Below are 288,358 nucleotides of genomic sequence, written 5' to 3'. Positions count from 1 at the left end.
CTATTTAGTTGAAGGCAAGTGCTTATAAAAATTGGGCATTCTAAAACTCAGAAAGATAAAAACTAACCAAAATGTTTTTCAAGTTCATGTGATCTGGGAAAATATTTGGTACTAAAGGTAATTTAAGGTTGTTGGTTTAATTAAAATAGACATGTCTTTAGAATTATCAGCATTAAATATGAGACTTTTATTATGCGTGTGTTTTACTAAAAGTCAAATAAATTCAAGCTAGCTCTCTTGCAAAATTTGTCAAAAACAAAAGGTATGATGAATGAGATATATTTTTTATTAGGAAAAAGAAAGTGGTTTTTGTCCTAACACGACGATAATTGTTTGGGGGGGAAAAAACCAAAAACTTAGGACAACTTCTGAATATAAGAAAGAAAGTTGTAAAAGGTTTATGGAAAAGGAATGATGTGGTCAGTACTAGCTAAAATTAAGATAAATTTAAGTAAGAAATGAATTTTAATATTAAAAATAGCCTGGTGCAAAATTTGTTTTCCCTTTGTTAAAAGAACAAAGTTTTCTTGAACTGATGGCTGGTTGTTAATTAAAAATTACAAACAAATGTTTTTTCTTTGCCTTTAAAGTTATCTGCCAAAAAAAAAAAAAAAAGGATTCTGTATCTTGTGAAAATAACTTCGTATGTCTATCAGGTCTTTGATCACTTAAGAAAACTGAGTCTTACTATTAAAAGAGCTAAATTTTGCTCATAACTATATAACCTTTGGCATAAATGCCTTTGACATCTTTTACTACTACTTTGGTTAAATGGGTAACTATTGTTACATAATGATCTGTGATACCACTTAATCAAATGGTCAAAGTTTTACAAACTTCCTAAAATAAAATTCTGAAGTCAAATCTTTTGACTGCAATCTAACTGAAATCTTCCAGAGAGCTCCTGGAACATTTCAAGGATTTTGTGAGAAATTAAACTAATTAGACTTTCTTGGTATGTTAAAAATGACATAAATTAAAGCATTGTCAAGTAAGTGATGCTAAATGCTGTTAAATCATATTTGGGTAGAGATGTTATGAAAATAAATGTTCCAAAATTGTATAAAGCCCATAGAGATCTGATGTCCTGGTATGTTAGTGTCATGAAGTGTTGTGTGTCACAGAAATAACCAGATATTTAATCATGGCCCTTTTTAAGCCTTTTATCATTTACAGATGTTTGTACTTTTACTCAGATACTTTCATAAAAGCTTTTTGCCAATGTGCTTCATCTTCTGTGAAGCTCATGAAAAACCTAAGAACAAAACCAGAAACAAACCTCTGAGTGCAGGTTTTTGATAACCTTAAGATCCTAAAACCAAGCTATGTAAACATATCCAGAACCAGTGGAAAAACTGGATTCAAGCAGAACAAGACTTAATAACATGGGACTGAAAGAACCAAGGAGGATTGGTATCATTTTTATGACTCTATGATCACTTAAAAAAATGTTTTGTTTTTCCAGATTTAGGGAAACTTTTTCTTTTAAGCTAACTGACTTATAGCAATTTGATGCATTATACTGCTGCAAGCAGGATTGAAACATTTACCTTTTCTCCCCACCTGAACTCTCCAAAATTCAGAAACTCAGTGAGTATTCTTATATTTTTATGGCAATATATTTATTTATGTAAGTTCAATAAGAATCTGTTTTCCTTGCAACAGGACACATTGGGAACATTGGTTATATTACCAAGGCTTTGACTGGACTGTCATATCTGAGAAAGACATGCACACTCAGATATGCTCACACAGTTTTAAGCAACTAAGTTTGCCTCTATGGGGTCTATAGGAGCCCTTGAAGATATCAGCCCAGTACCTTGCTTACAGAGTTCCCAACAGCCTTACCAGGTGAGTAAAGAAGGTCACTTTTTGACAGATACGGGAACCTCAGGATATTTGGGGAAACTTGAGAAGAGAGGAATTCCCCAAATCTATAGGTATTGCAGGATAACTCTGATGACAAGTAGTTAACTTGGTTCCTGGCCTTGAGGAGCTATTAAAAGTTCAATTTAGAAATTCCTTATGAAAAATTCCATCAAAGCAGGTTTTAAAGTACCTATATGATCAATCACTAGTCTTGCTGCACTTATGTAAATAATCAGGCCAAGTATTTTTTAAAAGTAGACTTATTTTGCAAATAAATGTTAGCTTGAAAATCTTTGGTAAAAATGAGGGTGATTATAGAGAGAAAACATGTTTCAGTAACACGCCTTTGTAGACGGTAGATTCTAGTACAGTTCATCCTAAACTGAGCTAGACTCCGATTTCTACAGGGTCCTCCCGTGCCTGGCAACAATTCTCCAAACTAACATTTTAAAATTTTTTTCAGCTTTCAGACTTGGAATTATTTGAGAACAAAAACTGCCCTTTTTCCCGAGGCCCTGCAAACTGAATATAAATGACTTGACATACACTTCAGAGAAATCGCTACAACAGCTCACGTATGGACCATCTTCATGCTTTTTGCTCTTCAGGCCACTGAAAAGGATCACCAGAGACATTTGAACTGCACACCAGGAAAATCTATCACACTGTCACTGACTGCTCCCACTCTCTCTGAGGATAATGCTTCCAGACTGACATCCAGAAATCTCGACTGGCTACCCTCAGCCCTCAAAACTAGTTCATAACTTGATCCAATCATTATTTTCCTTTTGTTTCCATAGAAATGCCTCTTATTTAATACCTGCTTATTGGAACCACAGGTCTAACTTTGAGAGCACACCTGCTTCATTACCTCCTGAAATGAGTTGAATGGAATGAATCAAATCTATTGTCAAGACTAAGAGATTGGCCCAACAAATGGAATAATCGTCCAACTTTTACCATGTGGAACTTCAGGGAAGTTTCAGAGGATGGAACTGTAGGGGCCAACAGCAGGCTACCCCAAGATGGGCCTCTCTGACCTAAAGACTATTTTGAGTTAAAACACAATCAAAACCCAGCCAATTCAGGAAAACCTCTTTACCTCTCCCTCAATGCCCTAAAAAGAATTTAGACAGAGGACATGCTCCAGAAAAAAGCTATCAACACAGAAATACATTATGACGTGAACTTGGTGTGATAGACAGGAGGAACCTAGCAAGGCCACTTTGATCAAAGTCCTATCTCCGTCCCATTGTTTCTGAGTGGCCCAGCCAGTATTTGCTTACCAAACATTTACTCTTTTTCATCTTCCTGTAAATTGCATTCCTTTCCTCTGTAGTCCAGACCCCCATACCCTTGTCCTTAGTACAGGACGACATATGTGCCTCATTTTGCCTGTCTTTGGATTTCCATGTCTGTGTGGATTCCTCATACATCCGCTCTTAAATTTGATTTTTTCCCCCAGTAATCAGTCTTAACCACAATTGGATTCTTAACCTGGCTAGAAGGACCTTGGAGGGGACAGGAATTCTTGCCCCCAGCAGGAATAACTTTCTCACTGTGGGATTCAGCATCACTGAAAAATCTTGAGTATCAGAGTGGTACCTGCTTCATTTGCATCAGTCAGGGTCCACGTGGGGGCATCAATGAAAAGGCAGAGTCATGGGCAAAATTCACAGGAACACCCAAGAGATGGAGCAGCCTGCATAAAACGTGGAGGGAGGAAAGATGGAGTCCTTGATGTCCTGGCCCTGGGGAACCTGGGGCGAGGTTGGGGAAGTAGTCATTCTTCCCAAGAAGGGAGCTGTGTTGACACGGGAAAGAGGTGGAGGGAAGATGCTGGGCAAAGAAAAGCAAAGGACTGCGAGAGTCTGTCCTGTCTTTGATGCAGGTGCTGGGATTGGCACATGTTCCGAAGGACGTGGCCACCTGGGCTCCCGAAACGTTGAAGCCATAATGGGAATCATTACAACCCAAATCTGAATTGCTTAAGGACCACGGAGCTCCCTGCCCCATCCTGGGAAAGACCATGGGGAGCATCCTGGGGGGCTTTTGGGGTCTTGAGAGCATGAACTCAGGTGAGGCTGGAAGTGTCTGGCAAAGTCCCATCCTGGGCAGCCGGCTCCGCCTCCTGCAGGAGGGAAGAAACCAGAACACGGCTCCCCTCCTGCTGCCACAGAGAGACTCAGATGGCGCAAGATCCTGGGAGCCACAAAGACAAGCCTCATGGGATCTTTTTCTTAGTGTTGCCGTGAAGTGCACTCGGGAACAGGCTCCTCATCCCCTCTGGGCGGTGCTGCCCGGCGTACAAAGTCACCCTTGGGCTGCCCTGTGATGCCTGACCCAAAACTTTTATAGAGGGCTAAAGGAGTTTTGTTGGTTCTGATTGGTTCAGAAATTTGGATTCCCCACCTTGGAAAAGGAATCAGAACCGTGGGTGGGAATTCTGGTGGACAGTTTGCAGAAAGGGCAGAAAGGGGTATAATTACAACTGTAGGATTCCTCAAAATGATGAAATGGATCGTCCCCACCATGTCCCGAGTCCTCGCGGGTCTTATTGAGCCCTGAAGGGAAGGGAAAATTCTTCTCTACCCTCCAGGTCTTCCCGCTGGACTAAGAACTAAATTGGCATGAGACAGATGAACAGGAGAGAAAACCGAAGTTCTCTTACGTGCGCAGCGAGGCCCAGTAATGAGATGGAGCGCACGGAAGTGACCGAGGCTGCCGTTTTTCAGACGTTTTAGGCAGAGAGACAACGGATCTGTGGGGAATTGACAGGACCGGGAAAACCTAACTCCGGGAGCTTCACTCAGGAAGGAATTCTGCACAGCATGTGGGCTGGGACGGACGTGAGGACCAGGGAACGGGGTTGTTTACCCAACGTGCTGGGCTCCGAAGCTCCCGTCTCTGGTGCTGAGCCCGTCTCTGTCTCTGGGTACAGGGAGGGCACCCTCCACAGGGAGAGTTCTCCCCTGCTCTCGGCGGGGGGTGTGGGGGAGTGTCTGAGTGTCTCTCGAGCAACTTTTGTTTATCACAATCAATGTGCCCAAGAGGCACCTCACCCCGCCGGGTGAGCCGCCCTTGGCCCCTCGGCCCTCCTGCTGCGACCCTGGAGAAGCCGGTCCCCAGGGAAGGGCCGGCCTGGCTGATCCCCCGTAACCGGCCGATGATGGCAGCCAGGCTGTAACCCAGAGGGACATCCGCAGATCCGAGTGTGGAAGTGGAAGGCCTTCCTGAAGAGTAAAAGGACAGTTCCAGTCTTGGAAGATGGAAACGCTCTGGGGATGGAGGGAGGTGATGGTGCCCAGCGCTGTGCAGGGAAATGCGGCTCAAATGAACAATCCTGGGCTATGTCTCTCTTATCACAATTTCTTAAAAACGAAGTAAAAAAAAAATCCATAAACCTGAAACGGAAAAATAACCAGGTAACAGAAAAGCTTGCAGAGGAATGCACAGGAGTACCTGCTGTCTGTAGAGGATTCAGAAAAGCAGGGCTCCCCGAAAGGGCTGAGAGAGAGAAAAATGATAGATTGCTGTTTGGAAGAATTTGATATTTGTTATTTCAAAGAAAAATCTCAAGAGGGATTATCATAGGGAAAAGAGGTAAGAATTTTCTTTGGCTCTTTTCTCTTTTGTATGCTGTTCAATTTCCCCCCCCCAGTTTGAATCCATATAGGCAATGGCGCTGTAGTCTTGTCAGAACTTTGGATTCTTGAGGACACTATCAGGCCAAACTGTGTATCAGGAGTGGGGTTATCTGACTCATTATCTCCAGACGTTTGCTGAGCACCTATTGTGGACGCCAGCCCCTGGGCTCACAACGGGGACACAGTTACAGGTGACCATGTGCCTGCTCACCCAGGCCGGTCACGGGGCTCAAGCCAACTGCCGCCTGAGAAATTGGCTCCTGGGGGCTATTTCCAGAGAGTGTAGCTGTGCTTTGGGTGACACCTGAGCGTGAGGTCAGACTTTATCTTTGCAACCAAAGGTCACATGCTGCTGAGAGGCTGGAGCCTCAAATCCCTCAGGCCCGGGACTCAGAAGCTTCCAGAGCTGGGCCAGGACACATCCAGGAGCGCAGGTCCCGGCAGAACACCCAGGAGGATGGAGAGCCAGGGAGGAGCCCCTGAAAGGGGATTTTAAGGAGTAGTCAGCCCCCTCCCATGGCATCCCTGGAAATGTGCCTGTGGCGGAGCCAGACATTCCCCAGGAGACAGCCGCTAATCTTCCAGAACCCCCAGCCTCAGAGGCTGGCTGGTGGTGACTATAGTTCACAGGGCCAAGTCTCTGCTCCGAAAGGATGAGGAAGAGTGTGGGCGTGGGGAGGAGGGGTAGGAAAGAAGTTCCACAAGAATCTACAGCAGAGGTCCCCCGGGAAGGGGCTGTGATGTGCCCTCACCGTTGGGGCTGATGTTTGGCGAGGGGGGGCCTGGCCTGGGGCCCAAGGCTGTGACTCCAGCCTGTGGGGCTCCTGCTGGGGGCACAGAGCAGGATCTGAGGTCAGCTCTTGGTGGATAATGTGCGTTGTCCCCTGAAATCACAGAATTTTACAACTAAAAGAGTCTTACAAATGGTTTGCTTCAACTTCAGTCTTTGAGATCTGGAAACAAAGGATTTAAGAGATTTAGACAAAACTATACCATCAATTATTAACAATTCACACTAAGTGTCACAGCATCTGCCCATACTTGGGGGCCCGTTATTCTCCTGTGCTAAGTATTTATATAGTAATGTAGTGTGTGTGTATCAAGTTGTACATATTTATGTGTATATTGTGTAACTGTGTATGCATATGTGTGCATATGTCTATAAATGTTTGTGTGTGTGTATTGTGTGTGTTGTGTATAGGCACATGTATATTTGTGTCTGTGTCTCATGAGGTAAAGGATTCTCTGGCCCTAAAGACCTGTTCTCCTGGCCCAAAGCCTTGACCCTGACCGATTCATCCACGGGTGCCGGTTTCCCACAGTCAGGGAGACAAACAGAGGGGGGTGAGGACTGTCTTCTCCCTCACAGCCAGGGACTCTGTCTTTGTGCTGGAAGTGGGCAAACTGAAGTCCTTCCAAGCCAGTCCTCACTGGGCCTCAGACAACACCCTTGGCTTTCGGGGCAACTTGATACAATGGAAGTTTTATCCTTTTGTCTTTTTTTCTAGACATATTTTAATGTAACTGAAATCATGCAAAATGTACAATTGTATACACTGTTTTTTTTTTTTTAAACCTAATGCTAAGACAGCTGATATTCAGTGTTATTAGAAGCTCTTCGGAAACATCAGTGTACGTTCTGCATATTCTGTGGTGTGGCCACGTCCCGATTCACGTACCTCTTCCTGACCCTGAGACACTGGAGGCATATCTCCCCATCACGAGTAAAGTTGGCAAAAACATTTTTATGCACATTTTCTGTTTTTGTGTTTTTGATTGAACAACAAACTCCTTTTTCTTTGGTTTCTGTCATAAGATAATTAAAATGCAAGGAGACAAGCCTTTATTGCTGAGCACAGCATTACATGTGTGTTGCTCAAGATCTGGTTTTCATTTTCCTGGAAAAAACATTATTTCATTAGCCATTGGACCCACCTTGTAATACTTTCTTACTACAGTTTTTGCTACATATCACAGCTTTCAGAATATCACTATTTGAGCAATAATGGAAAGAAAATTCAATCTTTCCATCATCATGAGAGATGAAAATCATTAGTTAATATATGGTTCTTGATAGTTTTGAAAACTTTCAGCTTCAGAGCTCATTAGTGGTAATGCCATGTAAATATTTAAGATTATTTTCAAATCTGGGGAATCTCTATCCAGTTTTTTTTAATGTATAATTTTAACATACAATGTTATATTAGTGTTGGGTGTGTAACATAGTAACTTGACAATTCTATACATTATCCCGTGTTCACCACCATAAGTGTACTTCATCTGTCACCACATAGTGTTATTACAATATTATTGACGATATTTCCTATGCTATACTTTCCATCCCTGTGATTTATTTATTGTATAACTGGAATTTTGTCCCCCTCAATCCCCTCATCTATTTCGCTCATCCTCCGACCCCCCTGTTCAGTGGCAACAACTGGTTTGTTTTCTTTTTTATGAGTCTGTTACTGTTTTTTGTTGGTTTGTTCTTTTGTTTTGTTTTTTAGATTCCACATAGGCATGAAATCATGTGATATTTGCCTTTCTCTGTCTGGCTTATTTCATTTAGCAGAATGTCCTGTAGGTCCATTGATGTTGTCACAAATGACAAGATCTCATTCCTTTTTACAGCTAAGTAATTAATATTCCATTGTATATATATGCCAAATCACTCATCGATCAGCGGACACTTGGGCTGTTTCCTTGTCTTGGCTATTGTAAATAATGCTGCAGTAAACATAGGGGTGCAATATGTCTTTTCAATTTGGTGTTTTCATTCTCGTTGCGTAAATACCTAGTAGTGGAATTACTGGATTGTATGGTATTTCTATTTTTAATTTTGTGAGGAACATCCATACTGTTTTCCAGAGTGGTTGCACAAATTTCAATTCTACCCACAATGCATGAGGGTTCCGTTTTCTCCACATCCTTGCCAACACTTATTTTTTCTTGTCTTTTTGATGCCAGCCATTCTGACAGGTATGAGGCGATATCTCATTGTGTTTTTGATTTGCATTTCCCTGACGATCAGTGATGTTGTCCATATTTTCATGTGTCTTTTGGCCATCTGTATGTTTTCTTTGCAAAAATGTCTGTTCAGGTCCTGTGTCCTTTTCTGATTCTGATTAATTGTGTTGGTTTTTTTTTTTATGTTGAGTTCTATTAGTTCATTATATATTTTGAGTATTAACTCCTTACCATATATGTAATTTGCAAAGGCCTTCTCCCAGTCAGTAGGTTGCCTTTTCATTTTGTTTATGGTTTCCTTCCCTGTGCAAAAAGCTTTTTATTTTGGTGTGGTCCCAACAGTTTATTTTTGCTTTTGTTTTCCTTGCCTAAGGAAACGTATCCAGAAAAGTGTTGTTAAGGCCGATGTCCAAGAGATTACGGCCTATGTTTTCTTTTAGGAGTTTTATGGTTTCACATCTCAAGTTTAGGTCTTTAATTCATTTAGAGTGTATTTTTGTATATGGTGTAAGAAAATGGTCCAGTTTCATTCTTCGGCATGTAGTTGTCTAGTTTTCTTGACACAATTTATTTGAAAATACTGACTTTGGGGGCGGCGGGGCTGGAGCGAGCAGGGACTCGGTGGCCTCACCTGTCCCCACTCTCTGGCGGCGACCGGCGGTGGCGGGCAGCGCGGCGGGCGGGGAGGGCCGCCGCCAGGTGTGCAACAGAGGATCATGGCTCAAGAGACTAATCACAGCCAAGTGCCTATGCTTTGTTCCACTGGCTGCGGATTTTATGGAAACCCTCCTACAAATGGCATGTGTTCAGTGTGCTAGAAAGAACATCTTCAAAGACAGAATAGTAGTAATGGTAGAATAAGCCCACCTGCAGCTTCTGTCGGTAGTCTGTCTGAATCTTTACCCGTCCAGTGCACAGATGACAGTGTCCCGGATGCCCAGTCACTGCTAGACTCCACGTCTGCATCTTGTGCAGCCAAGCCCTGTATCAAATCAGTCACTTTTATCAGAATCTGTAGCATCTTCCCAAGTGGACAGTACATCTGTGGACAAAGCAGTACCTGAAACAGAAGACCTGCAAGCTTCAGTATCAGATACGGCACAACAGCCATCTGAAGAGCAAAGCAAGTCTCTTGAAAAACGAAAAAAAAAAAAAGAATCGATGTTTCATGTGCAGGAAGAAAGTGGGACTTACTGGGTTTGAATGCCGGTGTGGAAATGTTTACTGTGGTGTACACCGTTACTCAGATGTACACAATTGCTCTTACAATTACAAAGCTGATGCTGCTGAGAAAATCAGAAAAGAAAATCCAGTAGTTGTTGGTGAAAAGATCCAGAAGATTTGAACTCCTGCTGGAATACAAAATCCTTTGACCATCTGCAAACTAAAAATTGACTTGAGGTTTTCTTCCCTAGTCACTGGGAATGTAGAACAATGTATCTTGCATAGACCTTCTAATCATGCATGTCATCAGAAGAATAGATTTTTGTTTTTGTTTTGAAAATGACTCTGAACATTTATTTCCATTGCAGTTTCTGTGGCTGAAAAGACTTAAGTAAACTTTACAAGTATTATCCTTTTAAGATCATTTTAATTTTAGTTGAGTGCAGAGGGCTTTTATAACAAACGTGGAGAAATTTTGGAGGGCCGTGATTTTTCCGGTATTAAACATGCATGCATTGATCTTGCAGTTTATTTTCTCATTGTGTGTATACATAGCTTTTCTCTGCAGCACGATCTCTGTCGATGGCGCCCCTCAGGGCACAACCAGTTACCAGTCACTGAATGTATCTTCATCCTTATGGCTGCTTCTGGGTTTTCATTAATAAAGGTTCTACATATGTTAGCATATAGTTTCTTTGCACCCACTATTTATGTCTGAATCATTTGTCACAAGAGAGTGTGTGCTGATGAGATTCTAAGTTTGTGTGTTTTTAATTTTTTTTGAGCGAGGGAAGGAAAAGCTGTAAGCATTTCATTGCTGACTGCAGGTTTCTTTCAGATTACGTTCATTGGTCTGTGTGTATACAATATGAAGAATGATCTGAAGTAATTGTGCTGTATTTATGTTTACCCACCAGTCTTTGATTAAATAAAAAGGAAAACCATAAAAAAAATACTGACTTTTCCCCATGTATATTCTTACCTTCCTTGTCCAAGATTAATTGACTATATAAGTATGGATTTCTTTTTGGGCTTTCTATCTGGTTTCACTGATTTATGTGACTATTTTTGTGTCAGTACCATATTAATGTCGTTACTATACATTTGTAGCATATCTTGAAATCTGGAATTGTGATACCTCTAGCTTTGTTCTTTCTTACGATTGCTTTTGCTATTTAGGGTCTTTTGTGGTTCTATATAAATTTTAGGATTATTTGTTCTAGTTCTGTGAAAAATACTAGATATTTTGATAGGGATTGCATTAAATCTACAGATTGCTTTGGGTATTATGAACATTTTAACAATATTAATTCTTCAGTGCATGAGTATGGCATATCGTTCCACTCGTTTGTATTGTCTTCAGTTTCTTTCATCAGTGTTTTATAGTTTTCAGAGTACAGGTCTTTCACCTCCTTGGTTAATTTTTTTCCTAGGTGTTTCATTTTCTTTTTTGGTACAATTGTAAATGGGATTGTTTTCTTAATTTCTTTTACGCTACTTCATTATTAGTGCACAGAAATGTCACAGATTCGTGTATATTAATTTTGTATCCTATGACTTTACAGAATTTATTAGTTCTAATAGTTTTTTGGTGGAGTCTTTAGAGTTTTCTAAATATAGTATCATGTCATTTGCAAATAGTGACAGTTTTACTTCTTCCTTACCAATCTGAATGCCTTCTATTTCTTTTTCTTATCTGACTGCTATGCCTAGGACTTCTGGTACAATGTTGAATAAAGTGGCAAGATTGGACATCCTTGTCTTGTTCCTCATCTTAGAGGAAAATCTTTCAGTTCTTAACTGAGTGTGATGTTAGCTGTGGGTATGTCATATCCGGCCTTTATTATGATGAGGTATGTTCCCTCATAACCTACTTTATTGCAGTTTTTTTTTTACGAGTACAAGCTGTAGAATTTTGTGACATGTCAAGTTTTCTCATCTACTGACTTATCTTAAATGCTCATTGAGGGGCACCTGGGTGGCTCAGTCAGTTAAGCATCTGCCTTCGGCTCAGATCATGATCCCGGGGTCCTGAGATCGAGCCCCACATGGGGCTCCCTGCTCAGTGGGGAGCCTGCCTCTCCCTCTCCCTCTGTCCCTCTCCCTGCTTGTGCTCTCTTGCTCTCTCTCTCTCAAATAAATAAATAAAATCTTTTCTAAAAATTTTCATTGAATTAACAATGCTCATTAATCAGTTTCTCATGGTCGATGTCCTTCTTTGCCTGGTTTGAGGGTCTGAGTTTCTGTGAAGACACCCCTCACTGAAGATGCAGCCTCACTAGGACTCTGCGCTCTTCTCTGTGTGAGGCTCCCCTGCCTTCCGGCTCAGGTTCCCACTTCTCCAGCGTCCTCACATCCCCGGACCTGGGAGCCAGCCATCCAGCCAGGGCCCTGTCCACCTTGGCACTGGGAAACTACTGGGGGACCTTATCAGTCAACACAGGCTGTAAATAGTGAGGACCCCACTAAAAACTCTTTCATGTACAGAACACTCATGAAAAACAGGTTATCTTGTGGAATGTTCTGATTTGTGGCTTTATCTAATTGCTTTCTCCTGGTGGCATTTAATTTATCCCTCCATAAAGCAGAGAAAAGTGGAATAAAAGCTTGATTAGATTTCCATTCATCATTTTGGCAAGAACATTATCCTGAAGATAAGAAATAAAAATAAATGTTACTATCTCTGCCCCCAAAGGCTGCAGCATAAAGCTGGTATCCAATGAAAAGTAGCTTTTCATTTTACTGATGCCTGAACCCTGAGAGCCCTACTGTGTGCCAGTGGTTCCCACACTTTGGGATGTTCATGGAATAGCAAAATTTCTTGAAGAACATGGGGGACTGACACTTTGCTTTGCAAAGTAAGGCCACTTAGAGCAAAAACTGCCCAACATTATCACGAGTCACTCCAAAAAAAATTTAAATATATCATAATGCCAACAACAACAACAACAACAACAAAAAAACAAAAACAAAAAGAAAGGAGAGTAAAAGAGAAAGAAAAAGGATAGAAAGAAAGTTAAAAAAAAGAAAATTAAGAAAGAGTCTTAGAGTAATGGACATTATTTCAATTGAATAATTTAATCTTAAAAAAATATCCATTGATCCTTATTTCTCCATTTCACTAGAGTAATAACTAGTTCATTGTGGGCAGTGTGGCTTTGGCTTTAAAGTTATTGCTATTTCGTTTGTCCAGAAGCCTTTGTTCTGTTTTGTTTATAGGAGTGAGGGGCAAGCCCCATAGGCCTCTTCCATTGAAATATTTCATGGCCATGTGAATTCCATCCCCTGACACTACAAAACTCACCCCGTGTTCCACAGGCAGGGCGTCGCTTTGGGAAGCACCGTGACTCTAGCTGCTCTGGAAACACGGTCACAGATCTCAGTGGTCGGAGGAAAGCTGGAGTCAGACCATGAAACAATGTCAGTGGGTCTCTGCTCCTACACACCCAGGGACAGAGAATGGGAAGAAGAAGTTTTAATTCATGAGTGTGCTGACACTTGGACCTGAACTTCCCATCCCCGTCCTGCCTCCGGGTTACGTAGAAACCTGGATTCCTCATCCACAGTCACCATGTAAACTTGTGTTAACACAAATATGATGCCGCTGTGGATTCCCTCATCTCCTGAGGACAACACAGGGAAGACAAGGGATCGGGAGTCAGCATGTCCTAGGTGCCCACCCAGCTTCCCAGGAGTTTCTGGCATTTGGAAAGACCGTGTGTCTCTCTACAAAGTCTGGATTTTTATTGAAAGCCAGGAGCTCAAGAATCTGATTTTGCGCATTAAATCCTGAATATTTGACTCTTGTATTTTCATTTTTCCTTTATTACTCCTGACACTTCCCAAGGTAATGGATGCTTCTGGATGAATCAAGGCGGGTTGCATATAAGAAGGTCAATAAAAAATGAACATAAACCTTCCAAAAATATCATCCGTATCACAATTGAATTTGAGGGGCTGGGAGGAGAGGAGAGTGGGAACTTAGTGTTTCATGGGGACAGAGTTCAGTTTGAGATGAGGAATGTTCTGGAGATGAATGGTGGTGAGGGTTTCACAACAATGTGAATGCACTAAATGAAAATGGTTAAAAGGGTCAATTTTGTTATGTGTATTTTACTACAGTGAAATGAAATTCAGCTTGCTTCCCAGTGAGCAGGTGAGTGTGGGAAGCTGTCTCACCCCCTGCTGAAAAAAGCACAAGAAACCAGTTGGGCACAATGGCAAAGGGTCATCTCAGGAGGGCAGTGCTGACCACCTGGGAGACTGGAGGGAGATCAAGGCGTGTCCAGCTCCCTGGTACTGTCGTGTGTGCGTGACCACCGGCCGGGAGCTTCTGCGGCCCCACCTGTCTGGATCATGAGCTCTGTGCAAGCCGGGGTGGAGCAGGCTGTGTGTCTTATCTGCAGCGGCGTATTTCCTTTTGACCCCTGCAAACACTTGTGCACTGTGTAGACTGTCCCAAGGTGCCTGGAGGAGGGCACTGTGGGGTCACACTTCACCAGCATTCAACCAAACCCTGTGCTCCTGGGGGCCGGGCTCTCCTCCTGTTCAGGTGATCATTGACAGCAAGCCCTGACTGTTCAGTAACAGTATTTGGCACAGCCTGGGTTGGATTTGTGCCCAACTGCTTGGATTCCTCTGAGATCACTGAGTGCTCCACTATGCAAATTATGGGGCATCAGCTGAGAACAGTTCCCCTTTGCAACAGGAATGCACACAACTCAGGTGGAGGAGAGTGGGGCGTGGGGAAGGAGTTCCCCAGCCAGGATGCAGGAACCCGAAACTGAGCACACATGGCTGACACGGAAAATATGTCTTAACCCATTTGAGAGACTATAATATTTTCTTTTTTTGTTTCTCAACCTTCATCTGTTTTAGTGGCTGAGTAGGATTGGAAGTTAAGTTGAGTCCACTGGAACTGAAGGATGAGCCTAAGGAGAAACTGTAAACCTCAGTTCCCCAGTTTTCAGCAACCCTCTGCATTTCTTTCCAGTTCTGGGATGTAATTAGCCCCTTTCAGATTCAACCATGATTATAACCCTGCCCTTGGGAATAATTATTGTCCACAGTGCCCAGAACTATCATATCCCTTTACCCTTCTTAAAATAACTGACTGGGAGCCACCCTGCTAAATCTAGTCTCTTGCATTCTTCAGGGAGCCTTTCTTGCTCCCCATGGTTGTGCAAGGGTCCTGAGGTCTTAGGAATAGTCTGTGTTTGTGGCCCTCGGTCATCCCAGAATCTGTGACCTGCTCCCCTCTTTGCTAAAGCTGTGCCTGAGAATTTTCCAGAGTCCACCCTCTCTAGACCAGCCTCGTATAGCATGAGTGCAAGCAGGCTACTGCCCTCAGCTTTTGAGAAACCCTGCCCCTCTCCCAGGGTTGGGGACACTCTTCTCCCCTCTTCTTCCCACTCCATAGGCAATGGACGCTTCATTCCTTGAATACAGCGACCTTATGGGAGGTTTTCAGATTGGACCCTGAGATTAGGAAACCTTATCTTCTCTCTTCAAAGCTTGGCCCTCAGGACCCTTGTGGACTCAGGAATTACATTTGCGATGTCAAAGGCGAATGGTGACTCTTTCCTCTTTGCATTTCTGCTGTTCAAATTCCGATCTTTAAGACAAGGAAATCTCTAACTGTAGAGGGAACAAGTTCCTAGAAAAGGAACACAAACAAGAAAAGAACACTAACATTTTCATTAATTATCACTCCCCTTGTGTCACACATGACACAGATCTGCAGGTGGCTACAGGACCCCCTTTGGCATCTGATACAGTCTCCCCTCCCGGAGCAACCCCCCCACCCTAGGACCTGCTCTCGAAGAAATAACTCAAACATGGGGGTCTTCTGCTGGAAGAGGGTGGTGGTTCCTGAAGAGGGAAGAGAGAATCTCCCCAGAAGTCAGTGCACAGTCACAGATAAGGAAACGCTTTCCAGAAATGTTTAAATGGACACAGTGGCAGAGGGGAGGGACTGTGCCTGGGGTAATGACTTTGGGGACAGGTTTGGAGAGGCATGTAGTCCTTTGGACTGCAGTATAAAACATTAACTATTGTCCTTTGCAATTCTTTCCCATTATCTTTGTTGACAGCCAGCCTTCAGTCCGGGGTCTGGCACTGTTCTGCAACACTACGTGCTGCCTTGTCTGGAGTTAACAGCTCCTGAGACCAATTCCTGGCTCCCTGCATACTGGCTAAAGAAGTTCCCAAACCTCTCTAAGCTTCAGTTCGTTCACCTGTAAGATGAGATAAGGGTTATTACGGTGCTCAAAGGCCATCAGTCAAAGCATAGTGTTCCCGAGTGAGCCATAAATCCCAGTTGTCTACTGGTTTTAAGAGATTATGGATACTGTCTTTTTTTTTCTCTTTAATTTCGCTTACCAGAACTTTCTAAAATTTTCATAATGATTACCTGTTTTTTTTTTTTTTATTAAAAAAACTAAGGAGTAACAGAAGAAATTGCCAAAAGGACAATGGCCAAGATCCCTCTAAGAATCCTTAAAAACAGCCACTACCAAGTTGTTCATGAAAGCTCTAACGGGAGGAGACAAGTCAGGGCAATGATGCATTACTGTCCCAACCCCAGGGGCACCATATAAACAACATGTGACATGATTGCTCACGAGCCAGGTAACTGTTCACTCATGTATGCTGGCAAGCCCAGTTTGCCAGGACCAATTGGAGAGTGAATCCACTAAAGTGGAGAAAGTCATTTTTGACTTGCCTATTATGTTTCTGAGAACATGCAAGAGAAGAGGGGGAAGAACACCAGCTTCCCAGATGGATCACCCATGAGCAAGGCTCACTAAGGTGAGTCCAGGAGGCAGCGTTGCATTTTGCTTGAAAATCTCCCCTCAGTTGAACCATTTCAGTGCATCGTGCACATCTGGGGGCTCAACAAGCAGGGAACACAGGGCAGAAAGCCATGATGATGGAAGCTGGTTTGGTTGAGAGACTCCAAGGTCACCTTAGTCCTTTACTCTCAACGACATTGAGCACAGAGCACCCGTGAGAGCGTGTTGGAATGGCTCCAGCTGAGAGTTGTGGCCTCGTGACTCTAATCCTCTGTCCATCTCTGCTGGGTCCTGTGACCTCAGGTGCTCGGCCCTCCCTAGACCTCAAGGCCTTGTCACATGTTCTGTTATTTTCCTGTGTTGTCTGACAATTCTGACAAATCTTCAGTGATATATCTTAAGATATGACCCCAACAAGGGTGTTTTGATGATAAGGGCCCTCTTAAATTCCAGAACATCATTAAGAATAATAGTATAGCTACATGCTAGAGATTATATGCTGACCACCATGTAATTTATCTTCTATAATCTTTTCAATACTTTCAGAAGTAATCATATTAAATCCAAATGTCACTTCAACTGAGTACCCAAACTGGTTCTTAACACAGAACCTAATTGCAGTTTCAACCTATCCCACAAAGGTAATATTAACCTGTCAGCCAGGAAGTTTTCATTCTGGTCCAGTGAGTCTGCCACTTAGGTCCTCTCCATCCCTCAAAGAGGTGAGGTGGAAACCTTGCTTTGTCCCCTGGAAAGAGGCATTGCCTAGAAAGAGGCAAAGAAAGAGTCCTTTTCTTTGGCTAATAACTCTCTGGCCACCGCCTTCTTCTATAAAAACCTTCCATGTTGTACATCTCCTGGGAACGCCTCTACCAGCTCCACGGGGCCCTGCCTGATCCATGAAGTATTTCATAAAGCCACTTAGATCTCCAAATTTACTTGGTTGAATTGTGTTATTTACCAGGAGAAGAATTTCCTCTGCCCCTTAAGGTCCTTCAAGTTGGACTAAGAATCTAATTGATCCAAGGCAGATTTACAGGAGAACATCAAATTTAGTTTTGTACCTACAGGGAACCCATATAGGCATGAAATCCTAAAGACAGGCAGGCAACACAGGGCTCACAGGACATCCAGAGATAAGGAGAGGGGTCAGGGCTGGGGATGCAAAGACGAGGGAGACTGTTAGCCGGCCGGCGAGAGGAGATGTTGGAAAGCAAAGTTTGTCCTGTTGTACAGGTTACTTTCTCGGGTAAGGAGGAATCTGTTAATGCCCTCTTCCTGCTAAGGCAGGCAGGTGAGGGAGAGGTAAAGAGTTTTTCCTAAATCAGCTGGGTTTTGGTTGCTTTTAACTCAAAAACAATCTTTCTGCCAAAGTGGCCCATCTTAAGGCAGCCTGCTCTTGGCCCTTACACAATTAAAAAAATTTACTCCAAAACTTGGTATTTAATCTACTTGTATTTGCAGTTATGTGCAGATTACTTATAAAAATCTTATTAAGCATTAGACAAAATCAATTTTATCCTAAGCTATTATGTTTTTTTAATTAGTGAAAGATCTTATTCTTATAAGAATCTTATTCTTAATCTTATAACAACTTATTTGGCTAGTAAACCCAGGTAAAATAAAAGTCTTTTTACTGTTGATAACTCTAAAGATGTATTCGTGTTAGTTAAACCATCAACCTTAAAGTAGCATTTATATCAAATAATTTTCTAGATCATGTGAACTTGAAAAGCACTTGGGTTAGTTTTTACCTTTTGGAGTTTTAGAATGCCCCATGGTTACTGTCACTTGCCTTCAAACCAACTAAATAGAGGTCTTTACAAGTTAATTTTGGCAATGCCATCCGAAGGTAGAAGCATTTACAACACATCTGTAGATGCCCATGAACATACAGAGAGTTGCAGATGTTATATCTTCTATTGTAAAATTACTGTCATGAAATTGGTACAAAGCACACTAGTTTTGGGGCATCTGGCTGGCTCAGTCGGTAGAGCATGTGGCTCTTGATCTCGGGTTTGTGAGTTCCAGCTCCATGTTAGTAATAGAGAGTACTTAAAATATAAAATCTTAAGAAACAACAACAACTAACTTTTATGTTTGGATCTGTTTTTATTTTTCTGGTAGATGGAATAAGTTAAGGTTATTTGTCTAGAGGGCTAAAGCTTTTTTTGTTTTTGTCTTCTTTGTGGAGAAGACACTTAAGATTTGTATTTGTTGTTGGCAAAACGAGTTTTAAATGGCCTTGTCTTCCATGTTTGGTTGGTAAGAATAATCTCCCTGGAATCTGCATTGTGAAGAGATGAGCCACATAAGGAGTTCCTGGAAAAAATGAGTAGAACACTGAATGTTTATATTTTGAAGGCACGGGGAAAAAATACAAGCACTTTCTAGAAGGACTTTTGATCTCTTTGGGCTAGAAATTTTACAATACTTATAAGCCTTTTGAGATAAATAAGGGAGGTTTAGGGATTGGCAAAAAGGACTGGCGTTCTTTGAATTGTTTTTGCAACCACTCTGTCCTGTAAAGACTAGATTTGTAAAACAAGGACATCTGTTTTTAGTTTCTCAAAGAATGGACTTCTTGCTTTAATAATATAAAAGGACTGATGCGCCCATCCACCTGTGAGAAAGCCTTCCTCTGAGTAAATTTTGCTTAACAGAAAAGGCCTAAAAATTTAAAAGAGAAAAACGAGAACTAAAAAAATTCTATCAGGCTCTAAATATCAGCTTTTAGTTTGGCCAAATTTTTTATTATAGTTATTAAAATTTTAAAAAATACATTGTCAGATCTTAGCCAGGAAAAACAGTAACACTTTCAGGCAATATTAAACAACATCATGGGCCCAAAAGACATCCTTCAAGAAGGTGTAAACAGTACTATTTTTACAAGATGTAGAACCACTCCCAAAGATAGCCCAAGAGAGAGCTGAGGCCGCTGGAAAGCCAAGTCACATTTTTAGGATGTAAAACCAGAGGGATGCGAGGAAACAGTAATTCCAAGAGAAAAAGATCCATAACCAATGGGTCTGGACTTGGAAAGGAAGGGATAATGTGAATTTTTGTTTCTCTCTCTCACCTGGGCTCAGGAGGAATTGATTTAAAAATGAAACAAACAAAGAAACAAACTCTGGGGACCCTGCCCAGGTTGGAGAAATGCTTTACTCTGGCCCTCAGTTCAGTCCTTGACCAAGGATGACAGGCATCTTGGGAGGATCACCTGTCACCTCAGGCAGTTTCCTGTGAGGAGGTGAGTGTCTCTTCAGGTGTAAAGGCACCTGAGACAGGAAAGTAGCAGAAGGAACACTCGGGGAAGGGAGGATGGAGGAGCTGTTGGAGACAAGTCAGTCTTATGGACTTTGGTCTTTTTTTGTTTTTTAAGATTTTATTTATTTATTCATGAGAGACAGAGAGAGAGGAAGAGGGAGAAGCAGGCTCCCCACGGAGCAGGGAGCCCGACACGGGACTCATCCCAGAACCCTGGGCTCATGACCTGAGCTAAAGGCAGACGCTTAACCATCTGAACCACCCAGGCGCCGGTACAGACTTTGGTCTTAAGCACCTCTCGTGTTTCTAATTTTTCAATACCTTTTTGTAATGAATTTTTCAATGTGACTATTTTGGAATGTTGAAGGCTTTTGGAGACTTCTTCATATTAATTAAAGTAGGCATCCCATTCTGTGTATTTAGATTGGGAACCCTGACTTTCATACACTTCTTAAATGAACAATCCTGTCTAACTGGAATATTCCCCATAATGGACACTGTAATTCTAGGTTATTTTTAATAAAATTTTTTTAATCTTGCTAGATATCTGTACCTTCTGGGACTATAGTTCTTAGGCAGAAAATAGGCAGGTGTGCCAGAAGGTAGCATGCCTGACTAAAATTTAAGGATCCCAGTAGCTAAGGCTTTGGGTTTCATGGAGCCGAGCTAATACCTAAGAAGGAGGTGTCATGGGGTGAGGACTGTGTCATGTTTCACAGGGCACCAAGTTGCAAGGATATTTTCTTGAGGCTGACAGGTGACCTAGAGTCCATCGAACCTGCTCTGTGACCATCTTATCCTAACTCGGGAGTCTGTTTGAGATGTCCAGAGTTCTAGTAGCCTTTAAAATGCTCAACCCATGCCCATCAATTTGTGAGTCTTTTTGGCTTCCAAGATCCTGCTAGCAATAACCGTTATGAACACAAAATAAGACAAACAAACATGTACCTTCATATATCAGCAGAACTGCATCCTGGCACTTGGAAGGCCCTGTGAGCACCACTACCCATTCCCTTGGGGAGCTTGCTGAGGTTTTCCACATGGGGAATGTGGCCTGAAAGGCCTGGGTTGGCTCAGGGCAGACCTTTCTGTCAGCTCAGTGGGGCTCCGGGCAAACATGCCAACACCATTGGGCTCCTGGCATAACCTTCTGCAGCTCAAGCTGACACGCCCTGTAAAGGAAAGCCAATTAGATCCAGAGTTTCGAGGCAAAAATAGAGACAAAACAGAACTCTGACCCAGAGGAGCTTACCCCCAGTGCTGGGCAAGGGGGAGAAGACCCAGAACTCAAGGGTTCGTGGGCACCACCCCTGTGTTTTCCTTGTCCCGAATGCTGCCGGGAGTTTACTCCACATCTGGTCCTGCCACCAAATCAAAATTCAGCCAAGGAAATTTGAAGATCTCATTGGCTTTATGAGAGGATTCATGAACAAGGCAGCATGCCATCTAGCAAGTAGAAGGGAACTCAGCTGAGCTAAACAAAAGAAAGGCTTTAAAAGGCAGAGAAAAAACATAAAAAGAAGAAAGGACTCTATTTGCAAGGAATGCATTGTTTGGAGCAGGTGGCCCTGCTCAGGGGAGCAGAAGGGTCTCTCAGTCAATTCCCCAGATGGACCAGGAAATTCCATGTTGGCTCTTTCAAGGTTACATTGCTGGGAGTTGAACCTGAAGTTCGGTTAGGTATTAAGTCTTGGTTTCCTGAATTGGGGCCTTAACCTACGTGACACCAATTTGGGCCTGTGGATTTCTTTCTCACAGCCCTCACAAGAAAGCAGTATGGAATGAGCCCTCCTCTGTGCTAATGCCTGACATATTTTAGTGCATTCAGTCCACAAGACTCCTCTGAGGAAAACTGAATCACTGTCCCACGTTCTCGGTTCTCTATGGGCTGAGGGCCCTGGGGAGCCTGCCCGGGGCCCCCAGCCCAGAGCTGCAGAATGTCCGTGTTGGCCCCGCTCCAACTCCCAGCCTCTGTATGGAAACCCTTTGACCCCTGCCCTCCCTGAGCAGAGAAGTGCTGGAGACCTGATAAGAGGTCTCTACTCTCTGCTGTGAACTCCCACCAGCATAGAACATTCCCTGGGGGCCTCACTGGACAGCTCAGCTGTTACCAACCTCGTCATATAGCTTCCCGTGCGCCGCCTTCCACCGGGACCAGTGCGCATCTAAGCTCTGGTCGGGTTGTGGAGCAGCTGTGGTTATTCCCAAGCAAAGGGCAGCCAGGAAGAGAGAAGGATGCATGTTCCAAAACCTAGGAAGGGAAAACACATGAGTTTCTGATTAGACCAAACCACCCGAAAAGCCATGCTCCTTTCTTCTGTGATGTTAGAGCCACTAAGGTGGAGTACAGACATGGACTTTATCCTCCCCAGGGTTTCCACCGGGCGGTGGAGGAAGGCTGAGGGTGTGGCATGTGCAGGGGGCCCCCTGCCCTGCTCCCCACCCTGCAACCCGCCTGCAGCTTCCGGGGCATGTGAACAGGAACACGTAGCACTACCATCCTGTAGCCCGGCCGGTGGGGTGTACGATGGGGCCGAGCCTGAGGACAGTACCTCCAGGGAGTCCTGAACCTCTGACCCAAAATGTGGTGGCCAAGCTGGTTTGGGGACTGGCCCCGTCCCTCAGGACCGGCCTTGGCTTCACCTGTGGCAGTTACAGCTATGCTGACCCAGTCACAAGTGAAAGTCTAGGGGTCTCCCAGGTTGGGTGAGGGTCCCAGGCTTTGCATGGAAGGCCCTGGTTTTCCCAGGGCCAGCCCTACCCCCTACGTGTCTAAACTGTGATTAACTACACCTGCCTGTGTGCAGAACTTCTGACTCTGGGCCTACTGGCAGGTGGCAAGGCACCTGGACAAGTGGCACGTGATCAGTTGACCTGGAGGAGGGGAAGCTGGGGGACCAGGGACAGTGCTGAGGGGAGATCCATACCTTCTCTGGGGACCCAGATCAACTTATTACCCCAAATTCATGCTCTGGCAAGTGGCTCATGAATAGAAGTCACAGGGAAGCCCAAGTAGGTTTTCAGCCTCAGCCTGCATGTCCTTCAGTCCTAGAATTGTGGGTTAAAATCTCCCTGAGGATTGGGAACACCGTAATCTAGTCTAGTGGTCCCTGATTATTCCAGACAAAGGTGGAGGCAAGTGGAGGAAACAGAGCCCACAGACAGATTTATTAGCACTGTTTCAGGATGGGATGCCTCTGGGTTTTGGAAGAATCTGGAGTGGCCTGGCAATCCCCAAACACTTGCCCAAGTCCATGGAAAGAAAGGGGACACACGGAGTGGTGTCCAGGGAAGCCATGGTATTCTGTAATTCTCCTCTCCAGTCTCCATTAGGCAGAGATTCTTCTTCCTTCCCAAAGTCAACAGAAAAGCTTTATTTCCAGAAAAATGTGGTTTAATAAAATGAGGAAAGGTGGAATGTAGAAACTGCTTTTTCCTCCCCACTCTCTGCATAATGGATTATTATTTTCCTCAGTATCCAAGGTCCTTTTCTTGAGATTTAATTTAAATAAGTTTAAGAAAGATGTTATTTTAAACAAAAAAGTATTCATCAGGAGACCATGATTTTGCCCTCTGAAGATCAGTTTTGCTCTCCACACTTCTAGACAGTGGGTCACAGCCTCCTTCTCCGGGCCCACGCCCGTGAGACTCCCCCTTCCCCTCTGTGATCCTGCTCACGGGATCTATGCTGGTGGGAGTTCACAGCAGAGAGTAGCTGCTCCAGGCCGCTCTAACCAAGGCAGTAAGCAAGGCACCGGGACTGCACGACGGTGGGGGCCTATGTCCTGCTGCGTGGTTGCTGGAGAGCAGCTCCCGGAGCGTCAGCCCAGCCCTGGTCAAGGTTTCCCCTCCTCTCTGTCAGCACATCCATTTGGTGCAGGTGAGTTGGTTTTAAATAGAAATAAAGATGATAGTTTGTTTTTCTGCAGAATGAAAAAGGATGGAGGAGAGCAGTGTGGGCGAAGAATATGAAAATGATTGAACGGCACAATCAGGAATTCAGTCAAGGGAAACACAGCTTCACGATGGCGATGAACGCCTTTGGTGACCTGGTGAGTGTGGCAGGATTGCTGAGTGTTTCATGCGTCCTTCCTCAGTACTTTACCAAAAAATCTCATGCTTGTCAACATTCTATTTCCTTTTCCTTGAAGACCAGTGAAGAATTCAGGCAGGTGATGAATGGTCTTCAAATACAGAAGCATGAGGAAGGGAATGAGTTCCAAGCACCTCCCTTTGCTGAGACCCCCTCCTCTGTGGACTGGAGAAAGGCTACGTAACCCCTGTGAAGGATCAGGTGAGACGGTATTCAGCAGGTCACCCTCAGGAGTGAAGGTGAAAGGAATCAGTGTCCTTGCTGTGGTCGGCTGAGAAACGTGTACAGTTGTCTGTGTTTTAAGAGAGTTTTCACATGTGTGGGCTGTTGTCAAATCTTGCTATTGGTTTTGTAGCCTGAGAGCTTTTTAATTTGGTTTCAGGGTTTTTGTGGCTTGTGTTAGGCTTTTCATGCAACAGGTGCCCTCCAAGGACAAATGTTCCGGAAAACTGGCAAACGTTGTTGCATTGAGTGAGCAGAACCTGGTGGACTGCTGTCTGTCTAAAGGCCAGGAGGGCTGTAGCAGTGGCCTGATGGTAACACCTTCTCCCAGTATGTGAAGGACAGCAGGAGCCTGGACTCAGAGGAAACCTATCCATACCGTGCACAGGTAAATGGAGCTCCTTATCTTATTATCAAAGTTGAACATTTTCAGGGAAAAGAGATATCATATTTACTATTCACATTCTAGATTGTAGCCTTTGTATCTGCAAACTCTGAGAACTGTCATTGAAATGTATTAGTCTTGCACAGTTCTCTGCTTCCATCCTTACCACATTGCTGTTCCTGCGGCTATGATATGCGCTGATATGCATACTGTCCCATATATAGTACAGATGTCTCCAGAATGAAAAATTTCTCAGGGACAGGTAGACCAAGAATTTCTTATTTAAATAGAAGCCTGCAAGAGGAGGGGAGTTAAGGTGGCGGAGGAGTAGGGGGACTGTAAGTTGGTCTCATCCCTTGAATACAACTAGATAGTTATCATTCTGAAGACTCAAGAAATCAATTGGAGATCTGAGAAAACAGATGCTGCAAGTCTATAAGTAGACAAGCGACCACTGTTTGCGAGGTAGGAGGCATGGAGACAGGAATCCAGGGTGGTATTCAGAGGATAGGGCGGAGGGGAGGGAGCTGGCTTAAGGAGGCTACTGGAGCAGAGCGCAAAATCGGGACTTCTTAGAAGTGCGGGACGTCCCTGGCTTAAAAAGCTCAGGTGGGGAAGCGGGACAGAATCGCAGGTGGGACAGCGTGGTCTCAGGATCCCCGGGGTCACAAGAAGAATGGGGCTGACAGTGCGGCAGAATTCTGAGCCATCAGGGCGGGGAAGCCGGCTGCAAACAGGGAGTCCAGGCTCCAGCATTCAGCTGTCTGTTGCCATAAACTGGGAACCGTGGCTGGTGGGGGCGACCGCTCTCCGAGCAGGGGCCCAGCAAGGGGCCCAACTGGGGTGAGACTCCCCTCCCTCCCCCGGAGGAGAGGCGCAGGTGTGCACTGTAGGAGTCCTGTGCCTGAGATAGAAATAGTCACAGGCTGAGTGAGCACAGAGTTCTGATGGAAACCAAGGACACAAGAGTGATTGTTTGCTTTTCTGTGAGGGCTCACTGAAGAGTGAGGGGTGTGAACTTTGAGCTCCCTGGCTAGAGATCAGGGTGCCCCCGTTGCCCGACCCCCGCCCCCCCATCAGTGGTGAAAGCCTGCAGGGAGCAAAACAGCGCCGCCTAGTGGAGTCTGGAGCCGCTTACACTGAACCCTGCCTCCCCAGTGCCCGGGAGAAGCATTGCCACTAGGGCAAGTGCACCTGAGAATCAGAGCAACAGGCCCTTCCCCAAGAAGACCAGCAGGAACAAATGGCTAGCACCAAGTTTATGCATCATAGAGAACTGCAAAGCTTCAGCTCCTCAGGGAAGTAGTATATAGCATTCTTTGAATTTTTGTTCTTTAGTCTTTTAGTATTAATGTTTCAGTTATTTTCTTATTTTTTCAATTATTTTTTATTTTTTTAAATTTTCATATATACTTTATAATGTAATTTTTTGTTTCATTTTATTTTATTTTATTTATATATATATTTTCTTTCTTATTTTGGGATCTAGTTTCTTTTAACAAGCAGACCAAAATATACCCAGTATACAGTGTTTTGGTTTTTTTCTGTTGTTGTTGTTACTGTTTTTTTTCTCTTCCTTCTTTTCTTTTCTGGACAAATGACAAGATGGAGAAATTCACCCCAAAAGAAAGAATAGGAAGTAGTACTCACTGCCAGGGACTTAATACGGACATAAGTAAGATGTTTGAACTGGAATTTAAAACAGTGATTATAAAGATACTAGCTGGACTTGAAAAAAGCATAGAAGACTCTAGAGAATCCCTTACTGTAGAGATAAAAGAACTAAAATCTAGTGAGACCGGAATTAAAAATGCCATTACTGATATGCAGTCCCAAGTGCAAGGTTGAACAAAGCAGAAGAGCCATTCAGTGATATAGAAGATAAAATGGTGGAAAGTAATGAAGCTGAAAAGAAGAGGGAAAGGAAACTATTAAATCACAAAGGTAGACTTAGAGAACTCAGCAATTCCATAAAGTGAAATAATATCCATATTATAGGAGTCCCAGAAGATGAAAAGTGGGAAAAAAGGGCAGAAAGTTTATTTGAACAAATTATAGCTGAGAACTTCCCTAATCTGGGGAAGGAAACAGACATTCAAGTCCAAGAGGCACAGAGAATGCCCCTCAAAAATCAACAGAAATAGGGGAACACCTTGACATAGTATAGTGAAAATTGAAAACTACAAAGATAAAGAGAAAATCCTGGAAGAAGCTCAGGACAAGAGGTCCTTAACCTACAAGGGTAGTCACATAAGGCTGGTAGGAGATCTGTCCACAGAGACCAAGCACGCCAGAAAGACAGCATGATATATTCAACATGCTAAATGGGAAAAATATGCAGCCAAGAATATATTATCCAGCAAGGCTGTCATTCAGAATAAAAGGAGAGAGAAAGAATTTCCCAGACAAAGGAAAACGAAAGGAATTTGTGAACGCTGAAACAGGCCTGCAGGAAATACTAAAGGGGATCCCGTGAGTGGAGAGAGAGCCCCAAAGTAAACAAAGACCAGAAAGGAACAGAGAAACTCTACAGGAGCAGCGACTTTACAGGTAATACAATGGCACTAAATTCACATTTTTCAATAATTACCCTGAATGTAAATGGACTAAATGCTCCAATCAAAAGACATAAGATGTCAGAATGGATAAGAAAAAAAGACCCATCGATATGCTGCTTACAAGAGACTCATTTTAGACCCAAAGACACCTGCAGATTGAGAGTGAAGGAGGAGAGAACTATTTATCTTGCCAATGGACATCAAAAGAAAGTTGGAGTAGCAATCCTTATATCAGACAAACTAGACTTTAAACCAAAGACTGTAATAAGAGGTGAAGAAGGATACTATATCATAATAAAGGGCTCTATCCAACAAAAAGATCTAATAATTGTAAATATTTATGCCCCTACTTGGGAGCAGTCAAATATATGTCAATTAATAAAAAAAATAAAGAAACTAATTGATAACAATACAATAAAAGTAGGGGACTTTAACACCCCACTCACAGCAATGGACAGATCATCTAAGCAGAAGATCAGCAAGGGAACAAGGGCTTTGAATGACACACTGGGGAGCACCTGGGTGGCTCAGTCGGTTGGGCATCTGCCTTTGGCTCAGGTCATGATCCCAGGGTCCTGGGATCGAGCCCCACATTGGGCTCCCTGCTCAGCCAGGAGTTGGCTCTCTCTCTCTCTTTTTTTTTTATAAAGATTTTATTTATTTATTTGACAGAGACAGAGAAAGCGAGAGCAGGAACACAAGCAGGGGGAGTGGGAGAGGGAGAAGCAGGCTTCCTGCTGAGCAGGGAGACCGATGTGGGGCTCGATCCCAGGACTCTGGGATCATGACCTGAGCCGAAGGCAGCCGCTTAATGACTGAGCCACCCAGGCGCCTGTGAATAAATAAAATCTTTAAAAAAAAATGACACATTGGACCAGATAGACTTCAGAAATATATTGAGAGCATTTCATCCTAAAGCAGCAGAATACACATTCTTCTCAAGTGCACAGGAACATTTTCCAGAATAGATCACATACTAGGTCACAAATGAGGTCTCACCTGGTACCAAAAGATTCAGATCATATTATGCTTATTTTCAGACCACAATGCTATGAAATTTGAAGTCAACCACAAAAAGAAATTTGAAAGGACCACAAATATTTGGAGGTTAAAGAACATCCTACTAAAGAATGAATGGGTCAATCAGAAATTTAAAGAAGAATTAAAAAAATACATGGCAGCAAATGAAAATGAAAACACAACAGTTTAAAACCTTTGGGATGTAGCAAAGGTAGTCCTTAGCAGGAAGTATACAGCAACACAGGACTTCCTCAAGAAGCAAGAAAAGTCTCAAACCTTTTTTTACACCTAAAGGGGCTGGAAAAAGAACAGTAAATAAAGCCTAAATCCAGCAGGAGAAGAGAAATAATAAAGATCAGGGCAGAAGTCAATGATATAGAAATAAAAAAAAATAGTAGAACAGATCAACGAGGCTAGGAGCTGGTTCTTTGAAAGAATTCATAAGACCGAGGGGTGCCTGGGTGGCTCAGTCGGTTATGCCCAGGTCATGATCCCAGGGTCCTGGAATTGAGCCTTGTGTCAGGCTCCCTGCTCAGCAGGAAGTCTGCTTTTTCCTCTCCTTCTGCCCCTCCCCCACTCATGTGCCGTGCTCTCTCTCTCAAATAAATAAATAAAATCTTAAAAAATAAAAGAATTAATAAGATTGATAAGCCCTTAGCCTGATTTATCAAAAAGAAAAGAGAAAGGACCCAAATAAATAAAACCATGAATGAAAGAGGAGAGATCACAGCCAACACCAAAGAAATACAAACAATTCTAAGAGAATATTATGAGCAGTTATATGCCAACAAATTAGGCAATCTGGAAGAAATGGACAAATTCCTAGAAACATGTAAACTACCAAAAACTGAACAGACCCATAACCAGCAAAGAAATTGAGTCAGTAATCAAAAATCTCCCAACAAACAAAAGTCCAGGGGTGGATGGTTTCCCAGGGAAATTCTACCAAACATTAAAAGAAGAATGAATATCTATTCTTCTGAAGCTGTTTCAAAAAATAAAAATGAAAGGAAAACTTCCAAACTCATTCTATGAGGCCAGCATTACCTTGATCCCAAAACCAGACAGGGGAATTACAGGACCAATATCCCTGATGAATATGGATGCAAAAATTCTCACCAAGATACTAGCTAATAGGATCCAACAGTACATTAAAAGGATTATTCACCATGACCAAGTGGAATTTGTTCCTGGGCTTCAGGTGTGGTTCAGCATCCACAAATCAATCAATGTGACATACCACATTAGTAAAAGAAAGGATAAGAACCATATGATCCTCTCAAAAGATGCAGAAAAAGCACTTGAAAAAAGACCAGAATCATTTTCTGATAAAAACCCTCCATCATGTAGGGATAGAAGGAATATACCTCAATACCATAAAAGCTATATACAAAAGACCCACAGCGAATATCATCTTCAATGGGGAAAAACTGAGAGCTTTCGCCCTAAGGTCAGGAACACGACAGGGATGTCCACTCTCACCACTGTTGTTCAACATAGTACTAGAAGTCCTAGCCTCAGCAATCAGACAACAAAAAGAAATAATCCAAATCAGCAAAGTCAACTTTCCCTCTTCTCAGATGACATGATACTCTATGTGAAAAACCTAAAATACTCTACCCCAAAGTTGCATACAGGAATTCAGCAAAGTCACAGGATATAAAATCAATGCACAGAAGTCTGTTGCATTTCTATACAGTAGCAATGAAACAGCAGAAAGAGAAATCAATTGCACCAAAACCATAACATACCTAGGAATAAACCTAACCAAAGAGGTAAAAGATCTGTACTCTGAAAACTATAGAACACTTATGAAAGAAACTGAGGAAGGTCACAAAGAAATGGAAAAACACTCCATGCTCGAGAATTGGAAGAATAAATATTGTAAAATGTCTATGCTACCTAAAGCAATCTATACAATCGATGCAATCCCTATCAAAATACCACCAGCATTTTTTACAGAGCTGGATCAAACAATCCTAAAATTTGTATGGAACCAGAAAAGACCCCGAAGAGCCCAAGAAATGTTGAAAAAGAAAACCAAACCTGGAGGCATCACAATGCCGGACTTCCAGCTCTATTACAAAGCTGTCGTCATCAAGACAGTGTGGTACTGGCACAAAAACAGACACATAGATCAGTGGAAAAAATGAAGAGTGATATTCTTCTGGTCATGGATATTCAAGAAGAGAAAGAGATACTCTTCTGTCCAAGATTCTTCCAATTGGACTAAGAATTAAATTTACACGAGACATTAGTAGGAGGAAAAAAACCCAGTTTTATTATGTGCACACAGAGGCAAAATAATGAAATTGAGACCTAAAGAAATGACCGAGGCCGGCGCATTTTGTACGTTTTAGATGAAGAGACAAAAATTTGTGAGGAATTAAGAGGATAAAGAAAACAGAGGTTTGGAAGCTTTAATTAATAAGGAATACAAGTGGAGTTTGGGGCTGAAGTTGTAGATGAGTAAAACAGTAACAAGGTTTGTTTGGAGTTCCATCTCTGGTGATAAGAATGTCTTCTTACTTCTTGGTATAGGGAGGTTACTGTTCATCTGGGTGATTTATTTTCTCCTTTTAGAGGAAGGTCCTTGTACTGGTTTTTCCCAAGAAGCTTCAATTAAAAATGCTCACTATGCCATTGGGTCATATTTTGGGTGCCCTGCCTTTGGTCCCTGCAATATTATATCTTGCTGTCCATCCATCTCTCATACTCAGTCCACCAGGTGATCACATGGCAGGAACCAAGACCAGTTCAGGTTCTTTTGCATTACCTAGGTGTTGACAAGGCCAACAGTCCAACGGATTAGTTAATGTGCCAGGGTTTGGTTAACTGGCACAAGGGAATGTTCAGCCTATGCATGACCTGTTGAAAAGAGAAGGTTAGCAAAACAAGAAAGGAGCCCATAGTGGGAACTTGAGAAGAGAAGCAGCATAGGTTGAGATAAGCACTCTCTAATCAGCCTTGTATTAAATGAGTTTTAAATGTGGGAAAAATATTAAAAATAAAGTGATTTTTCTTTTTTTTTTAACATCAGAAATCTTGATAAGAAAAAGGTGGAGTAGGTAAAAGAGAAATTTCTTGACCTGTGATCTTGGGAAAAGCTGTTCTCATCATTATTGCAGGCCAGAAAAGAGGTGGAGAGATGCTCAGGAGAGACCCGTGTCAAGACATGAGACAGACCCATGTCAGCAGGACAGACCTCTGGTTTCATACACAGAAAATGTGGTCCTTCTGGTGGCCTAATGCAGCTGTTTCAGAAGTTTCGATGGTGAAGACTAAAGACTTTACTAAAAAACCTTCCACTTTTCTGAAGATCCTTAAGAGCTCATGCTTTAGAACTGTGTTTCCCAAACTAGCATGCCTCAGAATCACCTGGAAGCTTTCCGGAGGCCCAGAGTTGCTGACTCCATAGGTCTGGTTGGGGGAGCAGTGGGGGAGACAAGAATTTGTACTTCTAACAAGATCCCAGAGGATGCTGATGTTGCTGGTCCACTTTGAGAATCTGCTACAGGGCCTGGTTCTCAGAATCCATATGTGGCAGGAATTAGAAATAAGGCCAATTTATTGAACACGTCTAAGTCAAATAAAAATGTAATTAGTTGTAAAAAAAAAAGCTATTAGAAACAATGCAAGACTGTGAAAATAAGGACAAATTATTAGAGGGAACATGACACTTTTAAAGAAGGGTAAGGTTTCGTTTTACGGTGAAATCATTAGGATATTACTCGCCAAGGGCAGATGGCCCCATATTCCGTGACAGTGTTGAGAAGGACATTGTTCTGATTCCTATTTACATAATCACCAGTGTGTCTTCATAATTTTAAAGGTATTTCGTTCACCTCCATTACTTTGCAATTCTCTGGAATTTTCTGCTCAGCAGGGAATCTCTATGCGATATTTCTGGACTGGACTTTTAGCCAAAATCCACTGGCATCTAGAGAGAACAAAGCATCTAATTAAACAGCAGAAGTAGCTGTGCTAGAAAACAGAGAGTGGGGAATCGAATGGCTCAGAAGCAGTGAGGCCAATAGTTCGCATTTAACCCTTGCACACCGAGCACCACACTCCTTGGGTATAACAGCTATGGGAAAGTGAGTTTGGAGCCTCAGCCTGTCACATTCATCATAGCTATTTGCCATGGTCTGTGGAGCTGCATCCATCTGGTTCTTCTGATTTGAAAAGAGTTGATTGAAGTCTGCCCACTCGCCTCTCCTTCCAAGCTCCTGTCACATCTGCCGTCCATAGTGATGTTAGGGTCCAGAGCCAGCCCCAGTGCTTGTCCAGAATTCTCCCCCATCCCTGAAGGCTTTGCTGTGAAGTCAGAACCCCAGATGAGGGTGGGGAAAGAACGGAGTGTGCCTCCTGTCCTCCCCCCTCCCCAACTCAGCTCCTCACAGCCGAGCCCAGAAGTTTGTTACTTGTTTTTCCAAATTAATCAGATTTGATTAAGTTGCCTTTTAGAGCACAAGTAATTTCTGTCACAAGGCAAAATTTCACACATGAGAGGGGCAGCCTGTTCATGAGCCCTCTGTCCTGGTCTATGGGACTCTGGGTAAGGGGCTCGGGGGCTCGGGGGTGAAATGCAGAGCCCATGCCCCTTTGTCCGGGGCAGCCACCCTCCTCCCCACTAACCAGCCTCAGGCAGCAATGTGACCCCAGTATGGCCAGAGCTTCCAATTTCAAACAGGAAGCCAAATATCCAACTATTTGGGGGAAAACTGTTGAGTTTTGAATGTTGGCAGCCAATCCAATTTTCTCCCTCCCCCCACGTTATGTCTCTGAGCCCCAGGTCACTTCTCTCTGAAGTGAGTTTATGGCACAACCTCATAACATTGTGAGAATCCAGTGAGATGACACGTGGACAGGACCTGAACCCAGGTCAGCAGCCTCCCCAGGGGACCCGCTGTGTCTCTGTGCTGACCGAAGCTGGGGCAGCTCCTTTGGTCCAGAGCCGACATCCTCCTGACAGAATCTTCCGTCATTGACCAAGTCTCCCTAAGTAGGGGCTGGAGGACGCTGCTACACATCATCTCAGTTATGGATAATCCCCATCCCCAAGGCATGTTTTATTAAGAATCTGCTTCCAGAATCTTCGAGTTGGAGAAAACTGACCAGAAGGAAGATGAATGGAGAAGTAACTTCTGAGGGGTGAGGGTTGAGCAGCAAATAACATTTCTCTCTCCCGGGAGCCATGTGTCACTTGATGTGTGGCTGGTTATGTGTAGCTCCTGAGTTCCTGGGGCATAATCTTCTTCATATTTATGAGGACTTACAAAAATTCCACATCACAGATCTAAATAGATTTCCTTGTCTGTCTCTCATTGTCAACTTCTGTCCGTCTGTCTGTCTGTCTGTCTCTCTCTCTCTCTCTCACACACACACACACATACATGGTCTCATTCCCTGCCCCCAGCCCCAGTGGTTTAGACAGGAGGGACCTTAAAATACAGCAGGGGAGAGCTGGCTCCCTTTAGCGGGGTGACCAGGAACTGCAGGGGAAGTTCACTGAACTAGAAACACTGGCCTGGTCCATACACGGAGGCCGACCCTAATCATTCAGTTTGGAAAACTACTGCCTTCAGAGAAGGTGCAACCCATCTTACAGCTCTAAACTGAGCCAAAATTACGGAAGACAATGGAAGAAATGCCTTTACTCAGAGTTCTAAGTGTCATCACTGAGCACTGGCTGCAGAACCAGATGTGTCATGAATTGCCAACTGTGAGACACTGGGCAGCCCATGTGGCCCCTCAAGGCTTCAGCAAAATGTGGAGAAAATACCCTGTAGGCTGTCATGTGGATTCAATGAGGTGTCACGCGTACCATATTTTGTCCCGTGACTGTCACACTCTCAGGGCTCAGTAAGGGTTAGCAATATGTGTGAGCAACCCTATTGTCATAGATCCACTTCGGTTATTATTTCTTCCCCAAGGACCAATTCTTCTCTTGTGTTCAGAAAAGATAAGTGGAAAGGGGCATGTTAATCTCAGCCAACTGTCCCCCATTCTCGACAAATGTTTCCCAGATACCCTTCCTCATGGAGAGAAGGATCACATAGAAACACAAACTATAATACCACCATTTTCAATGTGGGGGACAGATAAGACACTATTGTATTAGGAAGAGAAGTGAGTCTTACCCACAAAAGTGAAACCGCTAAGGAAAATCTTTGAGAGGCTATATCTTTATTTCCCCAAAATGGATTTCCCTCACTCAGGGGGATTCTGGAGAAACAACATCCCAGATGGCAGAATTTCCTCATGCTCACTGTACGTAGCTCTCTCTGGGAAAGGAGAGGCACCCTCAGTTTTGAGTGTGAATCTACCGAAATCTGTCTGTAGAAGGTGGGGGAAAACAGCAAAGTCTCCCTCCCAAAGAGGCTCCGTGTGAGTGGACCATCCCATCCTGAAGCCTCATTAAGGAGCCTTCCAAAACCACCAACCAACACTGAGATGCACAGGGATGGTGTTTCCACGGGAACCCAATTTTGCTAATCTCTGCTCTCGAGGTACTGGGTGAGCCCAGCTTCTTTCTTCTAAGAAGAAAGCCTAAGTGGAAGGGCCCATCGTGGGACCAATATTGGGTCTGTGCAATCTGGAACCTGTGCTCGTCCAAGCTCGTTGTGTCTCCAAGGGCTGAGTGCCCCAGTAGAACACGACACCATTGTGTTGGATTGGCACATTTGCCATTTGGAGCTTTGCCACTGTGACCGTGATTTCGGTGAGGCCCTGGCCTTGCTATTGCTGGGCGATCTGCGAGTGCAGACCAAGAAGGGGGTGGACACAGGGCCCACAGCTGGGCTAGACACCTAAAGCCAACAGGGCAGTGAGATCAGGTCAACACAGCCAAAACCCAACACAAAGCCATCACTCACCCTAGACCTTGACACAGGCCAGCACAAAAGCCAGCACCTCGCGGAGAGACAGGGCCCGGGGCGGGGGCGCCTACCTGCGGGCTTGGATGCCAGGGGAGAGGGCGGGAACCTGGTGCAGTTGGTGGAGGAGAGTCTGGGCCGGCGTCTCCTGAAGAAACTTCTCAGCAGCCCACACTTGAGAGACTCCACCAGGGTGGTTTTCCCAGAGCCCGAGTGGCCAAACAGCTTCAGTTTGATTCTGGATTGGAGGTTCTGCGTGGGGCGCAGTTGATGGAGGAAGAGTCCCCGGTGAGCATCCTAAAGGCAGGTGAAAAGGGGAGAATTCGTCACAGAACAAGAGAAGGCTCTGAGCAAACTGTCAGCGCGGGTTCTCTCACTTTGGAACTCTCGCCGTGTCCTTCCTGATCTGAGATTTCCTTGTGAGGAGAAGTTTTAAGAGCTGACAAGGCACTTTCAAACGTGCAGTGAACGCAGTGCTCTTAACTGCGGTCTCGTCCTGTGCATCTCAGCGCTTATTTTGTAACTGAAGTCTGTACCCTGGCCTACGATTCTTACCCATGGTGCAGATAGGTTTTGGTCTGTCCCATTGTATCTACAAAGGAAAAAAAATTCATGTAAAGTACAAATAACACGCAATTCCCTGTTTTAGCCATTTTAAAGTGGACCGAAGCTCCGAGGCGTGACTACATGTACAGTGTGTGCCACCAGCCCGGCTCTCTGGTTCCGGAGCATTTCCATCACCTAAGGAAGCCCCGCAGCCACCCGCGGTCACTGCTCCTTCCCTGCCAGTCCTGGCAATCACCAGTCTGCTCTCTGTCACCAGGGATGTGCCCAGGTCCGTGGCATTTTGTGCACAAGGAAGGATGGGGCAACTCCTGTGAAGCTGTTGCTTTAAAAGGGGACCCGGGGCGGCCTGTGAGACGGGCCCGGGGCACCTGCTCCCCTGCGTGGAGGGGTCCTGCTCCCCCCGGCACTGTGATGACACCGGATGCTGAGAAGGAGGGCATCATGAGGTACAAACACAAATGCTGCGGCGGGGCCGGGGGCCTGATAACCTTCCCGCTGCCCTCTCTCAGCCCTACAGGGAGAAGCAGGAGAGTCACAGATTCACTCACTCATCAACCAGCATTTATGGAGGGCCCCCATGGACTAAAAGCACAATGCATGGAATGGGAAGGTATAGACGGCCCAGATCCGCGTCCTGAGGACACACAGACATGTGAGCGCTGACACCAAACATAACAAGAGTGCTTTGGATGGTGTGGGCAGGTGCTCTGTGCACGCAGAGATGCCACCTCGAGGCTGCACAGTGGTGCATCACTCCCACTCTCCTGGCTCAATGCAGCCTCATTTCCCACCCCCAGCTTTCTCCTGGCTCCAAAACAGGGGCCCACTGGAGCTGTGGGGTGCAGTCTCAGGGGGATTCCTTCTGTGACCCAGGATGGTCCCACTGCTCCAACCTGTTGACTTCCATGCATCCAGGGGACCCCTCCTGCTGGGATCCCTCCGGGAACATTCCTCCCCCGGAGGCTCTGGCCCAGGTGGGGTTCTCCATTGTGACCCCACCAGACTGTAGGGTGATGTGGGACGCTCTCCCCCTCCCGACTGGGAGCCAACTGCAGGGAGAGACGGTGTCCCCAGCACCCCAGGGAGATGCTCAATAAAGAGGTGCGCTGGAAATGACAAGACTCAGGGGGACCCTGCAGGAGCCTCTCAGAGGGAACTGTCTGCTCTGAGTCTCCTGTGACCTCAGGCCTGGCAGACACTGCGTCCACGTGCAAACTCGGGGAGGGGGGTTCCCTGCTGCTCTCTTCCCGCTGAGCCACTGTGGCTTTCTCCACCGACCAACCGGCAAGCTCACCTGTCAGACACAGCTCTGCTGAAGGCTCCCTGTCCTCCCCCGGTTGCTGTGTGCGACTGTGACCGCCCTTCTCCACGCCGCAACACTGCCCCCTGGTGGGCATGCTGGCAATGGGCGGCTACTTTTTCAGTTCCTGGGGTTAGGGGTGCTCCTGGATGTGGGTGCTGCCTGTTCAAACAGGTTCACCGAGTGTCCTGCATAGTGACAATTGCCTGGGTCCACCTGACCTCTGAGTGTCTGCTGAGCATTTATATAAGAGAAAAACCTAATGTTTATGATCATCTGACCTTGGGATTTAACTGCATGTTCCATGTGACACACAGGTTTTGCGGGTCGGGGAGCACTGAGGGTTAATACTGCCGACCAGGCTGAAAGAAAGGGGTCACTCGCTCGATTTCTCCCGGATGCCGGCTACTGCTGCCGATAAGCCTTTGACCCCCTGAAGCAAATCTGCCTCCCTTCATTCTAGGTTAACTCTCAAGGCTAACCCTTCCTCTCCCTTCCCTTTAAATCAGGCACGGCTCCCACCTCCCCTGCACAGGAAGCATCAGAACTAAAGTCACCCCATCCTGTGAGCATCACCTTCCACGAGTGTCTCACCGAGTAGATCACAACATTCGCCACCTATTTTGTGATGCACAGCTTACTAACACACTAATGCTTCTTTTGAGGGAAGCCTCTGTCTCCTTCTCCTGGGACAGGGGAGAGGCAGAAAACCTGCTTCCGGCTGTGATCCAACTGCTGGGTCCTGGGTGCACTGTGCAATTTTAATTGGCTTGTGGCTCTTTTCTGCTTCGTGCCCCGTTGATCTTGGCACTTGACCTTGGACACCACGTCTGTCCTGTGTGCTGGACTGAGGGTGTGTTTGTCCCCTCTGCCTGAGCCCCTCAGGCCCTTGCACTCTGAGGACACTTGAGGCATGGTAACCATGGGACACTGCTGCTGTCCCAGCGTGCTTCCGGAAGCTTCTCTGGCCCACGGCTGGCTTGTTCCTGGCAACTGAGGGGCCTCATGCCTATGCCTTGCTCAGCATTGCCCTCGACTGAGTACAGTTCACTCCTATGAATTCCACGCAGGGTAGCGGGGGCCAGAAGCCGCTGACAAGGTGTTTGCCTGTTTTCCTGGATCAGCCCCAGAACAGAGGCAGCCTGGGACAAAGACACACATCATTTTCACCCAAAGTCCATAGTTCACATTGGAGTTCACACTTGATGTTGCACATTCTATAAATTTGAGAAATGTATAATGATGATGACACATATACACCATTATATTATCATACAGAAGAGTTCCACTGCCTTAAAAATCATTTATGCTCTGCTTATAAACCCTACTTTCCTTCCAACCCTTGTCTAAATTCATTATTTTAGTGTTTCCATAGTTTTGCTTATTCTAGAAAGTCACATAACTGGAATCCTATGTAATGTAGTGTCATTGGATTGGCCTCTTTTACTTAGTAAAGTGTATTTAAGTTTCTCTATGTCTTTTCATTGCTCGATGGACCATTTCTCTTTAGCCCCGGATGCTATTCCATTGTCAGATTATAGCAGTTTGTTTCTCCATTCACCTACTGAAGGCCATGCTGGTTGTCTCCATGTTTTCTCATTCATGAATAAAGCGGCTAGAAGCATCCACCTGCAAGCTTTGTGGATGGAAGTGTTCAGGTCATTTGAGTAAATACCAAGGAGCGTGACAGCTGGACCATATGGTAAGGACGTGTTTAGTTTTGTAAGAAACCGCCTGTCTACCAGGTGCTATGGCATTTTACGTTCCCAGCAGCAACAAATGGGAGCTCCTGTTGCTCCACATCCTTGTCAGCATTTCATGTTGTCAGTGTTTTAGATTTTGGCCATTTGAATGTGTGTAGTGGTATCTCATTGATGTTTTCATTAGCAACTTCCTAATGACATATGACGTGGAGCATCTTTTCATATACTTCTTTGCCATCTATGTGTCTTCTTTGCTGAGGGATCTGTGAAGGTCTTTGTCCATTATTTAACAGAGTGTTTGTTTCCCTATGGTTCAATTGAGGGGTTTTAGTATACCTGGATGCCAATCCCTTATCAGATATGTCTTCTGAAAACATTTTCTCCCAGTCTGTGGCTCTTCTTCTCCGTCTCGTAACACTGTCTTTCACAGAGTAGAAGTTTTTAATTTCAATGAAGCCGTGGTTATGAATTCTTTCTTTCATGCTTGTGCTTTTGGTGTTGTATCTAAAATGTCATCACCATACTTAGTGTCATCTAGATTTTCTCTTATCTTATATTCATGACATTTTATAGTTTCACATTTTCCTTTGGGCATATGATACATTTTGAGTTAATTTTTGTCTAGGATGGAAGGCTTGTGTCCAGATTCAATTTTTGCACGTAGTTACCTAGTGGTTCCAGCATGGATTGTTGCAGTGACTGTCTCTTTCCCTTGTATTATCTTTGCTTCTTTGTCAATGATCAGTTGACTATATTAACGGGGCTATTTATGAGCTCTTATATTCCATTGATGATTGGTCTTTCACCAACGCCATTCTGTCTTGATTACTGTAGCTTGTCGTAAGTCATCAAGTCGAGTAGCATCACTCCTCCTACTTTGTTTTTTCATCAAAATTGCATTGGCTACTCTGTCTTTAGTCTCTTGATACAAACTTTAAAATCAGTTTATCAATACCCATAGAAGAACTTATATAGAATCTATACATTATATTGGGAAGAATTGACATATTGACTTTACTGAGTGTTCTTATTGATGACCATGGGATATTTCTCCATTTACTTAGTTCTTCTCTGATTACTGTCAGCAGCATTTTCTGGTTTTCACCATAGAGATCCTGCACATATTTTGTTAGATTTATACCTACATATTTTACTTTTGTGAGTGTTAATGTAAATGACATTGTGCTTTTAATTTGAAAAATCCATGTGTTTATTACTAGGAGGAAAGTAATTGGCTACAAAGTTGCTGTAATCACTTATTATTTCAGGGTTTTTTTGTTGATTCTTTTACATTCTTACATAGGCAATGATGTCATGTGTGAGCAAAGACCGTCTATTTCTTCCTTCGCCTTCTGTGCAGATTTATTTCTGTTCCTGGTGTTGCTGTATTAGTGAGGACGTCTCGTACACCGCTGAAAAAGCATGGTGAGAGTGGATATCTCTGCCTTGTTGCTGATCTAAGCATGAGTGTTTCTGCTTTCCAGCCAGTAAGTATGAGGTCAGCTGTCCTGTGTACAGATGTCCTTCATTAAGTAGAGGAGATGCCCCTCCATTCCATGCCACTTGCCTTTTGTTGGGAGTTAGCATTATTTTGAAACTTTCTTCGACTTCCCCTCTCTGTTTCTTGCATGTTTTCACCTTTTCCATGAGAGCACATACCTGATTACTCACAGTGGCTTTGAAGTAATTTTGGAATGCAGGTGAGGCTCGGTGGGGTGAGGCCCGGAGCTGACGAGCGAGAAAGAATTCTTGAGACATCTTTGGTGCAAATGGTGGTCTTAGTAAAGCATGGGGACAGGACCCGTGGGCAGAAGGAGCTGCTGCACCAGGGTTGTGAGGAGTGGCTGATTATATACTTGGGAGTTGGGGGAGGTAAGGAAAAGGGAGGTTTTCAAAAGAACTTTCATATGCTAAAGAGGACCTACAAGATACTGGAGGCCTTGTCTTGGTCAAGTTAAGGTTGTTTTTCCCTCTAGCAAGGCATTAAGAAAGTTGGGAGCTTCCTGAAGGAATGTCATGCATATCCCACCCAGGAGTGTGTGTGTATGTGGGGGGCGGTGGGTTGCTGGGTGTCAGCTTGTGCTTTGTCCTCAGCTAGGCTCCTGGTCCCTCATCAGCTTCATATATCGGATCAGGTATGTCTAACATGCCTGCCACAGCTGAGTCTGGTTCCCAGACTTGCTTACTCATACCCTTCAGACTGTGCTCATTCCAACCAATATTGGCTTGTAAATTGCTTTTGAAGTCGAACATGATGTCCTGGGTAAAGGGACCTGCTGTGAGTAGGTTTTGAGTAGTGAGGTGGAAAGATGTGGGGGGAGGGGAAGCATTCCAGAGTCCTATGATTCAGGCTCAGGCTTCTATTGAGGCTGTGCCCCTCAAGAGAAGGGGCTGTGAAATGCACAATGGCTCTGTCACCCCCCCTCCCCACCTTCACCCCCCTTAGGTGAGACAAGATGGCTGGGGGAGGTTGGAGTTGGGTATTTTTCATCCCCCAGTTTGGTTGGGCCCTGCTACAAACTTGATAGCTTAGGCTCTGGGAAAATAGTTTCTCCCGAGGGCCGGCTTTGTTAAAAAGTGCACGGTGTTCTGGCAGACTTCAGAATTACCATTTATCCCTTCTCCCCTCCAAAGCAGGGGGATGTTTTTCAGATATTCACTGTGAGAATCTAATAGAATTCCTGGAGGGAAACATCACAAAACCGGGCAGTGGGGGTGGGGACTGCTCTCCTATGACTGGACCCTGTAAAGTTTTCATTCGGACTGCTCCAAATTTCCCGCAGTTTGTCAGCGACAGTTAGTGTCCCTGAGCTAGTCCTGCTTCCCGGGGAGCTGTTGCTCCTGGGTGCCCGCCCCCGCAAGGCTTGACTCTCTGGCCTCTCTGCACTTCCAACTTTGAGGGGACAGGTTTGCCCTGGACCTTACTTTCCAGATGAATGCAGGAAGAATTGTGAGATTTACAGTTTGTTTAGATTTTTCACTTGTCAGGCCAAATGATAACATCCAAGCTCCTTACATGTTGCACTAGAAACCAGAAGGCTCTGCTTATAATTATTAAGAACAGAATTAAGAGTCCAAAGGCAAGCATTTGGTTTTTGCTCCTTCCTGTACTAGAGTTTCCCTTTAATGCTGTGTGATTAGCAATCTATTGCTCTTTCTGGATGTGGAGGAAGAAGAAAGGGTGTAGAAATCAGGAGAGGACAATTCTTCTGACATCTCAACATCCCGCCCCACTGTTGGATCCAGGGTGTGTGCAGGGGGTGTGCCGGGGGAGCAGTAATAGAACAAAGGTTCTGGAATTCTGACCGGAGCTACTAGGCAGTCTCACTGAAGGCAGTCTTGTGGGCACATCATCCCTTGCTATGATCCCTCCATGTCCATCTGTCCCGTAGCTGTGGTCCGGGTCCTCCCCCTATTTCTCTAGGTTGGGGGCCGATGACTTCGAGTCAAAAGCCATGACTCTGAGACAAACCCTGTGTGGCGGAGACTCGCGAGGACAGCACCGGAAGCTGCCCAGGGGGAACATGAGCCCAGAGGGAGGGAAGAGCACCACGCGCCCCGTTCTCCTGTCCCCAAACCCGGCACAAAAATGCTGCACTTAAGGGGCCCGGCACGCTTTCGACCCCACTTGAAAGAATAAATGACAATAACTTTGGAAATGTGAACTACGAAATATTTTTAATGTAGTCCTGGAGACAAGAGGCCATGGAGCAGCTCTTTGTAATGCTTTTATTCCCTCACTCATTACCAGAAAGAGAAGGTGGTGAACATTTGTGAGGTTCAGGGAAAAGTGAGGGAGTGTGAAGGATATATGAATATAGATATTTGGCGTATTTCACACATGTGAATAGACTTGTCAAGACTCATCTGTGTGTAAGATATGGACATTCTACTTCAATTGAAAGTGTACCACCATGAAAAGAAGATGGAACCTAGATTCTTCCACATGGAAAATCTTTGGGAACATTTCTCATAATTCAGTTTTTTGCTCTGGAAACAAAATTAATATATCCTCTCCCTCTCTCATGCATACTTGGGGAAAATAGATCAGATGATGTATATTGATTCCCTTTTAGAGATGAACAATGAATATGGTGTCATTAGCTTCTCAGAGAGGAGCTTTTCAAAGCAAATAGCTGCAGAAAAGTACTCTTCGGTGAATCTTCTGCTTTTCATCCATCCTGGAAAAGAAGTCAGCACATGCAGAACACAATTTGAAATGATGTTTGAATTTGTGCTTGTATGATACAGAAGCTATAACTTTGTGGTGTTCTATGATAGAGGGCTAACAAGTTGGGGGCCACAAAAGCAAAACAGAGTTCTTGACCATGAAAGCCTGGAATGGCAGGAAGGTGTGGGGTCAGGGCCCAAATCCCTGTGGCCACTCCCACCCTGCTCCACCTTTTGCCACAGAAGCCTTCCACTGTCTTTGGCCTTATGGGCCAGAATGAGACTGGGGCCAAAACCAAGCAGAGTAGGGCAAGTTCCTGGGACTCGGGGGAATTGAGGAACACAGGTTTTCTTTCTTTTTTTTTAATTTTATTTATTTGAGAGAGAGAGGGAGAGAGCGAGAGAGCACAAGCGGGGGAGGGGCAGAGGCAGAGGGAGAGGGATGAGCAGACCCCCCACTGAGCGGGGAGCCAGATGCCGGGCTCCATCGCAGGACCCTGAGATCACCACCCAGGTGCCCCAGCAGGTTTTCTATAATTGGAGAAATCCTGTCACAGTCTTCTGACTGGACAGAAAGGACAGAAAGCTAATCCTGTGGAACTTTCTGGTCTCTAATCTTTTGTTTCTCATTCCCACCGCCCTCGATGCCTCATTAATTGCTTCCCTCCCCTGGAAGATTGTCCCTGCTATGTTGAGTACTCACTTCCTGCCCATTGATACCAACATTGGCTGTTGGTTCTAGAGTTGAAGGGTGCAGGACTTGGAGGTGCTCCTTTGAACAGCTCAGATTTTCCATGGGGGGCTTTGACCTTGCCCGGTCCATTTGGATTTCCCTAATGGGGAGTGTGAGAGAAATACTAAGATAGTCCCTCCTTTCTCAGCACAGAGAGGCAGAGAGATGAGCAACAGAGAGAGGTGGCATGCCTGTAGCCCCTACCTGGTTGAAGAGGCAAGGAAGCTGGACTCTGGCCCTCCCGCTGCCTGGAACACAGTCCCAGCCACGATGGTGCCGCATGACCCTGTTACTCATGGAGGAATCAGAAAAGGAGCCTTGGGGATGTTGGCTCCAGAGCTGGAAGAACTGGGTGCTCCACCCTGTCTGAATCGGCCACCAGGCTGGGCCTCGGTGAGAGTGGCTGTCACAGCCTCTGGCACCAAGTGAGGCATTAGGCTCTGCATACAAACACCTGCTGTGAACTGTGAGCTGTCCTGCCCCCTGCCAAAGTCAGCCCTTTGATGCTTGTCAGCATCTTGCTGGGTAATACACTAACACCAGAAGAGCTCAATGACCCAGTGGGCATAATGGGACCTAGGCTGAACCTGGAGGCAAGAATCAAGGACATTATCAAAACCCAGAGCTTGAAGAAATGGAGCCTTGTCTGAAAGACCAGACAAATTCCTCCATGTGCTGGGACTCTAGCCCATGGGGGGTTCTTCTTGCTTCTCCAACCTCCTCCCACAAAGGCCCTGGTGTTGACAGGCTTTGTTAAAAAGTGGATTCACTCTCGATTTGGTCTGGCAAACTGGACTTGCCAACAAATATGAGTGAATAGTTGCCTTAAAATTTCAGTGGGTTGAATGCAGGTGAAATGTGACCCCATGGCGCCATCCTCTAGGCACCCTGGGACAGTCTACACAGTGCACAAGTGTTTGCAGGGGACAGACAGGAAATACACTGCTGTGGATAAGATACACAGCCTGCTCCACCCCGGCTTGCTCAGAGCTCATGATCCAGACAGGTGGGGCCGCAGAAGCTCCCGGCTGGTGGTCACACTCACACGACAGTACCAGGGAGCTGGACATGCCTTGATCTCCCTCAAGTCTCCCAGGTGGTCAGCACTGCCCTCCTGAGATGACCCTCCGCCATTGTGCATAACTTCTTTCTTCCTTCCTTCCTTCCTTCCTTCCCTTCTTCCTTTCTTTTTTCAACTTGTTTCTTGTTCTTTTTCCAGGAGGGGGCAAGACAACTTCCCACACTCACCTGCTCACTGGGAAGCAAGCTGAATTCCTTTTCATCGTGGTAAAAGACACATAACAAAATTGACCCCTTTAACCATTTTCATTTAGTGCATTCATGTTGTTGTGCAATCATCACCACCATCCACTTCCAGAACGTTCCTTATCTCAGACCAAACTCTGTGAAACACTAACTCCTTAAAATTGTGGTAAGAGAGACATAGCCCAGGATTGTTCATTTGAGCCGCATTTCCCTGCACAGCGCTGGGCACCATCACCTCCCTCCATCCCCAGAGCGTTTCCATCTTCCAAGACTGGAACTGTCGTTTTACTCTTCAGGAAGGCCTTCCACTTCCAGACTCGGATCTGCGGATGTCCCTCTGGGTTACAGCCTGGCTGCCATCATTGGCCGGTTACGGGGGATCAGCCAGGCCGGCCCTTCCCTCGGGACCGGCTTCTCCAGGGTCGCAGCAGGAGGGCCGAGGGGCCAAGGGCGGCTCACCCGGCGGGGTGAGGTGCCTCTTGGGCACATTGATTGTGATAAACAAAAGTTGCTCGAGAGACTCAGACACTCCCCCACACCCCCCGCCGAGAGCAGGGGAGAACTCTCCCTGTGGAGGGTGCCCTCCCTGTACCCAGAGACAGAGACGGGCTCAGCACCAGAGACGGGAGCTTCGGAGCCCAGCACGTTGGGTAAACAACCCCGTTCCCTGGTCCTCACGTCCGTCCCAGCCCACATTCTGTGCAGAATTCCTTCCTGAGTGAAGCTCCCGGAGTTAGGTTTTCCCGGTCCTGTCACTTCCCCACAGATCCGTTGTCTCTCTGCCTAAAACGTCTGAAAAACGGCAGCCTCGGTCACTTCCGTGCGCTCCATCTCATTACTGGGCCTCGCTGCGCACGTAAGAGAATTTCGGTTTTCTCTCCTGTTCATCTGTCTCATGCCAATTTAGTTCTTAGTCCAGCGGGAAGACCTGGAGGGTAGAGAAGAATTTTCCCTTCCCTTCAGGGCTCAATAAGACCCGCGAGGACTCGGGACATGGTGGGGACGATCCATTTCATCACTTTGAGGAATCCTACAGTTGTAATTATACCCCTTTCTGCCCTTTCTGCAAACTGTCCACCAGAATTCCCACCCACGGTTCTGATTCCTTTTCCAAGGTGGGGAATCCAAATTTCTGAACCAATCAGAACCAACAAAACTCCTTTAGCCCTCTATAAAAGTTTTGGGTCAGGCATCACAGGGCAGCCCAAGGGTGACTTTGTACGCCGGGCAGCACCGCCCAGAGGGGATGAGGAGCCTGTTCCCGAGTGCACTTCACGGCAACACTAAGAAAAAGATCCCATGAGGCTTGTCTTTGTGGCTCCCAGGATCTTGCGCCATCTGAGTCTCTCTGTGGCAGCAGGAGGGGAGCCGTGTTCTGGTTTCTTCCCTCCTGCAGGAGGCGGAGCCGGCTGCCCAGGATGGGACTTTGCCAGACACTTCCAGCCTCACCTGAGTTCATGCTCTCAAGACCCCAAAAGCCCCCCAGGATGCTCCCCATGGTCTTTCCCAGGATGGGGCAGGGAGCTCCGTGGTCCTTAAGCAATTCAGATTTGGGTTGTAATGATTCCCATTATGGCTTCAACGTTTCGGGAGCCCAGGTGGCCACGTCCTTCGGAACATGTGCCAATCCCGGCACCCGCATCAAAGACAGGACAGACTCTCGCAGTCCTTTGCTTTTCTTTGCCCAGCATCCTCCCTCTGCGCCTTTCCCCTATTAAGACAACTCCCTTCTTAGGGAGAATGGCTCCTTTCCCTACCAGAACCCAGGGTCCCTGGGGCCAGACCGTCGCGGACTCCACCACCCCGCCCTCCATGTTCTGAGCAGAGCTGCTCCGGGACCCATGCGGGACCAGATCCTTCTCTGGGATTTACATACAGACCCTGCCAGAGACCAACGCTCTGGGCCCCAGCGTCCTGGTGCCGCTTCCCTCCCCTGTGACGCTCCCTTTGAAGCAGGAGAGAGTGAAGTGACACAAGACAACGGTGTCCCCTCTTGTGAGGCAACCACAGCTTCAGTCTCAGTGCTGCCCTTTCCAGGCATGTCTCCGTGTGGCTTTTAGTTTTGTTTCATTTATGTTTCTTTTTCTCATTATAACATAGACTGTGTTTATTATGGGCAGTTTGGGCAAAACAGAAGTGGACTGTATTCCCAGCCCCACGGAGAAAATCGTTACCATTTTAGTCTTTTCCTTCAAATTCTTTTTCTTTCGTTTAAAACCTTGAGATTTTACTAAATGCAGGTGTTTTTTTTTTTTTTTAAGATTTTATTTATTTGTTAGAGAGAGAGAGCACAAGCAGGGGGAGCAGCCGGCAGAAGGAGAAGCAGGCTTCCTGCTGAGCAAGGAGCCCGACATGGGACTCAATCCCAGGACCCTGGGATCATGACCTGAGCCGAAGGCAGACGCTTAACCATCTGAGCCACCCAGGCGCCCCCTAAATGCAGGTTTTGTCACTGAGCGCTACCACGCAGGTCAAAGCTGATTTCCAGCGGGGCCGGGGCTCTGAGAGGAAGGAAGGGCGGGAGCTGGGCATTTTGTGTGGGAGGTTTGCTCTCGCTCCTGCGGGCCGTTCCCCGCACGTCTGTACAGACGGAGAAGGCTCCCTGGGTGCCCGCGCGGGGCCCTCCAGGATTCCGTGTGTGTTTGGGTCACGCAAGGACAACGGAAGGGGCTCCCTTCTTTTGAGTGAGAACAAATGTGAAAACCCTCTGGGCTCTTCCCACTTCCCTGCACTATTCCCAATTTTAGTGATAACACCCCCCAGATAAGCTGGTGTTTCCATACGGGGGTTCAGGTTCACGGACTTTCTGGACTTCAGTGTGGTTTGCCTGCTCTGTGGGGTACTGCTGGGTGAAAACCAAGCAGAGAAAAAGGATTCCTTTTGAATGAAAGACTAACAATCGAATGCAACAAGCAATAGTTTATTTATATTAAAAAAAGGGAAAAGAAAAAAAGAGAACAGAAAAGAAAACCCAACATCTTTTTACTACATTGTATAGATTAAGTAAAAATACCTGTATTCATATATATGTATATACATACTCCATATATATATACACATATACACACATATACACACATGTAATGTAACATTAAAATTACATGCTTCCCAAGACAGAAGAATTAGGACACGTTCCCTCATATCAACTTAATACTCTATCACAATTTAAAATCACTGCAAGGAGACTGGCTCCCTTCATCTTGTTAGACTTCAAGTACATGAAGTTATGGAACCAGGATCTAAATGTGAAAATCATCTACTGTGCACCTGTGACAACGGGCTGTCACACGTCACGGGTCAGGGGTGTTCTGAGTTCTCCCACAGGCCTTCCTCACCTACAGCTGTGTCATCTTCTACCTGAGATGCGCGGGAATGAGGCAAGCGGACAGTGTGCAGGTGCCGCGTGGACGCGCACATTGACGTTTAAACAAGAACAACAAAGACATGTCTTTCCGTGAAAACAACACTGGCTGTAAAATGACTCTAGAGGAGGATTCCTCCCTCCCCTTTCCTTGCCAAGTGAAACACAAAAATTACTGGGGGGAAAAAAAAACTCAGGGTGAAGCACCTCTGGCGATGATCAGCAGACAGCAAGGGACAGAGAGGGAGCGTCTCCTTCGCGACAGCTCCTGGCTGACCTGGATGGTCTCAAACACACCCTCTTCTGCAAAGGCACTCACATGTTGTCTGTTTATCAGTCATACAGCGGGATTCCACACATAGGAGTCTTTCCTACAAATATCAAAGAGAGAAGCTGAGGACATGGTCTAACAAGGCAAAGAGGGTAACAAATACACATTTGGATAAATGTGTGCTTTTTTTTTTCTTTAAAGGACAATCCGTACAGTAGTTTAAAAAATTTCATTGAAAGTTAGGAATTCCAGTAAAATTATCAGCAAGAAGCAAGGTGCTGGAGATAAGAGTGGATCCAGAACGCAGAGCGGAGGGACACTAGTTTCTCAAATGGCCAAAGGACAGGGTTATGTATGGTCTGCTCTGAAACTAGAAAGACCATTCACATACAGTGGAAGGTGTGAGTGGGAGGGAGGTAGTGACAGAGAAATTGGTAAAGCAGGAGGGAGGGTGGCGTCCTTCACTATGTGGGCACAGGGAGGATGCACCCTGAATTTCCGATGGGAAAGAGGGGCCACGTCCCCCTGGTCTGCAGTCCAAAGAGACCCTGCCCAAGCCAAAGGCTGCCCTCACCGGGACACGACGGAGCTAATGGAATTATAGGATGTGCCGCTGTTGCAGCTTGAGTCATAGGCCTCCTGGCCATTGCCGTCGAGGTTGATCTTGAACACGGAGGACGCCTTCAGTAGAAAGTCCGCCGCGTCCCGACGCCCCAGCTCCCGCAGTTTGGACATGAGGATGCCCACCGTGCTTTCGGGGTAGGAGGCCCATTCCCGGAGCAGGGCGTGGACCGGGCTTGGGAGGAACTCCTTGGGAGCCCCGTTATTGGTGTTGTACTTCGCCACAAGGTCGGGGAGACCCAAGTTCATGGCGAGAAGGCACCAGTCCTTTCCCATGGGATCAGGGGGGTCCAGGAGACGACATAGTTTCCTCCGGGTCAGGAGGTTCAGATCTGAGGCATGGATGTCCATCCCTAGGCTGGCCTGCGAGTACACATCGTGACACCCAAAGCACATGATGCTGCTGAAGCTCTCCTTGTACCCACCCATGGTGTTCGTCAGTGAGGTCTCCTTCAGGGTCTGCGCCCGGAAGAAGTCCCGCGGCTGGTAGATCATGACGGGCTCATGGTGCTCCCGCAGCTGCTGGGGGCTCAGGTAATGCTTCACCGTCAGCAGCCCCGGGAGCGTGGTGGCCATGACATTCTCCATGGTGCTGCACACGGAGTCCAGCAGGAGGCAGCACTTGATCTTGTCCGTCTCCAGCCCTCGCACCTGTACCTCAATGCCCTGGCCGTGGTTGACGAGAAGCACCAGCAGCTCGGCCCCACGGTTGGCAATCTTGCAGCCGTTCACCCACAGGCGGATGTCTGCGTCGCCCTCGGAGCTCTGCTGGTGGATCCACCGGCAGAGGTTCACCTGGACCTTGTGAAAGATGCCGCACGGGAAGGGGGTGAGGTACTCCACGGGGACAATGCGCACGCCGCCGTAGACCCTCCCCTCGTCCTCCTCGTCCGTCCAGGAGCGGTGGAGGTTGTCTGTCTTGATCAGGGCAGGGATGTCCACCATGGTCCCGCTGCTCATGTCCCGGGCGCAGATGTCCATGGCATCGAGGATCTGCAGCAGCTCCTCCACGTCACTGTCGGGCACCAGGCGCTGGACGTCCTCCACGGTGTAGCGGCCCCGGTAGTGGTGCAGGGCCCGTGGGGTCTCCACGGAGAGCAGCTTCCCCAGGACATTGGTGCAGAGCCAGCGGGGGTCCAGGAGTAACACGTCCTGGACCGTTTCACTCTGCATGATGTTGATCTGCCAGAAGGGACAACAGGAGGTCACACATGGGGACCGAGATGGCCAGATGCACCAGCTGTTCAGAGCGCTAGAGGACCCGAGCAATGATAAAATCTGTGCACATGTTGCAAAAACTGACCCAGAGCATTGATGTGGACGGATCTCGGAAATCCAACACAGACCCAAAACAGCAGCTTGAGAAGGTTGTGAGAGAAACTGAAAAGCCTCCCTTTGACAATTTAAAAAAAAAAGGTCAATGTAATGAATGAAAGACAAAAAAGAGAGAGAGGCGGTGGCCAAATGCAATGAGTAAATTTTGACTGGATTCTACATCCCCAAATAAACACATGAATGAATAAAAACAGCTACGAAAGAAATGACTGGGGTAAGTGGCAAACACTCAAATGAGGACCATATATTCAACAATACTATTACATCAATGCTATGTTTCTGCAACATAATTAATTATATTGTGGTAACGTGGGTGACTCCATCCTTAGCCCTCTGTCTTGTTCACGTCCACTCTCAGACGCCTTCAGCTACGTGGTGTCCAGAGACTCCTGGAGATTAATATACGAACCTGAGAAACAGCCACCAAGGCCAAGGGAAGCTTGCTTTGGCCCTTTGTAAATTTGTCAAAGATAACAAAGTCTCTTCCCTTCCTCACACACACACGTGGTGCTGCGAGACCTAATTCAATGTTAGATGTCAGTGAGGGGCACGTGGACCCTTTGCTCTCACTGCACTGCCCTTCTGTGCATCCCCCTGTGCTATAAAATCCGTAGACAACAGTCCAGACTTTGTGGAGAACCGCAGTGCGGTTGGGTCGTTGCCTGCCCCATCTCCCCTGCTCGTAAGCTACCCCGAATAAAAATGTGTAAACTATAAGGAGTCGCCTGCTTCATTTCTTTGATCTCAATTCGGGGACTACTTTACTGTCCCTCCTCCACCCTGTACTAGTGGGAGAGGACCCCACGGCTTAGGAGCTACAGGCTAAATTATTTGGGGGTGAAATGTCCTACTTGCAAAATAAATAAATAAATAAATAGAAGAGAGAGAGAGAAAGCCAATGGAGCAAAGCGTCAGTCAGGGAAGACAGACTGAGACACTGGCCCCACCGGAGACTTCGTGCGGTGAGGGGTCCCAGAGCAGAAACAGGCACCGGGACAACCGGTGACATGTGCCTACGAGCTTCGTTACCAGCGGTTAGTAACAGGACTGGGGGAGGGGCTGGTGGCCGAGCAGAGCGGGGGCACCTGACAGATGTCCCTTCCTTACTCCTACCATCAGATCGTCACTTACTCACTTACTAAAGTCTCAAGGGCAAGGAGAATGAAGAATAAAGTGGATTATACCCTTGATCTAGAAATTGCTGGTCAAATACCAGAAGGCAAGAGAATACTGGGCCAATGGAGTGAGTTTATTATTCTGGTTAATCTTAGCTTGGATCCCAGTCCTTGGATTTAGTCACTTTAAAGTACGGCCAGAGGGGCCTGTAGATTACCGGTAGTCTCAGCGGAGTTCAGAGGCTCCTGCTCTCACTGCTTGATGCTCTAGTTTTCAGGGTCACTGGATTCAGTTGTAATGTCAAGCCTATCTGATCCACACAAACGGGCCTCGCGTCAGGGGGGCACTGAGACTGCACAGGAAGCTTCTGTTGTCTAAAATTCTCAGAACCGCCTCTGGGTTTTCATGTTCGGAACTGCTCTTCGTGGCCCAGCCTAGCCTCAACTGTCCCCTGATGTCACAGGACGGAGGAACAGGAAGGCAAGGCCCCCTCTCTGGGGACAGGCAGAGGGGGGAATTAGAACAGCATTCCCAAGCCGCACCCCAGCGCTGAATGCCATACAAGCGGGAGCAAAGATCCCCATTTCTTGGTCATTTCTGGGGACACTGCTTGCTGGGTTGTGGTGTCTCCGGACATCCTCTCGTCACTGCCCTTTCTTGATCATCTGTGAACCTGAAAGTCTGTTTGGAGCACATAACAGCCCATGCCAAGCTGCATCCAGAGGCTGCAGGAATCACAGCTAAGCACCAGGTGCCCCAGGAGGAGAGAAGAGAGGCCCGGTGGCCCCGTGCGGTGGGAACTGTGCTCCCTAACTCATACAAGCTGGAAAACGAACAAATCCGAACACAACCAGGGGACAGCTCTAGGGGGTAATGGGGGAGCCGAGAACTGCAGGTCAGAAAATCACCTGGGCCTCTGTGGGATGGCCCCGTGTCTGGATAGATTATGGGTAGTTGGGCACTTTCCACTCCGCCTCTCCAGGCTCAAAGCACCTTCCGAGCGGGGACAGAAACACATCCGTGGGGCCCCTCCCACACCCCCGCCTGGGCTGCAGCCCCCTACCTCGCCAGCACTGTGCAGCTGCTGGGCTATGCGCCTGAGGTCTCCCTCTCTGGCCAGTGGGTTCAGCTGGTCTTGCACATCGTACACGAACTGCTGCAGCGACATGAGCTGGTTGGGCCCGTTGAGCTTCCTCCAGGAAGGCAGCGTGGACATGATTTTCTCACACAGGTGGGTCATCGGAGGGCACACCTAAAACATGCAGGATAGGACAGGTCAACCTGCGGCCGAGGGTCTCCCTCGGAGAAGCCCAGGTAGAGAGGATGGCGCTCTTTTCTGCATCGTTGCAAGAAATACTCGGGCGAGTTAGTGCTTTTTTGTTGAGCATACTGGGCCAGTTCCTTTTTTTAAAGTGCTGCGTCTCCGGAAACCCATTTACAAGTGTGAAATGGTATGGATGCTTCCATTTCTATTGCTAACAGTTAAACAGTTGGTGAGGCTTTGCAACAATGCTTTTGGAATAGCGACTCAACCATAGTGCTCCTTTAACCCCTAATGCTGTGTTCCCTCCCTCCCTCCCCTGGAGCGACTCTTTCAGCCAGAAGATGGTCACTTTATGAGCAAAGGGAGAGGAAAAGAGATGAACTGTCGTTAGCAATACTGCAGTGGGTTTTTATCAGTAAATTCGGTATTCGTGGGACTGTTGTGGACATACAGTTTAAATTAGACTAATTCTTGGTCATGGGCTTGAAGTGGATTTCTTTAAAAAATTTAAAAAATATCTCTAAAAAATTTTATTGGAGTATAGTTGACCCGCAATGTTACGTGAGTTTCAGGGGTGCGACGTGGGGACTGGACCACACAAGTGTAGCGACTTCGGTCACCACACACTAGTACGATACTATTGATTATACTCCCTATGCTGTGTCTTTTATTCCTGTGACTTATGCCTTCCACAGCTGGAAGGCTGTATCTCCCACCCCCTTTCACCATTTTGCCTATCCCCCCAGTCCCCTTGAAATAGGTTTTTCATCTTTTAATTTGATTAAATAAATCATTTCGGGACAGACTCCGATAATCCGCACATCATCCTAATTTAAAAACAACACCAGCCATACATTGCTGGTGTAGGTCTGGGAAGGACCCCAGCCCGTCCCCACCAGGGGGCGTCAGGGCCTCTGAAGCTTATTCAACTTAAGATATTTTATTAATAACATTTAGAGACTCAAAGTCAGCTTTTGTGAACATTCTTAAGGAATAATAGAAATGACTCAGCAGAGCCTAATTTAGCTCTTGATGGAGCTTTATAAAGGCGAGCAAAGATAGTATTTGCTTAGAGTGGTTCATGGTCATGTAAGAAGCAGGAAGCAGGGGAAGCCTGTATTTATTCCATACTGCTCTGTACCAGAGGCATCACACATGTCTCTTTTAATCCTCGGAACAACTCCTAGAGGGAAATGTTGTCCTTTTTATAGATAATGAAATTGAAGTTTCTGAACAATTGAGTAGCTCACTTCGGGTCACCCTGCTGATAGGTGGCAGAATTAGAATTTGAGCACAAGGCCTGTCTGGTTGCAAAGTCAAATGCTCTTTTCACCAGTCTGCCTTGTTCGAATAGCTTTCCTATGTGAATGAGATTTATGTCACTTGCCCAGAAGTGATTTCATGGGATTTGGCCATAAAAAAGGAAAGAAAATATAATGAGCATAGGGAAGGCCCCCAAGTTTATTTCCTCTCTTTCTTTGTGTGGAAGATCAGGAAGTGAACTGGTGAATCCCTCACAAATACCTATTTCATACTTAATTATAGGTTTTGTGGGAGCATGTAAAAAATTTATAGGACCTTTGACTTGGAGGTAAACTAGGCCACCTCCCTTATGTCACAGAGGAGGAAACCAAGCTCGATCGCTGCCCGCTGGTCTCTGTGATCGGGTTCCTCTGAGCCCCCTCGGACTACTCCCCACTCACTGACTGTGCCTTACTGGGGCCCCCATCAGAAGGCAAAGACTGGGCTTTAGGAAAGTCCGGAGTTTTCCTGAAGATTCCTACAGCACATCTGGAACCGGAGCCTGGTGTTGTGAATGGGGGCATGTCCCAGCTGGGAAGCAGCAAGCTCTAACTGGAGGGGCCACCCGCCACCAGGGGAGGGAAAGACACACGCTCCTCATTCCCACCCAGGCTGGGGCAGCAGGAACTTTCCAGGAAGCATTCTGCCCTTGGGATGTTTACCCTTTTGTGTCAGCTGGAGAGAACTTTTCGAATATTATAGAGTAGCAGCCTTTTAGGGGTTAGAGGCACTGAGAATATTTTTTCCAGTCTATTTTACCTTTTAACTTTGTTCGTGGAATTTATTTGCCAGAAAATAAATTTTAAAAACACATTCAAGATATTGCGGTTTTTTTCTTCTTCTTTTTCACATTTAATAGTTTTAATCCACCTAGAATTTCTTTTTGGGATTCGCAGTGAGTAGAACTCAATCTCATTTCATTCGAGACTAATAGCTAGTTGTGTCAGGTCATGGATGAAATAACATTTTCCCCCAAATTGAAATAACATCTTTTTTTTCCTACTGAATATTTGTAGATGTTGTGATTTACTTCTACACTAACTTATTCCACTTATTGATTTTTTTGATTTTGGATTTATTAATTACACAGCCCTTATAATACGTTTTATTTAGTCTTCCACTGAAATTTTAAAATGAAAAACCCAACCCAATTGTCTCATTCCCATAAGATATGTGCTGGAACTGTACTAACTCTAAGAGGCGCCCCTCTTCTTTTTAAATTTATTTATTTATGGAAGCACCTGGGTGACTCAGTTGGTTAAGCGGCTAACTTCGGCTCAGGTCATGGGTCCTGGGACCAAGCCCTGCATCAGGCTCCCTGCTCAGCAGGGAGCTTGTTCTGTCCCTCCCCCCCGTTCATGCAAGTGTGCGTGCACTCACGCTCTCTCTCTCTCTCTGTCGGTCTTAAATAAATACATAAATAAAATCTTAAAAAAATAAATTTATTTATTTTAGAGAGAGAGAAAGAGAGCACATGCACAAGGGTGGGGGGAGGGCAGAGGGAGAGAATCCTCAAGCGGACCCCGGGCTGAGCATGGAGCCTGATGCGGGGCTAGATCTCATGACCCATGAGATCAAGACCTGAACCGAAACCAAGTTCGGACACTTAACTGACTGAGCCACGCAGATGCTCCTCCGCATTTTCTAAATATTGCACAATAAGTCACTTCTGGGTAGCTTCTGTGATTTGTAAAAGGCCATGTTACTGAAACTGTCAGAATCCCATATGCCCTAAGGTGCCCCTGCGCCCACAGCCCCCCTCATCTCCAGGCCACCTCCTTGTTCTCACCCTTCCTTCTTCCTCCCAGAGCAATGGGACACAAACACGGCCATGCAGCTGCCTCGTCCTGGGGCCCCTGAGGACTGAACCTGACCTGAGGACAGCACGAAGCAGCCGGCTCCAGGGTGACCGGATGGTCTGGGCAAACGTGGGCCTGCAGCCTCCCAGCTCACTCACCGACACAATCTGGCTCCGGATGTCTTGCAGGTGACTTCGAAGGACCTTCATGTCCTTAGAGCCCGAAGCGCCGGCATCCAGAACGAACAGCTTGTTTGAAATGTGAAGATCGTTCCCAAACCTAAGGGAAGAGCAGCGGCCTCCTCAGGGTGCTGTGGTCCTACCAGGTGTCCCCCCAGATGGCAGCCTCCTGCTGGCCTGAAGCCAGAAAGTTCTCATGACCTTGCAAAGGCCGCCCCTCCCCACCGGCTGCTGGCTTCTGTCATGTGACACGGGTGCGAGGGGTAGGGACCCGCACGCTCCGAGTCCCGCGGATGGCAGCGGCGGACAGGTGAGGGGCGGCTCCAGTCCCACAAAATGGCAGGGACACAGTATGGGAAGATTTTAGGTCCCCTGACGCAGGACAGATGAGGCCTGTGCCCTTCCCTTGCACGCTAGGATGGACACCATTGCAGGGTGACAGCGTAAGAGCAGACAATGGGTCTGACAGCCACAGCTTCGATGGAAAATATTAGTGCGAGCCCTCTTTTTCCTATCAGGAGGACCACAGGAAGTGTCAGCAGCCGATCAATCGAGAATTCGCATTACTGGCAGATTACATAGAGCTGCAGCTTCAAAGTTTTTTTGACAGATGCTACGTAAAAATACATATTTCTACACTGTGACCTGTGTGCACGTCCACACTGATCCATGAACCATAAGTTTCACAGAAATACGTGCCAGGAAAGTCATGCTGGTATTTCTCCCTCCAGGCCTTCCCACTTTCCAGACCAGGTTAGGACCCCCAAGTCATGAGCCCCTAAGGAGCAGCAACTTCGACGGTGAGCAATTCTGCTCAGTGGTAAGAAGACAGTCATTAGACCCGAGGTTAAAGCAACAGAAAGAACTGAGGTCTACATCAACCGTGGTGACAACCGTTGATGACACTGTGTTATATGACAGACATTCGCTAAGGGTTGAACTTAAACATTTTGGGGTGAGAAACATTCTCACCAAAAACTAATAAAAGAAATAAAGAGAAAAGGGAGAGGGATGGAAGGTGATGGATGTGATAACTAGCTAAATGGGCGCCACGGACGTCAAATCACCACGATGTGGACGTTAAGTATCTGATAATGTTACCTGTCAACTAGAGCTGCCTCCAGAAAGTGGAAGTCAATGCATGAAACCCCTACCAGAAGCTCCCCTGGGCAGTGGTACCAGGAGGTGAGGAAAGAAGTGCATAGTTTGTTGTCTTTTATCCCGTGCTCTTTACTTCTGTTGCATCTGTTATGTTTTCAATGTTTTGATAAAAATAAAAACGATACCACAACAGCCAACCAAGCAAAGGAGGCCTCCAGTCCCTTCCTCTGGTGTCCGTGAGCTCTGCGGGATGGCCCCTGCCACCAGTGACGCCCTCACCTGTTCCTGATCTCCTTGAGCAAGGACGTGTCCTTGTCATATCCGAACTCGCCTCCAGCCGGCCGAGGCACGTTCATGATGTCGGCGTGGGTGGCCACCAGGACGACGTGCAGTGGGTTCTTCAGCTTGCCGCCGAAGGCTGGGGGCAGAAAGCAGGCGTGTCACAGGTGGGTCCTCCTTCCTGGCTGCCTCGAGTCCCCGGGGGAGGGGGGCCGTGCTGGCCGGCCTCTGGATGTGCAGCCTGCCCACCGTGCGGGCTCACCCCGAGAAGGCCCAGTCCTGGCCAACATCAGGGTGAGCCTGTCTCCTGGGTTCAGGCCACAGAACACGAGGGAGCTTCTCAGCTCTTCCTCCAAGGGGGCCCTGCTTGCATGGTGAGGGGAAATCGAACTCTGGGCAGGTGCACCCTTTACAAGACAAAGAAAGCCCTCTGAATGCAGCGACACCCAGAAATGGCCGAGCGGATGTCCTGCGGTGCACACAGACAGAGAGCCTCTCCTCAGGGGAGTGTTTAGGAAGAAAACATCAAAAAGAATGAGAAAGAAAGAGGCAGAGGAGAGGTACCCTGAGAGGATTAAGTCCAATTATTTGATTATTCTATAATTTTTGAAGAAAAAAATGGATAGCCCAGTGTCCACCATGGAAGGCTGCTCCTTTTTGTTTTGTACACAAAGGAACAAAAGTGTATTCCACGCTGTCTTCTGCTCTAGGAATAAAGTTAAGATAATACGTTCACTCAGTATGGTCCTGTCCGCTGTTGACAGAACGACAGAATGGAGGAGGGCTCATTCTGCTTATTCATCACATACCATTAGGTAGAGGCACAGAGGCCATCAAAGGACGAATTCCACTCCCACCCAACCAAAGTGACCCCAGCTCTAACGTGTAGGGAGAGAGTGAGAAACGGTTCCCAAGGAATTGCTCAGACTTGGTCTCTGAGGCAGGAAAATGTGATCCTGTAATAACTCCTTGCGAACAAAGGCAACAGCTGGGCCTCAGGAATCGTCCAGAGTGTGACTCTCATCACAGGAAGGACAGACCAGGGGGGCCTCACCGTTAGCCCAGAGGTGTAGATCCGCCCAGCGGGAAGGGCACTCATGCACCGGGGCATGCTAGCTTACCGATGGGTTCTTCAACTGGCACAAGAGACTTCAGGAAATTCAGCCAGAAGATCACTTGGTTCAACTGGATCTCGTAGGGTTCTTCCAGACTGAAAACAATGACGTGGATGGATGTGGGGTCGTTTGCGGCAAAGTAGTCATAACAGCAGAAGTATACAGGATTTCCAGAGAATTCCCACACGCTGAAATCACCGACTCCTACAGAGAGAAGAAAGATTACTATCTGAAACACCACCAGCAAATGCCAATCACAATTTTTCTTAGCACTTTAGGGACTGCCAAGAGAAAGAGTGTTATCCATAGCATCCACCTGTTTATCTGTGCATCTTCAAGACACACACACTCCCCCCCTTTCCCCACACGAATGACCCCACACAAGGAAAAAGTCAGAGCCAACTGGTGACTTTGGGTTCCCCATCAATAAACTCACACAGTCAGAGAACGTATGTTAATAAGATTCCCTAATCTTCAAATAGGTATAAATTCTTTTTGGAACATGACAGGGGATACAATGTTGAATGTAAAAGTCCCTAAGATATGTAATTTAATTTTGGTTCAATAATGACTACATTCACCTGCCGCAGGTGAGTAAGTGACCTGCTCAGGTAAGTCAGAAGTGAGCAGGCTGTCTGCACAGGTGAAAGATGCAAAAGTTGATTAGCAGTTCTGCATCTGAAGGAGGGGGATGGAACTGTGAGGAGGTGGGGTCCATAAGCTCACCCAGTGTGGGGGGCAGTAGAAGGGTCTAGCAGGGTAGAAGGCTGTGTGCCCTAGTGTTGGGGGGCAGTTGCGTCCTCATAACTGAGCAGTGGGTATGGAGGGTTTTCTTGGAGGTGTCTGTGAGTGAGGCTCTGATTATAGTTCCTAAGGCACCTAGAGCCTCCCAGTGACCAACCAGACATGTGGGCACCCCCAGCCCTACACGGCCACATTCCAGCAGGACGGTGACCACCCATGCACTGGCCTCTGGGGCAACCACGCAGGACCGCTTATGTTGTAGGATTTCAAGCTCCTTTTCACTAATTCTTCCCCTCGGTGCTTATTTGGGTCAGAAATTCTGCAGTCAACAGTTAATTCTGGAAGATCCAAGGACTCTTCTGGAGCTTCCTCTTGGAGCACAGGCACCGCCGGGGACAGGACTTTCTTTAAGAGTCTGGCAGCTGAGGCGTTAGCGGGAAGGGTTCTGGAGCAAAGGCATGGGTCCCCTGGCACGGGGAGAACTGGGAGCACTGGGAGCCAGACTTGGGGCGGGGGAGGGCCTGGGGAGGAGCCGGGTCAGTGAGGGGTGCTGAGGACAGGCTGCACGCCACCTCCACTCCGGGATCTCAGAGAACACTCAGCGTTTAAAAGGGAAAATGCCCATGGACTTAAATTCCACTTCACTGGATCCAGTGGTTCTCCTAGTGGGGCTCCCAGACCAACAGCAGCAGCAACACCTGGGAACCCCCCTGACCTGCCGCATCAGCAGCTCTGGGGGCAGGGCGGCAGTCTGTGTCTTCACAGGCCCCGCAGGGGACCCACCTGCACACTGAAGATGAAGAGCCACAGCTCGGGGTGACACACACTGACATCTATTGTTCACGGGGTTCACGGTGATAACGGATTCCTATGTGAAGATGCCCCCGATTGGCATTTTCTGAGTGCCTCCCCTGTGCCAGACACCCTGCCAGGCGCTCGAATCAGCCCATAAGGTCCTCACAGATGGGTCTCAAAGAAATCGCTTTATCCCTGCTCTAAACTTCGCCTCCACAAGGCAGGGGCTGGTGTTCAAGTGCCGTGGGACAACTGGGGACCCCGGGAGCTCCAGGGGCTGGGGGGAGCGACACACGGGACACAGCGGTTGCTGGAGAAAGTAACCTTCCCTGGTAACATCTGAAGCTTCACCCCCTTGGAAATGTTTGAGGGCAAAGAACACACGTGAAATTTTGCCTGTGGAGAAAATCGCCCGTGCCTGCAGCATAGCATCAGCCACGAGTGTCGATGTATTCAAGAATAACTCTTCTCACGCTTGCATGAGTGGGATCTGCTAGTGGGATTGTATTTTATGAGGTTTCCAATCCAAGTGTATGATTTGCTCTGCCTAGAGAATGATTTACTCAACAGTCATGTATTAAGCGCCTACTGAGTGCCTGGGGCTTTGCTAGGTGCCCGGGAGGGCAGGGGGTTTAGTTTCACTAGTTAGGGGTATTAACCAGCCTGGCCTCACTGGGTCACTCCCAAGGTCACTTTGTGCGGCTCTTCCTCCATCCTTGTGGGGCTGTGACAGGTGCAGGGGGACAGGCTCCCGCAGGGGGATGACTCACAGTCCTGGTGAAGGGAAACAGGAGGTGCTCCCCTGTGGGGTGGGCGGGCTACTGTACCGTTCAGATAAGCGTTCTGGATGTCGATGGCCTTAGTGGACTGGTCGTCAGCTGCACAGTGCGGGTGCTGGGGTGGGGCCACCAGCACCTCCAGGGTCCCTCGGGTGAGGCCCGGCTCGAACATCATGCTGCGGCTCCTCACACTCACGTGCTCACAGCCCGGGTACAGGTTGCTGATGCTCACAGACACTGCAGGTGGACAGGAGGTGGTGAGACCAGGGCAGCCTGTGTGCCTGCTCCCCTCCCGCCTGGCCCACGCCCTGTCCCTTCCCGGGACACTCTCGTCCCAGCCCCTGCTGCTTCGGGCACGGGTGCTGTGTGGCAGTGGGTCAGGGATGCTGCCCTGATTCTTCCTGTCTGCTGCACCTTCCGTAGCCCTTTCCTGCGCTGCTCGGTGCCCCAGAGGCCGACCCTGCTCATCTCCGGGGCACCCCTGTCACTTGGCATCTGGTTGGGGTCAGCCAGCGGGAGGCACTGGACAGGCTGGGCGGGGCGAGGAGAAGGCCCAGGTACTTCCTCCCTCCTCACTGCTTCTCTGACATCAGTCGTGTGTCCATGACTCTAGACTCCCCCCGCGCCCCTGCGGGCGGCTTCACCCCTGGGCTCCAGTTTTCTCAAGAACAGGATCTTCCTTTTGTCCTTCCGCCCCAGGGAGGAAATGGCTTCCTTCTGTCCCAGGCCTTGGATGCTTCACCGCGTCTGGGATGTTCCCCTGACTTTTGCCCATGACACTGTCCTTCCATTACTGTCCCCACCTGGACCCTGACTGATGCAGATGAAGTGATCCCACTCTGGTCCATGAGATTGTGTCAGGTTGACTGCAAAAGGATTCTACCCAGTAGCAGGTCAGCTTGTCCAGGGAGAGCTGACGGGATCTGATAAATGGCAGGCATTCCCGAACCTCACGGAGTTCTCATTAGGACAGAGTGTGCGTTCAGTCTCATAAAAATAATAATTTCACAGGGAGACCCTGAAATCATAGCGGCAAATCGTGGATTTTGCTGACTGCTGACCCCTAGTGGTGACAAGCGGCAGGCCCGGTGGAGGGGCCACCCCTGCCCCTGAGCTCCTCTCTGGGGACAGCAGGCCGCCTCCCCTGCAGCGCTCCCCCGGACACCCGCTCCCCCTCTGCTCCAGGCATGTCCTTCCTGCTGCAGGCCCACAGTGCGCCAGCCACGACCCTCCACTGGCCACAGAGCGCGGATGTGTGTGGCCGCAGCACAAGCGGCGGGGGGAACCCCTGCCCCGGGCGTGGAGTGGCTGCACACGGAGGCAGCCAGCGTCCACACGGGTCCCCCACTCCTGTGTCCTGCCCGGTGGCTCGGCCTTTCCCGTCCTGCATTTTCAGGAGAGGACAGCGCCATGGGCCTGGTGTCTAAGGCACAACCATGGCCTGCTGTCAGAGTGATAGAAACGTGCCGCCGGGGGCATCTGTCCCGGGAAAGGAGCCGGTCCGGGCCATTCTCGCAGGGCTCAGCAGGACCAGAGCTGTGACGTGGGCGGGAGCAGAGGACGGCCCCACAGGCCCTGGCAGAGCCACAGGGCAGTGACCGTGTGGCTGTGTTTGGAACCAGCCCTCCTTCCCTGGAGGCCACGGCTACCCCATCCATCCTACCCCTCCCAACCCCATCTCCCCGGGGAGGCTCTCATGGCATCTCCTATGCGCCATGGTCTGCTTTCCTGAGGACCGCCTTAATACTGCTCCGGGAGCATCAGGAGGTGACCGGTGAGCCAGCTGCTCTGGACTGGCAGGATCCACATGGTGCTGCCTCCAGCCGGGCGCCCCCTCAGCCCAGGGCATGTGTGCCCCTCGGTGGGCCAGACAAGGACCTGCTACACGGCCTGCAGGCACAGCTCCCAGCTCTTCCCCGACCTCAGGCAGGACTACATTTAACTGGGGGTGAGTCTTGTCGCTTCAGGGACTGTTTGGAAGGAGACTCTCCCCGTCCCTTGGAGCAGACTGGCCACCTGGGCATGAAGCCACACGGGCCCCTGTGGGGTTTCCCATCCCTCCCCTGCTTGCCTAGGCCCTCCAAGACCACCGGGCACTTGGCCTCAGATCTGGGACTGAATTCCACCTCTGGGATAGACTGGGGGTACCTTAGCCCAGGGTCACACACTCCAGTGCATCCCTGAGATGTCGTTTCTGTCACAGGAAAAAATTTCACACATGCGGTGGGCAGCCTGCTTCTGAGCCCCATGGCCTGGTCTATGGGACTCTGGGTGAGGGGCTGGGGGGCAGAGGGGGTGAAATGCAGAGCCCGTGCCCCTCTGTCCGGGGCAGCCACCCTCCTCCCCACTAACCAGCCTCAGACAGCAATGTGACCCCAGTGTGGCTGAAGTTTCCCATTTTCCACAAGAAACCCAATACCAGCTTTTCAGTGGCATCTTCTGAGGTGTGAATGTTGGCTGCTGATCCTCTTTCCCCACCCCCACCCCTACCCCCCTGCACACAACACACAGCCTGGGCCCTGGGTTTCAGCCTCGGCCTGAGGCAGACACACGTTATGTCTCTGAGCCCCGGGTCACTTCTCTCTGAAGTGGGTTATGACACACCTCATAACATCGTGAGAATCCAGTGAGATGACATGTGTGTGGGACCTGAACCCAGGTCAGCACAGACCGTGTCAACCACACGCGTTGCCTTCCCCGCTTCCTGGCTTCCAGGCTTTACTGCAGTTTCCCCAGAGAGCAGCCACTTTGCCAGCTGCACATCCTTTTGGTGTACCCTTGGCCTTCTCTTGGGTCTTTCTGGCACTTGTCACTTTCTTTGGTCTTGCGAATCCCCGAGGGGACTTCCTTTTACACAAGTGACCATGGAGAGCAGAGCTGTGCCTCCCGAAAGAACAAGGCCATCTGCTCCCAGGAGAAGGGAATACAGTTTGAGGGGTTGCTCCTTCTGGCAGCAAAGCCAGCATCCTCGGGTATGCTGGGAGACCAGGAAGATTCTGGAACGGACTCACGTGGGACACAAGAGAGAGCAGTGTTTACTTCCTAACAGTCCTGTCGGGGAAGCCCGGCCCCACTAACCTGTTATCTTGACAGAAATTTGAGGGTTCGGCCTGGAGATGCAGCTCCGAACCAAGGGTGTCGAGAGAACAAGAGAAGCAGCCTCCCGGGGGGACCCACTGTGTCTCTGTGCTGACTGCAGCTGGGGCGGCTTCTTTGGTCCAGAGCGGACATCGTCTGGACAGAATCTTCTGTCACTGAGTCCCATGACCAAGTCTCCCTAAGCCCTGGCTGAAGCCCCTACACTTGTGACCCTGGCTGATGATCTGGGTCTGATAATCTGGCCTTCCTGAGCCACATTTTATCAAGAATCTACTTCCAGATTCTTCCAGATGTGGAAGATGAATGGAGACATTACTTCTGAGGGGTGAGGGTTGAGCAGGAGATAAAATCTGTCTTTGGCCGGTTCAGTTAGCTCATGGGTTCCTGGGGCATAATCTTCATGGCCAATGAGGACTTAGAGAAATTCCAGATCAGAGATCTAAGTAGATCTCTTTGTCTCTCTCTCTCTCTCTCCCTTTCCCTCCCTCCCTCCCTCTCTCTCTCATACACACACACACACACACACACACACACACACACACACACACACACACTCAGCAACACTGGCCTGATCCACACACAGAGGTTGAACCTGATCATCAAGTCTGGAAGACTGCTGGCTTCAGAGAAGGTGAAACCCATCTTGTATCTCCAAACTAAGCCAAAATTATGGATGACAATGGACACCGTGTGCCTGAAAACGTCCTGACCACAGCTGGAGTTGTAAGCATCGTCACTAAGCACTGGCTTATGAGTGAGACACGTCATGAATTCCCAGCTGGGTGACCCTGGGCAGCCCCCTGAACCCCTCTAGGCACCAGGAAAATGCTGGGGAGATGCCCTCTAGGCTGCTGTGTGGATTCAGGGAGGTGTCACACGTATCACATTTTGTCCAGTTCCTGGCACCCTGTGCTCAGAAAGTACTCGCACTATGTGTTAGCAACACTGTACTCATACTAATTATAAATCCACTGTGGTTATTTTATCTTTACCTGGTTTCCAGTCCACTGCTGTTCAGAGAAAAGAAGTTGAAAGGGGCACATAACTCTCAGTCAAGTGTCCCTCAGCCCCAAAGACTGCTCCTCAGACACCCTCCCTCATGGAGAGAGGGAATCACAGAGGAACAAAACTTCACAATCACTGTTTTCAATGTGGGGAACCGATAGGACACCTTGTAATACCATGTAGAGAAAACGAATCCTTGCACAAAATTGAGACTGAGGAAACTCTTTGGAGGGTTATATTCTTATCTTTGCAAAATGGAATTCCCTCACTCGGGGGGACTGGGGAGAAACAACCTCCCAGATGGCACAATTCCTAGTGTTCTCTGTGGTGCTTCTCCCTAGGGGTGCAGGGGGCCGGGGAAGGACAGGCACACTGCAGTTCTGGACGTGAATCCACCCATCACCGTGCCTAAGAAGGTGGGGGGAAGACAGCAAAGCCCATCTCCCAGTCAGGCTCCACGTGAGTGGATGGACCAACCATGACATCATTAGGGCCCCTTTCAAAACCACCAACCAACACTGAGATGCACAGAAATGCAATCGGATTTTCTTGCTGTGTTCTCCAGTTACTATGTGTGCCCAGCATTCCAAGAAGTAAGCCTAAGGGGGACAACCCACCCTGGGGCCAATATTCCATGTGTAAGGTCTGCAACCTGTATCTGTCCATGTGAGTTTTGTCTTCAAAGGCTTAATACCCTGGTCGGCCACTGTTATCCATGTAGCAGATACGTTTGATCCCGTCCCAACGTATCTAAAATAAATTCATGTAAAGTGCACATAATGTACAATTCACCATATTACTCATTTTAGAGTAGAACACAACAGCATTCTGTGATGGGCACATTTGCAATTTGGATCTTTGTGTGATTTCAGTGAGGCCCTGGCCTTGCTATTGCTGGGCCATCTGCAAGTGTAGGCCAAGAAGGGGGTGGACACAGGGTCCACCCCTAAAGCTAACAAGACAGTGAGATCTGATCACCACAGGCCAGGTAACCAACACAAAGCCCCCACTCACCCTAGACCTTGACACAGGCCAGCACAAAAGCCAGCACCTCGCGGAGAGACAGGGCCCGGGGCGGGAGCACCTACCTGCGGGCTTGGATGCCAGGGGAGAGGGCGGGAACCTGGTGCAGTTGGTGGAGGAGAGTCTGGGCCGGCGTCTCCTGAAGAAACTTCTCAGCAGCCCACACTTGAGAGACTCCACCAGGGTGGTTTTCCCAGAGCCCGAGTGGCCAAACAGCTTCAGTTTGATTCTGGATTGGAGGTTCTGCGTGGGGCGCAGTTGCTGGATGAAGAGTCCCCGGTGAGCATCCTAAAGGCAGATGAAAAGGGGAGAATTCGTCACAGAACAAGAGAAGCCTCTGAGCAAACTGTCAACGCGGGTTCTCGCAGTTTGGAACTCTCGCCGTGTCCTTCCTGATCTGAGATTTCCTTATGAGGAGAAGTTTTAAGAGCTGACAAGGCACTTTCAAACATGCAGTGAACGCAGTGCTCTTAACTGCGGTCACGTCCTGTGCATCTCAGCGCTTATTTTGTAACTGAAGTCTGTACCCTGGCCTACGATTCTTACCCATGGTGCAGATAGGTTTTGGTCTGTCCCATTGTATCTACAAAGGAAAAAAAATTCATGTAAAGTACAAATAACACGCAATTCCCTGTTTTAGCCATTTTAAAGTGGACCGAAGCTCCGAGGCGTGACTACATGTACAGTGTGTGCCACCAGCCCGGCTCTCTGGTTCCGGAGCATTTCCATCACCTAAGGAAGCCCCGCAGCCACCCGCGGTCACTGCTCCTTCCCTGCCAGTCCTGGCAATCACCAGTCTGCTCTCTGTCACCAGGGATGTGCCCAGGTCCGTGGCATTTTGTGCACAAGGAAGGATGGGGCAACTCCTGTGAAGCTGTTGCTTTAAAAGGGGACCCGGGGCGGCCTGTGAGACGGGCCCGGGGCACCTGCTCCCCTGCATGGAGGGGTCCTGCTCTCCCCGGCACTGTGATGGCACCGGATGCTGAGAAGGAGGGCATCATGAGGTACAAACACAAATGCTGCGGCGGGGCCGGGGGCCTGATAACCTTCCCACTGCCCTCTCTCTCTCAGCCCTACAGGGAGAAGCAGGAGAGTCACAGATTCACTCACTCATCAACCAGCATTTATGGAGGGCCCCCATGGACTAAAAGCACAACGCATGGAATGGGAAGGTCTAGACCCGGCCCAGATCCGCGTCCTGAGGACACACAGACATGTGAGCGCTGACACCAAACATAACAAGAGTGCTTTGGATGGTGTGGGCAGGTGCTCTGTGCATGCAGAGATGCCACCTCGAGGCTGCACAGTGGTGCATCACTCCCACTCTCCTGGCTCAATGCAACCTCACAAGCAGCCTCATTTCCCACCCCCAGCTTTCTCCTGGCTCCAAAACAGGGGCCCACTGGAGCTGTGGGGTGCAGTCTCAGGGGGATTCCTTCTGTGACCCAGGATGGTCCCACTGCTCCAACCTGTTGACTTCCATGCATCCAGGGGACCCCTCCTGCTGGGATCCCTCCGGGAACATTCCTCCCCCGGAGGCTCTGGCCCAGGTGGGGTTCTCCATTGTGACCCCACCAGACTGTAGGGTGATGTGGGACGCTCTCCCCCTCCCGACTGGGAGCCAACTGCAGGGAGAGACGGTGTCCCCAGCACCTGGCAGGGAGATGCTCAATAAAGAGGTGCGCTGGAAATGACTAGACTCAGGGGGACCCTGCAGGAGCCTCTCAGAGGGAACTGTCTGCTCTGAGTCTCCTGTGACCTCAGGCCTGGCAGACACTGCGTCCACGTGCAAACTCGGGGAGGGGGCTTCCCTGCTGCTCTCTTCCCGCTGAGCCACTGTGGCTTCCTCCACCGACCACCCGGCAAGCTCACCTGTCAGACACAGCTCTGCTGAAGGCTCCCTGTCCTCCCCCAGTTGCTGTGTGCGACTGTGACCGCCCTTCTCCACGCCGCAACACTGCCCCCTGGTGGGCATGCTGGCAATGGGCGGCTACTTTTTCAGTTCCTGGGGTTAGGGGTGCTCCTGGATGTGGGTGCTGCCTGTTCAAACAGGTTCACAGAGTGTCCTGCATAGTGACAATTGCCTGGGTCCACCTGACCTCTGAGTGTCTGCTGAGCATTTATATAAGAGAAAAACCTAATGTTTATGATCATCTGACCTTAGGATTTAACTGCATGTTCAATGTGACACACAGGTTTTGCGGGCCGGGGAGCACTGAGGGTTAATACTGCTGACCAGGCTGAAAGAAATGGGTCACTCGCTCGATTTCTCCCGGATGCCGGCTACTGCTGCCGATAAGCCTTTGACCCCCTGAAGCAAATCTGCCTCCTTTCATTCTAGGTTAACTCTCAAGGCTAACCCTTCCTCTCCCTTCCCTTTAAATCAGGCACAGCTCCCACCTCCCCTGCACGGGAAGCATCAGAACTAAAGTCACCCCATCCTGTGAGCATCACCTTCCACGAGTGTCTCACCGAGTAGATCACAACATTCGCCACCTATTTTGTGATGCACAGCTTACTAACACACTAATGCTTCTTTTGAGTGAAGCCTCTGTCTCCTTCTCCTGGGACAGGGGAGAGGCAGAAAACCTGCTTCCGGCTGTGATCCAACTGCTGGGTCCCGGGTGCACTGTGCAATTTTAATTGGCTTGTGGCTCTTTTCTGCTTCGTGCCCCGTTGATCTTGGCACTTGACCTTGGACACCACGTCTGTCCTGTGTGCAGGACTGAGGGTGTGTTTGTCCCCTCTGCCTGAGCCCCTCAGGCCCTTGCGCTCTGCGGACACTTGAGGCATGGTAACCATGGGACACTGCTGCTGTCCCAGCGTGCTTCCGGAAGCTTCTCTGGCCCACGGCTGGCTTGTTCCTGGCAACTGAGGGGCCTCATGCCTATGCCTTGCTCAGCATTGCCCTCGACTGAGTACAGTTCACTCCTATGAATTCCACGCAGGGTAGCGGGGGCCAGAAGCCGCTGACAAGGTGTTTGCCTGTTTCCTGGATCAGCCCCAGAACAGAGGCAGGTGGGGATGAAGATTCTCCTTTTGTCCTAACTGTAGTTGAGGTGGTCTGTGTCAAGGTTCTGAACTTGGGCCTTGTCCTTGGTCACGTTAGTTCAGTCTTAGCAAGAATCCTGCTCGGTCAGTTTAGTAAAAATCCTGCTCCCTCCTATGTGATGAAATTCCTCACCCCTCTCTGATATCTGATCCCCTGGCCTGCCTTCAGCAAGAATCCTGTTGAGTAGCTGTATTGTGACCTTTAACACTCCTATTTTCCTGCTGCCTCAACATCCCCACAAACAGGCTTTGAGCAGTGGCCCAGGCATAGCAGGGCGATAAGGTGAGCCATGCCTCAAGTTTACCCCCAGATTTAACCCAGTGACACTCAAATGCTCCCAGTAACATTCCTGTAGATGATCCCCATCCTGTGGCCTTGTTGGGGAATGACTCATCCACCCTTCACCTTCTCTTTGGGAGATGAGTCTGGAAGCGGTTCTCTCCATCAAGCTGGACAGATCTGCCATAAGGCAAGAAAGCAAAACAGGAGTCTTCTCCTTTCTAAGGAGACCTAACCTGGTCCTGCAGGATGATCCCTCCTCCTGCTCACTGAGAGCCTTGGAGAATCTGAACACAACCGATTTTGATTTAGAAGTATAAAATAAGGTCCTGAAATCTCTCCCCCACTGCAGGTGGGTGGCACATTTTCTCTCATCACCACTAGGTGGCGGCACAGGGACTAGAGTGGGCCCAGACCAGTGTCCTGGGGAAGGCCGCAGCATCAACCTGACCATGTGTGCTCTCCAAGGGTGACTGGGCCTTTGATGCACAGAAGGTCTCAGGAAGATGGTGAGTGGCTCCAGGCTAGCTCTGAGGGCGGCAGAATACTGATTTCTTTGGAGGGAGCCCACAAGTCCATCCGGGGTCTCTATCTACCAGGAGCTCCAAGACCACCTGTGTCCCGGCGGGCCACAAAGCCCCACCTGATCCGGCCCTCCCAGCAGTAACACCTGGGGAGTGAGGAGCTGGGACCATGGTGTTTCCTAAATTCCGGCTCCTGCACTGAAACAGTCTCCTGTGTGTCCCCCGCTCCCCAGGCAGGCAGGTGTGGCTAGCAGCAGGGGTGAGGCCTGGGGTGGCCCTGGCTGTGGGCCTCTCGCAGGCCAGCCTGCCAGGCTTGGGAAGAGGAAGGGAAAGCAGCAGGGAACCTGAGGAATCAGAATTCTAACCCAGTGCCGCCCTCCAGAGGGTCAGAAAGTATATTTGTGTAAGTGGGAGGCAGGATATGTACTATTTCCCTGTTTATTCCCTTTAATCTTATACTTTAAATATTTACCCAGAGATGGGGGCCTCTGTTTGCGTTCCTGCCCATGGCTCATGAAGTAACTGAGCCTGGAGAGCCCATCCAAGCGCCCTCAGATCTCGCCTGGCCACCACGATCACCTTCTTCTACCTGATGTCTTGGGCAGTCAGAGGGAAAGTCCCAAAATTGAGTCAGATTTTGCTCCCACCTGCTGAACACAGCCGGACCAAGCCCACTCTCCTGACCTAGGTTTGTAAAGCCGCCTACCTCTCTGATCAGGCACCTCTCTGATCAGGCACTGCTCTCCCCCAGACCACCTTGCTCAAGCCCCAGTGCAGACCCCTCCCCCTTCCTTTTGGTCTGGTTCCTGGGACACACCCAGCTCTCTATTGCCCCAGGCCCTTTGCACTCACTATTCCCTCTGCTATTCCCAGCCTCTCCTCTGGCTGCCTCACCTCTCCAATATTTCCTTGTTGGTTTAAATGTCACCAGCAAAGAGGTGTCCCCTGAGCAGTGGATGAAAAAACCCCCACCTCCCTTCTCTTATTTCACCCTGTTTGGATCCGTGCACATCCAGCAGGGGCCGCAATCCTCTGTGAAGGGCCAGGTGGTCTCTCCTGTGACTGCCATGTACCCAGAAACCAGCCAGTGATAGACAGTAGGAAATCAGGGGTATGGCTGTGTTCCAATGAAGTTTTGTTTACAAAAACAGGTGGTGGGCTGACTACGGCTCTCAGGCCATTGTCTGTCAACCCCTGAACTTACCCCATCTGGCATTTTTCTTAGTTGTTTATAGCCCGAGTCTTGCCTCTTGCTCACTGTGGTCTCTCCCATGCCTAGAACAGTTCTTAGCATATCTAGACACTGAATCTCTTTTAAATGAACATTATCGGGTAACAGCATTGCTCTTTAACACCCTGGTGAATCCTGGCTTCTAGTTAACTTTCTTCCTGTACCTTTAGCTTTCAGCTTCACTTTCTCATCAGCAAAGATGACTAAACATCAACAGATGGACAGGAAGACCATGAGCAATCTGGCAAAGCCAGGTAAGAGCATGGGGAGGTGACATGGCTTTCCCCTGTGGCAGGATGCAGTCAGACCCAGCAGGGGAGGGGCAGCAACTCTTAATTATGCAAATGTAGCTTACTTGTGCTGAATTTGAAATTCTGGGCAAACTCCACACTTCCTCCTAGTTTCCAAAGTATTCTCAGGCACCTTTCTTCACTGTCTCATCTTAGGCATAAGAAAAGCAACTATTTTAAAATCAGCTTATGGAAATATAACTGGAAGGAAAATCGAGCCCCCAGTGTGAGGGCACGGAGCACGCAGCAGTTGGGAAGAGACCCCTGTGGTGGGCTCTGCAGGACCGGACCAGAGGCTCCCGCACACCACCGCCCCCAGTCACTTCGTGGGGAAGAGGGTCAGAGCAGACCTTGCCCGGCTCAGGCCTGCCCCGTGTTCTTCCTGCCCCCACAAGTTCTGGCCTCGGCCACCCTCACCCCCCATCCTGCCCAGAGGCCCTGGCTGCAAGGTCTCCTCTCCCCAAGGTCAGCCCCCCCTCCCCCGCTAAGGACCCAAGGAGCCGCTCCCTCTGCTCTGGCCAGTGCTCTGCTGCCCCCTGCAGGTGAATGAGATGACTGCGGTTGTATTTCTGAAACAGCAAGTCCCATGGCTTCTCTAGAGCACCTTCTTTAAAAATACGTTCCCAGGCTCCTCAACTGATTAGAGGTGCAAACAAGGCGGCGTTTCTGTTGCTAATCTAGCCCACTTGCAAACCTATGGAATGACAAGGCAATTTAAGTCCCCCCCCCAACTCTACAGACACAGACTTCTCCCCAGGAATGTGTTCAGGATCCACATGAGGGGGTCTAACAGAGGGTGGCTCCCCCAGGGGTGTCAAGAAATATGTAAGAACAGTTTCTGATTTCACAATGAGTGGGGGAGGGGGTGCTATGACATGAGCTGCTTGGGGGGTCCGCAAGGCCTGCAAGAAGAGGAAGTCCCACCCATCCCGAAATGCCCGCCCCATCCTCGAGAGAAACAGGGGGAACATCAAGGAGGAAATGACATGGGAAGGACATGGGGACCAGACGCTCCTAAGTAGAAACTGCCCTCTTCCTTTGCCCTCTCCGGCCTCACTGGTTGTGACCACTCTCCTCCGCCCCGTGACGTGAACTGCAACAGCCCTCGAGGGAACGACCGCGGCAAACAAACTCGCGGGTCTCAGGAGCTTCTGAACGGAGCAGGCCCTGGCGAGCCCGGGAAGCAGATCGGGGCTCACCACACAGCCGGTGAGCCCAGCTCCGGGGAAGGAGCCCCCCTGCCCATGGCTGGAGAGGAATCAGCGCAGATGCCCTGAGCCCACTGAAGGGCCCAGGAAGCAGACATTTCTACTTCAGGACTGAATCTGGGCGCTGCACTAATTCGCATCTGCTTAGCCTCAGGCAGTCCGGCTTTCCTGCAGAACCAGCTCCATCTTCGGGATGTTGTAAAATGACAGCACCTGCCATTGACGACTGAATGATGGCTGTTGCTAACCATGGCTCTCCAGGGTGACCTGCCACAGCTGCCCAGGGCCTTGTGGGCACGCCCAAATCTGCTCCCGGGCACGGGACCACAGGGAAATCTTTGTTTCCCCAGGACTCTGGGAGTGGTTTGCAGGATTCCAACAAGAGCCAACACAGGGTGCTTACGGCGTGCAGACACTGTTCTAAAGACATCATCTACATCACCGCCATACTATAAGGGAGCACTATAAGCACGCCCTTTGAGAAACAGGAAACTGAGGCACGGAGCTGCTAGACAGTAGCAGCACTGGGATTTGAGCCAGAGCCATCTGACTCCCGAGTCTGTGCACTCAGCCATCACTTTATATTTTGCCTCTCAAAGCAAAGATGAGAGAGGAAGCTTTCTGTGGATTCGAGGCACCAACAGGAATGATGTCCTTTGCTCACAGGAATTAAAATTTTTCTTTGCCTTGACCTTTCCTTAGAGAACAATCCCAGGATAATGGTTTCATACTAGACACTGGAATATTCTCTCTCCCATCCTTCTTTTAAAAATCTAGGCACCAAAACACAAAGTTGCCAATCGGTGAGAGAGAATAAAGGAAATCTGAAACTGGGACAGTGCGAGAGCCCACATACCTCAATTTAAAGATTCTTGACTGGAAAACAGCTAGCCACCTCCCCTGGGCGCAGGGGGTCAGAGTAGCACCACACAAGCTTCTCTGGTGTTTGTATTTCCAATTACAAAAGCAACACAAGCACAGGGCAGGGAATCTGGGATCAGATGAAGGGAGAAAGCACCTTTAACCCCATCAATCTGATCCCTTGGCTGTCACATCAGGGCCTGTCCTTCCTGTCGTCTGCCTGGGCTTTACTGTTTCAGACCCACCGGCTTTGCAGCCAGCCTGGCAAATCCACTTTTAAATAAAAGAATGGACCTCTCCTGAGGGGAAGACGGGCAGATAAACACAGCACAGCCTGAGGAAAAGCTGTGTCATTCTGCCCAAGGATGATGTTTCCCCGGTGACCCATCAGACGAGTGGGGCCCACAGTCTGCCATTGATTTCTGCTTAAAAATGAGTGGCTTCACCTTCCCAGGGTCAGGGTTCTGTGAGAAGTCTCTGAGATGGTGAGGAGCACTCCGAGCCAAGAAAGATCTGCCAGATGCTTCATTGTGAGAAGCATGCTGGTTGGGACTGCTGAGCCCACACACACAGCAGGGGCGACCGTGGGGCTCAGATTCGGGTGGTGGCACCGATGGGATGTGGGTCACAAACGTCCTCTGTGGAATGTGAGAAACCCGAGAATCCCTGACCCAGCATGTGTGTCCACTCGTAAGGTGTTCAGCCTAATGAAATCGCTCCCTCCCCCAGTGGACTAATAACAGAAAAACTGCATCCTCATCGAGCCGTCGGGAAGGCCAGATTTGATGTCAGGTTCTTTTCACTGTAGGTGGACACTATCACGAGTAATTGACTTAAAACTGCCCTTATATATGTGACATGTAGCCTATAAACATAAGGCTCTATGGGGGCACCTGGGCGGCTCAGTCGGTTAAATGTCTGACTCTTGATTTTGGCATAGGTCATGATCCCAGGGTCTTGAGATAGAGCCCTCTCCTCCCCATCAGACTCCACACTCAGCAGTGAGTCAGCTTCTCTCCTCCCTCTGCCCTTCTCTCTGCTCACATGAGCATTCTCTCTCTCAAATAAATAAATAAATAAACTAAATAAAATAAAATAAACATAAGGCTCTGCCCTCAAATGCAGGGCACCTTGCTATAAAATCCACCCAAAGTCAAAAGTTGCAAACACTTGAGCCAATGTGGCCCATTGCAGGGTTGCACACTGCTCCATTCTTCCATGTGCTGGCAGACGTACTGCTTCAAGATAAGAGAATTTAAAGATTAGGAGACTTTATGTGAAAGTTCCTTGTTGATTTGCTGACAGTGACTCTCAGGCTCCGCCCCCTCTCATGTTGCTTGTAAACAAAAACACTTCCCCCTTGTTTTTCTCGTCCAAATTCTCCTCCACAGTGAGAGTGTGCAGCAGTGAAGAGTGGGAGAACACTAAGTCCACAGCGAATGCACACATTCCCTGCAAGAACGTGTGTGTAAGGCGAGGGACATTTTTTCCAGCCTGTTCTCTTCCTGGAATTTCCAGAAGGAAGGGCACATTGAATCCCTGCCTTTGTGGCCAGTCCGTAGACTCTGAATCACAAAGGTGTGAAGATACATTATCTCCCAGCTCAACTCCAGGCACTGGGAAAGCACCTATTCCCACCCACGTCCCCTCCCCCACCACAGCCAGACCCTGGGACCACTAGGAAAATTCAGACTTTCTGTAGCTGGGGAGGTTAAGAGGCGATCATCCCTCCCAGGGCACTTTCCAGTTTATATGGCAGGACCTCTGTGGGATACCTCGAGCTGATTTTGGACAGTGCCTTTCCACTAAGCACTGTAATCGACTGGATTGTATTTTTATTTCTCAAAAGTTTGTTTTTGAAAAATTGTTACATGATTATGGTCCTTGAACAATACAGGCATTATGAGTGTTGAACCCCTACGCAGTTGAAAATCCAGATGTATCTCTGACTCCCCCAAAACTTGACTACTAACAATCTACTGTTGACCAGAAGCCTTCCTGATAACATAAACAGGCGATTAACACGTATTTTGTATGTTGATATGGACTATAGACTGTATTCTTATATTCAGGTAAGTTAGAGAAAAGGAAACATTAGTAAGAAAATCAGAAGGAAGAGACAATAGGTTTACAGCACTGTACTGTCCTTATTGAAAAATATTTGCAGAGAGGCAGACCTGCAGAGTTCAAACCTCTGTTGCAGGAGGCTCATGTGCATAGTACCAAACTTGGAAAAAATGCAGTCATGTTAAATGCAGGAAATTACACTAGCAAAGTCCCAAAACACCGCTGTTAATATTTTCTTTTTATGCACTTTTTAAAAACACAGGCGGGATTATAATGTACATATATATAATTTATCTTCTGCTTTGAAGCCCTAGAATATCCTAAGCATTAAACTCTTCTTGCTAAAACCTCTTCAAAAATATTTTAGTGGTCAAAAACAGTTCTATCCTATAGATGTACAGCAATTTGCTAGACATTATTGTTGCTCATCTGATGTTTCTGATTTTTATTACTATATTATAAATAACACTGCAATGAACATCTGTGTGCATAAAACACTATTTCCTGCATTTTTTTCATTTCTTAGGATAGAGTCCTAGACATGGAGTTCCTACCTTAAAGGGTGTGACTGTTTTGAACACTCCTGATACACACTGTTATGATGCATTTACTTTTGTCCTGTGTCCTTAAACCTTAGAGCAACAGTGTTTCCTAGACCAGAGCATATCGTGTGATGTCTTGGAGTGCAAAACATTAAGAAAGAAAGAAGCAGGGATGCCTGGGTGGCTCAGTTGGTTAAGCGACTGCCTTCGGCTCAGCTCATGATCCTGGAGTCCTGGGATCGAGTCCCACATTGGGCTCCCTGCTCAGCAAGGAGTCTGCTTCTCCCTCTGACCCTCTTCCCTCTCGTGCTCTCTCTCATTCTCTCTCTCTCAAATAAATAAATAAAATCTTAAAAAAAAAAAAAGAAAGAAGGAAGCAGTCAGCTTTCTCATTTCCTGTCTACTTTATGGGAAGAGTTATTACAGAAGGGGTGGGAGGAGGGAAACCAGGCACAGAAACTGTAAGGAGGCCAAATGATTTCCAAGTCCAAACACAGAAGAAGAAACTGATAGGTAGCTGATGCATTTACGCTAACTGTATGCAAACCACAGGGCAGGGAGAGATGCCCTTCCTACAGCCTGTGTGTCCAAAGCCTCATTTTGTTCATCTCATTGTTTACCAGAAAAAAAAAACAAAACAGATGTTTTCATAGAAAACAGAGCATTTCAGACTGATAAAAGGAATTTCTCACCTTTCGGAGTCTTGCAAGCAGACCTGCTACATGTTCGTGCTGTTCTGATTTAGCAAGCTCTTCTGCTGTCTTCCCATCCTGTTGGAGAACAATGGTTAGTGTCTTTCCTTCACAGGACAGCTGTTTGTTCCATGCACTGGTTCTGCTGTCAGAGGCAGAAACAAGAGTTAACAGGCCTTAGAAACAAAAAAGGTGGACAGAGGGTCCTGGATTCTTTTTCTTTCTGCACGGTCCTTATTTCATTTCCTTATTGGTTGCCCAGGGAAGGAAGGTGAGAATTAGAAAACAATTGTGCACTGGTGTGTTGAACTCCATTGGTGAGACGTCTCAGACCCACAGACTTTCATCACACCTGGCACCTCATTGGTGGGAGGATTACCCCAAATGCTGAACCTCTCTCCAATAAACCAGACAATGGAAGACTTTCATAGATGCCAAATTCTAGTTAGTGCTAGCTAATGTCTTCAAATCCTTCCATGGACAAACCTGAGCACTCATATAGGAGGCTAGTTACTGGTAATTACTGTGCATTTCGAAGAAAAGCCTTAGTTTTACCGACAATTTTGATCTAAAGATTTTCAGTGAATAATAAGAGGAGGAAATCAGAGTTCACAGCACCTTTTAATTGGAGAATTTTCATAAGGCTGCAGTTTCACAGTGAGCAAATTCATTTCCATTTCTGTGCCAGCAATAAGCAGGACCCTGGCTAACATGTATTGAGTACCTCCTAATCTCATGCGCCTGGTCCAGTTGTCTGTGCTTTGTGCACATGAACCCTCGGAGTCCCTCGGGGGAGGTGGGGACTATGGCTGTTCATGTGCCACCAAGGAGGAAACAGAGGCTTAGGGACTGTTCTGCTACAGTTTTAAAGTCATTACAAATTTGAAGTAGAAAAGGCGAGAAGCAATTTTCGTGCAAATAAAAGCAATCTCTTTTCAACAAGATTAAGAAGCATTTTGGATCCATCTCTCACTCAGGGTTTATCAGTACCAGTTAAAGCTCCATTCCCGTGGAAGCTCAGAGATGCCCGAGTCTGATTAGCAGCACAGCTTCCAACCTCTCCACTCAAGTCATCATCCGAGCCATGCGTGGGGTTTCCTGAGACTAGTGTTTCTCAACATCGGCACTGTTGACATTTTGGACCAGATAATTCTCTACTGTGTGGGGCTGTCCTGTGCACTGCAGGGTGATGAGTGCATCTCTCTCTGGTCCCTGCAAGGATCGCCTTCCCCAACTCGTGACAACTCAAAGTGTCTTCAGACATTGCCAAGGGTTCCCTGGGTGGCGCGAAATCACCCCAGTGGAGAACCGCTGCCTTAGGTTGAAGCTGGAAGCTCACATGAGTGCTCCGGGGAGGAGGCTTTACAGTCATGCTGCCCATCTCGCTCTCTCTTAGGGTCCCCAGATGTCTCCAGGGGGCAGGGGAGGGCTTCTAGTTTGCTCTGGGGAGAATCAGGGATCTTGTCAGACACCACATCCCAAGCAGGGATTCGTGCCAAACTGCCTGGATCCTTACTGACATGATAAGAAAAGGCCTCAGGTTAGCCATTCCCAAACCTCCCCACACACTGGAACCCCGGGGTCTCTAAGATCTCCTGCGGGCTGCACGTGCCCACTCCCTTCCGGATGCTCTGCTTCCCTGAGTCTGGGCGCGGCCCAGACACTGCGGTTGTAAGTGCTCCTGGTGATTCCGGCGTGCAGCCAAATTTGGGGACCACTGTCCTGGTTGGAAGAAATCTGAGCCTTGACTAAAGTGTCTGTCTTTTGGGGTCTTCTGGCCACAGCATTTCTCTCGGAGACCCGGAATCGGCACGTTACACGGGCAGAGGACCCTCAGTGACAAAGGTTACTGTCCGTCATAGAGCCTTTCAAATGACAGGAAAACCACCATCAACCAAATGTCCTACAGTTATGCAGCGCTTTACAGTTTGCAAAACACTTGGCCCTAAGAGACACTACTCAGGCTCCCAAAAGAAAGGCCTGCCAGTGTCATGGAAAGTTTGACCTTTGGAATCAGAAGGACGAGGTTTATGTGCTGAATCTGCCCCTCACCAGCTGTGTGGTCAGTCACTGGGCCTCCTGGAACCTGGGCTTCATCTGTAAAGGTGGAAACCGGGACCCTCACCACACAGGAACTTGAAGCAGATTAGGGAACACCAAATGAAAAGAACCAACAGTGTACTGGTCATGGAAAAGGGAGGCAGCAATAATTACTAATAAAAGAGCTAAGAATTCCCCCAAACTCCCTGCGTTTCTAGGAGGGAACGGGGTGGGAGCTGGATGTTTGCATTCTGGCCTTGCCCTACCCTGTGCCCCTGAGCCAGGTGCTAATTCCCACAAGCAATTCTGACACGCAGTGTCCTCCTGGTTACAAACAACGGTCTGGGAGGGCCTCATTGAAAAGATGATGTATGAGTCAAAACCTGAAGGAGAAGAGAAAGCAAGCCATTTGGATACCTGTGAAGAAAGGCAAGTGCAAAGGCCCTGAGGCAGCAGGATGACTGTCATGTTTGAGCAGTTTCAAAGAAGCTCATATAGCTCATGTGGTGCGGGGGCGGGGGGGTCAAAGGGAAGAGATGGAATAAGAGATGGGGTCAGGTAGGCAATGTGAGGGGCCAATCTTTAAGGGAGCCCCCCTCCTAAGGACTTCTAACTTGATGGAGGGTCTGAGTGGAGGAGGGACATGATCTGACTTATATATTTCAATGGAGTCACACAAGCTGCTGCCTGAGGAACAGACTGGGCAGGTGAGGTTAGAAGCCAGGAAACCAGTTACAAATTGCACATGATCATGGCCAAGGGCTCACAGCCTCATGGGGGATCAGCAGTCAATTCCAACAGAGCAAGAAAGGGGAGCAAATCATAACTGCTAGAGGGGGCTGAGAAAGAGGAGGCTGTCTGGGGCTCCAGCCGAGTACTGAAAGATGAGAAGGAGCTAGTGTTCCAGAATCTTCCTGCCACTAATGTCATCTGTGACTACGTGCCTGGGTGCCTGCTATTAGGCATTAAAAGTCTCTCACACGGAAGGAAGGAGCACATCACGTCTTACGGCAGGGGTGTGTGTGTGCAGGCACTCTGTGCAGGGGAGGGAGGGAGGAGAAACAGAGGAGCCTCCAGACAGAAGAAGAGCATATGCCAATTCGGTGAGCTGGGCGCCAGCGAAGGGCTTCCCAGGACCTTCAAAGAGCTCTCTTCTGCCAGGTACAGCTGAGGGGGACCGGGGTGAAGGGTGAGGCTGGGCACAGAGGGTGCCAGGCAGCGGAGGTTGGAGTTCATCGGCTTTTCCAGAACCATAGATGTGGTGATGGAATGGAACTGTCAGGAAGGCCACGGCTACAATCAAGGGACCAGATCTGAGGCTGAGCTGGTCCTGGGAGAAACACACACTGAGGTCCTTAACCAGGCAGAGGCCAGAGTGCTATGAGACCAAGAAGAATCTGGGATGAGGCCCCCGGGAGGATGCAGGGGAGAGGCAAGCAGAGCTTCTCCGTCCCTGGACCCGGCGACTCTGCAGAGGTCCGACACTGACAGAGAAGGTCGGGGAGGAGGAGGAGGATGAACGTGGAGGTCTGGCCCTCCGAAGCTGGCGCCCACCGGAGGGCATGCGAGGGGGCGCTCCGGGGCAAGCAGGGCTGGAGCCAAGGACGTGGGCCTGAGGCCAGGGGCAGCCGCAGGCCACGGTGGTCAGAGGGCAAGGGCGGAGGGATGGACATGGGGCTGGAGGAGGTGAGCAGAGGCAGGAGGAGAGGCAGGACCAAGTGGGTTTTCTTACCCAAGGCAGGAGGGAGGGGCAGGAAGTGCAAGTCTTGGAGAGACAGCTCATGCACCAGGATTCGGAAAAGCTGCTGCCTCTTAGGTGTGGGGGACAATGAAGACAGGCAGGGGCATGGTTACCCCAAAAGTCAGAGCGGGGTTACACGGTGCGGAAGGAGATGCAGCGACTGAGTCAGGCTCCGGGGGGCTTTTGGGGTGACCTCGAAAATTCTATTTCTTGACCTTTGAGTGGGTTATAAAGGTGCCAATCTTATAATAATTCAGTGAGCTTTACTTTTGTTCATGTGCTTTGTAAAAAAAAAAAAATCTGTGTTTTATCTTATTATAAAAAAGTTTTGAAGGCAAGAGCTACCAAGAGGTGACTGGAGACTTGGCAGAGAGCAAAGCGTCCAGGAGGGACTGTGCGGAGGCAGAGGGGGCGGCAGTCCAGGAAAAAGAGAGCAGGACTTTCAGAGGCTTTTCCAAGTAATTGGGGCTGAGACCAGAATGGGACGGCAAGCGACCGCTAGGGGGCGCCGCAGGGTCGCGAGCTGGGGTTCAGGACGCGGGACTCGGTCCTCTCAGGCGGCGGGGAGAACAGCACAGGAAAGGGGCGGGCACTGTTTCTGCCAGTAAGGAGGCGGCCCCTCCCCACCCGTGGCTACTCGGTGCTTGAAAGGTGGCCCAGGTTAAGATGCCTGTGGGTGTACAACACACACCGCATTTCCAAGACAGTACAAACCGAAGAATGGGAAATATCTCGATAGTTTTAAAACACTGATTGCAGGTCGAAATGATAACATTTTGCATGATTTGAGCTAAACAAAATATATTCCTGAAATTAACTTCTTCGTTTCTTTCCTTTTTGGATGTGGCTTCTAGAACATTTAGAATGGCACCCGCTGCACGTGTGATGGCTCTGTTGGAGATGTCAGCTCGCAGCACGGGGTCTGGTGATCATACCGCCCCCTGCTGGACACCTGGGAGGCTTCCCCTGCTCTATCTAAGAGTGAGACCTCGGTCTCCACCGCACCTGCCTTGGAGGCTGGGCCAATCGGGTCCTGCTGTACATTTACTGCGGTGGCTCATAAGAGCCCCGTTAGACTGGAAGTTTCCTGAGGGAGGGGAGCTCATCCGCCCAGGCCCCGCTATGTTCCTGGGTCTCAGCCGAGCCTGGTGCACAGTATGTGCCCAGTATTTGGGGACTGAAGAAACGAGGGAGGCTGGTGAGTGGACTCCCAGGTGCCAGGGAGGCACAGTCGTAAGCAGAGGATGAACGAGGAGATACACCTGAGGGCCGGCTGGAGGGGAAGATCCCTGGCAGGAAGTAAGGAAACAGGTGCTGTGGGCAAGGGCAAAGGGAGAGGACCCAGGGCTCAACAGAGGTCGTGGGGTGGCACCAACCACCCAGCAGAGGCCAAGGGCCACACGTTTTACTGTCCCCAACCTGACTGTGGGGTTTGGCAGAATCAGCATCTGGTATCCTCAGAGCCATCCCTGACAGTTTATTTTTTATGAGGCAACATTGGTGACAAAAAAAAAAAAAAAAAATATATATATATATATATATACATATATGTACACATATGTATACTTTTCCTCATAAAAATGCATAGAAATCCTGCACTGTGGAGTAATTGAACTGAATGCCAAGACATGGCTGGGCAGGGTTTGATAATGGCACATCAGGCCTAGAAGCCCATGCATGGCCATGTGGGGTTTTGTGATGGGTGGGGAGGTGCCCTAAGAAAGGGACAATCCCATCTACAGCACTGGCATTCCCTGGGCTTGCAGAAAAGCCCAGCTCAGGGCTCAACACTACAGAGAATGGGCCCAGTACTTGTGGGGACAGAAGCCATCAAAGGAACATCAGTGCATTCAGGGAGGCAATGTCCTCCACCAGGGGTCACCAAACATTTTCTGTAAAGGGCCAGAGAGTAGATACTCTGGGCTCTGTAGGCCATAGGATCTCTGTTGCAACTGCTCAACTCCGCCTTACAGCATGCAGTGGCTATAAATACGTAAATAATGAGCATGGCTGGGTCCCAATAAAACGTTGTTTACAGAAACAAGCGGGCTGGATTTGGCCTGTGGCCCCTAGTTTGCCAACCCCGCATGCCTCTCCAGGAAATGAGGCCTCCCTTACAGCCTCAGGGCCCTGATTTTCCCAAAATTGGCTGCCATATTTTAGAACTCCAATGGCTCTCCTTGGACAAACACTTTATGTCAGCAAAGCACTAGTGAGTTTCAGGAGTCTCCCACATAACAAGAGTGGGAGACTCAACCCACCATTAGGCCAGAAGCAAGTCAAATGATAATATTTCACTGTAAGCAGTAAAATGACTACCTTATCTCATTAGCCGCGGATTTTTCCTCTTTGGTATTTCCCGAATTGTAAATCAAGCAGGGCGGTACCTGGTGTGGAATGGGGAGTGGGGAGGCCAGGGGAACTGAAGCATCTCCTGTAAAATCATTATGCGGGCCTAAGAGCCAAGCCAGATTTCTTAAACAGGAGAGAACAGCTCTCCTAAGCGGTTCCCCACCCCACCCTCACCCCAGGATCCTCCAGAGCCCTGTAGGGGAGGGGGAGCATTGAGGAAAGGAAAACACACATGTCTAACCACACACCCCAAGGCGCTATTGTGGAACGCGGGCCACGGCAGCGCGGGCCACGAAATGCGCAGGGGAGGCGGCAGGGTGAGCCCTCACCCTGGCTCTGTTGTGGGCAACTGTTTCCCTAACTGCAGTGCAAGAGCAAAGCTTCAGAGCGGCTTGTCTGGCTTGTCTGCAGAGATGCAGTTGCCAAGAGATACCTTTCCCCGCATGCCCTCGAGGCCTGAGACGTTTTCTCTTGCTTTCTCTGGCTTTCTCCAGCCAGAAGGTGACTCACCGAGGTCAGGGCCTCCACGTTGGCGCCCGCCAGACAGAGGTAGCGGACCACGTCCAGAATCCCGTTGTTGGCCGCAAGGTGCAGAGGCGTTCGGCCGTACTGGAAGACACAAAAAAGCCCAAAGAGAGTCCTTCTCACCATCGATGCTGAGGCCGGCCCTGACTGAGAGTCTACCCCACGGGCCAGCGCTGTGTGAGGGATCTGGGATCCCCCTGAAGACGCAGGAGGCGTGGGCTCCCTTCTCCAGAAACTCGCCCTCTCCTGAGGGACGCCAGCCTGGCAGAACGGGTGCAAGCATTTTCCAGTGAAAAGAGTAACTTGGAAATAAAACTCTAAGGGATTTAAGGGTAGGAGGCTTATAACTAAATCAAGTTTCCCGCTGTGCGGGCAAAAAGGAGGCATGAGTCAGGGCTCTTACAAAGGGTCCCAAAGTTCCAGAAAGATCTGCACCACAGTTCAAATATAGACACTGCAAGGGACAAAGGAATAGAACAACAGCTACTGAAGTCACTCTAAGGAGGTGACACTGCAAGGCCATGTCCACCAGGCTCCCTGTTGTTTATGTCTGTGGTTCCCAAACTGTGTGCCCAGGCACTTCAGGGCATTGCAGTGAATTCATGGGCTACTGAGGAATATTTTACATTTTTGATGGCACCAGCAGGTTCAGACACGAAGTGAACTACTAGCTCCAGGCAGTTCAGGCTCTCAGCATGAGATTGCACTGCCTTCCCTTGGATGTCAGCACAAAGGGTGTTTGGAGGTTCCTGTGACAAGAGACCAGTATCTTGAGAACATCAGGGTAGAACGGGAAGGGAAGTAAGGGTGGTAGCGTCCAACCTGGGTTCAAGGTCTCAGGGGCTGTGAGGCGCCCGACAAGCACACACACCCCATCAGCACGCCATTGCGGTTATGAAAGACGGAAATAAAAATATTCACTTTCTTTCCATTTGTGTGGATCATTTTTTCCCACAGGTACTGAGTTGTTAGGACATAAATTCTTACTAGGTCATTTGGACCAAACCACTTAATAAACAGAGAGGTTAGGTATTTCTTTTGCCCTGGAGGAACCACAATAAAAGTTCTGAGACCCCAGGACAAGAGAGGCTGAGGAAGTTCAGGTACCAGGCTTAGGCTGTTTATTTGCAATTGTAAGCTTTTGTTCTGAAGTTAACATATGCTGATTTAGAATATGCAAAGGACAGGGCGGGATGGGCTGGAAAACAGAAGTGCTCCTTTCCTTCTGTCCAGTGCCCCAGGTTCCCTCCTCAGAGCAGGTCCTGCTGATGATCCCTTTGGTGCCTTTCCTTCCAAGCTTTTAGCTCTGAACCCATAAAAGGAAACAAATAATTTGAAAAGTCGGGGCAGGATCATACTCCACTTTATACGTTCACCTAACAACAGTACACGGCAGACACTTTGCCATGCCTGTCACTAAATCTACTGCGTCCTTTCCGATACCTGAATAATACGAGGCGTGTGGATATGTCATAATTCACTCAGCCAGCCCTCTGAGGACAGACACTTAAGGTGGTTCCATTCCTTGCCCTTATAAATAATGCTGCAATGGGCATACACGTCTACGTTTTGTTTACTGTCATCTAGAAAGCTTTAGAGAGCAGATATGAAAATTTCAAATACCCTAGAAATGAAGTGAGAAGAAAAAGAGGAGACTGTAAAGATGCGATGAAGTGTTTGGATTTATGTGGAAGGAACGGAAGCTTGGCAGTGGGAGGTATCGCTTTACGGAAGGGAAGAAGGACAACAAAGAAAAAGGACTAGGAAGTTGATGCTTTTGAAGGCTCCAACCTTTGAGAGAACCAAACCCAAACTCCTGAGCGTTGGAGTCAAGGTCTTGCGCCATCTGGGCCCAAGATTCCCTTCCACCTGCATTTTCTCTCTGTGCCCCATTGCCTGCCTCCCTAAATACCTACACCCCATGTCAGCTGCAGGTGCATCCAGACAGTCTTCCCCAAACATACACGAACACTTCCCTCAGTCGGAAACACACGCTCCCCTCTTCTTCATCCAGCAAAGCCCTAAATGTCTCTGAAAAGCTCTCCCGGTTTCTCTAATGTGCCAAGGTCCACGTTGCCATACACCTGTCTGCTTTCACAGCAGAGACTGTAACAGGGGACGTGGCTGGAGCGAAAAGCAGCCTGAGGGCAAGAGCCATTCCCTCTGCCATCCACAAGCCCCTCAGACCTCACCGGGCACAGTGCCGCCAGAGAAAGGCGTTAATACACACTTGGCTGGCACAGCATTCTCACTCATGCACTTGGATATGCATGCGTGTGTGCGTGCATCCATGTGTGCATGTGTGTATGCACGTGTGCCCATCTGTGTATGTGAGTATGTGCATGCGCGTGTACATGCATCTGTTTGCATGTGTGCCCATGTGTGTATGCGAGCGTGTGCATGTATATGCATCTGTTTGCATGTGTGCCCATGTGTATGCGAGCATGTGCGTGTGTGCATGTATATGCATCTGTCTGTTTGCATGTGTGCCCATCTGTGTATGCGAGTATGTGTGTGTATGCATGTATATGCATCTGTTGCATGTGTGCATATCTGTTTATGTGCGTCCTTCTGTGTGTTTGGGTGCATGTGTTTGTGCTGGTCTGTGTGCATGTGTGCACATATGTGTGCATCTGTGTGTGCATGTGTGTGCACGTGTATGTGTGTATGAGCACAACATGCCTTCTGAAAGCCATCCCAGAGGAAGAAGGGTAAAGGTCCATAGGCTCTGTGCCACCCAGCTCTTTCCTACCTGTGCTCCCCAACACAGCCCATTTACACAGCTACTCTCCTGATTTTCCCACAGGATGAATGAAGACTGAGAAATATCTATTTCACTTTGATGAGCATCAAAGATAGGGACAAATTCCTGTCACATACTGAGGACAAGGGTAGGATCTGAATGGCCACTTTTATCTCTGGGGGAATTGAATCCAGGTAGGGAAAAGGCCAGACACACCACGAGAAAGGAGTGACCGTCTGCCTGTGGGACATGGGCTGTCATGTGCCATGTTCATTTGGACAGTTGCCTTCGAGGGTGAGGCCAAATAAAGCCAGATGTGCTTTCCAAGCAAATAACACCTTCCTCTTACTAATACACATCATTCAAGCTCCTCTAGAGCTCCATCATTTTCCTAAAACAAAAAACTAAAAAAGAAGGGAAAAAAAAAAACCAAAGATGTTCCCAGTCATCTGAAGAAGGCGTCACGGTGCGCTGAGCCCCTGAGACACCAACGGCAGCCCGGGGAGCTTGTCTGCAGGTCCAAGCGTGCAGAGTTGCTTAACAGCAGCTGCTGCTCTGGACAGGTTCCAGATAACCACCTGAACTAGGCTACGGATTCCAGGAGGATGACACTGTGGAGCTTCAGCTGAGCTCAAGTCCATGACCAGATCACCTACTGAATGCCCTCTCTGAGTGGCTGTGTTGCTATATACAGTAAAAACAAATCTAAGGGGGCAAATCTGAATTCCCATCTGCAGCATCAAAAATGGAAAGGCTTTCCCATTCAATAAGCCAGTTGTTTTTAAATACGAAAGTCTAGGATTATCTTGCTAGGTATTTTATTTTATTTTTTTAAAGATTTATTTATTTGAGAGAGTGTGTGTGCGAGAGCAGGGACGAGGGGGAGGGAGAGAGAATCCTCAAGCAGACTCTGCACTGAGCACCGAGCCCGCCACAGGGCTTAATCCCATGACCGAGAGATCATGACCTGAGCTGAAATCCAGCGTCGGCTGCTTAACTGACTGAGCCACCCAGGCGCCCCTCTTGCTGGGTATTTTAAAGGGCATATTTAGCAAGTGCACTGTTTGCACTTAGGCATGGGGTGAGCACCCATTCCTTTCTTTAACTTAGTGCAAAGTACTTCCACCTTCCCAGGGGACAGCTCATCTCAGATGCTGTGCACATAGTAGCAAGCTGTGCATGCTATGGCCAACTCCAAAGGTATTCAAATAAGTGCCACAGTGTTCCTTGAAGCCACTCTTTATTTGTTTAAAGACTCCTGGAAGGAAAGCCAAGTTCTTGATGCTGCTTAATATTACATTTGGCTTTCCCTTTAAGCCACTTACCTAACTGACTTGGCAGGATTAGAATGGGATAAACGAAGAAAGCAACCATCATGGCAGCTAATGGCTAAGACCTATGATGTTGTGTTTTCAAATTTCCAGAATGCGGAGATTGCCAATTTCAATTTTCATTAGAATTAAACACATAATAGGCGAGAGGAGTAATTTTTTGTAGGAGTATAATTTTCCTGCTGTTTCAGATATTAATTCTCTTACCTCAAATAAATCATAATAAAATTCTGCTAGCTTCATGTCTGCCATTTATAAACAAACACTTCCCACATTCAAAAATTTAATGCTACCTGGACTTTCTTTTTAACACAATCACAAAAGAATAGTGTTTGCCTTTCATACAGTTACACGGCTGAAACCACAGGAATATCCCAACTCTTCTGTCTTATTTGGTAAGGAAAATCTAGATGGTGCTCAGGGAAAAGGGAAGGTGTTTGCTAAACTTCTAGAAGTCAACATCTGGGGTTTTTGGAGCATGTAATTATTTATTTCCATTTCTTTATTTGCCAAATGATAGTATTCCCTTGGTCTTACCAAATTTATTTAGCACAAAAAAGGGTTGTGAATGCTTGACCATAAAACTCTCAATGGGTGAAGCTAAGAACAGAAATCTGGTTCTCAGATTCTCAATGAGTTGTTTTCCTGAAGACTTAGTGCTCCAGAAAGATGCTCTCATTTGACCCATGTTCTGGGATTCCTCTACAAGAGGTCACACACACACACACACACACACACACACACACACATACACACACTCCCTTTTTCTCTCCCCCTCTCTCGACGTTTGTAAGCGACAACCTGGCTAGGTAGGAAGTACTTATTAATGTAATAATTTTCTGTTACTTCAGGACGTTATTCAAAAGCCAAATGTAAAATATAGCGTTAAGTGGAGAGTCCTATACGACAGAATAGGTTCCCATGAGTAACAAAGACTTTGAACAACGACGAGACGCAAAGAGAAGGCTGGCCCAAACCCAGAGGCAGGTGGGTGGACGCACATGCTGGTCTCCGCAGAGATCCCCGCCGGCATTACCTTGTTGGAGATATCCAAGTTGCAGCTGGCTTCACAGAGGGCCACCACAATAGGCACGTTGCCATCTTTGCAGGCCACGTGGAGGGGGGTGTTGCCGTGCCTGTCTTGGAAGTCGACAGAACATCCCTGGCTGATGAGAGTCTGGATGACCTCCATCTGACACCGTCTCACGGCAAGATGAAGAGCGATGTGTCCATCCTGCAAGAAGCACCAGGGGCCGTGAGCACATTCCCTTGGGCATGCGGGCCTGGCTGCTCACCTTTCCAGCTGCCACTGGGGCAAGATGAATTGGTAACTGCATTGCTAGTGCAAAGCCCAAAGGAGGCTTACAACACAGACTTTCCTCCTGGTGGGTGGGTGAGAGGCGTCGTGCACCCCACTCTGAATAACCACAGACTAAGCTGACCCTCAGCCTGACTAATCCGGGCGTGGACAGTACAATCAGATAGAAACAGCCAACACTTCTTCTTGTCCCTGACTTTATAGAACTTAAGTAATTGTTGGTACTTCAATGGCCTGTTTTATCAAGCGCTTGAAAACCACTTTTAAAAACATTTGCTCAGCAGTCTTTACTAACTTCCTAAGCAGAAAGACTACTCTTTTATCTTACCCTGGGAGAAACTGAGGAAAAAAACATGGAAAGTGATGTGCTCAAGGGCTGTCGTATATATTAGGGGCAAATATAACATGCTGAACCCAGGCATCCCAAAAAGACCAGCCTGATAATTCCCTCCACTTGTTACCGATTCCCTGGCGAACAGACATGTTGAGTTCCCTGAGCCAGGGAGGGATTTTGGGGACATGTCTGTGTGGGGACTCCGGGCTGTGACAACCAAAAAAGGTCTTCAGCCATTACAAAATGTCTCCTGGGGGCAAGCTTGCTCCCAATTGAGAACCACCTCTCTGTACTAAGAAAATACTCCACAAACGGCAGTTGCTAACTTAACTACATGTAGCGTCCCTAATCTTACTATACAGAGTAACATCACAGCCTCATGTAAGTACAAACTCACAATAAAAATAGGTTATGCTGAATTTGCATCATTAATAAAAGAAAAACTGGTCTAGAATGGCAATGATGAGACAAATAAAGGTGGGTTTTGTCTTTTTACAAAAGAGCTGGTGATGAAAGTAAATAAACTACCTATTTCTTTGTTTATCTATGAAGTAATAGTGAGTTGCCAATTTTCTCCTAACCGAAGATAGTCTTAGGCTCACTGTACCTGCTCCAAAGCGAAAAAGGCTAAACATAAAATAGATACCTGAGTCATGTGACTGTAAAGTGTTATATACCCCGAATGAATATTAATTATTAAACAGGATCTAGAAAAGGCCATAGAAATTCTGAAACAGGGAAGACAAAGATCACTGTAATTTGCTACATTCGAGTTTGTTATTTTAGGTAAATTAACGGAGGAGGCTTGTGGTCCCGCCAGCCCCCTAGATCACCTGCTGGGGAGTGTGATACGTTTCCCCACAAAGCACCTTGTCGGAGGCATTAAGGTCGGCTCCGTGTTCCGACAGACACTCCACGATGTCGTGGTAGCCCCGGGCAGAGGCTGTCAGGAGGGGCGTCTCTCCTTCTCGGTTCTTAATGTTCACATTGCAGCCGGCTTCGCAAAGGGCTTTGGCCACAGAATAATAGCCGTGCCAGGCAGCACAGTGCAGGGGGGTTTCTTCTTCCTGGCCAAAGAGATACACACATAGAGGAGACGGACACAACACACGAGTGCGCACACGCTGAGTTCCAGCCATCGTCGGCAGCCACATCCCGGAGCACGGAGAAGAAAGCTCGTGGCCCCTGGAGCAAAATGTTCATCTGCAATAATGGATGTGGGTCTGACGTCTCTCCTTCATTAGTCTTCTTGCCTTCCACACTTGTGTGTTGGACAGATTCGGTTTTCCCTGCAGGTTACTAACTGACTTCCAGGAGCCCCCTGGAACCGTCAGCTCGGCCCATCTGAACGAGGGAGCCCCGGTGTGGGTAGGTTCCTAGCATCTTTCTTGTGAAAGTGCCTTCACTCACTTCATCTGAGACTCCTCACAGTAGGAGAGCACTTATCCAAGCAAGCATTCCTGCAACTCTCTTAACCCCTCAAGATGTCTGTCATGGATGTATCATAAAGATGAGTCACATAATTTACTGTTGCTCTGGCAAAGAAGTGCTGAGATAATCGGGCATTAACAAGTCACTGGAAGGACTGGCGGCCAGGTCTATAGGACTGTAAGGCCTGTATATTCACCATCAACATCATTAGACATGTATGTCTGTCTACAAGAGGTTGTTACATTGTAGTGCTTATGCACGACTCAGGGAACAGACTGTGTGGGTTTGAGCCCCGGCTCCACCATTTAGGAGCTGTGTGAGCTTGGGCAAGTCACTGACCCTCTCTGTGCCTCAGTCTTCTCTTCTCTAAAATGAGGATGATAACAGTAGCAACCCACTGGTAGGGCTGTCCAGAGGAATAAATGAATGAATGAATGAATGAACGCTAGTCTTTCTGGTTCGAGGCTGCCCTCTAAAATCAGAGCAGAAAACCCAAAGGACCCGACTATATCAATCGGCTATGTGCACATCCACGCAGCAAGCAAGCAAATGGAAGGACATCGACTACCATGACCCACCTTGTCCTGGAAATTGGGATTACAGCCAAAGCTGCACAGTAACTGAACCACATCGGCGTGGCCATAACGAGCTGCCACATGAAGGGCTGTCTCTCCAGACTGTAAAAGAAAGAGCCAAATTCAGCAGACTGTGGAAACTAAATGCACAGGACTGGAGGCCACATCCCACGCATGCCTGGCTCCAGGTCTTCCCCTTTGGGGCCCCCACCACCCTCAGGCCAGAGTCCCCTTTGGTGACTGGGCCCAGGACCCTGGGGTAGGATGTGTCCCACATAGCTAGTGTTAAACCCACACACATAGCTCATCCTGTTTGTCACAAAACCTCCTAAGCAAGAACGCTTTCCCTTTCTGTGATGGCGGTTCTCAGTCCTCTTTATATATTGATGCTCATAGCCATGTGATTTCTTTTTAAAAAACACAAAACTCCCTTTTTAATAGTACGTTATTTAAACAGTTTTATTTATGAGCAAGTTTCTGATTTCACTGTCTATGTTTAGAATGTTATTTCTTACATTCTCAGAGATTCTAAAAAACATCACTGTTAGCCCACAATCGCATTCTGTGAATTTGTAATACGTGCAATTTCCTCAGGATATTTTACTTATAACTGCCCAAAACTTGTGAGTATAAACGGATTTAAAACAAGATATTTGATGCTACCTGGCCCAAAACTGCCATAATATATATGTGTGTGTGTATGTGTGTGTCTTTGACGTGAGCATCATCCCTTAGATACAGAGCAGTGCACAGTCCATACAACTGTATGCAGCAGTCCTGACTGAACATGACAAACCAGGCTACAAGTATCAGGAGCGGAGCGGGGTTGCACAGTAGAATGCATAATGGATGAGGAGGTACGAATGCTACGTATGTGTTCCAGCCCTGCCAATGAACTCACAGGACTGTTGGGTGAACCGAATGAAGTAACAGATACATGAAAGTAAGGTTATCCTGCTAAATCAATAATTTTTATATCTTTGCTCCCAAAAACCTTATTTTCCATGCAGTCTCGTGAATCGTTCTAGTGCCCGTGCTTGTAAGATCCGCACTGGCAGCTACTTCAGAGAGGAGGAAGAGGAGAAAGGTACGTACACACGGCAATTCAATAAAAGAATCAGGACTCGGGTCTGTTTCTGGTCGTCTGTCTAGCAGAACCTTGAGTTTCCATGTCAGGGGGAAGAAAATTCACTGCTTGCATATTATGCCAACTACCTGGCAGATTTCAGCTCACTGCAGATTTTAATATTAGACCAAGCCAGCAGCAGAAAGAAACTTCTAAATTAAATTCTCTGCAGGAAGATTTTGATCATGAGCCCTTTTGCTTTGGGTCCTGATGCATATGGCAGGTCAACACTCATATGCAGCCTCTTATCACTTCCCACGGTCCTTAAGAAAAGAAGTGGCCTTACCTTGTCTTTAACATCCAAAGGGCACTTGTTCTCATTGAGAAATTTCAGGGTATCGACGTGGCCATGCCGAGAGGCCCAGTAGATGGCATTGGATCCGCCCTGTATAAAAGCCAACGTGGAGTCACATTTCCAGATCCAAATGCATGCATCACTCAGACTCACTCTATTTTCCTTCGCAGGTGACAGCAACTTCAAAAGAGCAACTTCCAAAAGGAATAAACTCCTGTTTTATTTTTTAGTTTTGCCAAAAAGACCAAGGTTACGTAAGATGTTAACAATCTGGGAAGCTCTCTGTCCTATCTTTGCAACTTTCTTGGTAAATCCAGAATTATTTCAAAATGACATTTTTCTTTTCTTAAAACCTTCGTTTCAATTTCTGGTTAGAACTTGCTTAAGAATCAGATCCAGTCCACTTACAGTTTTGTTGAAAATCTACAGAAGCTGATGGCAGACCCACTGTAATGACTATTCGCTGTTAAACAATTGTGTCTATCCTTCCGATGTGACCTATACCTCAAAGCGTATGTACTGTCCTTACTTTGTTGCCCTAATAAACATGGAGGCAAATTATTTCTGATGAGATTAATTAATCTCATCATTAATGAAAATTTTGCCAAATGTGACATCTAAAACCGCTGTTGAGTAAACGTGATTAGTCAGGAGTGAATCTGGGGTAGTGCACAAGGTTGATGCCCAGCAACAGAGCCAAGGGGAAGGGAAGTGTTTGCCTTTTTCTTTATAACACAGGTTAGATTGGACCAGCCTGTTAGGCGCACTTCATCCTCCTTTATAGGAAACGGAGAAATGAAGTCAGGGGCCCATGTTATTCTTCTCTGTTACCTCTAACATAAAGAAACAGTTGGAAATACTTGAAAGCTAATTCAGTGGCAATAAAACAAAATTCGGACCTTATCCTGGACATCGATTCTTGAGCCTCTTTTAATGAGCAACTGTAGTATTTGAATATTCCCACAGCCAGCAGCAATCAGTAACGGAGGCGTCCCATGCTGGAAGAGGCAAGAAAGAAAATTTGTTTCAGGTTTGGTGGGAAAGGGAAAGCAACTATCACTGTGGTCCCACGCCACACAGCTTCCTATGCTCGCCAGACACACATCTCTGCTGCATCACAGGAATGGGGAGAGCCAGGAGAATACACAGCCCTTCTCTGCTGGATTCGCAGTCAAAGGTGACATGTGCCTTTGCAGGAGGAACACATTTACAATGTCATGATTAGAGGTGCTTGCGGGGGGGGGCATGAAGAAAGGCCCTCAGTGCCCTTGACCTCATTTCTAACTCAATTCACTCTCAACACAGAAGTGATTTCCCCACAGGCTGGCATTTGTAACAGCCAGGGGGAATAGAGAAGTAGAGGGATCCTCTCCACCTCGGACTTGGAGGTGTACAGTCACAGTGACGCCCCCGCCCCCTCCCCCTGTTAGAACAGCATCAGACCTTGTTGGGTTGGTTAACGTCGTAGTTGGACAATGAGCCCAGGAGGTGCTGCAGGCCCGGGACGTTGTCGTCATTGATGGCATGGATGATGGCTTTCATCACAAAGGAGTCCTCCTCATCCTTGAGAGGGACCGTGAAGAGGGAAAAAGAGTTAGCTTGCTGGCCATGATCCTCTTATCGACATAAGAGAAATCAATGCTCATCTGTCAAGAGAAGCATTCGGAGGAAAGTAAGCCACTTCCTCCCCAAATCCACTTGGTCATGAAGGGAAGCAGGAGGTTTCTTTTGGCTCCTGCCATGTTGGAAATTAACACCGCCTTCTGTTTACCTGCCTTCATGTCACTTGCATTATAACCCACATAGCACACAGCTTTCAAGACTCAGATTTAGAACAACGACTGATAACCAACTACCCTCTGTGTATATCTTAGCAATCTTTCAAAATATATAGTCCCCAAACCATGTAGAATATAGCAGGCATAACCCAGACTCTTAAAAACCAAAGAACCAAGGAAATGATACCTCTGATTTCTACAGTCTTTTTTTTTAAGATTTTAGTTTATTTTTAAGTAGGCTCTACCCCCAATGTGGGGCTTCAACTCACAACCCCAAGATCAAGAGCCATACACTCTACTGACTGAGCCAGCCAGGCGCCCCTGAATTCTATATTCTTAATTTGTAATTCATTCAATTATACAATTGTTATTTTCTAAACACAGGAATTTCTTTCTTCTCTAGGTATAGAATCACATGGCATTCTCTGAAACCTGGTCACAACTAACACACACATATATATAAAGACCCTGAGGGGAAGAAGTATGAAAATAAAGGTCAGAAAAAGGAAACAGATGCATTTCTCATTACAAAGAGAAAATAACTAGAGAATATTAACAACAACTTCGTTAAATCTTTGACACTTTGTCAAAGTTTTCTTATAATAATAAGATATTTACCAAATATGGCACATTAAAACTAAGGAATAAGTCAGAAAAATCCCAAACAAAATCTCTGCACTTACGGGGGTATGGCTTCTAATATTTCAAATCTGGAAAAGCATATCTACAGAGGCTGAGTCTCTGCTTTTGGGGCAGAATGGAGAAAGCATTTCTCTGCACTCTGCTTTCTCTTCTCTATGGATCTGAATCCAGACAAACTTCATGAGGGTTTTAATAATATTCGTACAGGGCCCATGTTAAGAATGTCACTGGTTTTGCTTTTCCATCACAATTCAAGTTGATGACTAAGAGACATTTGCATGAAAGTGACAGTCAAGAGAAATGGGGTGAATGGGAAGAAGAAGCAGATTGTTGCCACAGGACATCAGGACGATGAGGGAACCTGAGTTGAGGGAGGGGTCATCCCACCTGGAGCCCCCCACACCCCAAAGCCCTCTCCTACCCTAAACTTTGCATTGGACACTTAGATTTTCCCCTAAGTGATTATTCAAGATGATTTTAATTTATAACATTTAATTGTTCTCATCTTACTTAGATTGATAGTTTTTGTCTTGTCCCTGGTTCCACCGTTACCCTCAAACAATTCCCGAACCCGAACTTTCTCTTCCACCCCCTCCTTCTCCGACCTTGCCTTTCTCCCACTCCTATTTTCTTCTTAACACTTCCTATCTCTTTTTACTCTACAAGGCTACGCCTGGAGTCTCAGTGAAGCAACTAGCGTCAGGGGGAAAAGAAGAGCTGGTGTCTGCTGACGTGTGACCCTGCCCATGGAGTCCCTGGAGCGCTTGGGAAAAACTCACTATGTAGTAGTCCCGGGAGCAGGCTGGTTCTCACAGAACCACCCTTTCTGCCTTCTCTGAAGTTCCCTCTACCTCCACGGCTCCCAAAGCCCTGCTGTCTGTCAGGGGAGAGTCTTAGTGAGTTCAGATGTGTCCAGTCATATCTGAAGAATTAATCTGTGATTAGGTTTCAGTGTGGATTAAGGGAAAAAAATTATGGAGTTGTTCTCAAGGGTGTTACACATGCAATACAATGTCAACAGAGGAAGTGGGTTTAGCCGTCTGGTCTACCACCAACTCCCCCAGCAAGCCCCACAGTATTTGCCCTAGTGTGTGTGTGTGTGTGTGTGTGTGTGTGTGTGTGTGTGTGTGTGTGTGTGTGTGTGTGTGTGTGTGTTGGCAGGAGGAGTGTCTGCCCGTTTTGTACTATTACGACCCAGTATTTTCCAAGGTAAGTGGCAATAGAGGACTCTCATTTTATTCATGAAAATTAGAATAAACTCTTTCCTCTTCTGCTGGCCAGTCACTCCTCAAACGGTGAGTGTGGGAGGGATGGGGTGGCGGGTGGGAGTGTTAGAGGTGGTGGGAGGGAGTGGGTGTAGTGCCAATACAAACAAAGAGAAAAAGAACAAGAGAAGCAACAGAGAACATCAAATCAGCCACCCAGCTCCCTCCCTCGAGCGGAGGAAGAACAGGCTTGACGTTTCCGGGACTTCACGTTTTCTGGGTTGTTGAACAAATCAAACAACCTGAACATTTGAAATACACAGTGCTAAGAAAGAATCTCACCAAGGCAAACAGGTTTGCTTACCAGAGTATCATCGCTTCTGGCAACACTCATGTTACTTCTGGACAAGAACGACCTGGATAATCTTTGGCACAGTGATATCAAGCGAACGGATTGCTTTAAAAAAAAGGCAAAAACAAAAAACAAAAAACAAAAAAAACACAAACATAAGATGGAGGGGGAGAGGAAGAAAGAGCGCTTATATAAGGATACGCAAATTAGTGCAAATGGCAAAGTCTCTGAGATAGCATTCACTGCTGACGGCATGTTCTTTAGGGGTGGGAGGTCCTATAAGCAGGTTGGATCATATTTGCTTAAAGAAATTTCTAAAGTCTTATAAGTCAAGACAACAGGATAGAGCTTCTCCTTCCACATTTCATTATTAACTACACAATTGCATAGCCTTCATCCCTTCTCTTAATATGTTCCTCTCCACTTTCTGAGCAGTGGAATCTTACCCTAACAAACCCCTTGCACATCCCCACTCAGAGAAGCATGGTATGCAAGGGTCTTGTCCTGTGTCTTTGTGCCCAGGCAAGCTGGTAATGGTAGCAGTGTGACTATCAAAATTCATACAGTTGTTGAAAACAAACAGTGGGGAACTCCTTAGCCTATAGGACAAAAATACCCCTGCATTTACTCTCAACAGCAACAATAAATAATTGTGTGTGTGTGTGTGTGTGTGTGTGTGTGTGTGTGTGTGAAAAGGAGAGAAAAAAAGAGAGAAACTTATGGTGGTTCTCTCTACATTTTAAGCCTATTCTCAGGGCTTCCTTCAGACTGTTAAGTCTTACGTAACCTAGTGCTGTGGTCCTCCTCAGCCCTCTCACGTCACCCCGAACCTGATGGGTGTGAAAATGAGGTACATTTCTGGCCCGATGCTCAGAGACATAGCAAGTACCTGCTTCCTCTGGGCTTCGCATGACCCTGGGCATAGGAAGACATCCTGTCGTCTTGTTAACCTTGAATTTTTATTTGTTCAAGGTTGACTGGAATGCCTTTTATTTTTTATTTTTTATTTTTTTTTGACTGGAATGGCTTTTAGAGCCATGCCCCACACAGCCCCTGCAGAGGCCATCCACACTGTTGAAAAAGTACAACAGACCACACTGCAAATGCTCATGGCCCTGCCCCACTCCCATCTCCACCATTCACAGACCAAGGCTGGATTTACACAAGTTCTGCTATAAACACAATTCCATGCTGCTTACCACGAAGAACAGATTTATTTAAAATGCGGCTTGTTGCATTTAGGAAAAGACTGCACTATAATTTTGTTGTGCTGATTTAAAAATTTGCCTTGGGAATGGTTTTGATTTTTTAAAAAAATTCAAAATTACATATGAAAATCAGAGCTAAAGAGGATTGAAATATTATTTTTGCTTATCTTTTGAAACTAGCCTAACAGTGCAGAAAACTATAGAGTAAATTTAAACAGACCAAAAAAGGATGCACTTTTGTATGGCCAGTATCAGAAGAGATGAGACTGGCCAGAGGCAGTGCCGCAGAGGAAAGAAATTGGTTAATCCTTCCCTGTCAAACACTCTTACTTTCCACTTTTTCCGGGCTGCGAACTTCTTGAACTTCTCCATGTTGACTGCCGACGCCTTTCTACTAAGTGCTTGCTGGGTATCTTTAGGCTACAATCAAAGTCCAAGAAAGCAAATTTAGAGCACTCAAATGATGGAAATGTGTGCCATGACAACTTTTGGAAACCTCTAATTATTTGGGATGCACACAGACTCACCTTGCCGAAACAACAAAACAAGTTGGGATAATATGCAAGAGCTAGGAATCTAGTCTCCGGAGGTCAACTCTTGTGGCTAAGGGTTTGATAAAATCCATAAAGACTGGATCTTGGGAAAAGTTGAAGAGTTGAGCTTGGACCAGGCTGAATGTCAACTTCCCACACTGAGAGTTTGGGAATGGCAAGATTCATGTGATGAGGCATGTGAACTTAACATCATCAAGTAATTTAGAGTGGGTAGGGGACTCAGAGGTTAGCAAATCTGGCCTGTCTGACAGCATTAGAATCCCCTGTACTGCATCTTTTTAGGAGGCCATTAGCTCTACTGCCAAGAGAAGGAGACACTATTGCCTCCTCAGGGAGCCCAGGCAACTGCTAGGAGCTCATACAGCAGAACTCTCTGGATGCCCAAAACCTACTTCAGCAATGCAAGTTGTTACACTGCAATCCCCTTTACCAGTTTCATGATTTTATTCTGTAACTGCCATATTCCCCACCCTCAGTCCTTTCTGCTCTAGCTGAACCAACTTCAGTTCTTTAACCCAAATGCCAATGGGTGTCTCAGGGAATGCAGAGGTATATAATATGCCAGGGGGCGGCCACAGGCTCAGGCACCTAGGCAGCTGTGCAGGGTTTGGAAGCCTTACAGAATGAGGGCTCAGTATTGGTAGACCTTCAGATTTTACAACAGACACTGGAAATCCAGGGTTGATATGATATTTATGCTGGAAATCAATTCCAAAAAATTTAAAATATTCTCTGGGCCACCATCCGACAGGTCAAACCAAAAATAGCTGTAGAGTAGCCTTGACCTTCAACTCCCCGTTTAGAATCCTGCATTGTGACAGCTCACTCTTCTCCACCTCCATGACCATTAGGATACTCTCATCTGTGAGCCGTCTTGAAATACAGCACCAATATCAAAAACAATACTGCAGACGTGATCTGTGGTGAGACCCCATGGTAACTAGTAATACCCTAGGGCAAATGCATTCCAGGATGCCCTATAATACCAAACCAATCACAACAGGCAACTTACCTTGATCCAGGGATGCTGCAAACTATCTTGGATTGTCATTCTCTTCCTTTGCAGGGGGAGGGGAAAGAAAAAAAATGCTGTGACCATAGAAGCAAACACTAAGGTTGTTTCCATGCCGGCTGGGCCTACTAAGCAGATGCTCTGGAAAATGCAGTTCAGGGCCTGCTTCATGGAAGAAAGCTGGAAAGAACGTTGGTCTTTCTTCGACTATTTTACTGTATCTGCAGGGACTGACTGAGCAGGTCCAAAGGGCCCTGCCTGCATTTTCTGAAGCATTCCACATGGCATGCTTTCCCTTGCCACGCAGAACCAACCAGGCTCTTGTAAATGTGGCTGCATGCACAATCCAGGTACCGCTCCTGGTCCAGCTGAAGCCACAGCCGGGAACCCTTCAGGAATAAGGGACACTCACTTTGGATCCTTGACAAGGAGTCTTCTTATGAAATCTTTGGCTAGGGCACTGGTATTACTGAAGTATTCTTCCTCAAATTCGTAGTTGACGGCCGATACGTTTGCTAACGTTTCTTGCTTAGTGTCTCCAAGAAATGGGGAGGCCCCACTTAGGCTGTTAATAAAGTGGGGTGCAGAACGTGAATAATTACCTCCTGGGTTGTCATGTAATTCCTATAATAGCTAATAAGGGGAGTGAGGCATCAGATTATAATCTGGTGCTTGGGCAGTTAGTTCAGAATCCAATTATATTTTATAGGGCATTTAACTGTCATGCAGAAAAGCTCCAGCTTAATGCCTAGGATGCATTTAAAAAGTTAACTTGGAACAGCATCTAGTAGTTAAAAAAACACCCCTTTCCTATTTTCTCAGCAGTGATGGATAGCCATGCTTGCTTTCAGCGATTATGCGGCAGTTTCTGATGACTCACTGGGAATTAGAAGAACATGTTTAATTAGTATAAACTAAACGTGTTCTGGGGGTGTAAAATGAATATGTTTACATAAAAAGCATGCATAAACTGAAGAGATCAACATGACACATAGATGGTTAATAAGACATATGGTCTCAAGGAAAGAGGAAAAATATGAGACATGGATTTTGATACTTACAGAATATAGGTTATTACCCCAATACTCCTAGACACAAAAACAAAACCAGAAGCAAATGTCAGAAGAATAGTAAAATAAATCAGAAAGATGACAGCATCAAGGGCATGCTCCTTACCACATATCTGCCTCAAGACCAAGAGGTTCATAGTTGACTATCTCAGGAGCTAAGAGGAAATAAACACATGCTTAAGTTTTGAAAGAAAGTGAGTCAACAGATTCTATCATCAGGTATAAACTAGAAATATGTACCAGGAAAACAGATGATGTTACAGCAGGGAACATTCTGTCAGTATAATTCATTATATTTATGAGAAATAAATGAGCACAGGAGTAAAAAAAACCTTACCAACAAACTCTGGTGTCCCAAATATGTTTTTGAATTCATTTCCAAAGTCAATTTTATGGGCCAACCCAAAATCAATGATCTTGATCCGAGGTTTAGGGACATTTCTATCCAAAAGCATTATGTTTTCGGGCTTAGAAAAAAGAAAAGAGAGAGAGAAATAGTACACCAGTGTTCACAACAGTGTATTCATATAACCAAAAGGTGGAAACAACCTAAAGTCCATCAACTGATCAGTGGATAAACAAAAGGTGGTATATATGTATATATGTACACACACACACACACACACCTATATTAGAATATTATTCAGCCACAGAAAGGAAGTAAATTCTGACACATGCTACAACATGGATGTACGTGGAAACATTCTGCTAACTGAAGTAAGTCAGACAAAAAAGGACAAATACTATGATTTCACCTATCAGAAGGACCTAGGATAGGCAAATCCATAGGGACAGAAAGTAGAAATGTGGGTGCTAGCAGCTGCAGGAGGAGGGATGAAGAGCTAGGGTTTAATGGATACAGAGTTTCAGTTTGGGAAGATCAATTCGTTCTAGAGATGGACTGTGGTGATGGTTGTACAACGGTGTGAATATACTTAGGTGTGGATATACTTAACGCCACTGAACTGTATTAAAATGGTTATTTTTATGCTATGTTTACTTTACCACAATAAAAAAAAAGGGCTATAATGTATTATGCTGAAGACAAAGTCGCAGAATTGTTCTCCCCTGAAAAAAAACCACCAAAACTAGGGATGAAAGGGTAGTTGCAAGAGAACACCAGGAAAAAGAAATGTCTTGGTCTAGGTTCTCCCAGGAGCAGACCCGTGACAGGGATTCAGGTGCAAGTGGCTTATGTGGGAGGGGCCTCCAGGGAATACTTGGTGGGGGATGGGGAGACAGGAAGCAGAAGGAAGGAAACCCACACAAGGTATCTTGTCAAGGTGCGGGGGACTGGAGGGCAATCGCTTTGGGGAATGTCAGGAGGAGCAGCACTGAGTTTTCCAACTGAAGCAGGAGGGAGTCGGGATATTTATCCACCATCTCCCCATTCTCCATTGCTAAGAGTGGCTTCTGTGGGCATTTCCTCTGGCATCTGCAGCTCCCAGGCCCAGAAACCAGACGTCAGGCAGAGAGCCACAAGTGCGTGTGTTAGTGAGTATTGGGGGGATCCAGATAGGGTCTCGACAGCTCTGCTACCATAAATATGGAGAAAGTCCTCCCTCCTCTGAAGTCTCATCCTAGCACCAATGATCTGAATCATTCACTTGACAACTGATCATACACTGCTTTGTGATCACTGCTCAGTACCTTGGATTATACCTTGAATCTTGTATCATCATTGCATGTTGCTTGTGTATATGTATACGCCTTCCCTTCCTAAAGAGGCCATAACTTCTCTGACAGTTACAAGTATGACATGCCTTTTTATCTCCCACAGTGCTTTGCCTCCAGGCAGGCAGAGACCCCAATTAGCCAATCTCAGAGTTTGTCTTGATCGATTGCCGGTGACAGAGTCAGGCGTTTGCATCAAGAGGGAGAGGAGAGATCAAGATATCTTCCTCCTTACATGCCCTACAGCTACAGGGGCTGGAAACTGGGCAGCCAGTGGCCACTCTAGGCTGAAAACACCCCATAACCAACAGCAGCCCCCTTGCTTAGAGAACCAGCTGGTAAAACCCTTTGATTCTTCCCCAAGGATTCTTGAATGTAATCATTCATCTTCAGGCTCTATCCCACAAAAGGTTCGGAATCCTTGAGTAGGTATGCACTATATACCTGCTGATTTATTTTCCTAATTCCATCTGTTACACCCATACAGAATAAAAAGAAAAATGTATGTCTTTCAGATGCCCCAATTTTTCTTAACAAACAACCAACCAATGCTGTGATTTGCATAACCTTCTCACCAGCTTACACTCAGCAAAACATACCTTAAGATCAAAATGGGCAATCTGAAGGGAGTGCAGGTAGTAAACACCATTAAGAATTTGTTTGAGAAACTCGGTTGCTTCCTCTTCAGTCAGAGATTCCTTTTCAGCCAAGAAGTCAAACAGCTCGCCGCCTGCAACTCTGAAAACCAGGAAGCAGAGGTTACTGGGGACATTTTGGTTTCCCTTGTGTAGACCACTGGTGTGCTCAAATTTCAGGCAAGAGAACGGCATAAGAACAAGATGGAACTAAGCGAGGAATCAGAATTCTCCATGTTTCTCACCACTAGATGGGAATTCTGCCTTTAGGTACATTTGTGCTGGAAAGCACCTGGGTACCAACCTCCTCATGTGCTATGTTCACGGGTGAGGGCAGGGAGCACAGGTGTGATGGGGGAGGAATGTATCTTTAAAACATCTTACTTACACATACATACAGGTGAAGTCTTAACTCACTGATTTAAAAACAAAACAAGGGCGCCTGGGTGGCTCAGTTGGTTGAGCGACTGCCTTCGGCTCAGGTCATGATCCTGGAGTCCCGGGATCGAGTCCCGCATCGGGCTCCCTGCTCGGCGGGGAGTCTGCTTCTCCCTCTGACCCTCTTCCCTCTCGTGCTCTCTCTCTCTCATTCTCTCTCTCTCAAATAAACAAATAAAATCTTTAAAAAAATAAATAAAAAAATAAAAACAAAACAAAATGATAAGCCAGCTTTGTGCAGAATTCATAGAACATATCTTCCTCGTGCAGAGTGTGCCTGGAAAGTTCGTAATCTGTGCACTAATCCATTCTTTTAAGCCCCAAATCACAACATATGGCCTACAAGGGCTTTCTTATTGTTGTTTTGTATCTGTTTACATATAAACCCTTATATATTTATAAAAAATCACATTTAGTAATGAATTTAACTAATACCTTCCTTAGTAAGAATAAACATACGCAAATTTGAAATGCACGAGGGTTGTTTAGGGATTTATGAGTCAGTCTCCCTGGCCAAATTGTAAACCCCTGATGGACAGAGGTCAGCGCACGGCTGTCCCCTGGGGCTCACACAGTGCCAGCCACACAGCAAGAGCTCAAAACTTTATTAGCCGGTGGATAAGCAAACAAACTCCCTGAAGAAATCCACAGCAGTAATTAATGGCAAATAACAGGGAACTTTTAATAAGAGTTTTTATAAGTTCATCTTTTCTCAAGTTTAACCGTACATTCACAACATAATAATTAACTGCAATTATGCACATAAATGCTGTGTTCATTATCTTTCTTTTGGCAAGACAGCTCCATAAACATACCTACCACTTCCACATCCAGAAAAGAAAACCGGTACTTATGAGATTAAACTCTAATGACAAGAAAGCCAACATCTTCAAGAAAGGGGTCAGATCCTGCCCCTTCACTCTCTAAGTTGTTTTTCTTAGCCTGGCCCCAGGTCCACTAGCATCAGGATTGCTTGGGGTCTTTTAAAAATGCAGATTCTGGACCTCCATTCCAGCCTGCTGCCTGAGAGTTTCCGAGAGTGGGGACCGAGAAACGCAGAATATCTAACCAGTGCCCCAGGTGATCCTTAGCACACTCAAAAGTGAGGACCATTTTTCGAAGTTTTAACTGCATTCTCCTGATGCACGGCATCCCTCTGATATTTAGCATTTGGATGTTTATCTGGAAGGCAAGGTGACTCCTGGGACCCGAGCAGAGGACTCATACAGACCTGCCATGGGCCCCAGAGCATGAGCCAGCCATGAAGGCCAGGAGCCCCGCCTGCACTGCAGAGGTCTACAGGTGGCACCGACACTCCCACAGTAGGGGCCTCCCTGCCTGTACCCTGGGGCCCTGCTGCCCTCCCCTCTCCACGGAGCCCTTGGCCATGAATTCTGCACTGGGTGCCCACCACGCCTCACTTTTCCATCTTCTTATTCCTCTTAAAACCAACAAAACAGGAGACGGATTCCTTCAACTCCAGGGGGGGAAAGAGAGGGAAAAATGGGAAATGATGAACCAAGTAATTTTGAGAACGATGCTCTATCATCTAGGTGCTTCCTTATCTCTGGCCGGCACCGCCGTGGGCCGCGGGGTGGGGTAAGGTCCAGAGTTGGTGCACCAGGTACACACCTTAACTCTGCAGCTGGAAGCTTACTCCTTCAGTCTGGGCCTCATTTGCTCACCAGACAGGTATCATAGGACTTAGTCCTTTGAGGATTTGCCCAACGGAAGGTAATATACATGAAGAAGCTAGCAAGTCCGGCAGGAGGCTGAGGTCAGTAAGCGGCATGGGTGCCATTTGAAGGAGGGTCACCACCGTTCCTGTCGAATGCCCTGCCACCTGCCCTAGGGGTCCAACACGAAAACCCCCTTCCCGTCCTGCTTCTCCTCCCCTCTCCCGGCCCCTCCATTGTTTGGCCCAACCACTGTGCTCCCGGGAAGGGGGTGCTACTGGGACTGTGAGGGCCGGCCCAGCCTTGCCTCGCCCTGTCCCGCCTTCAGGGGCGTCCCCACTCCCACTCGCTCACACAGACCACTTGTGCCTCTGGACACATCGGAAGTTTCCTGACAGTGAGAACTGGCTGGGGGTTGGAGGCCTGGAGATGGGGTGAACCTGCTAGTACTCAAAACCGCAGTGCAGGGCAGGGGCCTGGGTCCCACTGAGGCTCCAGGCCAGGCCTTTGTTCCTTTGCTCTTAGGAAGCTTTCCCCACCTCACATTGGACGTGAGCTTCCTTTGGGTCAGTGAAGAGCAACCCGTTTCCTTCTCCTGAGGGCTCTAGGCTCTGTGGGGCATGACAGCAGGGGCTGAAGAGACCCCAGTTCAAATCCTCCCCCATTACCCAACCTTGCTGAGCCTGGGATTGCTCTTCTGTAAGATAAGGGACAATCGCACACCACAGAGTTGTTCTGAGGTGCCAGGGCATGGAGAGCCCTTGGCGCTCAATAAATACTGTTTTTCTTCTCATCTGGTTTCAAACTGAAAGCCCTCCCACGGCGGCAGTGGTGTGCTGGTCCACGTTTAACAATGAGCTCTCTGGGGTTGGGGGTGGGGACAAGGCCCAGTCCATTCCATTCCCAAGGTGTCCAGTTCCTCTCATGGCCATTTCAAGCCACCCCAGGGATGATGGTGACCACGGGGTTGGGAGGCACGAAGAGCTCTGTGACCTGGACGAGCCAGCTACCGGCCCGCTGAGGCATTCCGTATTGTCCAAGGATGGCGCCACAGCATGTCCTGCCACACGCTCTCCTGAGCTGTGATCGCGCCTCTGGGGCTCCGCCACCTTGAATCTCAGCAGATCCTGCGGCCGCTCTGACCAATGACACAGCAGTGACTCTGCGCCGGCTTCAGTGTGGGTCTTCGTAGGCCTGTGGCTACCACATGCTGAAGCCCTCACGAAGAAGTGTGATGATCCAAAAACCACCTCATGCGGTAAGAAGAAACCCTGGAAGATGGGACGCCCCATAAACAGAGAAAGCCGAGGAGCATTAAGCAAGGAAGACATCTTGGAAGTGGATCCTCCAGGCCAGCTGACGCCATGGAAGACAGACTGTCCATCTGAGCCCTTCTAGAATTCCTGACTCATAAAATCATGTGCAAAATAAAATGGTCATTTCAATCTGCTTTGGTGGACACGGTGAGCACCACCCATGCTCCCCGTGGAGGAAGGACCTGCTAGCTGACTACTGCGGGGACACCAGAGCTTGCCTCTGCGGCAAGCTGCTGCCCAAGGTCATGCCCAGGGGCTGCTGAGCATAGGAACATAAAGCTGGGCTGAACAAACGTCTATGAAGGGCTAGATATAATAAAGATTTCAGGTTTTGGGGGCCGTAGAGCTCGGCCACAACTACTCAACTCTGCCCGAGTAAGGTGAGAGCAGCCTCAGACAATATGTAAATGAAGAGGTGTGGCTGGTCCAATAAAACTTTATTTATAAAAATAGGTGGCCACTTGGATTTGGCTCACAGGCTATAGTTTGCCTACCCTGACATAAAGGTCAGGTCATCTCAACCTGGGGCAACTCTAAGGGTCCTTCAGAACTTTCTGCTGGGCCAGCTGGGGTTGTCACTGAGCTGCAAGGCAGCACGGCCTCTTCTGCACACAACTGCTCCTTCCCCTCCGTTCCATGTCTTGATCCTAACGGCAGTTCTTAATAAACGTCTTGCACACTCTTCTCCATCTCAAAGTCTGCTTCCTTGGGAACCTATCCTGCCTCCCACCAGATTTGGGGGTAGTTTGTTACACAGCAATAGACGACCAGAACACTATCTTGAACTAGGTCTGTTCACTTGGTTCGGCCAACAGAAACCAGGTTTGCCTTTCCCTGGGCCTGCTCACCTCCTGCCCTATTCAGTCTTCCTGTCTTGAGCAGCTCAACTCCCACAGTGCTTCCTGACCACATTAGTGAGAGCCAGGAACAACCCTGGAGCCCCCAGAGTGAAGGAGAGTGAGGGACCAGCCTGCAAAGTGGCGGTGCCTGACCAAGACTGAGAGGAAGGAGGCACGAATCATCTCTGATATCTCCGTCACCCTTCTCCAGGCACTGTTCAAACCTCATGGTGTTCATGATAAGGTCCATGCTGTGGCTCATCCAGGGAATCATTCAGCTGCTGGGCTTCAGCAGTGTTGGGAAGGCCCCCATCTCACTGTGCCTGGACCCATCACGGGCTTCGTGGTGCCCTGAAGGCCATTACAAATATATACATTCTCCTTCACACCAGTACGGGAAGGCAGATGTTCTAGCCATCAATTTTAAATATAGCTTATCAAATATTTAGTCATTAAGCAAGGCAATCAACACTAAATGACTTCAGTGAAGGTTTGGAGGCATGATAAGCATCATTGGATAATTTACCCCTTTTGCTCCCCAAATCTCAGAAGGTTGAAAGTGACTGGAGGATTTTTTTCCGTATACATGCTTAGAACCAGAACGCAAATGCTTACGATGTTGTTGGCGAACAGCAGGATAATGTTAATAAGATCAGTCAAAACCTTGGTATTTCCACCCTTTGTTCCAAATTTTACATTTTGCTTAGGAGGAGGAAGATTGATGGGGAGAGAGAGATGAGCAATCTGTGCAGCAAATTGAGAAAGCAACTCTAACCTCCTTTATTAGATCTTTGACTCAGAGTGTTTGAAATTATAGCATTATCATGGAAATGGTGTGAAATGCATGCTAATAAGCATTGCTGTGTTCACCAAGAAAGCTGGAAAGTAGGAAGGTTCCTTCTCCTCCTCATGCCTTCCTCTACCGCCAATGCGTCCCCTAAAAGGTAACCGTCACGGAATGTAGTTAGGATACATTAGAATTTTAAAAACAAAGGGGGCCTTCAGAGTGACAGAGACATGATTACAGAATTCCAATTTCTAAATTATAACACTATTCAGGGTTCCTGAATTTGGCTAGTAATTGTCCAAGATACAGCAGGACGTGTTCTGGACTCGATCTGGTCATAAGCTAAACTGTAAGGGACTCTTGGCTACAAGCTAACTACACCTGATGTGGTATCTCAAGGCAAATGCTATGATTCATCAGTGTTGGGCTGGTTTCCCCATTTGGTGAATGGGGAGCCACTGGAACAATTCAGGGCACACTCTCGGGGTCCTGGCCTGCTATCACACCGGCCCTGGGAGGTGGCACGGCAAGAGGGAGGACTGGAGGGACCTTAGCACACAGGCCCCCAACCCTGGCTCTGGCCCTAGGCTGTGGGGGACTTGGAGGAAAGTATGGAGCTCCCAGCACTTCTCTGAGCCTTAACTTTGCCATCTGTAAAATGAGAGGGCTGAACAATTGGGCCAAGTGACTCTCTGACCTTCCTGTGCATTGTAACTGGGGGAATATGGCAAAAATACAATTTCCTAGAATCTGCTTCCTACTTCTTTCAGGCCTCACCTCTGTAATATCCTGTACTATCCTCCGCTCACTCTCTCCCCTCTCTCTTTGGCTACCTGAACACTAATGACCCAGCAGAGGACCCCAAGGGGGACCAGGGGCAGCAGAGATATTAAGAAGAAAGAATATGGATCCCTGAGTCACTGTCTGGAGGACAGCCATCCAACCTGCAACATCCACATTGTACTTTGAGTGAGAGATAAATCCTACTACGTTAAGCCACTGGTATTTTGCAGTTGTGTTCCATCATTTCTAAATACAAATCTATTTAATCAGAAGTAAGAATACAATGTATTTTTTAAATTAAAATTAGAGGAAAGCAACCAATGCAAAGCACAGAGTATGCTAACTATTCTAGTTATCTAGTGCTGGGCAACACATCTCCCCAGAACTTAGTGCCTTTAAGCATGATAATCATTTTCTTATCTCCTGCAGTTTCTATGGATCCGGAATCCGGGAAGGCTTAGCTGGGGAGGTCCAGCTTCAGGTCTGTCACAGGGGTGGTAATCCGACAGGAGCTGCAGCACAGGGATGCTGGACTGCCTGGGGGACTGTCTGGACACCTGTCTCCACGTAAACTCAGGGCTCCATGCGGCCTCTCCACCGGGGCCAGTTTGGGCTTCCTCACAGCATGGCGGACTCAAGACAAGGAGACTGCTGACCTGGAAGTTCCGGTCTCCAGGACCAGTGTCCCGGCAAGCAGGGTGGAAGCTGCTTCAGCAGCCATACAGCACTAAAAGCAAGTCAAAAGCTCCTCTGGATTCTAGAGGCGGGGGTTTAGAATTCATCTCTTGATGGGGGAACTTCAAGGCTCTAGACAGCATGGAGGACAGGAGAGGATGTTGCAGTCATCTTTGGAAAATATGTCACATTACCTATGACTGATGAACTGAAATTCTAGATCTTACTTCACCTAAATGTATATTTTATGGGGATGAGGTATAGTAGTTGTATCAATTTGCTAGGACCACACCAACAAACGGGGTGGCCCAACTAACAGAAATTACTTGTCTCAAGTTCTGTTGGCTCCAAGTCCAAAACCAAGGTGTTGGCAGCACTGTGTTCCCTCTGAACCCTCTAGAGGGATCTTCCTTGCTTCTCCTAGCTCTTAGCAGTGTGCCAACAACCTCTGGCGTCCTTGGTCTGGAGAAGCACCACTCACTCCAGGCCTCAGCCCTCACACGGCCTTCTCTCTACGCATGTCTGTGTCTGTGCCTCAATTTCCCCTCTTATAAGGACACCAGCCCGACCGGATGGGCACCCACCCTAGTGGCTTCATTGTCCCTTGACGACATCCATGAAGGTGCTATTTTCAAAGAAGGTCACATTCTGAGGTGCTAGAGGTTGGGACTTCAACATATCTCTTTTTTTTTTTTCCAGGGGGTGGGTACAATCCAACCCCTAATAGGCAGCAGCTGCTCATAGGCTGCAAGCAAAACGTTACAGGATGGCTAGAGCAAGTGAGACTCGGGGAGGGTATTTAGAATCTGCTAATATTTTTTATTAGCCTCACTTTCAGATTCTCCTAGGAAGGAAGGGTTCCTTCACGCACTGTTACAAAAACTTTTAATCCAAGTCTGAAAAATGTGGGGGGAGAAATGCATATCTGGTCCTGTCCCAACGTAATCCCCCCAACACTCTTGAGATGTGGTGGACCTCTCCTGGAGGACGTGATGTGAAGGTCAAGGGCAAGTGCCCAGCTACTTCCTGCCTCTACTGTCTTCACTCCCTGCAGAATGTTCTTTCTTGTTAATCTAGAGGAAGCCCTGGAGGGTTTTCACACTCTCACCTCTCACATTCCAACTGAATTCCCCTGGGTAACTGAGGACTTTGGGGAATGCAAAACTGAAGCTGGGAATCCGAAGGGAAAGGTGAACACAATATCCTCCTTCTCGATTTTGCGAAATAGGTGTGGATTTAAGGCCTGTGGTAGACTGGGGGCCTGAGAACACCATTCTCTGCTTATATACCATGTTGCCCCCGAGGTACCTTATAAATAGCATCAAAGGAGTTCCTAATCTTCACACCTCCTCTGAATTAGCCCTGCCTCCTTTGAATCCAAAACATAAACTGTATCTGAAAATACATTTTCTGTTTTCACCTCAAATTCAAGTTCAAGGAACAACTTAAAAGGAGTTCTGGGGATTCTCACAGAACAACATGCCTGACACTCAAAATTCACTGCGGGGGAGGGAGTGATCTTTCACTCTACCCACAGAGGTGGCGCCAAAAGCAGGGAGGAACCTTCTGAGGGTTTCTAGAATGAAATCCCTATGGGAAGAACATCACTCCAAGGGTAAAAGGCGTTGGAGGCAGGCATTCTGGGTTTCGATCTGGGCTCTGTGATGTCAGATGGGTTAAGTTACTTCGAGAGACAGCTTCTTTGTCTATAAAATGGGGATAATAATACCTACTGTTCATTATTACTACTAGGGATGAAAGGTGAAAAATATGACTTAGGATATGAGCATCTGGCACCTGGCACTTGGATTAATATTCCAGGCAGCTGTCCCTGACCTCCACTCCACTTAGTCACGGGTGTCTGGGTGAGGAAAACCCATGGGCTACCCTCTGTGTCTCCCGTCCAGACACCTGCTTATGGGGTGGGATTCTGACGTGGCCGTGAGGCTACTCACTGTGGTTAAAAAATAGAGTTTCGGGGCACCTGGATGGCTCAGTCATTGAGCGTCTGCCTTCGGCTCACATCATGACCCCAGGGCCCTGGGATCGAGCCCCACATTGGGCTCCCTGCTCCGCGGGAAGCCTGCTTCTCCCTCTCCCACTCCCCCTGCTTGTGTTCCTTCTCTCGCTGTCAAATAAATAAATAAAATATTTTTAAAAAACCAAAAAAAGCAGGGTTTCCCTGAAATGAGACATTCCCGAGGCCACAAACCTGGGGAAGAGGTGGGTTCTTAGACATTTAAGTTGGAAGGTGGGCCTCGGCTCCATTTCCTTGGGTCTGGACACAGAGGAGTCCAGATGTACTTGAGGGCAGCGAGGGGGACAATGGGAGAAAGTGCGTGCTGAGGGGGGAGGTGGGCGCAGGGAAGCAGGAAGAAGTGCTGGCAGTCCCACCCCAGCACCATCCGCTCACTGTGACTATTTCTCTTCTTTAACATGGTCCCATCTAGACAGTGCAACAAGAGATTTCAGACAAAGTGGCTCCTTGCTTAGTCAAGAGCAGGAAGGGAATACCAAGGCCTGTGTGGAGGTGAGAGAGGCGATGAGGGACAGTCCTCAAGGGAAGTTCAGTCTCATGGGACAAAGTGACCCCCACACCCGGACACTGCCCTGCCCCGCCATGCAGCCCCCCCACATGGCCAACCTAGCAGGTGCGTGCTCACCCAGGGAGCTGGCACATTCTCTTACAGAAGCCACTCCATTTGGGCAGAACGGAACTTTAACTTGGTCTCTCTCTTTTTTTTTTTTTAAAGATTGATTTATTTGAGAGAGGGAGAGAGAGAGAGAAAGAGCGTGAGCACGGTGCAGGGGGCGGGAGGAGAGGCAGAGGGAGAGGGAGAGTCTCAAGTAGACTCTACGCTGAGTGCGGAGCCCAGTGCAGGGCTCGGTCTCACGACCCTGAGATCACGACTTGAGCCAAAACCAAGAACAGGACACTCAACCGACAGAGCCACCGCCAGGTGGCCCTTTAACTTGGTCTCTTAAAAATATTATAGAAGAAATACATAAATATATTCTCCTTAAGAAAAATTAAAACAGCATATATAAAACTGAAGTCCCTTCTGACTATTGCCCTCCTCTCCAGTCCGGGCCCTCTCCCTCTCCACCTCCTCCGAAGTATACACTACTTTGAATATGCTGAGTAGCCCCCCAGAACTTTCTCTGTATGTTCTGTGAACTACACAGCACTACATTTTAAGGACATAAATGGTATCAGAGTATATGCTCATCATTCTGCAATTTGCTACCTCACTTTGGCAATGCTCGTTGGTACGGAGCTCTTGCGTTCTCCTTTTATGTGCTGCCCAACAGCCATGGGGATGTCAGACCCATGTTTACTTGGCCATTCCCTGGCTCATGGGCTTTATGTTTTTTCTAATTTTTCACAATCACAAACTACGAAGCAATGATTTTTTTTGTGTGTGTACCTGCCTCCTAAAGATGTTAAGAGTTTTTCTAGACCCTCAGATGCATAGCCTGATTTGGAATTTCTAGGTCATAGGATATGCTTGTTTTTATTTTATTTATTTTTAAAGATTTTATTTATTTATTTGAGAGAGAGTGTGCAGAGCAAGCGAGAGAGAGCATGAGTGGGGCGGGGGCGCAGAGAGAAAAGCAGATCCCCTGCTGAGCAGGGAGCCCGACACGAGGCTCGATCCCAGGACCCCAGGATCATGACCTGAGCCGAAGGCAGATGCTTAACCGACTGAGCCACCCAGGGATATGCTTGTTTTTAGTCTCGGTTTATGTTCCTCCAGCTGTAGCTGGTGAAAGTGATGCAGCTTGTATAATACCAAGCACACAACACCTGTGCTTAGTATTATTACTTTGGGCCAATCCAATGGATGACATTAATGACTCACTGCCATACCCTACATGTCCCTGCTAGCAGTGAGACAGACAGCTGCTCTTTCAGATTGAAAGACTGCTCATTTTTCACGTTGATCAGCCTTTTGTATCTGCGTGAGTGTAAACTGTCCATACTCTCTGCCCATTTTCCTACTGGACTGTCAACTGATTCTTAATTTTACTCAACTGGTAAGTGTTCCATCGTCCTCTCGACTCTAAACCTCGATCTCTTCTAGATTCCCAGTGTTTTCTCCCAATCTGTCATTTGTCTTCTAACTTTGCTTGAAGTGATGCTTTAAACAAGTTCTAAATTTGGATGCACTCAAACTTATCACTCTTTGCAGAAATCAAGATTTTCGAAACCAAATGTGCAGACAATGAAACAGCAGGTGGAGCTTAGCAGCTAGGGACCCAGGGCAAGTCCTCATCTTTCCGCGTTTGCAGATTTTAACTAGGACTGCCTGTGAGCCCAGAGAGGCGGGTGGAATTTCAAAGGCTTTTCCAGCACTGATGTTCCTCCCCAAACCCATGTGTGTCCCTAGCCTGGGAGCTCCCTGAGGGGCAGCATGCCATGCTGTCGATCCCCTGAGCAACTTATGTGCATCTCCTCCCCACTCTGCCTGGAGTGACATCAAGTTGGAACTGGAAACTGGCCATGGTGGGATTTGTACCATAGAAACAGACAAACATTACAAATCAAGGCTTCCCTTGCCTGGAGAGCCGGCTGTTACACATTTTTTTCCCAGCACACCACAGATCTATAGCATCCTTGGCTCTGCCACCTGCCTGCATAACCTTCAGCTGTGAGCCGCTATTCCCCACGGACGACTCTAGTCAGAAAAGTCCTTCTCATGTAGACCGGAAATCTAGCTATGGTAACACAGGTTCCGATTCTGCCTTCTAGAACAGGGGTCAAGGAACTTTTCTGTCAGAGGCTTTGTGGACTATTTGGTCTCTGTTGCAACTTTTCGACTCTGCTATATAGTCTTCTTGATTTTTCCTTCAACCGTTTAAAAATGTAGAGCCATTTTTTTTCTCCTCCAGAGCTGTGCATAAATAGGCAGCAGACTTTGGCCCAGTGGCTGCAGTTTGCCAAGCTCTGCTCAGGAACAACATGGTCACAGAACACAAGACACTGTGACCTACATATCTTCGTTCCCAAATCTAAAGATGGGTCTTATACACCCCTGGGTCTTTTGTTTTCAAGCCTAAGATTCTGCTGGGGTTGCTCCTAAAGTCAATTCCAAATCCAAGTGAAGTGATTTAGGAATGTTTCTAGAATGTGCTTTCCTGGGCATCTGTAGCTATGGTGAGGTTGATACACAGGCCCAGTTAATGGCAGGAAAAGGTACAGAAGCCTGGAATGAGGTCAGTCAGGCACTCTGGCCAACTCAGGAGTGTCACAGAATCCATAATAAGCGGAACACAGGGACTCTACCCACGTACTAGCTGTGTGATCCAGGGTAAGGGACTTCACCTTTCTGGGCGTCTGGTAGAATAAAGATGGCTGCAAATTCTTACATGACCCACTGAGAGCTGGTCTCTTTCTCCTCACCTTGGACCCGGGCAGGCTCTGTGTCTGCTTGACCAACAGGAGATGGAAGAAGTGATGCCGTGTCAGTCTTAAGACGCTGCGAGCTTCTATTTCCTGTTTGGAATACTTGGCCTAGGAACCCAGCTACCATGCTATGGGTGACCCCAAGCGGCGCTGGGGGTGGTGCACACCGAGCGGAGCCAGCACCCCTGCCTGAACTCCCAGCCGACAGCCAGCACCACCCTGCCGCTCCGGTGAGGGAGCTGCCTTGGAAGGGGACCATCCAGCCCCACGCAGTAGCCCAGCTGATGCTCCAGGGAGCAGAGATGAGCTGGCACGATCCATGCCCACATCGTAGATCCACGATCAAAACAAACGGCCGTTGCAATTTTAAGTCATTAAGCTTTGGAGTGGTTTGTTATAAAGCAAAAGACACCGAGAAGGGTGCCTTCAGAACCCTACCTCCTTGGGCTTCTGTGAGGATTAAATGACATGCCATTTATAATGTACTCAGCTCAATGCCTGGCACATAAAATGTCCTCCATGAATGGCAATTATTCAGACAAAATACAGTTGCTTGAGTTCCCTTCCAGGTATACGGGAAACGGTTCACCTCCTTATCTTACGGGTTTTGCTTTTCAGACCAAGCTTTCTAAAGAGGCTGATGTTTCTTGTGGCTTCTTCATTAAACGAGATGAAATGAAAAGCACTTGGCACAGAGCAGGGCATACAGTAGTTGCTCAGGAAACATCAAAAATCCTTCTGCTTTGATGTCCAAAAACCTCCACAGAAGCCCCAACTGGTCTCAAACCTCCACTCCCAACCCACCTCCAGTCCACCATGTAACCCCTCCATCTGGGCGGCTCTGTCTGATCCTCAAACTCTCCAAGAACTACAAATTTTATTTCAGTTCCTTTGTATCCTGGCAGACATGGGGCTTCCATGATTCAAGGGGGACAGACAGTTGCCCTTGGCAAGAAAGCCTGAAATGGTGTTGAATAACAAATAAGAGAGCGGGTCTATATGCTTTTGGGGATGTATGCTTTGTGTGTGAGGGACCAAACCCATGACTTCTGCCGGCTGTGGCAGGAAAAGGAAGGTTCCAATCTTGTAGAAAGACCCACATTTTGGAATTAAGTCGGGATCTCCAAGGTCCCTTGCTTCAAAAATTTGGTCTTCTATCATCATGAGGGACTAATCCGTGAAGCTGGATCAAAGCATGGCCTCTATTGGAAAATGCAGATTTTAAAGCAATCACTTTCATTCACTGATGAAAGAGCAGAATCAGGACTATTTTTTTTAGTACCCGAGACAGAAGGAGAATGCTGCGTTGGTAACGAAAAAATGCATCAGGATTTATCAATACCAGCAGGCAGGAGCAGACTGCATTTCCCAGCTGTGAAGAAGGTGCTGGGGGCTGTGGCCATAGCCGAATGAGCAACTGTGCTCCAGTCGGAGTGCTTCCCTGACAGGATTATCCACCCCTCGCTTAAATGACAGCATGCTCAGATTCAAGGCCGGAATAATGGAGCCAGAGTGTGCTGAGGCAGATTTTCAAACAGGAGGCTGTGGTTTTCAGCTAGACAAGGTACTAAAAAAAACAAAACAACCCCCCCCAAAAAAACCACTTTTTTTAATTGAAGAATTTTTATGAGTAATATAATGAGGCATTTATAAAATAAGCCAACAAACCAAAAACAATTTTGTTTCTCTTCCTCTTTCAGGGAACAGGATCGACTTGCCCTCTGCCCACTGACTAGATCAAAATGATTGCAACTCGTGAAAACAAGCTGTTGGTCCGGAGACGTGGTTGATTAGCGTGAACTCTCTGGAGAAGAAAATGCTGATGGTTGTTTTTTGGGTGATTGGGCAATGGGGTGACATGTCACACCTACAGGATATCTCACGTAGGTGGTCATCACTCCTACGGTGAATTACCGTGTGCCACAGCTCCCTCCCCACTCCCCCAACTCTGAGCACTTGCTTGTTTTCTCATTCCCTACTTGCAGTTTTGTTTCCATACTGAATAGAGAGAGAAGCGACATGGGAAAGAGGAACGGATAGATGAGAGAGCATACAAGTATGCCAAAGTGATAAAACCAGTTTACAGCTTCCAGAAAACTTCTAGAAACAAACAAAAACAATGGAGTCCATCAGTTAAGGAAGGGAAGGAGGAGAGAAGTGGAAGACCACAGGCGTGAAAACCTTTGTAGAAAAGGGCTCAGTGTGCTTCCCAAATAATTCCATGAAAGCAAAGGATGCCCTTGAAGAGAGGTAATAATGTGCAAGAAAGGACCGTGTTGGGAGCGGTGTGGACGCTTGCAGAATCTCAGGTTTCTGGGTTTGAGCGATGAGGAGCCACCCAGGCCTCCGTTCTGATGGGGGTGGTGGGGAAGAAGAAAGGGAGGGTAGAGCAGGAGAGTCAGCAGTGTCCACGCCAGGTGCAATTACAAGCAAATTCAGACAGGAGAAAACAGATGCTGGCATGCCAGAGAAGGGGTGCAGGGTCAGAGTAGACCCTTAACACAAGTGCAAGAAATGCAGTGTGGACTTAGAAACTCAAGCACAAGGCCTATCCCCCACTGGCCAACATCCTGAGGACCTCAGACAGTCACGGGCCCTACATTTCAGGAGAGATGTGGATTCTGGAGAACATTCGGGAAATGCCACACTAACAATGAAGGTGATACGCACAAGGCTGACTGTAAAGACGGTCCCGTCCTTGGGACGTTTACGGTGGCCAGGAGATGCAGGAATGCTGGGCACACTTGGCCTCGGGGAGGGAGGAATCCCTGGCTGGGCTGGTGCAGGCAGGGAGCCCAGGAGACAGGCCACACGTGGCCTTCTGGTATGGTGTCCCAGAGTTCAGTGGCCGAGCCTGCCGACCTAGGTACCACAAATAGGGTACAAGCGTGCAGAGGTGCAGGGGCCCCAACCCTCGGGGGGCTGGCTAGCGCCCAGAGGTGCCTGGCTGGACCTTCAGGGTGGCCATCTCCAGACACAAAGAGCCTCAGCTGTCTATCCGCCCCCGCCCCATGCTCTGAACAAATGACCACGTGCAAGGCACACTGGCATGACATGACAAGGGATGAGAAGCACTGTCATGGGCAAGACGCTGGGGATGTGGGTGGGAGATGAAAGGCTGAGGGAGAAACCAGTTCCACTTCCAATTGGTCCACACAGATTGCTTGCATAAAGGGAAATCAACTCAACAGCATATACCCATCCTCTTTTTACTTAAATGGCTTCAATCCAAGCTTTGGAGACCCAGAGAAATCATGAGGCCAATCAAAATGGGGGCAAATGGAAAAGCGGGGGCAGCCAGACATCTCTTAAGCCTGGTCACTGTAACAGGTGCTGGAACCAAAGGCCAGTGGGAAGTCCACCAAGCCGGTACAGCCATAGATGGAGGCTTATTCCAAAATCAATCAGTCCCATCTAGTTGAAAACAAGGGATGGCTATTACCTACGGAAGCACAGGGACCCAGCGCTCCTCCCACTCCTGGACTGGGTTTATCCTCTCTGACAATCCAGCCCAAAGGCCTCAAACGAAAGCTGCTGATTGTTGTTAACGATGTGGAAACCCCAGGATGACAGACCACTGGCCCATCAGATCAGGGGTTCTTGAGCCACCTCCCAAGACACGGAAAGCTGTGATTGAAAACGGGCTTAAAGCAGAGCGGTCCTTCCCTTGCGCCCGAGGATGGCTTTGAGGAGGAGGAGGCAGAGTTGGAAGAGGAAGAGGTGGGAAAGGTGAAAGAGAGGACATTCGCTCAGCAGGTAGAGAAGTTATCAGACCACCTCCTGCCTCAGTTTCCCTCCAGGAGCACTAAAGGTTCTAGCCACTGGCAGAAGCCAGGCACGGAGGTGAGTGCCTCCTACTGAACACCTTGGCGGAGGGGGGAGCCTGGAACCCCGCTCTCTGGGAAGAGGAGGCAGAGAGCAGAGAGCCGCCCCCACCTGAGGCCTCTAAGAAAGATGGAGCTGAGATCTGCATCTCTTTTTCAACGGCATAGTCAGCCTGGGACCATACCAGGGTTTGAGCAAGGTCGGCTCTATAAGGAATGCTACGCTGGGCAAAGGTGACTTCTGATCGTCTGATGAGCTCGCCTCCTCTTCTCTTCTTTTTTTTTTCTTTTCCTTTTGCATAGATGTTGATTGAGTCCCTGCCATGGGATGGTCATTATACTAGATGCCGGTGACAATCTGACATCCAGCATCATGATGCCAGGCACATAGTAGGTTCTCCGTTCCTGTCCCTCCGAACCCCTCCAGCTATCCTTCCCGTCTACCCCTTCTTCATCGCAGGCACTCCGCTCACACAGATGGCCCAGAGCTCTCAGGCCCAACGTGGTAATCAGGTAGCACGACAAACTGTTCTGTTCTCAGGAGAGAGGCTACTTTCAGCAGACCACGAATGATGCAGAACTTGCAGCTTCGTTCCCTCTCGTCATTCCCACTCCCTTTACTCTACCCCTCACTGCTGTTCATCAGGATTTCCCGGTTGGCCTCCTTGACTAAATCCAACTTCAACCACTTTTACCGGGCATGGACTGTGTGCGAGTATTCACGCCCTCCTCCAGAGGGAGGTGAGACAGAGGCGGAGAGACAAATAAGTAAAATGCTGGCATAGCCCCTGAAAAGCTCACAGTCCCCTGCAGGAGAAATACATATAGACATTTAAAATACAGTACGGTAAGTGTTATAATCAACATACTTCTAAAAGGTGATGAAAACACACATTAAGGAAACAATTAAATCTAACTGGGGTAGGTGGGTAAGCCAAAGAGAGAGAGGATAATGTGTGAGCTGGGCTTTGAGAGATGAGAAGGAGTTCTCCAGGTGGGCAAGGTTTGGGATGTCAGGCAGAGGTGAAACATAAACAATGGGTTGGGGGTAAGAACATGGAATAATCTAGTAAAGGCAAGAGCTTCTCTGTGGGTTGAGCATCAGGGGCAGAGGTGAAAGGCGTGGAGGAGAAATGGTTGGATATAAGGAGGAGGCTGGACATGGATTTAAACATCCTACACCATTCTATGGATCATGGCCTCATTCTGTGGGAAGTAGGGAGCCATCAGAGATGTCTTCTAAAGTTTTATTGAGATAAAACTCACCATACAACTGACTCTCTTCAAGTGTACAGTTCAGTGGTTTTTAGTGTATTAACAGAGTTGTGCAACTATCACCACCATCTAATTTTAGAACATTTTCACCATCTCAAAAGAAACCTGGTGCCCATTAGTAGCCACTCCCATTCCCCGTCACCACTACCCTGTCTGCCCTTGTTAACCACTAATTTATTTTGTGTCTCTACAAATTGGCCTATTCTGGACATTTCATATAAATCCAGTCATATGATATATGGTCTTCTGAGACTGGCTTCTCTCACTTAGCATAACATTTCCAAGGTTCATCGATGTTGTAGTGAGTATTTGTACCTTATTCTTTTTTATGGCCTCATAAGAGTCCATTGTATGGATAGACCACACTTTGTTTATCCATTCATCGGTTGAAAGACATTGGGTTGTTTCTACTTTTTGGCTATTGTAGTCCGGGATTTATTCCTTACCCTCTTGAAGACTTAGTCAACAGTAGGTTTCCTGAAGCCCAAGCAAGTAGATCAGCAACTCAAGAATAAAAACATCTATATCAGGGGTCAACTGGCTCTTGAGACACCCATGACCCTTGCCTTACATCATGATGTTCTTCTTGCTCTATTTGGACTCTCACACATTTATTGGACCACAGTCCTAAGTGCTGTTGTGTGCCAGAGGCGGCCACGGTCTTGCCCTCAAAGAAACATATCGAGTGGCACAAATACACACACGCAGCTATTAATACCAAAACTGCCACAAAGCCATCCGGCTTCCTGGACTTCCATTATTCCCATAGCTACACTAGAACATGTTCTGCCTTTTCCCAGCATCATGGAAATGTTAAGAAATGAGGGGCAAGAACAACATGGCTGCTGGAGAAGCAGCGCTGGAGAAACAGAAAGGTCCCCCAAGTCCAAGTTAGTGGCCAAAAGCTACAACGTCACTGCTTGGAAATTGCGAGGAGCAAATACAGCTCTAGATCCACTGAAAGTTGAAAATCACTGCCCTGGGGGTAACGGTCAAGGTGATTGGCCTAGCTCTAGATGAGGAGGAGAGTGAGTGGGGCAGGCTTGGAGAGCCCTCAGTGCTCCAAGGGGATCTTCTCTATGTCCTTCACCGCCCCCACCACCTCCAAAGATGACAGCATTTAAAAGATGGGCAGTGGGCCTTATAGGCTAAGTCCTATAGGGGCTTGGCAGAATTTTAGGACCCAGACAAAAAAATTTCCTCCCCAAAAAGCTATTGTCTGAGAATCAGAATCCCCCACTCCTGGATCTGGACAGAAACAACCCAGCTTCCTGAATCTGCAGGCTGGTGACGATAATCTGGGGCTGCAACCAAGGACTGAATAAGGTACGACCAGGCAGGGGCCCCACAGCGGCTGACCCAAAGAGTCAAGTGAAGCTCAGCTTCCCTCTCTTCTCCAAGAAAAGCCTCTCTCGTCCTTCACCTACATCCTCTTTCTCCAGACAGTTGGTGAAGATCCACACCAAACTGGAAGGACCGTAGAAGAAGTGAACGTTCTACCCTATGTTTCTGAAACAATCAGTTCGACTTGAATTTCCCCATCCGAATATTGGGTGAAAAAAGCCACGGACAGCTCTGTTACCAAGGGAAGTCCAGGTCCGGAAGCCCATGTCTCACGTCTAACTTTGTCCACACAGCAACATTTGGGTCACACGGTGGCCATGCGTGGGAACTGCATTGGTTCACAGATGGCAGATGAAACTGTCATCTGAGGATGGCACGTGCAAATACCGACCACCACGCCCCTGGAGCCCTGCAGCCCCTCATCTGCAGTTACAGTGACTCTGACTGCATTAAAAACAAGTCCCATTCATGGAAAGAAAAGGAGCCACTAAACATGAGAAGGTCAGGTAATATTCGGTTACTTAGAAATATAAATTAGGAGAAAAAAAGCAAAGACCAAGTTGTTTTAGAAGTATTTCCCTTTGTTTTTAAGCAACATTTTGCAATGAAATGAGGCAGAAAGGAGGCTCTAAGAGGCTCAAGGATGATCGGGAGCAGTTGCTACTGCCTGCCGTAGACACTGCCACCCAGGTCCTGGAGTCGGGGTGCTCTCCCTTTTGGGGATGAGTCCCCCCAGGCTACTGTCTCCAAGCTGAACCCAACCACCATCCCAGAATTCTGAGCACAGTGGGTGCCATACGACTAGCATGGAGGAAAGCCAGGTGCAAGGTCTGGGCTGAGCCTGGAGCACCGAAATGGCAGCCCTTGGCCTGGGAGGGACCTGGGCTCTGGATGCAGAGAGAAAACCAAGCAGGACAGGGAGCCTGTGACCCGTCCCTGGGATGGCCCAAGCCACACAGAGAAGAAACCGGGCCCGCAGGAAGACGGAACAGGACAAGAGAGGAGATCAGAATGTCTGAGGGGCCAGTGAAGCCACAATCCCACAGAATTCCCCTCTGTTACATCCTCTCGAAGTGTTGGTTAGGGGAGGGGGTGACCAAGGCAGGAAGAATAAGAAGATTTCACACCATGGGCTTCCAAGAGGAAGGGCGAACCGTTCCCGGGGATGTGGATTACCCCAGAGTGTCATAAAGTAGTCTGTGGTCCCTGGGGAGGGGTCCACGAAGAGCCAGCCTGTCAGTGGGGCTACGGACGTCCGTTATTCCGGCTGGCAGGCCGTGGTGCTACCCATCTACCAGACCTCAGCGGCCACAGGTCTTTCTTGGAGGTAAGCAAAGATTGCAAATACCGATTAACTCACGCATACAGCACAGAGAACACCAAGCCGGATACTCAGATAACGAATATGTGATTAAAAAAAAAAAAAAACCCAACACATCTTTGAGCTCAGATGCCACATGTAGTTTTTATAATTTCCATTTTCCCAAATTTTCTAAGACCTTCCGGCAACCAAATACCCCACTTACATGAGCGAAAATGCCCACTGAATAAACACTAAGGGAACACTTTTCAACGGCGCTGGCAAGAAGTGAGAGTGTGGGGGGAGATGTATGTACAGGGTTTTGTTTCTGGAGAGAGCGCCAGAATGGAAGAGAACCTATTTTATGTGATTTCGTTCTGTCGTGAAAGGTAAGGCTGCCGCCAAATGCACTTTGGTTCTCTGCTCTTGCCTAACAGCAGATATCTGAGGAGCAAGGTGCCAAAAGTGCAACCCAGCACAGTTCTCGAAATTACCTCTCTAAATAAAACCAAAAGTTCAAAAAGTCAAAAGAGCTGGCGTGAGCTCAGAGAAGAGGGAACAAAGGTAGCCAGGGGGAAAAAGGAAAAAAAAAAAAAAAGCACTGAAGAAATCTGAGTGTGCTTTTGTGTCTTGTGAGGACCCGGAGAGGAATGGAGCCAAGAGCAGGGGTGGGGGTGTGGGTTGGGTGGGGGGCTTGTAGGCCTCCCAGCATCAGAGACACCTCACTTACCAGCATCACACATGTCCCCACAACTGCATTCTGCTTCACTCAACTTTGCCCCGTTTAAGGTAGCTCGAGACCATCACTCCAATCACTGCATTTTCTCCTTGAAAAGCTCTTGTGATTCTAGACCCTCTAACATCAATGTGGCATGAATTCATCCCCACAGACACCGTGCTGATACATGATGGAAAAATTCATCTCACCTTGGCTATGAAAGAGAGAGGGAGGCAACTTCTAACAATGATCCTGACTAAAGTGACCTAAGATTGCACAAATGTTTGAATATAACTCAGTGGTTGTTTGCAATGAGCAAACTGAATCCCAGCAATTATTAACCTGGCCAGAGTCAAAAAGTAAGCTCCTAAGGGGAGTTGTTATTCCAAAGGTATAGACTTTCAGTTTTGAAAGATGAAACGGTTCTGGAGATCTACTGTACAACAGTGTGCAAACAACACACTGTACACCAAAAAGTGGTTCAGAGGGTCAATTTCATGTGTTTTTTACCACAGTAAGAAAATAAGTAAATAAAATTTACATTTCTAAATTGAAAAAATATTAATAACAGAATGCCTTAGTCATTCCATGCCCTGCGCTTGGCTACAACCACAGTATACTAATTAAACTGAATTTCCTATCACAAAAAGAGAGAGCAAGTGAGTGCACAAGCGAAGAAAAGGGCTACTCTGATTTCAGGATCTGCTCTAAGTTTCAAGCAGAACAAATAAGGAGAAAAATGTAAGACTGGAAAACCCAAAGAGGTTTGATTTCCCTGTCACATCCCACCGTGTCACTACTTACATGGCAATGAGAGCATTTTTACTTGATAAATCTTCACATGATAACTTTCAGATAGGTGATTCAAAGCTAAAGAGATGACTATCCCAAAGCAGGGGGGGATGGTGTCATGTCTGCTCCTGCCTTCAGTTAAGACCTTGCCACCTCTTCTGCCCAGGCCTTCAGCAGAGAGTAAGATCTACACATCACATCGTGGCTCAGTTGCCTGGCGGAGCTGCCGTAATCAGGTATTTTGTTCCAGTTCTGACTTGTTTACAGAACTTTAGACTAGCATGTGAGTGGGCTCCCAGTCTAGGAAGTACAGTTTTCTATTCAACTAGCACTTGTGTATTAGTTTGCCAGGGCTGCCTTAACAAAGTACACATATCGAGCGGTTTAAAACAACAAACACTGACTGCCTCACAGAGGTGCTGAAGGCCATAGTCAAGGTGCTGGTGGTCTTGGTTCCTCCTGAAGGCTCTGAGGGAGAAGCCGCACCATGCCTCTCTCCTTGTAGCTTATAGACGACACATCATTCCAATCCCCCATCTTCACACGGCCTCCTCCTTATGATGGCACCAGCCAGAGTGGATTAGGGGCCCGCCTCACTCCAAAACAACCTCATCTTAACGAAACCCATCTGCACAGATCCTGTTTCCAAATAAGGTCACATTTTGAGGTCCTGGGAGTTAGGATTTCAACATATCTTGCCGGGAGGGCCACAAGTCAACCATAACAGCTTCTCAGAAGACGATCACCAGACCACCATCAGCAGCAGCATCTGTGGAATTTGTTTAAAATGCCAATTCTTGGGTGCCACTCAGACCCACCAAATAAGAAACTCCGGAAGTACAGCCAAGTAATGTCCACTTTCATAAGCCTTCCAGGAGATTCTGATGCATGCTGAAGTTTGAGAACCACTGTGTTAAACCATACTATACATTAAAAAAAAATCACTTTCCATGCTAAGTGTGCGTCTTGCCCTTCTGGGCTGTCTGCAACTGTATTTATCACACACTGCTTCTCCCACAGCAGTCATCAACTAATACTTACTGCTATAATAAAACAGACTGGAGTCTCAGGTCTCTGCAGGTATGGCCTTCAGATAGGTTTCATTTTTTTCTGTTTATGAATACTATGAACTGCCAATGTTGAAAGCCTAGATTACAGACTTTTCTTGGAAAAAATTACAAGATTTGGCAACACTAGATCCAAATTTGCACATGGCAGCAATCAACTGATTAGTCTGATGTGGGCCATCGGGATTCCAGCTGAGCCCCAGTCCCCACCGCTCCCCGATGCCTCCCCAACCCTGAGGGCTTCATGCAGACCACACCTGCTCACTTACATCACCTCTCTGACCCCTGCGGCTGTTGGGCTTGAACCATGTCTGGACAGAGGAGAGTTAGAGAGAAAAATGCATCACTATCTACAGCCTAAAATACGTAGTTATTTCTAAGCAGGAAGTTTCAAGAATGGAATTCTAGAAGCTGGTGGCTCTGATTAGCACTGACTTTAAGTTCTGAGAGCTTACCTTCGCTTTCTACGAGGTAACGGGTTATGAAATGGGTCAAGTTAATGACCTCAAGGTTTTGTCGTGGCTTGCCCATGGGACAATGCGCAGGTGAGTGACAGCAGAGCCAGAGGAGAGTTCCGGATTGGCATGGCTTCATGAGGGAACAGTGGGACGGGGAAGACATGAAGTCGTGATCAGACATCACGTACACCTCCTCTGTGTGCATGCTGTGCTGAGCTGCAACAGCAGATCAGCTGGGAAACAAACGATTCTTTCCCAGTAGAACAGGTTTGCGGGGTGGGGGACTTCATTCTTTAAAGCTACTTTCAAGGCTTACAAAATTCTTAAAGGGCAGATCCTAGACTAGGATTTGATAACTTTGCCTTTGACACAGACACCAGGTAGTTTCTTCAAAGGACAGAGAAGACGCCATTTCCGTAGCCCGCCCAGGTCATGGGAGGCAGTTGGTGACAAAGGGAACGGAGTGGTGGCTTGGGGGGGTCTTCACCTCAGCTCTAAGGCTGGGCCTGGAGTCTGTCGGTGACAGCTCACACATATAAGTGGGAGTCAGGCACAAATTTTCAAGGAGGGGAACACGTTTCATCAGAAAGCCTGAAGGAAGCTCTACTTACCAGGGAGTTCATCCCAAAGCAATAAATCAGACAAGTATATCCACTGAAAGATTACTGAACCCAGGGATTCAGAGAAGTGGCCATTATACCATCATAGGGTTATTTTCTCACAAATTCATACATTTGAATCTCTCCTGAACCACCACTATGCCTCAGCATTCTTTTCTTAAAAAAAGATTTATTTGTTTATTTATCAGAGAGAGAGAGAACATGAGGGGGAGCAGCAGGCAGAGGGAGAAGCAAGCTCCCTGCTGAACAGGGAGCCTGATGTAGGACTCGATCCCAGGACCCTGGAATCATCACCTGAGCCGAAGGCAGAAGCTTAACCAACTGAGCCACCCAGGCGTCCCTGCCTCAGCATTCTTAAGAAAGAAAAGAAGAGATGGAATGTGTCACTGGTGACTAATCTTCCCTTAAAGCTAACAGAACTTCGAACAATAATTTCTTCCAAGACGAAGATGACTATCTCTCCCAGGCAGACCTAATATTTTCAATTGTCTATTAAAAATTAAAACACCTCTGTATACATATACCACATCTTCTTTATTCATGCATCTGTTGATGGACATCTAGGTTCTTCCCATAGTTTGGCTATTATGGAATATTATGCAGCCACCAAAAAAATGAAGTCTTGCCATTTGCAACGACGTGGATGGAACTAGAGGGTATTATGCTAAGCGAAATAAGTCAATCAGAGAAAGACAAGTATATGATCTCACTGATATGAGGAATTTGAGAAACAAGACAGAGGATCATAGGGGAAGGGAGGGAAAAATGAAACAAGACAAAACCAGAGAGGGAGAAAAACTGTAAGAGACTCTTAATCTCAGGAAACAAACTGAGGGTTGCTGGAGGGGAGGGGGTGGGAGGGATGGGGTGGCTGGTGATGGACACTGGGGAGGGTATGTGCTATGGTAAGTGCTGTGAATTGTTTAAGACTGATGAATCACAGACCTATACCCCTGAAACAAATAATACATTATGTTAATAAAAAAAATTAAAACACCTTTTCATGGCAAAGTAATTATACACCAATGGGACACGCTTGTGATGTCTAAACAAGGATATACTTTCCCTCTGACTGTATCAGTCAGGGGTCTCCAGAGAACAGAACCAATAGGAGGTACGTGTACATATGTGGAGAGAGCAGGGATTCATTCTAAGGAACTGGCTCACATAATCATAGAGGCTGACAAGTCTCCAGATCTGCAGGGTGAGTGGGCTGAACCTGGCTAGAGACCCAGGAGAGCTGATGGTTCAGTGCAGTCCTAAGGCAGGAAAAAGCCAACGTCCTAGACTCCAAGGCCATCTGGTAAGAGGAAATCCCTCTTATTAGGGGTAAGGTTCCATTTTATTCTACTGGGGCCCTCAACTGATTGGATGAGGCCCACCCACCCTGGGGAAGGTGATCTGTTTTATTCAGTCTGATTCAAACGTTAATCTCATTCAGAAACACCCTCACAAACACAACCTGGAATAATGTTGGATCGAACGTCTGGACACCCCCCATTGACACATAAACATCACCATCACAACTCCCCACATGCCCGGTGGTTGACAAGACAGAGACAATCAGCTCAAGGGGTGCTGGAAGCTGTGAAGGGCAAACACTCACGGAGGAGAAAGATGTGGCTGACCCCATGGGGAAGGGACATCTTCTCGGGTCTCTCTTGTTCCTTCCATCTAAAGGCCATTCTCGGTGGGCTCCCTCAACCTTTAATCAAGGTCACCACGCAATGCACGATGAAGGCTGCATACCACTCTGCATCTCCCAGAACAGCTACAGTTCTAGTGCTGACCCTGTCAAATACCGACACTTCCAAGTGCTGGTGGGGCACCTGGACCTCCCAGCCTTTGCTGGAGGGACCGCTATCCTGTGCGGCCGATTCAGGAAACCGCTCAACAGTTTCTCATAAAATTACACATGCAGTTACACACTCATGGGTATTCATCTAAAATAAATGAAAACTTGGGGCTCCTGGGTGGCTCCGTTGGCTCAGCCTCTGACTCTTGGGTTTTGGCTCAGGTCATGATCTCAGGGTTGTGGGATCGAGCCCCGTGTTGGGCTCTGCACTTGGTGGGGACTTTGTTTCAGATTCTCTCTCCCTCTCAAAAAAAAAAAAAGAAAGAAATCAGAACTCGAGATCGAACAAAAGCCTGTAAGTGAATGTTTATAGCAGCTTTATTCATGATCACCAAATACTAGAAACAACCCAAATGTCCTTTGGGGGTAAGTGGACAAACACAAATCCATGTAGCACGATCCCACTCAGCAATAAAAAGGAGCGAAACACACATGTATGAATATCAAAAGTAATATGCTGAGTGAAAGAAGCCAGTCTCAAAAGGCTGAATATTGTATCATTCTATTTATAGGACATTTTTGAGAAGACAGAAGAACTTAGCGGTTGCGAGGAGGTAGGGGGCCGAAGGTGTGTGTGACTATAAAGCAACGAGACAAGGGAGCTGGGGGGGAGGGGATGGGACTATTCTGAATCCTGGTTTAAACGTGTGTTAACGTCCTGAGACTTGCACACCCCTCCTCCAGCATCAGATTAACTACATATTTTAAAAAATTGTAAAAATCAAGTGGATAAAAAAATAGTTGTATGTCACCCAATTGACGCACAGGATAAATGGACCTAAGGGGAAATGTCTATGGTATGGGGTCAGGCATCAGCAGCTGAGTCCTGAACATGCCCAGGCAAGGGGGAGCCAGAAGGGCAGGAAGGCACAGGCGCCACCCTACAGATCGGGGTATAATGAGGATAAGCGACATTCCTGAGTCACTGGGCACAACCTAATAATTCTCTGAAAAGGCAAAACAGCTGTGATCTGTAACATTTCTTCCCCAGGAATTTTGTATTCATTAGCCTTTTACAACAGCCTTAAGACAGGAAATGCAGGCTTATGGACAGTAAAGGATTGGCCTGGATTTTGATCTTGGTTCTGTCTGGTTTGCAAGTCGCCACATAAAGCAAGGATTACACTGTGACACGTCTCTTTCCTTGGCTGTACCCCAGCAAGCCCCTTAATCCCCTGTGCTCTTAAAGCCCGGCTCTTCCTGAAAGCAGGGGTTCTCAATGGGGAGAAGGGGGTGTTCTGCCCCCAGAGGACACGTGGCCTTGTCTGGAGACAGTTTTAGTTGTCACAGCCCGTGGGAAGGGTGCCACCAGCATCTAGGGGTAGAAGCCAGAGATGCTGCTAAATTATCACACAAGGCACAGGATGGCCCCTGAACAAAGAATTATCCAGCCCCAATGTCTCTAGGGCAGAGGTTGAGAACCTTCTGGTTTAAAGGGAGGAAGGAAAGATGTCCACGAATCAGACACTGTGCTAGGTACCGTCCAGTTCTCAAGTCACTTATTTCCTCCAAGACCCTGCGGGGGTAGTTATCATAACCCCAATTTATAATTAAGCAAGTTGCTGCTCAGACCCATAAAAAAAGTACCCACAACCCCATGAGAGACAAGAAGCTGTGGGCACCCTCAGGCCCCTGTGAGGGCAAAGCCCAGAGTGCCTGCAGTGTGGGGCCCCTGGGGCTAGGCTGGGCCCTCCATAAAGCCCCCTTCACTTCCTTCCATCCCATCTGGTCTCAAAAATCATCTCCTAACCCTAAGAGATCTGCAAACACAGGGAGCTGTTTGGCTGGCAGAAGAGCAGATCTGAATTCCGGAGGCCCCAGGAAACAAGCAGGGCCTATCAATGCTTAAGAACCACCCAGGACTGGTGTGTCACCCTGGCTTCTTCTGCTCCATCCGTGGTTCCTGCCCTCAAGGCCCTGATGCCTCCCCTCCATCCCCACAGCCCAGAGGCAGCCCCAGCCAGGTGCTCCTGGGGAGCTTCCTCTCCTCCCCGCCAGCCGGCTTCTTTGCGAGGGGTGGGATGCTCAGACAGGGGCCTGGGGACAGAGAGACGCATCACAGAACAACACGCTACAGTCCGTTGCCCATAACCACATCCGACAGGCAGGGCCTGCCCAAGAAAATAAGCGAACGGCTTTAAAAACAAGTCCTATTCACCTCTGAGTGATGCTGGTTCAATTTTACGCTCTCGTGTAATTAGAGCTGACAATTCCAACAGCTGAGAATGGAGGTGGGGCGTTAAGATGGAGGCAGGAGGAAGAGAAGTAGAAAAACCGAGGGAAGGCAGAGGAACAGCGAGAGGAGAAAAAGAACATAAGCTTAAAGTTGACCAGACAGCTCAGGAATCAGATGACGTCATGACAAAGGAAGAGGAGCCCCAAGATTTGGGGACCCTCTTGCAAGTCGGGTGGCACTACATTCATGGAAGCCGCTCTTCAGCATCATTCTAGAGAACCTCAGACGGGTCTTGGGCAGGCAGCACGCGGTTGTTCTCGGATTTGGCAAAGCAGAGTTAATTCCTGTGCCGCCACAGGGCAGCCGTGGGCTGACCTCAACGGCCCTGAACCCCCAACCCCGTGCCTCCCCGGCCCCACCACAGCCACGCGGACAGCACTCACAGTTCTAAGATCAGGATGACATCCGTCTTGTTCTCGTAAACCTCATGTAGGGTGATGACGTTGGGGTGCTGGATCTCCTTCAGGATGCTGACCTCCCGCTCGATGTCCTCGCGGCTCACGCCCCGGCGGCTGGATTTCGTCCTCCTTTTCTTGATAAACTTGGCGGCATACTGTAGACCAGTGCTTTTCTCCCGGCATTTCTTCACGACTGCAAACTGCCCACTGCAGACAGAGGATGAGAGGTTACAGGTCATTTACACATTTCTTTATTGCTCCCTACAAAACCCAGGATTTGAGCACAGATGTGGCAAGGATGTGGCATGGTACAAGCAAGGAGGGGCCGTGGAATGGTGAGTAGGAAAGTCCGTAGTGTGGGAAATTAACAAATCAAGCAGGGTTATTTCTTATTACATTTCCATTTCACTAAACCTGTTTCTTTAAGAATAATGTTGCAAGCAATACAGATAATCTTGTCTTGAAGAATATTTTATTGAAGGGGGAATGATGCCTCCATTTCTGTGCTTCTTCCTCCCTCCCATTTCAGACTCTGGGATAGCAGAAAGGAGCTCCCCAACCCGACCTCCTCCTGACAAGCCTTTCTCCTGTATGTCCAGGGAAAACAAGGGATCAAGATGAGCGAACTGAGAAAAATACATAGAGCCCTGCTTTCGATGACCTATTTCTAGCACCAATACTTATCGATTTAAACATCCAGAATTTAAAAAAAGCTATGTATTTTGTTCACACCTCAGGGACTGGTTAGCCATATACACTTGACATTTGTTGGTGGCTTCTCCGGCATCACCTCCTTCTCTCCTTTCTAGGGATCCTGCACTTCTGAGGAAGCTGACTCCACACCCCACCCACAGATATGCACCTTGTGACCTAGGCTAAGCCAATCAGTGTACTGTATCTTCCTGGCTCCAGTGACAAGCACATGACCTAAGTAAGACCTTTTGGAGAATGCAGAGACAAAGACCTTTTCTGAGACTCTTCTCTCTTCTGGATGTGAACACTTAACTACATGACCCCAGTCGCTGCTTCCAGCCATCGTGGGACCAGGGAGAGGTCCACTCTTGGTTTAAAGCCAACCATTGCAGAGGCAGAGCCAGTAAAAGAAAAGGAACCAGGTTTGTAGTAACACTGTGAAATGGCTGGATCAACCCTAGCCTGAAAGCCATCTGCCTTTGGATTTTTCAGCAACAGAAGCCAATAAATTCCCTTTACTCCTAAAGCCAGTTTGATTTGGGCTTTCAATTTCTTGCAGAGGAAAAGCATCCTCTACATCCTATGCCACGGCATGGAACCCAGAGCCTCCTACCTATACATGAAAGAATAACAGAACTTAACACTAAATGATAAAATGAATACATAAGCAGGGAAAGTCTTGAGAGGTCAGTAAGCTACCCTGAAAGTAAGTGAAACACAATACAAAGGACCCTTCCTGTATTAATGCTGGCACCTCGCTTCTTCCCCAGAGCCCAAAGCAGGCTGGATCCACCCATCACAGGATCTGTATATTTCTTGGCAGATGCTGGAGAACTGCTATATAGAGAATTATCACAGTTATTTTTATAGCTTTATTCTCACATGAAGACAAAAGGGGGAGAGAAAATCAAATGAACAGTAACATTTCAATGTTAAAGAATGGATACTTGAATACATTACTCATTTACGTTAGCAGCAGAGGTCAGTGAAGAAAAACACATAGTAAATTTCTTTGGCACTGCCAAATTTTCGCAGGACAGGTTATTAAGACTCTCTTTCCCCCTCCAGCAGAGTAGAGAGGCTGAAGATAAATCACACCAGAACAATAACACCAATTGCCTGTAAACTCACGACCTTAAAGAGCCATGGGATCTGTTATGACTGTATTACAACATTTTGCAGAGCAAAGAATTGGGCTTTTTCTCTCTTGGAAGGTGGAATTGGGCAGCAGAGATGGGGCTTATGGGGAAGGAAAACAGCCTGACTATAGAACAAAGTTAGCTACTACTTTGCAGAGTCTGATGAAGCGGTACTTACATTCCCCCTTCTCACAAAGAGGGTATCATGTCCCAGCTGAGAGCTCCCAAGGGGTCCCAGGATGCCAGGTGGGGCAGTGCCCTGGTCCAACCCAGGACCTCCGACCCACACACAACCCATGCTTCCAGGGGCTGGGCCCATGAATGCCTGTCAGGCAAGCACTGTAACTTTTCTCAGGGCTGTAAAGATTCAAGGCAGACTCAATGGTTTGAATCATATTGCTTTAAACAACAAAACCAAAAAGCTAGGAGAGACTCAAAGAACATAAAAGTACGCCTAAATTCAAAGACTATCCCAAACTGTTTTTCCTGCCAAATGTTCCTTGCTGACCTTTCCCCTTTTAATAATGGGAAGGTGAAAGCATCAAGGCCCACCCATCCTAGCGGCTGGGCCAACGGGAGGCCCTGCACACCCTGTTCGTCAAGGCCAGGAGTTTGTGCACAGGCCCAAGCTGACTGCATTGCCCACATTTGCAGTGAAACATCTGGAACCCACTCCTTCATCAGTCAGTCGACCTCACTCACACTCCCGGGTCCCCACGAGGGGAAAGCAGGCAGGAATAAGGGCCTGCAGGTGGGATAGAACCCCCTGCCCAGGAGAAGATGTGTTTCTAATGCCCATGGTTGTGGCTAATGTCCTGACTAATGTTGGCTGCAGATGGTCGAGAAGGTGTAGACTAATTTCAAGGGCCACTTTTCTAGACCCATCTCAATGCTATCTTTAAAGACATCTTTCCTATTTATCTCTGACTATCCAACATCTGCCCCACCTCCTTGCTCCGACCAGTGCTCTTTCCTGCACCTGAATCCACCAAGCACCTCAGATGTTTTCTGCCTATTTCTTGCCCATTTCCACTCCTCCCAAGACTGCAGCTCCATGAGGACAGAGGCCTGTCAGGCAGATCTCTCATCCCCCGAGGCACGGGATGCAGGGCTCCTCCAGGAGCCCATGCATGATGCCTATGCGTGGCTCCTGACTTCTGGATCCTAAAAACCAGAGGTGTTAACTGAAGACACTTCACTGTAATTCTGTAGCTCTGTGTGGGGCTGAGGGCACAGGCTGCCTGTTGGAGCTGGTGCCCTGCCCCACCTACTAGCTACATAACTGGGGGCTTACAACCTCCTTGACCACTCTCTGCCTCAGTTTCCTTATCTGCCAAGTGGGTAGACAGTGCTTACCTGGGAGGGTTCTTGGGGTGGAAAGGATAGATTAAATGAGCTAATAATACATGGAAAGTGACTGGAACAGCACCTAGCAGTATTATGTCTTCAACGACTATTCGCTATTACTCATCTTCGGCAATGGGAGTCACCGTCACGAGCTTACAGTCTGTGCGTCAAAGCTCAAAGTGCGGCAGTAGGCCTTCAAAGTATCAACCTCTCAAAACTGCCAGGGGAAAAGAGCCCTAAGAAGAAAAAACTGCAACAGGGCTGTAGTGTGTTTAAGTGTGTAAAACTCAAGCCAACCCTGGCACCTGGCTTCAACTTTCAAACATGACATCCCTGCCCCCGCCCTGCTGGCTGGGCTGGTGGTGAATTGCTGCTCCCATCCTTTCCTTCCTGAGCAGCTGGTCCTCGGCCCCCCAGCTCCCTCACACCCATGTCGGGGGGCCATGTCCTCTTTCACGATCCCCCTCCCCCAGTAATAACAACTGAAAAAAAATTATTTAGGCTTTTTGGGGCAAGAGCTTCTAAATCATGGGATCCCAGAGAAACAATCCAATACTGCTGCTAGGGTGAGCTCATTCAGGGCAGGGAGGAAAGTAAGTGCCCACCAAGAAGCAGGGCCACCATCGCCACGCATGGGGGGCGGGGTGGGGGCTGCCTGAGCTCCAGCCTCCATCCTGTTACAAACACCGGAGGCTCCCCAGTGACAGACACCCCCATGGACAGCGGCAGCGATGGTCCACGGAGGGGGGAATGCAGCTTCGTCCCTGGAAAATAGAAAACGCACTGTATACCGGCACATTTAAAGGGACAAAACAGAATACACATGACCTTCACTTTTTGCAGGATCCATATCTGCAAATTCACCTACCCCCTAAAGTGTACTTGTAACTTCATAATCAACATTGGCAGTGCTGTCATGGTCATTTGAGGATCCAAGTCACCTGAGGTGCACATGCCCAGCTGACACCGGTCAAGGCGACACTCTGCCTTCTACGTCAGCTTCCGGAGAGTAAACAAATGTCCTTTAAAGAGTCCATTTAGTGACAGGCTTTTTTCATTTTTGCTTTTTTTGGTGATTTCACTATTTAAAATAGCCCCCAAAGGGTGAAGTCCAGTGCTCATAAGTACAGAGGCTGTTATGGACTTGTGGAGAAAACAAGTAATGAATAGATAAGCTTTGTTTGGGCAGGGCTATCAGAGCTGTTGGCCACGAGTCCAATGTTAAGGAATCAAGGATGTGTATTACATAAGACCCTTTAAACAGAAACATACATGAAACAAGGTTATGCACTGATCTGATGATGGAAATGTTATAAACAGAGGCTCATAGAAACTTAACCCTGTATTTTCTCTAGAACTAATGGTCCAGTATTCACTAATTCAATGTTTGCAGTGAAATCATAGAACATAACTACACCACAAATAATGAGAATCGATTGTTGTTTTTTAAAAATGTACTCATGTTTTCTGTCACCTAATAACTGACAGAACAGTTTGTTGGACTAGGTACAGCCAGCCAAGTTCATTTTGACACAGAAACTTTCAAGTAAATGTAATAAACACGTATTAACCACTAATGGCCAGATCTATACAAAGCCAAGGAGACACATCCCACTTTAAGGAGTTTTATACTAACAAAATTTTTTTTGATTCAAAAATAATCATAAATGTTATCAAAAAAAGAAAACTTTGGATAAAAGGAGCAAAACTTCATAAAGAACAACCTGCCACCTAATGTCTGTCTAACTCATTGATCTAATCAGATCACCTTGTAGTCACTCAATGAACTGTAACCAGAATTCTATGCAAGGAGTTTTACACATATGACCTTATTCAGTATCACAACGCTATGAGATTCACAACACCTTCAACTCTTCCATCAATGAAAAAAACCAAGCCTTAGATTTTTTTTCTCGTTGCTTCAAATCTTTCCTGCAAGTAAATTCCACCCTTGAGAAGTGAATCCCAAGCGCATTTGCCTCCAATGCTCCAGTCACTGAATCCCGTTGCTGTCCCAGCCCTATGTCCATTTTGTCTGAAATACAAGCCACACCCCTGTGAAGTTACAGACGGGTTTAGGAATCATTTCAGGAAAAAGCTTTGTGAGGCGGAGGCACAGAGAAGAGGGCTGTGGTTGAATGCAGTTGGGCAGTATTGCCTTCTCCTGCCCACTGAAAACTCAGGAAGTGTTTTAACTAATTAAAACCACTGTGTCACCATGCTTTGAAGTTCACTGCAATAAAGAGTAAGTCATGTTTGTGTGTGTGCTTCCGAAGCACTATACTAACAATTAGAAAGAGCCACAAAAGATTCTCAAGGTCGGCGCACAAGGATGGCATGCACACATTTGTGAAGCATGTGGGCTTTTATAGGTCCATTATATTTCTTAATGCATTACAAGTAAAGCTGTTGAATGAACTCTGTTTAATCCAGTAGGATTTTATTTTCAAATTCATTTATTTGTGGGACTTTTGTTCACTTGGGGAAAGATGGGATGAAGGTACAGTGTCAGAGGTGTTGCATTCAGAACGGAGGAAGAGCAATCTGACTGAACGTGACAATGTGTTGTACCTTTGTGCTGGCACCTAACCTAGGGGCTAAAATTTTCATTGCTGACCTTGATCTAGACACCACGTTGGAATAAGCTCCCACCCGGGAAGGTGGGTGCCAATTCAAAAAAAGGGGGCTAAGACAGTATACCATTTTTTTCGTTGATTTTAAATGTCTCTTCCCAGCATATATAAGTTAAAAAATTATTTATGGCAACTATTTATTATTATGAATTCCCTATATTAATGCTGGAAACAGATCTGGCTTCAAATGATAAGCTCCATCTCTCCCTCCTCCTAAACCTTTGCAATAAGGTTTCTAATTAAAGCAAAATAATTCCTACTTTTGAATTCATGTATCAACCTTTGGCACAATTTGAGTGCTGGTTATGGGCCATTTATTTTTCTTGAAGATCTGCACTGAAAGAGTATCAGTGGCTTGAATCCTGCCCGAACACTGGAATTACAAGTCTTAAATAAGAGATGAGGTGACAGAAATGATTTTTCAAGGATGAATTCACATTGACGGCAGGGCAAATGACCCCAAAGTCATTTTGGGGCACATAATGGGAGAGACAAGCACATAACACCATAGTATGGGATGGGCCATAAAAAGGACACGGCCACTGTGAAGCACCCCAGCGGACAGCATGAGGTCAGGGGACCCAGGCTGTCCTGAAGGTTGAACGCCAGCTGGGAGGTGAAGAAAGTGTGTGGAGGAACAGTGTCCAGGAGGAGAGAGTGGGAGCCGACCTGGAGAGGCATGGAAGAGCTGCTTTGTATTTCTGAGAGAAGAGGGAGTGGTGGAGAACGGTGAGGGCCGGCCCACAAACAGGGCCCTGCCCAGTATGGAGCAACGACAACCCCAACTTGGCCAACAATGTGGGCACGCAGTGACCTCCCTGAGCCTCAGTTTCCCCATCTGTGTGAGAATGATGCCAACATAAAATAGGCCATGCATGTGTGCTGGGTTCTCTAAGCACATGGAGCTCACGTAAGGGATGAAAATTAACAAGCTGTCTCAGCTTGGTACTTCTCAAAGAAGCACAGGGGACAGTGTGTTTCAGTGGCTGAAAAGCAGCATCAAATTTCTGCAACAACTGTGAAAGCTCTGTATTAAGTCTCTACACTTTTTCCCCCCATTAGGACTCAACCATTTTGGATGAAACCTATTTGATTTGTCCCCTTTGGTCCCCAAAAGACCTTATGGCTTTACTTAGATGCTGAAGTTTTAGTCTGCGGCTAAGTGAGGGGAAGCAAACCATCCTTTGCAAAGATGGCCTCAGTCACTTGTCTTCCAGCTCACATGCTCTCCCGCAGCGTGACCTCATCTCTCCCAACATGACGTGGACTCTCATCCCGGTCTCCTGGAATCTGAGCCTTATTTGACCAACAGAACGTGGCAAAAGTGATTCTGGGACTTCTACCTGATTCTTGGGGCACACGTTCTTGGGCGCTCCCTCTTGGAACCCCGCCACCAGCCTGGGAGAAGCCTGAGCTGTGTGGAGGTGTCCCCATCCACAGCTCCCTCCAAGTGAACAGCAGCTTTAACAGGTCAGCCAGGCGAGTGGACCTTAACATCTCGCCCATCAAGTCTTCAGATGGCTCCAGCCCCAGCCGACAGCGTCGTGCCACCTCGTGAAAGACCCCAAGCAGGAACGCTCGGGCAACCCACGGAAGCATGACAGAGGATGGTAAACTGCTGCTTTGTACTTCCCCACTTGGGGGTGGTCAATGGACAGGTAGAACAGCCACGGAAATATCTGGGATGGTGGGTTTGACCCAAGACCTGGGAAGCTGTGTAGGGGAAGGATTCAATACGGAGGGTGAGAGGCCAGCAGGTGACCAGGGGCACAAGCCGGCATGATGGGAGGGCATGGGAAGGAGCAAGAATGCCCAGGCCATCTTGAACGTAGCCTCTCTGCCCCGCCCTCCGCCCCCAGGCTGCATCCACATGTGGGGCTCATGTTTCAGGTTCTTTGCTCCTCATCTTGGCAGCGGTTCCCTATCTTTCAAGGAAAGCTCTGCAGCAGTTAGGAGGGATCTCTGTGTCAGAACCAAAACCGACAACAAACCCCAAAGGCTCGCACTGAAATGCTTTCACAGATCCCTGGCTGAGCTGTGCTCGCCACTCGTCTCCAGTTTACCTTCTCCGGTCACTGTGGGGAAGCCGGTCCCCACCCTGAAACACAACACCCGCCGCCCCAACAGGACTCCATGAACACGCTGCTACCTAATCCTCACTCTGACTGGTCCTCACGCCCAGGGCATTCCCACGGCGACAGTGACGCCGAGGAGGAAGCACTTCAGCCCACCCAGTGCAAGCCTCCCCTCCCATCCTCAGCCACCAGCACAAGGAATTCAGCAGACGATGAAGGCTAACCCCTCCGGGGACTGGGAACTTGAGCACCAAGTTCAATTCCCTTGGAAGGCTTCCGTGGTGCAACCCACACTCCAAACTGCCTCTCTCTGCCCTTTGAGAAGCTACACACGACAGGAGGGCAAAACACCTTTTACAAAAACACCAAAGCCAGTGATGATGATGATGATGATGATGATGATGATGATTAAAAACACATAACCCCTCAAAAATGATTTTAAACTGCTACCAAGCTCAGTCAAAATGGCACATGATTGGTGGCTCAGTCGGTTAAGCATCCCACTCTTGATTTCAGCTCAGGTCATGATCTCAGGGTCATAAGTTCAAGCCCTGCGTCAGGCTCTGTGCTGGGCGTGGAGCCTACTGAGGATTCTCTCTCTCTCCTGCCCCTCCCCCCTAAAATAAAAATAAATAATCAAAAAAATGGCACCTGATCTGAAGAAGAAGGGTTCCCCCACCAATAAGAAAGCAGCGCAGGTTGCCAGGGTATGGACGAGAGGCAGGGTTTACCAAGGGCATAAACACCAGCCTGTCACCCTGGGAACCAGAACAACACACGCGAGTCAGGAGTGAGATGCCGAGTGAGAAGTGCTGCCCAAGGGCGGCTGGGAGACGCTGGAGCAGCACGCTGTGGGGAAGAACTGAGCAGAGAGTGGACCCCTTGGGGAGAGCAGCCTCCTGGAGGACAGGACCGCACAGAGAAGTCCACGCCCAGGAGAAGACAGCAAAAGCCAGGACCCAAGGCAAGGGTGGGCAAGGATCTGTCTTCTCACACAAGTACGGTGTTGCCAGTGGGTCAAAGAAACCAAACACACAGAGCATCAGGAAGCTCGAACAGCCTCATTACAATTAAGGAATTAGCAAACCCCAGCAGGTGAGGACTCAGAAATAAGGATGATTAGAAAGGTAGCAGTACGTGCCTTTGCTCATTCCACTTGTCCCTGGGCTAGCTCTTTGGACGGGGACGGTCTGAGACGCATCTGGAAGTGCATTTCCCAAATAAACAAATGCTACTTGGAGAAAGGGTGTCATGGGTCAAGGAAGTTTAGGGAAAAGTCACACAGGTCTCTGTACGCAGGACTCAGCAGACTCTGCCTTCTCCAAGAGAAGGGACAGCATTCAGTGTTTCAGAGGGTTTCGGTTATTAACCACAAAACCCTTTTCTGATTTTTGATTTTTTTTTTTGCTTGTTTTTTGTTTTTTTTTTTTTTTTTTGTCATGGAGCGTTTTGAGATTTTGAAATCCAGGTTTTTTTTTAGGAAAGTCTGCTTTAGTCTTCTCTCCCAGTTAAATTCTTCTTCAGAGCTGGGGCTGGACTCTGTATGCCCAGTTTCCCTTTAATTTCCAACCCAGAACTGCATTTTGAGGTTACTGCCTAAGGCACACCCCCTCCGGGTGCGGCTGGGTGGAGTTGAGTGCAGGGCTGGCACTGGGAGGGTTGAGACCCTTCCGGACTCTGGCCCATTAGAAGGGTGGGGACCAACTGAGTCAGGCCAGGGAGAGGAAGCTACCTGCTGTCTTAGGAGAGAGTGCTCCTCTGCCTCTTTCTGGCTATTGGTCTGGCTGCTTAGAGGAGATGGGGACGTGCACGATGGTCTTAGTCCTGACACAAGCCCAGTACCACTTGAGACTAAGTTTTCTTTTCTTTCAGATGGTCAGCTGGGTCGGGTATTGTGGATAGGAACTGAGAGCCGGCAGGGTAGGTGTGGAGAGAGGAGAACCCAAGGCAGAGTGCAGTACTATTTGCTGGTCGGTTCACAGGAGAACTCTTGAGCCCTACTGCCGCCTGGGACCACGAGAGCCACCACTGAAAGCATGTGGCAATGATGAGAAGGAGCCCGGACCCTCAAACCCCTTAGAGCGAGTCCTCAGCAGCCTCCTGGGCACTTGACTTATGCAAGCGTAGAAGCAACATTGCCATCTTGTTCTGGGGGAATGGGGGGACAGTTCCTTTGGTTACTGTCACTTGTGGCCATATCTAATCTTGCCTGATGCAGACATTGTGATGACTTCAGAAATTTACAACCCACAGGGCTTAACAAGACATTTCCATGTAACAGATCTGCAAGTGCTATATATGAGGGATGGAGGTGCACAGAGTGAGTGGGGGTCCTGTGCTAGCTGAGGGCTGGGAGCAACTCCACCCACCCCACTCAGCACCACCTGGGCTACCGAAATCAGGGCTGGGCACAGAACACGTGCTTGGTGTCTGGTTTTTTTTTGTTTTTGTTTTTTTTAAGCCAAAGGGAAAGGAAAAAAGAAAACAAGTATTGGAAAAGTGTCATTTGATGCAATCTAAAGAGGACCTTCAACAGACAGATAAAACAAACAACAATACTCCAAATATTTTTCTCCAAATATACCAAGTCCCACGTTGGAATCCGGACTGCCCTTTGAGTCCAGTATTACGGAGAGTACAAGGCCCTTATAAGGAAGGGTGTCACACCAGGATCAGCCCTCCCATTTAACCAATGGTGATCTCGACAGGTGACTGCAGATCTGGGCTTCCTGCCCCAAGACTGTGTTTGAAACATGGGGGAGGGGGGTTGGGTTGCCCAGCTGAAACTCAGACAGGTAAGTCCCTTGTTCACTCATTCCGACTTCAGCATGCTATCCCTTGGGCCAATCCCATTATGTGATCATCCTGATTTTGTCATATCATCCCCTTTCAGCTTCTGGGCTAAAGTTAACTGGGTCATAAGGTAGGATCTGTCCTCCACTCAGCAAGCTGCTCTCAGGGGAAAAGAGCTGAAAAAGAGAGCAGGAGGTTCATATAACTTCATGGGGCAAGGGAAGACAAACAGGAGTTGAGCTGAAGTCCCTTATCCCATGACCAAAAAAGAAAGTCAGATTCATTCAAGGTGCGGAGATTCAAGATGGGGAAAACTAGTCAAAGGTAACAAGAAAGGTAAAGTTGAGCCAAGTCTAATGGGTACACATAATCATGCAAATACTACACCGAGCTGCAGAGATTCAGTGAAGCTTCTAGAAACTGTGTGATAATCCTCCCTGATATGTACTCTGCCCGGTTCTGGAACGTGAGAGGCACTTCACAAAGATGCTTGGATGTTTGCACATCTCAGCTTAGGTAGAAATACTATTTGCTTGTGTGTTTTCATGGGCAAGTTTGGTATATGTGCTGTCAAGGAGAGCACATCATGGGCAGATTTGGGACCCTCCGCCATGCTTTGTCACTGGAAGGATTAACTCCACCTTATCCCAAGAAGCCAGGTCTACACTGAAGGGTTTGGACCTGAGTGCCTCTGGAAGAAATGCAAATATGCTTGGTGTGACGTGGCTTCCAGCGCATTCTGATGACCGATGTGCTTGGGAGGCACCATACACAGGCCCGTCTGGCTCTGGAGACTGAATACAACTGAGGGGAGGGGCTTCTTCACGGTTCTTCTTCCCAGGGCTTGCAAGAATCACGGTCCCAGGTCTCAACAAGGCAGCTCGTGGTTATCCGGCCATCAGCCAGGCTGGGAGGAGTCCTTTACACGGTGCTTCTGGCCAAGTCCTTTCCCGTGATGCCTACAGATCCACCACCTTGGCTCCAAATCAGGTGGGGACTCACTTCACAGAGGAAGTGTGGGGAGAGGAGAAAACAGGTAGAGAACCGAGGGGGTCACCTCAGGCCAGGCAAGGGACTGGCTGGCAGGGTAAGTCACTACTGGAGTTACCTGAAGAAAGAGCCACGCAGATAAAACCGAAAGATGATAAGTTAAAGAGAAACCCGAGCTCCCGGGAAGTCTGAATCTTCCCTCGGTGGAAGCAGAAGTCCCTGGAAGCCTGCCATGTGGGCTGGCCTCACCCCTGTGACCAGACCTGAGCAACCTGCAGATTATCGTCAGAGGCAGGGGAGGGCTGTGAATCCCTCGGCTGGGAGACAGAGCACCCAGATGACGTGACTCCTCCCCGGAAGTGGGACTTCTGAGGAGAGGGTGGTACCAACCAGGTCTTAGGTCAAACACTAGAGAAAGTGAAAAGCACCTCGGGTGCCTGAGGGATGAAAGTGAGACCGCCCAAAGCAGGGACTGCACACCCAACCTCCTTTTTGTGGGGCGTCACTTCCTAAGAAACTGTGGAGTCTGAGTTCAGGGAGAGTCGGAGTGATCAGCCCCAGAGCTTCAGAAGCTTTATCTGATGGAAACACAACTTTCTGGTGGGAGAGGGGGGCGGGAGAGGCATCTCGGCAGAGAAGGGGCGCCGACCTCTACAAAGGCCCCTGTCAAGGTGTGGTGGGAAGCCCTTCTGCTTGTGGGTGCCCACTTCCTCAGCTGCAGCGTGGGAGGTGGAGGGCCCCCGCACTCCTCGCCACCCGGACGGCCTCTGACTGTGCAAAGCTGAGTGAGGCCAAAACTCCTTCCCCGAGGGCCACATGGTCCTGCCACTGGGATCAAGGGCTTGTGCTTACCTGCCCTCACATGGAAACACCTAGGCCAGGCAGGCCACCCCATTTACATCCACCACAACTCCCAGGCAGGCAATAAGGCTCAAAAGAAACCAGGGCTACAGGCCCAGGGCAGCGAAGAATCGAACACACACTCGTGATGCCCCAAGGCAGGTGCACCACCTCAGGCTGCTTGATTAGGTTTTCCACTCTAGGTGCTGCCTTCCACGGCTTCTAGATCAACCCCCGAAGTGAGGGCCACTGGTCTCCAGCACCGTTAGGTGGCTTCATGGTGATGGTGAACTCTGGGAGGGAGGTGGTGGCTAAAAAGCTGTAGGAAGCCAACACATGGGATTTGCAGCTTGTTTTCCACTGAACAGGCGAGTGACTGGCACAGAAATAGAGCCCGTGTTTCCAGCTACTTCACAATTTGTCTGGCACTTATAAGGGATACGCTACCAGTGACCCTGTTTAGAACTACAAAGAAGTAACACTAGAAGAACCAGCTTACCAAATGTGAGTTTTAATCCCCTTCCTAACACTCTACCAATAGATTAGCTTTCCCAAAAAGCTAATGTTCGTATCATACCTGTACATAGGATTCTTTCTGAAAATTAACACCCAGGAACCTAATATGGTGCATTCAATAAAATTTTTTAATTAATACAGTTGACCCTGAACAACATGGGTTAGGGCAGCGACCCCCCACGCAGTTGAAAATCTAAGTATTAACTTTGACTCTCCAAAAACTTAACTACCAATAGCCTACTGCTGACCAGGCCTTAGATAACATACACAGTCAATTCTCACATTTTGGGAATATTATATGTATTATATACCGTATTCTTATAATAAAGCTAGAAAAAAGAAAATGTTATTAAGAAAATCATCAGGAAGAGAAAATATATTTACAGTGCTGCACTGTACTTACTGGGGGAAAAAAACCCATGCATAATGGGACCCACAGAGTTCAAATCCATGTTGTGTAAGGCTCAGCTGTCCCTGTTGACTCTATGACCTTATGGGTCACCCTAAAACTATATGCTGACTACCTATCTGTTTAAATGTTTCCATTGACCCTCTACACTTGGAAGAACGGCTGCTCCAGTAATTAGAAATGTCACAAAAGACGTCTCATCATTTGCTTTAAGAATATTCTAGCTCTGGGAAGTCTGTGTGCATTCACTTTTCTCCATCATTTATTTACTAGGCTTCGGCCATACGCTCAGTCCCAACGGGCCCCCTGGCAGTTGCCTACCTGCCTCGGAAGCTTGTCAAGGGGACAGTGTATTTGATCTTGTACATTCATTTGAAAAGCAAAGGTATATTACAGTCCTCATATGGACTATTGACACTTAAGGGAATTCTCCTAGTCTCCTTGGAGCTAAGGTCTCCTTGGGCCTAAGTGCTTTACGTAGCAGATACCTTAGACCATAACTTTAGGTAAGTGAGCACGACCTAAGTATTTTTTAAATAAGAATGTCAATAGTCATTTAGCAATCACTGGCCCTTGAGAGGCCAATGCAATCTGCAAACTCTATGAGGTCAGATTCCTAAAGAATGGAAAACAGGAAGACAAGACCCATGATCTTGTAGGAATACAACAGAAGAGCACAAATTATTCAGGAAGCCCAAATGTACTAAGATTTGAGAAAGAAAAAAAAAATCAACATGTAATAGAAGATAGACAGAAAAGGGCTAATAGTGGATGGTATCATAGTACGAAACAAATGAATTCTTTTGAGCTTCCATTTTTTCCCATGTGAGGTCCATGATCTTTACTTAGGAAAGAGTTGGGAAAACACTGGTAAAGTGGAACCATCTGAGGCTTCAGTTAATAAAAGGAATAATAAAAGGTTGCCTGGCTGGGCATTTAAAAGAAATTCCAGTCTGCAGGTCTGAGAATGTCAAACCTCGGGTGGCTGCAGCAATCTCAAATTATTGCTGGCCATCTTGGACCAATGTTAAGGAATGACGCTATACCGATGTTCAAAAGAAGACCAAGCCGGCTCGGTCTCTAAGATCAATTAGGTTGTTATTAGTCTCCAGCAAAAACTGAGAATCAATTATTGATCAGATGAATTAAAAACAGCAGGTCATCAATAGACAGCACAATCAGCAAGAACATTCTCCCTGCCTCCGACTGGGTTGTAAAATGAGCAGGAATAAGAAATGATATAGACAAAGAAAATGTTTTGATTTCAGCAAGGCCTGTGACATAATTTTTCATGATATTTTTGTTGATGAAATGGTGAATCACCATGCGGCAGGCTAGAGAGCTCTTGAGTTTAGCACTGTCCTAGTAAGACGTTTCTCAGTATATCAGATGAAGGCATACTTACTGCATTTTTTAAGAACTAGTCTAAGAGCAATGGCTATAATCACTGATAGAACCTAGGATCTGAATTATTCCTACTGAATAAGAAAATTCATAACAGAGGTAAACAGAAATCCCTGTATTTAGGTTCAAAGAAATTAACCTCATATGACAACAGCTCATACAGAAAACAACGGACAGTTCTAGCTGATCACAAATGATACAAGCCACATCACTGCCAACACCAGTTGGCGTGGCACCAGCATGTTTAAAGGGTGCACTGCTCCTGCACTCAGTCTGAGTCTGGGCCCCAGGCTGGGCACTTGCACTTGGTAGGAAAGATGCTAGCAGTGTAGATGGGCAGGCAGGGGGTGGGGGCAGGGCAACAAGGGGGTTTGGCTTCTGGGCAGGAGAATTGTTGTTTTCTTAAAGGTTGTCAAGAGGAATTAGGCCATCAGCCAGGAATGAGTGGAAGGTGGGACAACAGTCTCTTAGATGCTTTCTAATCTTAAGATGCTCTGCCTCTATGGGCTGCAGAAATCCAGGCTCTGCTGTACTGTTCTCCTCACTTAACTAAAAGAAAACATATCATTGAGTATAGTTGAAATTCCACGACAGAATGTCTTCTCTATGCATTTTCTGAATCTCTATTATCCTCATGATCTCCCCAGACTGAAGCTCAAAGTACAATCCATATTTCCATCAACTTCTCTAGGCTCTTTTTAGAAATATATTTTATGCACATGTGCCTTAAGATTAACTTTGCAAAGTGACAAGAGAGTACCCACAACTGAGCAGAAATGTATCTTGGGGAGGGTTGAATGCTAAGCCACAAGATAGCAGTACTGGATGCTGACCCCTGTGCCATCTAGCAGTGGGAATGCTAATCTAATCCTTCAGTACCTCTTCTGAGACTCAACATGGTCATTTAGGAAATTAAAAAGAAATTGAGATCAATAATGCTTACCTTATAGGACTGTCCTAAGACTCAAAATGGTAAAAAGATGTAATTGTGTCTTATATATTCCATTCTATCAAACAAATATAACATTAATATTTGGAAGTATTTAAGTGATATCACAGCTGGGAATAAAACCACCATGTCTATGTCCAAAGACTCCTAATGGGTCTCAGGTCAGTCTCTAATACAGGATGATGAAAGAAGGAAGGAAAAAAATTCTTCTTCTTCTTCTGTTTTTTTGTTTTGTTTTGTTTTGTTTTTGTTTTTTAGAGAGAAAGAACACAAGTGGGGAGGGACAGAGGGAAAGAGAATCTTAGGCAGGCTCCACACCCAGCGTGGAGCCCTACATGGGGCTCAATCTCACAACCCTGAGATCATGACCTGAGCCAAAATCAAGAGTCAACACTTAACTGACCGAGCCACCCAGGCACCCCAGGAAAGGATTCTTTTAAACAGGATTTAGAAACAGCCAATTCAAGTCTTCCAAAACTCAAAATTAAATATCTAGACAGATTAATCTTCTGCACGACATTTTGACTCATAAACTCTATCGGCAGAGGGCCTGGTTTTGAATCCTGGCTTTTCCACTTAAGAGCTGTGTATTGTTGGGCAACCTCGCAACCTCTCTGTGGCTCAGGTTTCTCATCAGCAAACTGACCATAACAACTGCACCTACATTAAATAGTTGTTATAGGGATTAAATGAATTAAACATGTCAAACTCTTTCAATACTGCCTGACTCATAATAACGACCAAATGCTTGCTACTGTTATTAGAATTATTATTGCATATAATTGCTTAAAACCATCTACATCTCTTAGGCACACATCAAGACTTGTATATTGTCCTATTAGAGAAAATAAGAGAAGGAAAATCCTATCAAGTTCTTCCCCACCCTGTTCTAGAAAAGCCATCTTGAACACAGGCTGCTGAGTATACCTTCCGTGAAGACCTCTGGCTTTAGAACACCTTAGCATGAGGGTATGGTGCTAACTGCTTGCACTTATAAAATACTGAACTATTCAGGGTAAAGATAAGGGAAGTATGAGAACAAAAATGGCAGATTTCCACATCCTGGGTCCTTAATTAATATTGTGAGGTCTTTCTGGCCTAACTGCCTCAGGAGAGGATCGTCAAATTCTATGAGGTGACCCTGCCCCAAGGCAATTATAGGCCGTTGGTCCATCTCTTGGACAGTCATGGAACAAAGGGTCTAATTGAGGCCATCTGAGGCTGTCACTAACTCAAGTTTGCATGTGTTCCAAGAAGCCTCATATTTCTCCAATTAACTTTGCAACCTTGATCATTCAAGTCCAACATTCATCATGCGTAAGAAAAATAAGATTAGCATCCTCCAGAAATGCTCCCTGTTGGAAAACAAAGTGTTAAAAGGAAAATTTAAATATTCAAAGAAAGTAGAGAATGATCTAATCTTGTTTTTTCTTCCATTATTATTTTGTGTGTGTGTGTGCACCTGTATGTTTATTTTAATTCCAGTGTAGTTAACATGCAGTGTAATATTAGTTTCAGGTGTACAATCTAGGGATTCGACACTTCCATACATCACCCTGTGCTCGCTTAAATGCACTCCTTAATCCCCATCACCTATTTTACCCATTCCCCCCACCCACCTCTCTTCTGGTGGGCCTGGTAACAATCTGTTTGTTCTCTATCATGAAGAATCTATTTTTTGGTTTGTCTCTCTCTCTTTTTTTTCCTTTGTTAGTTTGTTTTGTTTCATAAATTCCACATATGAGTGAAATCATATAGTATTTGTCTTTCTCTGACTGACTTATCTCACTTAACATTATACTCTCTAGCTCCATCCATGTTATTGCAAATGGCAAGATTTCATTCTTCTTTATGGCTGAATATAGATGTGTGTGGTGTGTGTGTGTATGTGTGTGTGTACGTGTGTGTGTGTGTACACCACACACATATATATACGCACCACATCTTCTTTATCCATTCATCTATCAATGGACACTTGGGCTGCTTCCATAATTTGGCTATTGTAAATAATGCTACAATGAACACAAGGCTGCATATATTCTTTTGAATGAGTGTTTTCCAAAATATATAAATAACTTATACAACTCAACACAAAAAAACCCCCAAATAATCTAGTTCTTCCATTTTTATTAAAGTAAATGTGAAATACTATCGTCCATCTACTACGAAGGCAAGAAACATGGCGGAAAGCTTCATGCCTGGTCACTAGCTTTGAAACTGTCCACATGAGCCTGACAACAATGAATCAGGCAACGTGAGCAGCTACTAGAACAACCCACGTTTCCTAAATCCACACCTTTGGGTCTGCCTACAAACCCATGGAATTCACATGATGAGGACAAGGAAGGAGTTCTGACCCTGACGCATACCTTCCCACCCTCTTCCTCTAGCAAATGTTTGCTGAAGGGATGGATGAATCGATTTGTTCTGCCTTGGAATTCCAAATTTCTCTGGTTAATTTTTGAATCATTGGCCCAATCACTAAAAAGAATATTAATTAGATGTTTTTCATCACTAGATCCATAGAATTTGATAAAGACGTATGTAAACAAACTGAAGAAGGTGACTTTTATGATGCTGAATTAACTTTAGAAAGGTTGACTGACATGTCACTATACAGCTGGTTCAGAAGAGTTAATGTTAGTGGTTCAGGGTAAAGGAAACGGAATTGAACTTTGCACTGGTTCCAAACATACGTACTGTTTAAACAGAATAAAATTTCACATCGGAAAGCTTTGAAAACTTACTCTCCGACTATATTAAAGGTCAGTTCAATTTCCATTAATCTATTTAAGTGCTAGTGTCAATTATTTGTTCAGAGAGCGTGTCTAATAATTTTCTGCTACAGGAAGTGAATTATAAATATGTAATCTTCATAATTAGGACATACATGTACACTTAACTTTTAAGCAATGGACATTTATAAACTAAAACAATGACTTATTTAGAACAGAGCTGTCCAAAAGAAATACAATGCAAGCCACAAATGTAAATGCCACGTGCAATTTTAAATTTTTGAGTAGCCACATTAAGTAAAAAGAAAACAGGTAAAATTAACTTTTAGAATATATTTTATTTATCCCAGCATATCAAAATATTTTTTTAAAGATTTTATTTATTTATTTGAGACAGAAAGAGAGCATGAGCGGGGCGTGGTGGGGAGGGGCAGAGGGAGACAGAGAAGCAGACTCCCTGCTAAGCAGGGAGTCCGACATGGGGCTCGATCCCAGGACCCTGAAATTATGACCTGAGCTGAAGGAGGACTCTTAACCGACTGAGCCACCCAGGCGCCCCCCAACATAGCAAAATATTCTTCTAATAAGGTCAGCAGTATTATCTTTCATCTTCCAGTGATTAATGTGCCAAATTAGCAATGGCTCACCTCCCAGTGACTTCTCAAGTATCTTTTCCACTTTCCTTCTATAAATAAAATAATCAAGCTATGTCCCAGTTTTATATTTTAGCTGTAAAATTAGCATGAGGCTGTACCGTTTGTCACAACAGCCACGAGCCACTTGCGGCTGTGGAGTCCGTGAAGTATGGCCAGTCCAAACGGAGATGCGCTATGTGTATAACACACCCACTGGGGTTTAAGCGCCACCCTTCCCCCCAAAAAATAAGTAAAATACGGCCTCATAATTTTTAATTATTGACTACATGTTGAAATGATAATAAAGAGACCAAATGTCTCTTGGAAACCCAGACTGTGTATTCTAGTTATGTTATGTTAATCACCATACATTACATCATTAGTTTGTGATGTAGTGTTCCATGATTCATTATTTGCATATAACACCCAGTGCTCCACGCAGAACGTGCCCTCTTTAATACCCATCACCAGGCTAACCCATCCCCCCAACCCCCGCCCCTCTAGAACCCTCAGTTTGTTTCTCAGAGTCCATAGTCTCTCATGGTTCACCTCCCCCTCCGATTCTCCCCCATCATTCTTCCCCTCCTGCTATCTTCTTCTTTTTTTTATCTTAAAACTATGTAATTACACTTTCAACTCTTCATTTATGTGCACTAAAATGGTTTTCTTTTAAAACTGTTTTTTTAAATAATGTTATTTATTTATTTGAGAGAGAGACAGTGAGAGAGAACACAAGCAGGGTGAGGGGCAGAGGGAGAAGCAGACTCCTGGTTGAGCAGGGAGCCCGACATGGGGCTCGATCCTGGAACTCTGGGATCATGACGTGAGCCGAAGGCAGATGCTTAACCGACTGAGCCCCTAAAATGGTTTTCTTTTAAAACATACTCTGCTGTATGGAGCACGTTAGTCAATTGGACAACCCACATGTTTTAACCAGCATTTATGTACTTGAAGGCATTTACCAAATCTCCTTTCAGCTTCTCTAGTAAATTCTTGTCAGTATAACCAGTGGTTCATGTAGATGAGCTTATGACTCCAAGAAGGATTTCTATGCAGATTTCTAAGCAAATAGTATTCTACAGGAGGCTACAATGTATCCTGCCCCATTTCTATGACTCCAAGAAGGATTTCTATGCATATTTCTAAGCAGTATTCTACAGGAGGCTACAATGTATCCTGCCCAAGGGAGCAATACTAATTCCAAGTCAGCTGATTTTAAAAGTTTGATCCCATTTGGTAAATTGATAGTCTAGGTGATATTTATTTCAGTCATCCCCTCCTCCTCTACAGAAAGGAGAGCAACGCTAGATAGCGAAAAAGTGGTGGATGGGCTGGAAGTTTCTCATGAGACCACAGAGTGGTCATGGAGGAAGGGGTGGAAGGAAGTTGGTGGGAGCAGGTGCTACGTGAACGGCTGCCAGCAATAAAGATTTTGGTTGTTTGGGTGGTGGCTGTGGAGCAGAGGAAAAGTTCCTGGTAATGAGGGGGCCCAAAACTGGGAGGCAGGGTAATAATTACATCATCTGCAAGGAAGTAAAAGTTGCTGACAGGATGGTGGGTGGGGGGGTGAAAGAGAAGTCTGCGTGCCCAGATTTTCACTGCTCCCAGACATCTGCCCTCTCTCTGCACCATATTTCTTAAATACAGGGCTGATTCATTTCTCCCTCACTTGTGAGACATCAGAGTACTGATGCCCATTATTTGTCCTTGTTGGTGAAAGTCGTAAGAATCAACAAACCTATCACCTGGGACTCAAAGGCACTTACGCATAGAGTGCCTAGTGTTCCCGCCAAATGGCAAGTTTAAATATGCTGAGGTATTTATTAACAGGGGTCTCTGCCTGAATCCAGGTGATAGCTACTTGCCTCCATTTATTCTTTCACTCAATGAACATTTCTTGAGCGCTGTCTCTGTGTCAGACACAGTATGGTGTTTTGGGTTCTTTTTTTCCTAAAATAGTTCCTAAAATGGCCTAAAATAACCAAAATATCACCAAAAGGGGGAATCTGTAACAATGAAATAGTCTTCTTCTCTCTCCCCGCTGAGAATCACAATCTCTAGGAGTCTTTCTCCCTATTTACCATTCTTTTGCTTCCTTCCTTCTCCCTATTAAATAATAAAGGTGAGCGTCATGCCATTTTAAAAGCGGCCAACTGTATCCACCATTGCCTTGGAAAAAACAGGTCCCATGATCCTGGGGATCAGCTACTTCTTGGAAGAGCGGGAACATTCTGTGCCACGGCTGCTGTGGTTCTGATCAGCAATAACCCTTTTAGCACGGACACCCCATTAGAAGTGGGGGCAGTCAGCAAAGTGTGACCATGGTAGGGAGAAAATCTTCATGGTCAAGAACGTGGCAGAAGCAATCGAAGTGGAGTGGCAGGCTCAACAATGTGGCTGGCCACTTCTGGCCACACTTTAGGATTTGTCCCCTGTACTGAAGAGCAGAGAAGACTGTCATAGGATGTCAACCATTACTGGGCCCCAAAAGGCTAGATGCTATAGTCCCGGAGACTCTAATGATGGTTGTTTCTCTACTGGGTTTTTTGGGACACATTCAATATTTTAAATCACTCCACCGTGTTATGGACTGAACTATGCTCTCCACCCCCCAAATTCATGTATGGAAGCCCTAACCCCCAGTGTGATGGCACTGTGAGGTGGGGCCTCTGGGCCTCAGAAGAGGTCATAACGATGGAGCCCTCATGATGGGATTAGTACCCCTAGTAGGAAAGACCCCAGAGAGCTTGGTCTCTGTCTCTCTAGCTCTCTCCCTCTCCCTCCCCCTTTCTCTCTCTGCCATGTGAGGACACAGCAGGAAGGTGGCCATCTGCAATCCAGGACCACCCTGCACCCTGATCTCAGACTCCCAGCCTCCAGAGCTGTGAGAAAACGTACTTCTGTTGTGTCAGCCTCACTATGGTATTTCCTTATGGTTGCCCAAGCTGACTAATACACACCTCCAACCTCCCTTTGCTTTAAATCATTTGGTACAATCAGAAAGGCTGCCAAGATTCTAGCAATCCCTTCACTATTACTTTATGTACACTGAATTCAGATCTCACTAGATCCTCCAGCTTATTAACAAAGGAACCGGAGAAGGATGTACCTGGTACAGGGTCACTTTCCAACAGGGCACAAAATCCATCTTTGTGGAAAACATAAAGTTGATTATTTTAAGTGGTATAGCTTTGAAGGCCTAATAGAGGGTAGTTATTTTTATTTTTTTTTTTTAGGTTACCAAACTCTATGTGAGGTCCTGTCCAGATTAAATTTCGGTTAAAATTTCTTATTACATTATACCCAAGAGTTTCAAATTAAAGAAAATGAGAGGGAATGAATGTTGTAAAATACATATGACCTCCAGGCCCTTGATCTACTCCAGGTGAAGGGCATGAGATGAATGGCTGGCTTGTTCCAATGCCGCAGACCCTCTCCCCACCAGTGAAGTTTCTCCAAGTTTCCAGGCTGGTTCAGGCAGGCCAGTTTTAAGGCTGGCTCTGTTTTGCAGGCTGGTCATGTGAGCACATTGCTTCTGACCCACATTTTCCACATGGCCAAAGGGAACTGGAACAGTTCAGGAAAAGAATCCAATTCTAATTTACATCCCAACCTAGCCACAAATACACACAGAAAACATGGGCCTCACAACTGAAATGGGCTTACACACCTCCAGAAACAAGCTCCAGAGTCAGCTTTCTTTATTATTGATAAGAATAATAAATCCATTTTGATTTCAGGATATCATTGTAAGTAAAATTAACTGTGTTCTTTAAAAAGCCACAGCGTGGTTCCATTATTATGGTTCATGCTCAGATGAGCCTGAGTCTATCTGCTACAGACGCAAGAACTCTGAGGATGCTAATGAGGATGCGTGGAGGAAAATCCCACCCAGACCACTACTCATGGCTATTCCCAGCTCCTCCCCTTGGATAGAAAAAGGGAAATAAAGGCACAATAAAGCTATGCAATTTTAAGAATATAGTTTGTGCCCAAGCACTAATAAATATGTCTGTGCATCTCCAAAAGCTACGTGTTTATGAAGGCGGGTCTGAACAGCAGTGAGAAACAGCCTATACCACAATGTTACATGATGAGTTTGAAAGAAGTGGAGAGAAACAACTGGGATAAGTTACCTGATTTTTATCTAACTGGGGCACGCGTTCACTCTGCACCGACTCTGGACCTAGGGGAGTATGTGTAGTGGTCCCACAGAGCTCTGTGTCATCTACATTGTACAGCAGAGTCCACATCCAAGTTGTATAAAGGCCACACACCAAAATCATGATCAAGTGTTCACATGAAATGTCCTCACGGGCTGTTCAAACCACCCTCCCAGCCCTGCTTCTCCTTAAAAACTTCAGAAAACCTCTTTAGAAGTTTAACCTCTCAGTCCTACCTGGGAGATCCACCTGATCACTACTGAGATGCCATGGAGAGTCAAAACAAAGGAAGTCTTAGATCAAGAGCAGATATCAATCCTTGTGGTCACGCTTACACTAGCCCTGTATACAGTAAATGCTCAATAATATCTGATGAACGAAACTCTGGAGTAAGAAATCCCTCCAAAGGTAAAGGGATAAAGGACAGAATTCATGACTGTGTATATACTATGGAGATTTCATTTTCCAAACCCGAACTAGGGCATGTAGTCTAAAAACCAAATTATATTTATGAGGACAAAATATCTGAGATTGCTTCTGCACTGGATCCCCCGCCCAACATAGTTTCTCCTGCCATCTCTGCAAAGTCCCTTTTGCAGTATAAGGTCACTGTTTACAGGTTCCAGGCCTTATTAGGCAGAGGACATCACCGAAGGCCTTTGTCTAAGCCTACCACAACCCTCCAGTGATAATCACAGACCTTCTTATTTATTTACTTTTAAAATTAAGAACTAAAAGGAGTTATCTAGAAGGAGGAGCAGACTGGACCACTATAACCATGAGGTTCTGGCCCCCAGGTAAAGGTTTTCCCTGCCTGCCTCCTCAATAGCTAATATCTGCTACAACCACCATCTCTGAACAGATAAGGGCTTATTATTGGCTAATTCTGTATTTGTTGGTCATCTCGTCCAGTTTAAATGAAAATAAAACAAAACAAAACAAAACACAAAGCAAAAAAACCTCTACATATACCAGTGAGTCCACACCAGGTCACCACTGGCTTCTGGATGCTTAGCACACACTCACATACACACACATTATCGCTATGCTTTAGAAAACCATGGACCCAAATGGCTGCTTTCTAGTTGTAAGTGTTCAATCAAATTTTATTGGAAGGATGGATGGACACACTCAGGAGCCACAGAGATAAAAGTAAGCCCATCAGTTCATTCCTGCGGCATTAGTCTGTCGATTTCCCCAAACTGAAGAAGTGGAATCACTTTTGCAAAGAAATAGAAGAGAATGTGTAAAGCTGGGCCTTGACCCTGGAGGAGAAGGGTTCAACCCTTCTTGTTGCCCCCGTCCCTCCCCAGTTCCCCCACCTCTCTAGTAATACCAATTTCTTGGAAGTCACCAACAGCAGTGCCTCTGCTGTTATTCTCCCAGGACCCCAGGAGCTCTAAGCTAAGGATGAATCTAGGCTGGCAAGTAGACATCGACACTTTCAGAAGTAGAGCACACAGGATAGGAAGATGCCAGAAGAAGCCTCATGGATTAGAACAGTGACATTCCACTACTTCTCCACTGGCCTTCCCGCACGAAGTTTTCCTAGGAGCATCCCAAACGTGTCCCTCAAGACACGTTATCTTGGCTTGATCAATATGGCTTAACCACTGTGACAAGTGGGGATGGCTGCAAAATGTTAAATGTGGACAATGGAAATGTTCTCGACCGCTTCCTCTACCAAATTAACCAATGTCAACAACAGTACAAGGGAACAGTACAATTACAAGTCATTTGGTGCTTCAATCAAATATCATTTGTCAAGGAAGGCTAAGGAAACAGATTCTCTGACTATTTTAGTTGGGAGTCCAAAGAGACTTCCTCCTTGATGCACTGAAGAAGTGCACTTGAGTGTGTGTGTGTGTGTGTGTGTGTGTGTGTGTGTGTGTGTGTGTTGGGTGGGGTGCAGTATCACTTCGATAATAGATGACATACACCTTGGGATCTAGGATAACTTAGCTTTTAATTGTAATGATATGTGTGCCTTTGCTACAATATCTCAGAGCATTTATTAAGGGTCTCTTGAGGTTGTTATCCTAAGTGTCCTCCTCGTAAGCACTGATGTGCATGGCATATGAATGATGAATGGGTTAAAAGGTACAAAGGCATTAACGATGAAACCCAGATACAATGAAGATTGGAGTTACAAGAGAGCAGAGCTGAAATCCCAAGATAAGATGAATATCCCCAAACTAGAGCTGTCAGATATGAAAATATAAACATGATTCCAAAAGGATGAATGAAAGAAAGATAAAGACACAGGTAGAAATCCCACCCCCAGGCACCTGGGTGGCACAGTCAGTTATGTGTCCAACTCTTGGTTTCAGTTCAGGTTGTGATCTCAGGGTCCTGAGATGGAGCCCTGCATCAGGCTCCACACTCAGCCTGGAGTCTACTCTCTCCTCTGCTCCTCCCCCCCCCCAAAAAATAAATAAACCTTAAAAAAAAAAGAAAAGAAAAAAGAAATCTCCCGCCCCAAGAGCTACAAGAGAACAAGGCACCACCACCTGGGTCAGCAAAATGATACATTGTATTTGTTTGTTAAGATAATAACCAATGTCAACAACAGTACAAGGGAACAGGCAGCTCTCAGAGCAGGAGTGAAAATGGCAGGGCTCTTCTGGAAATAATTGGGGCACAATGTAACAAGAACCTCTGAAACATTAACTTTTGGCTCTGTGATCCTTCTAGGAATCTATCCTAAGGAAATAATCAGCAAAACAAGGATTTATGTACAAAGATATCTGAACTTTGAGGAAAGGAGACTGGAATTAACCAGAGAAAAATGACTGAGCCAATTATGACAAATCCACATGGTGCAATCTGATGGAGATTTTGAAAATGGAATTCAAAGAATATCATGTGAAATTATCATAAAGTAATGTTAGGTAAAAAGCAAGATATACAACTATCATTGTGATCCTAATTTTATATTAACAATGACATATAAGTGCAAGAGATGAGGCTAACACAGCAAAATGTTACTGTTCCACGGATCTTTGGAGGAACAGGATTATGGGAGATTTCTATTTTCTCCTTCAAAGTTATGGAGGTTTTTTTCAAACTTTACATAAGCATGTGTTACATTTAAAATTAGAAGACTGCCAGTAAAGGGTACCAGAGCACTACAGGAAGGAGGCAAAGGCAGTGGACTTTCCTATGGCCTGTGGATAGCATCTCACCTCGTCCCCAGGAGCCCCTCTGAGCTCAAGTCACAAGAGAATCCTTCCCCTATTTCCAACACCCAACCCCAAAGACTAGATGAAGGAGGAGAGAAAAGGAGGAGGCAGGGGAAGAAGGCAGGAGGAAGATAAAACAAGACAGAAGCACTTAAAAGCAGAATTTTTCAATCCTGGGTGCACTGGGAATCACCCACGGAAATTTTTTAAAAATCTCCAAGCCTGGGCTCTGTCCACGACTTGCTGAATTAAAGTGTCTCTTCGAGCAGGGCCCTGATGTTAGTATTTTAAAATACTCTCCAGGGAAATCTAAGGTCTAAGAAACCCAGATGTAGATCTAGTGGTTTTCAAATGTTAGTATGCATTCAAATCATCCAGAAGTCTAGTTAAAACACAAATCATGGGCTCTGCACCCAGTTTCCAATTGCTAAGTCTGAGGAGAGGCCTGAGAATTTGCATTTGTACCAAGTTCCCAGGTAATGATGCTAGTGCTGGTCCAAGGACCACACTTTGAGAATTTGGATTTGCCCTGGTGACCTTGAGTTCCACAACAGGTTCTCAGATAAATTTTAGTGACAAACCAGATTATTATTTCTGCCCCTAAACACTGACTTCTTTACCAAAGATGGCAAAGGGAAAATCAAGACAGAGAAAGGAAATGCCCATTCTGTGAGCAGCTGTAGCGAACCAGGAGTTCAACAAAATCCTTCACGTCTTCTAGAGCTCCTTTCATCTTTTCGTGAGGAGGGAACAGCCATTTCTATCATAGGAAAATGACAAGTGAGATCCAGAGTGATGGTAATTTGCCAGGGATAGGCAGCTCATGACGGGTGGAGGCCAAGATGAGACCAAGGCTTGTCAGACATCCAAGTCCTCCTGGTTTTTGTCCTTCTGAAAACAGACACTCACTTGACTAAGAAAAAACCTTTCCTATAGGCAAAGATCATGCTGCCTGAAAAGACAGCACTTAAATAATATGGGGAAAACATCGGAGCAGATATGAGGTCATTATGCTTTTTCTTTTTTATTCTTATAATTCTTAGTCCAGGGAAAGAAGCAATGCATTCAGTACAGGAAAACAGGAAAACATTTGCTCACCCTGGCTTTATCACAAATCCAAACATATTTTCATTGCATCTGGCCAGTGTGTGTCTATGTGTGTGAAGAACGAACCCTTCAAAATCCAGTTAAGTTTAAAACACACTGAATGCTAACACTGAAGAGGATTACACTAAAACGGACATCCTGAGAGAGTTACAAAAGGCCAAGCACCCAACCGTGGAAAGCTTCTGTATACATGTGAGATTTGGCTACTTCGATTTCAGGACTTAACTAGATGCACACCCTCCCTCCCAAAGCATGGCTGAGTCCGCCTCCACACCCCCAGAGTACACATCCTACCCACACCTTCTGTTCTGCCCTAGATTTCACTTGCCAGGGGAGCTCCTTAATGCCTGTGAATGTGAGGGGTGTTTTGTTCAAGTACGGGATGATTAGGTGGAAGAAAATTCTTCTTCTTCTTCCACCTCTCTTGGCAAATTCTCTTCTAAAAGGAGAATTCTGTGTTTGCTGTTAGGCAAAAAAAAAAAAAAAAAAAAAAAAAGGTGGGGGGAGCTCCGGTGGGGGAGGTGATAACCTTCAGCCCACTTATGAGTCTTCACCTGTACAGAAGTTATTCTAGGTATTTTCTAGGAACAAGATGGAACATTTTAGTAAAAACACAGACTAGCCCTGTCAGCACTACACTAGCTCTAGAAATCTATTTCACTATCATCGTTCTAATAATATGGATGCCACTCCTCAAACTGCTCCTTTGTAACCCCATGAAGAAAGACTGACATGCCCGGTACCTCCAGCTCCAGGCTTTCTTTTTACAAAATAAGGATCTCAGCACCTGAACACTCCTGAAGATTCCTAGGCTTCATCATGTCCCAGAAAGCCCTCAATGCTGACTCAGGACCAACCATCCTTCTAGTGCTGAGAGGCTTTAGTCCATTTTTCTATTCCTGCCGTGGTTACGGTTGTTCATCTCTTTGCCTGGCTCAAAACACACGTACAAACATTCCCAGCAAGCTTAAAATGGCACCAGGAGAACAGCCATGAATCTATGTCTTTCCTTCTGCCTTTAAGCTTTGATTATAGACAGCAATTTTCTCCTTCTTTCTGCAATCCACATCAGCCCTAATTAATTAAATTATTAAACCGTAATTAGTTGAGTACAGTCTGTAAGGGGACAGCTCCAGCTCCTCTTGGAAGACTGCTTAAGAGATCCACCATGCCCTCAACCCTCCTGTGGCACATAAAGTGGCTTGGAAGCATCAATCTAAAATATTTGGGCTTAATCCAAACATTACCTGGGTTTGAAAAATGACCTGAAGACCCAGGTGAGGCAGGAACAGTTGTGTATTCCATATTTGATCTTTCCCTTGTCTTGAGTCTTAGAATTACTCATCTTAAGCTGCAAATCTGGCCACTGATATAAAGACTACATTTTCTAGGCTTTCTTATGGCCACATAACAACCTCGGGGTGGCCGGGTAACTATGTTCCTGGCAATAGGATGTAAGCAAAAGTACTGTGCACAACATTCAAGGAATGTCCTTATAAGAAATGGCCTGCCCTTCTTCCTCTCTTCTTCCGGAGTAGAATGAAGATGTGATGGCTGGAGCACAAGCAGACACATTAAACCATGAAGTGAAAGTCATATTCTCAGGATGGCAGAAAGACATCATAAACACAGGCAAAGGGCACCTGGGTGGCTCAGTCGGTTAAGCGTCTGCCTTCGGCTCGGGTGGTGATCCTGGGGTCCTGGGATCGAGCCCCATATCTATGGGCTCTCTGCTCTGTGGGGAGCCTGCTTCTCCCTCTGCCCCTGCCTCTCTTCCTCTCGCTCTCTCTGTCTCTCATGAATAGATAGATAAAATCTTAAAAATAAACAAACAAGCAGAGGCAAAGTCTAAGGACTTTTTATTAAGATACCACAGACCTGCCCCGTCAGCTCAGGACCCCTCTATGTGATGTAGAAATAAACTCCTACTTTCTTTAAAGCCATTATTATCTTGGGTTTTCTGTCACAAGCAGCCAAAACAAATCCTAAGAAACATCCAGTCATGAAAATACTTCCAAAGAAACCTTCAAAACCTCAAATGGCCAGGGGACAACCTGGGTTGGAATCACAGACATTAGGGACATGAAGTGAATCCCGTGGGACCATTCCCTACAGCTTGTTGAGATTCTGGACACTTAGAGAGCCTGGAGCTATACAGAAGTGACTACAGAAGGTCTGAGTCCTGCAGCCACAGAACACCAAGATGAAGTCCTGGCTGGGGTTGGGAGCACTTTTGAAAGCCTGAGCCTTCCTGGTCAGGGATGGGCAGCAATAATGCAGCTGGGTCGGGAGAAGCCCCCAGCTGTGCTGCCCACCTCTGCAAACACAGCAGGCCTCCTTCCGAGCCACACAGTCCTACACCAGACTCACTCCACCTTCGCCCTCTCCGTTCCTTCCTCCCCACAGCTGTGTGCTCAGGGAGACCTGTGCAGCAGGTGATGGGCCTGCCAGGGAAGAAGACCAGCTCAGCTTATTCAGCAGGAAGGGAGGCTCATTCCCCTCAGGCAGCCAGGGTGGTTTGTCAGTGTCTCAGACTCGGTGAGGAGGAAAGACGTGGACGTGTGTGCACCTTTCATTCAGCACGTGACACCAGTCACAGGTAGTATGAGGAAAGAGTGCGTTCTCACTGCGTGATCTTGTAGAGATCCCAGACGCTCTCACATGCTCTCAGGGCCTCCACTTTGCTGACTGTTTTATAAGAGGGAGGCTGGTGTCTTAAGAATCAGCATCTTGAAGGTGGGAGGGAAGCTGTGCATTTCAGAATCCTTCCAGGTGATTCCAATGATCGGCCAGGTTTGGAAATCTCTGACTTAGAAACTTGTGTGTTCTGTGGACCTGCAGCCTTACACTGACTAGAAATGCACTTTCAGACCCTGCTTGGACTGACTGAATCAGACTCTGCATATTAACAAGATCCCAGGTGATTCACTGGTTTACACCTGTCATGACTTTAAGAATATATTTAGTCATTGTCCTGGGACCCAATATAAGTACTTGCTTTCCATTTTGCCCCCCCTCCTTTTTTTAAAGATTTATTTATTTGACAGACAGAGAGAGACAGAGAGAGGGAACACAAGCAGGGGAGTGGGAGAGGGAGAAACAGGCTTCCCGCTGAGCAGGGAGCCCGAAGCGGGGCTCCATCCCAGAACCCTGGGACCATGACCTGAGCCGAAAGCAAATGCTTAACCGACTGAGCCACCCAGGCACCAATTTTGCTTCATTTTAAAAATAAAAACCACTGTGGTGAGGAGATAAGTCATAATGTTTATAAAGGACATGGCATGAAGGGCATGAATGGCCAATCAATTCTAGCTTTGCTTTTGCTACCACTGTTACTGTTAGCTGCCATATTCATTGGCCTCGACTTACCAGAACTCAAGAGAACCACTGGGGGAATAGGAATTTCAAATTCTGAAGCAACTCTTTTTATACTTGAAACATTTTATTTCCAACCCCTAGCACGCCCACATTCTTCCCAATGAACAAAAAGCACTTGAAGTCTTGTCCTAACAGATACTCCAAAAGGCAAAAGAAAATACAACAAACAGCCTGGGACTCAAGGTCATCAACCATGGCACTGGATCAAGCCAATGGCAAAGCCAACCCCTTGACCACTTTCAGGAGAAAAGAGGCTTCTGACCCTGACATCACTGTTCAAGGAAACAGACTGATATCACATTCATGTGACAGAAAAATCAAGGGACTGCCCTTATCCACCTGAAGTGCTGAATGCTCCCCTAATCCTCACACTGGCATACACCCATGGCCTGCACATATGGAACAGTGGGTAACTGCTTTTTAAAGGGATTTAACCAAAGCTGAACTGCGGGAAAGCAGACGGGCAGCCACGGGACACAGCCATCAGTCCGTGTCATTGGGGCTTCTGCAGAGAGGCGGATTGGGTGGGGGGGACCCAACTCCTTCTTTTCCCTTTCCCATCTCCTCCTTCTGCTTCACACCTGGTCTTTGGGGGATGGAGGGCGGGGTGGTGCTTAGGGCCTGGACTCTCGGTCTCCTCCGAATAAGCCAAGCCCCACTTTGGCACGTTCCTCTCCTCTGTAAGTGTCAGGAGAAATGAGTCCATGGATTACAATTTCAAACACCAGCAACAGTTCGGATATTTGCTCTGGGGTTCCTAGCAATGCTGCTTTTATAAGAGACTGAAAGAGGGTGATCCGAAGCCTGGGGTCTCCCATCCTGTCCCCAGGTAATAGCTTTTGTTCTCAGGGCACAATTAAGTCACTGTTCCCTCTGTGTGTGTGTGTGTGTGTGTGTGTGTACCCAGTACACAATACCTTCCATTCTCTAGGACTAAAGAAAACAGGCGTTGGCATGAGGTGTCCACATTTTCCTTAATGAAATGAACAGCCTAACCCGAAATTCAAGTGCTAAACTTTCAATAGCAAACAAAAGGCTCATGTTCCAGCCCAGTCCCCTGAAACCAAGTGACTTTTCTATCAGCCTCGAACCCTGAGAGTGTTTACTTACTTATTCTTCTGTTATCAGCACGTTTAGGGGTCAGTTGCACATGTAAGCAAGGAAAACAAATTGAGCGTATGACCCTCTGGATGAAAAAAAATCGCTGAGACTCATACCCAAGACCCTATGTGTTCCAGAATGGTTTCTCTCCCTGGCCTGTCCCCAGGTCCAGAGAATCAGGCATTTCAGACACTGGAACAGGAGATTCAGTCTTTGGATTCAAATCTCCTAAAGGGCTGCCATGAATGGTGACTGTTTTCCATCAAGAAACACGGGGGAGGCGGATGTGTTACACAAGCTTTTCAGTCCTCACCCCAAAGCCCTCAGCCTGTAGGTGCAGTGTGAACCACAGACAGCCCCGCAGAGGAAATCCTATATTATTTACGCTCTGTGCAACTGGCTGTTTATTTGCATAACAAAATAATAACAAGGATGGAAAAGAGCATGGCCCAACTAAAGGATATGATTATTGGCATTAAAGCAAAGTGTTCGACAATATACAAAAAGATGCACGTGGCAGATTTACATCAAAGCCACTTTTGAGATATAATAAAATCGGTTCCCCAAATGTAAGTTTTCTCTCCTTTTCTAACCACCAACTTGTAGTATTTCTCAGTGTTAATAATTAGACAAGGCTGCAATCAGAAGGGAGGTTACACAGAGAGGCCTACACAGTCAGAATAAAGTCTGTCTCCCGCAAACACAGGAGAGAAATGAGGTCAGGAGTCCATACAGTCTGGGGTACTATTTGATCCGCAGTGTTTACACCTGCTCCTTTCTGGACTGCCACCCCCCAAAAGTTCTTCTCTTATCACAAAACAACAACAACAACAACAATTATTAGGAAGTGACTCAAGTTATGTAAGGACCAACACAAAAAGTACGATGCAAACTTTCAAGAGAAGGGGCAAAAGAAGCAGATGCAGGAAAAACAAACTGCTTTTATTTCATAAGTTTTCCTAACTCATTAAGACCCAGAAACACGAACATTCTATCGCCGGAACTGAAAGCATAACTTTCAGAGGTCTCCAAGCTGTATTTTACGGTGATTTCTTTAATCCAAAAGAATAATCACAATGCGACTTACCATATTGGTCAAAGTTGTCTGGAGTCTTAAAAAGAACAAAGCAAAGGACTAAGTAGCTGTCAGGCTTGTGTTTACAGCTGTTTGGCACTGTGTCTATAAAGCACCGGGCAGGAAGCGAGGACACAGGGCCAGTGAGCTACAAAAGCTCCCACAGGGAAAGCCTCAGTTTAACCAGAAAGCGTCTGCCACACGCCCCGCCTGATCCAAGCTGCGCCCACCCCCCACCGCACATGCCTGTCGGACCCCACTCCCCCCAGCGGGGAAGAATCAGGGCACCACAGCCTTTGTACCTTACTGACACCTGTTTCAGGAACTCTGGTTTCCCCTCCAGTATTTGCCCAAAGACGGACCGTCAAGAATTTCTATCTATCAGTTGTCAATGGCATGGATGGGTGTTTGCGGGTGGGTGCCCACTCCAACGAGTACGAAAGGCCACTCACGACCTAAGCCCATGATCATCTGGGCAAGGCTGGAGGTGGGGCCTTTAAAAATATGGATTCCAGGGCCTCCCTCAGGGGCTGATCCTTGGACCCAGCACTGGGCATTTTCACAAGCTCCCCAGGTGCTCTGACGTGGACTAGAGGTTCTCAACCAGAGTTCCGGGGAGCCGCTGAGAATGCAGGTGCCCAGGCAGGCCTGGGACCAATTAAATCCTAATCTCTGAGGCTGGACCCAGGGAGCAGTGGCTTTTAAAGCTCCCGGTAGATTCCCAGCTGAGAACCACTGAGGCTAACACAAACTTGCACTGTTTATGCAAAACAAGGATGGCCTAAATGTGGTCTCTCCATCAAGAGGAGCCCCCTCTCCTCAAATGTTTTTCTCATCACTTCTGCTAGGTTGACACCTCCCTTCAGGAGCTGATGTGTGTTCCTATAAAAACTCCTTTCTCGGTATGATGCCTGATCATCATCAGCCCACAGCCTCGGCCCAGGATCAGAAGAAGGCCCCTTCCTGTGGAGAGCTCCTCCTTCAAACACAGGGCATAGACGATGAACAAACTTCAATTTAAAAGTGCACCTGTTTTGTGACAACCCCAAAATATAAACTATGGCTCAGACAGCTCTTTTCCCCCTTCCCAAGGAATTTTGGAAAATGGTTTTTAAACGAGTTCTGTGCATCACCCGTAGTACATTTAGAGAGCCTCCCCTCCTGTATCCTGGCAGGCTGCCACCTTCAAGGTTCAGACCCAGAAGCAGACAGGATGGGGGAAGCACAGTTTAGCTGCAAGGCACCAGGCACCGCCATGCACGCTGCGCCTCATTTTCCCACTTTCTTTAGCCAAGATTCACTGAAGCTGGGAGACCAGAGCAGGCACAAGAAGGTGCCACGCATGAAAAAACATCTCCCCCATGGACTGGATTAATTAGAAACTAAATTGCTTCAATAAAACTCTTTGAAAATGCAAGTAACCCTCAAGAGAAGCTAAGCTTCATTCACCAGGCAGTGTTACTTTAACCCATTGACCAAAACTGGACGGTTATGTGGGGGGGGGGGTGGATGATTTTCGTTTTGAGCCACGGTATTTTGAAAAGAACTGAATCCACTCTCAACATTTGAAAATCTAATTCTCTGCATTGCCTAGACTTGGAAGAGCTGGGAGAATAATCACATGGTGCAAAATGGCTGCCCCTCCTTTGGATGGCCCTGTGCTCTCCAGCTGGATGCAGGCCTCACTGTTCCCTATTGCCTTATGTCTAGTCTACTTTACTACAGGCATCTGAGTTTGCAAACTTTTCTTTAATCAATGACCCTAAAAGGGCAGAACTGGTGATGGGATTTATAATCACAGTTTTGGTCTTCTATTCATTAGCCATGAAACCCTGGATGGCCACTGTCCTCCTGGGATGGAGCATCTGTTTCTTTAGCATTACTATTCCAATTGAACAGTGATGGCTTCTCAGGGTGTTTAACGAGTATTAAAAGGAACTAAATGTGAATATGAAAGTGTTTGGAAACTATAAAGCAGTATGCACACGTAACTGACAGCTGTTTAATCCGTTCAAGGCTGCCATTTTGAAAATGTGAGTCATGTGTGGGCAGGAACACCATGAGGGCGGTTCCAGTGGAGTGGGTCACAGATTAATGAGAAGGCAACCTGGGTACTCTAGGTGGTAGTCCCATGAGAGCAGAGATTGTAATCCCGTGCCTAGAAGAATGCAAATCTGCTGAGCGCAGGCAAACCCACCAGTGGAAATCAAGAGGATGCCCACTCTTGAGCTCACACAAAGAAACTAGTTTGGGAGGCTGCAAAATGCATTCTTACCACCAAGCCTCCTAATTCCCTCATTACTTCCTAACTGATCCAGCATCTCTGATTGAGACAGGGTCTCCTGAACCACACCGGGTCTTTCCCCAACAGGAAGAAACACAGGAGGAAGGAAAGACGTAGAAGAGCTGAGAAGCTAGTCCCTTATTCCTTCCCCTCCCCCCAACAGACCTTATCTTTCTCTATATTATCAGTTTAGTAGGTTATTTGCATTTTGGCAGGATTTCCCCTTTCCAGGGCCTATCAACCGAGTCTGGAGGAGACAGCAGATGGCCTGCTACACAGCTAATTTGAGTACATTTTCAAGACAATAATCAGCTACAGATTGACTTGGCACCAGCAACCACTGGAGGAGATACACAGCATTTCTAAAGTCCGCCATGTGCCTTCCACTTTGCCTTCACTTGCTTTGCCAATACAAAGAGTATATCTTAATCTCATAATAATTTGTTTTGGAAGGAACTCTGTAGTCCATCTGTACCTTCAGATAAACTACCAACAACATGAATTCTGGGCACTTCTCTTTGCATTGGTAAACCGTCATTAACCAGCTTTCTTGCTATTTTGCTTTTTAACCAGTCACCCAAGTGTACAGGTATCAGCTCACATGCTTTCCATACAAGACCACAAGGATCTGTCCCAGGAAGGATGCTGGGTCTAACACCCTACTGACACCCTCTGTGTGCCAGGACAACTTTTCTCTATTCAGCTGTCCACTGCTGTTTGCAAATAAGAAAATGAGGTTGGGGACGCCTGGCTGTGTCAGTAGACCATGTGACTCTTCAACTCCGGGTTGTGAGTTTGAGCCCCACACTGGGTGTAGAGATCTCTTTAAAAAAATAAAATCTTCAGAAAAAAAGAAAAGAAAAGAAAATCACGTTGGCCTGATATGACCACTCCTCATGTTCACTGCTTTCCTTTCATCCTTCTAAGACCCCAGCCAGTGTATCTATCTGTCCCTCCTAGTTCCTCTTGTTCAGAACATAGGTCTACAAACTCTTTTGTTTGTTTCTGTATTTATATTTCTCACCATCAGCCAGGTATCATCTAGGCTAGTTCTACAGTGAAGAGTACTTATATAATTGATGCTCCCCACTTTATTTTTGGTAGACCCTTATTTAGAGCATTCCTTTCCCCCCAAATATTTATCTCCTTCCACCATGTCTCTGCAACTGGAGCACCCTTAAAATGATCAGGCTCCCTTTAGTCATCATATTCTGTACTGTGTGGCCATGGGCACTGCTGTCAAGGCTCATCCCTATTATTTTTCTCCAAGAACCACTGAAGACCTATGTTAACCACTGATCATCTTTCTTGGGCATGTGAGTTATCTTCTGTGGCCTCGCTACTGAAAAGTGTGGGCTGTGGGAATTTGTCAGACATGCAGATTCTCAGGCCCCTCTCCAGCTCTCCTAAATCAAACCCTGCATTTGACAAGATCCCAGGTGATTCGTGTGCACATTCATAAAGTTTCAGAAGCACTGCTGAATGGTCTCCATTTATACCCAGGACTTGACAGCCATGTCCCAACACCCAGCACAGTGCTCACCCTCACATAGTAGTTATTCCCCACACCTTGTCACCCAATAGACCCCCATGCCCATGGTGTGCCAGGAACTGAGGAGGGGCCCAAGAGTCAATGAAGGACAGGAAACAGCCTCTTCCCCTAGGATGTTAGCATCTGACGGGAGATACTAACCTGTAAACAACCACAGGGCCATGGAGAAAGTGCCAATAATGGAGATGTGTCTCGAGGACCGTGGAGAGTCAGGAGAGGCACCTGGGTCTCGAAGACAGGAAGAAGAAGTTCAAAGGAAGGAAATTCTAGACTGAAGGAATAACATGGGCAAGAAGATGCCAAGAATTCACGACGTACTGGGAATGGTAAGAAGGTAAGAAGGCCACTTGCCTAGAGTAAGTCGCAAACCTAGGTCTAAAACCCAGGCTGCTTTCCTGGGCCAGATCCTGCAGACTAAAACCACTCAACTCAGTGGCCCAAATAACAACTGTGACTGGCTCCCAGTCCTAGGAGTGGCAGCATGGGCTCGGCTCAGCTGGGCAGGTCATCCACACCCTGTGGCGCTATCTGGGCTCATCCGCAGGTCTGCAGTCCAGTGGGACTGGCTGGGGCTGGTGGTGCATGCTGGCCATCAGCTGGGCCTCTTGCCCCACATGTATCTCCTCCTCCAGGGAGCCTACTCAGATCATCTTTACGTGGTGGTGAAGTGTTCCAAGAGAGCAAAGCCTAGCCTTAGGAGTCCCACAACATCCCTCTGCAGGACTCGGCTGGTCAGAGCAAGTCACAGGCCTGCCTGGATTCAAGGGGTGGGGAACAACAGCGGAGCCAAACTGCCAAGGGGTGGGGCACGGGGAGGCATGGCTCTTTGGGGACTATGAATATTACAGTGCACCGGAGTGGAAAGATATATGATTAGTGCCTGTGTTCACACTTTATCTGTGAGCCCCTTAAATTCAGAAGCATTCAAGGAGCTTAAAGTTCTGTTTGCCTTTGTACCCCCAACGGCGATTCCCATGGTTCTTTCTAGTGGGTGCTTAATAAACTCATGTGGATTAATTAAATTCTCACAAACGCACATACTCAATAAACTTAGGAACTGGAGTTTACCAAGAGAGAATGCTCAAAGGTACAGTTCATGAAGAATAAAAAGCCTCTTTTGCTTATAAAAAGTGTCAAGAAGATTTAGAAGAAGAACATGACCATTTCACAAAAAGCATCTGACCTGAAATTCACCAGGAACAAGTCTCCAGGCAGACTGCTGCTCTCCTTACAACCTTCACTCCAAATCCCATTATTTGTCAGGAAGGACGTAACAAAGTTTAAGAGGTCAGCGTCTGCTTTAGGTTCCATAAAAAAAAGCAGAGCAAGTCATCATGTCCAGGCAGAATCCTCTTTAAATCACTCTTTAAGCTTAATATAGAGCAAACTGTCTTTGCTCTGCAATAGGAGCAGGCCACTGTTTCAATCTGTCTTCCTAATTTGGGCACCTGACAAGCTATCATTTTATGAGTTAGACTTGGCAAGATTTATCTCCTTCTGGACACCGTGCCTGAGATTAAGTGAAATAATACGGTAAGAGGTTATATGGGCAATCTCAACTTTCTTCAGGTGTAAATAATGTAGGTTCTTGGGTTAGCAACCACCCAGTTCCCGACCCTTTTTCTGTAAAAATTGAACTCTTTACAAAAATAACTACTACGGCAATGCTATCCATCACTATTCAGAGTCCTTTCTACCATCACATGGTAGGAGGGCACCTCCATGTTCTTCAAGTGAGGTGAGGCCACGTGACTTCTTTCGCTCAATGAAATGGGAGCTGAAGTACCTGTGCTGGTTCCCAATTAAAGCTTCAAGAGCTAGTGCTCAATGTGCCACACGCTCTCCCTTCACCAACACGACTGAGATTTTCCAGAGGGTAAGGGCTCCATTAGCTGTGGTCCCAGAGTCAGAATACGTGAGACAGAGCCGCCAACTAACTCACTTTAGCCATCGGTGTTGTGTGTTACACAGCGGCATGACTTTGCCCATCCTAACTCACTGTAACTACAGTGAACATGTAACTATCTTTAACTGCTATGTTTTAGAAAGTGATGGGTCATTTTAAGCAAGATGACTCCTGGTTTTAGAGTAGCTTAAATGCTAGTAACTGCTCTACTCCTCACTTCCCTCTGGCTAGTCACTCCTCCTTCTCTCTTCTTGCTTGCCTTGAGTTTAGGAAACTGCTTTCTTTCCCTTCTTTGCAAGAAAGCCACGGAAGTTACGGGGTCAAGGGAGAGAACTTGGGGCATATCAAGTTCCTTCCCTACAACAGGACGTTTGCCTTGACTCCTCTGATAGCCATCCCCAAGTCTGGATCACGGGACCAGAGGACACTGACCTTGCCCGCTGAGGTCATCTCATTCATAATCTTGACCCCGACAGGCAAAGGGTAGGCCACTTGCCTAGAGTAAGTCGCAAACCTAGGTCTAAAACCCAGGCTGCTTTCCTGGGCCAGATCCTGCAGACTAGCCCACCCCCCACCACTACTGCATGCACTGTGTGGAGCCCCAGTTCTTCCTCCCTGCCTTCTTCCTCCCCTGGAATCTGAACTTGGCCTCTTCTGCCTCTGTACAGTTGGTCTGTGGGCTCCTGGGCCTGAGTCTCCCCAGCAGGTTTCCTTTCGCTGGTCCTACAGCTTCATCTCCTGAAAGGCCAGCTCCTGGGTGGCCCTCTGCTTCCAGCCACTCAGAAACAAAGCTGTGACTGGATTCTCCAGGGTTCCCACGGGGCACTCAGGGACTCGGCCCAACCACTCAGTTGCTGCTTCGCTCCCATTAGGACCCAGGACTTCCTACAGTCCCATCAAGCCCTGCGCCCCTTCCTTCACAGGCCCACACTGAAGCGCACAGAAGGATTGAGTTACATGTCTGCTCAAACCCTGGGTATCTGTGCAATCACAGGCTCTGCAAACCAGCTCCAGTAACTCTCCCCCATCCTTTCTCACGAAGGCCTAACTACTATGAATGAGGGTCTTTATTAAACTGCAGTTTGATGAACTATCATCTGAAATAGACTTCTTTAAGGGGCCAACTCTTTTTTCCCCTTTTGCATCTTAAAACCCATTTAAATGGGAGAATTTTTAAAACAGACCCATGCAGAGGAGTCCTCACAGGCCGCGACTTTATCCCACACTTCTCCATGACCAGACACACAAAGAAACGGAGACCGGACAGAGATACAACACACCCCTTCCCTCTATTTTTGGACAAAGTTAGAGCCTGCACTCACAAAGGGAAGCTGGCACGCTCTAGCACCAAAAGCAAAGCAGTCAGAAGCCTCCAAGTATCAAGGGCAAGCCATTTGAAAGGGGCCTGTGCCCCAAATTCTTGGAACCATCACTGAAGAGGTCGGATGGTGAAGACCACCAGGACAATGTGGAGCTGCCTGCTGGGTGCCTGCCCCGGGCTCCCCTCCTGCTGACTTCCTATCAAAGTCAAACTGCTTTCGGGGCAGCAAGGTGCTTCTTCTCCCACGCTCTGGGGTTGGGGTCAGGGTGCGTGGTGACACAGTCCGGCTGATGAGAAGTGAACAGAGCCCCGGGGGCACTTTCAGAAAAGTCCATTAAGGGGGCCGATGAAGCAAGCCTGCACCCCTCCTTGGTCTTCGCACTTCTCTTCCTCTTGCCTAAACCGTGGGCACAGTGAATGGAGCTCTGGTGGCCACATGGAACCTCACAGATGCCAGTGACGCCTAAGGACGGCAGGCCAGAAGCCCAGGAGGAGCCCAAGTCTCCAATGGCATAAAGAGACTGCCATGTCACACTGCCTCCCCACTCTTGTAGAGAGAAAATTTTAACTTGACTAAACTACTACTACCTAACACAGTGAAGCATTACCCAAGTACAATGCCTATCCAACCTACCGTCCAAACGGGGGCATCCCCTAGGCAGGCCTGGGAAATTTCTTTTTTCTATGGAAAGTCAATGATCCAGAGAACTTAAAAGTCAATGAGCAGTTTCATTAAACTAAAAACCCACTCTGGGTAAACATATTTGGTACATTTTGGGGTGATGATGGGAGAAAGCATGTAGGCTTAACTCTTGTAGCTCTTAAAATAGGAAATAAGCACAAACTGCTCATCATCAAATAAAATAATATCTAGATACTTTAATTACACATTATATTTCGGGGAAAATGGGAGGAAAAGGAAGAAAAGGTAGAAGGGTACCCAAATGTCCACCAGTGTGTGAATGCATAAAGGAAATGTGGTATATATACATAAAATGGAATATTAGCCTTAAAAAAGAACATCTAGGCCACCACAGTGGACAGCACAGAACATTTCCATAATCACAGACAGCTCTACTACACAGGCCTGGGATGGACTCTACACTATTTACTATACCATGACGAAAAGAAGCTTCCCTGGGGCAGCGGGAACCTGGGGAGTATTAGTAATGACCTACGACCTTTCTCAGCCTCCGTTTCTTCTTTTGTAAAATAAGGATAGCATTAGCACCTAACTAAGTGGAGTAAATGAGATCATCCTTGCAGGGCATGCATGTCTGGCCCACCGTAAGGGCTCAGTGCATACTGGCTCTTATTTTGGGGAGAGGGAAGGGGGTGCAACTGGTGCATGCATGCACACAAACTCAAGTGCATTTTTGACTACTGACAAAGCGAGAACACGAAACACTTACCTGCACCACCATCCACCTTCCCCATCCCTAGGATGTGCTAGAGAAGGACAGCACCTCTAGGGACCCCACCAGGCACTGTGACCTGGCTCTCAGTGGTCCGGCCTCCCTTCTCCCACCTGCCTGTCTGATAGGAACCAGGCGTGAGAACCCACATGGGTGGGTGAAGCCCAGAACAGGCTCTGAATGAGCCCCCTCATGGCTCCGGCAGGCCTGTCAGTGAGTCAAGTGGGGGATTCACAGAAGGAAAGTACTGCCCATATCAACAGAAACCTTCAGGGTCCCAGCCTTTCCCCACAAGGACTCTGCAGGAAGAGACGGCAGAAACCCAGGGACCAGCTGGGACCAGGAATTGCTCATCTCTGTCAGAAGGGGTGTTTATGTACAAAGTCAGTCCTGCACCTTGCATAGCTAAGATCCTGCCACATACATGCACGTGTGTGTGTGCAGACATATACACACGTATCTGTGTGTGGACGTGCATGTGTATGAGCATACTGGTCAGTGTCTTTGTGTGTGGAAATATACACGTGTGTGTTTGGGTGTACACAGAGCATATTCAAGAGATTCCAAGACCCTTTATTCATTTAAGAATTGTTTTGTGATTTATTAAAATATATCTCTTCATTTCTTTTTCTAGGCTAACTTTGTTTCTCCCCTGGGTCTCTGGGTTTATCCTCGAGCTTTGCTGCCTGATGGGTTGCTTGTGACAAAAGGGCATGACCCACTTTGTTTCAGGTCTTCCTGGGACGCTTCAGGGAAGGTAGTGACAAGCTGAGACCCAATGTGCAGACAGGACACCAGCCATCAGAGTCTGTGACCATGACATGAAAGCAGACAGATCGCGTGCCTCTTGCATCTGGCATCTGAGGGGCGGGCTATGCGATCAGCAGACGCGGGACGGGCTAACTACCAGTTACCATGCTGGGCTCTTCCTCACAATTCTGGTTGTTAAAATTTAAATGAAAAATTGATTATAGCCAGGTAAGTGAAGGAAGGAAAACTCTCAAAGGATGGCTAGCTGACTTTTCCAAGACATACACTTGGCTAAAAGATAGGTATTTTTAAAAACCCAATACATTTTTCTTTAAATAGGTTATTTCACAAGAAGTAATGATTCAAAAGTAATAAGTAGCAGATTCTGTAGGAAATAGAAAAAAAATCTAATGACTTTGTCCCCCAAATCACTTGTCAATAAGAACTATGGACATTCACTGTTATCTTAAATTTACAATTTCTTAATCTGCATGGTTTTAGAGCTCACAAAAGAAGATTCTTTGAGCCATAGAGAGAAAACTGTAATTTTCTTCATGAGAGGAAGGCTCTGCATTCAGACGGACGAGGAAGTGGCCTGTGGCCTGTGGAGTAAGTAGGGAGCAGGACGGGCAGGGAAGGGCAACGAGTCTCCCCTGGCTCAGTCGTGGTGGGAAAGGCAGATCCCAGGGTTCCCGACTCTTCTCAGAGGAGTTTTGCTTTCCTCAGAGGTCTGCCCGGCCGATGTGAGGCTGCCAGGTAACGATCTCTCGGAATAAAGGGCTCTGGGACCAGAGAGGGGGTGCAAACCACTGGTCTCACAGAGCCAGACACTGAGCTGGAGAAGGCACTGGCCCTCCCCGCGGCAAAGCGCTGGAGGGTGGGGAGAGTGGCCGTAGAGACTAGGCCTAGGCCTCCACCTTCCTCTTTTCTACCCCTTAGGGGAGGTGAGCAGCTGGAGGCCGGAGGCCATCCATCATCCGCCTCCTCCACCAGGCTCAGGGAAGCTCTTTTCGCCTGCACCCCACCTACTGCGCTGGGCCCTGACGGAACGGCAACTCAGACGTGGCCTGAGTCAAAGCCCATGGGCCCTACCAGTGTGACTCAGCCCTATTCCACGCAACCAGACAGAGGCAAGTCATTTCTGCTCCTCGTCCCTTGTTGAGAGCAATGACAAGGAAAAGCACTTCTGCTGCTTCTTTAAGTAAAGACTTCAGTAGGCAATCCCTCCTCCTGAGGGGATGGGCTGTGGAGCCACCTAGGCCTGGGGTGGAATCCTCCCCACCGGTGTTCTAGGTATCCTGGCCTTGGGCAAATGACTCCACTTCTCCGAGCCCAAGGCCCCCCCCCCCCGAGAAAACGCAGTTGAGGCGACTTCGCAGGGTGTCAGCAGGCCCTCCCCACCCCACCCCCTCCCAGCGACCTCTGCCGCCCCAGACATGAGCACCATGGGGTCAGACGGTCTCGTCCACTGCTGGAGCCCCAGGGGCTGGAATACTGACCAGCGCGTGGCTCTGTTCCACCAGCATCCAGTGAATAAATCTATGAGCCGGAGAGCAAACGGGAACCCGTTATGGTAGCAGGAGAAGCTACACGCACGGGGGCCACTTCACCCACCGAGTCCTGCCACCTTTCCTGAGGAAGCCTGAGCAAGCACTTCACCTCTCCGTGCCTCAGTTTCTCAACCATAAAATGAATACTGTTCTTCACCTCAAGGGCTGTTTTAAGGATTGAATGAGGTAACGCATGAAAAAGCACTTAGCACAATGCACAACCCACACAGGTGCTCAGCCACTGCAGTCAGTGTTGATGAAATAAATGTCTATCCCAAACTGCCTTCTCCTATTTGAGGGTCCTGCAATCCAAAAATGATGAGTCCACGTGACTAAGATCTGAATGCAAATACACAGCCCCTCATCTGCTCCTTTGCAGTCATGATGATCATCACTAACAGCTTCCACCATAATACCTCATTTTCTTTATTTGTCTTTTTAAGAATAAAACAGTATCTCCCACAGTGGAGCACGGTGACTACCTCCATTCCTTTAAATAATTTCCCTATGCAGTGTTGAATTATATTGATATGGAACTCACCTACCTTTGAGTTGCCAGCAATTTTCTAATAGTGTGCTTTTGCATGATTGCATATTTGTGCTTAACAGTAAATTTTAAGGTGCTGCTCGTGCTTGTTTTTTTAAGTGTGGGGTTTAAAATTTTTTTAATCATCTTTATTGGTTTTTGTTTTTCACGTTACTAATATTTCCTGAGGAAAAGTATCAGATGATCCCCGGGGGTCATTCCCATGTTCTCCCTGTGTCTGTGAGAGAAGATACAGGGACAAAAGGAAGGACAGATCCATTGCTTTAGAAGGTTAAGACCAGGCTTAGCTCTGACCTAAGTGCTTCCTGACTGAGCATCTCCTCAAGAATGTGCGCCGTGTTACGGAAATGCTCTAGCAGGGCAGCTAAGACCAGGAACCGCGTCTTCTGGGACCGTGAGGTTCAGAAATAAGGAACTTGCTTTGCTGAGAAAAGGGGATGTTATGTAAACCCCTCAAGTCCTTAAAAGTCATAATAGTGAGGCTGCCTGAGCGCACAGCTCACCCCACCCACTCCACCGTGGGGGGGGGGGGGCGCTGAACCGATGCGGAGACATCATTACAACCTCGCTGCAGGCTGTGGCAGAGAGCTTGTCCCCAGCCGAGCTGCCCTTTAAAGGCCTCCTGGAGCACCAGCTGAAGCTGAGAACAGAAGCCTCCTACTCTAGGTGTCCGGGGGTGGCGGCCCAGGAAGCCAGGGCAGGACCCACGGCCTCCATTCCTCCCAAAGTAGTCAGCAGGCCCCGTATGGTCGACGGGCTTTGCTTGCTTGGGCCCAGGTTGCCAAGGAGTTCAGCGGTGTCCCTGGATGCCCCCGCTAAGGACCACCTGGTCCTTTCCTGATGAGGGAGCTAAGTGGGCGCCCCTAAGTCCCGTGGCCATGGGGGGCTTAGTGCACAGAATTGGTAGGTTGGGCCCCCCATCGTCCTGCTGGGTCAGAGGGAGCGTTCTGCCTTAGTCAGTTATGTCTAGAGGGGAAGGGTTTTTTCCCTTTAAATTAAATTTTCTACATGAAGTTAAGATGCCTTTTGGGGGGGGGAGGTATTACATTTTCTTTTTACAGTTTCTTCCAGTATTTCACAATTGTTTAAATTAATGATTGCTACTGAGCTAAAAAAAATGCCTTGAGGCATTGCAAAAAATGGGAATAATAACTTAAAACACGGAAGTCAGCACCAAGAACCCTTCAAAGCATCAGTGCGGCTGCATTCAAGAATAACTTCCTTGGGCTTCCGTATGCTTGCTGAAGAGATTACTGATGGTAAAACCAAGTGTGAGATCTCAGTGAATCAGCAGCTCTTTATGAACTGAGCTACTTAGATAAAAATAAGCATTTTGCCTATATTTTGCACCTGGGCACCCGATTTCTGACCTGGGGGGGGGGTCTGTGAGTCGGCTGAGATCGTGGGCTATGTGTTTGAGTATCTGAGGCCAGTTTTCTGAGAAGGGGGTATAGAGCTCTGAAGTATTCTTAAAGGCATTCCCCAAAAGTTTAGAGTTCAATTAACGTTTAGCTAAGTTTCTCAATCCAAACCTTTTATTCCACTGAATGTGACAAAACTCGGTGGAAGGCACAAACTGGGGATGTTTTCCTGTCCCCCCCCGCCCCCCGCCTTTCCACCCATGGGCTGCATGGCTCATCCTTTGCCTTCCTCATTCTCTCCGTCTCCCCCTCCTCTATGGAGCTTTAGAAAAAATACAAAAATATCGAGCACCGTATGTTCCAGACACAGTGCTCCCTGATGAAGATGCGAGGACAGCTTAGACAGGGTCCCTGTTCTTAAGGAGCTCAGAGTCAAATGGAAGAAAAGGCCACATAAGTGGATAATCTACCCTGTGTTACAATTATTGAGATGCATACGGACAGAATGCTGGGGGAGGTCAGAGATTGCTGTGTAGACGTCAAATAGTCCCAGTCCCCCAACCCTACCCTATGTCACGGACAAAAGTCAAGAAAGAAGGTACTTGAAGAGTCTGATGAAAGGGGTTTTGCTTGGCTTTAGTCGACCGGCTGGAACTTAAACATCAGTGTCAAGAACAGGACGCATCTTCTCAAGAGTAGTCTTAAATTCAGAGGCAGAAAGTGGAATGGTTGTTACCGGGGATGGGAGGGACTGGTGTGAAGAGGTAATGCTTCATGGGCACAGAGTTTCAGTTGGGAAAGATGGAAAGTTCTGGAGACGGACGGTGGTGATGGTTGCACATCATGAATGAACTTCATGGCACTGAACTGTATACTTACAAGTGATTAAAATGATCAATTTTATGGAATGTACATCTTACTACAATTTTTTTTAAAAATTGTCTTGATTTTTCTAAACGTTTCTGGCAAAAAGAGATGTTATTGGAGCCCCTATCTGACTAGGGGAACTGTCTGCTGGGGAAGAGTTTCATAAACCCTAACGGTACACTACATTCTTCCTCCATTTGCCAGACAGGGGTATCCCTGTCACCGTCCAGCCAACACACCCCTCTCCCCTCTCTTCTCTGGGATGGTGGCAGGGCTGGGAAGAAAGCCCTGGGCGTCCCTGACCAGAGATGTGGTGGTCCAGAAAACTTCATCGAACCAACTCCCTACAACTCAAGAGCTGCCACTAACCTCAGTATCTCCTGCCTCCTCCCTGGCTCCCTGCCTGTCCCAGGGTGTAGGCCCCAGACGGTGTCATGTTTCCATGACTAGCAGGCAGAAAAGTGAGCCACCGGGTTGGGGGTGGGGGGGGGGGGCTTGGACAGAAGAATTACACGGCCTCTCGGTCAGCCCAGAACTTGATCATGGTTATCACAGAGACTCCACGCCCAGGAGGCCCCAGGCTTACTGGCAGCTGAGATTACCCTGAGTGCGGTTCATCTAGATTCACCTGCAGATCGCCGTCCCACAGAGGCATGCGAAACCCTGCGTCTGCTTCAGGCTCAGGCTCGCGTGTCTATCTACAGCGCACCCCCCGGCGTGTGACAACACATGCTGATGCTCATCTTCAAGATGCTCCTGCAGTTATGCCTCTGGTTTTGTTACAGCTTCTCTGTGCCCATGTATCAGGGCCTGAGCTGCCCTGAAGGAGTTCCTGGTGCTGATCACTTTCCCCTGGCAGGTGCCAGGAATGCCCAGGGTTCCTCATGCCCCCTTTTCCCCCCACAGCTCTGGGGGATTGTGGCTGCTTCCCTTCCTTCATCAGTTGTCACCACAGCCCTGGGGACCAGGACAATCTCCCGAACTCCCTTCATCTTTGCTGTCCCAGATAACAGGCCCTCAGCCACTGGATTTTTAAGGATCTCATCACTAACCTTACAGGGAGACCAAGAGGTCCTGGCTTAGAACCTAAATAAAGTCATGGAGACTCTGCACAGTTTTAAGAAGTAGGATCTATGGTTTGTAACTGCCACCCCTTGACCGGACTCTGCACCAGCAAGTGCTCGAGGCTGCTGGTCAGGGCAGGTGGGGGCCCACGTGCTGGGCTCCTCTGGCCTGGGAAGGAACACCCTCCCACATCTGCCCCAAGATAAGCCCCCACCCCTGGGGCCAGCCCCTCTGGCTTCCATGTGGGTGGGAGACCTTCTCACTTAGGCTCCCCAAGATTTCTACCTTTGTCTTTGCCTTCCTGAATGCTGCTGCTCTGGATGCTGGGACATCTTGCCCTTGCTCCTGGTCCCAGACCTCTGAGATGACCCAGGGGTTCAGACTCTCCTCTGCTGGTCTGGAAGTCTGGAGCCCCTGGCAGCCCAGCCTTCTCCCCTGGCCCTGCCCCCTTGTGGGTCCTGAGATCCCCCAATCACTCTCTGCTCATCTCTAAGTTCTGCTTATCTCCAGATGAAGCTGGACATCTTCAGCCCCCCTCAGGTTCTGCTTACTTCACACCCCAGCTCAGATCCCTTGCTACCACCACACCTAGTCCATTTTGTCTCTCTTTTCCCTGGCTCGAAGGGCTCTACCTTACCTGAATTTCCATTTCAGAGGTGAGAAATAGCTTCAGTTCACAGCTCAGTGCCCCTGCTGTCCTGGCATTCACACCAGCCCCTCCTCAAGGTCTCAGGGATGGAATATGTGCACAATCCCCCACCCTACCCCACACGCCTGCCTAGTCCTGAAGCAAGCACTGCTTCAATCCAAAAGAAACTCAAATGCATTTAAGTTCCTTTATGGAAAGGACACAGGTCATTTTGGCACACTTCCCCCCAACCCCAAACCCCCCATGTTTTATCTACCTGGTGCTTTATTTACCCGGCAAAATTAACCCTCACTAAATACTACACATATCACCCACAGGCCCATCAAATCTGTTGAACCTCCCTCACTGCTAGTCAAGTAGAAACTGACCTTCTCACTATTTTATTAAGTACCTCCCATGTTGTTTTTTTAATTTAATTTAATTTAATTACGTTATGTTATGTTAGTCACCATACAATACATCATTTGTTTTTTGATGTAGTGTTCCATGATTCATTGTTTTCGTATAACACCCAGTAATCCATGCAGAACGTGCCCTCCTTAATCCCCATCACCGGGCTAGCCCATCCCCCCACCCCCCTCAAGTACCTCCCATGTTGTAAAGAAATATTTGTGGCCAAACATCAATCATTCTATAGGAGCCATTTTTTGGCAAATGTGAAATTCACTTGTTCTTCCATTTTCCCTTTGTCTTCACAGCAAATATTCAAGGATTACTGTGGAGATAATTAATTGATAGGACCTGACATGCTGGGAATTCTCCATCTCTTCGTTATAGTTACAGAAAAATATACAAGTTTTGAGCTATTTTCTTAGTGATTATTTAGTCTAATAATCTTCATTCCACACATATAGAAATAGAAGCGCAGAGATTTACCACTGAATCTCAGGAGGTGACAGCTGGAAGGGGACGAGCCAGCCATTCCACACCTAGGGATGTATCTAAGAGAAACAAAAGCATGTGTCCACTAAAAGACGTGTTCTGGAACGCTCCTAGAAGCTTTATTCACAATAGCCAAAATGAGTGCCCACCAACAAGGTAACAGCTAAACAAACTGTAGTTTATGGATATATGAAAAGAATGAAAGGATGAAACTGGGCCACCTTTTAACACCAGAGACAAAAATAAACTCAAAATGGACTAAAAACCTAAGTGTGAGACCTGAAACCATAAAAATCCTAAAAGAGAACGTAATTTTTCAGACACTGGCCATAGCAGTATTTTTCTTTTCTTTTTTTTTAAGATTTTATTTATTTATTTGAGAGAGAGAGACAGCGAGAGAGGGAACACAAACAGGGGGAGTGGGAGAGGGAGAAGCAGGCTTCCCCCCAAGGAGGGAGCCCGATGTGGGGCTAGATCCCAGGACCCCGGGATCATGATCCCAGGCGAAGGCAGATGCTTAACGACTGAGCCACCCAGGAGCCCAGCCATTAGCCGTATTTTTCTAGATGTTTCCTAAAACAAGGGAAACAAAAGCAAAAGCTATCGGGACTACATCAAAATAAAAAGCTTTTGCACTACAAAGGAAATCATCAACAAAACAAAAAGGCAACCTACCGAATGGGAGAAGATATTTGCAAATGATATATTCAATAAGGGGTTAATATGTAAAATATACAAAGAATTTATGCAACTCAACACCAAAAAAAAAAAAAAAACAATTAAAAACGGGCAGAGGATCTGAAGATATATTTTTTGCAAAGAAGACAGATGGCCAACAGATACATGAAAAGATGCTCAATATCACTAATCAGCAGGGAAATACAAATCAAAACCACAATGAGATACCACCTTGTACCTGTTAGAATGGCTAAAATAAAAAAGACAAGAAATAACAAGTGTTGGCAAGGATGTGGAGAAAAAGGAACCCTCGTGCACTGTTGGTGGGAATGATAAACTGGTGCAGCCACTCTGGAAAACAGTATGGAGGTTCCTCGAAAAATTAAAAACAGAAACACCATATGATTCAATAATTCCACTATTGGGTATTTACCCAAAGAAAGCAAAAACACAACAAAACAAAATACAAAAGGGTTCAGGCACCCCTATGTTTACTGTAGCACTACAGAGCAGCCGAATACGGAAACAAACCAAGTATCCATCAATAGATGAATAGATGAGGAAGGTGTGGAATATTACACAGCCACAAAAAAGGATGAGCTCGTGTACAGCATGGCTGGACCTAGACAGTATTACACTAAGTGAAATAAGTCAGACTGAGAAAGACAAATACCATATGATTTCACTCAGAAGTGAATTCTTAAAAAAAACGAAATAAACAAAAAGCAAAATCAGACCTCTATATACGGAGAACAAACTGATGGTTGCCAAAGGGGAGGGTGTGGTGGGGGTTGAGCAAAACAGGTGAAGAGGAGGGGGAGGTACAGACTTCCATTTATGGAGTGAAGAAGTCATGGCCATAAAAGGCACAGCATAAGGATCACAGGCAAGGATAAGGTAATAGCGATATATGGGGACAGATGGTGGTGACACTCAGGGTAAGCATAGCGTATAATGTATAAACTTGTCAAATCACTACTGTACACCTGAAACTACTGTCACATTATATGTCAACTACACTCAAAAATTTTTGAATTTTAAAAAGCATAAAAATTAAAATAAAAACAAACTGTTTACTCGTACAATGAGAAACTACTCAGCAACAAGGAACAAATTATGGACACAGGCAACCACCTAGACAAATCTCCGAATCATTTGTTGGTATTCTGGGTTGAATTCTGTTCCCCAAAATTCCTATGTTTAAGTCCTAATCCCCAGCACCTCAGAATGTGACCTCATTTGGAAACGAGGTCACTGCAGATGTAATTAGTTAAGATGAGGTCACACTGTAGGAAGGTGGGACCTAATCAAATATGATTGGCGTTCTTGCAAAAAGAGGAGATTTGGACACAGAGACACGTGCACAGGGAGAATGCCAGGCGGAGACTGAAGGTGTGCATCACAAGGCAAGGAACTGCCAAAAGGTAAAGGAGAGGTCTGAAATACATCCTTCCCTAGTGCCTTCAGGGGAGCATGGCCCTGCCTGTACCTTGACCTTGGACTTCTACCCTCCAGCACTGTGGGACAACAATTTCTGTTACTTAAGCCTCCCACTCGGTACTTCCCTCAAAGTCAAGAAAGGCTCAAAAGAGGTGATGGTAAAACACCACGTCTGTTGCCAAGCTGCCTGGGTGTGAATCCTGATTTACCAGCCATGTGACCTTGGGCAAGTGACTTACTCGGTGCTCCATTAATGTTTCCTATAGAATGTATAATGACAGCTCTTATCTGATGGAGCCCCAGTAAAGCTCTTAGAAAAATGTCTGGCACTCTATGGCCAGATTGTTTCTACACTTGCACTGTCCACACTGTGGCCACTAACCACGGGTGGCTACTTAAAATTTAAGTTTACATGAGCCAAAATTGAAAATTTCGTTCCTGGGTCTCACAGGTTACATTTTAAATCCTTAATAGCCCCACGTGGCTCGTGCCTGCCAGACTGCACGGTGCAGCCTGAGAACATTCCCATCATCACAGAAAGTTGCACTGGACCATGCTCATCTAGAGAAGGAAATGAACCTCTTCCCGAGGAAGCCGCCAGGGGTTCACAGGTAAAAAGTGTGTTAGGAAGCCAGTGTGGGCCTTGGCTTTATCATCATCATCACCATCATCATCATCATCATATTAGGATTTTAATACCCCCTGTGAATTTTTTACTTATGAAAGGAAAGTGGAATGCAGATTGCTCTAGTCAGTGCTGAGTCCTCTGTTAAAAGGAAGGGCAGGAAAACAGAGATAAGGTGGGAGGGAGAATGGGCAGGAAAAAGGAAAGGGAGGTGCAGAGACAGAGGATGTGGAAAGAGAGAGGGGACATGCATTTTGTCATCCAAAGTCAACATGTTATCTGTCTGCATTACTCATGCTTTTTAATTTTATATTCTGACACTTTGGTCTCTGGGGACTTGCCAACCCCAGAGGCTCCTAGAGATAAACACCTCACCTGCCAGTGTACCTTTCCCAAGCAAAACCCCAACCCAGAGCTCAGACCCCTCCTCTCCTCTACCAGGCTTTCACACCTCGGGCCACTATTCCTCTGTCTCAATTACCCCAGGGCCAGGGATCAGACAACTCAGGACCTTCCCTTTGCCCCCGAGCCTTCAGAAACCATTCAAACCAGCCGATTCTAAATCTGCTCACCCTGCTTGCTCATTCCTTCCTTTCTGCAGTAATCACAAGAGGCTCTTGCCCACATTTCCCCCTCACCCCCTCTGCCTCCTGACCGACCCTAGGAGGACGCAGGTGCTTCCGGGCGTGGCCCGCGGGGGGGGGGCGTGTGCCCCTCCTCTCAGGAATGGTGAGTGACAGACTCTCTTTTCAAGGACAGTCATCTCCCCACCTGCTGGCCTCACTATACCTGAAGAATAATAAAATCTACATTTTATAAATGTTTCCTTGATCACACCCAGTCTCACCATGGGGAAATCTCAAGTTGATTTAGCTGAAAATCAATTTCCCAGCCAAGAAGCCAGATGGTGTTATCTGTGTTGTGAGAGGTACTGAGGATACATAAGTGCCACAAAACAAAAACAAAAAACAAAAAACCTCTTCTTTCACACTTTTTGGGAATGCACCACAATGGTCCCTCTTAGGGACCAAGTGGAATCAAACTTAGCTCTCAGATAAACAGCCTCACTTCACAGCTGAAATGCCTAGCCCCACGTCACCTTCACAGGCAGGGGCAAAGCTAGGATTTGAACTTAAACCATTCTGACTGATGTCTATCTCACATGTTTTTTTCAGCCGATTACACATTCATCTAAAATTCAAAGAAACTAATAAAGGACTTAGATTCTTGCTTGTGGTCTGCTGATCCTCCAGTATCATGTGTATTTTAATTAAATCAGCCATTAAGATTTCTTCATCCCAAGTAACTACTGGAGTTGACATTCTTAATAAACAGTTCAGCTGTTGCTTCAGGAACCATTTCTAAAGTTAAACACTTCCTAAGGCCTCACCAGGGAGGCAAGAGGGGCAGGGAGGCCAAGCTACTGGAGACCTCTGATTTTCTGAAGAAGAGGTCTTTGGCATGTCAGCAGTTGGTCTGACCACCCCTGCTCTTCAGGAGTTCTGTCCTTGCATGCAAAGTATGGAGGCAGCTGATACCATCTTTCAGAGAGGAAGGCAGATTGGAAAAGCAAGCAATGGGATGCTGAAAATAACCTAGAGTGTGTGGGGACACCGCCCACAGTGTGGGAGGCTCAGGAATGGGCTGCAAAGGTGCATGAAGTCATTTCCCTGGAGAGGCAGGGCTGTACTGCCAATTCTACTTCCAGGGCGGGGGGTGAGGGCTGGCGCAAATTAAAATCTTCATTTTTCAATTTCACTCTATTGAAAAATGCCTTTCTTCCTGCAGTTTGAATACCGGTGGGGAAATTCGCTTTGCGTCAATCTTAAACTCTCATTTAAAAGTTACCATTATCCTGAGTTGGTAGGACATCCTGATCTCAGAGTTGTGAGTTCAAGCCCCACGTTGGATGGAAATTACCTAAAAATAAAATCTTTAAAAAATTTAAAAAATAAAAGTTACCATTATCCAGTCCTCCCGCCTTCCCTGTTTGAGGCAATACATACATAATCCATCACACCCGGGAGAGCTTGGAGGACAGTGCTATTTGCAAGGACCACCCAAGTCCTGCCACTAGAAATAAAGGCTAGCATCACTAAATAAACTGCAAAACTACTTAGTTGCAAAAGGTGCAGATTGTGTTTTGGAAGAACATTAGACACATTTTCTGAAATGCAGATACACACATACATGTACATACACGTACACACGCATATATCTCAAGTACCATATAGTCTTGAGTATGATGGTACTTACAAAATTTCTTCCTGCTCAAGCACGCAATATTTAACAATGAAAATGTGGTGAGCTCACTGGTTTATCTTCATTGTCAAAAAGCATTCACTAACCCAAAATCATCACAGAAATTTATTGAAATAATGAGGCTACAAGTGATTTCTCCTCTTTTTCCAAAATTTGGATAATGAATTGTTACTTATATATTTTTTTCTGAAGCTAATAAATTTATATACTTAATCATGTATATTCCTCTTCTGAAACATTACCTTAAATACTTCTACGGACAGAATCCTTGCCTTCCGGGGGATTATGTATTTACAACTTCTACCTTCATTATCTCAACACGAGCTTATTTTTAAATATGGTAAATTGCCAATTAAGATTACATGAAATCTTCCAAGTTCTCGGTCCTTAAGCCTACAGCACAATGTTATAATAAATAAAACCCAAACACACAAGACAATCATGCATTTAATCTGGATATTTAAAAAAATGAGGCTTTTACATTTTTCCCAAGTTTGCAATCAGCTCACAACATCTTCTACCAAACAATGCAATACTTAATAAAGCAACTTCAAAAAACCCCGGATAAGGACAAATAGATGAAATCGCAGAAAGTTCCATGAATTGAACAGATAATCCTTGGCTGATTGTGTTGTTTTTATAAACTATGTCAGAATCCACTTAACTACTGCCAGAAAACATTTATCAATAGCAATGCATTTTTTAAAAACCAGGTTCTAAATGATTAACAGTTATACTTAATTGGTGAACAATGGAAATTATGAAAACTGATTTGTAAGTGAGGAGCACTGAGAAAGACTCAACCCTATGCCCACTAAGGAGGCCACCAACATTTTAATTTATTTTTTTGGTAAAAACTCTCTCTCTGCCCCCACTTTAGAGATAAGACATGTTCCTTATCAGATCAGTTGTTCTAGACAAACAGAACTAGACAGCCAAGCAGTACATATTTTGTACATAAATGTCAAATTTTAAATAGTACTTTTTAAACCTCTTTTATGGGGGCGCCTGGGTGGCTCAGTCGATTAAGCATCTGCCATTGGCTCAGGTCATAATCCCAGGGTCCTGGGATCAAGTCCAACATCGGGCTCCTTGCTCGGCGGGGAGTCTGCTTCTCCCTCTGCCTGCCACTCCCCCTGCTTGTGCTCTCTCTCTCTGACTAATAAATAAATAAAACCTTAAAAAAAAAAAACCTCTTTTGTGTTAACATTCCCTAACTTGTTCTCCACAACCTATGCCATATTTTAAATATTTAATTATTAAAAGAATTCTTACAAAATGTCTACATTATGTCTACTGTAGAAGCAATAAACATTTATTTTCTAATTTGTCATCCTTATGGTCACATTAAGATATTTAATTATAAAAAGACATGCTAACAATGACCCAAGTCACTTGAACACCGATTCATGACCATGATGCTATTCTGCATATTTCAGTGAGCGCTGGGGTGGGGAGAGCAAGGGAAGTGCGCACCCCACATGGAGAGGCTCCCCAGGACTCTGCACATGGGCAGCCCTGGGCAAGGACAAGCGTGTTGGCATCAGTTGGACTTGGTTTCACTTCTCACTGGCCATCTCCCTTTAGGCGACTTGGCCTCAGTCACAGTGTATTCATCCTTAAAACGGGAAAGATCCTTCTTACCTCAGAGGGTTTGCTGAGGCTTCAACAAATCAGTGACTATAAGCCAACCAACACAGTAGGTGCTTGATAAATACTGATTTCACTTACGAAAGAGAGAATGGACATGGCTAGGAAAACCTGGTGGGAATCCCTCCAGCACAGGGTGGCTCTGGTGAGGTGATGACATGCACATGCTTGCAGTTTCCTGCAGGATTGTTGACACAGTTGGCAATGGTGGGGCGAGCACAGTGCCAGGGACCAGGATGTCAGGCACTCCCCGGCTCATGGCTCGGCTTTATCCCTTGTTCTCTGTGTGACCACCAACAAATCCCTTCACCTCACCAAGCCTCTGTTTGCTCATCTGTAAAATGGGCAGAACAGCCTAGACCCTCTCGGATTGTTGTAATGACACGTGGGACAACCCACAGAAAGCACTGCTAAAACGAACACTGACTTGTCTTACGTGTTCAGGAAATGTTACCTATTATATTTAATAAGTAATTTCCAAAACTTAGAAAACACAGTATTAATTTTTCATTCTTGGTCCATGATTATAGGATGCCTGGGTGGCTCAAGCGTCTGCCTTCGGCTCAGGTCATGATCCCAGGATCCTGGGATTGAGCCCCACATCGGGCTCCTTGCTCAGTGGGGAGTATGCTTCTCCCTCTCCCTCTGCCTCTCCCCCTGCTCGTGCTCTCATTCTTTCTCTCTCTCTCGCTCTATCTCAAATAAATAAATAAAATCTTTTTTAAAAATCCATGATTAAAGTGAACTAAATCACTATGAAGTCCTATAGACGCAGATTAGTATGAAACTTTGCTGACCAACCTTGTGAGTCACTGTTCTGTAAGCCCCTGACTCTTTTGCAGCAGAGCTGAGGGCGTAGGATCAATGTTGTGTTCCTTAAGTTTCAGGCCCTAAAACAATCTGCTGGTTGCTGTTTCTTCAAACATTCATTTAATAACTAAATGTTATCATTAATTAAAGTTTAAATTAATTAAATATCAACTTAAATGTATATTTAAATAAAATTTAATATTAAAATTCTGTAGAGCTATCAGTACTATTTTAAAGAGCAAAGACACCCAGACCTGAGACACAAACAGCAGCAGAAAACCACAAAATCTAATTGTAACAAACAGGAAAAACATAAATATATATGGACTGCACAGATAAGTAATAGATACATAAGAGAAAAATGGACCAATCACATTAGTACCAGGAATGGCCACCTGTTGATATGTAACATGTAATAGTGGTTCACAAAATAACAAATCACAAAGAACACCTTTTGAGATGTAACACAGACAGTAGTTCACCAAAGTGTATCCTGGAGAGGTTCTAACTCTTCTCACTTCTACTTTCAATTTGAAAATAAATCTCACATTTCCTCTTTTGCCATTTCTTCAGTGGTTAACCTCAGTGTTTTGAGGAACTTTTCTGCAAGTCCTGTGTTTCTTCTCGTGGCAAGCAGTCTGTTCTGACGCCTTACAATATCTTTCTCCATCATTCTCTGAGTGTTGGAAGAAGAACCCCTTTTACTTGAGCTGGACATAACTACACAGGACTAGATACGCACTCACCTTGAATCACCGGAGTAACGAATATTCAGGTGGAGGAAAGGGATGTTCTCTTTGAATGTCTTGATTTTGTCTTTTCTAAAAATAGTTTTCATAATTTATACATAATAAATATTATTACTTGTAGGAAATCTGGAGTATTTTAATTAAAATATGGTAAAGTACGAGAAGGCTCTTGGGAAGTCTTTCAAATTACTCTCATTTTTGAATGAGGTTTAGGTGGGTATGGAAAATGGAAACAGATTTTGCGGTATCTCCGTCATAGTCCAAAGGAATTTGGCTCAAGAGAAAATAGTTCAATGAGATGTTGTTTCATTAACTCAACCATTATTTATATCTCAAGTACATATCCGCTCTAGGGGTTAAAAGTGATTAAGACATGGGTTCCCCTCAGAGGTTCAATGTCCAGGAAAGACAGGTAAGTGAGTATCGGCGTTGGGGTATAAATATGTGTAATAATGGAATTCTTTACGGAGGTCTCACTGAATCTATTATCAGCTCCCATTACTTGTCTAGTTAAACTGATTTAATGGCAGTCGGGGAAAGGTTATACTTAGCTTTCCCCACCACACATAATCTATACATTTTAAACTATGCATCTATGCATCTTAAAACTATGTAAAATCTATATATCTTAACGTCAGTAAAATCTATATAAAACTATGTAAAATCTATATATCTTAACGTCAGTAAAATCTATATAAAACTATGTAAAATCTATATATCTTAAACGTCAGTAACCATCCTAAGAGAAGTCTCATCGCTTTTAGAAGACTTAATGTTAGCTAACACACAAAGAATCTCCATAAAATGTGTCCAAATATATATACAATCCAACTTGGGTTTAGCCCCTTCTCAGAGTTCAAAACGCATTATCTAGCAAGTACACACATCTGTCACAGCTGAAGACTCAAAAACACCCAATTTAAAAAATGGAGTTAAAATTAATTAAAAACAACAACAACAACAAAGCCAACAGTGAATAAATTGTTTTGTAATTTAAGTTTTCAATACTACAGATACGGTTAAATTTTTAATTAGCCAGATGGAGGTTTTTGTTTTTTTAATCTCTCAAAATTTCTTTTTTAGTTACGTGGGCAGCGGCTGTAGAACCAGCCAGCAAGAAAACAGCTGGGCAGAGAGGCATTCTTGCTTAAACACTGGGTCTCTCTTTATTTCAGTGTTTTAAAAGAATTCTGCTCAAATTTTTGTCCTAACAGCAGGTCTCCAACACATGTGACATATTGAGGCTTTCAGTGGACTTCAGATAAAGGCCTTTTAAAGTGAGGAAATAATATAATCTTAAAGTGAATGGAAACAAATTAGTCTTTATACATAAAACATGAACCCCAGATCTGAAAATTAAACCAATATGCCCACCCACACACCTACACATACACAGATATCTACATATGTGATTGGGAAACTGACTGATATTTACACTGATTCTTTTAAGAAGTGGGGCGGGCTGGCTGGCTTTCTTTCTTTCTTTCTTTCTTTCTTCTTCAGTGAACATGTATTACTTTTATAATAAGGGGGAAAAAACCTCTTCCTTTAAAAAATATGTACTCCAAGAGAGGAGATCCCTAAGTCATTCTTTAGTGTCATTATTTGGATCAATTATTAGCACACCATACTTCTGTGGGCAATTAACATCTTAAATTGCCTCTAAAAAAAAGTCCACAACTATAGTCTTGGTGAATTCATTTAAACAATGACACTGAGATCGTAGCTTTAGCTTTAATTAGAATCCCTTTGACCTTAAAGTAAAGATGGGAAGATACTGACTTCTTCAAGCCATCTGCTGAATTACAAAGCATCCTAGAGCAGTAAAACAACTGTAATTCCTGTGGGATTGTGGATGAAAGCTGGCAGCCACTACTTTTGTGAATGAGTGCTTGGTTCAGCTCCTCTGAACCCCCTGGGTGGCCCCTGGGCTCTGCTTTCTGATTTTATAGTTTTCAAGGGTTGATTTTATGAGGATACTCCTTCCTTGGCCTCAGAAACAATCTGGTCCTCACCAAGATTTTCTTCTAACTTTACAGCTGCACATTTCATACCATCTGCTGCTTCCAGAAAACCTCCATTAAGAGCAGAGATTGAGAAATGCTTCTTTTGTGGCATCTTCCACGGCTCCTTCCGAAAACATGTGAATGTACACACACCATATATATCACATACTACACACATACACACTGAACCCATTCTACCTACACATACACACACCACATTCCACATAGACAGGTGCACTCCCCTTGTACATCACATGTACCACATACACATCCCATATGTATCACAAACACCACACACACACACAATAGTACACCTGGAAACATCCCCTGGGCACCAAACCTGTCAAGAGGAGTGAGCTAAGACAGGGTGCTGATGTAATATTTAAATAGGGCTTCCAAAACATGTTAAAACCTCATTTCTCCAATATCAAGTTTTTCAAAGTAAAAATTAATTTAAAGCAACCATTTTGTCCAGATAATAAAGCTAACACATGCTACTCCTTTACAAAAATATAAAACGATCAGGTAATTAAAATTCTCTCCTATTCTTGAATTTTGAATAAATTTATTGTTATTGTGCCTATTCAGTACAATTCAGAATTTAAATAAGAATAAAATATTCACAAAGAGATATCATTTGCCCTAAAGCCAAATGGCTCGGAAAGAGTAGCTCTAAATGCAGTAATTTGCAAAATGAACTGAATAGAGCATAATACTAATTTCATCCAAAGCTGACAAGGACAGGGAGCAACAGGAAGGTAGAGTGATAGGAAAATCAGGTATCGATTATTTTTTTACAACTCCCACATGACCTGCAGGTTTTTTTTTTTTTTTTTTTTTTAATTAAGCTGTCAGAATCTTAGACTCTTGGTTTTCAAAATCAGGACAGACACATAAAAGCTTTAATTATTTAGCATTTCTCTAGAGAAAAGAATCTGTATTATTAAACAACCTTTGGGTCACACTCATTCACATAGTGACTATCTTAAAAATTTACTTGTAGGCGTTATGATTTACATCTCCTGAGGCGCATCTTGATAACACCTTTGCAGGAGAACCAAAGCTGAGCTCTCTGCACACTACAGTTCCCAGAACAAACCAAAAGGGGTTCGTTGACTTAAACCCAGCCTTCTCCACACTGGTGTCTGCCCCTGGGGTCACTTTGGTGACACCAAACTACTGTTACTCCTGACCTCCCAGAGCACCTGGGGATTGATCTGAGCAGTAACCTAACCTAGAGACAATGAGGAATGTAAGTTAAAACCCACGTGGTGACTACAGTTGATAACACTGTATGTATAATTCACTTTTGCTAAGAGTAGAACTTATATGGTCTCATCAAAAAATAAAAAAAAATTAAAAAGTGTGTGTGTGTGTGTGTGTGTTTGTGTGTGTGTGTAGAGTGATGAATGGAATTAACTAGATGGGAGAAATCCTTTTACAGTGTATATGTATGGCAAATAATCACAAAGGTAAACTTTAAATATTTTACAATCTTGCCAATTGTACTTCAACAAAGCTTAAAAATACACACCCAAACCCTGACTCACCTGGGAGGGAAGAGAGGCTGAGGGCTGGCATAAATGACTTTACTTAAAAGAACAAACAAGTGTCATTTTGCTTCTTATTACCAAGATAAAACATCCACTGTGGAAATTTTAGAAAACTGATGAGTAAAAGGGAAACAAAGATCACCACACTATAATTTTCTGCCAAAAGATAACCACCACGGGCCTGTGTAATATTTGTCTAATCCTATTTTTTTCCCTTTACATACAAACATATTAGGTTGCCTTAACTGTATATCTTAGGCAAAGGGCATTTACTATACCATCATCTATTTTACTAAAAATGAATAATAGGGGCACCTGGGTGGCTCAGTCTGTTAAGTGTCTGCCTTCAGCTCAGGTCATGATCTCAGGGTCCTGGCATCGAGCCCCACATCGGGCTCCCTGCTCAGTGGGGAGCCTGCTTCTCCCTCTCCCTCTGCTTCTCTCTCCTGCTTGTGCTCTCTCTCTCTCTCAAATAAATAAATAAAATCTTTTAAATAAATAAATAATTTTGTAAAGAAGTGGTGAGGAAAGTTTACGGATCTGGAAATACTCTAAGATACCTAGAATTATGTTCCTATGATATAAAAAGAAATAAAACTCTAAAGGACTATATATTTAAATGAACTAGAACAGAATCTACTACCTTTCCCAGAGGGAAAAAAAAATCATATTTATAGACAGTGTTATATTAAAAGAACATTACATATTTCACATCAAAGGGGACCTTCACACATGAGAACTCCAAGTTAGGAGCAACTAAACCCTGTGAGTTATTCTGAGTGCCTGCAATTTACAATATAAAATGCTGATCCCATGTAAGTTTCAAATGTACAGGGTTTTTTTTAACCCCACTCAAAATTTAGTATGGCTTATAATTTTTATGTAACTCAATATCAAAAACAGATTAGTTTCATATAAAATACTAGAACTGAAAACTGAAATAAATCTTAACACTGGTGATGCAGCATGTTCATAAGCATCTCTGTGCTAATTTTCTGCTTGAAGCTGCTGAGGGAACAATAATGTAGGGTCAAGTAAGCCCAGGAAAGGGGGAGCTAATGGAAATGCAGTTCATAAGCCATGGTGACCACAGAACAGGGGCCATTATAATAAGCCCAGCCCACAGCAAGATTTGCCTAGGGCTAGAAACACACAGAGAACACACACAAAAAATGGCATGGTCTCTGTGTCATCTGTTTATCCATTTACATCACATGGTTTCCACAAGCTAAGAACTGATGAATAGTTTTTATTTTTCTTGTGTGTATGTGAGAACATTTAGGTTCTACTCTTAGCAAATGTCAATTATACAATACAATGTTATCAACTATAGTCACCATGTGATACATTAGATCCTCAGATCTTATTTATCTTATAGCTTAAAGCTTGTACCCTTTTACTAACCTCTCCCTATTTCCCCCACCATCCCCCCAGCCCCTGGCAGCCACTTTTTTACTCTGTTTCTATGAGTTTAACTTTTTTTTCTTATTTTTTTTAGATTCCACATATAAGTGATACCATGCAGTTTTTGTCTTTCTGTGTCTGGTTTATTTCACTCAGCACAGTGCCCTCAAGGTTCATCCATGTTGTTGCAAATGTCAAGATTTCCTTCTTTCTCGTGGCTGAGTAATAGTCATTCATATACATATAATATTCATTCATGTATATAAACAATACAGGTTTGAACTGCATGGGTCCACTGATATGAGGATTTTCTTCAATAAATAACAGTTCAGTACTATAAATGTATTTTCTCTTCCTTATGATCTTAACATTTTCTTTTCTCTAGCTTACTTTAAGAATACATTATGTAATACATACAGCATACAAAATATGTGTTAATCAACTGTTCATGTTATCAGTAATGCTTCCAGTCAACAGTAGGCTATTAATAGTTAAGTTTTGGGGGAGTCAAAAGTTATATGGAAATTTCTTTTTTTTAAGATTTATTTATTTATAGTTTGAAAAGATTTATTTATTTTAGAGAGAGAGAGAGCACGAGCAAGAGGGGCATAGGGAGAGGGAGAGAGAATTTCAAGCAGACTCCACGCAGAGTGTAGAGCCTAACACAGGGCTCGATCTCATGACCCTGAGATCATGACCTGAACTGAAACCAAGAGTCAGACACTTCACCAACTGCACCATCCAGGCGCCACTTATGTGGAAATTTCTGACTATATGAGAGGTCAGTGCCCCTCACCACTGTGCTGTTCAAGGGTCAACTATATATACCACCTCTTTATTCATTCATCCAACAACTTAGGTTGTTTCCATACCTCAGCTACTACAATGAACATAGGGGTGCATATATCTCTTTGATATCCTATTTTCATTTCCTTTGGATACATACCCAGAAGTGGGATTGCTGGATCATATGGCAGTCCTATTTTTAATTTTTTGAGGAAGCTCCATACTGTTTTCTAGCAGCTGCACCAATTTACATTTCCACCAACAGTGCACAGGGGTTCCCTTTTTGCCACATTCTTGCCAACACTTGTTATCTCGTATCTTTCTGATAACAGCCATTCTAACAGGTGTGAGGTGATATCTCATTGAGGTTTTGATTTGCATTTTCCTGATGATGAGTGATGTTGGGCACCATTTCACGTACCTGTTGGCCAGCCGTATGTCTTCTCTAAGAACATGTCTATTCAGTTCCTCTGCCCATTTTTCAATCAGATTGTTTTTTGCTATTGAGATATAGGAGTTCTTTATATATTTTGGGTATCGGCTATATGATTCGTAAATATTCCCTCTCATTCCTTTGATTGCCTTTTCTTTTTAGTGTGATGTAGTCCTACTTACTTATTTTTGCTTTTGGTGTCAAATTTAAAAAAAAACATGGCCAAGATCAATGTTGAGACACTTACGACCTATGTTTTCCTCTGGGTGTTTTGGGTCTCAGGTCTTACTTTCAAGGCTTTAATTCCTTTTGAGTTGATTTTCGTGCTTGGTGTAAGACGTCTAGTTTCATTCTCTTGCATGTGGCAGTCCAGTGTTCCCAGCACCATTTACTGAAGACACTGTCCTTTCCCCACTGCCTCATTTGTTGAAAACTGACCATAAATGGGAGGGTTTATTTCCGGGTTCCCTATGCTCTTCCACTGATCTGTGTATGCACTGTCTGCCAGCACCATGCTGTTGTGATTATGATAGCTTTGCGGTATAGCTTGAAATCAGGAGTATTTTTACTTACTCTTTAATCTTCCAAATAACCTGGCTTCTATAAAAGCTTTCTTTCATATTAATACATTTGTGCGAATTGAATCAATGATAGAAGATAAACCGAGAAAGAGCACAATACGCTTTTAAAATAAGGGCATCCAACAGGAAAGCATTTCACTTGTCCACAACAGTATCTACTGACATGAGCAGAGAGTATGCCTGAAGTTGTTTTGCTGATCCTTGGGTCAGAAATGGAATCAAAGCTAAGGCATCCTACCAATAACTCGAAATAAACGCAACAGAAAGTAAACATTTACTGAGTATCTGCACAGGGATCAGCACTGGTTCAGGGCCTTGGAAGATCCAATGAAATGTCTGCTCAAATGGAGACTGCAGGTCCAAAATGGAGTCTCTTGGGCCAAGCCCCACATCAGCAAACCAAGACTTAAAACCTAACTTAATTGCATATTCAACTCCCCAGGAATGTAATCTTTAACCAGGCAACCTGGAATTAGCTGGTCAGCACTAGTGAGACACTGCACCCGAGAACCCCTACCATTCCCCTTAGGAGGGCGACCTTGCCAGAAACAATGCATTCTTTGCTAATAATTTCGTGTTTCCACCCCTTCCCATTTCTACAGCTCAGCAGAGCTCCTTTCCATTGCCAGATGGGATGCTGCCCAACTCACAAATTGTTGAATAAAGCCAATGCATGCAATCTTTAGATTCACCAACATGGTACCCTTGCCCTCAGGATCAAGAATTCGGGGGGAGGGGGCAGAGGGTAGAAGTGCAGCAAAAACTGTCAATTTAAAAACTTGCAAAAACAAAAAACAAAAACCTTCCAAGCCAAACTAGTGGAGCAGCAGTGAAGCCTTGAAACACAAAAACAAAACCAAGCCATCAGTATTCTGGCCACGTGCAGCAAAGAGCAGTGCGCACATCTACAGACAGATAGGACCCAGTGCCTGTGACCTATGTTTTTTCCCAAAAATTCAAAGCAGTTTGAAAAATTAAAAAAAAATTCTCTTAAGAAACTGGGATAATAACGTCCATGGGATCTTAGCGAGGGCCAATACCACCCACAAGAAATGCTTTAACCACACAAACATGCGTTTAAATAGGCCTCTGGGACGGGGACTCTCAGAACAGCTAGAAGAAAATGAGGAACACAATGGGTCAATTGAGGATAAACTGTTCCTGTCATAAAAGGACTCTGATAAGCAAAGGTTCCTCACTGACCCTTTAGGTAACAGGCTGCCTAATAGATTTCAAACATTTTTCCCAGGGACCAGGCTCACACAGAGGCCACTCCTCCTGCCCCTTCTCCCTCCCTCCCTCCCTCCCTCCTCAGACACTCTCCTGGAGGGGAGCCAAATAGGTTCAGGGAGCCACAGCACAACTGCCCTGAGCTCAAGCTTCTCTCCAGGATTCACCAGCAAAGAGCAAGAGACTCAAGGTTGCCCTGGTGAAGCCACACAGCCCGGCCAGAAACGGGTTGCTCGTGGACAGGACTGTAGCCGCTTAATTTCCTAACACTGCCCTGGTGAGGCTCTCTCCCCTGAATCTGCTCCCCAAAGACCCCCCTACTTTATGGACAACTTTCTTCCTTTATTTGATATAAAGACATACACACACCCATATACATACATCTACGTACGCATAGATGCATATGAATACACACAGAGATACAAAATTTTACAATGTGCATGCGCATACATATGGACACACACACATATATTTTTTTTAAACCCAGGCGTTAATCACATTATATTTTTCTTTTGCTCCCAGCTGCTTTTAACGCTTCCCTCTTACCCCATTCAGGCAGTACAGATATTCCACAGCCTTTGGGCTATGCCTAGTCAACAGTGGAAATAAAAGTAACCTATGGTTCAAATGTAGTAGCATCTACCACGGATTTTGAAATGCATCACAAATGAGCTGGAGGATGGGTAGACATGTGACAGGTAAAACAAAGCAAAATGTTAGCAATTATAGAACGTGAAGGGTGGGCATGTCGGTGTTCACTGAAAAGTTCTTCTCAACTACTGACTTCTCCGTATATGTGAAAAGTTTCAGGACACGTTAGAAGAAAAGGAAAAGAGGGTAGTAATGGAGAGATGAGATTTTTTTTTTCTCTGAAAGCATCAGAAATTACAGATAGATAACTTTAAAACATATACACCAAATACAGGTGTATTCAAGAGTTTAGACATTCTTTCACTGACTAGCATTTCTGGATTCTTACAGGGGGTATGACAAGGGCTACCAAAATAAAAACTGTTACATTAGAATATGAATGGAATTAATTTAACGTTAACAAGATCAGCATAGGATAAAGATACAGCACGCCTCCCCACCCAGTGATTTAAACCATGGACTGGCAAACTTTTTCTGTAAAGGCAGAAACGAAATATTTCCACCTTTCAGGGCTCCAGGTTCCATCACAACTATTCAACTCTGCTCCCATAATGTGAACGCAGCCAGAGACCAACCATAAACAAATGAGCGTGGCTGTGTTCCAATAAAACTTTATTTATAGTAACTGAAATTTGAATCTCATAGAATTTTTACATGTCACAAAATATTATTGCTCTTTTGACTTTTTTCCCAATCACTGAAAAACGTAAAAGCCATTCTGAGCACGTGGGCTGTACAGAAAAGGCCATGGGCCAGACTTGGCCTGAGCGTCATACTCTGTGACCCCTGATGTCAACACGGGACCCTGACCCTGAGTGGCACCAGTGAGTCATAGTATGGAGAGGATCAAAGGTGTCATGAATCACAATTTGGCCAAAAGGGAGCAAGCCGACCTCGGCACTGCAGCCTGTTGAAGAAGGTGCTGGTAATGAGGATGGTGCCTCACAAAAGGAAAACCAAGAGCCAGCCCTGAAAAGTCTCAGCATTACCGATAAGAGCTGGTGAGCACAAATGCCCACCCCGGGGGCACACAGGAGGAAAACTGCATCAGTAAGACAGTCTGTGGGGATTTCTCTAAGCTGACGGCCATCTCTCAGACACCCGGCCCTTCCGACGTCCCACAGTGCCCAATATTCCCATACGCCGTAGGGAACAAGATAGAGCTGAACTTCCAAGCAACTAGGCTTTCAAATTATATGCAATATACGACCCTGTATGGAATCCTGAGGGGTTTCCTGCCCTCTGCTGGGGAGGGGTGTCTTTCTGAGCCTTCAGCTGAAGGGGCAGGCTTCTGCATCTGTCTCTGGTCGTGGGTCACTCCTCAGAGGAGGTCTGCGCTGGTCTGAAGCAGAGGTGAACGGTGCTCACCCCAGCCTTCCCACTCACCACTGACAAAAGCCTTCAGACAGTCTCACCTCGTGACTCTTCCTTCATGCGTTTTCCCCACTTACAAAGCAATCCATGCTCAATGAAGAAAATGCAGGAAAGCCCACAGAAAAAAAAAGCAGGCCTGTTTTCAAATGTTGTTTCTTTTTGAATGACTGGCCAGAGGCTGGTGGCTCCACCCAGCTACTGGCAGTGGGCTGAGGGGCCCAGCTTTCCACTCAGAGGGGACCCTGCACAAGAGGCGTGCTCATAAGCAAGCCCAGATCCATCGTAGTGTAGAAATGCAAAGCACACTGAACCTAACCCACTGCATGCAACGTGAAAAGATCAGACCATTCTTTTCCCTAAATAATGTTTTTGACAAAGTCTCTCTCCCTCTTTCTTTCCCTCTCTTCCCTATCCCCACTCTTCCCATAAATGCATACCCCCCTCCCCCACCCCACCCCCACCCGCCCCGGCTGTCTCCCTCTGTTTCTGGCTCTCCTATCTCCCTCATTCTCCTCTGTCTTTGAAAGAGAGGGATGGAAGGATGGATGGATGGATAGGCAACTTTTTTTTTTTTTTAAGATTTTATTTATTTAACAGAGAGAGACACACAGAGAGAGAAGGAACACGAGCAGGGGGAGTGGGAGAGGGAGAAGCAGGCTTCCCGCTGAGCAGGGAGCCCGATGCGGGGCTCGATCCCAGGACCCTGGGATCATGACCTGAGCTGAAGGCGGACCCTTAACAACTGAGCCACATGGGCGCCCCAGATAGATAACTTTAAAACATATCCGTGGCTCTACTTCACTTTCCAAAGGCTAAGCATTTCTTAAATTCATTACTCTCTATTTTTAAAAGGCCTGATGCTAATCCTTGGCGCACAGCTGCTCCAAACCCCCTGGGGAAGGAAATTACTTAAAAACCTCCTTTGAAGGGGAGACCTGCATGAATATGAAGAGGTCACTGGTCTGGCCCCAATGACTACTTTGTTCCAGGGATGCTGACCTTTAAAAGGGCCCCTGGGGGATTTCCTTGGATGTTTGTTCCCACCTGCCACGAGAAGGCTTCCCTCTGCACATCCTTTTCACGTGGCACCACCCAAACCCAGCTGAATAAAGGGAAACTGGCTCATTCAGTCTGTCCCCAAATGTCAGACAGAATTCATATGAAGGTTGGCTGAAAAATTTAAGAGCATGTTTATCTTTTTAAAGAGCCAATTTGCTATTCCTCAGACAGAGGAGAATCATTCTAGAATTTTTGAAGAAGCACAGTGGATGAAAGAACTTTTCATCCATTAATTATTAAAACAAAAATGGAGGGCACGCAGCTGAGCGGAATACAGACTTTCTCTTCCAATTTCAAAATGGATGCAGAAAAGCAGACATTATTTGCCCCTCAGAGGGACTGAGATTGGTAACGTGCTTCATATAAATTGTACAAACTTGAAATCAACTTGCACATTTAAAATCAAGCTACCCTGTGAAGGACCTGAATGCATAAACTGATGATATAACCCGGGTTGGCAACAGTGTCTCTGGGGCTGATGTCCAAAGTTACAAGAGCTCTCCACTGCTTCCTCTGGACTTCTGACACTGCCTGAAAGTGACAGGCTCAGATGCTCAGCTTACTTCTCAACATTCTGGAAAATGCTATGTTGCTATGGTGTAAGTTGTGCTAAATGTAATAATCACAACAGAACATGAGAAAAACCATATAGGTTCTTGTTGGGACAAAGAGAGGGGGCAAGATTAGGCTGTGCTTTTTAATTCTAAATACCAGACAACAGTGGGGAGAGAGGGGGGGAGCTTCAAAATTAAGAAGAGCACTGCAGAAAAGAAGTGATGTAGATTTGGGCACCTGGGTGGCTCAGCTGGTTAAGCAACTGCGTTCGGCTCAGGTCATGATCCTGGAGTCCCGGGACAGCATCGCATAAGTCCCGCATCTGCTTCTCCCTCTGACCCTCCCCCCTCTCATGCTCTCTCTCTCTCATTCTCTCTCTCAAATAAATAAAATCTTAAAAAAAAAAAGAAGTGATGTAGATTCTCTGATGTAATGTCCACAGATGTCTAAGGCAGTTCCCTTGATCTTTGCTTTGCAGATGAGGAAGCAGGCGTTCTGAGAAGTTAGGGAGCCATCAGATACTCCCCCACACCAACATTTCTCATGAAACCCTAAATTTAAAGGGCCAGAGATGATTTACAGCAGAAGACCAGATCCCAGCAGGACAGAGCGAGCCCGACGTGCACTGAGGGCCAGGTGACCAGGCACTCTCCTCCTGGGCTCTCCCGGACCAGCCTGAGCCCGATGGAACTGGAGGCTTCTTTGCTCCAGGCAGCCTCAAGGCAGTCAGTTGTGCCCACAGGAAAAGGGATGGGAGTGTAGGCCGCAGTCCATGTGCTGTGGAACTCCCTCTCCCTCCAATGCAACCTGTGCCTTCCCTCCAGCTTTGCAGTCAAGAAATGAAAGGAAACTAATAACCCAAGAACTCCGCTACGCATCCCCTCATTATGCACACGTTCACTCCCTAACTTTCTATGGAGCACCTACTGTGTGTGAGGCACCGTTCCAGGTACCTGGGATAAAACAGACAGAGATCTCTGATGAAAGAGCTGCACAATAAATAATGCCCTTTACTTTTTAAAAAACAAGATAGTTAGATTATGTTAGTAGCGTGTTAGGAAGTGCTAAGTGCTGGGGAAAAGTAGGGCAGAAAATGGGGTATGATGCGGGGTGAGAGCTGATTTTTAGAAGGCATTCACTGAGAAAGTGACATTTGAGCAAAGGATGAAAGAGGTGAGGGTTGGTGTGTAGCTCTCTGCGGGACAAGTACACCAGGAAGAAGGAACAGACAATGTATTCTAACAATAGGCTTCTAACTGGACAAAGCATTGATATCTTAGGCATGCTGAAGTTCTCAAAAATCTGACTTAGGTGAGTGTCCAAGCCAGGATGTGACATTGCATGTCAGTTATCAGAGCTACCAGCACGGGCTCTGTACAAACATGGCTTGATGTATCCACGTACACAATTCAAACTGTCTACAAGTGTACGAAATAATGCGGGGATGCACTGGTGCCATGGGGACTCTTCTGAAATCTGACTTTCCATTTCCAAGTCGCTAGGAACGTCGTGGCAAAGGAGGAGTAATGATTTCGCAGTCTGGTTGGCAAATGATCACTCGCAGATAGGATCTTGGCCAAAAGACCCCGTTCCGTTCTCGGATTTTTCTCCTGGACTCACATGCGTGCTTCAAAGGAGAAGTGTTTTAAATGTCACTTGCAAGACAAAGAGGATATGAAATAACCACCTGAGGGAAGTCCCACTAACGCAGCCAGTAACGGTTCAAAAGGAAGCTCCGTGTCTGGTCACACAAACATTAGGTTTGTGTTTTGATATATCTGCTAATGGAAGACAGTATTGCATCTACATAATGGGCTTTTAAAAGTCTTTAGGGACATTTTGCCAGATCGCCTTCCTTACAGGGCTGGATTCGGAGAAGTTTCCCCTGAATCTCACGCTGGCAGGAGCATGCTCATCTATACTCCGCTAGGGCGGCTCAGCCAGCTGAGGCTTGTCCTGCAACAGAGCACGATCCCCCTTGGATGCGGGGTGAGCAATGAGGGTGGCTCAGCAACCCCGAGGTTCTGGACTCACAGACCCAGCAGATGCAGAGAGCCACCATATGCTGGGATCTGAGAGGGTGAGATCGGCGTCAGAGACCCAAGAGGCCCATCCTTTCCAAGGCCCTCATCCTAACATAGAGAAACTGAAGTACACACAGTGCTGAAGACGACACTGTCAAGGTCAAAATCCAAGTTTCCTCAATGCCACTCTTGGGATGTTTTTCCAGCCACTGGGAGACAGAGGGTCACTCGAAATGACACAACCTGTCAGTGAAGTATGCAGACATCAGTTCTCCTCCCTGGAGTGTGATACCCAGGATACCAGGCTTTGCTACAGAATTCTATTTCTATCAGCTAAATAATTATAACCAACCAACAAAATCTTTGGCCCTCTACCCTTCAGGTGTCCACTTCCCCAGGCTGCCTGAGACGATGTCCTCAGGGGCTTCTTTCTATCCCCTCCTCCTTGGCCCCACGGCGAAGAGCCTTCCCCTCTTCTAAAGGAAAGAAATTGTGTCAAACTATCCTCCAACTGTCTTTGAAGTAGAAAACAGCATATGGAGATGGTTTAGTTTGGGTTCCGAGTTTTCAGAGAAATGCTTTTATAACATTTCTAATTGGCCCCACATCAAAGGAGGTATGTCACTCACGAGAGAGAGCAGGAGAGAATAATGGAGGATGGCTGAGGTGGTGAGGTGTCAACCGGTTGGGGGCACGGCGACGTCACTCCTACCACCATCATTTTAAAGGACCATTTAGTGCACATCACAGAGGGTGTCTTGGGGGATGCTGCCCAAAAAACTTGGCCCTGAAGAAAGATACCAAACATAATTGGAAGAGGGGCACCTGTTTGTCATTCACCCAAAAGCTTTCTCTAGAAAGCTTCCCACCCACTAACAGACAGAAACAGTCAAAATACTAAAAATATACTGGAAAACCCTGAATGTCCTTCAGGGACATGGATAAACTATGGCATATTCATCCAGTAGAATACTGCTCAATGATAAAAAGGGCAGAACTGACATCTCCACAACACAGATGAATCTCAAATGCACTACATAAGCCAGACTTACAAGACACATATGCTATGCATGACTCCATTCCTAGATCATTCTCAAAAAGGAGATTACGGGAACAGAAAATTGATGAGTGGTTGCCACGCGCTGGGGGAAGCAGGGTGCTAGCTACAAGGGGCAGAAGAGAATTTGGGGAGATAAGGGAACCACTGTACATTCTGACTGTGCTGGAGGTCACATTTGTTAAAACTAGAATGGCACAGTAACAAGTGTAATGTCACTGCATGCAAATTATACCTGGGAGAAAGGCAAAAAAAAAAAAAAAAAATCTAGTAATCAGGAAAAAAAAGCAAAACTCAACAAAGAATTTAAATATTTAATGTTTCCAGGTAAATCTCATTTTAATATTTCAAAACAAACGTACATCTCTCTGTACAGCTATGGCTCAACTGACTGGTCATGTCCTTCAGAACAACCGACTTCTCACCCCGTGGTGAGAGCAACAGGGACAGGGAATTAAGCTCCTCAAACATTCAAGCTTCCAGGGGTGCCAGGCACAGTGGGGAGAGAGCTGGGCAATGAACGGAGCAGCCACAGTACCAGACCTTGGAGAGCTCTTGGGGGGAGGAGATGAAAACACACTGAAAAGGAGGTAGACCAGAAGTCCCCAACCTAGACCCAGCTGCCTTGACAAAAGAACTATTTCTGCTTTATTTTGGAACTTGGCATTTTGTCATTCATTAATTCAACTCATTTCTGAGCTAAGCACAGTGAAAAATAGAGATGCAGAAAGTCCTAGAACTCGCTGCCCACACAGAAAGACATAGTCTTCCACCCCAGTTGCTTCCATAGGGCACCCACAGGCTCCCATGGGATAAAAGGCAACCCCAGGGAAACCACAGGACGTACCAGTCACACCGTTTGGGATGTGAATGGATAGTGACTGGTGTCCCCTGGAATTCTCTGACAAGGTGCTTCTATCAGGGCACCCACCCCTGCTTCACCTCAGGCTTCTGAGAAAGATGCACATTCAAGGCTTCCCAACCTTTCCTACCCCAACTCATGAAACACACAGAAACGAAGTCTCTGCTGCCTGCCGCCTGAGATAACCAGCCTGGGGGCTCTGATGCCCCAGTCCCACCAGCTACCCTGAGGGTGAGGGGCTCAGCAGTCCAGCACACCTGGAATGCAAGGGTGCTCCTTGATGCTCCTCTTGAGGAGCCTGGGAGAACAGATCCAGAAGCATACTTGCTAGTGGGTCTAGAGACTCAGGCCAACTGGCTTCTAGGGTCAGGGCACCTCTGGCCTTTTTGGAGCCTTTGGGTGAATGACAAACAGGTGCCCCTCTTCCAGGCAGAGGCCCCTGCGCTTCAGCTAGATTTCAGCCCTGATGCCCGCCCCTTCCTAGCCTCCTTTAGAGTCTCTGGCAGGACACGAAGTGCTCGTCCTTGCCTGAGAGACGGGAAGTTCTGTCCTGCGTGCTACACAGATCCTATCCAACTGTGTCAGCAGGGATACAAATAGACTGTCTTTCAGCAAGTTCAGACGAAGTACTGACGAGTGTGTCTGTGATTCTATTTGAGGTTAGCAAACATAAATACCCAGGAGCTCGAATTTTCCTAGAATGAGATTTCCTCAATCTAGGTCAGGCTTATTTCTGAAGCCCCCCGCCATTCACATGGACTACTCAAAGTGGCTTCTTTGCTGTTTCCCGATAGCTACCGAGGTGCCAGACACCATCTCCCCCCTCCACCCTGCCCCATCGAATACGGTTTGTTCTCAAACCATGTTTGATGACCAAATGACAATCAAAGGGCTCACTATCTGGAAAAAAAATATTTGGAATGATACTTCATCCTTTACACCCAAATGAGTTCCAGATGGATCATGTATTTAAATTTAAGTAACACACCACAAAAGTACTACAAGAAACCATACAGACTATTTATTAATAAACTCAAAGTGGGAAAGGACTTTCTAACTGTGACACAAAACCCGCAAAAGATGAAAGAAACAATTTGATAAATTTGACATGTTAAAAAAAAAATCTGTTTGAGATGATAAAAAAGTTCTGGAGCTGGACAGTGGGATGGCTGCACAACCAGTGTGAATGTACTTAATGATCTGCACACTTAAAAGTGGTTAAAATGGAAAATGTTATTTTATGTAATTTTACCATAATACAAAAATGTATCCATGGGAGGAAAAACACTAGAAACAAAGTCAAAAGACAAATGACAGCCCAGAAAAAAGACGTACAAATCATGTCATAGACATAAAGCTATTTTTTTTTGAGGGAGGGAGAGGGATGGAGGGAGAGGGGGAGAGGGAGAGCACAGAGCGCAATTTGGGGCTCGATCTCACGACCCTGAGATCCCAACCTGAACTGAAACCAAGAGTCGGACGCTTAACCAACTGAGCCATCCAGGCACCACTGAAAGCTATTTTCTATATATAAAGGGCCCCTACAAATTAACAGAGGTCTACAAACCTATCAAAAAATGAGCAAATAGTATGAATTGAAAGTTCACAGCAAACACAAACAATTCTTAAACACCTGAAAAGAAGCTTACATTCCTTCATATTTAAAAATTAATCAAACCATGCTCAACAAATGGCAAGAACCCAACAGTTGTGGGAGACAGTACGGAAATCGGCTCTTGATTGTGGGTAGCAGGGTATTTTAAAAGAACAACCTGGCAATATCTACCAGAATGACAAGGGCTTATAACCTTGGACCCAGGAATTCCACTTTCAGGAACTTATCCTACAGATAACTATAACATTTTACACAAAGATATTCATTGCAGCATTATTTGTAATACAAAAATTAGGAAAGAACCCTAAAAGTTCGTAGATTGGGAGACAGACAAATTATGGTAAACCCATAGAACAGAAAAGAGGCATTCCTTTTTGTACAGTAACAGAATGATTTGAGATATGTTGTGAGGTTAAAAAAAAAAAGTGCGGAACAAAGTGAACAGCATGATACCATTTCAGTGAAACACATGAAAATATTTATATGTTTATTGACTTTAATATGCAGAGACTGCATCTGGATGGACCCCAAAAAGCCGAGCTGCTGGTGCCTGGAAGACAGACAGACGTACACTACCTCTCCCTGCCTACCCTCTCAGACTTCCGTGCCATGTGAATGTACCAGCCATTCCAGAAGACATAAAGGGCTCTAACTCTCTTGTTCCCCATAACTGGTCATCCCCACTGGCTACCGATGACTAACGGAAGTCACCACCCTCCTAGAAGAGAAGGCCTTCCCTTTCCTAGAAGATGGGGAAGAAAAATGTCAGGTTACATGAGCTGGAAGAAAGAACATGGGAGACGCTATTCTCTCTCTTCCTGTTTACATCACGCTGCTCGAGCACTGACATCCCACCAGAGGGCAGGACTCTGTCAGCCCGTTCCCACCACGGACACACTCTCAGTTCCTGCACCCCCTTCTTTCCTGAGTTTTCTCATTGCCCACCAAGGACAATGGGGTACAAACTAGAATCTCATGAACTGGCTCCCAGTCCCAGCTTGGAAACCTCACTCACTCAAGCTACCAATACTTCCTGAGTCTCTAACCAGACATTGAGCACCATCCTGGGGACTGAGAAAGACAGGCGAGAACATCCTTCTCAGATTTTAACAATGGAATAGGGGAAGTGTTCCAGCCTGCCTTTGCCAGCTCACGAGAGCGCCCTGTTCATTTCGCAGGAATCTGGAGAGCTGCTTGTTAAACACAGCCACTGTTATAATAATATAGAATCAGAGTCCCAATCCCTGCAAGGACACCGAAAGCTAAAAAGACAGCACAACTGCAACTGGCAGTGAAGTTGAAAAACGGTTCAGTTTAATGAATATAATTTGTCCAAGGATGAGAGAGAGTCCAACAGGAGATCACATGTCAGATTTAGTGGTGATAAATTTATTGGGAAAATAATTCGCAGACAGGGAAACTCCATTTGTCAAAACACTGTGGACCATAGGTCAGCCAACGCAAAAATCAAGGAAAGCATTCCGTGAGATTCAACGGAATTTACAATACACCATGCATATTTTATAACTTGTAAATTGTGTGTTATACATCCTTTATATCAGTCAAATTTATAAGACATGTATGCATGTGTATACGCATACGTGTACATATATTACACACACATGTGTGCCTATACACATGCCCACATTTCAATTACCACTGAACTGAACTCTGCTGTTTCCCAATCTGTAAAAGCAGCATAAAAACACACTTCCCACCTACCTTCAAGGGTCGATAAGAAACAATAAAGTTGAATTCCAGTTGTTACCAATATCCTGATTCTTCCCACCCCACAGCGGCTGATTTTAAAAATACCTGCTCTCAACCACTGCCCCCTTGCCGTGGGGCTTTCGAGCGCCTGTAATCTCTTTATCACTGCAGAGGAAGCGCAACCCCAGGAACAAGAGCTAAACCCTATCCTTTCAGAACACATGATACACCTTCCTACACATACTAGAATCAATTCACATGTACTGAGGAAGAAGTCAATTCTAGGTTAAGACTTCCTTTTTCCTTTGTGAAGCCCCAATTTTCAAGCATTATAAAAGAGAGAGCAAAGCTGACAGAACTGACTGACAGTCGGGCAACTGCAGACTGCAAGAAGGTTTACCACCAAGTCCCTTAGGTTTCCACTCGGAAACTGCAAATATTCCAGGGCACACAGCTGTGCTGGAGAGGCTGTTCCCAGGCTCGGCCCAGCCGTGCGCTGCTTTCTCCGAGAACCACACTAGCTGTGACCGGGGATGGATGGGTCGCTGGTACTGCCTCCGCTTCATATCTCCCCCTCTGTCACTGAAATGGGGTCAACCCCATTTTATTCCCACTAGACGCCCCTCCCGCCCCCATGCTTTAACATTTTTAAATATATATGACACTGAGAATATGTGACATGGTCAAAAGCACCAGCAGAGTTTGGGGACATCATCACTGCACTACAGTAGAAAAGACATAGCTGCTCTGTCCACAACCTCCCCTGCAGGGAGTGGTGTGATATGGGGACCTTTACGGGGCTTTCACCTGTCAGTGTTATCCCAAGGATGAAAACACACAATGCATCTTAGGGAACTTTTTAGGGATTATTTGTCCACCTTCAAAACTCAGGAACTATGGCTGCAGTCCTTCATTGCAGAATTTCGTGATTATGACCAGCTAAGGGAATTGATCATCAAACTACAGATATTTCTAGAATATCTTCTTGCAAGATGCTGGGAACAAAAGAACTGTGACATCTTGAAGGGCTTCCAATCCAGGGAAGATACATGATACACACACACACACGGATAGCTAACAATGTAATGGTGGGGAGTCTAAATGTTTTATGAATGTGCCAAAGAGGAACTGCCCCAGAAGTTCCCAAGAGGAGGGCATCGCTTGGAAGTGGGATGCTCAGGATGACTCCCTGGGGGAAAGGGAATATAAACCCAGCATCAGGAGGAGCTGAGGAGGGTCCTCCATGTTGACAGGGCGGATTCTGATCACCTACACCACAGAGAGGAACAGTAGCATACAAACCCAGCATCAGTTCACCACTGCCACCAATGGATGCCCCTTTCCTGATTATTCTCCATTGCCTCCATTGGTCCAGCTCCACCCCGCACCCCCACTCTTCTCTGCCCGGCCAGGTGGCTGCCCCCCAACATACTGCATCTCTATGTCTCCCTGCAGGTGGTTAACAGGAGTGGCTGACAAGAGGCTGGAGGGAAGGAGAGGGAAGTTGGGGTGTTTCTTCCCTACAATGACATGTGCTGCTCTCCTCGGGGGCTCCAGCTCAGCCTCGGCAGGTATCAGATCCCCAGACTGCTATGTACCTGGCCAACCTGTAACCTTCGCCCGAACCCTTGGGAGCGGACTCATTTCCTGCCAGCACCCTGACTGACACATTTGACACATTTCCCTTTTCCACAACAGCCCCCAAGCCAGAGGCCTTTCACACCCTCCCCCACTGGCAAGCTTCCCCAATCTACACAAGTGGCCTGTCCCCAGGGCACTGGGAGCCCGGGCAGAGCACTCTTCACACCTCCTGTCGAGGAGGCCCCCAGACCTGACCTTTTACCTTTAAAAGCCCCTGCTAGGAAGAAGGACTTAGGAGGCAGTAACTCAGCCATATGGGCTCCCCACAGTCTCGCAGCACGCTGTACCAGCCACTCTGCTAGAGAGGCAGAAACCGGGGGCTAAAAGAAATGAAAAGAGAATAAAAAGTAGGAGTTCTCCAGCTTTGACTTAAAATTAGCCATGAGTATATTAAAAAAAAAAAAAAAAGCCAACACCTATTAAGCAGGTTAAAAACAGAGTCCTCAAGACAGGAGCAGAATGCCACCCTGGGGAGAGAGTGGGGCGGACAGTGGTCAGGCAGCAACAGGAGCCTGGTTGTGACTCCCAGCACCCTGGTCAGCAGGGAGGGGCACGGCAGAAACCAAGGTGTTAGCCACGGGGGGCTCCCATGCCCAGGGGAGTGACATCTGGAAGTCTGGCCGGCAGCCTCTCTAGGTCTTCCTCACTGTCAGTCCCACGCCAGGCCTCTGGGACATGGCAGACCCATCCACGTCAGACAGCACCTGCCCCAGACCTCCTGCTCATACCACCTGGCTGCCCGTTCTATTCATTCCCCAGCTCTGGACACCAATTCCAGTAGCTTCCTTCAAGGGCATTTTCTTTGTCCACTGGGTGCAGGATCTTGCTTGCCTACTACTAGCTCCAACCCTTAGGCCCATTAGTCAATGCTTCCCTGTCTTGATCCTGGAGCCCAGTCATTCTCAATGGGCAGTGGGGAGGGGCTGCCCCTCAAGAGACATGTAGCAATGTTTCTGAACATTTTGGGTTGTCACAACTTGGGGGACGGAGGGCGCTACTGGCATCCAGTGGTGGGTGGAGGCCAGGGGTGCTGCTAAACATCCCCCGGTGTACCAGGCAGCACCCACCACAAAGAAGTATCCCAACCAAATGGTCACCAGCGCCACGGCTGAGCAATGCCTGGTGTAGAAGGAACAAAGGAAACCTGCACTGAACGCATCAGAGGAGCTGACACTAAGCTGGCTGTTTTAAAGTTCTTTAAACCTCCCTTCCAAGACAATGACCAAGAAATAGGACACAGTGAGCTGCATCACCCACCAGCCAATTTCCAGACATGGATTAGCAGTGTGGGCATCCAGCAGTTGCCTCTGCCATTTTGTACACATTATCTAAGGCCGATGTCTTCTCGAACCTCAGTTTTCTGATCTGTAAAATGTGGATAACGATACATACCTCCAGCCCCCTGTCTAGATGGTTCCCAGCAAATCTCGGTTTCCTTGTCTCCTGCTTCATGCCTGATTCCCACTAGCTACCAGGGACTGGACAGAAACACACACACACATAGCTGATCAGGCACCCACCTGCTTACGTTTTTACATCCCCACAAGAATCTGAATAAATGAATGGAAAAAAGCAATGACCCCTCGAGGGCAGAATGACCTTTCCCTGCCCAAACTCCGAAAACAGGTTTCCATACTTGGTTTCTCTCACTTCTTACTTGGGCTTTCTGTTATCACTGGCTGTGCAAAGTCTGTCTACTCTGCATGATTAGAAATTTGTTGAGATAAAGGGTCCTACCAAACACCTCAGCAAGTGCTGGGTCATTCACATGTCCGGCCAACCCTGGATGAAGGAATAAATGATGAACAGATAGTATGGCTTGGCTCACACAATAGTTTTGTGTAACGGTCCACGTACGTTGCCTGTTTATAGTCAGCTATGCCATTCCCATATATTTCAGCTGAACTCACCTTCTAGACCCAGTTTCCAAGTATTTTTCTTTTCAAATTCTAATGTCACTTTTAGAAACTAAAGCTATCTGCTCAGTGGGCCTGAAGAATGAGGAAGCACCCTTTAAAAGTGGCCTCTTGGGCAGGAGCCCTGTTCCCTGCACAGGCGAGACCCCCACCCAGGGGAACAAGGACAGGCACTCCCGGGTTTAAGTGGGCATTCACCCCCAGCACCTGGCAGAGCCTCCTGGTCATTAAGTGAGTCCTAACAATTCAGTCTTTCAGCCACCAACCTAATAGGCTTTTCCTGGCACGGGCAATTTGGGCTTGGCCAAACCCTCATTTTCACATCTTAAATCAGTACGTGTCACAGCTGAATGGAGGCTCGGCTCTGCCATAGGTCTGGTGTTCTGTAGCAAGCTCGTCTTGCTCAGGCACTCGGGGGCCCTCATTTCAGACCTCTTTTTCCATAAAGATCTATCACAAAAAGCTGTGCTTTGTGTCTCTGATCAAATTCCTGAGGTCTTAACTGGCTGCTCAGGACAATTTTTAACTTAAAAAGCAGCTAGAAAAATGAAATAGGCTTTTCAGGAACTCAAGGACAGCACAGGAAAGCTGAATTTGCCTGCTGACATGTCCCGGGTCCTCCACAATGCCAGGAGGGCTACCCCTCGGAGCTTTTCTGAGCAGCTGACTCCTGGCTGACTTGCCGCTTTAGTGACCCTGGCTTCCCTGGACACATCTCTTTCCATCTTAATAGGACCTCCTTAACAGAAGCTTCCCCCTCCCTCTTCCCATGGCGTCTGGTGGACTTTCTTTTTTCTTTTTTTTTTTTTTTTTAAGGATTTTATTTATTTACTCAGAGAGAGAGAGAGAGACAAAGCGCATGAGCAGGGGGAGGGGGAGTGGGTTAGGGGGAAGCAGGTTCCCGGCTGAGCAGGGAGCCCGATTCGGGACTCAGTCTTATGAACCTGAGATCATGAGCTGAGCCAAAGGCAGACACTTAACCAACTGAGCCACCCAGGCTCCCGTGGATGGACTTTCAAGATGGCATCTTATCCCCAGCAGCCCATTTTTGAATGCACAGCTCAATTCCTAATTTGCTTCTCAGGTACTCGAAGAACCATCTACCACAACATGAGGCAAACTCGCTGAGGGAACCCAGCACAGAAACCGAGTCCTGGGTTGGCGCCCACTGGCATGGGGCAGGCATGCCTATAAGGATGGATCAGATGAACAAAGTAGAACTTGGCAGAATGAGCCCACCCTGCAGGCTGAGCCAAAGGTAGAGGAGAATGGAGAAGAGAAGGCAGAAGGATGGAACTAAGGAGTGAGCCCTCACCCTTACCCTACTGCTAGGTGTTCAGGCCAGAACCTGAGCAGGGAAAGACGGAATGAACGGAGACAAGGTAGGGTTCTGTCACATAGATTCAGAAGCGTGTTATACAGTCCCCTTCTCCCTCATTCCCTCTCGCTCTCTCCATCTTGTTAACCAGCCACCACTTCTTAAGCATTTACTGTGTGCCTGGTACCAGACCAAGCACTTTACACACATTATCTACAACCTCACAACGAACTTATGAGATAGGTATGATTACTATCCCCATTTAACGGATGAAAAAACTGAGTCAAGTGAGTTTCCCAAGGTAACAGCTGGTGTGCATTGTGGAATCAGGGATTTGGGTCCAAACTTCTGAACCATATTCTAATTTCTGCATATGTACCTTCATAAGGCAAATAAACAAGACTCACTGTGTGCTTAGCTTAATCCCACCCAACGGAAGAGACACAAAGAGCCGTGTTCTCTACTCTCAGAAAATGTGCAATCCATAGCGAGAGCCGAGAAGCACATGCAGAAGCCAACTACAAAATTACACAAAGTGGCCAATGCTTCATTCCAAATTCTTAAGGAATATAAAAACTAGGAGCACCTGGGTGGCTCAGTCGTTAAGCATCTGCTTTCAGCTCAGGTCATGGTCCCAGGGTCCTGGGATCGAGCCCTGCATCGGGCTTCCTGCTCTGCGGGAAGCCTGCTTCCCCCTCTCCCTCTCCCCCTGCTTGTGTTCCCTCTCTTGCTGTGTCCTCTCTCTCCATCAAAATAAATAAATAAAATGTTTGTTTGTTTGTTTGTTTTTTAAAAAGGAATATAAAAACTAAGTCTTCCTGGTGGAAGAGCCAGGAGCATGCTCTGGAGAAGGCTATGGGCTGACACTGGCCAAGTCATTTCCTATTTGCCTCTATTTCTCCAGGTGATCACTTCTCTCTAATGTAGGTATTTTTTTTTAAATTATCTTCATCAAAGAGAGAAGACTGCTTCTGAAGATGAGACCTACTGAGGGTGGTCCCTACTAATCAGCAATACTCAGAAAACAGGGCATACTCATTCAGCGCCGGGATCACATTTGGCAAAACCCAGGGACTTCGTGCTTCCACACACATGCCCCGAGGCCTACCTCGCCTGTCCACTGCTGGATTTGCCAAGCTCTGCTGTCTCTGTGGCAAGGGAGGGGTGGGGAGGGCACGGACTGATAAAACTTTATCCTGGAAAATATTCCACTTGTACTCATTCACTTCCTCTCCCAAACAACTGAATCAGCCGCCTGCAGCTCTACATGAGGGAAAATACAGGATGGTACTTAGAACCAGCCCTCATCAGTTCTAGAAGGGAAAACTAAATATCTTCCAGCTATCCCAAAGCTTGTTTGAATTACGGTGCAAAGAAATGCCAGGAACAGAATCCCAAGCAGTCACTTGATAGGCTCATAGCCAGATGGGATGACAGATGAGGAATCTATTTCATTCCAACGGCACAATGTGGAATAAATGACATTCGGGAGAAAAAGGAGCATTAGTGCCTCAAGTCAGCCCGGTCTGGCACTGAGCACCCCGGTGCCACCGCACTCATGGTCTGCAGAGCGGCACAAACAAGCGGGGAAAGGAGCTACTCGTACCCTGCCGTGGGAAAGAGAGCTAACCCGTGATCATCAGGAGCCAGAGGAGCTCCTGAGGACAAACTCAGTAGAAGTTTCTGGCTTCACGAACAACAGCTCACATGCTGATTCTAGGTACTCTGAGTGGCAAAAACAATATTTAGAGAGACAGCTTTGTATATTCACACCCCAGGTGTATAAAAGAAACCGCTGGCAGGCTCTGTTTTCAATTATACTGATTTATATACCAATAAAATGGTATTTGTTAGGTAGCAAGGGACCTCTTAAGTGTTTTTGGGTTTGGTTTTGCTTACCAAATTTCTCCAGACAGCTCCTCCGTGTATCATGTGCAAGTCAGCATCTCAGACGTAGGCAGCTGGCTGTAAAAGTCTCTTCTCGACAGCATCTACGTACCTGCAGTGGCCCTAGCTTAGTTTGTTGCTGTTGTTGTTTGTAAAGTGAAGCAGCTTGTAAGCAGCTTGTAACTCCCAGCCTGTTAAAAACTACGCTCAAAAGGTTGTGGTCTTTTTCATCACTTTCCCAGAGACACACACACTGCTTACCCAGAAACCACAGACGCCGGCCCCCCCTCCCCCGCCAAAATGGAGCTCCAAACAGAGGAGGCAAAGCAACTTCTCAAAGGAGAACGGGAGGCTGGCCTCGGTCAGCTCCAACTACTGATCTTTTCTGCTCCAAGCCACTCCCTCTCTGTCCCAACAGATCCCTCTGTCGCTCTTCCTTGACTCAGCCGTCCTACCTACCTTTTGCATACACAGCCTGATCATAGACAGACGTGCAGCTCAGAGGAAGAGCTAATCCTTTTCATGACAGATCGAAAAAGGGGGCATTGATTATTTTCCCTACATTTATTTTTCAACTGGAAAATTCTACCCTCAAGGGCCTCAGACATGAGCATGGAAGATGGAAGTAAGGTCTCAAAGCTCCTGACTTTTTAAAGTACAAAGGCAAAGTATGCGTGGTTTCAATGGCAGGAAACACCAAGCTGCAGAAAGAACTATTGAACAATGGGAAAGAATGGAAATTAGCTCATTCCTTGCAGGTGAACACTTAAAATATCCACACTACTTGAGATAAACCAGCCTCGTTCATCACATTAGATCTAAATAAGAATAATTAGGTAGTTTTGACAGAAAATATGTCCCAAAAGAGAGGCCACACTCAGAGCCAAATTTCCCAGCTGAAAACCACCAGGCTTATGAATATAAGCACCATCAATATAAACTTTTCAAACACCAGAGATCAGCAGTTTCCAGCATTCATTTGCTCAAACATTATGTTCCTCATCCAAAGTTGAATGTGTTTATAAAGGGAAAAAATCAACAACGTTCACCCCACCTCCTCTCCTGACATCTCTGAATATACATTAGGTTGCTGAATAAAATTCCTCAAGCTCACACTGGAAATGTCATAAGACAGAGGGGTGAGCCACATGGTCATTTCTCAGGGGGAGGCAACATTATACTTAAATGGCCATAGTGTGATCTGTAAGCCACACTAGCTTCTAATGTCCCCTAAAAAAGAGAGAAGCTATAAACAAGAGTCACCAAGGATCACACCGGTCAACCTACTGCCCGAGATTAGTGACTAGCACAGGACTGCTTTTGTTTTGTTTTGTTTTGTTTTGTTTTGTTTTGTTTTGGACTGGGATTGAAAATAAGACACTAACCATCTTAGGTTTCAGACTTTGTAAAAATCCTCCTGGCACATTAAACCTAGAGAGGGGTACAGCACTTTTTGGTTTACCCAAGAAAGATTTATTACTCAGGCGCAGTTGTTTCAATCCCATTTAGATACCGTAGAAAAACCGAATGGCAATTTTTTTTCCTCCTCTCACATTTAAAGGAATTCATTCAGAATGTTAACAAAGTGGATTTACTATAAATAATATAAAATAAATTGGATTTACTATAAATAATTATACTGTCATATCACCTCTCTCGAGGCTGAGAGGGCTTTCTGTTGTGATAATTTACCTCAATAAACCAAAGCAAAACAACCAAGTATGGTCTTCCACATCTCAGGCAATCATACAGCAGGCCCTAAACCATGCAGACTAGTGCCACATCATGAAATGAAAAACTGTTTGTCATTTAGGGGATGGCCCACCAGGCAGAGCCCTGACTTAACATGGTACATTACTCAAAGGTTAAATAATAATAAGAGTGTTCTGTGAACTTTCTAAAAAGCTGAACTATTAACTTTGGAAGTTGGTTCAAACCATGCCACACACCAACATCATTCATAACCGTGGAGCCCAAGGGAAAAGGAAAGAAGTTTCTGTGTGCAGGAAAGTGCCAGGGGAGTTCTGAGCTCAGAGTAAGCCTCTGGCTTGGGGAAAGGGGGTGAGGGGGATCGAACCTTCAGTGAAGTTGGCTTCTAGCTGTTCCTAACCACACTCTCAAAGGCAGATAATTAAAAACAGATTGGCATTAGCTGGCTGCCCAAATCACCTCTCTTAAATATCTTGCCAAACCCTAACTAGTGTAAAGAACGCCCGAAGCAGGCCTGGCCAGGTTTCGGGGCCCACCTCTTGCTACCTACTAACCAGCTGCTCGAGACACCTGACCTGTCTAAGCACCGACTTAGATGAAATGGAAAGGGAGGACCCGCTGATTATTCCAGCTTCTTCCAGCTCCAGGTGCCGAGGGATCTTCCGGCTGCTCTTCCCCAAGGCAAGCCCCTCCTTTCCACCAGTAAGCAGATTCTTTGTCTCATGATCAGTAATAACTTTCTAGGAAAATCATCTTTTATTGCATTTAGACAAAATGCCTGGTTAGCATAGGTACACACAGCATCTGGCTAGAATTCTCAGGGTGAGAGTTCGTAACACATTTCCCTGCAGGAAGACAGGGGGTCTTCAAAGAGGTCAGACAATGTAATTGACCCTGTAGCTCACAGGGCTGAGGCCTTGACCCCCACACCACCTCCAAGGATATCCACCCAGATGCCCCCCCCGCCCCCACTCCACCTGGGAGGAAATGGTCTTTGGCTTTAAGGGGTCACAACTTTGCTAGAAGGTAAGAGGACATGTTGACACTGTCACCTCTCCTGATATAACTCCCATACGTAATTACTGAAATTAATCTGAGCATCCATCTCTGTAAGCCTACTGTGTGTTTTCCATGGTTTTGTAGAGGCAGCCAATGTTATGGGGCCTTAGGTTCCCTAGTGGCTAGGTAAGATACAGGCTTGGGGGGTAACAAGGCATAGGGGGACCAAAGAGTCCGCTTCAATGCTTCTTGGCTCCCCATCAATAAAACCTCAACCCCCTACGTTTCTGGCCCCATCGAACCTAAATTATGCCTGCCTGGGTGGTCCAGAGATACCTTCCCAGTGCTGGCAAGCAAGCATCCAGCCAAACTGCCACTCACCGCCATCACCGTGCCCTCCCTTCACACCCTGCAAGACCATTATTGGACCTTCCTAAAATGCACAGAATTCAGAATCACTGAATGCAGAACAAAGTCAACAATAATAGTGCTGTACATGGGTGACAGAGGGCAACCACACTGTGGGCATACCATTAGTCATAGAGCTGTCAATCACTATGCTGTACACCTGAAATTAACCTAACATCGTGTGTCGACTACATTTTAATAAAAACAAATCACTGAACATCACCTTTAATATGTATATTTTGAACCTTATCTCTCTTAAAACTTTGCAGCCTCTCCTATCAGAGGAAACATCTGAGGGAACACAGAAGCAGAAATGTAAATTAAAAAAATCACATTCAGCGCCGTCCTACAGGATGATCTCACTAGTCATCCAGGTGGGCCTGGGATTCTCCCTCTAAAGGGAAAACAGGCCAAGAAGTCTTTCCTCTTTCCACCCACACAGGATTGCCCTAATTCTTAGGAACCACTCTGTGGTCCGCAGTAAACCAAATGAAAGATGTATGCTGACTCTTGGAGTTTAGGACAAAGCCTTACATCAGTTAAAATGCCTATGGATTGTATGTCAGAATGAGAAAGTTTTCAATTTGAATCATTAAACTTCCAGCCACCATCTGAACCGATGTAAATTATCTAATGCTCCACTTTGTTTTGTTTAAAGCTGATCTTGTGCTTGGACATTTTGGCTACTGTGCATGTAACTGTCCAGTCACAGAGAACACAAAAGGAAAAGCAGTTTTTACTCTTATAAGCTGCAGCCCTTAACATCCCAAGCTCATCTCCACCGGGGTCATCACTCACTGGGGGCCATATGTACGTGCAAGCGTGTGTGTGTGTGTTCACGGTGCTTTACATGTATCAATCTACTCATCCAATCAGCGAGCATTTATTGAGCCTCTACCAACAAGTACCTAAGTGGCTTTAGAGATACAAACTGATGAGCAAGTCCAAGGTCACAGCCTTGTGACAACCTGTGAGGAAAGCAGGTAATCAAATAAACAATGACTCTACAGTGTGGTAAACGCTGGGATGGGGACAACAGTTATTAAAAATAATACCTTAAGCAGTGACGGCGTGTCAGGTGGTTACAGCCATGCTCTCTCATTCCCACAACACCCTATAAAGGTCGGTGTCTCCCCACTTTCCAAGTGAGTGTACCGAGGCTGCCTCACACCACACATTGCCTCTCTATCAGCATCAGCATCCACATCATCATTTAGGTCTTAAATCCCCATGCTGGTCCCAATATCGCACCTGCCAACCTGCATTAGCTTGCCCAGGCACTGACGGAGTTTTTGCCTGGTGTTACAGGGCACAATGCATGCCCTGGGGAGAAAAGACCATGGAGCTCACCAGAAGGAAGGCTCAAGCAGGCTACAAGAAGCAACACAAGAGGGATGCCTGGGTGGCTCAGTCACTGGGCATCTGCCTTCGGCTCGGGTCATGGTCCCGGGGTCCTGGGATCGAGCCCTGCATCAGACTCCCTGCTGGGTGGGAAGCCTGCTTCTCTCTCTCCCACTTACCCTGCTTGTATTCTCTCTCTGGCTGTCTCTCTCTGTCAAATCGATGGGTAAAATCTTTAAAAAAAAAAAAAAAGCAATACAAGAATAATGACAGCACAAAGCAAGGACACGGCATGGCATGACGCAGTCTGCGGTCATGTTCCAACAGAGTAGAGTGCTTCAAGAGAGCAAGTCTGAAGGGAGAAATCACTGTGGAGGGAATTTCTTCAGGAGGTAGGACCTGGGTCTTAAGATCATGTAAAGTGAGACAGCGGGAGAGGAAAGAAGGCCAGTTCCCCGGGAAAGTAGTGCTCAGAGAGATGTCCAGAAGGCTCACAGGTTAGGCTGGACCACGGCCAACCACATAAGGGGAACCCGATGGTGGGACAAGTCAGCATGCAGCCTCCCAAGCTCCCACTGATAAGAGTGTCTAAGGCATCCCGGGGCATTAAAAATGAGCCAGATATAATGGCAGATGGAGAAATCTGCACGCATAAGAAACCCTCCCAGAAACACTCCATGGGATGGAAAGAGGGCTTTGTTCTACCTCCTGAGATGGACAGTGAGACCCCAAAGGGCCTCCCAGAGTCAACACAAAAGGTCACCAAACAGTCTTTTAAAGGGAGGGGTGGCTGCTCACAATGGGTTCATGGTCTAGTTCAGAGATGCTTTATTCAGACTCAGAGTGGGGAGGCCAAGGGCACAACATCAACGTGCCTCCCCCATGCATGATCCTTTTCCCGGAAGGCCTCCCTTCCCCAAAACTGGTAAACAGATACCTGAACAAAAATTGACTTGCAGGCCAAATTATTAGCCTGGCTGGAACACCCACATGTCTCAGTCAGTCCTGCAAATAATATCTGCATTGGTTTAACTCTTTACTGCTGATTAAAATACTTTTACATGTGTTAGATTACGTGATTTTCACAACAGCTATGACATAAGCATTAAGCCTATTTTTTCTAAGTCTTTATTTATCATTTATTTAAGTAATCTCTATATCCAACATGGGGCTCAAACTCAGGACCCTGAGAACAAGAGTCACTTGCTCTTTTGACTGAGCCAGCCAGGCACCCCTAAGCCCCTTGCTTTAAAAATGAAGATCCTGAGAGTCAGAGAGGGTGAGGGACTTATTCAAGGTGATTAGCAAGTTGCAGAGCCAGGTTTTGAACCAGGATGTCTGTCCAGTGGTCTGTCTGCTGGATCACTACTGCAATAATCAGAATACTTTATGAAGTTCTTTACAGGGACGGAGAGCTTTTACAGCAGTCCTGGGCAGTACACAGACACACACTAACACACACAAGCACTCATACATATGTACTCTATTTTCCTAAAAGTAAAGTAATAATAGTAATAATACTGAGTGCACCCATCTCCCCTCCTCTGGCTATGGACTTGGTCTCAGCATATGCATAAGTTAAATGAGTACCTATTATTTAGATGACTCCTAAAGACATGCAGGTCAAGTGTAGCATGTTCACACTGGTCTGTGTATAACTCACTACTTACAAGGGTCTTGCATTTGTGCTCAATTATCTGCCCATTTCCATTTCTGTGACACATGAAGCAGCCTCTTTCCTTCATATCTATCTTAGGTCAGGACTTGTTTTCAGGAAGTGGCTATTTCCCAGGCAGATGTAAAAATCACACGGCTTGGGAAAAAAACTTCCCCCTCAAATCAACCATTTTCCCCATTTTTAGGCAAAGCAAAAGAAGCTATATCAGATGGATGGGCATATATACTCTTTTTTAAAAACCCCCAACTCCCAGTTTTCAGAGCCCTTCTCTCAAATCCATAGGTCACACAAATTAAATCAGCCCATCAACCAGGTGTCAATTAGTCTTGCACAGTGGGGAGAAAGTTCTACACAGAAACGGATACCAAGACAAAAATCAAAGCTAAATGTAGCGAGAACTGAGCAAGCCACCTCTCAGCTCAGAGGCAGAGGGCCTGTCATCTCGCCCACGAAGTAAAGATCACAAACTCCCCCACCAGCCTCAGGGAGGCTTTGTTTTTTTTCTTTCTCATAACACACAATTTTACCAAAAGATCTTACTGAAAATAAGATCATATACTTAATCCATAAAACAATCGGCTCACCTAATTTTAATCACCCCTCTTTCTAAAAGAATTTATATAATCAGGCCACACGACACAAATGGAATTAAAATACATTTTTTCACCTTTTTTTCCCAGTAGGGAAACTCAAAGGAAAACTTCATATACCACTCGTCTTGCTGAAAACCACAGGAATAAAGTGATTTATTTCTAGTTAAACCAAGTACTTCAACCACATACCCTTAAACCTTAATCTTAAACATATCCATGAAGTATGATTTTTGAGAGCTTTCCTTCTTCCTTATTCCCTCAGGAAATCTCCAATAATATAGCATAAGCTCCTCCTAAGTGCATTCTCTCAGTGATGTCCTGAGTTGATACTAAACACATACAGAAATACTCTCTTACAGTAACCTTTTAAAAATGGCTTTTATTCCCCACTCTTACTGGAACTTGTAAAAAATTTTTGTTAAGCTCCACACTGGAAATTCCCATTAGGTAACTCAGGGTGCTTTTGAATTTCCTCCTAATTAAAAAATAAAAAATAAAAAAAAAAAGCTTAGGATCAGGACATCAGGTGAACATGGAAAAATACATACTTTGATACAGGTGTAAGTAAATACACACTTTCTCTTTGTTTCAAGATCCTTTACTCAATACAAATCCACTAAAATCAAATTCTTACTTTGAATCTAAATTTAGGTGTGAAAACTGGGCTTTGTGCTACTTAGACCAGAGCTCAACACATCCTGTCAAATACCCAGTCAAGGGGAAACTGAGCCAGTGCTGAGACGCCTCAAAATAATCATTCTTTGTTCACCTAGAAACTGAACAACTTTGCACTCAGAGTCACAGCTCCCACAGTGGTGGAAGTATGCTCTGGATCCAGATAGCCGTATTAGACTCTCAATCATTTATTTGTTAAAAATTTAACATGGTAAACGAAACCAAAGCAACCACTAACACCAACTGGGTAATTAAATCCCTGGCTGGAGGAAGTTTCAAAATCCAAACCCAACAGCAACATCTGGCAAGCATGCTACCAATACTTGCTCATGTTACTCTGAAAATTCAGAAAGAAAGTATTAAGATTTTAAAAGCCTACTAATTAGTTTGTACTCTGCTTAAATCACATAGAAGATCTAACACCAGATGCAAATATATCTTAGCTTTTGCCTCATCTCCGAACGGCAAAAGCTGACAAGAATTACTGCAGACAATTAAATCTGTTCCTGTCCAGGGCTCTTGTTCAATACCCTTTGCAACATAATCTAACACTGAAATTGCATATCATGGTCCCTTGGATTAGGTGGTTTATTTCTGGACCCCAGGCCGTGCTGGATTAGTAACTCTTTTCTCTATAATTTGCACATCTCTTGGAAGGGAGAGGGAGCCTCCTGATTCAAACTGCATTTGTTTACCGCCCACTGCCCCCAATATTATGCATTCCCACAACCCAGTAGCATGCGCTTCCGGCACCCCCTGTACCTGCCAAGTTCCTCGCCGGTGTCGTAGTAATCATCCACGTTTTCCTGCCTGAACACAGTCATGATAAACTGTCACTCCTCACCAAAGCCCAGCGCACTTCAGCTCCGCTTCCCACACCATCACCACCGCTCCTGCGCCTCCTTGGGCCCCTCATGCATCAGTCTCCAGTCCTTTAAAATAATAGCAACAATAATAATAAAATGACAACCCGAAAAGGAAGGAGTCCTCCTCAGCTAAGAGCCGCTCGCGGAGGACCCTCTCTCCCCAGCTGCCCCTCCCCGCCGGGTGGAGAGGCGCACCCTTTGTTAAACCCGCGCCAGGGACGTCCCCAGCCCCGCATCAACTCGCGCGCGCGTGGAGCCGGGTACAACGGCACCTCAAGGTCCGCGTCCCCAAAAGCACTGCGCTCCGAGCGGATCAGAACCGGCTCCGGAAGTGACTGGCCTTCCCGCCTCCCCTTCCTCCACACACACGCCCACCCAGCTCCCCACCTCCGGGGGCGCCGCGGAAGAATGAAGCCCTCGCCCGGGCGAAACGCGCCTCGCTGGAAGCATCCCCCTCCAGCCTGCGGCGGCACGGCAGCCCCCGCGCCACCTCTCGGCTCCCGCACTCCCCGGCCACCGCGGCCACCGCGACCACCCCCTCCCCCGAGCCAGGCAGTCCCCAGAGGCACATTCCTGGTGACTCCCGCTCCGTTACCCGGCCGACCCGGCGTACGGCCGCCCGGGGGAGCAGGGGAGGAAAGGGAGCGGCCGAGGGAGGCGCGGCCGCCCGCTCCCGGTCTCCGCGCCCCGACACAAAGCGCCCGGCCCGGCCCGCGCCACCTGTTCCCACCCGGCCCGCGGGGCAGAGGGAGCCTCCTGGCTGCGACCCCACTTCTCCCCACAGTCCAGCCGCCCCCGCCTCGGCCTTCCCGGTTGCCCTGGCCGCGGCTGCGAAAGCAAAAGCAGGCGGCGGGGCCCGGGAGGAGCCGGGGAGCGCGCGCGGCCACTCACCCGGGCGCCCGGGAGCTGCCCGGGTCCCTCCGGCGCTGACGGAGGCCGACCGTGGGCGCCAGCGCGGGAGACGAGCCGGGCGGCGGCGGGTGCGCGGAGCGGCGGCGGGTGCGCGGGGAGGGGGCGAATGGGGGACGCGGGTCCCACGCGTCCGCCCCGGCGTCGGCTCGGTCGGGCTCTCCCCCTCCGGCTCGGGAGCAGCCCCTCGGCTCCTCGCCGCCTTCCTGGCGGAGGGCGGCCGGCAGGCGGCCAATGGGGACCCCGCGGGCGGGCTGGCGGCACGGCCCACCCACCTCCGAGCTGCCCGGCCCGGCCCGCGCTGCGGGTTCTGCGCCGCGCTGACTGCTCCTCCCCGCTCGGCGCTCCCGGCTCGCTGGCGCGCTCTACCGCGCACACCCCCGCACACACCCACTCACCCACACCCACCCTGGAGCCGAGGGAGCGCAGCCGCGCGCGTCGTGGGCGCCCCACCTGTGCACGCCACTCGGCTGCCCCCTTCGGCCGCGTTCCAGAGAAATGCGATTCCTTCGTCCTCAATGTGTACTGAGCGCCCGGCGTGTGCCAGGCACGGTGCTCGGCACCGGGAACTTGGAGACCAAAATAGATTTTTAAAAATCCCTGCCCTGGTGAAACTTACATTCTGGTGGAGAAGCTAGAAAAGAAATACGTAAGCAAATGAATAAGACCATTTTAGAAGAAATCAGTTCTATGGAGACAGTAACACAGAAGAACGGGATAGAGAAGGGAGGGAGGGAGTGGGTCGCATTACTTGCCTTTCCTCTCCAGAATAGGTGTTTTGAGCTGAGATCTGAAAGATAAGAAGGTATGCAAAAGAGAAGAAAAGATTGAGGTCTCAGAGGACCAATGAGCAACAGAAAGGAAGGGTTTATGTGTGCTCTTCAATAAGTATTGGCTATTGATGACTTGAAACGTGGATAGTCTCCAAGTGTTCTAGAAGTGTGAAATGCACGTGGCATTCCAAGCCTTGGTATAGAAATAAGAATGAGGGGCGCCTGGGTGGCTCAGTCGTTAAGCGTCTGCCTTCCGCTCAGGTCCTGATCCCAGGGTCCTGGGATCGAGCCCCGCATCGGGCTCCCTGCTCCACAGGAAGCCTGCTTCTCCCTCTCCCACTCCCGCCCCCCTCCCCCGCCTTGTGTTCCCTCTCCCGCTGTCTCTCTCTGTCAAATAAATAAAATGTTAAAAAAAAAATTCTTAGAAATAAGAATGAAAAGTATCTCGTGAATATTTTTGTAATAACTACATGTTCAGATGATAGCATTTTGGACACACTGAGTTAAATAAAATCTATTATTAAAATTAATTTCACCTTTTACTTTATAAAATGCAGCTACTAGAAAATGTAACACTACCTTTGGGGCTTGCATTATGTCTCTGAAGAGTGTGCTAGTCTACACAGAGACCCCATACCTCCTGGGGACTTTATCCACTCTCTCTTCTTACCCCGTGCTCCCACCAATGCTTTGGGTCTGGGAGACAGAAAAGATGGTTTCCCATAGGGACTCCTGGAGATCCCCAAACAGAAAAGTTCCTACAGGGAAATCTACCTTACTGCTTAGAATTGTAGGCACTATGTGAGCCCTCTGAGATTTCAGAGTTATATCACTGTTCAAATAACCCAGATTTTCTAAAATGAGGTTTAAACTCGCTTTGGGTCAACAGAAGTTTGAACAGTAGAAATGTTGCCCTACTGCCAAAAAAAAAAGAATGCCCCTCAGACCTTATATCAGACTGTCCTTTTTTTTTTTTAAGATTTTATTTTATTTATTTTAGACATAGAGAGAGAGAGAGGGCACAGACACACAAGAGCAGGGGAGGGGCAGAGGGGGAAGGGGAGGGATTGAAAATCTCCAGCAGACTCATTGCTGAGCAGGAGCCCAAGGTGTGGCTCAATCTCACCACCCTGAAATTATGACCTGAGCCTGAACCAAGAGTGGGATGCTTGACCAACTGAGCCACCCAGGTGCCCCTCAGACCATCTGCTTAAAGAACATTACATTTAGTGGCCCAAAGGAAGAGCAAGTGTTCATGATGATAGAAGTAAGGGAAGGTTCCAAATCAGGAAATGCTATTAACCTAAGTGGTGGGTTTGAGAATTATACCAAAGGATCTTAAGAGGTGAGAAATACAGTAAAAAAATAACAACAAAAGAAAAGGTGACTCATCTGGGGGAAATGTAAATGAATATATCTGTTGGGGGGGAATATTTAAAAACAGATGTTTGGGAGAAACTTGGAAAGTGCTCATGGACGACTGCTTTCTGGCTAATATTTTTCCTGCAAAAAAATGTAAGTGTGTTTTCCAAGGCAATGAGGCTTGGCTCTGTTTGGGGGCTAGCATGTCTTGCCTACCATGTTCCGTGTGCTAATCACACGACATTTTCTGGGATCCTGGGAGGTGCATGAAGGTGGGTATCACAAAATTGGATCTAATATTGGTGGAGCCATTTAAGGGCTGAACGACCTCGGATGTGTCCCTTACACTCCAAGCTTCATGTCTGCGTTAATTTAGGCAAGCATTTTAGAGGAGGAAAATGCGGTAGTTAAAAAAACATGGCCAAAAATTCAACCAAGAAGTGGAGTGTAATTTTTCTCCCCATGACCATGAGCTGGCCCTAATGCTTCGCTTCTCAGAAAATGTGACGGAAATGACACAGCATAACGTCCTTCCAAGGCTAGGTCATAAGGCCTTTACGAGCTTCTGCCTCACCCTCTCCTTCTCTGTAACTCACTCTGGCTCTCTTTTTCTCCCTCTACTCTCTCACTCCCTCTGCCTTCAGCTGCCATGGTTACCCTGGGGCTGCCATGTGGAGAAACCATGTGGAGAGACCACAGAAAGAAAGAAGCCCAAGGAAGCCAGCTGTTCCAGCCCCACGCCCCACCCCCACCCCCAGCTACTCGTGTTTTCACAACCCAGGCTCTGGGAGCAGTATCAATGATTGTTACTGTTTTAAGTCATTCTTTTGGGGTGGTTTGTTACAGAGCAATACATAACTTATCAGAGAGTTAGGAAGAAAATAAGAACTGTCTTAATGTGTACCAGATGCCCAGTAGACTAAATTATTCTCTTGCTTAATCTTCAAAGAACTCTGTACATTAGCTGTCTCACTTTTTTTTTTTTTTTTGCTTTATACTTAACCTTAGTGTCATCACCTGCAAAATGGGGACAGTAACAGACCCTTGAATATTCCTCGGACTTGCTGGGAGAATAGAGAGAGACACTGCATGAAATAGGGCTTTGTACATTATAAAATACATCAGGGTGTTGGAGCAAGAAGGGCTCCAAGAGGCATCTCTCAGATGGAAGGCAGCAATACAGTAATCCTCAAATCATGAGATTTAAGCTGGAAAGGACGTCTGTGAAAATAAATGATTATGAATATGGACAATGGATTATGATAATCATGATGCCAGCATTTAAAACGGACTCAGATCTAGAAGTTAGAACATTATTTCATATCTGTATTAGGGTAAAATAACTACTGCTCTAAAGCCCAACAAAACTTAGAGTTCTAACAAATTAAAAGTTTATTTCTTACTCTCAGCACCGAGGTTTGCAGGAGATAGAGAGGTAGACAGAGGGCTACCCCCCGCCCCCATAGTCATTCAGGGAGCCAAGTTTCTGCCCTCTGATGGATCCGTGTTCCCTCAGTGCGCGCGAGCTTCTTCTTGATCCTTCTCTTCTACTGGCTGATAAGAGAAGAGAGAATCCAGAGAAAACTACACTGGAAGCTTATTAAGGGGGTCGTCAGGTTTGAAGTCTAAGGCCTAACCATTTGTGGGCAAGATATTCTAAGACCTATCAGAGTGGACCACATTAGCTCTGTTCACCTTCCAATTACTTTTTAATAACAAGTCTTTGGCTTTTATCAAGGGCTTTTTTTTTTTTTAATTTTAATTCCAGTGTAGTTAACATACAGTGTTATGTAAGGTTCAGATGTACGGGGGCTTATATTTTAATTTTTTAAAAGATTTTATTTATTTATTTGCCTGAGAGAGAGAGAGAGAGAGAGCACAAGCAGGGGAAGCAGCAGGCAGAGGGAGAAGCAGGATCCCCGCTGAGCAAGAGGCCAGAATGTGTCCCGAGACTCAATCCCAGGACTCTGGGATTGTGACCTGAGCCAAAGGCAGACGCTTAACCGACCAAGCCACCCAGGCATCCCTTAAATTTTTTTTAAAGATTTATTTATTTGGGAGAGAGAGCGTGCGCACGTGAACATGAGCAGAGGAAGAGGCAGAGGGAGAGGGAGAAACTCTCAAGCAGACTCCAATATCCAGCACAGATCCCAATTCAGCACACAGTCCCACGACTCTGGGATCATGACCAGAGCCGAAACCAAAAGTTGGGCGCTCAACCAAGTGAGCCACCCATGCACCCCCAAGGGGCTTATATTTTTAAACTGCCCTGTGAAAAATGTCTCTGTACCTGTGGCTTCCCTTGGAGGGATTGACCATTATGCAGCCGAGTATCTCTTATGTAGGAAGTCACATGACTGCATCCAATCCCTCCCAATACTGAGCACTAAGATAACTCATCTTTTTTTTTGTGAGACAATGAAAATCATAAAGCTCATTCTGTTTTCCATTTTCCCTGGATTCCAAAAAGCATGTGGCAATCTCAGAAAGTATCATCCTCTAAGTAATGTCCAATTCACCATATTATCTGAGTCAATAAATAAACATGTGTTATCTAGTATACATTAGATACTGAGGATGCCGAGATGAAAGAAACATTCTTTATCCTCAAGTAACTCAGTCTAATGAGGGAGCCCAAGCAACAAAGAAGACTGTTCCATTACAGTGTGACTCTGCTAGATATAATCCATTCACTCCTCTAGAGCCAATCTTGATCCTTCTCCAACCTTACAGATTGGCAGACTGGGCTGTGAGATTATTTTCACTCATTTTCTTGTCCTCTTCCTGCTGGTTGGTTTGGCCAGTGGGGAACCCTGGTATGAGGTCAAGAAGGAGGGAGGAGAATGAAGCCAGGAGAGTTACTCTCCTGTTTTCCTCGCAGAAAGGTTGCCTTGGTCACTGTCAAACAAAGGTCTACTGCTCTTCATCAGATAACCTCTTCCACATGATTTTCTCTGTCCAGGCTGTTGGTAACCAGTCTATCACCTTGTCTGTTTGGACCTAGAGTTAGTGCCTGATCAACTGTTACTAACCTGGGTTCCTACCCCATCCCTTATGGGTCCCCTGCACCCCTCCCACACCTCTCTGAATCATCCTAATTAGAGTGCGCCATCTCCTTCCTCTGGGACCCTGATTGCTAGTGTAAGGAGAGCGGAATCTCAGACTGCTGTGAAAGCACAAAGGGAGGGCACTTAATTCAGATAAAGGCCAAAGGTGGAGGGTGATGATGGGGGAGCCTGGGGTTTTAGGGAAATTTCCTAGAGGAGCTGACATCCTAATAAAACATGAAAAAAAGATTAAGAATTGGCAGAATAAAATGGTAGGTGATGGGGTGGTGGATTGCGGGGGGCGCCACGGGTGGGAGAGAAGGGCATCAAGACAGAGGAAAATAGTGAAGGTAAAATCATAGATGTGAGGTAGATAATGGATCATTCGGCTCTAAGCAATAAACTTCAGGCAGTGAAATGGCAAAAAGTAAGAGCAGAGAAAGGGTCTTTTCCACCATGCCCAGGACCTAGATAAGAGCAGAGAGGTAAACCAAGGTAGATTTTGACAGCCTTGTCCATAATGTCATTAATGTGGCACATGCTCAGAGATGGTGGGTAGAGAACAACAAGATACTTTAAGGAGGTAGAAATCACAGGACTTTGTACTTGAGGAAAAGGACAGAATCAGGGCAATATCCAAGCTTTTGGTTAAGTGATTAGAAAGATTGCTGTTATGTAGGCTGAAATACAGGTGCACAAGTTACATGGGGAAGAGAAGATGATGTCAGCCTTGGAGATATGAAGCTTGAGGTGCCCTGAGCATCTAGATGATATCCAGGTGAGTTGGGCACCCGTGGGATAGACAGGCTGATTCTGGCGTTCACCAAGGGGACCAGCGCATGAAGTAGATGGAAAACAGGATGCAGGACTAGAAAGAGCCCTTGGGGCAGAACTCTTGGGAACAGAAACTATCAACCCAAGCAAATACAGAGGGGTAAGTATGCTTGGTCAGTAGCTATAAATTGCCAACTAACCTGATGAGCAGCTATGAGTTTTACTTGTGTTTCTTGGGGCCAGAATGGGCACCACCAGTGGGTAGTGAATTAAGACCTCATGAATCCTGAGTGCCTTACACGCCTGTGTATATATAGTGCACCGTGAATATTTGCCCTCTTCTTGGTCTAATAGGTTACTAACTTCCTTATCTATGCTAATACATCTTGTGAATTTCATCCATCTCATTTATTTTCTTGTTTTCTATAATAGAGTTGAATATGCACAAACAAAATACCAAATGCAGGTTACACACGTCCTTCCTGTGAGTTATTCGAAGCACCTTTCTGACCCCTTTTCCCACCATTGCTCCAGACTCACCTTTTTTTGTACTGTATGGGTATAAAAATTAGGGCTTCACAGTGCCTCCCTGGCCCTCTGAGCTGGAGTATGTGACTTCAGATTTAAGAGCCCATAACATGGATTTTGCTTACTTCTCTACCCCTACCTCCCCTCTGACTCAGCTTCTTTCCAATTTTCATTTATTGTACCCTGAGGTATTGAATGCATTTCTAACCCCCATCAAATCCTTTGTGAAGACAAGTAGGGTGTACATAAACGCGTGCAAATCACTGACCAGTATCTGAAAGGCCACAGGACATTATAAACATCTGGGACTATAAAGTTTACTCTTGCCCTTAGCCTGATTTCTTTTGTGCCTGGCCCAATTTCTTCTAGGTTCTGACACTACCTGAGGCAAAGGTTGGTAACACTGACAACACTTATAAAACTCATGGCCCAGAATGTCAGTCAGGTCCCTAACTAAAGGCACACAGGGCTGCCTCTACACAGCATACACTTGACTCACTTGATTATTATATGCAAATGTGGAATTTGTGGGACAAGTATCCTTCTTTCCCCATAGAAGTTACCCACTGGTGGGTTTTAATGTAGTTAGCTACAAGATTCTACATTTCTCTCTTGAGATTGTGTGGCTATAATTGGAAAGAAGAGTACAACATTCAAAGGAGTTTCTCCTTTGTCAAACAAATTCAAAGCAAGACTAAAAAAAAACCAAAAAACCAAAAAGCCATCCAGAAAGAAACACTCAAGATTATTCATCCATTAGAACTGGATGTACCAATCATGATTGCAGATAAAATCTGAACTTATAGTCACATCGATTTAGTGAATGTAGTTATACTTATTTTCTATTGCTTCTAATTTTTTTTCCTCTGCTGGTGACTAATAAACCTCTTTAAAGCCATCATACTTAATACCATTGATTTCTATTTATTTTTCCTTTCAGCAAAAATGATGGTAAAAAATATTTTTTATCAAAATTCATCTTTTTGGGGGCAGATAGGTATTAAATATTACAGAAGATTCAATATCAGTGAAAGCCTCTGGGTTTCTTGGCATGGTTTCATGCAATAAAAGTCCCATTACTCAAGTCAGTGAAGTGATTTACAGCCTTATTCACGGCAGTTTGGTAGGATTTATAGAAACATCGCTTTTTTAAAAAGACAAACTTGTCATAAATCTTTCCAGAAGGTTCTGTCAGTTTGAAGATTTGCAAATAGAGCAATAATCTTTGACCCATTCAATGTTGTATTCTCCCACCAAGAACTTAAAATTTATACACCTATAAAATTGGTGTTTTCTGCTTATATACACTTAGTGAGTCTAAATTTACTCTTTTTAAAAAAACTATATAAGAGTAATGGGTGTAATTTAATTTGCTGCTTAAATATTTCTACAATTTTCTCTCAATTTTAAGAAATTCTGAGAAGATGAAAATTTCTGAGAAAATACCCTTCAAGAACACTACACTGGGTTTATAGCAGCTTAGAAATCCAGGATTACCTCTCATAGTCTAATGCTCATCATTAACTTAATTATTTATTGCATGGTAAGAGTAATGGTCAGACAGACCCTGGGATTGATGATTTAGAAGGAGTCACATTTTCCGTTTCTTTAGAGTTCTCTTAAGGAAAGGATCTACTTGGGTTTTCTGTTATTTCCTGCTGGTTTCCTAGAAGAAGTCCCTGAATGGAACTTTCCAACACAATCAGTAAAAATAGTCCCTAACCAAGGTTACCCAAAAAAGTCACAATAGTTGAAAATGCATTTCCCACCTCTCCTGCATGCCGCCCCACTCCCTTCCGTCTACTTCACCCTCTTAAGGTTTAAACAACATAGATCCCCCATCCTATACTAACTTTTTGCATAGGTGATTAATTTTTCAAATATTAACTAAAGAGATTCTTCCATATATTAAAAAAATTACATTTTAATCGACTTAAATATGTCTTAAGTGACTTTAGCATGTCTTTTAAATGGTTTTTGATTAGGTACTTGATTATAAGCTTATTATATACAAGCTGCATTTATATAACCTTTTAAAATACTTGTAGGCTCTGGGGCACCTGGGTGGCTCAGTCAGCTAAGCATCTGACTCATGGTTTCTGCTCAGGCCATGATCTCCTGGGCTGTGAGACTGGGCCCTGTGTGGGGCTCCATGCTGAGCTCGGGATTCTCTCTGTCCCTCTACCCCTTCCCCCGTTTGCACGCGAGTGCTCTCTCTCGCTCTCTCTCAAATAAATAAATCTTTAAATAATAAAATAAAATACTTACAGACCCCTTGACTGTTAGAAGTCCATGTTTTATGTCTTTTAGAATGTCTCAAAAAGCTAGGACTAGAAAAGCATGGTAGTAGGTACATGGTAGCACACAATGAATATTTTCTCTTGGATTGATTGCCTTGTAGTATAATTAATTAGCTACAATAATATTCAGATATGCAGACAGTGTTTGCTTTTAACCAAAATGCATTCCAGGGAACTGGAACATCATGCAGCCCGGGGTAAAACAGCACTTTTCCATGGGAAGAGCAGGATAATTGGAGGTTGTCTTCCTGACCAAGGGTTTGGCATGAAATAAATTGTGGCAGTAAACAAAACTATGTTATAAAAGCCAAGACTCAGAAACTATAACCCTGAAAATACAAAACAGTAAAATTCTGCTCCAAGCCTAATAAAATGGGCATAAATGCACTGCACACATCCACCAGTACTCCACTGTGATAGGTAGGTGAGCGTGTGTGCATACGCATGTATACAATATCGCATAAACTGCACTGTTATAGTAAGATAAATTCTAGATAAAATTGTATGTGAGTAAAATAAGCATTAAACAGTTCATCACTAATAGTTGTGTGGAAGGGACAATAAAAGTCTAAAGGACTTTTGAGGGATAATTGACAAGAGGCAGGTTACCAATATCTGTCTGAGAAGGTTTGAGCTCATTCCCCTTTCTCTCTTAGAGAAGTTCCTAGGGTGCCTGGGTGGCTCTGTCGGTTAAGTGGCTGACTCTTAATTTCAGCTCAAGTCATGATCTCAGGGTCTTAGGATCAAGCCCCGCATCGAGCTCTACGCTCAGCAGGGAATCTGCTTGAAGATTCTCTCTCCCTTTCCCTCTGCCCCTCCCCAACTCACCCGCTCCCCCTCTCTCTCTCAAATAAATAAATAAATCTTTTTTTAAAAAGTTTCTTAAAGCGGGGCACCTGGGTGGCTCAGTCATTAAGCATCTGCCTTCGGCTCAGGTCATGGTCCCAGGGTCCTGGGATCGAGCCCCACATTGGGCTCCCTGCTTGGCAGGAGGCCTGCTTCTCCCTCTCCCACTCCCCCTGCTTGTGTTCCCTCTCTCGCTGTGTCTCTCTCTGTCAGATAAATAAATAAAATCTTTAAAAAAAAAAAGTTTCTTAAAGCAACAAGAATCTTTGTAGTTCATCAGTGCTACTTCAAAGGATGGCATGAGGTACTCAACACATGTTATTTGTTGACACTGAGTGTTGCTGCACAGAGAAGTCTTTTTTTTAAGGATCTCAAATTTAACCCAAAATATCTCCCTTCACTGTTTGCTGCTTCCTCCATTAACTTACAAGTGCTTTTTATTATGACATATAAGAAAAGTTCCCAGAAAAGAATAAGCAAAACTTTTCCCAGTTCGTTGGAAAACTTTGAACTTAGAGTAGTTGTATGTATTCTCACAGAGTCGCCAAGCAAAGGTTACACCAAAATCCAACCAACTTGAGCTGTTCCCTCGGTCTCTAACAGAAGTCATGCAGTGAAGGCCAAAGGGCATTTGAACCTGGCAGCATATGGAATAAGGAACCCCAAAACCCTCTAGCGGTGAGCTTCTAGAAACACTAATAACGTATAACAAGCATCATTTAAATGCACATCTGCACCCAAAAGAAAGGAAGGAAGACACAACCGAAGGAAAAAATTACAAAGATATAAGTGGATCTTGACAGCGCTAGGGACTGGTATCAGCTTCAGGAATATAAGGCATTGGATTTTTAATACCTAAGTGAGACAGGAGATGAGACTTTTGGCAATTCTGGATAAAACACGCTCCAAGAGTTCAAACCTTCAGTAAGAGATGGACTGGATAAAAATCCACCATTTACATGGGCCAGTGACAAAAAGCTGATCTGCCATAAAGTGCACGAGAATTTGTAACCTCAGGCTTCCTTCTCAAATGGAATTGAGTTTGAAACGGATACTTCATGTTAGTCCAGTGTCACCTATAGCAGAAAAGTGGCCCTGTACAGGTAAACTCCTCTGGAGGGACTTGCCCTTGTCCCATGCCACGGAGAACACTGAAAACTGTAAAACCCTCAAGAAACCAAAGCAGCAAGACTCCAAATCATCAGATTTAATAAATAACGGGGATAGCTTCCTTCCCGAGAACTTCAGATACCCGGACAATTGAATAGAGGCTGTAAAACAAGAATATTTAAAATGATTAAAGACATTAACAAAGGAATCAAACTTAAATATGATCAAAGACAGAGGCACCTGGTTGGCTCAGTCGGTAGAGCATGCAACTCTTGATCTCAGGGTTGTGACTTCAAGCCCACCTTGGGCCCAGAGTTTACTTTTAATAAAAAGATCAGAGACACACATTGAGAACGGTTGTTGGTGACAGGCAATATGGAATGCAAGGACTTCAACACAAGAAGAGATGAAACATGGGAGGTGTGTGTCTTATGTATGTTTGACTAAGTTGGATTTTTCTTCATTCTCGCAGTTCAGTCACATTTCTTTAATGTCTCTTATTTGAAGGGAAGAATGGGGTGGAAGTGTCGCAATCCTTAAGGAGAAAACACAGATTTACATGGTTAAAAAGTAGACTAGAAATCCTTATAGAATTAATTGGTTAGTGATTGTAAATTCCTATTGGAACCATCTCTATGCCTTTGAACAATTCTGACATTTTTGCAACCATAAGGCATTTTTCTTTCATCATTTAAAAAACTTATATTTGGCCACATTTGAGTAGGTTGAACTTTAGGCTTCTATTTTCTTCCTCTTGAGATCAGTTGTGACATTGTTCCAATCTGTTCATCAGTCTTTCTGAGGGTTTCAGGATGTAGATAAGGATGCTTCCGTAAGATAAAACTTTGTAGGATAAGCACGAGAGCAGTTGAGCAGATCTGGGTTCTACCACTCACTGGGCCATTAAGACAGCCATATAATAGCTCTCAATACCAATTTCTCCTTTTTTTGTTTTGTTTTGTTTTGTTTTGAGTATTAGATAGGTAAAGTAGGGAAAAAAATGTGTGCGGAGCAGATTCCACCAGAATGCAATGCCTGCCTGACTGGATTGCATTTTTTTAAAAATAGACTTTATTTTTTAGAGTATTTTAAGGTTCACAGCAACACTGCCCAAAGGTACAGAGATTTCCCCATACCCCCTGTCCTCACCACATGCGCAACTTCCTCTATTATCACCATCCGTCACCAGAGTGAAGTACATTTGTTACAGTCGAATCTACTGATATATCATTGCCACCCTAAGTCCATAGTTTGCATTAGGGTTCTTTCTTGGTGTTGTATGTTCTATGGATCTGGACAAATTTATGACGTATCCACGATTATAATATCATACAAATAGTTTCACTGCCCTAAACATCCTCTGTGCTTCACCTATTCACCTTCCCACCCCCACAGTCTCTGGCAACCACTGATCATTTTACTGTCTCCACAGATCTGCCTTTTCTAGAATGTCATGAAGTTGGAATCCCACAGTACACAGCCTTTTCAGATTGGCATCTTTCGCTTGGTAATATGCATTTAAGCTTCCTTGTTATCTCTTCATAGCTTCTTAATGCATTCTATTTTAGAGTTGAATAATATTCTATCGTCTGGATATACAACAGTTTATTTATCCATTCATCTACTGAGGCTCATTTGGTTTCCTCCTCATTCTGGCGACTATGAATAAAGCTGCTGTAAACATCTACGTGCAGGTATCTGTGTGGAGATAAGTTTTCCACAACGTGGGTAAATAGCACGGAGTGCAGTTGCTCAATCTCATTTAGTTTTGTAAGAAACTGTCTTCTGAAGTGGCTGTGTACCCTTTCACATTCCCACCAGCAATGAACAAGAATTCCTGTCGCTCCACATCATCACCAGTATTTGATGTTGTCTGTGTTTGGGGTTTAGGCCATTCTGATAGGTGTGCAGTGCCATCTCAATGTTTAGTTTGCATTTCCCTGATGCCATACGACGTGGAATATCTCTTCATATGTTCACTTGCTGTCCGTATGTCTTCTTTAGTGAGGTGTCTGTGAAGGTCTTTGGCCCATTTTAAAAAATTGAATGGTTTGTTCTTGTTGTGGATTAGTATTTCCCAATCTGTGTCCCGTGGAGTTCGGTTCCTTGACATGTCTATTCTGTGAGAAAGAACATTCCATGGTCAGGTGAGCTTGGGGAATTTTAAAGTAAACAGAGCTAAACAGTTTCTCTTCAGCACAACTTCTCAGACCTTTAATATCCTAATGTGTGGGGTGTGCTCCAAGTCAGAAATTTGGTAAGCCAGGTCTCCCTGAGTGATTGGACTCCCATTTTTGCTCAGGAACTTGAGAACATTGAGGAACACCAGATGCTGACAAACTACTTTTTATATCATTCAGTTCCATTGTTTTGTATGTAGCCATATGGAGACATTTTTATTTATGTTATTTCTGAGTCAATTTAGGTGGATATAAATATAGGTTATGCCACTCTATCAAAATTATGACTGTACATACCAGAGTATTCCCAAATTTGGAAACTTTCTGTTAAGAATTTTAACCGCCCCCTAAGTCTAGCTCATGTCTGGTTACCTCCATGAAACTTTCCCTGATGTTGATGGTCTACATTGATCTCTCTCTAAACTGCTTTGGCCCTTAAGTTTTATCTGTGCAAATTACCTCCAAATATGTGTTCCCTTGATAGTCTTCATTATCCCATATTTGATGATCTCATCTCTCAGTAGTGTTCACTTCTTCAGGAATGTGCCTTATATTACTTGAATGGTCATACACATGGCCTACACCATGGATTTTAATTAAAACTGTCAAATAATTGTTTCTTTCCTAGTCCTTCCCTCCCTCCCTCCAACCCTTCCTCCTTTCCTACCTTCCTTCCTTCCTTCCTTTCTTCCTTCCTTCCTTCTTTCCTTCCTTCCTTCCTTCCTTCCTTCCTTCCTTCCTTCCTTCCTTCCTTCCCCTTCTGATTAAATAATCAGAAAGCATCACGGTTGTATCTATTTTCCAAAGGGATCACAGTCATGTAAAATTAGATCAGCTAGCTTCTTATACGCATTACAAACTGTGTAAGCACACCAATGCACAGGTGTTCCTAAGGCACAAACTTTACAACACCTTCAAATTATGCCTCATGGCCTTCTTTGCCAATGACCGATAGGCTGTATACCAGCCAAAATAGCAGAGACAAATTGATTTAATGACAACTAAATGCATTGTACTTGGACAATGGAATAAACCATTTTAAAATGTGATCACACAAGACAAACTGATATGCAGCATTGCAAATGTTTACTATATCACGGCCTGCCCTTTGAGTGTTCTGTGATGTTCAGTAGCATGAGCCAGGCGGATTTTTCTGTATTCCCGTTACAATACAGATATAACAAACCAGATATTTGTCAAAAATCTGTCATCGGGGAAACCCAGGACTTTCCTTCTCCTAGCTGGCAGGAACTGTGAGTTCTGTAAGAATGAGTAACCTAGGTACCAGTACCACCAAAATACCTGAATTGGAAATGATTCACATGATTGGAAAAAGCTCAATGATTGCTTTTATCAGGGATAACCACTGTTAAAAGGAATCATAAAATGTGCTAAACATCATTGAATTATACTCTGAAAACAAGTGAATTTCAAATATGCTGTTAAAAAAAAAGAATTGCACAATGTTATCCACAGGGTTATTGAGAGTACGGGTTTGATGTGACCGACCATACCATCTTGCACTCAATTTAGAGGACAAACACCTTCTCAACATCTGCTAGATAGGGCTGAATTAGTCGTCGGAGAACGGACAGCATTAACATCAATTGTTATACAATGGTTTTGTTTAAAGTAATTGTTCATGATTTTCTGTTGAAGGACAATTTCAAGTATAATGGCATGCAAGATACATTTTTAAAGAAAGCTTTCATCATCTTACTGAAAACACGATGTGTTTATCCTGGAGCAAGGCCATTAATTAAGTGCCTAAAAATAGATAGCTCGATGCTGCTGGGCAAGGACATTCCTCAATAGTTATAAGCGTGAAATACCTGAATAAAGCATTTGTTAAGTGGCATTGAAGTGTTATGTTTCTCCTATTAAGATAATAAGGATGTGAACCTCAAAGACCCACTTGTGAGCAACTAGCAATGGAAGTTTCCCATCCGTCCCTCAAGTTGTGTGTAGATAATTTTCATCATCCTGCCTTCCCTGCAGGTGTTCAAACCGGTCTATAGTGACGGGGATGTGGCCCACCCCTTATTTTTAATAGGCAACCTGATGAATTGCCTTTTACTTTATGCTTTGACCCCACAACAAGAGGACATGAGTAGGCATTCAGTTTCTGTTCTAACAACACCTCTTGCAGAGTCAACATTTGATCAGCAGTAGGACTGCTGAGATCTTCTCTTTCCCTATTTTATGTTTTCTACCACAAAATGCTTATTTCAGTCCTGCAGGCTGGACATGAAGGGAGACATCAGAGGGTTGTCATGAGTGCCTGACGGCGCTGTGGCCGGTGTGGTTAAACATGAAAGGGGTGTCATCTTTGGGATGGTGACATGACCTTGTCATCCTCACAGTTTAGGTGAGTCTCCAAAGAGTGGCGATGCCATTTAACATTGTGAACAAAAGAAGGATGAAGAGAGGAAAGTCTACTAGAGGTGTCTTCCTGGACAAGTAGGGTCACTTGGCCAAGGAGATCTACAGTGGTTCAGCCACCACGAGAACCACATGCTCCGGGGTGTGGCTCATACCTCCAGAGGCCTGAGAGAGGGAGTGAGGGGTGGGGGTGCATTCTGATTGGCTTTGATACAAGCATTTATCACATTCATTCACCGTGATTTTTTTGTATAAACATTCTAGGGGCAGAACTAACTAGCAAAATGGGATCTCTCACACACAGAATTTTGTAAGATGTATAATATCTTGCATATGTCAAGTATTATCAATTACTTATTTTTCCACCCCCCCGATTTCTCCTGCCTCCCTGATCTCTTTAAAGCTGGTGAGACTGAGGTATACCCCCGTCACATCCCCACTCATGCCCTCACCCCCACCAGTCTCACCACACCCCACACCCAATGTGTCAGAAATCACCTTGCACCCTTGGATTTAGCTGCCCCACCACCCCCCCGCCCAGCTATGAGTCTGTGGCCCAGACAGTCCTACCAGGCTCCTAGGGACTTCTGTGTGTTTCCTTATTACCAAGCTGGCCTAGGAGAGAGGACACCAGGGCCGGGGACCCATGCCATACCTCTAGCACTTACATAGCCCCCAGTTGGTGCCCTTCTGTTTGGGTGGGCCCCATCACAGGCCTGAGTCTAGTGTGTGCTCTGTTGTGAAGCCTGGATTCATTTTCCAGGCCCCAGGTACCCTGACCCCTCTCCCATCCCTTCTCTTGAGATGGAAGTTGTACCCTGTCCTCTGTCTTGGGACAGCAGCCCTGGTGCCCTTACCTCGTCTTGCAAAGCCCTTCTCCCGGGCAAGGAGCAAGTTCATGACCCTGGGATAGCGCTGTGATGCACCCTGCAGCGGACTGAAGGACTGCCCTTCCCAGCTGCTGGGAGAGCTCCTGGCAGAAAACCTTCAGCTGTCAGCCCACTGGGGGACTTTTCTAGGCTACAGAGAGCCTCCTGGCCCTAGCTGGGGTGGACTGCATTCAGGGGCCCCTGGACGTGGGCTACAAAGGCCCATTCCCTTTGTGGGAACTTGGGACAACCCTAAGCGTGTCACCCCAGCTTCAGACCTCCTGGAGGGGTTGTCTATGGCCTCTGCCCATCTTCTCCCTCTGCCAGTCTTATCTCCTGCCCTTCCCTTCCTCAGATGTTGATCTTAAGAGAACCACTCACTGACCTCCTACAGGCCAAGCTCCTCAGCTCAGGGCCCAGGGAAATGCAACATGCCCCACCCCCTACACCCAGGCTTCTGGGACTTCTGTAAGGACAACCTCCACTTCTCTGGCCCCACGCCTTCCAAGCCACCTGGATTCTCTTGCAAGGTTCTGGCCACCTTCTTTCCAAGTACTTCCCAACATGGGACTTGGTTCTGCAGCTTTACTTTTGTGGAAGAAGGTAAGTTTCCTGAAGTTTCAAGTAAAAGCTTCAAGAAGCTCTCCCCCTGCACCAAAGCACAAATGATAATATTTCCTCTGCTGGGGAGATCTTGATGCTGTATTACAGCTATTTTCTCTCTGTTATTTTGCCCCAGTTTTCTTCCAGTTATACTTAGAATCTTCTGACTTTTCTGGAGCGGCTCTGTCGACTTTAATTCACTTCTGTTGGGGCGCCTGGGTGTCTCAGTCATTAGGCATCTGCCTTTGGCTCGGGTCATGGTCCCAGGGTCCTGAGCTCGAACCCTGCCTCGGGCTCCCTGCTCGGTGGGGGGCCTGCTTCTCTCTCTCCCACTCCCCCCTGCTTGTGTTCCTCTCTCACTGTGTCTCTCTCTAATAAATAAATAAAATCTTAAAAAAAACAAACAAACTTATAAACCACTTCTGTTCAGCCACGCTGCTCTGGTTAATAAGTATATTCTGGAGTTTAGGAGATACAAAATAAAATGCCATATGGAGAGATGGAATAAAATAGATTGCATAACAGCAAAACAGCACTGACCACAATTTTATCTTTCCTGTAATGATCCAAAAAGCACCGTGCGAGCTTGAAGAATTTATGAGCGTCTTTTATAGAAGTTCCAGTTGACAGAGATTTGGAGGTACTGAGTTATCACTGCTCTAAAGCCACATAGAAAGTGGACGTCTGGAACATTGCCGTTCTTGTCTCTGTGTTATACTTGAGCTGCAAGGTATAGAGACATTGTTTACCTGGATAAATGGTTCTAGTTTTATCAAAAATCGTTGTGCATCTGGGTAACCCCTCCATGACTTTAGACTCTTGTTGTCTCTTTGGTAGAAAGGGGGAATTAGGTGCGGTGTTGCTATGGACTCAAATTCGTGTCCCCCCCACCAGATTCATATGTTGAACCCTAATGCCTACTGTGGTGGTATTGGGGGGTGCCTGGGTCATGAGTGGGATTAGTGCCCTTATACAAGTTTCGAGAAAGCTCCTCTGTTCTGCCAAGTGAGGACACAGCCAGAAGTTGGCACTCTAAAACCCGGAAGAGGCTTCTCACCAGAACCCCACCATGCTGGCACCCTGACCTTGGACTTCCAGCCTCCAGACCGTGAGAAATAAATTCCTGTTGCTTACAAGCCCACCTTCCCCCAGTCTTGGTATTTTGTTAGAGCAGCCTGAACGGACCAAGGTAGGTGTCAAGCTCTGTATCTATGATTTTTCATGAAGTTTGCTGCACTAGAGAAATGCTGTTTGGGTCCATAAGGTCTGGAGGTTTGTGCAAAGGGCGCCCCCCCCAAGTTTGCACCTTCCACGTTATATCATATTCTTAGGGGTAGATTCACTGCTCACCTTTTAGCTGGCATCTCCCCTGAATGATGGACAAGGCCGCTTACTTGATCACAGTATTTTCCTTTGGAATATTTGTGTTTATTTGTCCTGCCTCTGTAGAATGTGGTTTGAACTCCCAGGAAGGGAGAGTAAAACCAAAAAATAAAACCTTATCATTTTTAGTGGGAGTTGTTTACACTGTTATGACCACAGATGGTCTCTGCAGTTTTGAATCTCAGCCCCATCCCTGTGTAAACATGGGCAGAATACAGGAGTCCTCCATGCCTCAGATTTCTCCTTCAACAAATCGGGACAACTATTAGCATCTAACTAATGCGGTGAATGGGAGTCTTAAAGGTATGGATGGCCCCTAGTCAGGCTTAATAAATGTAGCTTTTATTTTTATTATTTGATCTGTGATGTCATGATCACCACATAAAATTATGTGGGGTTGGATGATTGCTATTATAGAGATATAATTAAAGTAAAAAATAATATTTACAATTTCAGGGCATCACTTAGTCTTAGACAATAGCTAAATTTGTATCCTCTATCTCATGTTATTGTTACAATCACAGGAAGAGGAAAGACCGGGCATTGACTTGGGTATAAAGGTCTAGAGAAGGAATAACAATTGAGTAACTAACAATTTCTGAGCTCAAAACTCATTCCTCAGCAAAAATAGAACAGTACAGACTTCTCACATACTCTACGTTCTGACAAGGAAAAAAAAATAACTCACAGAGGGGAAAGGATAAAATAGTGTGGGAGTATTTCAAAGTGGGCTAGGAAGGAAAAGTCTTCTGGCTGCTCCTTTGAAGTTCGATTGAAATGAGTCTATTCCCTACCCAAGAAATGAAGGCACGATTTGCAGTGTATGTTTAACTTTTGCTAAAAATATGTTTCTAGGAAGAAGCCAAGGAAATATTTTCATTTAAGGGAAGCCAACTTTGCTGTTGTTTTCTGTGTGGGTGCAAAGTGCTGTGTTTTTATTCTTGCCAATCAATAACCAAAATTCAGTCCCCACACACATTCCTAAGAAACAAAATCTCTCTGGTCTTTGGGGAGGTTAATGTTGAAAGCAGCAGGATCTCCAAGGAGAAACGTATCTTTCTCCAGCTGAGGTACGCATTTTTCTGATGGACAACCAAGAAGTTCCTTCCAATGTTCTCCCAACACTTTTTCTTCCTTGAATTTAAGCCCCTTTTGTAGGTCACATTTGAACACAAACTAGACCCTTGACAGACACGTTCTCCTTTGTACAGTGGGAGCTGAGTAGGGAGGTAGGCAGTGTGCTGGGCATTCAGAGCACAAGGTCACAATCAGATACACTGGCTTCCAAAACACTGCCGGGTAGTACTCCAGGCCCCATAAAATGCGGCTTGATGCTCCATATGTGTTTGTTTAAAAAAAAAAAAAAAAAGAAAGCAAGAAAGCAAGCAAGAAAGAAAGAAAGAAAGAAAGGAGTGACTGGGTAATTCATTTCTTTTTGTCATATTTTTATTAGAATATCTAGTTTTGTTTTTAAAGTTGTGATGGCCCAACTATGGGCAGGACTCTAAGATTATCTGTCCATCCATCTCTCTCTCTCCATCATCTATCTAAATCAAATAACCTACTTATTTTTAACCTAAATGCTTAATTAAATAAGCTGGATGATTAAATATCACCTTAGGTCCAGAGAAAAAGGGAATGCTAGAATCTCAGACTGGGGCAAGGGCCCTGAACGTAGAACACCAGCGGTGACCGGTCCGGAGGGGCCTGAGTAAATCAGGGTCGTGACTGAAATGGACGGTTCCTGGGGAAACAGATACATTTGTGTGGCATCAGGTAGAGGTGAAATTACTTTACCAAGTCAGGACTACTTTGAGCTCAGTGCCCCCTGGAACAGAAGAGCAGCAACCGTTTCTGGGTTCCATTCTTCATACGACTTCTTCCGGCTTATTTGCCTTGCTTCACTGTGCTTAATGAAATTATTCTGGAGCCTCTCCCAATTCATTTCAGATTAGAACCAGACTGAATGAACCTCCCCAGACAGAACCACTGTGGTCTGGTTTCTGTGAAGTGACTTAATATGAAGTGAAGTTATATTTTCTGAAACTAGAAATATGAGGTGCTTTATTCAAACCTTCAGGGGCCACCATGTCAGGCCCATGTGCGTGTGTTTTGAAGTCAAAGACAAGGGTCAGCCACATCCCGGGGTGCATTCGCATCATCATGGGGAAACCGGAAGACAGAAAATTGCCCACTGGCATCTGCACAGGGTTAACTAACAGGAGATGAGGGGTAGAACGGTGACGTTGGTGACAGAGGAGCTGAGACCACCTTTAATCAGTGTAGGCAACTCTAAGCCACCCTGGGCTGCTTGCTGGAAGTCTCTTCCCCATATCCTCTAGGTACATAGGGTGGGAGAGTGGGAAATGGGGTCAGCAAGGAAGGAGCTAGCAAATAATCCCAAAGGGTTTTCCTGACCACCTTGAGGGATGTAGACCTATGTGATATAGTGCCATTGTTAGTTATTAGATGCGGGAATGAATAGACTTGCTTAGAAAGGAGCTGTCATTAGCTATCCCTGGCTATGCCCCTGTCCCCTCGGCCATAGCACATGCCCCCTACTTAGCACTGATGTCTCTTTGCTAGCAGACTTTGTCTGTCTGCCCCATACGGAGGCGCAGAGGTGCCTGGGATTCACACATGCAGCCCTCCCAGCAGACTGCAACTAAAGACCGATGGGAAATGGTGCACAAATACCCTGGCTCTCTCACTCTGGTGGGGGAGATCACCCTGAGGCACAAATTCTGTATCTTTCCCTAAAATTCTCCCACAGGACCAAGCTGCAGTTGCCCACAGTGGCAACTGGCTCAAGAACACACCCTATTTTGCACCCTCTTCCCACTTCTTCACTCCGCTCTTGGTGTTTTGGAGATCCCTTCCCAAATACATCACTTGCATTGAACCCTTGTCTTAGGGACTGCTTCTGGGGGAACCTAAACCAAAATAACATCTATTCTCCAAAAGCTTCTCCTTTGTCTATAGAATCGCATTGTGAATGCCTGGACTGCCATATGTCTGGGTTCATTCATTCATTCATTGAATCATTCTCTGGTTCAGAAACGTGTTGATGGAGTGCCTATTTGAGGCAAAATCACTGAGCTCCGTGCTGGAAAGACAGCAGAGAATAGACATAGGTCCTGTCCCCTAGAGCAGCCTATCACATAGAAATCTCAAGTGAGCCACATGTGTAATTTCAATTTCCTAGTAGCTACATTGAAAATAGAAATAAAAAGAAAGGAACCCAATGCAGCCAAAACACTATGATTTCAGTGTGCACTAAAGCTTCGCAATCCAGTGTTCCCTTTACACTGGCAGGACCTCTCAATGTGAACCAGCCAGTTTCAAGTGTTCCATAGCCACACGTGGGTAGAGGCTCCCGCCATTGAGAAGAGCAGCTCCTGAAGCCTATAGTCTGGTGAGCAGGAGGGAGGAGCAGGTCACCTAAGAGGTAATCACACAATAGGAGATGGGTCACCTAAACGGATGGTTCTCCAGGTTGGTGTGTACCTGAAGTGCCTAGAGAGCTAGTGAAGAACCCAAGTCCAAGGCTCATGGAGGTGGGAGCCAGCCAGGGACTGGGCAGGTTTGCCAGGTTTCCCAGCTGGTCCAGATACACGGCAAAGTCCGACAACCACTGCCCTACCTCGCCCCACACCTGATCTTCTTATCTCAGTTTTTCATGTGACTGTAGGGGAGGAAAAATAATTCTGCCCCCACCCTTCTAGGTTCTTGGCTGACTACCCCCTGTAATACATAGGTTAATGACAGAAAAACAAACGGAAGTTTATTAACATGCGTACCTCACATATACGTGGCTTAGACCCAGGAAAGTTGAGTAACTCTCCCCCAAATGGCCCAAACCACCACCTTCAATACCATCTTTGGTTAAAGACAAAAGAAAGATGTTGGGGGTGGGCAGGAAGGGAGCTGGTTATGGGAAGTTACCAGGAAAAGCACAGTAAGGGAGCGCAAGGTTGTTATGCAAATGTCAGGATTGCCTTGTCCTTTATAAAAGTTTCTTGTGACTTAGGGTTAGCCAGTTCTTCCTGGTGCAGAGAGGGAGTCACCCCTACCTACAAATGGAGATGTTTTTTAAAGATTTTATTTATTTATTTGGCAGAGAGATAGAGAGAGCACAAGTAGGCAGAGCGGCAGGCAGAGGCAGAGGGAGAAGCAGCGGGGAGCCTGATGTGTGGCTCAATCCCAGGACCCTGGGATCATGACCTGAGCCGAAGGCAGCAGCTTAACGACTGAGCCACCCAGATGCCCCTGAAAGTTAACTTCTAACCTGTTTTCAAAGCTTCTCCTATGTCTGCACTTTCTCAAAATAATCCTTATGCCGGAGATACATATGCATATTTAGGGGTGATACAGTGCGCTATCCTTCTCAAGACCGTTAGTCTCAAACTTTTTTGTACCTTGGATACACCTAGAGAGTCTTAAAAATATTGAAGCCTGGGTCTCATTCCAGAAATTATAATAATTTAGTGGTAAAGAGTGAGGCCTGCCTATCAAGGTATTAAAAGTCCTCCCAGGTGATTATAATGTGCAGTCAGGTTCAAGAATCACTGACCTCAGTTGTGGTAACAGAACAGCACATACTTCAGATGTCCAGTTTCGTAAAAAATATGATCTATATATATGTGTGCCCACCAGGAGAATCATGAAGGACACCTACAAATTTGCCATCCCAGGAGATGCAAGTAGTGAATACAAAGATGTTCTTTTTACTTGTCTCTATTTTCTGAATTTTGGATAATAAGTGTGCAAGGCATTTGAAAAGCAAGCTAATAAAACAAAGCCCAATTAAAGAAAGAATGTAAGAGTGGGATCTAGACTTGTTTGGAGGGTTTTTTTCTGCTTTTGATTTTCAACCAATTACATCTACTTTGGTCTTTGGAAATGTTTTCCTCAATGTTTAACTTGGCCTTGAATTAAATGGTGGGTTGAGTGTTTTCCTGTCTTTGCCCCTAGAAGGCTGGCCCTGGCAGCCCGGTAGAACCTGCTGGAGGCTGGGGGGGGGGGGGGGGGGGGGGCGGGGCGCGGGGCGGGGGGCGGGGCGCGGCGCGGGGAGCAGAGAAAACCAGAAGCTGGTGCTCAGTGAGCAGGCTTTCCATGATGGGGGTCAGATATGAGGGTGTGCCTTCCTACCCTGCTCCTGGACCCCTCTGGCCAGGTGGGCCCTATGCTTGAGGCCCTGAGACCTTAGCACCTGGGAAATTGCATGATGCTTTTTTGCTGGGTTGGCCTATCTGTGACGGGGGGGAAAAAAAAAAACCCGAAATGTCAGGCCTTGGCTTCAGGCATAAACCAACTTGCTTTTAAATTAAATATTGAATGAATTTAAGGCTATAAACATTGATCTTCTCTGAGAACAGTTGCATTTATGCCTGAGTGGTCAAATTCAGCGGTGCTAAATTTTGTGTGTTTGCGTAGATAATCCTGGTGCTTGAGATTGATCTGAGTGCGTTCGCGCAGGCCCAACCGTACTTCATCAGAATAGAGCCTGGCCTTCTCTTTCAGCTGCTGCAGGATGTGCTCAGAGCGCGGTCCATTTGTGGAAACCCCGGAAGGCATTTTTTAAGTTCACTTTGAAAATTGAAATAAAATTAAGCTTAAACTGTTGCTAACTTTTTAAGAGTTGTCTAAACAGTGATTTGATCTGCTCTGACAACTGTGACAAATTTAAGCCAAAAGACAAAATTAAGCAAAAAGGAAGGGGTGACATTTTCATTGTCTGGTTCTTGTGTCTTTCTTGGTTGGCACATTCAAATATTTACGTGTTTTGCTTTGCATTTCTTTCCCAATGAACTTGACCTGAATCAATAGACCCTTCTAGAGTAGTCAGATGCTAAATTTCTTTTAGCATCATGGAAACTGGTTTTATTTTCCCCAAACAGGCTTTGGCTTTGCAATATAAAACGACAAGGGAAATGTAAGTAGCCAAGATCCCTACTTGAGCCTGTTACAAGATTCAGACTTATCCAGACCTATCTGAAGAGCAGAGGGTGGGTCTTTAAGGGGTGATTTGCATAAACTGATCTGCATTGGGTCTGATTTTTGTTTCAGGGAGGTAAGGCAGATTCTGGTGTGCCTAGGGGAGAGATAAGGGAATGGGGAGTGTGTCTGGCACCTGTCAGGCCTCTACCTTGCTGGTCCTGTGTAGTCATTGGTAAGAGGATCAGCTCCTTTCAGCTCCCGGTGATAAAATGTGGCCCAGAGTCTGTGATACTTTCTCTGCAGTCTTCAGAGAATATGCCACCAGACTCTCAGTGAAGTTGGCATATTAGGCAGCATCCAGAGGAAGCCTGAGAATAGACTCTGACCTTCCTCTGATTGAGGCTAAGAGTAGGGGCAAGGGTCTCTGAAACCAGAAAGCGTCAGAGAAGAGACCCGGCAGAGGGGAAGACAGTGAAGGTGGTCTTCCTTGGGGGATGCTGAGGGTCAGGTTTGGGATCCCAGAAGAGACACCAGCCAGGGACCCTCAAATGTAGCCTTTGACTCTCTTCGGTGTTCTAAGAACAGGTCAGGTCAAGAATTGGAGAAGCGCGGACTTTCCTCATTAATATGACTCCATTTATACTCATCTCTTGTATTCAAGACGACCAGACTGGAATCACTTGGATTCAGAAATGGTGATTGACACTAGCAATGGAAATGCTTCCTTAGCCAGATAGGTCCCTCGGTGGGGCAGCTCAGTGGTGAGAGACTATGCACAGTGGTAAGTCTCTGGTTCCTAGAAACATTCCTAGAAGTCTTGCACTGGAGCATAACAATAAACAAGCAATGTTTGGATTTTCACAGAGGAAATGCCCGTGGCCAGCAGTCATCCGCAGGAAATCTTCAGAAATGCATGTGATGCCCAAAGAGGTGTTGTTTTGGGAATACCTTGTAATTAATTCCAAACTCTTACCAAACAGCCGCACAGTCTATAATTTCTACATAAACTCAGCTCACTGAGTCATGCTATGTCTTTCTTTGTTCAAGATTTATCATTGGATGAAAAAAAAAATCTTCTTTTGCTATACAAAATAGGCAGTCACCTGAACTTGCTGGAGGGCGCAGGCAGTTTGTGTAGTGGGGTTGGCGTGTGGGTGGGGGAGGGGAACCAAGAGACCCAGAAAGGAGAAATCTGAGCTCTTCCCTCCCTCATTGTGGGAATGGGAGCAAACACCTTTGCCTTTCTGAGCCTGGGCTTCCTGTCTTACAAAATGAGGGGCTAAATCCAGGTTCTTATTCAATAACTACTGGTTGAGTAACAGATTTGTGCCTGCATTTCCACAAAACTTCCCCAACCCAATCATCATTATTTCATTTTTAGGGCCGTTCATTTCCAAAGCCCGTTCCAGTCCTAACAGCCTCCCTGTGCCTGGGAACTTAAGTTTCAAAAATTCTGTTAAGAAACTTTCTTGGTGTGTGACAAAAACACACACCTCTATTGTTTTCTCCTGATTTCAGCTTGCCAGTTACAAATACTCATACAACACAGAAATTTAGAAAATCAAAATACCTTGAAAGCGTCTGTCTCAGCAATAACCACAATCCATGTTTTGGTGTAGCAGTATCTAGACCTGTTTCTGTGGCGACTCACACACATTTATTTTTCTTAGGGTATATTCAGAAGTCTTCCAAATCCCCACTTTTTTTTTCACCATATGTTATGTGGCTATCTTTTCATGTCAATATGAAAACTTTTCTTGTCAAGAAATATAGATCTCCACCATCACTTCCAGTGGTTTCAGTGGACTTCATTATGTGGTTAAATCATGATTGATGTAACTATTCCCTGTTGATAGGCATTGAGGTTGATTCCATTTATTGTAGGAAAACAAAGCTAAGATGAGTATCATTGCATATACATCTTTGTGAATATATATCCCTATTTCTCCACTTTTCCCCTTTTTAGATAAATTCCTGAGAGTAGAAATCCTAATTCAGAAGATATTCAGAAAGGCTGTACCAAATTACGTTCTTACCACAGTGTACAACAACGCCCAATTCTCCAATAAACTCCACCTATGTTGGCAACTATCATCTTTTAAAATTTTTACCAGTTGTGAGACAAAAGGTGACACATTGTTTAATTTTTACTTCTTTGACTACTAGCAAGATGAAACATCCTTTTACGAGCTTATTGAGCATTTTGTTATTTTCTTTTGTAAAATGCCTATCAATATCTTTCCCCTATTTTTCTATTGGAAAACAATTTCTTATTGCTTTGTTAAGAACCTTTCTATATTAAAGATAACCTATAAATTCTAGTACAGACCATACACCTTTATTCTCAAATTACTCTCATTTTAAGTTAAGGCTCCCTTCATCTATTGGCATGTCATTTATAAAATGAAAATTTCAGAAGATGGGAAGAGTACATTGCTGTATGGAGAAGGTCAAACCTTATTGTATACGGTAAATTAATTTATTTTCAAATTTCATTTTTTCCTGTCACTTCACTCTCACTCTCCATACATAACTCTTTCCTAACCACCCCCCCAAACTCCCACTTGAGCTCCCCAAAAGTGAGGCTCTTAAGGTGCTCAGAGATTAGAGGATTTGAAAGAGAAGTGGGTGTTGACAGCATGTTATTGAAACTTGAAAGAAAGCCAGTGTGATATAATTTCACATTGGGAGCTCATCACTATGGCAACAAAGAACAAATTTTGAAAAATAAGATTCTATATAATAGAATTAGGAGAAAAAATTGATTAGGATCAAAAGACTGTCTTTTGTTTTAGTCTGAACTTGTTTATTGCGTGCATCAAAACTGTGCTTGAACACCCAAGAAACATATTTCTGCTTTCAAAAGTGAACACATTTTAATTATGTTTACATGGTATAAAGCCACAAAAAGGAAATGCTTTTGGTAATATTGCTTTTGTTTGTGATAATAGTGACAGCATCTCTTTGGAGTCTTTTATTTGAGAAGAAATAATATAATTTGCAATATACGCATAGTTTTGAATTCTTTCTTTTTTCACTTAATATTTTCATCCATCTATTAGTTCATCCAACAAATATTCACTGAGCCACTGTGTTAGGAATTGGGAATACAATATTGAGCAAACTCAGATTTGGTCTCTAGTCTCGTGGAGCTTACCTTCTTCTTCTTTTTTAAGATTTCATTTATTTAAAAGAAAAAAAAAAAGATTTCATTCATTTATTTGACAGAGAAAGTGCACAAGCAGGGGGAGAAGTAGAGGGAGAAGCAGGCTCTCCGCTGAACAGGGAGCCCAACTCGGGGCTTGATCCCAGGACCCTGAGATCATGACCTGAGCCAAAGGCAGAGGCTTAATTGACTGAGCCACCCTGATGTTCCTGGAGCTTACCTTCTATAGGAGATACTGTTTCATGTCCTTAAATAGCCTTCAAAAGATGAATTCCACAGTACCTAATATTCCAGTATATGTATATGTGATAATATAATTATTATACTATAGTTTGACAATTGAACTGATTTTAATTTTTTATTAAGATAGATGATTAAGTGGTGAGCATATCTGTATTTCTGGTTGTTTCCTTAAAATTGTTAGAAAGAGAATTACTAACTTGAAATACCTAAACTTCTTCCTTTAAAAAAAAAAACAGAACTTGAAAAATGATAAAAATCACATAGCCCTTCCAGTGAAAAGATCATCTTACTAATAACAGTATTTCTAGAAATACAGCACGGATGGGATAGGGCAACAAATTCTTTTATTGTATTAGTTTCTCCTAAAGGAGGTGTTAGCTGTTGAATTTTGCTTTAGAAACCCAACCAAGGTTTAATAAAATGTCAAAAATCAATACTACTTGATGAATAAAAGCTTCATAGAGAAAGTCAGTTTTTGATCAGAAAGCAAAAAGATTCTGTATCTACACATGAAGGTTATGTTTCGGAGGAAAATAGGATCCAGTTTTGAAGTTAATTTGCTTCTTCAGGAGATCAGTCCCAAAGGTCAACAGACAAATTAGGAATGTTGGAGTTGATAGTCTAAGAAACCAGTTAGGAGTTAACTGCCTTTTTGGTGTATCATCACTTAGGACCATAATGATTCTCTGTGACCAGTGATGGCTTCTTGCCAACCCATTTTTATTTCAATGAAGACCTCTTATTATGCTATTTCCAAGCATATAGAGTATTCATAGAGAATGTATTTTATTTGCTCAAAAGGCATGTCAATTACATTCTACAAATCATCAGACCCACCAACTTAGTACTCTACAAAACCAGCACTATAAATACTGCTTCCTTTTATTTGGTCCCAAACATATCTGCTCCCGTGAGTATTTCTCAATTAACCCCATTTCTCCCTGAGGATAAAATGAGAAGAAAAATGTACAATGTTGAGTCTGGGAGGCTGGTCTTGGTTCTGAATATGTGGGACTTCAGGCAAGTCACTGTGTCTCTCGGCGTCTAAGTTTCTGCAACTATAAAGTAAGGAGGTGGGAGTCCGTGATTTCCAGCATGTCTGGCGGTCCTTCTTTTCCTTCCCATCTTCCCGGCACACCCCTCCACTCCCACACGTGATTATCACCATTTGATTTTTTTTTACCATTTGTTGCTTTGTAAAAGATGTTGAGAATCAAACCAACGTATATGCTATTTATGAATGTTGCCCATTCAGATCTGAAGTTAAGCTCCTGCAGAAAGACTGCGGCCCCTCCTGCGGGTTCTTCTCTTCCCCTCTTCCCCCTCCTCTTTGACATATAGCTTATGTGTTTCTTCTTCCAAACTGGGGCTCATGCCCCTCCCCGGGGTTGGGCTCCAGTCCTTCTTCATCTCTTGCAGTCCATGGTCTCGGGCCCAGTTCAGCGGGCATCCTTAGGATGCCATTTTTGGTACTCTTGCGGGTTAATGTAGCACTGTGATTTCAAACACCCACAATCCCCTGGCTTTCTGTCTCCTTCTATCTCTAGCTTCAAGTGCACATCTGTGATACATGAAAATAGCAAACTATTCAATATAAAAATAAATAATAAAGGCATGCCTTCCCCCAGACAAGACAAAGACCTCTCTAGATCTGAACACAGGACAGATATATAAAGCAGTGAGCAGGGCTGAAACTATAGGCCAGCTGGTCTGTGGGCGTGAGAGAACAGTTTAACGTCAGTGGAGTAATTGCAACCAAAATACCCCATGAAAAGTGAATCAGGCACAATGCCTACAACTGGGGAATTCTGTCAAATCCCTGGCCTACAAACAGAGGATGAAGGATGTGCTGATACTGTCTGGAAGGGCAGTGTTTATATAAAGTTATGCGCCTTAGTGGCAAGAGGAAGCAGATTCAGCCTCACTCAAGGAAGGGGTCCAACTGCGTGTGGGAGCCTAGGTCTATGCCTCTACAATATCCTCACTATCATCTTAATGCAGAAGCCCTGAGATTGTCCAACAAGATCTGGCTCTCCCCGGAAGCACAGGGGTAGCTTGTGGAAGAAACCATAAAACTGTTAGTAAGGGAGGCCAACCCAGAAAAAAGAAAAGACAAATACAAAAAAAAAAAAAAAAATCCTACTCCTAAGTTGCTCACAGACTCCAAGTTGAAGGCACATGAAGAAAGCGGACACTAAAAAAGACAGGGAATAAACTCAACAATTGGGTGAGGAATTTGCCCCCAAAGAAATGAAAATAGTGGAGCAATCTGAAAATGACCTTAAAGTAAGTATGTCTCAAATTAAGAAACAGAGGAAGGAAAGGCATTTAAACCTTACAATAACTGGGACAGGAAGTGTCATTTTGTTCTTTTGTGAATTAAGGATCTGAGATTTAGATTAAAAAACTAGCTCAGTGTGCCACAGCCAGTAAGTAGGAGAGCCAGGTTTCACACTCAGAGCTGTCTCCAGTGCCAAGCACTCAAGCACTGTGGGGGTTTTTTTGTTTGTTTTTTGTTTTAAATTTTGTTTTAAGATTTTTTATTTGCGAGAGAGAGAATGAGAGACAGAGAGCATGAGAGGGAGGAGGGTCAGAGGGAGAAGCAAACTCCCTGCTGAGCAGGGAGCCTGATGTGGGACTCGATCCCGGGACTCCAGGATCATGACCTGAGCCGAAGGCAGTTGCTTAACCAACTGAGCCACCCAGGCGCCCTCAAGCACTGTGTTTTTATTACCCCTCCCAGTGTCTATAGGGCAACATTTCTTTACATGTTTCAGACTATCTGGAAATATAACAGAGCACTTCTTTAAAAATTATGTGTGTGTGCATAGATTTGGCCTCTCTTGTATGCGGGACTAGAAAACAGTAATTCCATTAAATTCCAATCAGGTGCTATGAGGGTGGGTGGTGATGGGGGCAGGGCCAGGGAAGCGGGGGAAGAACCACTAGAATTTGCAGTCTAACTGGGGGGAAGGACTTGGATCTGAGCACCAGGTTTCTGGAAATATTCAGCAAGATGTGCCTGTGTAGGAAAATAAATGGTGCAACCAGTAAGACAGTCAGGATGCCAGAGAAAGCAGTGGCCGTTGGAGGCATTCCAGTAGAGTATGGAAGCATGTGCATGATTTGGACAGGGTGTTCTCAAGGAAAGAGAACTCTAAGGAACAGGACTAACCTGCCCAAGAGAAAGAGGCAGGGGAAACAGAGCCATTTTGGGGGGCCCAGGAAATGTACCAGGTTAGAGGTGAGAGAGATTCCACTGAGGAGGTGCAAGAATGCATTTATATAGACTAAATTCAGACCAGGTTCCACCTATCCCTCCTTTAGTGAGTGTCAATCACTCCTGCAAATCTTGCTGTTAAGTGAAAAACAATGAAATGAAAAAAATTTTCCATTAGTTTTAATAGGAAAAATTAGAGTGTGTTCCAGACCAGTGCCAAGGTGCCCAAGGTGCATGGATAGAAAAGCATTTCAATTGAACAAGGATACTTTTGTATAAGTTTTAAAGAATAATTCCGAGGTTATTGATACAGTTTGTACATAAAGGTTTATAGTCCCTCAAAAGGAAGAAAAGGTGATGGCTCATGGTGATTGATGGAGGAGAGGCACCAGAAAGTTTTCCCTGGAACGCTGGAATGCACATTCTTCTTTCTGCCCTATTTTTGACACCAGCTTTTCAACCTATTTGAGGCCCATGACTATCCTGCATAAAACAAACCATCAAAGAACAAAAAGACAACCTACTGAATGGGAGAAGATATTTGCAAGTGAAATATTCAATAAGGGGTTAATATCCAAAATATATAAAGAACTGGTACAACTCAACACCAAAAACCCAAATAACCTAATTTAAAAATGGGCAGACGACCTGAAGAGACACTTTTCCAAATAAGACATACAGATGGTCAACAGACACGTGAAAAGATGTTCAACATCACTCATCAGGGAAATGCAAATCAAAATCACAATGAGATATCATTTTATACCTGGCTAAAATAAAAACCAGAAGAAACAAGTGTTGGTGAGGATGTGGAGAAGAAGGAACACTTGTGCACTACTAATGGGAAAGCAGACTGGTGCAGCCAATGTGGAAAACAATATGGAGGTTCCTCAAAAGTTTAAAAATAAAATTACCATATGATCTAGTAATTCCACTGCTGGCTATTGGCCCAAAGAAAATGAAAACATTAATTTGAAAAGATATATGCATACTTATGTTTATTGCAGCATTATTTCCATAACCAAGATATGGAAGCAACCTAAGTTTCCATCCATAGATGGATGTATAAAGTAAAATATTACTCAGCCATAAAAAAGAATGAAATTTTGCCATTTGCAACAACATAGGTGGACCTAGAAGGTACAAGGCTAAATGAAATAAGTCAAAGAAAGACAAATACCATAAGATCTCACTCATATGTGGAATTTAAGAAACAAAACAAAGGAAAAAAAAAAGAGAAAACTCCACCCCCTCCAAAAAAAACCCAGGCTATTAAATTCAGAGAACAAACTGGTGGTTGCCAGAAGGGATGTAGGTAGGGTTTGGGTGATAAAGGAGATTAAGGGTATACTGACCTCTGGGAGCACTAAGCATGTAGAGAATTGTTGAATCATTAAACTGTACACCTGAAACTAACATAACACTATGTTAATTACACTTCAATTTAAAAAACTGCACAGGAAAATAAAGTGATAACTGAGACAAATGTCTTAGGGGCATAAAGAAGTCTAGACGTTAAGTGCTATGAAGAGGCAGGGGCTGCACACCGCAGGTAGAGGAGGGCAGGAGATACTGCTTCTTCATCCTTGTCGCCTGACATGTCCACACAAAGCAAAACATCTTGAGGTCACCCAAAAGTGAAGCACAATCCCTGATCATCCCACATGTGAGTCTCTGGGTAAACTCACGATTATGGCTTGGCCCGAGCTGTAATGTTGAGCAAATTTGTTAGGAAATAGAGGAATTGCTTGTTTGAAAAGTGAACCTTTTCAAGAGCCTTAACTATGATGAAAGGTCATTAGTGAACACTCTTTAACCCGGTGAGGTTGGTCTGTACTTGGGAGGGAGAAAGCGAGGCAGAGGTTTCAGGGGAGGTAACTCAGCTCCCGCTCTCGGAGACAGACGCCAGTACCTAGAAATACCCTGCTTCCACCTGTGTGCAAATAATCTCTCGTGGTACCCAAGGTAAATGGGGGCAGCAGCCTCAGTCCTTAGGTACACTGTGCTTGTCTTTTTCTGTCAACACGTAAAGAATGGGATGTTTGGGTTGCAGACTATTATGCACCACATATTCTTAATACTTGAGATCTTATGAAAAGGGTATTACTTCCGTCTGTTTGTTACTTCTTTGACACATACCTTCTGGGGCCCTACCCACCCCTATCAAAATAGTGTAACAAAATTACCAAGACCAACTCACTTGTTATAACAAGAGTTGTTTGTTTTATTTTCCAGTTTGACATGTAAACTAAGATAAATATTGACTTCACTGTTCAACTTGATACCTCCAGCATATATATTACTAACCTCCTAATGACAGAGCATCTGCTTTGAGTGGCCATTATGAATTATATCTGGGTAACTGAAAGGACAGCTCCATTAATAATAATTAACATATTCCTCCTCACTTTGAGTTAAACAGCATTCTGCTCATCAGAGACTTCTTTAAAATGAGAAAAGAGAAATCTCCAAATACAAGGCTCCTTGTTGGAAGCGTTCCATATCAATGTGGCTTTAATCTTGTTTAAAAAAAAAGGGTTAAAAAAGAAAGGAAGCAACCAAAAAAACCAGCACAGGAAACGAGGAAGTCCTGGCACAATCTGTTCTCATTCGCTATTCAGAGGTGATCCCACTCAACCATCTATTTTAAGGTGAACGTTCTGACTGAGTCTTTTTCAAAAGGTGCTCATAAGCCTCACAGGTGTCCCCGAGAAGGAGGAATCCAAGAAAATACAAACATGGGAGGGAAATTCCAAGTACCTACCATGACTAAAGGAAATAGATAAGCTAGCTGTTTTTTAGGAATCAGTGTTTTCCTTTGGATCATTTTCAGTGTCTCTCTGCTCTCCAGTTTCTCAAATGCAGAAATAACCAGGTCAAACCCCATGCAGCTTGTACAAAGGCTATTGCTCAGGAGGAAAGGCCTGGTCCTATCTCTAATTTGGGCTGAATTTTTTTCCCTTTATCGCCATCAAAATGTGAGGTTGAACTTTATGTTCGCTGCTGAATCAAATCATATTTACCAAGGCCTGACAACTCTATTAAGTAATTAAGTCAGTCTTTGTTATTTTATGGTTGATAATAGGGACGATGATAATAATTAGTTATGCAGGAGCAATGTGTGAAACTTAAGGCATCACAGGTCATCCTTCCTGCTGAGATAGTAAATAGCTTTCAGGATTTATCTAAATTAAAGCTAATTTAGCCTGAAATAACCATGGGCAGTGGAACAATTACATCAAAGGTATTTGTGTCCCCCTACAAATTATAGCTCTCAGACGTAGGATCCCTTGAGATTTACATATTTTTCGACCTTAATACAGATCACATATTTGGTCCAATTTATATTCAGGCAGATTCTGATTGAAGAATTCTTTTTTTTCTTTTTTTTAAAGATTTTATTTATTTATTTGACAGAGAGACAGTGAGAGGGAACACAAGCATGGGGAGTGGGAGAGGGAGAAGCAGGCTTCCCGCTGAGCAGGGAGCCCGATGCGGGACTCCATCCCAGGACCCTGGGATCATGACCTGAGCCAAAGATAGCCGCTTAACCAACTGAGCCACCCAGGCGCCCCCTGACTGAAGAATTCTTAATAATTAATGTATGCAAGCCAAGACCACACATGTATATTAATGGATAGACAATTATGTTAATGGCTAAATAACATTCTATTACACATTTTAATTATGCATTCTATTGGCAGGTCACTTTTAGAAGTGGTTTTCTCCATACAGGGTTGAACTTGTTATCCCCATTTAACAGAACAAGGAGCAGAAGGCTTGTGGAGCAGGTGGCTTGCTCAAGATCACAGAAGCAAATTGAGAGGTGCCCTCCACAGCCCCTGAGCTTGTGTTGTTTGCTTCGTCCTGTGTTGCTGTGGTCTGTTGCCTAGGAACAGCGGTGCTGGACCTCCTTTCCCAATAGCATGGTCTCTGCAGAGCACGCTTCTACCAGTGCAGGGTTTGTAAATGGAACTCAAATTCTTGTTAAATCAGTCCTTTGAATTCTGTCAAGATTTGAAAAAACAATGTTTCTCCCAAGGACTCATTTAGTGTTACCTTTCTCTTGGAGTTCCCTCCCCCTTCTGTGGTGCTCTTAATGAATGTGTCTGTTTTTAAGAAGTGATCTCCATCCCTTGGAGCTGAAAGGAATCTGTTGGTCCCAGGAGGAAGCAGTAAGGAAAGAATTTGGGGAGCAACAAGAATAATAGCTGATAGTAATTGGTTGCTTACTAAATGAGGACGCTGTTTTCAAAACTTTATTTGTAAATGGTGATATCAGAGTTTGAACCTAGGACCCTGGCACCAACGTCTGACCATCAGGCTCGTGACACGACCATGGAATAGCGGAGGGGTGGTAAGTGTGAGCTCCAGGGTCAGCCTCCACCTCTAGTCCTGGTTGTAGTTTTCATTACTTTGGGCATCTTAAGCTAACATTCTGGTCTTTCTTTGGTGCAGAACGAGGAGAGTTATCTTGTTCACCTTTTATATGTTAGTTGGGAGGGGTCAAATAACAAAATGCTCATCAGGCACCTAACACTGTGCCTGGCACATAGCAAGTGCCCTGTGGGTGTTAGCTGCTGCTACTTTTATCTATATTCTTAACCAGGAAGGATTTTGACATGAGAGGACCTATGTACAAAGTATGGCAGCCTTTCAGAACTGGAAGGCATCTTTAAGTTCAACCTCATCATTTTCTGATGAAGAACCTGAGATGGGCAGCACTGAGCGATTCATCCAAGTTCCCCCAGTTAGACAATGCCAAAGTCAATACTGGTCAACGTAGTCAGGCCTTCAGGAGCGGGAGGGGGTGTGTGAGCAGAGGTAGAGCCATGAGGTAGGGCGCAGAAATACAAGGCTAGATTCAGGCAAGCTTGCAGAGCCAGAGCAGGGACCTGGGCATTTGTGTTTGGGTGGTGGTGGGGGTATGTTTTTCTGGGAAGCTGCCAAGGGGCTGTGGCTGCAGAGGTGTAAATAAAGACCGTGGAACCTGTTGGGCATGCAGAGAGTCTTGTTTATGCATACATCTGACAGACAATGAAGAATACAAATAGAGCCCAGCCATGGAAACAGGACTGTCAAGGTCACCAGAAAGAGGCCCTCTCACGGTGCCAGAGATCGGGACATCGGGGAGGATGAGGAGTGCAGAACACCAGCTACCCGAGGGACCAGTCCAGCTGCCACCCAGTCCTCCATTTTCGGGGGCATCTGCTCCTTGTGTAGGTCGGGCTCTCTCTGGAGCCTGTTGGCTGCTAGGTCAGTGGCTGGGTGCTCATTTTCCCAAATGCTGATTTCACAGCAAGAGCTTCATTTATAGAACGCACTTCCAGCACTAAGTTTTTGGAGAGGATAAGTCAGCTCTAAGGCATGACCACGCCAAGTTTTTCTTGCTGAAGACTGTGCAGGTTTTGTGCCACAAGTAGCGGGAGACCACTCTCTCCGCGAGGATGCCGGGCTGGCCAGGCGCTCAGGCCAAGCTGCGTTAGTGGTGGAGCCAGGGTGGAGAGGAACAGCCAGCCACACCTGCAATGACGGTCCGGAGCTCCAGGTGAGAGTGGGCTGAGAATGACCTGTGGCATGGGAAGTGCCGGCAAGGGGTGGGTGGCCTGCTGGGGTGAGCCTGTCCTATGCCTCAGGTTGGCCATGCCACAGATAAGAGGCCACGGGCTGCTTTTACTTTCCACTTAATGGAAATTTTACATTCTTTTTTCATACATTAAGACTTTCAGAGCCTTCTTTTTGAGAGCCTTTCCTGAAAATGTGTGCTTTGGACATAGGACTGCAGTCCAGATTCTCTTCTAGGATTCAGTGACGTGCATGTAACTAGAAATGCCAGTATGCAACTTAACAGACCAGAGGTTTGTTTCTCCCTTACGTAAGAAGGTTCTGGAGGTAGCCAGGCTCCATCATTCCTTCTGCTCCTCCATTTCAGCAATCAGCCTCCATACTCAGATAATTTCAGGGCTCCAGATGGCATCCAGGCTTCAGCCCCTAAATCTGAGTTCAGTGTGGTCTCAAGAAGAAGGGGTTGGCTGGAAAGTGTACACCTCTCAGCTGAGTCAGTCCCCCCATGAAGGAGCATGGGACCACTCAACAACTCCATATACATCTCACTGGCCACCTCTAGTGGCAAGGAAGTCTGAGAAATGTAGTTGTTGGTTATAATGCAATTCTGTTAGTGAGGAGGAAGGAAAAAGGGATATTTACTGCCTGGGCATCTAGTGCTCCCTGCCACACACCACCCGCACCCCGGTCATAGGCTTTCATTTCTGCCTCTCCTTACCCTGTATCAAAGGTTTCCTGACCTGACCTGTCTCTGATTCCCAGCTCTTTTTCTAGACCTCCCCGCCCCCCCCCCCCCGCCTTGGCTAACATGTTAGGGGGTGGTAGGGCTTAGTAGAGAGGGTTACTTCTGGGAGAAACTATTAATGACGGTATGTTAGCTAACTGTGATGGTCCGAAGATGGGAGGAGAAGAGAAATTTCGAGGTAAATATACTTTACACATAGAGCCCCACACTATGTATGTCACCCCCTCTCCCAAGTCCAGTGGATTTACTCTTTCTTTCTCCCTTCCTATGATTTTCAGAGCTGGCTCAAACAGCATCTCCTCACCTCCAGGCTTCGGCCACTCCTATTTCCAAGTCAGTGTGTTTTAACTCTGACCGTGCTTGAGGATCAAAATATTCTTCTGTTCAAAATGTATGTATCTGGGCTCCCTCACAATCTCTGAGGTTCTATCATCATCACACATATTTTTAAAAAGCATCCCGGCTCATACTGGCAGGCATTCAGTTTTGAAAACTACTGCTTTTAGGCATTTCTGATTAATGTGGGAAGTTTTTTTAGTGCTTCAATCTCATCTTTAAAATAACCAAGGGGGATATAGTTTTAATAATGCTGCCCATCCCAACTCCTACTAACCCAACCAGAGAAGCAGCCCGCTGGAAGATGGGATACTGGAATATATGGATGTCCACTGGTGCCTTCATCACGGAGCTCTGTCATCGAGGAGTCTCTGCTCTGAGAATGGGGTATCTGTCTGAGCTGCAGTTTGCAGAATCAGACTCTTTCTTGAATCCTTCTTCTAAACTGGGTGGCTACCCTGTTTACAATTTACTGTGGGGAACATCTGTTATTTGTGTCTGGGGAATATCTCTTCCTTTGGGACGTATTTCTCATCCTGATCCAGGTGGTTCTGATAAGGTTGCCCATCAAAAATCCTGTGACCAGGTGCACCAGAGACTTGGCACACTACATCAAGCTGGGTCAATTGGACTCTTTGTCATAAATTTGAATCATTAGTAAGTATGGCTGGAAGAGAATCTTCCAGAGAGAGTCTACCACATTCCCAAAACTGAGGTTTCTGAAACTTACTGTTCCTACTTTCTCTAAAGTTTAGTTGTTATGAAGTTCTTTTGATTTCATGGTACCGAGTATGCTCTCAATAAACCTTATTTTTTTTTTTTTGAGAGAGAGAGTGTGTGCAAGTGGGGGGGGAGGAGCAAGGGGAGAGGGAGAGAGAGAATCTTTTTTTAAAAAAAATATTTATTTATTTGAGAGAGAAAGGGAGAGAGCATGAGAGGGGAGAGGGAGAAGCAGGCCCCCCCACTCAGCGGGGAGCCCAATGCAGGGCCGATCCCAGGACCCTGAGCTCATGAACCGAAAGCAGACACCCAACTGACTGAGCCACTCAGTTGCTCCAGGAGAGAGAATCTTAAGCAGGATCTGAGCCTGACATAGGGCTTGATTTCACAACCCTGAGATCATAACCTGAGCCGAAATCAAGAGTCAGATGCTTAACCACTGAACCACCCAGGCTCCCCTCAATAAACTCTTTTTTAAAAAGACTTATTTATTCATTTGAGAGAGAGAGCCCGAGCAGAAGGAGGGGCAGAGAGAGAGGGATAAGCAGACTTTGCTGAGTGCAGAGCTGAATATAGGGCTCGATCCCAGGACTCTGAGATCATGACCTGAGCTGAAACTAAGAGTCGATGCTTGTAGCCACCCAGGTACCCCTCAATAAACTTTTTAAGTTGAATTAACCAGAACTGATTTTTGTTATTTGCATCCAAAGAACCCTAAATCGTATGAACATTGACAAGAGAAAGAATGGTTTGCACGATCTAGATCCTCAAGGAAAAGTGATTTATTAGAATTAGCTACTGTATCTAAATGGGGAAAAATATGGTGAAATTCCCGTTTATGTGCCAAAATATACAGAGGCAAGTTATGGCCTGGTAAACTGCTAGTCTAATTTTCATCTGTGCTCCAGTAGGAAAACACTGTAGCACTGAAGGAGTAGCTCATAGGAACTAGGTAGTTAAGGCTGGAAATCAGTTTGAAGTGAGTGAGAAATGCTGGGAGCGTCTCCTAACACCACTGGATATTTTAGCAGCTGTATCGAACTTTGAAATAAACATAAAACTCAGATTTTTTATTAGATTGTGGTTGAAACCCATTATTGTGTAGTTAAAACCAACAGTTTAAAAATAACATGTGATCGAAGAGAAAATATCAAAGTACACTATATGTAGTTGCAGTAAGAAATGTTTCATGTAATTTATGATTCAATTGTATGCATAAGTGAATTCATTTGTGATATAAAATTTACTTTATAATGTAGTTTATGTCCAAAAATGCTTTAAAGCTATTTATAGCTTGCTTTTGTTTTATAGACATGGAGCTAAAATAAGTAAAAGAAATTCACAGCCTGAATTTGCAGGTTGCTAAGTTATGCACCAGTTTAAATAATAACCTGGCCAGGTCTCTAACTGAAAATTAAGGCTTTGACCAGGTAACTCAGTGATAGGAATGGGATATATGACAAGATTTGATGGGCTTTTCAGATCCTTAAAACTTTCTAAAATGCTGTCTGCAGAAGAGGAAGCCATATCTCCTATGTAGAAGAAAGAATAATTTTCCATGTGCCCCATGTACTATTGATGATCTAAAGATAATCAGAATTTAAACATAATATGGCCAGAAAGATGAAGTGCAAAATTCAGATATCATGAACTTGAAAGGATTTAGGAATTTGTATTATTAAAAGTCTAGAGAAATTTTTTGAAATCAATTTTGAGCATATTTCACCAGGGATGGGATTCAAATTATTTATATGGGTATATTTACTAGATATTCAGCATGAACTGGGCTAGGTTTAGCTAACCAGGTGTAGTTCTACCATTTTTCTGGATTAACTCACATAATTTTGGATTAAATTTTGGCTCATACTAAATGACAAAAGACCAGTATGTTTTTATTATAATGCAGGAGTAATAATTTCAAGAATTATTAAACAGGGGCATGTGCGTGGCTCAGTCAGTTGAAGAACAGACTCTTGGTTTTGGCTCAGGTCATGATCTCATGGGTCATGGGATCCAGCCCTGTGTCAGACTACACACTTATCATGGAGTCTGCTTGGGATTCACTCTTACTCTCCTGCCCCCTCTTCCCCTCTCCCTGTTCTCTCTCTCTCTCTCTCTCTCTCTCTTAAATAAATAAATAAATCTTTAGAAAAAGAATTATTAAACAGATGCTGAACTGAATCTATCATGTTTGCCTTACCTGCCCACCTACTGTATCTTCTTATATAACCAAGAAGACTCTCCCTTTACTCTTGCCATAAACATATGTTGATGAAAGAAGTACCACAGTATTTAAAAAGAGCTTTACAATTTGTGCTTAAGAGATCAAGAATGTTGATGGAAAATCCTATAATTGAAATGGGCTCCTTGATCTCAGTTTAAAGAAGCCCAGAGTGCCTGAGTCTAAATGACAGCAGAAAAAAGTGATATAATCATTTTATTATGCAGCAGGGCAAACATGGCGTGAAGACTATAAGAGATTATCAGACATGCATAAATATCTGGCTGTGGTTTTTTACTTATGGGGTCTTCAGGAATGAAATCAACATGCAGCACATGGACTGAAGAGAAGAGAAATTTAGCTCAAATTTTTATATTAGAAAAGAAGACTCAGGACGTCTGGGTGGCTCAGTGGGTTAAATGTCTGCCTTCGGCTCAGGTCATGATCCCAGGGTCCTGGAACTGAGTCCCGAGTCGGGCTCCCTGCTCAGCAGGGAGCCTGCTTCTTCCTCTGCCGGCCGCTCCCCCTACACTGGTGTGCTCTCTCTCTCCCTGACAAATAAATAAATAAATAAATAAATAAATAAATAAATAAATAAATCTTTTTTTTTTTAAGAAGTGATAGATATGTTAAAAAAAAAAAGAAAGAAAGAAAGACTTATCCAACTTCACAGTGTGAGACAGTTAAAAAATCTAGAACTTCTTGAATAAAGGGGAAGCTGAGTACCATAGATGAAAGGCTGGGCTATAGTACTACATGTGTCTAACAAGTTTCTTCTGGCTTTCCCTCAAAGTAATCATGGCTATTTTATTGGGAAAACTATTATATACCAAGATTAAATAAATTCTCAGTGACATAGAATGACATTGTAGTTTGCCGATCAGAGTAATTGGCCAAATCTACTGAATAGTAAAAGGGAAGCAAAATTCTACTTCTTGGGGAAATTCAGAGATTATGATATAATCACACATTTGAATATGAATGACTAATGTTTTTTATTGCATTCTGATGCATTTCTCAGTTTGGCAAATTAAAAACAACAAACAAACAAAACCAAAAACAGTCTGATCCTGTATAGTAACAGTAAATTATAAATGTAACTAGGTGGTAATTTCCATTGTGGATGCTCATCCACATGGAGTTTTATGACTGGAGCAAATTAATACATTTATGAAGATCTTTTACTTAATGGACAGGTATTCATTTATTTCAATAAATGGAGAACATCAGAACTATCTTGCTTTTACCTGGCAGGGCCAGCAATATACATTTGCCATCTTGCCTCAGAGCTATATCGACTCTGACTCTGTACCACAATCTCATCTGTCAAGATTGTAACAAAATCATCATTCTATAGTATATCACTACTGCTTGCGCTGATGACATCATGCTGATGGACGCTGGAGAATAGGAAGTAGCAGACTCTCTGGTTGCTCTGGCAAGACACATGAATCAAAGGTATGACAAAATAAATTGTATATCATTTCTGGAGCTCGTGGTCTGGGGAGTATCAGGTTATTATCTTTTTCAATAGGAAATACATGTTGCTTAATATCATGTCTCCTACCACCCACAAGAGACAGGGTACATAATGAACCTTTCTGGATATTGAGTGTCCTACTTGGGCCAGTGTACCATGTGGTCCCCAAAGCTGTCAACTTTACATGGAGCCCAGAATAAGATATGACTTGCCAATAAGTCTGCTCCTATTTTTCCCTTTTGGCTCAGAACATTCAATGGTTCTTGAAGTATCTGTGTCAGAACACAGATTCTCCATTGAGAAATAGCTCCTGACCTGCTACTGTGCTTTGATCTAAATGACCTGGATACTATCTGATCCATCCAGCCATGAAGTCAGGCCTGCAGTCATCAAGCATAAGAAGCCATTATAGGAGTAGCCGAGGAGTTCCTGGAGGCATAACTAGGTTGCATGACCATGTGGTTCACACTCTCATTGTGCCTACTCTTGCCACTCATTAGTCCTTCCTTCAGCCCACACTTGTAACCACATGGGATGCTCCCACGACTGAAGATTCTTAAAAAACCCAACTTGACCCTTTTCATGACGTTCCTTCCTGACTTGCCAGCCTCCACCAGAAGTGGATAATTAGAGCATTCTAACTGAGGGTAGTGAGGAAGGGAAACCTTCCCAGTGGGCAGAATTTTGAACAGTGTATCTCTTTGTCCGCTTTCCTGGAAGGGAGGATTATTTGAAGTAATAAGGATCTATTCCAATTTCTAGATGGTGATTCTGGCCAGATGATTTGCAGTTTGAAAAGAGAAAGATCAGATTTGGACAAGGATATCTGGAGAAGCACATCCTTCTTGGAATGAGCCCAAAATGTGAGAATCTTTATGTCTCATTTGGATGGTTGCAGAGACCTTAGGGAAGTGCACCGAGCTTCCCTGGGTATAGGATAAAGAGTACCTTCATTTGAGAAGGCCACAGGAGACCCTCAACGTCAGGGAAGGGCATGGAGGTGGAGGCAATAATCAGTGAAGGTGCCCTGGATAGAAGGAGCTGCCAAAAGTTTCAGGAGAGAACAAAAGAGTGAGAATTTGCATTGGTAGAGCACAGTACAATGTAGGAGACTCAAGGCTTAAGAAGGGACTTATATTCTGGGTTTTGACCAAAGCTAACCAAGAGGCAAGACTTGGTGGGCTTATTTATCTGAGGGAGTACTGAACCAGATAAGAGTACCAGAAAAGGGTTATTTAATAACTAGGACTGCAGCTGGAGAAGGGGACTCTGATCCCTAAAGAAGGACTCAGGGATGGTCAGGGCTGATGGTCAGGGCTCCAGGGAGGGACTCCAATCTTCAGACTGACACTACTCAATATCCATTTTCTCCTTTTTTCTTATTAACATAACTCAGCTTTTGCTCAGAATGGCATGTGACTGTGCCCCAAATCATCTGATTTTTCAGGCTCCCTAGTGATGGCCATGGATATAAATCTGAAAATCCACTGATATGGTTTCTTGAAAGCTATCCTTTTCCTGATGAAAAGAAAGATTTCAAAGGCATGCATTTTTGCCCATTGACTGTCCCCCTTTCTTTTGCCTGAGCACAATCATGATGTCATCTTGCAACTATAAGGATGACTAGTTCATGCCAAGGATGGTGGAAAAGAAAGGGAGATCCTCGTAGGTCTTTGGTGATTTTCCCATTCCACTACATCCACTCTAGACTCCCCACCTCCAGACTTCTTATTTGGTGAGAAAAATAAACCCCTTGTTTGCTTAAGACACCATAGTCAAGTGTTTGGTGCATGCAGCCCAATGCAATCTTAACTGAAAAAAGCTCTTGGGGTCGGGAGGAGGTAGGCACATGGATAGAAGCTTAAAGGATTAAAATCTTGTCTCCAAATGTTAAAACAATTTTCCTTCTGAGTGTTTCATTGTTGTACCTGGAACAAGATGAGAATGTGATATTAGAGCATAGAGGAATTGAAATTGTTTGATGAGATATGTGCTTATTTTTATGTAATCAGTATAACAAATAATTAAATGATAGCAAAGCTTCTTGGCAGCAAGCACCCTGGAATCAGGTACATCTATATGTTCATGTACATTCTGGACTCTGGGTACATGAGAATCTCCCCAAGAAGATTTATCGTGTGGAGAAGCGGAGGAGAACCAATGGGCAGAACTACACATGCCCAGTATTTCCAGCTAAGTCACCTCACCTCCTCAGGGCAAAGTGGCTAAGAATCAGAGAGACACCTGTATTATGCTTTGAAGCAAGGAGAAACATTGAGTCCTGCTGCATTCCCTCTTAGACTTTCTAGAACTCTGCCAAATCCTTACTTATGACTTGGCCAACATGTTATAGACCTAGGCCCCCTCGGGGCCCATGGCTTACTCCATTCATCATGTTTATGAATGATAAAATGTATGTGAGTCATTAAATATGCAGAGCTTGGCATATGGGAAATGTTCAATGCAGTAAGATAGCATTATTATTTTTCTGTTGTTATTATTAGTAAAGCATGGGAGGCAGTTTGGTGAATTTAGAAAGATTCTGATCCAGAGACCTGGGATGTAATCCTGGTTCTGCTAGCAGCTAACTGAGCAACTTGGAGAAGCCTTCTCTCTGGGCCTTGCTTTCTTCATCAGTGGAGAGTTTCATCATTCTTGTGCCATGGACACTTCCACTAGTCACTATTGACATGAGTGACAATGTAAAGTATATTTCCTGGAGTTGTAAAATGTGGAAGGCCTGCGGTATCTAACTTCCCACCATAGAGGAGCCCAGGATGAACTGGGATGTTTTCGGCTTGGAGTCAATGTTGTCTGATGGCCCCACCCACAGTGAAGGTGCAATCAGTGCAGTCAATGGTTTGTGCTTAAAATCAGTGATGAAATGCCCACCGGGAATCAGCCAGCTCTGCTGTAATAAGCTTTATGCTCGTGAGAGTGTACTATTTGTCAAGTGAGAAGCAGCAAATATAAATGTAAGAGGAAAGCAGAATGCCTACATGTCTGAAGTTCTAATCTCTGTAGGGGATAGCCAGGCAGGCTGACCACTAGTGTTCTGAACTCTGAACTTTGAGGACTCCCCCCACTTGGATACTTTCTGGCAGGCTAAAGGAACATCGAAGGAGATTGGATAGAAACAGGAGGGCCAACTGATGCTGAGAAGAACTTGAGGCTCTCATACACAGGTATCCCCCACTTTTTGCAAGTTCACACTATGCCACTTGGCTTGTATGGAAGACCTACACTAGTACCTGATTTTGCTAACCAAAAAAAAATCCAAAAGAGGATTTTTGCTTTGATAACAAAAAAAGGCAAAAATTGAAAATGGTGTTCAGTGTTTGTTTTGTGGTGAGCCATTATAGAGGCAGCGCACCCCAAGCAGCCATGAGAGTGGTCCCACCAAGCATCTTCTCCAGGAACCACGCTCAGCACTCAGCATCCAGCCGTCAGAGCTTTGAACTTGTCTGTGAGCATCTGGGTTTTATCTTGATTTTTTTTTTTTTTTTGGTGCATCCGTTAGCAAGACATGCCTTAGGGTATCAGAAAAGCCTAAGAGGTTTTTTGGGGGGCTGGGAACGCTCAAAATTTTTTCCACATAAATCAATGGTAATTGCTTCTTTGCTTTTGGCTTAAGAGGGTTTTATTACCCCCTGCCTGCTCCACACCATCTTGCTTATTGCCTTCTTGTGACATCCCCACTTTCCTCTTGATCTTCGCTCCATGTTTGGTCACTTAGATACAATATTTTAAGAGTGGTATGAAGCCTAAAAGGATAGAGAGCAAACTGATTTACTAGTGTTTGGAAAATATACAATCCAGGTAGGTCTTTAAAAAGCTAATGGCTTATGTTTGGCCATGTAACAAAAGTTTTGATTGGAAGAAGTTTTAAAAAAAGAACTACCTAAAAATCCTGCCCCTGATGAAGGTTCCATTCTCTGCAACCTCCGATGCTATCATATTCTTGGCAGCTGTTCAAGTGGATGTCTCTGATAGTGCAGGGATACATTGTTGATGATATGTTGCAGGGAGACATTATTTTTTAAGTTTTTCTTTAAATTCTAGTTAACATGCAGTGTGATATTAGTTTCAGGTGTACAATGTAGTGATTCAAGGCTTCCATACATCACCCGCTGCTCATCGCAAGTGCAATCCTTCATCCCCATCACCTATTTCACCCATCTCTCCACCCGCCTCCCCGCTGGTAACCAGCAGTTGGTGCTCTAGAGTTAAGAGTCTGTTACTTGGTTTGCCTTTCTCTCTCTCTTTTTCTTGCCTTTGCTCGTTTGTCTTCTCTCTTATATTCCACATATAAGTGAAATCATATGGTAATTTGTCTTTCTCTAACTTATTTTGCTTAACATAATACTCTCTAGCTCCATCCAGACCATTGCAGATGGCAAGAATTCATTCTTTGTTATCCCTGAATAATATTCGATTGTATATATACACTGCACCTTTTTATCCATTTGTCAGTTGATGAACACTTGCTCTGTTTCCATAATTTGGCTAATGTAGATAATGCTGCTATAAACATAGGAGTGTATGTATCCCTTTGAATTAGTAACTTTGTATTCTTTGGGTAAATACCTAGTAGTGCAATTGCTTGGTCATAGGGTAGCTCTATTTTTAACTTTTTGAGGAAACTCCATACTGTTTTCCAGAGGGGCTGTACCCGTTTGCATTCTCACCAACAGTGCAAGAGGTTTCCCCTTTCTCCAAATCCTTGTCAACATCTTTAAAATAAGATTGAATACAGTTTTATTTTGGTAAATATTTAACAACTGGTTCCCCAGAACAAGTAAAAACCAAAAACAATTCTAATTTACAGCATCTGCTAATATCCATGGTGTAAATACTCACTGTGGCCAATTTCAAGCTACCAAAATGCTATCCCTGAGTGCAGAATTTGGAACATACATAACTCATGAGAGCTGGCATGAGCTACTTTGCACCACTGAGAGAGTTCTAGAACTTACTGTTTAAAGCAGGAGAATTTCAGACATCTGCCAATAATCCTGCGAAATCCAGACACCAAAAGGATTAGGTCTAAGGGTAAAGTCTTCAGGAAACAAAACCAAACCCAAGTAGGTTCATTTCCACTCACTCACAGATATGATTAACTTGAGCCTCTGAAGAAACAAGGGAGGGAGAAGAAAGCACAATCCTCCAGCAAAGTGTCTGGAACATAATAAGTGCCAAATTATTACTTGCAAAACTTCAGTTACATTTGAGTACTGACTGCATGTATTCTCATTTATTTAAATATTCTAATTGGCTCTATTTAAATTATTCTAAAAAACGTATCTTTACCCTAAACAACTATATTTATTAAAGCATGGAGTTGGTGAACTGGTTATGTTTTCAGATATACATTTAAACAAATATACAACTTTTATAATAACAAATATTCATCTGATAGGACCTCAGATCACTTTGTATACCACTTGTGGTATCTGGACAGGTACCTGTACCACGCTTTGTGAAACAATATACCAAATAAGTGATGGTCATTATTAATATTTCTTTGTGGAGCCTGAGTATTGAAAGACTCCCTTTAATAATGCAGGTGGTAAAATTACAGTACTATATTTAGATGAATCATCAGGAAACTCGGCTCCAAATATCCTGAAAAACCTTTAGGGAAAATCTATTTGACCTTTCTTTAAAGGTCACCGCTGCTAGGCAACACTATTCTGAAATGCTGACCGCATTTCTTAGATTTTATTAAATTACCTGTCTTGGTTGGGGTGGAGGTGGGGGAAAACATTCTGTTCCTCTCTCACCTGTCAGTATGGTAAGAGGCTTGAGGAGGACCACGGGATCAAATACAGAGGTGTTCATGAATTTCCTCCCTTGCTCCCAAACATCCATGGGGGTCATGCACTATAGGCAGCAAGCAATATTGTGGATTGGAAAATGAGGAGCTCTGTGTTTCATCGTTGAGCCTGCTACCTACTCGCTAGTGATTACTGGGCAACCACCCAAACTTTGGTTCCCCCATCATCAAATCAGTTAAGAAGAAGGCTGTCTCCAACCATGGGGAAGATCAGATTTCAGAAATGGAGACTACTTCGCCCCATCCTCCCTCCTGAGTTTATCAATGGCAATTATTCACAACAATAACACATGGTGGCTACTTTTCTTTTAATTCATTGATTTTTTTAACCATAGTAGAGAGAGCTCTCCCACTGTAAATCTGGAAAAGATGTTCTACACTCCGGGATTGTTATTCTTTTTCCTAGTTTCGTTAAAAAATTTTTTTTAAAGATTTATTTATTTAGCTTAGAAAGAGAGAGAGAGAGAGTGGGCACGAGAGGGAAGAGCAGAGGGAGAGGGAAAGAGAATCCCAAGCTCCATCTCACCACCCTGAGGTCATGACCTGAGCCGAAACCAAAAGTCGGACACTGAATGGACTACACCACCTGGGTGCCCCTCTTTTTCCTTGTCTTAAAGGGGTTATAGCATTCAAATGCAAATCCGAATCAAAACCCAATTTCCTTAGGTTGTTAATTAAATCAGAAGAAGAGTTGCTTCTAATTACCAGCTGTCTCCTGATTGCAGGGTTATCGATATTCATCCATGACTAGTAAACTCATAATTTATGAGGCCTTACACCACCACTCGCCTTAATAGCCCTCATTGTTAAAAAGCTGATGTCTTTGAGCCAAAGAAAGCCGAACACAATGTTTACTAATGTTGATATGCCTTGATCAACTGTTCCCCAAGTGAGTGAGTGTGGAAGAGGAAGGAGTTTCTAATTCATGTCTGTTTCTCCTCTGGGCCAATCCACCCCAGCTCCTTTCTCCCAACCACCGGAGAAGCATCAGGCTGGAAGGTACAGGAAAACACCCAGCTGCTGAATCTGACTTCACGGAAAAAGCTGAGACAGGTTGGTGCATTTTCAGCCTTGCAAATATCAGTTGGTGAGTGGCTGGTTCTCTGTTGTCTTACATTTTAGTGCTCAGTGATTCAGGCTTCTTGCTTGGCAACAAGTACTTGAACTTCCAGTTTCTCAAGAGACTAGTCGTGGGAAAGGGCCCATCAGGAAGAGGACTTTTGCCTCTGGCAAGGTTTGACCAGAAGTTCAGAGCAGGTTATAGTCATGGTTTCTGTGAAGGAGACTGTTCCTGGATCTGAGAGAAGGGAAGCATTGGCAAATTTGAGCAAAAAGGGCCAAATGCATCGCAGAGAAGACCCCCAAGCAAAGTGGAATTAACTTGTAGGCAACTGTGATCTAAGAAAAGACATAGAGTCTCAAGGATTCTGTCTCCAAATCCTCTTAGAGTGGGAGGAAAACGTCACAGTCTATGTGATGCACAGGGTTGGCGGTGACCTGGTTAGACTGATGTTACCAACTAGCTTTGTGGTATTAGGCAAGGCACTGAACTTTTCTGAGTGTCACTTTTTTTTTTAAGATTTTATTTATTTATTCATGAGAGACAGAGAGAGAGAGAGAGAGAGAGAGAGAGGGGCAGAGAGAGAAGCAGGCTCCCAAGGAGCAGGGAGCCCAATGCGGGACTCGATCCCAGGACCCTGGGATCATGACCTGAGCCGAAGGAAGACACTTAACCATCTGAGCCACCCAGGCGCCCATGAGTGTCACTTTTCTAAGAGGAAATTAGTTAGACAAAATACTTTCTAAGAAAATACTTTCTAGAAGGTATCTAATAGTTCCAAGATTTTATGGCTTATTTATGTACTTTTGATTCCAGAACGCCACTTGTTCTCCTGGGTGGTCGAGTCACATTTCTAAACAGGACTGTAGTGTCCAGAGATTAATGTATTAAGATGAATGAGATTAAGAGTTTCTAGAGTGTGGTATTTCTCCCCTAAGGCATTTCAGTTCTACTTTTTATTTTGTCTTCTGGACTTAGAACCCACTGCCCAAGAATGCCATGGATCATGTCTTAATTCTCTTGTGCTTAGTCTCACCCATGAAAAATGGAAGCTGCATACTGGTATAGAAAGAACATAATAAGACTTGAAGCCACAAAGACTTAGGGTAAAATTCCAGCTCAACCACTTACTCTCTTGAGTGAGGTTAGATGGTTATTCAAGGTACCTTTTTTCTGTCAACTAGGAATAAAAATGTCATGCCATGTGAAATTGTTGAGAGGATTGAATGCCCTCCACGTTCCCAAAGGCACTTCATGGCTTAGCTATTCAAAACTCACTTTTCCACTCCATTCTTGGAGAATTCCACAAGCATGTAGATGATCCATCTTGCATTTTGAGTTTCACTTCCTCTACCTCTTCTCATTCATTATTTTCTTTTATCTCACCTGAGTTATTGGCTGCCATGCCCAAAACACTTTTCATCATCTACTTTTGTTCCAAGTATTTTTTTCCATTCTTTTACTTGTTCCTCATATATTATCAGAAGCTTTTAGAATTTTATGAGGTCAAATTTATCTATTGCTTTATAATTTTGCATTTTGTTGTCTTGCACAAGACCTTTCCTCCCAAAGCACACTCTTCCATTTACTCGTTTAATAACTGCTAACAGAGTGCCCACACTGAGTGTTCAGTTGTTGGCCCTGAGCATATTCATAAGGTAATCTCCTTTGGGCAGCATGCAATTTTAGCTTGGGAAGGGAGACAGTATCTTTTGGGCTAATATTACTTGCAGATTGCCATGAAAGCCTTGCAGGACATAATCAGAGTGATACAGTTGATACCACCCAGGGAAAGGGGTAAAAGGATCACTTGAGATAGAATACCTGAGGACTAAAAAATGAAGAGGAGTCAATCAGTAGTGTCACCTACAGGGGGAAAGGTAGTTTGGCGGAGGGAACAGCAAAGACAATAGCTCTAAAGCAAAGCAAAGTGTGGTGGACAAGAGTAGCAAGAGCAAATCGTAGCAGAGAAAACTTTGTGAGCAAAGGGAAAGTGTGATGAGATGAGGTTGGTAGGGTAGACAGGCTCAATCATGTAGGGCCATGTGAATGCTGAATCAAATTCTAAGACCAGTGGAACATGATGGAGGGGTTTTAAAGTAGATGAAGGCACAAGAGCTTTTGGTTCCCAAAAGCTAAGAAGGCATCAGCCCTGCCTTAGTTGGAACTGGGGATAAGTTCACTTGATGAAAATCATCAAAAAGGGTCAAGAAGGGGCGCCTGGGTGGCTCAGTCGTTAAACGTCTGCCTTCAGCTCAGGTCATGATCCCAGGGTCCTGGGATCGAGCCCCGCATCGGGCTCCCTGCTCGGCGGGAAGCCTGCTTCTCCCTCTCCCACTCTCCCCGCTTGTGTTCCCTCTCTCACTGTGTCTTTCTCTGTCAAATGAATAAATAAAATCTTAAAAAAAAAAAAAAGGTCAGGAAAATTTTCCAGAATTTTTTTTTATTTGTTTGGGAACCCAGAGCCAAATCTTTTATTTCAGTACTTTCTTTTTAGACTGGGAATAATTACATGGAAGTATGTTATATTATTCCTCTGCTCTTAACAAAGGAACATATTTAGTTTTTTAAAGATTTTATTTATTTATTTGACAGAGAGAGACACAGCGAGAGAGGGAACACAAGCAGGGGGAGTGGGAGAGGGAGAAGCAGGCTTCCCGCCAAGCAGGGAGCCTATGTGGGGCTCGATCCCAGGACCCTGGGCTCATGACCCGAGCTGAAGGCAGACGCTTAACAACTGAGCCACCCAGGTGCCCCCAAAGGAACATATTTAAGGTAATACACTCGAGGCTCTGCTTTAGGAAATGCTCTATTTTAAAAGTAAACTGCAATACTATTATTGATGTTTCATGAATTCAGAAGCAGGATTCTTTCAAAAAGCACATGTAAGTGAATACTATTAATGAGATGCTATCTAGTAAACATAGTTTTATAAGGAACAGTCTTGTCCTCAGGAGTCTAAAACTCATCAGGGAAGACAAGGCATGAACACATCTACAGTACGTGATCAGGCTCTTAGAAGAGCTAAAAATAGTCTTGTCCTCATTCAGGGGAGAGCTGTCCTTGAGTGCTGGGGTAACCAGGAAAGACTTCCTGATGTGGACAGCATTTGAGTTGGATCTCAGGGAACTCTACAGTAGATGAACTGAGGGGAGACCATCCTTAGCATAGGAAAAGGGATGCTATGAACGCAAGCAATGTTAGGCATACTTGGTGTAAGCTGACAGTGAATTTGGATGAAGCCTGAGGCAGATTCAGGCGATTGCTGAGAAGCATGGCTTAATGGTGGCTGGTTGATGACTGGAGCCCATTGGCAAGGCTGTGGACCCAGGTTGGAGTGGTACCCATGGGAAGGTATATTTGAAATTGAATACTAAATCCCTGATTCTACCGGGCTTTTTTGGTCTTCTATCCAGAAAACATTGTGTTTCTTTTGCCACGTCTGTGCATCTTTCTCCTGAAGGAACCTGTGTGCTTTGATCTTCATTGGTCCAAGTCTGCTTCTATTTTTTCAGAGAACTGCCCTCAGGCTACTGTGGCCAGTTCACCTGTGAAATCAAAAGAGCTAGTAGTTCGTGTAGTTTATGTCCTTCCCTGGCCCCTCTGGGGTAGATTGTGAAAGCTCCCTGACCTCAGGTCAGGATCCTGAGACATAACTTACCCTCCAGATTCCCTTGCAGGATCAGACTGAATCTACTCCCTGGGACTTTGCCTGAAATTGTGCCCATACTTAGCTTCTTCCTCTTCTTCTTCTGTGTCCCCCAACTCTTAGCCAGGCTCCTTGGAGAAACTTCCTTAATAAATCACCTGGAGGGGCGCCTGGGTGGCTCGGTTGGTTAAGCTTCTGTCTTCCGGCTCAGGTCATGATCCCGGGGTCCTGGGATCAAGCCCCACATCAGGCTCCCTGCTCAGCAGGGAGTCTGCTTCCCCCCCTGCTCGTGCTCTCTTTCTCTCTCTCTCTCTCAAATAAATAAATACAATCTTTTAAAAAATAAAAATAAATCACTTGGAAATGAGTTCTTGTCTCTGTGTCCGCTTCTGGGGAAACTGTCCTAAGATGCTGCCAAGGACTACTTTCATTTCCTCAACTAGTGCAGGACTGATCCAAGGAGAAGGTCCATTGAATATCACTGAGGACCACTGAGGAACAGCTTTAGGGGAATAGTGAAGCAGCGGCCAAATTACAAGAATCAAAAGAAGTGGGAACTGTGGACAATTTGTCATTCTTTTTGGATGTCCTGTGCTTTTTGAAAGCCTTGCAATGTTTGGATATTTCTGGCCTTTTGCATCTTGCCTCACCAAAGCAGAACTCAGAAATTGCAATCCTCAATCTTTCTCAAAGCTGCGATGCAAGACTGTGACCCACACAGCCCTGACCAGACACACCCATGTTAAACATCTGTTCAGAAATGAACAACTTGCAAAAGAGACCTATTTGAAGAGTTCTTTATTTTTCTTTTGGGTGGGTGGCAGCAGAGGTTGTGGCTTTTTGAAGAGCAGTGGTTGTGAAGTGTGGTCCTGACTGAAAAAAAAAAGTGTCATTGTTGGGGTGGCAGTGACGGTGCAGTCCCCTGTGGTGCTTAGTTCCCAGCAATAATAGCAGCCACGACAAGGGGCTGTCATCTCATTGGGCCAGTTCTGTGGCCAGGCTTTGGGCACTGTTCCTAGAAATGTAACTTTGGCCACCCTGGGTCTCCAGCCCTCCCCAAAATATCCTTTAAATAAATTTCTCTTCTGAATACTTAGAGTCAACTTCGATGGCTTGCAAACAAGAACTCTGCCAGGGGGAGTAGAGGAGGAGAAACTGTGGCCAGTGTGGACAGCCTTTCCAAGGCTGGAAAGAGGAGCGCATGAGGGTGGACTGAGGTAGCATCTAAGGGGGTCCCTCTGATCATTATCTTGCAGTGTTCAAATGCTTCTGCTGTCCCGTTGCATGTTGAGTCAAGGCTGATATGTGGGGCCAAGAGAATACAGCAGAAATAATCGTGTGTGGCTTCCAGAGCTAGTTCAGTCAGGCATGATAGCTTCTGCATTGGAAGGTGATCACGCATCTAGGGACAGCCATGGCAGGGAGGGGGACCTTCTTTTCTTGAGATAGGAAGAAGAAAGAAGGAGGGAATAGATTGTTAGAGTCAAGGATGAACATAAAGGAAAGGGTAGACTGAGAATTTCATCCTCTCGGGAAAGTAAAAGTCAGGCCAGTTCAATTGTAAAGATGAGGGGGCATGGAGAGAGGGGGTCTATGTGTTGAGCTTACATTTATTTAGTGCTGATTTTGTGCTGGACATTGTGTTAGCTCCTTTAATCTCATTTATTCTACCAACTCCATGAGATAGGAACCATTATTTTCTTAATTTCATATATGAAGAAGCAGAAGCTAATGGGAGGTAAGGACCTGAGAAGGCAAACCCTGGTCTGTTTGGACACCAGAGGGCAAACTCTTCATGACTCTCCACACCCCTTAGGTGGTTTACTTAAGAATAACTGCTGTGAGAAATTTTAAAAGGGAGTCAATGTAAAATAAGCCAAAAGGAAAAGGAAAAGGTTTCTTCATGTTTAAAACTTGACTTTCACAATTTCAACCACAAAAATAGCCACGAAGAGGAAAGACTTTCCCAGCTGTTTAGAGCAGCTTTTGAATATCTCTGAACAGCCAGATGTATCAAGAAACAGAGAGTGGACATTGTTTTGCATGGCAAAGTATAATGAAACTTCAGACTTCTCACCAAGAAGTTATGTATATTCCACTTTCTTTTTTGGAAATGCAAGGAGATTACCTTTATTAATATCTAATGCTTTATCTTAAAACAACAGATCACTGCTTCTTCACTGAAAATTTGGACCTGCATATCAGCCCTCAGGCTGGAAATTTGATTTATTCCATAAGAGGCCAACATTAGAAAGTAAAATAAATTTTTTAAAAAAGGACTCCTTTTGTGTCAGTTTGTAAACACTGAGCTGGCCAGATATTTTCAGGCTATAATATAGTTAGAATCATATGATATCAGACCAAGAATTGACAGATCAATGAGATAGGTCAGCTGTCAAACAGGCTCTTGAGTACGTTTTAGGAGGTAACATGTGATTAAGGAAATATCACAAAAAATGGAGATGGAATGAAGTATTCGGGAAGTGATTGAGGTAAAAGCCAACATCATGCTTCATCAGGAATGAGGTTACCTTAGTCACAATCAGTCCTCCTATTTCACCTTGTCCTGGAAAAATATATAGATTAATTATGCCCTCCTTAGTGGGGAGGATCTTTCTAACCATAAGCACTATGTAAGAAATCCCACAGAAAAGATTCATAATCTTGATGATTTTCAATTTAAAATGTAGAACACTTATATGACTTTAAATACTTAAATGGCAATTGGGAAAATGGAGCATATGATAAGACTGACAAAAGAATTAATGTGAATCTATATCAACACACAACAAAGAAAGATCAAGACCAAGGAGTATAGGGGATTCACAAGTGAAACCACACTGTTTATCAAAGAAATTCAAATGAAAACAATGCAACAGTAATTGTCACCCAGGAAGCTGGGGAGTTCAAAAGGCAGGTGAGGATGTGACCCGCCTGCTGCGCCTCTGGGGGGATGCTCCGTATTATGATACATAATAAACTTCCATATTATGTATCAATAACTTGTAAAGTTCACGCCATTTCACCCACCAAGCGTACTTCTGAAAATCTATACACAAGAAAAATCAGAAAGTCAGAAAAAGAGGGGTGCCTGGCTCGCTCATCAGTAGAGCATGTGACTCTTGATCTCAGGGTCATGATTTCAAGCCGCATGTTGGGTGTGGAGCCTACTTAAAAAAAAAAGTCAGAAAAAGATTTATACACAAGAGTCTTAATCACAATGTCATTTATAAGGGTTATGTTTAAAGTACTTGAGAATATGAGAATATGTCAATAAAATATGATTTAGTAACATAAGAATATAAGGTCATTAAAATCATGTTGTTGAAGAATTTTGAGGAATAAAATCATGACATGTGAAAAAAAACAGGATGCAAACTCTATATACTTTACCTTCTCAGTTTTGTAAAATAAGGAATTCTACTGGAAACAGGATGTTACACTTGCATGTTAAAAAAAAAAAAGTGCCCAAATAGTAAGTGTTTAACACTCAGAGGTAGAAAGTCAGGTGGTATTGATTTGCTTTTCCATAGTTCTCTAGATTTTCTGTAATGAGCATATTAGTTTCCTCTTGCTAAAACTTGATTTTAAGTAAAACTTTCCATGATCTCTGAAGATGGGCCATTGACCTTTCTGCAGTGTTCTAATCTGGGCAGAAAATAAGCCTCTTGTTTCAGCTCCAAAACTAAAGCTTGAAATGGGATGGGATTCCCAAGACATCTAAGCTCTGGTTGGCGATCATTTGGATGAATGCCAAGGAAGTCTCAGCAAGTTCTTCCTTCACACACTCAAGACAGTGAGGTGAGAACAGACGCCAATCAAAGGGTCCACCACTGGTTTCATCTAGTGCTTCTCAACATTAAAGCGCACGTGAATCTACCAGGGATGTTGATAAAATAAAAATCGATCCCAGTAAGTCTGGGTAGGGCCTGAGGTTCTGCATTTTTAATAACCTCCTAGATAACGCTAATGCTGCTGGTCCATGGGCCACACTTTCAGTTCAAAGTTTAGAGTCTCTTCCCTAGAGGACAGCCCAGCATTCCCTGCTTGCAAATATAAAAGATTTAGAAACAAGTCCAATCAGCAGGTATTAATTAGATAAGTAATATACATCTGGTATCTGGGAGCCCACATCTGGGGAGACAGTTCTGGGATTAGCACGTCATTAGGACATTAACAAATGATCTCACGGTGCAAGTGCACTCACGTGGATGGGTGCAATGCATATATATCTGTTGATACATGTGTATTTGTGTGCATTTGTGGTGAACTTCTTGGAGGAAATTCTTGGGCATTATATTTCCTCTGTCCTGATGGAGTTGCTTTAGTGATCAAAAGAGCAAATCACCAATCCTTTCCCCTTGTCTTTTTCTTTTTCCTTTTCATAAAACCTCTGGTCTCTGCATGTGTGCTCAGTAATAAGAGAAGCCAAGGCCTCCTGTGGGTCCTAGGAAATGCATTATCTAATCTAAAAATAGACAAGAGCCCATTGTCTCATGCACAAGTAAATCCCATATACTAATCCAGCAGAAAGTGATCTAGCCTTTTAAAAGATTTATTAGCTCCTGATCTTTTCTCTATGCATGACTATTTTTCATCTCATTCTATGATGGATAAATTGAATTAAGTGAGAGCTAAAATAACTTCTTTTTTAAAGGCATATAAATCTTTGTTATAGAAACCTTGGGGTTTAGGAGGCCTCAAGGTACCTGAAGTATCAAAGCATTGAGTGAGAAAGGGAAAAGTAACTGTTATTATAGAAACAGATGGTTTCTCAACAGTGGTGTATTGTAAATGTTTAACAACCAGTTCTTTAACAAAACACACACACACACACACACACACACACACACACACACGAAGAAATAGTGCAGGGGCTAGGGGAGGGGAAAATGGGAAGCAATTGCTGAGGGGGATGGGTTTTTGGGGGAGTGATGAAAATGGTCTGAAATTGGGTATTTTGATAGTTGCACAAAGCAGTGAATACACTAAAGATCACTGACTTGTACAATTTAAAATGGGAACAGCAACACAAGACCCACCTCCTGACAACCTTCTTTCACACCATTTGCCAATTTCCATGGTGTAAACCACCCCCATCATGGCTGATGCCTAGGTGCCCACGCGGCATTGCAGAAGGCAGCTGGAAGGGGCGCAGGCTCTGGTACAGCACTGGTTCCCAGCGTAGCAGTTTGTTTCCTAACCACCGGGGCTGAGGGGGACATTCAGGGGTACACAACTTTCCCTACGCTAGCTTTTGAATTGTCCTTTCTTGTTTTTATTGTTTCTCTCGTCTTAAAGTGATCGGGATATGGCGAAGAGTCTGGAAATGGAACCCTCAAGTTCAACATGTGTTCTTTTATTAATTTAGATTTTCAACAACACATTTATTGGGTGTCTCCTTGCGCTAGGCTCTGTGCTGTATGCCACAAATTCTAAGGTGTGTGGATGACCCCTGCCCATGAGGAGACTATGGTCTAGCCAGGGGTACAAACATAAGCATACCCGTTGTAGAACCCGAGAGTGTGTGTATGCTTTAACGGAGGAAAGTGCACCCTGCCTGAGAGAATTATTTTTCTTGGTGGATGGAGAATGGTGGTGGTATCTGTGAATGTCTCACAGAAGAGGAAATAATCGGACCTGGAATCAGAGAAGGACGTTGTATTCAAAAGAAAGGCACCAGCGGCGCCTGGGTGGTGTCTGCCTTCAGCTCAGGTCATGATCCCAGAGTCCGGGCATCAGGCCCCGCATCGGGCTCCCTGCTCAGCGGGAAGCCTGCTTCTCCCTCTCCCACACCCCCTGCTTGTGTTCCCTCTCTCGCTGTCTCTCTCTGTCAAATAAATAAATAAAATCTTTAAAAAAAAACAAAAAAAAACCCCAAAAGAACAGCAGGAGAGAAAAGCATGGAGGCCTGAGGTGATGAGATGCTATGGAAATAAGCACTAATGTGCTGTGGCTAGGTCATAGATTCATCAGTGGCTGAGATGACAAGTGACCAGAAAGATGAGCTGATATACTTTTAACACCTTTATGGGCCACCCGAAGGAATTTGCACATTATCCCACGGTAACTGGGGAGCCACTGAGATTTCTTAAGCCAGGGAGGGACATACACAGACCAGCAGTATAACTCACAGAAAACAAGAAGCGTCCATGGGTAGGAAAGAGAGATGAGAAGAAACTGGAATTAGGGAGGGCAGACAAGAACATTGTGTTATTCCAGTCAACGGAGATGAATACGAGATGAATAAGCCAATGTGTGGGGGTATAGCGTGGAAGGGATGCAGTGGAGAAATACATCAAATACATCAAAATAACATTCATAGAGCTGAGAACACAACTGGATGTGCATGGGGGAGCAGATGGTGGAGTCAGGCTAATGTAGAAGTTTCTTTCTCGAATAACCAGATAAATGGTGTTGCCTATATAATGCCTTACACGTGGTAGACACTGAGTGAATATTTGAGGAATGTTGGAACAAATACCTGGACTATAGAGGGGCAGCATAGTGTGATGGGAGGTATTCAGTATGTCAAGTTATATCGGCTGTGCCTCAGAACATGGTTACTTAATCGTTACGGGACTTTGAGCAAGTTTCTCTGAGCCTTAGTTTCTTCACCTGTAAAGTGGGAGAATTATTTGACTTTAAAAGGACTTTAGTCAAGACTAGAATTAATACAACCCCTTAAATTATTATTTCTTAAAAGAGCAATCATGTTGTAAGTGGCACTAAAAGGTCAAGGGTCTCCAGTCATAGTCCACAACCCATCTGTGAAGAAAGACCACTTGGCTCCTACTACGTAGCTACCCTAGGCAATCTCTGAAGCCTCCTTGATAGCAACAGGACTGGGACATTGTTTTTGGCTCATAAATTTAGCTTGAATCCAGATTCTGAGAGTTGGTTAGTGCTGGAATTATTTCAGTTGGAGGGATTTAAAAATCTACAGCTATTTCTTGGGCTCCTAATGGGGACTACAACAAATTTGTTACACAAATTGGGAATAAAAAAAGCAGTGGCCCACATGCAGTCATTACAAACAATGACTCAGTCCCTATTTCTTGGTATCTGAAGGCTCCCCACATACCCAGTGACTCTTGTGTGTGGTTAAAAGGCAGAAGAAGAAAGACTCATCCAGCACAAATCTGATCTGAGGGAGAGCTCTATGTGCCTCATCGGCTGGTGTCCACGGAAGCCTGATACAACAGAAAGTCCTATGATCCCTGGGTGGTCAGGAGCCCAGAATACGTCTTATTTGGGAATCCCAGGTAGTCACAAACTACCAGACACGGAAAGGGAACCCCCACCGGTTTAGAGTAAAGTTGAAACTGAAGATGTTAAGGGAAGAGCACCAGAAAAATGGTGAATGCCTTTGAAATGAGCAAAGCAGGTGACCAGATATCTTCATAGGACACTTTTCCAGATGATCTCTACAGTCTCCTTGTCTTTGAGTGATTTTATAACTCTGTAAATTATGGATAACTGATAGCAATAAAAATAATTCATGTTCTTAGGCATGCAAATTAACCTTGTCTGGTGGAGAGGTAATTGATCCCCTCCCATTCCCATGAAAGAAACAAGTTTTGCATCTACTAAGCCAATCCATTTCAGCACTTTCTGGGACTTATACTTGTGTCTGCTCTTTGGTTTCTCCTTGAGCTGGTTATAATATCTTACTGGCTTCCTTATTAGTAAATGAGTTAAATAAAATGTTTAACATGTTTATTTTATATGATGATCATGATTTTACTCTTTAAAACATGATCAATTATTGATCATTACTATTACTTCCTAGACACTGAAAAACCCAGGTAAGGGGAGGAGTCCCTCCATCCTCAGGGCATCATCAGGGTGCTGGTGGGAACAAAGAGTGATCCAAAGGAGAGGAAATCCAGTAAGATTTCCTCTGGGGTGCAGTGGAGGTCCAGCTTCTACTTCCCCGAAGCAAGGGGAGTCCCTCCTCAAGCAGAACTTCGGATGGGTCATCAGATTTCTGGTCCATGGGAAATTCAGTGGATGCGTGCAGGATGGACACTACATTAAGAAAGAAAAGGTAAATGAATACTTTTAAGGGGTGGGAAAATCTCAGTCAGGATTCAGAAAAGCTCTCCTCTCTAAAAAGGACATTAGAAAATCCATCTAATTTTTGACTGCCCTAAAAAACGCTGGTTGTGTGTCTCCTTATATGTATAGCATAATGACGCATTAACAATATATAAAAGGGGTGGTCAATATTAGTAGGAGAGGGGTTCGTTTCTTATAGGTGATCCATTTAGAAAAACATGAGGATCCAGCTTTTCTCAGGATGGAGGGAAAGGGTCTCTGCGATTCATGAGAGGCAAGAGCAGTGTGGAGGCCAGCCGCCTAGAGGAAGCACAGAGAATTCGCAAAGGGAAGAGAAAGGTGGGTTGAGGAATGTGACTCTGGGCACTCAGATGTGATCAGTCTTTAATACGTCAGGATTTTCTTGGTAGTGAACTGTCACCGCATAATTCCAGATGTGGCAGGATGCAACGGTGCTGAAGACAGGGGGTAGATGTGAAGAGTCCTTCCCTTTGTGGGGGAAGCAGATGCAGAGGAACAGACATAGACATGATTAAGTCTCCAAATAGAAATCATGTAGGAAGTGGGCAAAGGAGTATTTAAAGGACGGTGTGTAGTGTTACACATATATATTACAAAATGAGAAGGAAGCTGAAGAGTGAACAACAAGAAAAGAAATCCAAAGAAGGAAGAAAAAAAAAGGGTAAGTAGAATTAATGAAATGGTAAACAAACAAACAAGAAAAAAACCACACTTGGGGCACCCAGGTGGCTCAGTATGTTAAGCATCTGCCTTTGGCTCAGGTCATGATCCCAGGATCCTGGAATTGAGTCCCATGTCAGGCTCTCTGCTCAGCGGGGAGTCTGCTTCTCCTTCTCCCTCTGCCTGCCACTCCCCCTGTTGTGTTCTCTCTCTCTCTGCCAAATAAATAAATAAAAATCTTTTTAAAAACCAGACACTTGGTCTTTTTAAAAACACCAATGAAAAAGGCAAACTTACAGCAAATCCTATCACAGAAAAGCATCATATTAGATATGAGAAATTGACATCACTGCAGAAAAGCAGGAAATTAGAAAATATATACAAAGGAATAGTTTGTATAAGTCAAGCCAACATATTTGAAAAAAATGCCTTTCTTGGAAATAAAAATTGTCAAATCCAAATCTATTCCTAATTAAAAATCCAGAAAATAAATCTCAAACATATGTAAGACCTATACGAGAAAAATTGTCTTTATGGAAAGATACAAAATAGTAGTTATGGGTTGGAGAAATATAGCATATTCTTAATGGCAAGGTTCACTATTATAAGGATTTTACCATCTGCCAAATTAATCTATAAATTCAGGACATTCCCGATCAAATCCCAAGAGAATTTATGGGGAAAATAATTACAAAACTCATTTTGAAAGAGAAAACAGAATAGTCATGGATGCCGAGACAACCAAAAGAACAGTAGGGATGAAGGAAGACCCCTCAGCACCCCACTCTGCACCAAAATATAATATCAAGCGGGAGTAATTTAAAGTGTGCCATTAGATGCAGAACATATTGTTTAGTGGGGGTTCCAGAGCCTGAAGGGAGAACACTGTTTTTTGTTTTTTTTTTTAACAACCATGGGTCAGGCACAGGCTTTAGAACAGAATTCCAACCTTCCACTTTATAGAGGAAAATGCCCTGTAAGACGTGGTCTCTGGCCTGACCAGCTCATTAATTTCAGTTTAGCAAGGTCACGGCAACCCCCCACCCCCACAAAGAAAAACCCAAACCAAACAAAAACAAAAAAAAAATAGAAAAAACAAGTGGTGACTTGAATTTTAATTTTAGTATATTAACATTTTTTCCAAGTTTTTTGGGGGGGAATGGTGGGTTTTAAGGTGTTAATGAAAAAGAATTCTGATCTTTGTTTCTAATTATTTTTTTCATTCTCATTTGCATTTTTTTTCTCATTTGCATTTTATTTCTGAAAGTCCCTGTCAAGCTATATCTGAATAAAATAAGAATTTCCCTGGGGACAGGGGTATTTACTCCTTATTTAAAGATCTTCTTGTGGTAGAAAGATACGGAACAGGGAAACTTGGAATTAATGTGCCTACACCTTCGCATTCTGTATCCCAAGGAACTCTTCTGGCTCAAAGCTATTTTGTGTAAATTTTGATGGCTGAGGGCTTACAATAGAGGCACAGACTCACTTGAAATTTATCCATGGCATTAGTAGATGGTTCCTTGAATCATTTTGCTACCTTCATTCAATTTCTTTGTTGATATCCTGGAAATTAGAATCTTTTCTTAAATCAAACTCTCTAAAAAAAAAAAAAAAAAGAACCTGTAGATCATGTTTCCAAAGCTAAGGTAAAATCAACCTTTGAGATCTGAAGTCTCTCTGCAGCGACAACCAGGGGCCCAGAGAATACTTTTCCTTTAGCTAAAAAGAAGCCATTACCTAAGTTCCCCTCAGGCTCCTGTGCCATAAAATGGCAGGACTTCCATGAAAATGTGTTCAGTGTTGCTGAAGCATTGCCTTTGGCTTTTTTAGTCACTGCCACTCTGTGTTTGTTCAGCTGGAGAGGTCAAATGATTTGTTCTTCTAGAAGTTAATCATTTATGACAAATTTGCTGGGCTGATACCTGCGTTGATACGTCGCAGACTGGCTGGAGAAGCACGGACGAGCGCATTTGTCTTTTTAAAAATGCTCATATTCTTCAATGTACTTTCCCCTCATTTCATACACTAGCCTCGGGCCACTGGTGTTTTGTTATCACTTTTTTTCCGTCATCTTCTATCCCTTTCTACTCTCCCCTTTTCTTCGGTTGTCAATTAAAGACATGGAACTTACCTTCACCTGCCAGGACGCATCAAGACTCAAAGTGGGCTTCTGGTTGATTGGAGGTGGATTTTCTGAGGAAGCTTAGCTTGGGGCCCGTCTTGCTTGCACTGCCTTAGCACTGTATTCACATGGGCGTGTGCTGAAAACGTACCCACGGAAGATACCTTAGCCAGCACCGTCCAGAGGGTATGGAGCCTGAAGCTAGTCTGTGAAAGCCTCATCCGATTTTTTAAAGCTCACATGTGGAGGAAAATTGATAGAAATCTGCCCATATCTGACAACACAATGCCTTAAAAAACAATTCCTGAAACATTATTAATAACAAGCATGTTGCTAAAAGAATGTTCTAAACTATCAATAAGAAAAATTGATCAACCATCCTAGAGAAACTATCTTTGACCTTGTATTTGATATTATAACATTTGTCATATGAAGAAATGATAAGAGACCACAGCCAAAAACATAGAAAAGAACGCATTTTTGAGATGTGTCAGGACTTTAATTTTTATTTTTTTATGTCTTATTTTTATATTATTTTCCCCCGGGTTTTATGATGCATGTGATATTTGTCAGTTTTCCACAATTTGTATTTTGTTGTGATTTCTGATTTCCCTTGCAACGTCCCCAATTTTATATCCTTTTTTAAGAAGAGGAATCCTGAGACTGTTGAAGCTTTAGAGGCCTCAACACATAGATCAGTCCCTGGTTTTAACTATTGGAAACCATTGTGATGCTTCTGAAAAAATAATTTGTTCATTAAAGCTTCTAAATCAGGAAGTTTCAACTTGGAAGTTAAAATGTTGAAGGCAAAATTCCTCCTGTTTATCTTTCTAGTCTATTGTGTTCCAAGGCACTTGTAACCAACATGTATGAGCCTGGAGAGAGTCAGTCCATCAATTATAGGAAGGTGCTCTTCTGAATCTGCACTCAGATTATTCTGGCTTCTGTAAAGTAAGATTTCATCTTAGAGAGCATCCATTTCCACATGTTCGACCAACACTCAGAAGTCTCTAAAAATATAAAGCAACATTCAGTAGGAAGGAAGCCATGTCATAAGAATAATTTGATTGGTTCTTAAGAACAGTTAGTAACTGGGCACAGCCAAAGTCAGTGTGTTTGTCTTCTAACAGATTATAATACCAGGTGGCATAGGAAAAGAAGGGAATGAGACGCGTGCAGCATGTTTCAAAAGGGATTGCTGTGTGATGCAAAAGCCATGGATCCCAGAGGAAGGCATGTGCCGTCCCTGCTGTTCAGAGATGGCTAGTCTTGTGCTTGGTACCAATTGACTGTGGGGGATAACAGACTGGTCAGACCTTCTCACAGGGAAGGAAACTTCTGGTGCCATGTATGAATAGACTCCAAAAGATAAATGCCTTTGGGACATAAGGTAATTCAGATGTGATTATGTTATATGGTTCCCAGACTTTAGCCCCAGCATCACCTGGAGGCCTTGTTAAAACAGATCGTGAAAATAAGCCCTGAATGGGCTATGTGGACTCTAATCCTTGATGAAGAAGTGTTCCAGACCCAAGGCCCATTCTTGTATGGCTGAGTGGGGGTCAAAAGACTGTGTACAGGAGACCTTTCCTCACCCTTCAGTCATGCTTAGTGGGCACTGTTGGCATGGGGAAGCTATAGGGGGGCTAACTAGAAGTGAGCATCCTATGTGGTTAGTTTGGGGTCCATATTTGGCTTTCTCCATCTGGGCCTAAGTTAGAAGTGGAGACAAAAATGAGAATTGCTGCCAGTTATTAATTAAGTCCTGGCCATTTGGGGCCTATTATTGTTATTGTTTGGCATGCTACCTTGTTTGGTATAGACAAGTCAGTGGTCTGACTTCCTACTGTTCTAACTTATCGATTAATAGACTGGCTGGTTTCTTGGGCTGGTTACTGGAGATAATGGGTTGGTTTCCTGAATTGGTTGCTGCCGATTATAGACCAGAGTTCTATTTTTACATATTGTTTGGCCACTATCCATTTGTATATTAAGTCTCTTGGATGTTCAATAAAAGCTTATTGCCTCAATTAGCAAAATCATTTGACATTTGCAGTAGCTGAAAACCAAGTCCCTATTCATCCATTCACTCTCGAATATTGTTTAAGCACCTGCTCTATGCCATACACCATGTCAACACTGGGGATACAGTGGGGAACAATGTAAACTGAGTCCCTGCCCCTTTGGAGCCTATAGTCCCTATAGAAATAAAGAACTTTGAGTAATTATAATGAAATATGATGAATGAATTCATTGAGGAAACAGGAGATCTCCTGTGAGAGGTCAAGAGTCTTAGGGAAAGAGAGATTTATACTGAAATTTAAGGAGGAGTAGACATTAGGTGAAAATTGATGGTGGAAGGAGGCTAGGGTGGAAAAGTGAGGAGAGCATTTTGTAGGCTGAGAGGTTATGGGTTCATCAGTGCTTGCTGCTGTAGTAAGAAACTCCCAAATCTCAGTGATGTGACATAATAGAGTTATTTTTTAACTCATATTAAGT

At 45.6% G+C, this 288,358-nt stretch overlaps 1 protein-coding gene and 2 pseudogenes across 6 annotated transcripts; 2 read left to right on the top strand and 1 right to left on the bottom strand.

Annotated features, from left to right (window-relative positions):
- The first annotated feature begins 9,098 nt into the window (after nt 1-9,098).
- LOC114223382 (AN1-type zinc finger protein 6 pseudogene) lies at nt 9,099-9,880 on the top strand (annotated as a pseudogene).
- Nucleotides 9,881-22,235: 12,355 nt separating this feature from the next.
- Nucleotides 22,236-25,494, top strand: LOC114223367 (procathepsin L-like; annotated as a pseudogene).
- Nucleotides 25,495-47,507: 22,013 nt separating this feature from the next.
- On the bottom strand, nt 47,508-223,148 carry DAPK1 (death associated protein kinase 1). 6 transcript variants are annotated; one of them, XM_088019069.1, is made up of 27 exons: nt 223,108-223,148; nt 221,642-221,811; nt 130,272-130,493; nt 102,443-102,581; nt 100,507-100,636; nt 100,276-100,324; nt 100,161-100,187; nt 99,512-99,664; nt 99,100-99,145; nt 97,864-97,953; nt 96,338-96,430; nt 93,792-93,911; nt 93,248-93,346; nt 92,340-92,438; nt 90,931-91,029; nt 89,791-89,988; nt 88,306-88,503; nt 83,181-83,279; nt 76,538-76,615; nt 65,857-66,079; nt 60,713-60,901; nt 58,353-58,550; nt 57,232-57,370; nt 55,831-55,951; nt 52,371-52,559; nt 48,810-50,038; nt 47,508-48,335 (listed from the first exon to the last, which is right to left on the bottom strand). In XM_088019069.1, the coding sequence occupies exons 2-27, from the start codon at nt 221,701-221,703 to the stop codon at nt 48,302-48,304; spliced, it is 4,323 nt and encodes a 1,440-aa protein (XP_087875195.1). In that variant the 5' UTR covers nt 221,704-221,811; nt 223,108-223,148; the 3' UTR covers nt 47,508-48,301. The 6 variants fall into 6 exon arrangements, with proteins under 6 accessions (XP_087875195.1, XP_087875196.1, XP_087875194.1 ...); XM_088019070.1 differs by lacking the exon at nt 223,108-223,148 and adding an exon at nt 223,063-223,082; XM_088019068.1 differs by lacking the exon at nt 223,108-223,148 and adding an exon at nt 222,930-223,009.
- Nucleotides 223,149-288,358: the final 65,210 nt, after the last annotated feature.

The sequence above is a fragment of the Eumetopias jubatus genome, unplaced genomic scaffold (genome assembly GCF_037043125.1).
Source record: "Eumetopias jubatus isolate StellerSeaLion01/CBP00866 unplaced genomic scaffold, mEumJub1_p1.0 scaffold_15, whole genome shotgun sequence".
NCBI lineage: Eukaryota > Metazoa > Chordata > Mammalia > Carnivora > Otariidae > Eumetopias > Eumetopias jubatus.
Note: the sequence above shows the minus strand (reverse complement) of the source record. Positions and strands in the feature narration are given on the sequence as shown.

Coding starts and splice junctions, on each gene's coding strand:
- DAPK1 (XM_088019069.1), bottom strand. CDS start 221,703: ATGACTGTGTTCAGGCAGGAAAACGTGGATGATTACTACGACACCGGC. Junction 97,954..99,099: donor TGCAGCATCCCTGGATCAAG/GTAAGTTGCCTG, acceptor CTTTGATTGTAG/CCTAAAGATACCCAGCAAGC. Junction 93,347..93,791: donor ACGTTAACCAACCCAACAAG/GTCTGATGCTGT, acceptor TGCCTCTTCCAG/CATGGGACGCCTCCGTTACT.